General features: G+C 39.0%; 5 protein-coding genes, 1 long non-coding RNA gene and 1 other non-coding gene across 22 annotated transcripts; 2 read left to right on the top strand and 5 right to left on the bottom strand.

The window, feature by feature from the left end:
• Nucleotides 1-10307: 10307 nt before the first annotated feature.
• POMK (protein O-mannose kinase) lies at nt 10308-34151 on the bottom strand. Of its 10 annotated transcripts, none has more exons than XM_087418609.1 (7): nt 33652-33984; nt 31724-31830; nt 31037-31129; nt 29691-29856; nt 26428-26525; nt 25082-25384; nt 10308-13418 (listed from the first exon to the last, which is right to left on the bottom strand). In XM_087418609.1, exons 6-7 carry the CDS (start codon nt 25361-25363, stop codon nt 12648-12650), a joined length of 1053 nt encoding a protein of 350 aa, XP_087274735.1. In that variant the 5' UTR covers nt 25364-25384; nt 26428-26525; nt 29691-29856; nt 31037-31129; nt 31724-31830; nt 33652-33984; the 3' UTR covers nt 10308-12647. The 10 variants fall into 10 exon arrangements, with proteins under 10 accessions (XP_087274735.1, XP_087274736.1, XP_087274730.1 ...); XM_087418610.1 differs by lacking the exon at nt 29691-29856 and adding an exon at nt 28446-28580; XM_087418604.1 differs by lacking the exon at nt 29691-29856.
• Nucleotides 34152-44531: 10380 nt separating this feature from the next.
• On the bottom strand, nt 44532-75879 carry FNTA (farnesyltransferase, CAAX box, subunit alpha). Its single transcript, XM_004441219.3, has 9 exons — nt 75665-75879; nt 72766-72851; nt 65307-65421; nt 60863-60967; nt 56269-56395; nt 54181-54329; nt 49114-49176; nt 48040-48211; nt 44532-47757 (listed from the first exon to the last, which is right to left on the bottom strand). Exons 1-9 carry the CDS (start codon nt 75859-75861, stop codon nt 47635-47637), a joined length of 1137 nt encoding a protein of 378 aa, XP_004441276.1. The 5' UTR covers nt 75862-75879; the 3' UTR covers nt 44532-47634.
• A 22791-nt stretch (nt 75880-98670) lies between these two features.
• HOOK3 (hook microtubule tethering protein 3) lies at nt 98671-208860 on the bottom strand. Of its 5 annotated transcripts, none has more exons than XM_087418598.1 (23): nt 208597-208860; nt 200887-200972; nt 183908-183980; nt 180586-180636; nt 178882-179014; nt 174436-174503; nt 165223-165285; nt 163748-163831; nt 153248-153411; nt 146322-146462; nt 144573-144774; nt 139919-140029; nt 139112-139199; nt 132817-132886; nt 129301-129441; nt 123808-123895; nt 119161-119195; nt 115579-115661; nt 114455-114555; nt 113027-113131; nt 112791-112862; nt 108632-108768; nt 98671-106987 (listed from the first exon to the last, which is right to left on the bottom strand). In XM_087418598.1, the coding sequence occupies exons 1-23, from the start codon at nt 208651-208653 to the stop codon at nt 106975-106977; spliced, it is 2166 nt and encodes a 721-aa protein (XP_087274724.1). In that variant the 5' UTR covers nt 208654-208860; the 3' UTR covers nt 98671-106974. The 5 variants fall into 5 exon arrangements, with proteins under 5 accessions (XP_087274724.1, XP_087274727.1, XP_087274725.1 ...); XM_087418599.1 differs by lacking the exon at nt 98671-106987 and adding an exon at nt 107014-107209; XM_087418601.1 differs by lacking the exon at nt 183908-183980.
• LOC147913368 (U6 spliceosomal RNA) lies at nt 162208-162314 on the bottom strand. Its single transcript, XR_015548894.1, has one exon. It is a non-coding gene; the product is annotated as a U6 spliceosomal RNA (small nuclear RNA).
• A 225-nt stretch (nt 208861-209085) lies between the features above and the next one.
• Nucleotides 209086-238881, top strand: RNF170 (ring finger protein 170). 3 transcript variants are annotated; one of them, XM_087418602.1, is made up of 8 exons: nt 209086-209208; nt 215551-215694; nt 222742-222817; nt 225390-225498; nt 230256-230329; nt 231397-231447; nt 233971-234081; nt 238389-238881. In XM_087418602.1, the coding sequence occupies exons 2-8, from the start codon at nt 215558-215560 to the stop codon at nt 238656-238658; spliced, it is 828 nt and encodes a 275-aa protein (XP_087274728.1). In that variant the 5' UTR covers nt 209086-209208; nt 215551-215557; the 3' UTR covers nt 238659-238881. The 3 variants fall into 3 exon arrangements, with proteins under 3 accessions (XP_087274728.1, XP_004441273.1, XP_087274729.1); XM_087418603.1 differs by lacking the exon at nt 209086-209208 and adding an exon at nt 213091-213378; XM_004441216.3 differs by lacking the exon at nt 231397-231447.
• A 5071-nt stretch (nt 238882-243952) lies between these two features.
• On the bottom strand, nt 243953-248897 carry LOC147913367 (uncharacterized). Its single transcript, XR_015548855.1, has 2 exons — nt 248773-248897; nt 243953-248382 (listed from the first exon to the last, which is right to left on the bottom strand). It is a non-coding gene; the product is annotated as an uncharacterized LOC147913367 (long non-coding RNA).
• Nucleotides 248898-248991: 94 nt separating this feature from the next.
• Nucleotides 248992-256780, top strand: THAP1 (THAP domain containing 1). Its single transcript, XM_004441215.3, has 3 exons — nt 248992-249132; nt 253293-253488; nt 254020-256780. The coding sequence occupies exons 1-3, from the start codon at nt 249062-249064 to the stop codon at nt 254392-254394; spliced, it is 642 nt and encodes a 213-aa protein (XP_004441272.1). The 5' UTR covers nt 248992-249061; the 3' UTR covers nt 254395-256780.
• Nucleotides 256781-278596: the final 21816 nt, after the last annotated feature.

The raw sequence follows: 278596 nt of genomic DNA, 5'->3' as shown, positions 1-278596 counted from the left end.
TTTTCTTTGTTGGGAGATTTTGGAATACTGACTCAATCTCCTTACTCGTTATCGATCTGTTCAGATTTTCTATTCCTTCATGATTCAGTCTTGGTAGGTTGTATGTTTCTAGGAATTTATCCATTTCTTCTAGGTTATTCAATTTGTTGACATATAATTGTTCATAGTAATCACTTATGATCCTTTGTATTTCTGTGGTATCAATTGTAATGTCTCCTCTTTCATTTCTGATTTTATTTATTTGAGTTTTCTCTCTTTTTTTCTTTGTGAGCTAAAGGTTTCTCAGTAATGTTTAAGTTTCAAAAAATCAGCTCTTAGTTTCATTGATCTTTTCTATTGATTTTCTGGTCTCTATTTCATTTATTTCTGCTCTGATAGTTGTTATTTCCTTCCTTCTGCTAACTTTAGGCTTAGTTAGTTTTTCTTTTTCTAGTTCCTTGAGGTGTAAAGTTGGGTTGTTCATTTGAGATCTTTCTTTTTTCTTACTGTAGGCAATTATCACTATACACTTCCCTCTTAGAGCTGCTTTTGCTGCATCCCATAAGTTTTGGTATGTGTGTTTCCACTTTTGTTTGTCTCAAGGTATTTTTTTATTTTCCTTTTGATTTCTTTTGTGAGTCACTGGTTGTTCAGGAGTGTGTTGTTTAACTTCCACACATCTGTGGATTTTCCACTTTTCCTTCTGCTACTGATTTCTAGTTTCATACTATTGTGGTCGGAAAAGATGCTTAGTATAATTTCAATCTTAAATTTATTAAGATTTGTTTTCTGACCTAATGTCTGATCTGTTTGGAGAATGGAGAACCTGGAGAATGTTTCGTGTGCTCTTGAGAAGAATGTGTATTCTGCTGCAATTGGATAGAATGTCCCATATATGTCTATTAGGGCCATTTGGTCTAAAGTATAGTTCAAATCCAATGTTTCCTTATTGATTTTCTGTGTGGATGATCTATCCATTGTTGAAAGTGGGGTATTGAAGTCTCCTACTATTATTGTATTGTTGTCTATCTCTCCCTTCAGACATGTATTTACTAATATATTTAGGTGCTCCAATGTTGGCTGCATGTATATTTATGACTGTTATAGCCTCTTGAAGAACTGACCTCTTTATCATTATATAATGACTTTCTTTGTCTTCATTAGTTTCTGATTTAAAGTCTATTTTGTCTGATGTAAGTATAGATAGCCCTGCTTTCTTTTGCTTTCCATTTACTTGGAATATCTTTTTCCATCCCTTCCCTTTGAGCCTATCTGTGTTCTTAAAACTGAATTGAGTCTCTTGTGGGCAGCATAAAGTTGGGTCTTGATTTTTAACCCATTTTGCCACTCTGCCCCTTTTGATTGGGGAATTTAATCCATTTACATTTAAAGTAATTATTGATAGATAAGGACTTACTAATGCCATCTTACTAACTGTTTTCTGGCTGTTTTGTAGTTCCTTTTTCTCTTCTTGTCTCATTGTCTTCCTTTGTGAATTAATAATTTTCCATAGTAGTACGCTGTGATTCTCTTCTCTTTATGTTCTGTGTATCTACTGTAAGTTTTTGCTTTGTGGTTACCATGAGGTTTATGTAAAACATCTTATAGTCATAAAAGTCTATTTTAAGATGATAAAAACTTAACTTTGATTGCATACAAAAACTCTACTCCCTCTCCCATTTTTTTCTGATGTCACAATTTACATCTTTTTTGTATTGTGTATCCATTAACAAATTACTGTAACTATAGTTGTTTTTATAGTTAATACTTTTGTCCTTTAACCTTTATAATAAAGTTAAGTGATTAACACACCACCATATTACAGTATTAGAGTATTCTGAATTTGATATCTGTACCTTTACCAGTGTGTCTTATATTTTCATGTTTTCACGTTACTAATTAACATCTTTTTATTTCATCTTGAAGAACTCTTTTCTGAATTTTTTGTAAGGCATGTTTAGTGGTGATGAAATCCCTCAGCTTTTGTTTGTCTGGAAAAGTCTTTATGTCTCTTTCATTTCTGAAGGACAGCTTTGCTGGGTCAAGTATTCTAGGTTGGTAGTTTTTATTTCAGCCCTTTGAATATATCATCTAACTCTCTCTTGGCCTGCAAGATTTCTACTGAGAAATCCTCTGATAGCTTTATGGGGTTTCCCTTGTGTGTGAGGACTGTTTTGTTTATCTTGCTGCTTTTAAAATTCTCTCTTTGTCTTTGATTTTAGACATTTATTTTAATGTGTCTTAGAGAAGATGTTTTTGGGTTGAATCTTTTAGGGGACCTATGAGATTCATGAACTTGGACGTCCATATCTCTCTCCAGATTTGGGAAGTTTTCAGCCATTATTTCTTTAAATAAGCTTTCTGTCCCTTTCGCCCTCTCTTCTCCTTTTGGGACTCCAATAATGAATAGCTTGTTTCTCTTGATGGTATCCAATAATTCACATAGGCTTTCTTTACTCTTTTTCATTCTTTTTTCTTTATTTTACTCTGACTGGATAATTTCAAATGACTTGTCTTCAATATCATGTCTTACTGAGACATGTCTCACATGACAAATGACATGTCTTCAATTTGACTCTATTACTGAGATTCTTTCTTCTGCTTGATCAATTCTGCTGTTGATGCTCTCTATTGCATTTTTAATTTCATTCATTATAGTCTTCAGCTCCAGAATTTGTTCGGTTCTCTTTTATGATTTCTCTCTCTCTTTTAAACTTCTCATTTTATTCATGTATTTTCCTGATTTCATTGTATTGTCTTTCTGTGTTTTCTTGTAGCTCACTGAGCTTCCTATAACAACTAATTTTAATTCTTTATCAGGCAAATCACAGATCTCCATTTCTTTGGGATCAGTTACTGGAAAATTATTGTGTTCCTTTAGTGGTATCATGTTTCCTTGATCTTTCATGTTCCATGAATTATTTCATTGCTGTCTTTACCTTTGAAGAAGGAGTCACCTCCTCTAGTCTTTTCTGACTTGCTTTGGAAGAGAAATATCTTCTGTCAGTCCTGCTAGGGATTCTGAGATTTTTTCAGACCTTTTCTATGCATATGCCTGTTTCAGACTTCTTGTTTTCCCTTAGGGGGGAATTCTTAAGATTGTCTGCCTTCTCTTGATCCTGCAAAACTAGACTGAGTGCTGATAGCCTCCTGTTTGCTTTCTCCAGGGCAGTGCTGAATGCTCAAGTTTGTGTGCTTACTCCCATTCCTGCAGAGTCAGGATTTCTGCATGTGCTCACTAGCTTTCTGCAAAGGCTCGTTCTCGCCACCTCAAGAGTACACACACAGATCCAGCCACGGGTTAGGGGTGTGTGTGGCTGAGGTGTACAGATCATTGGAGGTGCCTTGGTTCAGCAGCTGAGGCATCCCCAGCATCTCATAGGCAGGCTTCCTGATGGAGTCTGTGAAGAAGTTAGTAAGATCTGCATCATTTTTATGCCCTCTGAGAGCCCTATCTGCCACTCTCCCAGCCCCTCCCCACTCTGTAGTCATGCAGCACACCTCAGTATTCTGGATGGGGAGAGGAAGAAGTGCACCTCTTTGGCAGCACCCTGCACAGCTGGGGAAGCCAGGCACTTACCCACATGCTCACTTCCCTCGTGGAAGAAATTGTGGGCTGAGAAGGTCTCTCTTAGCATTTAGCTGTGCTGCCTTGGGGGAGGGGTGACATGGGTAAGGTGAAACTTCCTCTTACTCTCTCCATGCGTCCAATTTCAGAATTTTTTTGCTCCAGTGGTGTGCTGGAACTACTCCACTGGATTCCTGGACTTCCGTAAAGACACTTTCGACCACGGGTGATTGTCAAAATTGGGTTTTGAGGAGGAAGATGGTAAAAAAAAAAAAAAAACAAAACTCCTATTCTGCCATTTTGCTGACATCACTCCTTGAAAATGTAACTGTGGTGATGGTTGCACATATATGTGACTATGCTAAAAACCATTAAATTTTATACTTTAAATGGCTGAAGTTGTACTGTATGTGAATTATATCTCAATAGAGTTGTTTTTTTAAAAAAGAAGTATAGATAGCTAGTGTAAACTATCCCTTCAAGAAGTATAGTTGGGAAGAGAAGGAGAGATATAAAGCACCACCTAGAGAGAGATGTAGAATAGATAGGATTTTAATTATTGTTCAGAAAAAAATCAGTTTGTCTAACTAATATAGGAATACCTAAACTAACTGAGTATGGTAGGTAGAATACTCACCCCACTAAAGATGTCCACATCCTGATCCCAACCTGTGAATATGTGAGGTTAGATGGCAGGGGGGAATTAAGGTTGCAGATGGAATTAAAGTTGCTAATCAGCTGATCTTAAAATAGGGAAATTATCCTGGACAATCCAGGCGGGCCCAATGTAATCACATGGAGTCCTTAAAAGGGGAAGAGAGAGGCAGAAGACAACCTGAGAGAAGGCCATATAAGAAGGACTCATCTCAACATTGCTGGTTTTGCAGATGGAGGAAAGAATCACAAGTCAAGGAAAGTGGGTGGCCTCAAAAACTGGAAAAGGCAGGAAGACAGATCCTCTCCTAGAGCCTCCAGAAGGAATGCAGCCCAGCCCACGCTTTGATTTTAGCCCAGTGAGACCTGTGAAGGACTCCTGACCTCCAGAATGGTAAGATAATAAATTTGTGTTGTTTCAATCCACGTTTGTGGTAATATGTTATAGCAGCAACAGGAAACTAATATAAAAGATAAGTTAAGAAGTGATCATTCCCATTACAAAGCATCTTTGATCTAAGCAGGACATCCAAGCTTTCTTTATTTTAATGGCTTTTTTTGTTGTTGTTGCCAGAATTCCTTTAAATAGTTCCCCTGGTATATTTTATTTTTTGATTAAAAAATCTGTACCATAATTCCCTTCATTTTTGTGCAACTTTTCGGGAGGGAGCAGTTAATAGTTTCCTTTCTTCCTGCCATTATTCCTTCCCTTACCTCTCCAACACAGTTGTAGAAATCCTATAAATACTATCACACACATCGGGTAACCTCCCAGTCCGATTTTTCCTTGGAGACATTCCTGCTGGAGCCGTCTAGAACTCCTGCTCCATCAGATTGGCTGCCCACCAGGTTGTGGTCCTGAGATTTTCCTTCAACATCGCCCTGGGAAATCCCTTGGCCTCCCTCCTGTGTAGGTGCCCTTGTTTCCCGGATCCCATATCTTCCTCTTTCTTAGTGTGCCTCATTTTGTCGGAGAAAATTTTCCATAGCTTCCTAAGAAAGAGTGCTTGTCAAGTCTTTGTTGGGGGAAACTGGAGGGTGCCTAGGACCCTTCTGTACAATTTTTGCAACATCTTGTGAATCTATAATTATTTCCAGTTTAAAAGTTTTTAAAGTCTTTTTTTGTTTTGCTTCCTTCTTGATTGAAAATTTGACTGGACATAGAGTTTTAGGCTGAAATAATTTTCACTCAGAATTTTTAAGGCATCTTCTCCATTATAATTTCCAGTGTTGTCATTGACAAGCATGATAGTATGCTGATTCTCATTTAGAAAAATATTTTCTCTGGAACCTTTTAGCATTTTTTTTTTATCCCTAGTGGTCTGAAATTTCATGCTGTAGGTCTTTTTTTCATTCATTGCGCCAGGTCCTCAACAGACACTTTCAAACTAGAATCTCATTTTCTTCAGCTCTGGGAAAGTTTTGTTATGATTCTTTATTTCCTCCTCTCTATTTTTCTGTTCTTAGAATTCCTCTTAATATTACAACTCTAGGACTGATTCTTGAACTGTCTTATCCTTTCTATATTTTTCATCTCTTTCTGTTCTGTTTTCTTGACGATTTCCTCAATTTTCTCTCCTAACTCCTCTGGGTATTTATTTCTAGGATCGTATTTTTAATTTCCAAGAGCTTTTCCTTCGTCTCTGAATGTTCTCCTGTCACATCCAGTGTTATATCTCTCACTTTTTTTTTTAGCTGAGGATATTTATTATAGTTTTAGGATTTCTGTTGCCTGCATTCTCTTTCCTTGAAGTTTCCATTTTGTTTTCATGAGCCTTCTCTCTCAAGTGTCTGTTTACCCTTATCCATTTCTATTTAAGACTAAGGAAATGAAAAGGAAAATGGAAGATGTGGGTGTGCTTGGGGGATGGTGGTGTCTTGTTGACTAATGGGTTTTTTGGTTGCAGATCCAAAAAACCCATTTTCATTGGGAAATTTCATTGGGAGGTAAACCTCTTCTTTGGGGTACAGTTTTTCTAGAGAGAAATCCTCATCTCTTGACTGGTGGAGAGAAAGGCACAGTAATAAGCCTGGCTACTAGCATTGTAAGGTCTTATCATTCATTATGTATATTTTCAGGTAATCCCTCCATTTTCATGAGACACCTTACCCCCAACATATGCTATACCTGGTGTCCCCACATCTAGCAACTCTCTAGTTCATTTTCCCCAGAGAATGCCCCCTTTCCTGCTGAGAATGGAGAAGCCGTACCCCGACTCTATGGGGTTTGTGAAGGGGTTCTGGAGTTTAACTGTTCTTCATAGCAACTTTCAACCAATTCTTGTAGCTTTCTGCCCACGCCTTACTCCCACCTGCCAAAGAACTTGGCATCTCCAATTCTAAAGGCTTCGCCGAGTTCTGAGGCACAAATGGTCTTTGCTTCACATTTGGCCTTGTGGTTTATACCCATTTATTTCTTTCCTCCCATTTTATTTTGCTTTCAAAAGGCAGTAGAGATAAATGTGTGTTCCACTTATCATGTTTAACCAGATAAACAAGATAAAACCAATGGTCTGCTTTTTAAAGGTTAGATAGAACTCATCCGTGTCCCCTAGAAATTTTAAATGATACTCTACAAGAAAAAATCAATTTACTTAGTTTACAGGAACATACCATTGTTTAATGTGGGCTCTACATACACACTATACGTCTGTTTTTTATGATCAATGTAATTTAGTCACCTTACTTAAGAATTTGAACTATATTACCCAGTAGTGATGGAATGAATCCTGACATAATTCTGCAATTACTAGTCCTTAAATAATCCAAATAGCCCTGAAAAAACCTTTATGAAATGCCTACTGGAGTGACCTGCTGAAAGCCTTATAAAAGCCTGAAGCTGCCTACTTTGACAACATAATAAGTAAAAATTAACCCTCAAAAATTTATTCATAAGGGGCCGGCCTGGTGGCGTAGTGGTTAAGTTTGCGCACTCTGCTCTGGCGGCCCAGGGTTCGCAGGCTCCGATCCTGGGGGTGGACCTACACACTGTTTATCAAGCTGTGGCAGGCATCCCACATATAAAATAGAGGAAGATGAGCACAGATGTTAGCCCATGGTCAATCTTCCTCAGCAAAAAGAGGAGGATTGGCAATGGATGTTAGCTCAGGGCTAATCTTCCTCACAAAAACAAAAACAAAACAAAAAAAAAACTTATTCATAAGTAAATTCTAACATCTGGCAAAGTTTGAATTGTTTTTTGACAATTTATTACCTCCTTCAATTTCTAAGAACCCATTTAGAAGGTTAAGTTAATAACACTCGCTGGGCTAAAAAAAGTGAACTATAGCATAGGCTCTAGTTTACATACTACACGTGCAGCTGAGAACCCTGGGGTCAGGGGCTCCTGTAGCGGTGACTGATCCAGGATCCCAAGAACACTCTACAGGGCTCTCCACAGTCACAAACCACTCTTCCTATTTGTTTATGAAAGAACAAAGAGAACTCTGGAAGACACTGTGCTACGTTTTAATGGGTACCAGGTCCTTTTCAGAAGTAAAAATGAATATTATACCTCATTTATGTGCAATACTACACATCGATCACAGGAAATTGGGAGTAAATAAACCAAATTTTCTTTCCAAACGAGTTAATTCCAGGTAGCAAAACCATGATGAGTGCCTATGGTATAAATAAAATCTTTAAACGTGGATGCAGTACTCTTGCCGACTTCCTTATTAGAATTTTTATTCCAAACTACATTGCAGATCTCCAAAGAATCTAAAGTATTTCCTTCTTTCTATTCGCCCTCACAAAATGTTACAAAGGGATGGAAAAGCATGGTTTCACATTTTAAGTTACCCTTTTTTTTTTTATAATTTTTATTTATTTTTCCCCCCAAAGCCCCAGTAGATAGTTTTATGTCACAGCTGCACATCCTTCCAGTTGCTGTATGTGGGACGCGCGCAGCCCCAGCATGGCCAGAGAAGCGGTGTGTCGGTGCGTGCCTGGGATCTGAACCCAGGCCACCAGCAGCGGAGCACGCGCACTTAACCACCAAGCCATGGGCTGGCCCTTTAAGTTACACTTAAGTGATCAAAAGTCATGTGAGAATAGTGATTACTGAAATTGAGCAATGTTTATTTATTTATTTATTTATTTGTGAGGAAGATCAGCCCTGAGCTAACATCCATGCCAATCTTCCTCTTTTTGCTGAGGAAGACCGGCCCTGAGCTAACATCTATTGCCAATCCTCCTCCTTTTTTTTCCCTTTTTTCTCCCCAAAGCCCCGGTAGATAGTTGTATGTCATAGTTGCACATCCTTCTAGTTGCTGTACGTGGGACGCCGCCTCAGCATGGCCGGACAAGTGGTGCGTTGGTGCGCGCCCAGGATCCGAACCAGGTCGCCAGTAGCGGAGCATGCGCACTCAACCACTAAGCCACTGGGCCGGCCCCTAACAATGCATATTTTTAAAATACTGAGGGGAGGGGCCAGCCCCATGGTGTAGTGGTTAAGTTGGGCATGCTCCACTTCGGTGACATGTGTTCGCAGGTTTGGATCCCGGGCACAGACCTACACCACTCATCACTTGTCAGCCGTGCTGTGGTGCTGACCCACACATAAAGTGGAGGAAGACTGGCACTGATGTTAGCTCAGGGCTAGTCTTCCTCAAGCAAAAGAAAAAAGAGGAGGATTGGCAATGGTCGTTAGCTCAGGGTTCATCTTCCTCAGCAAAAAATAAAAAAATAAAAAATAAATTAAATACTGAGGGGAATTCAATAGAGGAACTTTCTGTGGAGAGCTGTGCGAGATAAGCCTTCCACCTCCCTCCACCTGTAGGTTCCTCACTCTGGGAACACCCACGTGTTCTGTCTCTGATACCGGCTCAAGGTTGATATAAGGGAAGCCATATTGTAGAAAAGAAACCCTATTGTAACTTGGAATGACCTCTGACTAACTAACCCAGCTGGATATGCACCCTCCAGGAGATCTAACTGCTCTGTAGATTTTACAACCCCTGCTTGTGCACATACCTCCCAGCTGTGATAAGTTGATAACTTTGTTCTTTTGAGTTCCTTAGGATATGATGACCCCCGAACAGAGAGTCTATGCTGATAGCCATCATCAAGCAAAACTGAAAGATCTGGTGTGGCACTCCCAGTCTGTAACACCAGAAGGTCAACATTCCTAACGCCCTCCCCTGTAACCCACCAGCCTATATAACTGCTGTTAAGATTTTGTGCCCCCTAAGACAGTTCTTTGAAACGTTAGTTGGCCATCTTCCCTCTTGCTAGCAAGCTGTAATAAACTGCCCTTTCTTTTCCACCATCTTGCCTCTTGATGATTGGCTTTTGTCTCACGGCGAGGAGATCGTGCCCTTTGTGTGGGAACACCTCTGCCGAACCATTAACAGTCACTGACGGCCCCCAGAAGCTTAGTGTTTGTAGCATCACGAGATAATGAGAAAGCACATTATAAACTGTGCAGTGGTGACGATTCTTTCTTTAACACTTGGAATAAGGTAAGCAGGGAGAGAGCACTGAATCTCTGGCTGCACGCTGAGAATGGCTCACCTCATCTGCCTCTTCTCCTGACTATACTTCTGCTGAATGTGAGGCAGCAAGCTATGGGGGCGATGAATTCCCCATCTAGGTTTCAGTTAGAATGTAACTTCCTCTTACGATTTTGCAGTTCTGTTGGCACTGAATTATGTTCGAGCACAAGCTAAAGACTGAACCCTGACAGGCAAGGTCCAGTCAGGGGTCTGGCACTGGCATTATAAGGCATCAGAGAACTTGGAGAGGCACAGCAGGAGCCTCTGCTGGGTGGAAATGACTCCCACCAACTCTCCCATTCTAGAAATGGGTTTGTCTGAGGCCACACAATCAATCTGAGGCAACGCTGAGATTGTAACTCAGGTCTTCTCATCCTAGTACAGTGTCCCTTCCCCTCACCATGCTGTTTATTTTAGCTCAGCTGTCAATATTTAAAAAATTTGTTTGAAACTGTTAGTTCTGCTCCAATGCAAAGTCAAAAAAAAAGCTAAGAAAAACCCTCAAACAAGAATTACAACATGAACAGGTAATACCTAATCAACGACTCCACATGATAACTCCCTATGTCAAGTGAAGAGTCATGAAGGATACACGGGATACTTGTCACAGATGTGAGGTTTTTTGGCTTTATTGAGATATAATTCACATACCATAAAATCTTCCCTTTTTATACAGTTCAGTGTTACTTAGTATATTCAGAGTTGTGCAACCATCACGACTACATAATTTCAGAACATTTTCATCACCCCAGAAAGAAACTCTATACCCATTAACAAGTACTCCCCATTATTTACCCCCAACCTCCTGCCAGCCCCTGGAAACCACTAACCTATGTCCTATTTCTATGGATTCGGCTATTCTGGACATTTCATATGAATGGAACCATGCAACATGTAGTCTTTTGCCACTGGCCTCTTTCACTTGTTGGATCACAAACTGGCTCCATACACAGAGGGCAAGGAGAGAAGGAAGAAAGAGGCAGGCACTCTAGATTGGTAGGGGGCAGGTTTAATCAGTGAGGGAATATACTTACGATACTTGTCTTGAGCAGCCACAAGATGATCCTTTCACTGTCCACCAGAGTCTTAAAAGTTTATGTAGAGGCCTTAATGGGGTTCAGTCATGTAGACCGTCCAGATGGTCTCGACAATACACTGCTCTCTCAAGGTTGCGTCCTTGAAATGGCTCCCACTGTGCGAACAGTGAGGAAAGTATACATTCCAAGGACAGGGGAAGGGGTGAGGAGCTTCCAAACGCCCAGTTCTTGGGTCAACTGGAGGTCACATCCATTCAATTACCTCCTCCAACATCACTTAGCACGTTTTCAAGGTTCATCCATGTTGGAGCATGTATCAGTAATTCATTCCTTTTTACGGCTGAATACTATCTCACTGTATGGATATATCACATTGTCTTGTTCTATTCACCAGCTGACAAACATCTGGTTTATTCCCATCTTTTGTCTATTATGTATAATGTTGCTGTGAACGTCTGTGTACAAATTTTTTTATGGACATGTTTTCAATTCTCCTGGGTAAATACTTGGGAGTGGAACTTCTGGGTCATGGGAACTCTATTTTTAATGTTTTGAGGAGCTGCCAGACTGTTTTCCAGAGCAGCTGCACCATTTTACATCCCCATCAGCCGTGTGTGAGGGCTCCGAGTCTCCACATCCCTCCTCGTTATTGTCCTCCCTTTTCATCACAGCCACCCTAGTGGGTTGTGGCGGTGTTTTTACAACAAAAAGTGACAAAACACTCTGGGCGAGCACATTCTCTGATGAGCCACAGGACCCAATCAACCACGGGAAGCAGAATAGGGGATAATACTGATAGCTCTGTCCTATCCTACTGCCTGTGGGGTCCTCCCTGACAGTTAAGGGCAGTGGTTCCCAAAATGTTGTCCCCAAACCAGCAGCACCAGCATCCCCTGGGAACCAGGTAGAAATGCTGAGTCTTGGGCTCCGCCTCCGACCCCCTGAGTCAGACACTCCGGGGTGGGAACCAGCTCCAGTGATGCCAGTGATTCTGACACCGCTCAAGTGCAGGGGAAGGCAGAGTCTGCTGCAGAGTGTCTCTGCCCCTCAATGTCGGCCGTAACCACATTATTAATGATTAAGATGCACCAACTCCATCACGCCCTGCAAGTGACGACGACAGTGACCAAGGAAAGAACTTTTTGAAGGATTCAATCATGCAACTCAGGTGGAAGAGTTTGACACTTCCCAAGGATGAGTGACACTGCTGACGTAAAATGTTCACACTAATTAATGTTCGACACAGAAAACCCAGCTGGAAGGTAAACAGGACTTGTACAAGCACCATCCAAGGCAGTAACATAAATTCATTTCCCTCACACTTGCTGTTTTACATATATTATCCATTCAAAATTTCCAAGAGCATGCTCTCATAGTTCTCCCTCAGCTCGTTGGAAAGAGGATGGCACAGGAGCTTCACAGAACAATTATTCAGAACAGTAAAGATGACTCACCGATACTACGTGAAACAGACCACCAACACTCCCGTGACCCTGTCTGTTGACTACCATCTAAAAAAGTGAAGAAAAAATATTCTTTGGAGAACTACTGTATGTTTCTTTCATATACTGCCATTTAAAAACCTTCTCTACATACATTTCTTACAAGCTTGCAAATTCAGTTATTAGGGCAGGTGAAGGCTCTTTTCAGATACCGGTTAGATTCCCGCTTCTCTGCATCTTCCCCTGGGAGAGAGCAGCCTTAGAAAGCAAAGCCAGACTTGAATCAAGCTGGGTTTGCTCTTGCTTATCAACTTCCTCCAGGTTGCCAGGAGAGGTAGAACGCTCACATGTGCACATGGACGCAGAGGAAGAACCACACGGCTGAACGGCGGAAACCTTACTGTCAGGGCAGAACTGCTGCAACTACGCCACTTATTCCTTAAATCCCATCCTTCACAGACTGGACTGGTTTTTATAGCATTTCTCTCGTCTGAGACATCACGGTGTCTCTGAGTAAATTCAGAACTTTCTGGTAAGTGTCCAGGATATCCCGAGCAGTGGGTCTTTCCGCAGGAGTCTGGCTCTTGCATGCCTTATGAATATCAAACAAATGGAATCGGACCATATCACTGCCTTCGACATGCCCCAAAAGGAAACTGGAAACGTCTGGAATCTTCCAGATGTCGATCTTCTCATCATACGAGGGCATGAGATCATCATGAAAAGGCATGTCCTCTCCATAGGGCCACAGCTGCTCTGGAGCCACAAAATCGCCATGAAGCTCCCTGTGGCCGCACTTCACAAACATCCTGGAGCTGCGGTTCACCAGGGGCAGGGCGTCCAGGTCGTTCAGCACGATGCTGAAGTTGCTCGTCAGCAGATACTGGGACAGCGTCTTGGGCAGGTCGCTGGAGTCGCACATGACCAGTGTGCCCAGGGGGCTGTGGTGCAGGTAGCTGATGATGTTGACGTAGTCCACGGCCAGCTGCAGCCTGTGCTGCCACGTGTTCACATTTTGGTACTTGGAAAGGTTTAGTGTTTCTTCCAGGTTGCTCAAGGCACCTAGGGGGTGATACTCAGTAAGAATGGTGTTGTCTTCCTCACAGTAGCCAAGCAGCGTGACAACGTGCTGACTCTGCAGAGACTTCAGCATCTGCAGCCCATGGAGGAAATCGTCTTTCAGCTCCAGACTGGTGAGCCGTGAGAGAGCAACTTTGCGTTCCTTCCACTCTGCCAGAAAGACCTGAAACAAAGCCACAGAGAACGTCAAACCTGAAACCTTCACCTGTGTTAGTGAGCAGGAAACAACTCAGCAAGCATGTTCTAAGTGCTGGATGTGGTGCAGAGGATACAGGAACTAATGAGACACACACCCAGACCGAGAGCTGCTCTTAGGCTAGTCACAAAGACTCACTTATGGGCAAACACACGGTGCTCAGTGAGGCAAGCACCACATCCCTGTGTAGAGGCCCAGGGCAGGAGGTGGTGGAAGGAACTGACAGGTCAGGGTGCTGAGGGCCGTGTGGAAAGGGTGCTGGAGGGCTCCTGGGATCAGGGCTTACAAGGTGGATGCAGAGAATGGGAGCCCAGTCCCAGGAGATGGGACTGCATGTATAAAGGCACTAAGTGGCAAACAGAAACCAGTTCCAAAATACTGCAGCACAAAGGGGAGGGGAGGGAGGGAGAAAACTGGAGAAGTGCTCACTGGAGATCTGGAGAATCCTACGCAGGGAGTCGAGCCCAGCCAGCCTGTCACACATAACAATACTGCTCACTAATTTTAAAAGGCTGCATAGTAAACCACGAATAGGAACAGTCCTATGGAAGGAAAACATTTTTATATGGTCTGTGGTTTGGTGTTACTTCAGCTGTAGAAGCAGGAGCTGCAACGCCACACCAGTCCTGGCACACCCGCCCATCCTGGTCCACAGCTAACGGAGGAGCAACTGTACAGTACCGCCTGACTCTCAATTTGTATTAGCTGGGAAAGGCCTACAGGAAGGGCTGTGATTAAGAACCTCTGAGCTTCTGCTTAAATCCCCAGAGGGAAGGCAGAAGACTGCAGGAGAGACAACAGGCTTAGATGTCAGGAGATCGCTGCTATGGGCTGCCTCTGCCCCGCGGGCTGTGTCTCTCTGAGCTTCTACTTCTTCATCGTTACATTAAAGGTTACGGTTTTTGAAAGCAATTTGGGACATCATTTATCAAGACCCTTTAACATCTAAATCTAAAATCTATCTTGGGGCCGGCCCAGTGGTGTAAGTTCATGTGCTCCGCTTCAGCAGCCCAGGGTTTACAGGTTCAGATCCTGGGCACGGACCTATGCACCGCTCATCAAGCCATGCTGAGGCGCTGTCCCACAAATAAAGAAGGGGACGAAGATGGGCACAGATGTTAGCTCAGGGTCAATCTTCCTTAACAAAAAAATAAATAAAATAAAATCTATCTAAGGCAACAACCTGAAATAGGTAAAAAGCTCTAGGAATAAAAATCTGGCATTACTTATAAAAGTAATGGAACCTAGCCACCCATCAAGAACTGGGGGTAGTTCAGTTACGGTAGGACCACTCAAAAGAGTATTATGTGGTCAGCAAAATGCATCTACTGATGGAGTTTCCACAGAAAAAAGTAACGCTACAGGTGAAAAAGGACGTGTGCAGCTCTAACTGTGTAAAACAAGACAAAATGACATAGACACTGAAGGAGACAGGCTAATGTTCCAGTTCTCTTTATACGGTAAGATTCTGGATTTTTTTCCTTTATTTCTTTTGGTATTTTCCAACTTTTCCAGAATGAACATATATTACTTTTATATTTTAAAACTTTTTTAAAAGAACTAAAAAATATTATGTCAAATGGAGGTGGGCTAGAGGATTTTGAAGATTTCTTTTGGATCCAAGAAGGGAGGTTCATTAATGGAAAAACCCAGGTAACTACATTTGACCCTTAATATTCAAGAGAGAAATCTTTCAAGACCTTCTCAAAAAATCAAATTTGAGAATTTTTACTATGGATGATAATTTCTATTAAAAAGCCATTTTGCTCTGGCTGCTACATTCACTAGAAGTTTCATGAATATATATATTTTAACTTTTATATGGATCATATTCTCTCTATAGATCTGCGTCAGCATTGAATTTGATATTTGACTCTAATACCAAAATCTGATTTTTTGCTGAGATCCGTCACTTCCTCACCCCTCCTCACGGTCCCCACCAGCACCGGCAGGTGGCTTTGGTTTTCTAGGTCCATTTTTCACATAAAAACAGTGATCATCTAGGAAAGCTGCTACACTTATTCAACAATAAACGGTGGGGACATTCAACCACAGGCCCCACGACTTCCTCCTGAACCCTTGTTTATGTTGTTCATTTTTGTGCCTCAGATAAATGACAGACTATTAAATATTATTTATCTTTAAATATTATCAGTCTTCGGGATCACTCACAAATATCTGAAACCCCCAGTGTTAAATATTTGCAAGGCAGAGATTAAGAATCATTTCCCAGCAATCTCTAATTTAGTTCCTTTTTAACATTTTCTAAAACTCTCTTATTTGGAGAAAACGGCGTAATCTTTTTTTTTTAATTAGAAAATTAATCATGAATAGTTTTCTTGGTAAAAATTCAAATACAGAAGCAGTAGATCTCCTTCCCCCTGCTTTTACTTCCCAACCCAAAGGAAACCTGTACACCGTTTGGTTGGTAGCCTCCCAGAAGTTTCTCTATACTTTTCCATGTATTAATGGACACACATAAAATAGCATTTGAATTTGCTGTTACATAAAATGGGATTATAACATACATATATTGCAACTTGCTTTTTTCATTTAACTGATGCCTCAGAAATCTTTCCCGTACGTATATATAGATCTAGGTGATTTTTTTGAAAGCTGCATAATGTTTCATAGTATGGGTATACTACCTATGCTGGTATATTTTTGGTAAGGTTTCACAGATGATCATTTCTTTTTTAAAACTAAAGTAGAATATAATAAAAATTCATAAAATTTAGAACAGATGCTGTCAGAACAGATTAGGTTCATTCTCTCATGCAGCTCTATAACTCTGTATAGACCTTTAACATGATCTTATGTGATCTATTTTTAAAGACTTGATGGACATTTAAATTATTTCCCATTTTCTTCTTATTAACAACAGTGCTACAATGAATAGCCTTATATCTACATCTCTGTGCGCATCTGCAAGTGTTTTTATACACCAGGTAGGTAGACAGATTACTGAAGAATACATACAGCCATCAGTACCCTCCAAAGTCTGTGCCAACACACACTTTCACCAGTCGTGTAGGAATCTTATGTTCTACAGCCTGAATCACACTAGATGTTATGAATCGTTGTAATCTGTGTCAATCTAATGGATGAAAAACATTTTACCGTTCCAATTTGCATTTCCCTGACTACTACTGAGACTCAGCACCTTTCAGCTTCATTAGCATTTCAGTACGTCATCTGCAGAAAGTCTGTTCAGTGCCCTTTTTCCAATTTTTTATGGGGTTGTTTGCTTTGTACTTAATAATTTCTAAGAGCTCTTTATATATTATTCATGTGATCCTTTATTGTATATGTAAAAGACAAACTTTAGAAAATAATTAGCTTAGTTTATGTGGTCTTTTGTAGTACAAAGAATTTACCTGTTGCGTAGTCATATCTGTCTTCATTCATTTAACAAGTATTTATGTCAATAAAAAAACTGAAATAAATCCTTGCCTCTGTGTAATTTACATTCTAATGCAGGAGGCAGACAATAAAGAAAATAAACAGGGAATATATAAAGTATATTGGAAGGTGAAACGTGCTTTGGAGAAAAATGAAGCAGGGAAGGGTTTACAATTTTAAATAGTGTTGGGGAAGCTCTCACTGGGGTGACGTTTGAGTAAAAAGCTGAAGGAGGTAGAGGAATGAGCCATGTGATATCCGGGGAACTACGTCCCAGGCAGAAAGAACAGCAAGGGCAAAGGCCCTGGGGCGGGAGCACGTCCACAGGCTGCCAGGTCAGCAAAGCCAGGGTGGCTGGAGGGGATGAGCAAAGGGAAAGGAGTAGACGCTGGCGAGGGCGTGCAGACCCCGTAAGGCCTTTCAGTCATTGAAAGGACTCTGGCTCTTACTCAGAGTGAGACAGAGCGTCACCAGTGGATTCTGAGCAGAGGAGAGACACTATGTGACTTATAATTTAATAGCAGCTCTCTGGCTGCTGTGTTGAGAAGAGACGGAAGGGGGCAGGCGGGGAGCAAGTGTGGAAGCAGACGGACCACTCTGGAGGCTGCTGCAATAATCTGGGTACAAGACGATGGTGGCTTGGATGGGGGGAGGGGACACGGGGAGAAGTCTGAGGCGTGGTCAAATTCCGGGTCTCTTCTGAGTGTAGAGACACTGTAACCTGCTGACAGACTGAATGTGGATGAGAGGAAGACAAGTCAAGGATATTGCCCAGGTGGTGGTGTGAACACCTGGACTGATGGAGTGGTCATTAACTGTGATGGGGAGAATACAGAAGAACAGGCTGAGGGGGACGATCTGGGACACATTCAAAGCCTTTCAGACACCCAAGTGGAGATGAAGGCTAGGCAGTTGGATAGAAAAGTCTAGCGAGTTCAGGGGAGAGGTCTCAGCTGCAAATAAAGGCTCGAGGCTGGATGAGGCCACCCAGGGTGCGAGCATGGGAGAAGAAAGGTCCGAGGTTAAGAGGGAAGAAGAGGTGGAGGCTGCAAAGGAGACTGAGAAATGGACACCGTTATTTCACACTTTTAAATATACAATTCATGGAACATATGTTCTCCAGACAGCCTTAAGCATTAAAAATAGACCACATAAGATCCTTCTCAAGGTTACACAAAACTAGAGGGCTACAGGTTAATGTAAGAGAAAGAATCGAATACACTCTCCTGACAGGATCCAACGCAAACTTTATGGCTTTTTAATGTACTATAATTTTAAAGGAAAAAACACGCAACTGTAGAAACTCCAACAGTGATTTGAGATCTCTACAGTCATCATCATGGGCTGGGCACACAGAGGATACATGAGGCCACACTGCTTTCTGCTCATCCCAGGTCAACACAGGGCATGACCCGAATCATGCCCTGGCTGTCCCAGCAATGGGACTGGACCTGCTGCCTTCTGGAAGAATCTGTTCTACATAATCTTTCTTCTTCCTCACTAGTACTGTGGCCCCAAATTTATGTTTCAGAAAATGGGCCACCCCTGGAGACAGGGGTATTACTGTTCTTGAGATGGCTGGCAGGGTATGTATCTGATTCTTTTAATGTAATCTTGAGTTTAAAAATCTAAAAGGGATGAATCCCCAACTGTTATCCCCAGGGAATCAGACTAGGGATGGAGAGAGTAAGAGGGATGAGAGGGGAAGTTGTACTTTGTACTGAGCCTCCTTCTGAATATTTGAATTCAATCTACTGCTTTCATAATTAAAGAAGAAAGAAAGAAAAAGCAGTGGGTCAATCTGCCTTTCACGAGGCAGTTATGGCAGTTCAGCAGTTCAGAGGCAAAGCTGCACTCGGCTCCAGGCAGAGGTCACCCGCCCCTGGCAATTCCAGACACAAACCAAAAACACACAGTCTGGGGAAAGAAGTGGGCAGTAGGGGATTTGTATACTGAGGAAACCATCAAAGCTAAGCGATAGGAAATTTTCACATATTGGGGAACATGGGGTAGCTACTCTGGTTTAAACCTGATTTGGTCTGAACTAAAGAAGCCTAACTTACAGCCTGTCACGCATACATTGTACATCTGCTTTAACCATTAGATAAGAATGCATTCAACACGATCTCAAAGTAAAAGAACTCTTTGAAGATAAGGATGCATACTTCCCCTCCCACACGCAGTATCAGTGCTCCTGAAGACAAGCTCCCTTTCCCGGATGGCAGAGTCATGCTGACCTGCTAATCTGTAACTGAGTATCTCTTTGGAACTTTGATGAATATGTACCTTGGGCATGTTTGATATATGTTCTTTGTTCTAAAAAGGCATAAAACTGTACGAAAAACCATGCTTCTCTAGAATGCTTTCTTCCTTTGTGGAGACTCCTTCCCAGGGTTTAGTCCTCAGCTTGGCTCAAGTAAAATTCACCTTATCTCTCCTATCTATAGAATGGTTAGTGGTTGAGTCGACATAAGCCAGTATTTTATTTTATGTGGATTCACCTGATGAGTCTTGGTGTTCTGGCCGCTAACACGTGTTCTATGAACCAGGTACCGGGCCAGATGCTGAGGACACACCTTTCATTCCTCAGGGGACTTACAGTTATGAGGGACAACACAGCAGAGGACAGATGAGAGTTCCCAAGCGGTGGGGTTTAGATGGGGGGTGGGGGTGGGGGTGGGCGAAGGGAAGCCTCTTGGAGAAGGGACCTCCGAGCTGAAACCTGGATGATGAGGAGCTGGCCGCGGCCATGTCAGAGGTGGAGGCAGAGAGTTTCAGGTAGAGAAAGGCAACTGCCAAGGCCCCAAAGTGAGAAAGAGCTTCTTGGATGAAGGAACAAAAGAAAGGGCGGGGTGCCTGCAGGGTGGGGGTGAGGGACCCTCTGGAAGGAGTTTAGGAGGTAGGCAGGCCCAGATCAGGGAGGGTGTGGCAGATCTCAGGAAGAGGTGTGGGGTCTTTTCGAAAGGGCAATGGGAGGCCCCCAAAGGGGTTTTAAAGTAAGAGAGAGGCATGATGTGAATCGTGTTTAGATGACTGCCTGGTGCACGGGGAAGGGCAGAAGTGGAAGCAGGGAGATCTGTTCCAAGGTAAGAGCTAATGGTGACTTAGCTAAAATGGGTCAGGGGTCAGAGAGACCATCAAACAAATTTGAGACACGTTTTGAAATATCACTGATAGAACTTGCTCTTGGCTTAGTTAAGGGCAGGGAGTGAGAGGACTCAAGGTGACCCCCAGGTGTTGGCTCAGCAGCTGGATGGGAAGTGATGGCATTTCCTGAGATAGGGAAGGCTGGGTCTCAGAGGGGGAAATTACCAAGAGGTCCACACTGGACATACTTGGATGCTCAAGACACCTCCAAGTAGAGATGCCAAATAAATAGGTGGATATACAAAGCTGTGGCTCAGGGGAGAGGGGCAGGCTAGAGATACAACTTTGGGAGTCACCTGCATATAAAATGTATTTAAAGCAACGGAGCTAGACTACATCACCTAAGGGTGTATCTAAAGAAGACAAGAGGATCCACAAAGGAACCAAGAGGAATAAGGTTTCTCAACCTCATCACTATTGACATTTGGGCCAGATAATTACTTGTTGAGGGTGAGGGCTGCCCTGTGCATCGGAGGATGATTTTTAGCAGCATCCCTGTCCTCTACACAGTAGATGCCAGGATCACCTCCTCTCCCTGCTGTTCTGACAACGGCAATTGCGTCTCTATTTGTTGCTAGATGTCCCCCTGAGGAGCAAATCACCTCTGGCTGAGAACCACTGATCTGGAGGCAAGACAGGGAACAGAAGCAGCAAAGGACAGTGATTAGGAACGGCCAGCGAGGGAGAGGAACACTCAAAGATGTGGTGGTGCTGCGGCCCCAGGGTGCGAGAACAGGGGAGGGGTCCACCGGATCCAGGGCTGCAGAAAAGATCAAGTGAGAGGAAGCCAGAGCAACATCCAACCTGGATAAGATACTGGAGTGGTGGCATCTGGAAGCCACACTGGAAGAGGATGAGAGAGTGAAGGCGAGAAGAGGAAGCAGAGACAGAGCGACGGCAGCTCCACTGTAGAGGAAGCAGAGAACGGACGGTAGCTACAGAGGAACAGGGAATCAAGGGAAGAGGATTTTGTTTTTGAAGAGTGTGTGTTTGGACTAAAGAGCTTTTTGCAAGGCAAAGAAAACCATGAACAAAACGAAAAGACATCCCACCAACTGGGAGAAAATATTTGCAAATCATGTATCTGACATGGGGTTAATCTCCAAATAAAGAACGCATACAACTCAACAACAAAAAAACAAACAACCCAATCAAAAAATGGGCAGAGGATATGAACAGATATTTTTCCAAAGAAGATATACAGATGGCCAACAGGCACATGAAAAGATGTTCAACATCACTAATCATCAGGGAAATGCAAATCAAAACTACAATCAGATATCACCTTACACCTGTTAGAATGGCTATAATCACCAAGACAAAAAAACAACAAATGCTGGAGAGGATGTGGAGAAAAGGGAACCCTCATACACTGCTGATGGGAATGCAAACTGGTGCAGCCACTATGGAAAACAGTATGGAGATTCCTCAAAAAATTAAAAATCAAAACACCACATGACCCAACTATTCCACTACCGAGTATTTATGCAAAGAACTTGAAATCAACAATTAAAACAGACTTATGCACCCTATGTTCACTGCAGCATTATCCACAATAGCCAAGATGTGGAAGCAACCCAAGTGCCCATTGACTGATGGGTGGATAAAGATGTGGTATATATATGTAAAATGGAATACTACTCAGCCATAAAAAAAGACAGAATCGTCCCATTTGCAACAACATGGACAGAACTTGAGGGTGTTCTGCTAAGTGAGATAAGCCAGACAGAGAAGGACAAACACTGTATGATTTCATTCATATGTGGAAGATAAACAAACACATGGACAAAAAGCACAGATTAATTGTTACCAGAGGGGAAGGGGGTTAGGGGGTGGGCATAAGGGGTAAAGGGGCACATATATATGGTGACGGACAAATAATAATGTACAACTGAAATTTCCCAATATTATAAACTATTATGACATCAATTTAAAAAGTGTGTTTGTATGTGTGGGAGATCAAAATTGACCACCCTGAAATATGTCTCTTTACCTTGATTATTTTCTTTGATAGACATTTGACCTCCCCCACTAACTGCCTAAAGGAATTTAACTCTGGGTATGGACAGGCTGGCAGGGTCCTCGCTAAGCCCACTCTTATCAAAGTTCTGTTTACCAAACATTTACATTTGTAAAGGTATCTCCCTCTCTGTACTGGCAAGGTGGGGGGGGGATGGCCTTGTCTCTGGAAACTCTTATCAGTATGGAAGGAGAGGATTTAAATCTACTTACTCTTGATTACTGTGATTTCTGTTTCTCTGGCCACATTCCCTATAGGTGGCCCTGTAAAGAATTGTCTGACAAACATTTACATTTCCCTCTCCATGTGAATTGTCTTCTTCCCCTCTGAAATCCCAAACCACTACCCCCAACATCCTCCTTGGTCTTTAGCTGAAGATGGTGTTTAAGATGAGAATCTCTGTCATTTTATCGAGAAACTCAGTTTCCCTGGTTTCTCCCATGTATACATGTTATTAAACTTGGTTTTATTTTCTCCTGCTAACCTGCCTTTTAATTATCTGGCCAGCCATAAGAACCTTAAGAGAAAGGGTGGAAGGGGATTTTCCCTCTTCCCCAACTTATGCCAGTAGGAAGGATGCTCAAAGTGGGAAAGACTGAGGATGCAACAGAGAGGGAACACCTTAAATGAGTGAGGTCGTGAGAGGTCAGGGAGACACCTGAGCTGGAAGGTTTACAGGTCTGATGGTGGGAGGGTGAAGAAATTCCCTTTGGGTGGCTTCTGTTTCATAACAACTCATGTAACTAGAACATTAGCTAAGACGAGGTGGGCAGGGGCTGCTGCATAGTTAGGATCAACCAGGTTTGGGGCTCTCAAGCCAGGCATGATGGAGAAAGAGATGCAAGGGAGTTGTTGTGAGCGTTTGCACAAGAGCGATGAGGACAACAGCCATGGAATCTCTGTGGCTGGGTGAAGCAAGGCGTGGAGACAGGATGGAGGGTCAGAAAGTGAAATCATCACGGGATCAGTACACTGGGGGTCCCAGTGAGACAGAGGAACTATGGAAGCAAGGGCACTCGAAGGGGAGGAGGTGGAAGCCAGAGAGCGCTGGTTAAGAACTGCGGTTACAGAAATTCCTACTGAGAAACCTCTGCCTCCCATCTGGGCGTGCCAGCAGGGAGGGGTGCCTGCGAGGAGAGGATGTGCTGGCAGCGCCAGGAAGCACGGTATGTGCAGGGGGCGGTTCAAGTCAGTGCTTCTATGGAGGAAATGAGTGCCGGGGCCAGCACCTGCCCAGGCACTGGTGTCCGATGGGGGCGAGACAGACGGCTCCTGACGTGGAGCTACAGCCAGTGGTCACAATATGTGTGCCCCGAGGGCAGGTTTTAGTCAAAGACAGGAAAAAATCAATGTATCGGCCTTTTAGTCACACTTCACTTCAACAAACAAAACTCCATTACTCAGAGTTAGTACCCCCAGTATTAAACCCCATAATTGGATGGGCATTATTGGTAGAGTTCCCTAAAATCAAATCTACCCTCAAACAATGATTTGCCACCATCAAAACTACTCAAAAACATATCCTTCAAGGTGAAAAGCAATTCTGAAAAAGAAATTCCAAAAACGTTCTGAGCAACTGCAATAACGTGGAAACAAGTGGGCAGCCCCTCAAGGTCCCCTCTTTGAAGGAGACGGAAATAAACCAGCTGTAAGTCCTCTCCTCTGCCTGCACCCTCCCTGGCGATTTCTTCACATCCGAGTGCTTTCAATACCATCCCAAATTCATACCCCAACCCCTGCCCCGAATGCTAGATTTGGGCATCCACCCAGCCGCCTGTGTCTCCACTTGGACATCTAAATGGCCTTAATGTGCCCACCTAACACACACACAAAATCTGTGCCTTCCCATCTTCCCCGTTCAGGTAATGACACCCTCGCCTCCTCTTACACCCCACTTCCAACCCACTGGGAAATACTACTGGCTCTACCTTTCGAATTCATCCAGAATAGGGGCTGGCCGGGTGGCATGGTGGTTAAGTTCACACACTCCACTTCGGCAGCCCAGGGTTCACAGGTTCGATTCCTGGCCATGGATCTACACACCACTTGTCAAGCCATGCTGTGGTGCCGTCCCATATAAAGTGAAGGAAGATGGGCACAGATGTTAGTCCAGGGCCAATCTTCCTCAGCAAAAAGAGGAGGATTGGCAACAGATGTTAGCTCAGGGCTAATCTTCCTCACACACACACACAAAAATAATAAAATACATCCAGAATCCACTGATTTCTCACTATGTCCACTGCTAACACCCTTGTCAAGCTGAGACCATCTTTCACCGGCAATGCCTAACGAAACTTCCACCCTCGCCAGGCCTTGGTCACTCTCCACTCACATCGGACCACATCATTCCTCTACTCAAATTGCTCCAACGGTTCCCCAGGTCCTGCCAGGCCCAGCACGACCCTGCCACCACCCCGGTCACCCTTCTCTGACCTCATGTGCTACCTCTCTTCTCCTCATCCTGCCCTCTGGTCACACGGGCTCCTTCCTCAGCCCCAGACAACCAGGCATGCTCTGTCCTGGGGCCTCTGCTGGTACCCATCATTTGGGTACCTTTGGCTGGTACCCAAAAAAATTGCCCATAATCTTCAACCATAACACAATTTCCATCATTTTTATATTTTTCTACATAAAGACATAATTTTGCAGTTGAATAGTGTATTGTACAATTTTATATTTTGCTTTTTTCAGTTACCACCAGGATTTTTTTCATGTTGCTACACGGGGTTCCTAACTATACTTAATGGCTGCAGAATATTCTGTGAAGTGGGTGGACCATCCTTTAATTAAACATTCCCCTATAGTTATTGTTTCTAGTTTCCTATTACTACCCATAACAAAGCAAGGTACTCCTTTATGCATGTAGCTTTTTTCCTCCTTTGGATTATTTTATTAGGATCAAGCCCCAGACGTGAGATCACTGGGCTCAAGGGCAGAAACATTTCAAGAGCTCTTAACACAGACCGCCAAGCTGCTTTCCCCAACAGCGGCTGGGTTACCGCCTCCAGGGCACCGCCCACAAGGTAACGCAGGAGTCAGCAGGAGTCAATCAGGAACTCACCCTCTTCACAGCTCCTTCCCCAACGCGCTTCAGCTGCCTCACTTCTGTCCTCAGCTCCTCACAGGACAGCCATGGTGAGCAGTTTCTCATCTGTCCCATTCTGAAGTAGCCGTGGGGACAGTGGCCAGGGTCCACAGCAGACAGTCGAGGGGAAATGAAGAACCGGTCGAGGCAGAGGTAGAGGAGCGCGTTCATGAGGGCCATGGCCAGCAGCAGCCCCACCACCGGGGGCACCTCTCTGTGGGGGGTACCTATTCTACCGTCCTGGGGCCTCTTTTCCATGTTGTTAGCCTCTGTAATTTCCTACAGTACAAAATAAAACAAGAAATAACAACAGTCCATTTTTATTTCCATGAAAGTGTTTTGAAGAGTAAGGACTAAAGGTGCCACACCCTCTCACGCCTCCACTGCTCAAGGATCCTGCTCCCTTCAGTGTCACTGTGAGGATTCAGGAAGGTACTGAATGCAAGGCTCATCCTAAACGTTCAGTCTCACCTGTGCCCATGATCATTATTTATTACCAACCACAGTCCGGGTTCATCTACTTCAGATCCGATGAGAAGGGAGGTGTTTGTGTCTGACCCTGCCTTTGTCTCTCCCACAGCAGTTTGCACTGAGTAGATACTCAAGGAACAGTTAGTAAAATGAAAGCAAACTATGAATTTGTTAGTCCAGTGGGGCCAGGGAGGAAGATGGATAAAGGAGAGCAGTAGGAGATTAGCGAGGGTGGTGGGTGAGGGCTGGAATGCTGAGGGCCTCTTGAACCTGGCTAAGAAGTTGCGATGTCCCCCGGAAGATACTCAAAAGCTCCTTAAGGTTTTTAAGAGGCAAAGGCTACTCTTCAGCTGGTGTGAAAGGCGCATTTGGTGGAAGAGACTAAGGCTGGGAGACTGGTTAGGAGGCCCCGGCAACAATCTGGGAGAAGAGCTGACGAGTACGTGAGCTAGAACAATGGTGGTGAGAATGGAGAGAAGATGGCACAGAGGTGATCCCCACACTAAGTAACCACTGATACGGCATGGACACTCACCAATTGAATGGACTCCGGCTCTAGCACTGGAGCTGGAGGGAGCCCCTGGTGAAGGCAGGCACTACTACTTTAGCTGCTGGATGGTGGGGTCGGGAGGGGAGAGGGCTGGGGAAGGACCCTGGACATTGGGTGCTTGACATTCAGGGTGCTTGACCCAGAATGGAACCAGAATGGAGGTGTGTCAATACTCTAACAAGGGATATGGCCACACCAGTGGTGCCAGCTGAATAGCAGCACTGGGATGCACAGGGGACACTAGTGACAGAATTGACCCTGTGCTTCTTGTGTCTGAGACATCTGTGACAGGAAACATTACCTTCCAGGAGCGTCTTTCTTCTCCCAGCTCAGGTCTCCATCCAGACACCTGGGTCAGTCAGTGTTCTGGCTGGCCCCGGGCACTGGTTTGAAAGTACTCTGCCAGAAAGTACCAAGAGCAAGGTGTGTTAAAAACCTCTCTCTCTGCAACTCTGCACACAGACAAACGGCAACAGTGCACATGGTCCCCCTTCCCCAGGTGGAAGCGCCTGGGTGTCCCTCAGGCTTCCGAGCCCCAGGAGCCGCAGGGAAGGCCTCCTGCAGCCTGGCCACTGTCACTGAACCCTGTCAGCTTGTCTGGGCTCAGAGCCCCCGTCTCCTCACAGCCTCTCTTTGGTCCCAGTGGGCTCCCTCCACCTCCATCGCCACCTTCCGGCCACTCATTCCTTCAACACAGATTAAGCAGCTGCTCCCTGCCAGCCGTGCTCCAGGCACCGGGGTATGTGAGTGAATAAAACAGACGTGGTTCCTAACCTCTTGGAGCTCAGGGGGAAACCACGTGGGGAAGACAGACAACCAACAAGGAAACAAAAAGTTCCAGGACAGAGAATACCGGGAGGAAATGCCCTGAGTGAAGCAGCCCCAGAAGACCTCGCTGAGGAGGCCACATTCACGCTCACACTGGAAGCCTGAGAGGAGCCAGCCACGAAAAAAATCAGAAGACGACAGCTCCTTCACACCTGCTCCTGGAGAAAGCCAAGTCCACCTGCCATTCCTTGAGCTGGGACCACAGACACCGACGGAGCCAGCCGCCGGGTCAACAGGGAACCGCATTTCTCCTCAGGACACTGCAGCTGGCGTCAGACAACCCTCTTCTCTGAAGGACGCCTGCCTTCTCACTCACGGAGAACTCTGTCCTCTAAAGTCACAGACCACCAGGAACTCGTCCTTCTCCCGGGAGGAGAGGGAGGCTCCCGCTCTGGCCTGGAGGAGCTGAGCCGCTCGGGCCCGGAGAAGCCGCCGCCTCTTCCAGCCCCGGGCAGCGCCGCAGACGAGCGCTTCCTGCAGACCACGCTGCACGTCTGTGTGAACCTTGCAGTGTCCCAGGAAACCCACCCTGGCGTCCACTGTGCAGTCCAGACCAGATCTTGACCTCTTTACAGACAGCCCTGCTTGGCTTTGAGCCCATCAAAACACTGCTTCCTTCAACTTTTGCTTCAACTCCAGCCGGTCCCCAATTCCGCAAATCTGTCTTCCCTCCGCCTGAGACCCCCGCCCCACGCCGTGCTGTCTCGCTGTCTTCACTGCAATAGGTCAGTGAACCCGCCAGCTTCGTCCCCGCGGCCTAGGGCCCCCTCTTCAAACTTGTATCACCTCCTCCCCCACCCTCACTCTCAGCTGATGACCTTGTTTCCTATTTTCCTGAAAAAAACAGAAGCAATCAGAGAGCTCTGCCACCAGCCCCAGCACCGCAAGGCAGGTCCTGTCCCTCGGCCTGCTCCCCGGCGGCGGCGAACACGCTCCCCGGCGGCGGCGAACACGCTCCCCGGCGGCGGCGAACACGCTCCCCGGCGGCTGTGCTCTCCCCCGAGCCCCAGGCTGTGCGCAGACTGCGCCTCCCGCCCGTTGACCTCACTGCGCCTGCAGCTCCCTCCGCCGCCCGGGGACCACGCGCTGACCGCTCCGTCAGCTCCAACACCCTCTCTCCACCCGCCGGGCCCTCCACTTTCTGCCCTAGGCCTCTCTCCGCTCTTTGGCAAACCCCTTGGATGGGTAAGCAGACTCACTCTCTCCACCGCTTTCTCCTGGACTCATTTCCCTCACTCACTGCTGCCCCACCCACACTGACTGTCAGTAAACGCTGACCGCAAGGGTCAATTCGCCGCCCCGGGCTCGACCTCTCACCCTGGGCTCGACTTCTCGGCACGACCTCTCAGCACCATTTGGCCTGGCTGATCATTCTCTCCTTAAAACGCTCTCTTTGCTTGGTTCCCAGGAAACCGCCCTCTGTCGGCTCCTGAGTCTCTGACTTTAAACGCGGGAGTGCCCAGGGCTCAGACCCAGACCCCCGTCACTCACCCCCAGAGATCTCATCCAGACTCACGACTCTCCATCCCTCCACCTGCCAATGCTCCCAGCCTCCTCAGAACTCTAGAATGCTTCCTTGACATCTCTATTCGGACCTTTGATGGACAACTCCAAATAATAGTTCTCCTCAACAATAAAAAGACAAATAATTCAATTTAAAAATGGGCAAAGGACTTGAATAGATATATTCAAACAAGAAATACAGGTGGCCAATAGGCACGTGAAAAGATGCTCAACATCGTTAGTCGTCAGGGAAATGCAAATCAAAACCACAAGATCCCACCTCACACCCACCAGGATGGCTGTAATCAAGTCAGATAATAACAAGTGTTGACAAGGATGTGAAGAAATAGGAACCCTCATATATTGCTAGTGGCAATGTAAAGTGGTGCAGCCACTGTGGAAAATAGTCTGGAAGTTCCTCAAAAGGTTAAACAAGAGTTACCATATGACCCAGCAATTCCACTGCTGGGTATATACCCAAAAGAAATGAAAGCATACATTCACATAGACACTTGCACATGAATGTTCACAGCAGTGTTATTCATAACAGCCAAACAGTGGAAATAACCCAAATGTCCATCAACTGATGAATAATCAAACATGATATATCCATACGATGGAATATTATTTAGCCATAAACAGGAATAAGGCACTAACACCTGCAGCAACACAGATGAACCTCGAAATCATGATGCTAAGTGAATAGACCAGACACAGAAGACCACAAATCCTGATTCCAAAATGTCCAGAACAGGCAAATCCATAGAGACAGCAGATTAGTGGTTGCCAGGGGCCAGGTGAAAGGGCAAATGGGGAGTGGCTGCTAGTGGGTACAGGATTGATTGATTGATTGATTGATTGATTGATTTATTGCTGAGGAAGATTCACCCTGAGCTAACATCTGTGCCCACCTTCCTCTATTTTGTATGTAGCTCACTGCAACAGCATGGCCACTGACAAGTGGTGCAGGTCTGCGCCCCAGAACCAAACCCAGGCTGCCAAAGTGCAGCACACTGAACTTAACCACTACACCACGGGGCCAGCCCAAGATTTCTTTTTGAATGAAAATGTTCTAGAATTAGACAGTGGTGATGGCTGCACAACCTTGTGAATATACTAAACATCACTGAATTGTACACTTTAAAACAGCAAATTTTATGGTATGTGAATTACATCTCAACTTAAAAAAGTAACAAGAATACTTCCCAAACTTAATGTCTGCTCTCCCCTCACCATTCTCGTGGTGCTCACAGCCTCAGTCAGCGACAGCTCGATTCTTCCAGTTACCCAGGCCAGGGAGGCTGCAGGGAAGGGTCAGCAGAGCGACCTCGCTGCCTCTCTACAGGCAATTCCAGAAATAATGGACTCTTTTGTAGAAGAACACTCAGTGCAGCGTTTCCTAATGAACGAAAGGAAGTGCTGCTTTGCTTATACCTCATTAAGAGGCGCTTGCTCAGTAATCAGCTCTACTCCTGAAGAGGCCGTCTGCTCACCCTGCTGCCTGGTCTCTCCCGCTACACCCAGCACCTGACGGCTGCCCGCTCCCCCTTCTCACCCCCCATCTTTCTCTGTGGCCCATTCCCTGCTGTCACCGTCAGGGACTTCGACTGAAAATAGGACGACTTTTACCACTCAGGCCTCCCGGTCTCTAGGGCTTCTTCCACCGGGACCTGATCCTTACAAGGTGCTCTTAAAGACACGAATAACACTGCCTTCTCTCTTCTACAACACTCAAAGTGACCAAGCGTGTCTCAACTTGGACCTTAAGTCAGAGACCAGCAAACTGTTTTCTATAAAGGGCCAGACAGGACGTATTTAGGTTTAGGGGCCAGAAGTTGAATTTGAGTGGTGGCCACATCACTGTGGCTTGTTGGCGCACCAAGCAGCAGTGCAAAGTGCTGAGAAGCCACCACTGTCTCTGTCACGGTTATTCAATTCTTTCACCAGAGTACAAAAGCAGCCCCAGACACTATGTAAATCAATGACCGTGGCTGTGTTCTAATAAAACTTTATTTATGGACACTGACATCTGAATTTCATACAGTTTTCACACGTCACAAAAGATTATTCTTCTTTTGATCCCCCCCCCCAACTTTGAAAAAGGTAAAAGCATTCTAGGCTCGCAGGCCATACAAGAGTGGGTGGGGGGCAGCTGGCCAAGCCCTCCTTGGGTGATGATGTTCCTCGGGCCTGTCGCAGGCCATCTTTCCATTCTAAATATTCCATGGCATCGCATCCACGCTTATGCTTTGGTGCCCATGTAAACGCTGATGATTTCCAAGTCTCCACTGTGGCCCAGATCTTTCTCCTACACTCCACGCAGCTGGCTCCTCAAGGTCTGGGATGTTTCCCTCCTTCCCCCAGCATGCTCCTTCTCCAGGGTGCCCACTCTGTGACAGGCACATGACCCACCCATTTGCTCAAGTCACAGAGCAGGTGACTTGATTCCCCCCTCTCCTCTAACCTCTAAACCAACCAACCACCACCTACAGCGATTCTATCCCCCAGATCTCTCTCAGTCTGTTCCCTCCTCCCCTTCCTGTGCCCCCACCCTGGTCTGAGCCACCAGCAACTCTTACCTGGGCTTCTGCAACGCTTTCCTACATGGTCTCCCACTTCTTTCTCTTTTCCAATCCATTCTCCACACAGCAAAGAGGATCTTTTTTCCTTTCCTGAAATGTTTCAAGCACAGAGAAAATCAAAAAATAAGATCATGAGCATCCATCCAGCTTTGTCAAGTAACATTGCCTTGTTTTGTTTTTCTTTTTTTTGGTGGGGAAACTGGCCTGAGCTAATGTCTGTACCAATTTTCCTCTATTTTACATGTGGGTCAACACCATGGCATGGCTTGATGAGTGGTGTGTAGGTCTGCTGGGGATCCAGAACCCATGAACTCCAGGCCACCGAAGCAGAGGGCACTGAGCTTAACCACACCACCGGGCTGGCCCCAGTGTCATATTTTTTTATCTTTTTCTTTTCCTCCCCAAAGCCCCAGGGCATGGTTGTATATACTAGTTGTAAGTCCTTCTAGTTCTTCTGTGTGAGCCACCACCACAGCATGCCTACTGACAGACTGGCTGTGTGGTTCCGAGACCGGGAAATGAAGCTGGGCCACCAAAGTGGTAAGGGCGCCAAACTTGAACCATGAGGCCATCAGGGCTGGCTCGAAGATCTTTTTAAAGAAATAAAATATTATATATATAGTTGAAGCCCCTTTGGACCCCTCCCGGTCTCATTCTACTCCCTCCCAGGAAGTAATCACCAACCTCAAGTTGGTGTGTCAGTAGTTCTCAAACTGTGGTCCCTCGACCTGCCACAGCAGCATCACCAAGGAACTCGCAAGAAATACAGGTTCCAAGTCTTCACTCCAGACCTACGGAATCAGAAACTCTGAGGTGGGGCCCAGAAATCTGTTTCAACAAGTCCTCCAGGTGATTCGGATGCCTGCTAAAGTTTGAGAACCACTGGTGCATATAACTCCCACACATGCTTTTCACTCTCACCACATGAGTATGTGCTCACAAATAACAACACCTAATATACGTATGTTTTCAAGCTTTTTACAAGTGGTATTGTACTCTGTATATGTCCTTTTGCAACTTGCTTTTTTACAAGCTCAATGTTGTTTTTGAGGTTTCTCCAAGTAGATTCACGAAACTCTAACTTGCCGTTTTCAACTGTCTGAGTATACTACGACCAGTGAGACGACAAGTCTGCACACACCTCCTTGTGCACACGTGGAGTAGATTCTCTCCAATATATACAGCATGACCATTCTCAAGGACAGATTTGATCACCTCTTGCTTAAAAACATTTAACAGCCCCCTTCTGCCCTCAGGATAAAGTCCAAACTCCCATAGAGGCCCCCTGAGATCCAGCCTCTGTCCACCTCTCCAGACCCCTCCCTGTACCCCACACTCGAGCCCCTGAGCTTTCCTCAGTCCTTGAAGGCACCTCTCTGGGATGCCCAGGCTCTGGCACGTGTGTTCCTTCTTCCCCGATGATGCACTGTTGTGTGCACCCCTGTATTCTTGGTGGGCAGCTTACAGCAGGCACTCAGAAACATCAGAACTCATCCTCACACGCTGCTTCCTCTCCCCCGTGCTCTCACTCCCGCTGACTCTGCTCTTCACCCCTTCACGCGCCTGTCCTCTGACACTCTCATCCACCACCTCCTCCAATCTGACCTCACCAGCCCAGACCCCATGGTTAGTCCTTCTAACCCTCAAACCCGCCCTGCCTCTGACCTTCCACTGATCCTACCTTGCCACCAGGGGTAGATTCAGGTTTTATAGGGTCTGAAGTTTATATAAATTTTTTTTCTTTTGGAAGGATACCACTTTCTTCATTTCCACTCAAAGGCTGCCAACATCACGTAAAAAATTCTGTAGAACTCTAGAAATTCATATTTCCTAATCTACGTTAGATCTTCATCATTACCCAGTTACCCATTCCCCTTGAATGCATTTCTTGTTGACTCTGCAGTTATATGCCTCCTAGCCTTTCAATTATCCCGAAGTCCTCACATCCACTTCTGAATCCTCTCAGCAAAACACTCATCCAGAAATTCAACTAACTTTTACAGTGTCAACCTCACCCCAATTCAGTGAGGTAAATTTAACTATTATTCTTGTTTCACAAATAAGAGAACTGAGTCCGAGGTGAAAGGACTTTAGCAAGGGCACCGAACTGTACAAGGAGGAGCCAAGTTCGCCGGCCTCAAAGCCACATTCTTCCTCTAAATCCTGCACCCCTCAGGAGTTGGACTGGACCGAACTGAACGGGGGGGAGGGGGTGGCGGGGTGCGGGGTAGGACGGCGGTGGGGAATGCTGAAACTGTCTATTTCTTAAAGAATGCTTTAGCCCCCGCCCCCATACCTGACGGGCGTTTTTAAAGGCGTATTTCTGCAGTAGGCTGCCCAGAGCTTGGGATAAGGCTGTGTGGCTGAAGGAACTTTCTTGCCCAGAAATAAGCAAAAAGACACAAAGCTACTGGTTCTGAAAAATACCCTGCAAGTTAAGGAATAATGACTGTGGAGCCAGCTGGGTAGGAGAAATCCAGGCACTGTTTAGACACAAAGGATTTCTGACACTGATAGGGAAAAAGACAGAAAAGCAATGGAACAAAATCAGTCTTTACCAATTCACAGAATAGTTTATACAACCAGAGAAGAAACGGATTAGCGTCACCCACCATCTACGAGCAGAATCCCCTTTTGCCACTAAAGCACAGGGCACAGCGACATCATTCTTCTCGAGACCCCGGCTGTGGGCTCACTCACCCTCCCGGCTCCGCAGGACAGGCAGAGGCCGGAGGAGACAAGCCGACCGCACAGAACGGCTGACGCTGTTCTGCAGAGGGGCGCCGCCGCTGCGCTCACACGGCGTGCCCGAGCGCGGCAGCGGGGGCCGCAGCCCGGCCCCGCGGGGGCGCCACCGCCAGTCCCGCTCGGGCGCGCGGCGGGGCGCGCGGGGCAGACTCGGGCCGAGCCCCGGACAGGCGCGGCGGGCCCCCGGGAGGCCGAGCGGCCCTCGGCGCCCGCCCCTCGCCCTCGCCCTTGCCCTCCCGTCGCCGGCGGCGCGGTCAGCGGCGGACCGGGCGGGACGCTGCGCCCCGGCCACCCCTCCCCAAGCCCCTACCGCACGCCGCCTCGCCCACCTGCGGCTCCCCGCGCCCCGGCCCGGCCCGGCCCGCGGCCTCCTGCGCCTGCGCGGCCGGAAGCGAGCGGCCGCAGGGCGAGCTCCGGGCTGCCCCCTGGCGCCCGCCTCCCGCCGCGCACCGGGGGGCCCGAGGCTGAAGCGCAAAGCCGGAGTTGGAGCTCATCCGGGCTTCCAGCCCGGGTGCACCGACCCGTCTGCTCTTCTGGGTCTTCTCTCCGAGCGGGTGGGGACGATGATGTGTTGACCTACTGCTGTTTTAGTGCGGACGCCCAGCCTGGTGCTGGGTACGGTGGAGAGGAGCTGTAAGATCTAGATCCTTCAAAGAGCTCCCAGTCATGGCAAATGATCGTTTCCAAAGCCTGGTCCTCAGACCAGAAGCTGATGCTTCCCATCTCCAGGGAAATTGTTAGAAATGTACGTTCTCACCTGAAATTTTCACAATGTTATAAACCAATGTTACTGCAATAAACAAAAAATTTTAAAAAAAAATGTGCGTTCTCGGCTCCATCCCAGACCTGGGGGTGGGGTCCAGCAGCCTGCTTTAACCAGGCCGCCGGGTGATGATGCCACGGAAGGTGGAGAACCACTGTGGAGGGGAGACTCAGGGGCTTAGCCCAGAGCGGGAAAGCTGAGCCTCCGGACTTCAGGGCCGGCGGGCAGCAACGTGGGCAAGCCCAGAGGAGGAGGACTGTCTGCAAAGGGAAGCTAGAAGGCCTCAACGTGTCTCACCGGCGTTGGTACTTGGTGGAAATTGAGGGGAAGGTTGCGGCGGTGGAAGTCAAGCATAGGATTATATAACTTTGTGTTTGTTTACATCAGAAGTGTAATCTGCTTCTACACGGACACGTTTTCCAAGTTCGGAATCAAGAGAATAACACGATGTGAGTTAAAAAGCCAAGCCTATGCTGGTAATCCAAACAATGAAAATTAAAATAACTGGAAGCTACTTGCCTGTCAGACTGGCCGAGACCAAAGAGAATGGTAATGCCTACTGTTGATGCACAGAATCTAAAAGTTTCCGCACACCCATACGTGAGTGTCAATTTGTCTAATCTGTACTAATTCCTCGTATGTATAAAGGGTCCTAGCAGATCTCATTTCAAGGAATTTATCATGTAGAAATAATTGAATACGTGTGCAAGATATGTGTACAAGAGATGTCACTGGTGTTGTTGATAAAGGATGTTTATAGGAGAAAAAAGAAACTTAAATGTTTAACAATAGGGCTTTCTGAAAGAAATTATATTATATCCATGAACCATTAAAAATGATGCTGTACAATGGGTACAGAGTTTCAGTTTGAGGAGATAACGTTCAGGGTGGATGGCGGTGATGATTGCGAAACGATGTGAATGCATGTGGTGCCACTTAAAAACGATTAAAACGGTAAATTTTACCACGATAAAGAAAAAATGATGCTGGGGCCGGCACCCTGGCATAGTGGTTAAGTTCTGTGTGCTCCACTTCTGCAGCCCGGGCTGGGATCCCGGGTGCAGACCTACACCACTCATGGGCTGGCCCGTGGCTGCTTCCTACATACAAAATAGAGGAAGATGGGCACAGATGTTAGCTCAGGGTGAATCCTCCTCAAGCAAAAAGAGGAAGATTGGCAACAGTCGTTAGCTCAGGGCCAGTCTTCCTCAGCAAAAAATTTTAAAAAAATAAAATAATACTGTAGATCTGTATGTATTGACATGAGAGGATAGTCATAATAATTCATAATAATTCATAACATATGGTAAGGGTGGGAAAACAATCAAATTTTTAAAAATATAACTGATTATAAATGTATATAAATGTGTACATAAAAATGGGTATATAAATGTGTATATATGTGTATATGTGTGTATAAAAATGTGTATATATAAATGTATGTATATCAATGTGTATATATAAATGTATCTATAAACGTGTATATATGAATGTGTATATAAATGTGTACATACAAATGTATATATATCAATGTATATATATGATGTCTATATATCAATGTATAGCTATATCAATGTATATTTATAAATGTATATATATCGATGTATATATAAATGTATATATAAAAATGTATATATAAAATACATATTATACATATGTATATGTATAAATATATGTATAAATGTGTATATTAATGTGTATATCAAAGTATATATCAATGTATATATAAATGTATATACCAATGTGTATATATATGTTTAAATAAATGTGTATATATAAATGTGTATATAAATGTATGTATTTAAATGTATATATAAATGTATATCTCTATGGCATATCCATTCCAACTAGGATTTCAAGATGCAATATCCCCTATTATAGAGGAACTTCACTTCCACGATCACACATTAATAGTCTTCTTAATTAGTTCTTTAGTACTATATATTATTTTACTTATACTAACAACCAAATTAACCCATACAAGTACTATAGACACCCAAGAAGTAGTAACTTTTTGAACTCTCTTGCCAGCTATTATCCTAATTCTAACTGCCCTACCATCTCTATGAATCCTCTATATGATAGATGAAATCAATAATCCCTCCTTAACCATCAAAACCATAGGCCATCAATGATATCAAAGTTATGAGTATACAGACTATGAAGATTTAAGCTTTGACTCCTACATAATCCCTATGTCAGATCTAAAGCCAGGAGAATTGCGACTTCTAGAAGTTGATAACCAAGTAGTCCTACCTATAGAAATAACAATCCGAATATTAATTTCATCCAAAGATGTCCTACACTCATGAGCTGTTCCCTCTTTAGGCCTAAAAACAGATGCTATCCCAGGACGCCTAAAACAAACAACTCTTTTATCTACATGACTAGGATTATACTGTGGACAGTGCTTAGAAATTTGCAGATCAAACCACAGCTTTATAACTATTGTTCTTGAATTAGATTAAAATACTTTGAAAAATGATCTGTATCAATATTGTAAAATCATTAGAGAAGCTATACAGCATTAACCTTTAAAGTTAAAGATTGAGAGTTTAAGTCTCTCCTTAATGATATGCCACAACTAGATACATCAACATGATTTATTACCATTATATCAATAATCATTACACTATTTATTGTATTTCAACTAAAAATCTCAAAACATCCTTCCCTCTCAAACCCAGAACTAAAAATAACTAAATCACCCAAACACATCACCCCTTGAGAATCAAAATGAACGAAAATTTATTCGCCTCTTTCACTACCCCAACAATAGTAGGTCTACCTATTGATTGTTGTCTTAATTGTTGTATTCCCAAGCATTATATTCCCTTCATCTAACTGGCTAATCAACAACTGCTTGATCTGCATTCAACAATGATTAATCCAACTTACATCAAAACAACTAATGTCTGTCCACAATCACAAAAGACAAACCTGAACCCTCATACTTAGATCACTTATCCTATTTATTGGTTCAACTAATTTATTAGCCCTACTACCACACTCATTCACACCTATCACACAACTATCAATAAATCTGGGCATTGCTATTCCCCTGTGAGCAGGGACAGTATGTACGGGCTTCTGCCATAAAACAAAAGCATCTTTAGCCCACTTCCTACCCCAAGGAACACCAATCTTCCTTATCCCCGTACTGGTAATTATGGAAACCATAGCCTATTCATTCAACCAATAGCCCTAGCTGTACGACTAACAGCCAACATGACTGCTGGACATCTCTTAATCCACTTAATCGGAGGAGCAACACTAACTGTAATAAATATTAGCCCTACTGCAGCCTTCATCACATTCATCATCCTTATTTTACTTTCCATTCTTTAATTCGCAGTAGCCCTGATCCAGGCCTACACATTTACCCTCTTAGTAAGCCTATACCTACATGATAACACCTAATGAGCTACCAAACCCACATGTATCTCATAGTTAACCCCAGTCCTTGACCACTTACAGGAGCCCTTTCAGCCCTCCTCATAACATCAGGGCTAGAGATGTGATTCCACTTTAATTCAACATTCTTATTATCCTTAGGATTATTAACTAATGTATCAACCATATACCAATGATGATATTATTCGAGAAAGCACATTCCAAGGCCATCATACACCAACTGTACAAAAAAGACTCCGATATGGTATAATCCTATTCATTATCACAGAAGTCTTGTTTTCTGGGTTCTTCTGAGCCTTTTAGCACTTAGCTTAGCCCAACACCCAAACTAGGAGATTGCTGACCACCCACAGGCATTCACCCCCAAATCCCTTATGCATTATATATAAATGTATATATATCAATGTACATGTATATATGTCAATGTATATATCAATCTATATATAAATGTATATACAAACGTGTATATAAGTGCATATATAAATGTGTATATATAAATGTATATATGTATATATAAGTGTATATATATAAATGTATATATATATCTATGTATACATATAAATGTATATATGTAAATGTATCTATAAAGGTATGTATAAATGTATGTATATGAATGCATATGTATATATAAATGTATATATATCAATGTTTCTATAAATGCATATATAAATGATATATAAATGTGTATATAAATATATATATCAGTGTATATGTCAATGTATATATATATGTATATATATAAATGAATCTATAAAGGTTATATAAATTTATATATAAAAATGTATATATATAAATGTATATACAAATGTATATAAAATTGTATGTATATAAATGTATATATCAATGTGTGTATATAAATGTGTATATAAATGTATGTATAAGTGTGTATATATAAATATATATAAAGGTAAGATATATATAAATGTATATATACTGTGTATATATAAATGTATATCTAAATGTGTATATCTAAATGAGTATATATAAATGTGTACATCTAAATGTATACATAAATGTGTATAGATAAATTTATAGATAATGTATATATATGTACGTATAAATATATATATTTGGGAGACTGAAATTTTCCTCTTTAGCTTATATGTATTTCTTAATGTTTATATAATTAACATGTATTATTCCATTAGTGTGGATATATAGGAAAGATGAGCCTGGTGTCAATATGCGACATCTATTAGAGGGAGACCATTTAGGAGGATCATGCAACAAACCTATTAAATAATAATTTTTGAAAAGAATGTAAAAGGAAAATGGGTGAGATATGAGAAACTTCAAATATGAGAATGTGGAAGGGAAAAATAATCAGGAGTTGACAAGACAGGAGAAATTGAGGAAAGAAATGAATATAGTCAAGCGCAGTCAGTTCTGCTATAACACATTCTTAAAAAGCAAATTTGTTTCATTTTGATGGATATATTAGGAAATCATTTGAGCATGACACAAATTTCCCATTTGTTCCTGTGTGATTTCATCCTGGAGAAACACCAGGTTAGTGCAGGAAACCGCACCAGCTGAGCCGCGCTGCATAGGAATGCACAAAACACACACATGCACACCCTCAACATCTACCAGCATCTTCAGTTCATCGTGTGTGCTACAAGCCAGACCCATCCACAGCCGGCGTTACAACTTTCCAATCCATTGCAGATGACCCCCCCTCTATCACTTCAGAATAACTCACAAGCTGCAACCCTTCCAATGCCCACTTCCACAAGCAAGCTTCAGGTCTTTTTCAAGGTAACGTGCCATAATGTGTAAATCTGTGCTGCCGTTTTTATTAGGTTATCTTTTTTTATTTTTTTTTTCGGTGAGGAAGATCAGACCTGAGCTAACATCCGATGCCAATCCTCCTCTTTTTGCTGAGGAAGACTGGCCCTGACCTAACATCCGTGCCCACCTTCCTCTACTTTATATGCGACGCCGCCACAGCATGGCTTGACAAGGGGTGCGTTGGGGCGAACCCAGGATCTGAACCTGCGAACCCCGGGCCGCCGAAGTGGAGCGAGTGCACTTAACCGCTGCGCCACCGGGCCGGCTCCTTAGGTTATCTTTTTAACTGATTAAGTTTTTGAGTGTTGTGTCCCTAACCCCATTTTTACCATAAGCCCCCTGGGTTCCCCCCACCCCAAAGCCCCAGTAGGTAGTTGTACATCATAGTTGCACATCCTTCTAGTTGCTGTATGTGGGACGTGGCCTCAGCATGGCCTGAGAAGCGGTGCGTCGGTGCGCGCCTGGGATCCGAACCAGGGCCACCAGCATCGGAGCGCGCGCACTTAACTGCTAAGCCAGGGGGCCAGCTCCCCCTGGGTTTTTTTGTGATTTGGTATAGCATGGTGATGTAGGAACGGAAGCATCATGTTCTAGCAGAACTGACTGTACAAGGGTTTTAGGTGGGTTTCAGGTAGAAGAACAGTAGCATCATCAACAGAGCAGATAGTAGACATTTTGAGTTTGAAATGGAGTGGTAGTCCGAGTTAATATCCAGCAGGACCTAACATCTCTGGTGAGTGGAGAGTAATAAATATTCCCTGTGTATAGGAATTATCTGCCTCAAAGGATCCTGTGAGGCTCTGGAAATGGACGATCTCTCCAAGAGAGAGAACATACAGAGAAAAGAAGAGAGCCAAATCTGAGCTCTGGGAACTTTGATTTCAAGACTAGAGGAAGTATTAGTAAAGAACAAAGCAGCTGTGAAAGCCAATGAGAGAGAGATGTCAAGGACAGGAAGGGCTCATTCCTGGTAAGATGGAGTAAACACATGCAAACTTGTCTCTCCCACTGGACACAACCATAAAACCTGAACAGAAGTCATGGCACGGCTTTTTGGGGTCTCTGAAAAGTGAATATCACCAAGTGAATAAAAGAACACCAGACTTTGCAGCACCACCGATGGGTGGTGATATTGTTTTTCCTCTGGTAACCTCTGGTCTGAACTCAACACAGCCCAAAACCTGGAAGTGAGCACTAGTGGGCAGACAGAGAGAGACCCTGGAGAAACCCTCTGTTTCTGGCTCATAGAACAGAAAAGGGAACTCCTACAACTCGGAGAGAGTGGAGAAAATTATCTGTTTTTTCTCCCTCGCCCTTTACTTCATTCCCTTGTACCCCAGCCTCCAGTCAATCCTGTGGCAGGAACAGTGGCAGAAGCAAAAGTGCCTGGCTATAGAAAACTGCGGGAGCCAGAACTCCGAGGGAGAGCGATCTTCCTTCCCATTCAGTGGAGCTGCGACTCCAAGAAGGCCAAGACAAACTCCGTTGCTTTTTTTTCTATCTGTTTTCCCAGTGCTGTGGCACAACCACGCAAGTGGGCAGTTTCACCGGAAGTGGGAGGTTTCTGGTCAGAGAGAACTGAAAGGAGGATCCCAGGGAAGGAGAAAGTACTGGGAAGAAAGCGGAAAGGGTGGAGATCAGGGAAGCAACCCCATAAAGTTTTTTATGAACTCTTGGGCTTAACCCTGACCTGCACATCACAGATCTGATTCTAACTGGCACACCAAAGACTTTGAGAACGGTGCCTAATGGATAGCTTTCTGCCCAGTTCCCAGACTAACCACTGGGTGATGCACACATGAGACAGACCCAAATAAGACTGCAAAAGATTTGAAAACGTAGCTGACTTTGGAACATAGCCCACAGAAGGAGGCTTGGAACTTTGACCTATACCTAACTAGGGCAAGTCCTTGCTAAAATAAAAATATCGACATTCTCCATAGGATTTAAACAAGAATCAGAGTCCCATAACATTCAGAATGCAGTTACAGTAAAAAATTATGAGGCATATGAAGTATCCCCAAAATCTCAACTTGCATGGGAAGACCATTGACAGTCACTAGTAATGAGATGACACAGATGTTGGAATTATCTGACAAAGACATTAAAATACTTATTATAAAAATGCTCAGGGCTGGCCCCGTGGCTTAGCGGTTAAGTGTGCGCGCTCCGCTACTGGCGGCCCGGGTTCGGATCCCGGCGCGCATCATCGCACCGCTTCTCTGGCCATGCTGAGGCCGCGTCCCACATACAGCAACCAGAAGGATGTGCAACTATGACTATCTACTGGGGTTTCGAGGGAAAAAAAAAAAGAGGAGGATTGGCAATAGATGTTAGCTCAGAGCCGGTCTTCCTCAGCAAAAGGAGGAGGATTAGCACGGACGTTAGCTCAGGGCTGATCTTCCTCACACACAAGAAAAACAAAACTTCAATCATGAACTTTCTAGAAACAAAAGTTAAAATAAAAAGTATCAGCAAAAAATAGAACTTAAGAAGAATTAAACATTTTAGAATTGAAAAATATAATAACCAAAACGAAAAACTCACAGGATAGATCCAATAGCAGAATGGAGATGACAGAGGAAAGAGTTAGTGAACTTGATTCAATAGAAACGATTCAATCTGACCAACAGAGAGAAAAAGATAGGGGAAAAAAAGAAGAGAACCTCAGGAACCTGTGGGACAAGAGCAAAAAGTCTCACATTCTTGTCATCAGAGCCCCACAGGAAAAGAAAGTGCTGAAAATACATTTGAAGAAATAATGGCTGAAAATGTCCCACGTTTGGTGAAAAATGCAAACCAACAGATTCAAGAAGCTGAATAAATAGGATAAACCCAAAGACATCCTTGCCCAGACACATCAAAATCAAACCGCTGAAAACTCAAGACCAACTAAAAATTGTGACAGCAGCCAGAGAGAAACGACATGGAATCGTTCTAATGTCCGTAGGCTTCTCACCTGAAACCATGAAGGCTCGAGGAAGTGGCGTGACATTTTTCAAGTGCTGAAAGAATTGTAAACCCAGTATTCTATATTCAGTGAAAATATCCTTCAGGAATGAAAGTGAAATAAAGACATTCTCAGATAAAGGAAAACTAAGAAAATTTGCAAGCAGCAGACTTACTCTAAAAGAATTGCTGAAAATTTCTTCAGACAAAAGGGAAGTGATACCAGAAGGAAACTTGGACCATCAGGAATGAAAGAAGAGTAACAGAAATGGTAAATAGCTGGGTAAATAGACTGCTCTTCTCTTCTTGAGTTCCTTAAAATACGTTTGGTGGTTGAATGCAAAAAGTATAAAATTGTCTGATGGGGTTTCCAATGTACATAGGTGTATGACATAAGACACCTGTAGCATAAATGGTGGAGGGTGAGGAGACCCATATGGTGGTAAGGTTTCTACATGCCAAATGAAGTGATAAAATATTGGTTCTAAACAGACTGTGAAAAGTTGAATACATGTCATGTTTTGTAATCCCTAGGGTAACCAGTAAAAACAAAATAAAACAAAACAAACCAATAAAATAAATAATAGGTGATAATGGGAAAATCTCTGAACACTGGGCAATTAAACGCACTTCTAAATAATCCATGGGTCAAAGAGGATTCTCAAGAAAGGAAATTAGAAAATATTTTGAACTGAATGAAAATGGAAATACAAAATATCAAAACTTGTGAGATGCAGCTAAAGCAGTTCTTCAAGCAAAATGTATAGCATTATATGGTTATACTAGGAAATAATGGTCTTGAATCAATCATCTAAGCTTCCACCTTAAAAAACTAGTGTACTGTACACTTGAAATTTACTAAGAAAGTAGATCTTAAATGTTCCCACACACCCCCTCCTCCCAAAAAGTGAACTATGTGAGGCGATGGATGTGTTAACTAACTTTAACGTGGTAGTCATTTCACAATATATCATCATGCTGTATACCTTAAACTTACACAATATTACTTGTTAATTAGATCTCAATGATGCTGGAAAAAAACACTAGAGTAAACCAAATCAAGTAGAAGGAAAGAAATAATAAAATATGCGAGTAGAATTCAATGAAATGAGACACTTTCTAGCATATATCTTTTTTTTTAAAGCTGGTTGACAGCCACTGATTGATGTAATTGCCCATTAATGAGTTACAATCCAGTTTGAAAAACATTGATTTTTTTTTTTTTAATAATTTTATTTATTTATTTATTTTCCCCCCAAAGCCCCAGTAGATAGTTGTATGTCATAGCTGCACATCCTTCTAGTTGCTGTATGTGGGACGCGGCCTCAGCATGGCTAGAGAAGCAGCACGTGGATGCATGCCCGGGATCCGAACCCGGGCCGCCAGCATCGGAGCACACGCACTTAACCGCTAGGCCACGGGGCCGGCCCTGAAAAACATTGATTTTTATAACATAACTTCCAAAGAGAAATGTTCTGAAATCTCTTGCTAATTTATACGTTAATATTTGGGATATAACCAGCTAAAAAATTGAGTTTAAGGTCTCATTAAAGGATGTAACTAGACAAATCTGTCCTCCTTTGTGAACCCTTCCTGACTCCATCAAGCAGATCATCCCTCCCGCTTCTGTGTTCCCAAACAGTATTTCTTCAAACAGCCAATAAACATTTTTCAAGTTACTGAGGTGTGTAGCATACTGTTGGTCTCTCTCAAAATCGAGGTCTCTGAGGGCAGAGATGGTGCTGTCTTACTCTCTTTTCTAAATCAAGCTTTTCTTTATGTGGCTAGTATCTTATCCATAATACCTTACCACAGATATTTACCATATTTGAAATTTCAAAATTTTATTAAATTTTAATTCATTAATAAAGCAACAAACTCATCACATGTTAACAAAAATATCTTTTATGAAACTTACATTTTCCAAGTTAAAAAAAAACCAGAAAAATGACATTGTTTTACATTTTTGCAAATCTCTTTACTCTGACTTAATAGCAGATATTTAGTCTCATATCTATTTCTACATTCAATCTGTTGCAATATGGTGTTTAGATTGAAGTATATGAACAAAGTCCACTCATACACACAGATATATAGTTGGAAAAGGAGTATCTGAATAGCCTTTGCAGAAGTTGTGGATAGTCTTCTGTGATACTACACTAAAATTTGACAAATGGTAGTTTCTCACAGGCTAAAGAGTGTGGAATCTGCAACCCTATCAACACACTTTTTGTACTGTTACATCTTGTAACTTCAATGGATTGTTTATCTGCGCATGGTGACATCATAGTTGGTCATTTGGAAAACACTGGTTGAGTTATGCAGATCTCCCAATTGTTGACACACTTAATTAAACACTATCAAAAAGTGGTATTCATTAATATTATAACTTTGATTTCATTGGAAAGGACTGTAGATACTGGGAAACTGTCAAGCTCACTGTGGTAGATTAAAATTTTCACTTGAAAGCTCAAATTTTATCATTTGCAACAAACACGTAGTTGTTTTCCTTGAAGTGACAAATTCACTTCACTCATTTTTGAGAAAAAAGTATGACAGCCATTCAAGTAGGAATAACTACAGCTTATCAGTTGTTTGTTCAAGTAAAAATGGCATTCCATGAAAAGCAGCCTGTTTGGCCCACAGCTTACACTTCACAAATGCTTTTCAAGACAACTGAAAAGATATGCTTTATGCATACTCCCAGTTACACAAAATATTGAAAAGACAGATCAAGTATTGTGAATAAAATATAGAATTACTGATTCATCAAGGACATTTTTTGCAGTGAACGCATGGCAGTGAAGAACACAGTGACTACTAAGTACCACTGCCTTGACTTGTGCTAAGGCACCAGCAGATTTACCCATCATCGTTTGCACCAACAATGCAGATGGCAACACAGTGACAACATTATTAGGCAAGGACTTTTGAACTAGCAGACCCCTCCACAGACCACGTTAACTGCTGGTCCAGTGAAAGGAGTGTGCTCCAGGTCTATGTATCCAGTTGTCCAATAAGAGATGGGCCTCATTAGGATTCTCAGAGCCTAAAATTTATTCATTTAAATCACAGAGCCTCCTCAGCTGATTCCATGCTCACTAAGCAACCCTTTTTTTTTCCTGAGGAAGATTAGCCCTGAGCTAACATCTGTTGCCAATCTTCCTCTTTTTGTATGTCAGCTGCCACCACCGCATGGCCACTGACAGATGAGTGGTGGTCCACACCCAGGAATTGAACCTGGGCCGCTGAAGCGGAGTGTGCTGAACTGAACCACTAGGCCACCACGGCTGGCCCACGAAGCAACTTTTTGATAAATAAAAGCCATCTAGCTAAACTTCAGGGAGAAGATGCCAAGTGGCTAGGCTGATGCAACTGTTTCGTCTGCTTCAGTTACATTTCTCAATGTAAATTAATAAATTGTTATTATGCTTTTTATTAAACAGTCTTGATGAGCTTTGTTGAGTCAGCAGGCCTGAATCCAATCAATTTTGGGACACTGATGAGATAGTATCTGAAAGTAAATGCTATCTTATGAAAACCCTCGATGCAGTTTTTGTTCCCTATGACACCTTTGAAATTGTCTACATAGGGATGACACTTTGTGACAATTTCAAATATAAAATCAGAGATTTTTGGAGCCTAAAACAAAAACATGTAAAATGTTAAAAATAACATCCCCAAATATATTTTCTCCAGTAAGTATTAAAATATTATTTCCTAAGTTCTTGAGAAGAGATGACTATTCTACTCTGTACAATTTCTTTAGTTGCAGTGGGGTGCTTTGAACACTGAACACAAATTCTTTATAAAGTGAGATTGAATTATGTGCAGGTACAGAGAACCAACTTGTTCAACACTTCACCTCCTTTCTACCTTGTCTTCCTGAATTGTAGAGGCTGGAAAGCTATAAAACTGCATTTCCCGAATACCTCTACAGTTGAGTTTTAGATGTCATTTAGGTTCTTTCCACTAAAGTGGGCCTTCAATTTGGAGCTGCCTCACGTGGGAAGGGAAGAAGGTGTGCTTGCCTGGAAAGTGGCAGAGGTGGATAGCCCTGGGGCTGGCAGCCTCATTCAGCAGTCTCCTGATCCCAGCACTGGCAACAGCAACTTGACGGTCCAGATCTGCAGTGTAGTTTGGGGATGTGTGTCTGAAAGATCAGGCAATTATTCTGTGAGCTATCTATATACCTTAATAAACTCTTTGGGTTTAACACTACGCCGAGTGGATTTTGTTGCTTGTAGTCAAGAACTGACCAACTCACATTTTAATAACATCTCCTTTAACGTAATCATGTTTCTGGTTTCTCTAGTTGTATAGCAATATTTTCTTCCTTAATTATTTTTCTAAGTCAAGACAATGTCTCTTGTATATAGTTAAATGCTACTTAAAAAATCAAACTACTGTGGCACTGTTTTAGGATACATCTATATTTTATTACAAAACCATTCTTTTGGCATTAGTTGGTTACAGTGACTGCAAGATACTGTGAGCGTGGCACAGCAGCTCTAATGTAACAATGGCCTTCCCTACTTCCTGAACTGAAACTAAGTTACCTCATATCCATTACATACAAGTTATCTGCAATCATTAATGCTGCAAATTCTGACGCATATACCGTTTCGGGAGGAGTTGATGCTAAGGGATTAGATAAATGTTGACAACACTACAAAACTTCCTTTATGGGACTTTCTGTTTCTTCTCCCACCCCCGAATTACTTTGCTGTAAAACAATCATATTACTTAGAGCTAGTCTGAATAGCAGCAGCACCCAAGGAGCATCATACCTAGTTCTTGTTAAAAAGCGATACCTGTGCAATGCACATTTTACACCACAGGCAAAGGGAATGATCGCTTTAGTTTTAAACTGCTGCATTAGAGTCTCTTAAAAAAATAAAAGCATTCCATCAAGTTCTTCTAGATGGTGTTATTGCTGTACATTTGCTGGTGGGTCATTTTCTGTACTGTGTTTGCTTTGAAGGGATCTTCCAATGTATCTCCAATATTCCTTTCTTATAGTGTCCTTTTCTTTAGCTAGGATTTCACATAACTGAAAATAAAAAACAAAACTTCATTAAAGAAAACGTGTAAGTCAATCTCTAGGGCAAATGCTTTTGAGCCAATACAGTTTAACTCAGATCACATTCAAATGAGATACACCACCAGTCACATACCATGTTCACCAGTGTCATGGGTGTTGCCCTAAACAGCAGAAATCACCCTGCACTGAATTCTGAGTAACCATGTTGAAAAGGGGCATGAATATTAGTGGCACTGGGCAGACCCAATTCTGAGATACCAAAAAGATAAGCACTGAGTCCCACCAGCTCACCTCTAATGCTTTATTAAGAATGTCCTCCTTGTTCTCACATTGGTTTTCTAGCATGTCTTCATAGATATCCACAAGAAAGGCAATTAGGTAGGGGGAACTGTGACTTGGTTGTAAATCAAGTAATTGATTTAACAGATTGGGATATTTGGAAAGACCACGATCCTGCAAAATCCTAAAAAAAAAAATTATTCTCAATTTTGAGAAGGAAGAAAAAAATAGAAAGATCAAGAGAAAACGACCCCTGTAACATAAGCAAGAAAAGGAGACTTATTTTGAATGAAAGAGGTTGAAACTAAATGAAATTTCTAAATTATATCTGAGCTTTATCATGGATAATTAAGGGCTGAGTAAAATTAATTAAAAATAATGAAGTTTATAACTCAAACTGTGCAACACACAAAATTAAAGCAGAAAATAAACTATCTTCTTAAAATTAAAATGAAAGAAAAAAACAGGAAAGATGCTCGTGAGATGGTTCCTTATCTCTTTAGCTCTCCAAATAATTATAGGCCCCAACCATGGACACATCTCCAAATGTGACTGGGCTCCACACTTTTGTGCTTTTTGGGCTTAGTTTCCTTGCAGATCTCTAAGTTCAACAAGGAGCCTGGTTATGTCAGTGGCCAAGGAAGTGAAACCTTGTCGATTCAAGGAGTGAGACTTGTAACAGGAGATCTCCAGAAATGAAAACAGAAAGGTTGGCTATGCATCTGTGCACCCTGTTTGTCAATAGTCTGTCTTGTCTTACTGTGTTCCTGAGCTGAACAGAAACTGAGCATGTGTATTCCATTCTTTGACAGAAAGACTACAGGATTCATAAATACAATTAAAATTGTATTACTGTTTACTCATGGATTATTCTAAAAACTGTGCTGGTTTGTGCTCCAGAGGGAAAGAGAGGGGGAGATGGCACTGTTCTTGAGTGTTACCAAGCCACTGTTCCTTCTGCTCTCAGATCCAGAAAAATGATAAATTCTTTGGTATCCTTTTGGAATCTGATTGTGGAACCTATTCCATGATGCACCATATTAGCAGGTTGTTTTTTATGTAAAACAAGCAAAAACAGCCTCTTACCCTTTCAAATAGTTCCATGCACTTTCATTATGTGGCACCACTTTGATCATTTCCAGAGTATACCTGTAAGAAAAAGACCACAAATAAATATGTGTATAATTTTAAAAGAGCAATGCAATAACTAGAAAAGTTTTAACAAGATCATGGCACAGCTTGGGTATAAGCTTTCACTTATCTTACTGGATTTTGGTACCTCTCTAGGTCATATCTAAATTAGAGAATCCCTCGAGTCTGCAGCTGTCAATTACATAGTTCCTCCCTCCTGTATATTTGTATCCAATTCTGGAGAAGGACACTTAACTAATGCGAAAGCTCAACTCACAATAGGAGAAGAAACTAATGTGGGAGATTTTCTTTAATTTAGGCTTTCCCTCTGAAGGAAATGTTGTAAGTGAGCGTAAGTGAGGCCATCTTGTTACACTAAATGGCCGCAGCCCCTCCTCCGCGTGACTACTCGCTGTGCAGCACGTACTCTGAAAACTTCACATGCTCTCCTGATTTATGGCCTCCGCTTACCTATGTACTCCCCAACAGCTTGATAAATTAAAAACTTTGTTCTATGAGTTTCTCTCCAGGAACAGGCTGACCACAGGTGGGAAACACACCTACAAGGTATCCATCACAGCTGACAGAAGAATGGAACAATGTAACGCCTGCAGCCCGTCATGCCTGGAGACCAACAGCCCTGGACCCCCTCCTTACTGCCCATTTTCCCTATATAACTGCCTCAACATTCTGTAATCTTTGAAGATGGGTTTTTGAGACATTAGTCACCTGTCTTCTGATTTGCCGGCTAATCTAATTAAACTTTTTTTCCTCGATCTCTAACTCTTTGTGATTAATTGGCTCAGATCTTGGCAAGCAGAGTGAGCTCATTGCTCGGTATCAATGTCAGCTAAAACAAGGAGATTTTCCTTTTATTAGTAAAGCAATCTTGGAGAAAAAGTCTAAGATCTACTAATGCCAGACAGATCCTTAGTCATTGAAAAAGACCTACACAGCCTTAGGAGCTAAAATAGAAAATAGCATGGAAATTATATAGGCAAAGAATAAAAGTAAGAAACCAACACAAATGTACATTTCTTAATTCCAAAACAAGATCACTAGTAAACGATGTGATTCCCCGTCAAATAGACACTCCTCACCTTTCTCTTCCTCTTACCCAGATTACTAAATACAATTGAGATCCAATTACAACAGATTCCAAGGCAGTTACAGAACTCTGCTTCACTATACACTTGCTCAAATGAGTAAGTCACTGACTAAAGTTTAGTAATCTTGGTTTTGTCACAGTGCTGTTACCACAGCATTTTTTTCTCAGAGAATAATAATAAACTCATTCGGCATTAGGAAAAGGTTTTTCTAACTACTTTTACATGACCTACGGTTTTCAGTTATTTCTAAAACCATGTCCCTGCAGGTCTTAACTAGTCCTTGCAGAAGATTCTTAATTTCATTTTGGCAATACCTAAAACATTTTATTTACATACATGTGCACTAAAGCATTATCTATTCTAATAATTAAAACATGGACTTTGAGATCAGGCTTCAAATTCCACCCTATCAGTTATTATCTATGTGCTCTTAGGCACATTACAGAACTACTCTGAACCTCAAGTTCTTCATCAGGTATCTCACAGTTGTGTTACAAGAATTAAATAAGAATTCTCGGGAGCCAGCCCTGATTGTCTAGTGGTTCAAGTTCCCTGCTCTCCACCTCTGTGGCTCGGGTTCATTTCCCAGTCACGGAACCACACCACCCGTCTGTCGGCTGCCATGCTGTGGTGGTGGCTCACAGAGAACTAGAAGGACTTACAACTAGGATGTATAACCATGCACTGGGGCTTTGGGGAGAAGAAAAAAAATTCTCAGCATACAGTAAATGCTTGATAAATAGTAACGACTATTGGGGCCGGCTCCGTGGCTTAGCGGTTAAGTGCGTGCGCTCTGATGCTGGCGGCCCGGGTTCGGATCCCGGGAGCGCCCCGAGGCACCACTTCTCCGTCCAACGCGAGGCCGAGTCCCACGTACAGCAACTAGAAGGATGTGAACCTATGACATACAGCTATCTGCTGGGGCTTTGGGGGGAAAAAACTGAATAAATAAAAAAAAAAAAAAAATTAAAAAAATAGTAACGACTATTAATAGTACTAGTAGACTGTGTACTCACCTGGAAATATGGCCATGATACATTAAGTGAAAAAAGCAATGTGTATAATATGATTGCCTAAGTTGCTATGCATAAATGTTTGCAAATATAATTACAGGGCTTGGAAGGATTCACGTTAATTGTAGCTCACTCTAAAGAACGGGATATGGGAAAGAGGGAGAATGAGAGATTTTGATGTTCTACTTTATACAATTTAGTACAATTCCCCCCCACAACTAGACTGCATTACTTTTTATAATAAAAGGAAAAACTACAGAAAATAATCAGCTACATCTATTTATATTCTTAGAATTAAAAAAATTTAATTAAACTAAATAGCATTTTAAATATTTCTTTTACCTATCTTAAGGGTATGATAAATCTTAAGTATGGAAAACTCCTTTGGATTCTTGGCTAATTGTTTCTGTTTCTATTTGGTAATAGAAAGCCAGTGATCTGCCTTTGAAGGCTATGAGAGAAATATGCATTTTCCAAACTCTTCATTCTCAATTTTTAAATATCTTATTTCTCCTAACCTAATGAAGCAGGCTACAGCAAATAAGGAATATGTAATATTTGAAATCCCTAATTATTAATTGGGTTAATTCAAGGTAGAATAACCTGCAGCATTCTACCTTTTTTTTTTTTGTGAGGAAGATCAGCCCTGTGCTAACATCTGCCAATCCTCCTCTTTTTTTTTCCTGAGGAAGACTGGCTCTGAGCTAACATCTGTGCCCATCTTCCTCCACTTTATACGGGATGCCGTCACAGCATGGCTCGACAAGCAGTGCGTTGGTGCGCGCCCAGGATCCATACCGGTGAACCCCGGGCCGCTGCAGTGGAGTGTGCGCACCCAACAGCTTGCGCCATCGGGCCGGCCCCTGAAGCATTCTACCTTTTGGCAAGAAAGCTACTGAACTTTCTAAAAGATACTATGTTTTCCTTCAGAGTACTTTTTTCCTAATCCTCACAACAGAATACCAACTCTAAAAGGAAAAATCACTTAATAAATGCACTGCTGCATGACGAGTCTGAATTTTCTCTACTTAAGCCCCAGTACTTAGGTTTCAGAATAATAAAATTATTTCAAAAAGTCCACTGTTATTCTTTAGATCAAAACTATTCAGTAGAGGGCCGGCCCCGTGGCTTAGCGGTTAAGTGCGCGCGCTCCACTGCTGGCGGCCCGGGTTCGGATCCCGGGCGCACACCGACGCACCACTTCTCCGGCCATGCTGAGGCCGCGTCCCACATACAGCAACTAGAAGGATGTGCAGCTATGACATACAACTATCTACTGGGGCTTTGGGGGAAAATAAATAAATAAATAAAATTAAAAAAAAAAAAACTATTCAGTAGAACTTCCTATGATGATGGAAATATTCTTTATCTGTGCTATCCAATATGGTAGCCACTAGCCACATGTGGGTAATGAACCCCTGAAACGTGACTAGAGCAACTGAGGAATTGAATTAATTTTATGTAATTTTTGTTTGTTTGTGAGGAATACTGGCCCTGAGCTAACATCTGCCAATCCTCTTTTTTTTTTTTTTTTTTTTTTGCTGAGGAAGACTGGCTGTGGGCTAACATCCATGCCCATCTTCCTCCACTTTATATGGGATGCCGCCACAGCATGGCCTGACAAGCGGTGTGTTGGTGCACGCCTGGGATCTGAACCGGCGAACCCTGGGCCGCTGCAGCAGAGCGCATGCACTTAACTACTTGTGCCACCGGGCCGGCTCCATAATTTTATGTAATTTTAATTAATTTTAATTTAAGTAGCTATCTGTGGCCAGTGGCTACAATATTGGACAGCGCAGCTTTGAAGAGTAGAGCAGTAGAAGGAAAGCATAAGGTGTGCTTCAGGGGTATGTTGCTGCTCCAGAAAGAAGGCTGGAGCAGAGAGTTAATGCAGGATACTGGACTACAGACTTTTTTTTTAATTTAAATCACCAGAACCCTATGTAGAACAGATAAAAGAAAAGCTAGCTGCCCTGATCCAAGCAGAAGGGCAAAGGAGATGAGAGGCAGATATGCCATAAAAATTAGCTCTGCCCAGGAGCTGTTAAAACAACTTTTTTAACTAAAATTATGACTCTGGTCTCATGAGGCTATAAAAACAATAAACATGTTCAAATTTAAAACAGACACTGAGATAAAATAGACAAAGTCAAAAAAGAGGTGGCTATTAATGTTGATCGATATAATACAGACATTCATGCCAATTCAGAAATTTCTAGTTTTGTTTTTTTTTTTTCCTGAGGAAGATTCATCCTGAGCTAACATCTGCTGCCAGTCTTCCTCTTTTTGTATGTGAGCCACCGCCAGAGCATGGCCACTGACAGATGAGTGGTGTAGGTCTGTGCCTGGGGAACCAAACCCAGGCTGCTGGGTGGAAGTGGCACACGCTGAACTTAACCACTAGGCCACCAGAGCTGGCCTGAGAAACTTCTAGCTCTTATAACAACTGTTTGTATGCTAGAGCAGCAGTTTTCAACTGGGGACAATTTTGCCTCCCAGGGGACATTTGGCAATGTCTGGGAACACTGTTGTTTGTCACAACTGGAGAAAGGGACTTACTAATGATATATAGGGCATAAAGGCCAGGAATGCTATCTAAAATGCAATAGAATTTAATGAGATAGTTTTAAACTAAAGCTTCCTAGACACCATGAAATCTGATATCTTCTCAATCTGCAGTAGCAACAATATTTCAAGAAACTTAAGACACTACAAAGTAGAAGTATACTATATTATTCGTAAATTTGTCATCATAGGTTTCATCTAAGTATTCTGTCCTATGAGTTCCATGAGGGTAGGATTGAGGGCAGTCTTGATTTTTGCTGCATCCCCAATCCCTAAGACATGGCAGGCATATGAATATTCTTTTGAGGAACAAACAAGTGAAGGAGATTACTAACTGGACTTCTCTCTCCAATATAGCACGATCATTGTAGCCAGTGGTGTTAGAAATTACGAAGAATCTTTGGTTCCAGACAGAGTTATTTCTCACATCCTCTTTAAGAAGTTGGTCTACATACTGCAGCTCATTATCCCAAAGTTTAAATTCCTAAATGAAAAATAAAATATCCAATTAGAAATGTTCCATTATTTACAAACAATAAAACTAAATAAATTAAACTTCAGCAAAGCTAAGTAGGCACATATTTGGAGGAAAGTGATAGTTCTATGTCAACGAAATGGAGAGGGAAGAAAAGTCATCAAAGACAAGGGAATGGTCATGAGGAAGGAAAAAAATTAGGAAGTGAGAGTCAGCAGCCAAAACGGCCTGTAATTCAGTACCATCTTCTTGAGAACAATTTAGATACCAAGAGATATGTTTATATGATTTGACTAAAGAACTATTCTAAAGCTAAATCAAAAACAAAAAAAAAGTATATCTAACTAAATGCTTATGCATTGTTTATGGTGAAAATTTAGGGAGGGGAAAACTCAGTAAATAAGAGAATGATTAACTAGAGTAAAGTATATTAATTTGATGTGATTTGATATTAATACATAACAGTAAATAAAAGAGAAGAATTCAAAAATGCACATATATGGTAAAATTACATTAAAATACATGTAGTCAGATATAAATGAGTATATTATAAAGGTATTTTAATAAAAAAAATTATGGGGAGAAGAGAAATAAATAAAAGACAATAAAATAAATAAAGAATTTGAAAAAGGAGTAAAATGGTTGAAACTTAGAAATGCTGCAAAATTGGGGACATTAACTATGAAAAAGCTCATGGAGTTATATTTCTTATTTTGTAACAGCAAAAAAGTAAAATTTCATAAAAATAAAAATACTGAATACTTTTAGAAAACATATCCCTTTAACCAAATTTAGAAAAGTCTAAATTTTTAAGTAAAAAAATTTTGGTGAGATGCTCTTGGCATCATGAATAGTGCAGAACGTAGCAATCACCAGAAAAAATTCACGGGAAACAACACTAGAATTGTTTGCTAGAATAAATAAAATGCCCAGAGTGGGAGTTATAAGTATTCTCTTCTATTCAGAATTTAGCATAAAATTTTAAGAAGTGCACAGAAGGGCCGGCCCCACGGCACAGCGGTTAAGCACGCCCGCTCCGCTGCTGGCGGCCCGGGGTTCGGATCCCGGGTGCGCACCGACGCACCACTTGTCAGGCCATGCTGTGGCGGCGTCCCACATAAAGTGGAGGAAGATTGGCACAGAAGTTAGCTCAGGGCCGGTCTTCCTCAGCAAAAAGAGGAGGATTGGCATGGATGTTAGCCCAGGGCTGATCTTCCTCACCAAAAAAAAAAAAAAAAAAAAAGAAGTGGATAGAAATAAAATACATAACAGTTACTATAAAATCATATTCCAAAGTTTATGTATGCAAAAACCTTAGTATACACTATGCGCTTGTTAATAAAAATAACACAGCTGTATTAAAAAATTACAACTACGGGGCTGGCCCAGCGGCCAAGTGGTTAAGTTCACGTGCTCCGCTTCGGTGGCCTGGGGTTCACAGGTTCAGATCCCAGGTGTGGACCTACATACCACTCTTCAAGCCATGCTATGGCAGCATCTCACATACAAAATAGAGGAAGACTGGCACAGATGCTAGCTCAACGACAATCTTCCTCAAGCAGAAAGGGAAGATTGGCAACAGATGTTAGCTCAGGGTCAATGTTCCTCATCAAAAAATATATACATATATAACTACTTTTTCTATTCAATTTGCTAGCAAATATGTGATGCAAATTCAATCTAAAAAAATATTAAAAAGTTACTATTATTCTTCTTTAACATGAAGCTACTCACCAACATATCCCAAGAGATTATAAAGGTTAACCAACATGGAAGATGTCAAGTTTTAATTAAGTATCTTAACAATACTTAATCATTATATATTTTGTAGGTAATGATCTATATGTGTGTTTTGGTTCAGAAGTATATTTACAATTTAATAGTAATTTTAATTTAATTCAGTTAAGAAGTAAACATCTGAAAAATATCGTAATAAGAAAAGCAATACCTGAATAACCCATTGTCGATGTTGCCAGGCATGATAATTCTTTGCATCCTGATTAAGAATATCAGCAATAAACTCAAGCTCCTGAGATGGGTCTTTTAGCCATTCCACTAATACTCGCCTGTGATGCCTAACGCCGGGAGAAGAGGGGAGACAAGTCTGCGTTAATTGACCCAAAAGCTAAAGCACCAGCTGCATGTGCTACACTAGGAAAGTCATCGCTAATTCTCAGGACTCCACTGGAGGGAAAGGTAACACAAACGAAACACTAAGAGAAAATTTCACAACACTAAGAGCTGAGAAAATAAAACAGCAATTTGTGTGTAAAACGAAATCAGATACTTGGGGCTTATACAAGGGTTATCTCAAGCTAAATAAGGAAGTACAGTAATCTTTTGACAACCACAGAATCTTGTCAAAGAATTGTGAAACATTCCCAGAGGGCATAATGAGACTACAGGAAATGTGATACTATTTTATCAAATATAGAAGCTCCTCCGGTTCAAAATAGGCTGTAGTCTTCCCTAGGTCCAAAGAGTCTCCATACAAGCCACTGCTCATTCCACCAGTTCGTGAAATTCACTTCTACTGCGGCAAGTAGCTATGTCGAGTTGCAGGTTTGTCAAAAGAGGAGTTTCTGTAGTAGGAAAATACTTCTAAGAGTTTTCTATTGGGTTCTATGTTTATAATTTTTTAACCTAAAATATTTATAAAAATCTATTAGTGAAAATGTTCTAAAATCTACTATGGTGATTTCACATATCTGCAAATATACTAAAGCCACTGAATTGTACACTTTAAATGGGTAAATAGTACGGTATGTGAATTATATCTCAATAAAGCAGTTTTTTAAAAAATCCATGAGTATTCATTATACTAAAAGTGAGCAGAGGTGACGGGAAAAAGGGATTTAATGCTTAATGAATTATCTATTCTACATGTATGGAAAACCAAAAAATTGATCTTATGGAATACTAAGAAGGCAAGATACTACACCAAGAGAAAGATTCTAGAGGGAAAGGTTTCTAAATAATTCATTTCAGAAATCTTCCAAGTTAGTGAACACTAGTAATAATCTATTTTTCCAAGTTCCTGGTAAATTCCATAATTTAGGAAAAACTTAATTAGGTCTTTGTCAAGTTGTCTTCTCAGAACAAAATACTAAGAAGTTCTCTCTGATGTTCTATAATTTAAAGAGTATTAATTAAATACTAGGGTTTAATCTTACAGCAGAAGTTTTCATAGTGAGAATTTAATAAAAAGTCATCAATTAATTAGGCTACAGGACTTGCATTACTTGTACTATAGCGGTTATAACAGCAACCAGAAGAGTGGGCAATTGAAAATGTACCGCAATTACAAAACTGCTGGGTTTCAACAGCAGCTGCTCTGGGTGGCTCTTTATTTTGTTCTTCATAACAACAGGTGATAAGGTGTTAAGACAGGGTCTGCAGTATCCAGACAAGAAAGCTATTTCTATTCTCTCTTCAAAAACTAGATATCATCAAATATTGAGAACACTTGTGATGCCCGGATTTTAGAGCTACAGACTTTTATATAAAAGCACCTTAATTCGCAGGGCAAATAACTGTTTAGTGAGGGTCCAAACTCTCTAGCTAATCGCCTTTCTCACTAGAACAACTATTTTATGATGCAGTTTCTCAGGAATGCAACAATCCAGTTACAAACAAAGAGGCTACAGTGGAGAGGTTGTTTAACCAAAATCCCACAAATGGAAATCTGCAACAGCTCCCACTCCATGCTTTGCCAAATAATGTTCAGTTACTTACTGCTAGGGCTATTATGTTTGAATTCTTTGAAAATTAAATACCTCCATATGGTTACATACTCCTTAACGATAATATTTCATTATGTAAATTATTATTAGCCAACTGGCCCGACAGCAGTTCATGGTCCACACTTGTCCACATTTGGGACGAAGGTGTGCTCTCTCCTACGGCTAACCTACGCGTTGGCTCCCTTCCCAACTCCAAGCCCTTAATCTATCCCTCCTTTGCTCCAGAATTCTCACCTTCTCTCTTTCTGTTAATACTCTCCCCTCACATGAAGTCTTTACCACCTTGGAAAAACAAAAAGAAAAAACATACCCTGATTGGCTACTTGCCATGTCTTCTTTTCTCAACAGCCAAGCTTCATCTCCCACTTGTGATTCAACCCACTGCTCTGTGGCTTCTTTCCCCTTTCCACCACTTCTCTCCTGCCCACCCGGTCACCCACCCCACTCCCGGTGCCAAGATCACTAACAACCGCCTAATTAACAGATCCACTGGTCATCTTTCAGTCCTTACTTTCCTTGACCTCTCATCAGTAGCTGATATTGTCATTCACTCCTTTCTTCTTAAAATTCTCTCTTCTTTTGGTTCCTGTGACAACACTAACTTTTGTTCCTTCCTCAGTCACCCTGGAACACTTCATCGCCTCTTAAATGATGATGCTCACCTGTGTTCTATCCTCAACCTTCTCCTCGGGCATCGTTATCCACAGCTGTGACTTCAACTCCAGACGAGCATTTTTCAACCACCTAGTAGACAGCTTCACATAGGTTTCCCATAAGCACATCAAGCTCCACTTGTCCAGTACTGAACCCATCCTTCCTTCCCAGAAATGTGCTGCTTTATCTCCCAAATTCCTCAAGTGCTTAGCACTACCATTCACCCAGTGGTCAAGCCAAATATATTCTTTTCTGTCACTCCCCCAATAAATTAAACTTCAAAACCTGTTGCTTCCGTCTCCAAAACCTCTCTCAAATTTCTCTCTCCCATACCGCCCCCAAACTCTCTCCTAACGTACACCACTGCAATGGCCTATGAGGAGTGCAAACCTATGCAAGTCCATCGGCCACCCTGCTCTCGGGGTAAACCTTCTGAGACACAAATCTAATCATGTTACTTCCTTAATTAAAATTCGTCAATAGCTCTCCAGTGCCACTAAGATCAAGTCTACATCTCTTATCAGTGTTCATAAGGTCTTATGATCTTACCCCATGACTCCCCAAATGTACTCTAATCACACAGAATTATATGCAGTTCCCTATGCATCACGCTTTCTTTCATGCCTCTCCTCAGATATTTTCTTTGCCTTAGAGGTCTTTCCTCTCAGAAATCATCCTTAAATCTCAGGCATAAAGATAAGGTGGTATATGCGTCAGACATTTATTGGAAAAAGTAAAATGGCGGTAACTCCTGCAATACGAGCAGGCAGAGTGGCACAGAAAGAAGAGACAGCTCTTGATGGTACACCATGCTGCCCCTTCCAATTCACCACCTTCACTACCACCATCCCCTGCACCAACCACTTCTTCCTCCACCACCACAGTAACAGTAGCCACAGTAGCTTCCATTCATGGAGTGTTTACTATACGTCAGATACTGCTCAAACTCTTTACGATTTCTTTCCTATTTGTTCTCTGTCCTCCTGCTCCATAACTTCTCTCTTTGTTCCCCATTGTGTTCTGCTCCCCCCACCCATAATCCCCATACTCTTGTCTATGCTAACTTAGGGGCTTAATTTCTAGAACAAATATACTTTGTGAATTATGCTTTTCACACTGTACTGTAAAATACCTGGTTTTATTATTTGCTTTCCCTTTAGACTGTATCTAGTCATCTTTGTATCCCCAGCATCAACAAAAACACTGTTCAATAAACAAATGAATAAAAGATCAAACACCAGAAATTATTTTATAACACAGTGAACAGAACACATTTTTTCTGGGCTGGCCCCGTGGCTTAGCGGTTAAGTGCGCGTGCTCCGTTGCTGCTGGCCCGAGTTCGGATCCCGGCACGCACCAACGCACCACTTCTCCGGCCATGCTGAGGCCGTGTCCCACATACAGCAACCAACTAGAAGGATGTGCAACTATGACATACAACTATCTACTGGGGTTTGGGGGGGGGGGGGAAGGAGGAGGATTGGCAATACATGTTAGCTCAGAGCCGGTCTTCCTCAGCAAAAACAGAGGAGGATTAGCATGGAGGTTAGCTCAGGGCTGATCTTCCTCACAGAAAAAAAAAAGAAAGAAAACACTTTTTCTCTTAATTTTTTTCTGACTCTAGTAGTATTACATACTCATGTTGAAATTTTAAATAATCATAGCAGCAACCATTTGAGTGTTAACTATGGGTCAGGTAACACTTTAAGCACTAAACATGAAATTTATCTCATTTAATCCTCCTAACAACCCTGAGAGAGGTAACATTAGCTCCAACACAAAGTACTAAAATCATAAAGAAACAAACACTTCCCGGGGCTGGCCACATGGCGTAGTGGTTAAATTCGGTGCGCTCCACTTCGGCGGCCTGGGTTTGTGGGTTTGGATCCCGGACTTGGACCTACTCCACTCATCAGCCATACTGTGGTGGCAACCCACATATAAAGTGGAGGAAGACTGGCACAGATACTAACTCAGGGCTAATCTTCCTCAAGCCAAAAAAGAGGAAGATTGGTAACAGATGTTAGCTCAGGGCTAATCTTCCTCAGCAAAAGAAAAAAGAAACAAACAATTCCTTATAATCTCATCACCCACTGACAGGTACTATTAGCAGAGTGACATATTTCCTTTCTTCTTTCATCTTACCAAACTTGATAGTTTTTGGGCTGTTCCTCAATTATTGCAGTGATGTAGTTCATTTCCTCATGCAGATCCTTTTGAAGTGACTTTAAGAGAACTCTCCGAAAATGCCTATAGCAAACATCAAGCATTCAAAGTCTCATTACTCCACGTAAACTGCCCAGCCACAGTATCGAATGAAGCTACATGACAACAACAGACATGTTTTGGGGGTATTCTATATAACCAATAATTTAGCAATTGAACTGCTTGTGGTTGTCCAAATGCATACAACTATCTAGTAATTAGAAGAATCAAGCATTTTGAAGTAAAAATAGTGAAAAGTAACAAGAGTGAAATAGAAGAAAAAATAACTAACGATTATTTTCAGCTAATACTCTGGTTACCAGTGTTCTATTACATGAGAATCAAAGACATCTCTTTCCCTGTATGTACAGCTTGTTCGTTTAGATACATTATTCATATAATAAATTCCATTACAAACATTATCAAATATTTTACTTTTAGAACCACCACAAAAATGCTACTTAAAAATGAAACAAGTTTCTCTTTATTTCTTCATAGGTGGAGTCAAGTCATTAAAAAAAACTTTTCCCTAAAGACACGATTAGTTCTAATCTATTTTTACTTCAAAATTTCAAAAATTTCCAACTCAACATATAAGAAACAAACAGCTACTTTAAAAGTTATATTTAAAATGAAATGCTAGGCCGGCCCCGGGGCTTAGCGGTTAAGTGTGCGCGCTCCACTACTGGTGGCCCGGGTTTGGATCCCAGGCGCGCACGGACGCACTGCTTCTCCGGCCATGCTGAGGCCACGTCCCACATACAGCAACTAGAAGGATGTGCAACTATGACACACAACTATCTACTGGGGCTTTGGGGGGAAAAAATAAATAAATAAAATAAAATGAAATGAAATGCTAAATAAGAAAAATAACAGTATTTCTCTTATTATTCCTTAAAGAAAATGAGACTGAGTGCAGGTACATAAACAAGCAGCTTGATTTACGTGGGTAATGGTTTCAGGTGTACCGCTTTTAAAAAAACAGCAAACAAACTTAGGAAATTTTAAAATACATTCTAAGTTGCTTTGTGCTATGTACAGTCAGAAATTTCTTAAAAGTTAAGAAAGTGCATAAAATGATGGAATATCATACTAAGAAATTCAGTTAAATATGGTAGATTAAATAAATAAGTTTATCCTCACTCTCTAATCAAACCCCACTAAAGTGATAGTAAAGGGAAAAAAATGGTATAAATTTACAAGGACAAAGAGAATTGGGGACGACGGGATACCACAACAATTGGAAGAGGTCAATAAAATTAAGGAAAATGGTAAGCTGATAAAGTTTTAACTGACTTAGAAAAACACAAAGTACTAAAAACCTGTCAACAAAGGAAGAAAGGTTCAGAAATCAGATGTAATCAGGTATTTCCAAAATTAGGAGTCAAGGCTAGGGCTAAAAACAGTGTAACGTCTAGAAAGAGTCCTTAGCAGCCAAGATCCCTCCCCTCCACCCTGAGCAGAGAAGTGACAACATAACCTGACCTGGTGTGAGGTAATAGAAAAAATATATATAGGTCTCCGCCCCTGGTTCCTGGCACAGAGCTCCTAAACCCCTGTAAATTTCTAAGTGATGAGAGCACTAGGAGCATCTTTTGTTCTATTGAGGTGACTCTGGGAGGGCTCCTGGATGACTCCTGTCACCAGAAAGACCAAGCCCTGATTAGAAGCTTGGAATTTTCAGCTCCACCTCCCATTCTCCAGAGAATGGGGAAGCACTAAAATGGAGTGAATAAATGATCATGCCTCCATGAGGAAGCCTCCACAAAATCCCAATAGCAGGAGGTTCGGAGAGCTTCCAGGTGGGTGAACACATCCATGTACTGGGAGGGTGACGCACCCCAACTCCATGGGACAGAAGCTCCTGTGCTCAGGACCCTCCCAGACCTCACCCTATGTATCTCTTCATCTGGCTGTTCATCTGTATCCTTTATCATATCCTTTAATAAACTGGCAAATGTAAGCAACTGTTTTCCTGAGTTCTGTGAGCTGGTCTAGCAAATTAATCAAATCTGAGGAGGGAGTCGTGGGAATCTCTGATTTACAGCCAATCATTCAGGTGACAACTTGGACTTGTGATTGGCATCTGAAGTGAAGTGTGGGACTGAGCCCTTCTTTGTGGTATGTGATGCTGTCTCCAGGTAGACAGTGTCAGAATTTAGTTAAATTAGAGGACACCCAGCTGGTGTTGCAGAGAACTGCTTGGTAGGGGAAAACCCAGACACAGTGGTGACCAGAAGTGTCAGAAGGGTTTCGTGTGAAAGTAAAGGAAACACACAGAAGGAGGACTGGGTTTTTTTCTAAAAGACCTGGGCAAGAGACAAGGGGCTTTAATCTCTGGAAAAATCTGAAGCAGAAAGGCATATCAGACACAGTGGAAGGCAGGGTGAGGTAAAGGACTAGAAACAGGGAAATTTAAAACGCTGATTACTAAACAGGTGAGACCCCCCCCCCCACCATCTTCCCCTGTCTGACCTCCCAGAGCTGTGGCAGTCAAATGTACACTCCTCAGGCAATAATCAGACAACTCGCTGAGAGAAAAGACCTAGAAATACAGGCATGTGAAGATTTCACACAAAATAGCCATATCTCCACTCACTAATTTCACAGTGAAGCCCTCCGGTTGACAAGTCCCACAACACAGAGAGCTTCTAATCAGGTTTTTTTCCTTCCTCCATTACAGTATGAAAGGAGAGCCAAGGATTATCAACCACCTGAAAAAAATATTTACACAAAAGAAGCAGACCAAACAAATAAACACAAAAGTGGAAATATATCCCATCCATGAAACAAAATATGCTATTAAAAAAGAATATCCAGGGCCGGCCCTGTGGCTTGGTGGTTAAGTGCGCGCGCTGCAATGCTGGTGACCCGGGTTCGGATCCCGGGTGCGCATCGAGGCACCACTTCTCCGTCCATCCTGAGGCCGAGTCCCACATACAGCAACTAGAAGGATGTGCAGCTATGACATACAACTATCTACTGGGGCTTTGGGGGGAAAAAATTAAATAAATAAAATCTTTAAAAAAAATAAATAAATAAATAAAAAAATAAAAAAGAATATCCAGAGAACAAAAAAGAGCTCTCGGAAACTACAAATGAGTGCAGACAGAAGAGTTAGAAGATAAAGTTGAGGAAATATCTCAAAAGTAAATAAAAAGAGGGGCCAGCCCTGTGGCCTACTGGTTAAGTTAGGCACGCTCCGCTTCAGTGGCCCAGATTCAGTTCCTGGGCATGGATCTACACCACTTGTGGGCGGCCATGCTGTGGCGGCGGCCCACATACAAAATAGAGGAAGACTGGCACAGGTGTTAGCTCAGGGCGAATCTTCCTTAAGCAAAAAGAGGAAGACTGGCAACAGATGTTAGCTCAGGGCCAATCTTCCTCAGCAAAAAAAAGGTAAATAAAAAGACAAAGAAATGAAAATAAGAAAAGACATTCCAAGAGGTACAACAGGCAACAAAAAGGCATTCCAGAAAAAGAAAACAGAAAAGAGAGAAGAAATTTGATTATCAAATATAGAACATAAAAATATTCCACAAACCTAAAGAAAAGGTTTAATTGAAAGAATGGGAATCTTCTCAATAGAAGCTAAAAGAACTAGTTTTAAAATTCTGAAGGAAAATAATTGCCAATAATTTCCAGAGTTGTATTAATAAATTAATAAAGTTGAGAAGAGACTAAACGTACTTTTAAATGTATAAAATCTCAAAAACTACTTCTCCTCAAGGATGTGGTCTATAAAACGAGAAAATAAGTCAAGAAAGAGAAAGATGTGGGATCTAGGGAACAGAGGATCTAACACGTGAAAGAGGTGGAGACCAGATGTGCAGCACCCAAACTGGTGGGGAAGAAAAAAACTGAAGGATTACCTGTTGTGTTCAACACTAATGAGACATTTTACATATAGCAAAGAGTCTGGGAGACAATAGGGAATAGGTAATTAGTACAAAGAAAACTAAACAAAAAAGGCAATCTGTTAAAGGGGATATAATTATACTATAAAAGATGGGTCAACATGAACCATAAACTGATTACTGATGTAACTAAAAACCGTGATGGGGCTAGTGCAGAGTAGAGTGAACTCTGTATCTTCCACAGAAGGAACAGATAATGTCCAAGACAAAAAAAAAATAAAAAATAACAATTATGCATATTATTTAGAATACACAGGTTAATTCAAGAAAACACAGCTAAGTTATCACCTGTGGGGAGTGGGACTCTGGTAGTGAGAAGGAATGGGGCAGAGACTGCTATTTTTCATTCAGTCTCTGACTTTCAAGTTAAAAGATAAAAATTCAAGTTCAGAGAAGAAAAAGAAAAGCCATCCAAACTAAAACATGAGACATTTAAATAGGGAATATCAGTGATATACGTTACTTACCACACCGTATAATTGGCCGCATTTAACTCAATAGCATCTCTGGTTAGTTTGAAAGCTCGTTCACTTCTTTCATCACGCTGCAGAACAGCCCGGAAATAATCATAAACATCTCTAACTGGAGAGAGAGCACACAACTGCATTAGGACTATCTTGTTTAAAACTAGCACTGTAGGAGAAAATGTTGTTATACCCTATGAGGAAAGATACCTGATTGCAGGCACATAATTTAGAACAATAAGCAAAAGAAAGAAAGTGAAGTGACCGCCACTCTGATGTTTTTAGTGTCACAGCCGCAACATACGTGAACTGTGCTTACTGCTCGTGTCTGTGTAGACTCCACATCTCCCAAAGACCTTACATATTACAGTGAAGAGTGCATACATCCAAATATATTCACTTAGCTGTTTTTCTCACACTTTATTTTGATCGGCTTTTTAACTGAAAAGTAATATACACAATGGTAGAAAACTCAAACAGTACAAAAAGGTTCACACTAAATTTCCGTTCTACTAAACTCCCAGTCCTTCTCCTCAAAAGTGACCAGTATTAACTGATTCTAGTGTATCCTTCCAAATACACTTTATGCATACAAGTATATGTTCTAATTCCATCCTATTTTTTTACACAAATGAGATCACATCAACATTCTATGTTCTGGGACTTGCTTTTTTTACTCATACATTATTTTTTAATTAATTATTTTATTGAGGTAACCGGTTTATAACATTATATAAGTTTCAGGTGTACATCATTATATTTCAGTTTCTAGATCATGTTCACCACCCAAAGTCTAATTGCCACCTGTCACCATACACATATGCCCTTTTACCCCTCATGCCCTCCCCACTTTCCCCCTGGTAACCACCAATCTATTCTCTGTATCTACAAGTTTGTTTATTGTTGTTTTTTTTATCTTCCACATGAGTGAAATCATATGGTTTTTGGCTTTCTCCATCTGACTTATTTCACTTAACATAATGCCCTCGAGGTCTATCCACGTTGTTGCAAACAGCAAGATTTCATCCTTTTTTTATGTGTGTGTGTATATATTATATATATTTATAATATTATATATAACATTATATATTATATATTATATATTTATAATATTATATATCATATACCATATACAGTATATACTATACATATATTATATATTTATATTATATATTATATATATTGTATATACTATACATATGTATAGTATACATATACTATGTATAGTATACTATACATATATTATATATTTATATTATATATATTGTATATACTATACACATGTATACGTATACGTATACATGTGTATAGTATACATATAGTATACATATGTATGTACACATATACTATGTATAGTATACTACACATATATTATGTATAGTATACTACACATATATTATATATATATTATATATAATATTATACATATGTAATATATAATATTATAAATATATATAATATATACACACACACACCACATCTTCATTATCCACTCATTCATTGATGGGCACTTAGGTTGTTTCCAAGTCTTGGCTATGTGAGTAATGCTGCAATGAACATAGCAGTGCATATATCTTTTCAAATTAGTGTTTTCTTTGAATAAACACCCAGAAGTGGAATAGCTAGATCATATGGTAGTTATATTTTTAATTTTTTCAGGAATCTCCACAGTTTTCCACAGTGGCTGCTCCACTTTACACTCCTACCAACTGTGCACAAGGATTCCCTTTTCTCCACATCCTCTCCAACACTTGTTATTTCTTGTCTTTTTAGTAACAGCCATTCTGACGGGCGTGAGGTGGTATTGCATTGTAGTTTTGATTTGCATTTCGCTAATAATTAGTGATGTTGAACATCTTTTCATGTGCCTGTTGGCCATCTGTATATCTTCTTTGGAAATATGTCTGTTCAGATCCCCTCCCCATTTTTTAATTGGGTTGTTTGTTTTTTTGTTGTTGAGTTGTATGAGTCCTTTACATACTTTGGATATTGACCCCTTATCAGATATAAGATTTGCAAATATCTTCTCCCAATTGTTAAGTTGTCTTTTCATTTTGCTGATGGTTTCCTTTACTGTGCAGAAGCTTTTTAACCTGATATAGTAACATTTGTGTATGTAAAGGTAGTGTAAACTAGTACAAATCTCTATGGAAAACCATATGGTAACATCCATTGAAAACTAAAATTTACATACTCAATGACCCAACAATTTCAGTTTCAGAAAGTTTTCTTACAAATATACTCCCATATGTGCCCAAAGCATGCAAGGAAATTTACTGCAGTATTTGGTTACATAAGAAATAAAAAAGAAAAGAAATAAAAATTAGACACAACTGAAATTTCCACTAGTAAAGAATGGGTTAAGTCCATTATAGTACACCTGTACAATGAAATACTAGGCAATTATTAGCAATGAGGCTGCTCTGTTAATGTACTGACATGGAACAATTACTAAGATACGTTGTTAAGTGAAAAAAGTAAGGTGCAGACCAGCAGGATACTTGTTTAGTTAAAAATATATGCTGACTTATGAATATACTAGTCTGAGGAACAGGGATGGGAAGAAGACATAATTTTCAACCACATTCCCTGTTACAAAGTTTACCACATTTTTCAAATAGCTGCATAGCACTTCACTGTACAGATACTCTAATTTTATCTAACTTGTCCCCTAGAAATGAATGTTTATATTGCTTTCATTCTTTTGCTGTCCCGAATATCAGTGTATGCTTTTGTGCACACGTGTAAACTCAGTTCAGGCATTTGCTCAGAGATAGCGTGGGTTCGGTTCCAGACCACCACAATAAAGTGAATATCACAAAGTGAGTCACAAGAATTTTTTGGTTTCCCAGAGCATATAAAAGTTACGTTTACACTATACTGTAGGCTAGTTAAGTATGCAATAGCATTATGTCTAAAACAACGTACATACCTTAATAATAAAAAAAATGCTAACCATCATCTGAGCCTTCAGTGACCTGTAATCTTTTTGCTGGTGGAGGATCTTGCCTCGATGTTGATGGCTGCTGACTGATCAGGGTGGTGGCTGCTGAAGGCAGGGGGGGCCCTGGCAATTTCTTAAAATGAGACAACAATGAGGTTTGCCTCATCGACTGACTCTTCCTTTCACGAATGATTTCTCTGTAGCATGGGATGCTGTCTGGTAGCGTTTTACTGACAGAACTTCTTTCAAAACTGGAGTCAGTCTTCTCAAACCCTGCCACTGCTTTATCCACTAAGGTTATGTCATATTCTAAATCCTTTGTTGTCATTTCAACAGTCTTCACAGCAGCTTCACCAGGAGTAGCTTCCATCTCAAGAAACCACTTTCTTTGCTGAAACCACTTCCTTTGCTCATCCATAAGAAGCAATTCCTCATCTGTTAAAGATTCATCATGAGATTGCAGCAGTTCAGTCACATCTTCAGGCTCCACGTCTAATTCTAGTTCTCTCGCTGTCTCCACCACATCTGCAGTTACTCCCTCCACTGAAGTCCTGAACCCCTCAAAGTCATCCATGAGGGCTGGAATCAACTTCTTCCAAACTCCTATTAATGTCGATATTTTGACCTCTTCCCATGAAGTAAGAATGTTCTTAACAGCATCTAGTATGGAGAATCCTTTCCAGAAGGTTTTTGATTTACTATGCCCAGATCCATCGGAGGAATCACTATCTATGGCAGCTACAGCCTTGCAAAATGTATTTCTTAAATAATAAGACTTGAAAGTCAAAATGACTCCTGAATCCACAGGCTGCAGAATAGGTGTCGTGTTAGCAGGCATGAAAACAACATTAATCTCACTGTATATCTCCATCAGAGCTCTTAGGTGACCAGGTGCATGGTCAGTGAGCAGTAATATTTTGAAAGGAATCTTTTTTTCTGAGCAGGTCTCAACAGTGGGCTTAAAATATTCAGTAAACCATGTTATAAACAGATGTGCTGTCCCCCTGGCTTTGTTATTCCATTTGCAGAGCACAGGCAGAGTAGATTTAGCATAATTTTAAGGACCCTAGGATCTTCAGAATGGTAAATGAGCACTGGCTTCAACTTAAAGTCACCAACTGCGTTAGCCCCTACGAGAGAGTCAGCCTGTCCTTTGAAGCCAGACATTGACTTCTCTCTAGCTACGAAAGTCCTAGATGGCATCTTCTTCCAATAGAAACATTGAAAATTTGTTGTTCAGCGTAGCCACTTTCATTAACTATCTTAGCTAGATCTTCTGGATACATCAGCGTCCACATTTTTAAGCTTCCAATGACTTTGCATTAAAAATTATAAGTATAATACATACATATATATCTATGTGTGTGCATGCAAGCAGACCCAGGTATGTACATAGTTTCCTTAGACTACAACCCCAAAAGTGAAATTATCATATGGAACATGAACAATTATAGTTCTTTACAAATTCTGAGACATATAAAGGTCACCTACTTCTAAACACTATCTTTAAAAAGCTGAATTTATTTCATACCAGAGTAAAATTTATAGACAACATAAATGTCCAATAACTATGGAATATTATGCAGTCATTAAGAACCAAGCTCCTAAATAATTTTAAATTTGTAACAAAATGTTTATAACACGTTAACTCTATATATAACGTATATATACACTACTTTATATACACACCTATCTACCTATATAAAACATACACATGTGCACACATAGTATGAAACCAACTCTGTGAAAACATTTGCAGAGGAGTGGAAGACTACACACCAAACATTAACAGTGCTTATTTCTGGATGATGAGACTCTTCCTTTGATTTTAACATCTTCAAATTTTTCTACAATAAGCATGTATTACTTTAAAAAATATTTTTAATTACAAATAACTACATGTTCTACGTAAAGATTACAAACAAAACAAAAGTACACGAAGTTTCCCCATTTAGTGGACATGGCATAATTCACATGTCAATGCTATTTTTTTTTTCGCAGAACAGAATTCTACAAGTGGGAATAGAATACTCAGTCTTAGGGCTATGTATTTCAAATTGACAGGATTGTAAGTGAATGTGAAATTATATAAATAGAATTTTATATTCATTAGATTTTTTCTGTAGTTTTTGATTTTAAAATATTATTTCAATTAGAAATTACAAATTTAATATACTGTCACACTCAAAATTTCTAAAACTTTATGTGCCTTTTTTCTCTCAATGTTGTTTCTGAGATTTGTCCATATTATAACAGATCTAGATCCTCTTATTGGTTGTACAGTATTCAATTGTATGACAATGACATATTTTATTTATCTATTCTCCAAAACATGGATATATAGGTGGTTTTCAATATTCAAAAATGCAATATTCAAAAATGCCAGGAATTATAATAGCTAACACATGTAGTATTTACTATGAGCCAGACACCGTTCTATTATTTTATGTGTATAATTCACTCACTCTATACAATAGTAACTACTATTATCCTCATTTTACATAGGAGGAAACAGAGGTACTGAGAGGTTAAATAACTTGTCCAAGATTACACAGTCAGTAAAATGGTGAAGTTAGATTTGAACCAGGTGGTCTGGCTCTGAAGTCTGTGCCCTTAACCTTCTAGCACGTCTTCTGACGCCACAAGCCAGAGTGAATCCAGAAGGTATCATGAGAAGCAGCACTTCAAGGTTGTAAGATACGAGCATTTTGTCCAGTTGTACTAGATATATCACACTGCTTCCCAAAATGGCTAAACATATGAAAACTACCATCTGAAAGGTATGGATCTCTTCATATGTCTTAACATCTGATATCATAAGACAGTTTTATTTTTGCCATTTAATTCATGAGTGGAAAACAGCATTCCCATTTTGTGTCTCTTTCATTCCTAATAACAGATTTTTTCCCCCTATTTAATGAATGGAATTTTCTCTTCTGTGAACTGCCAGTTCATCCCTTTGCCCATTTTTTAATTAGTTTGTCTGTTTCCTTAACCTTTTGTAGGAATTCCTTATAAAGTTCTATCACTCCTCTGTTTTATATGGTGTATCTTCTTCCATACTGCTGCTTACCTTTTAACCTGCTCATGGTATCTTGTTTTACAAATTTTAAATTCTGATATATTCATCTATCAATTTTTGATCAATAGGTCATAGCTATCTATCTCTTCTTTTGTGGTTTCTAATCACGATACATGTAAGAATTTAAAATACTGATGTTTTTACCCTGCAAAAAAGGTTTTATTAAACTATTTTTAACCCCAAGAGAAATGTATGATTGCATCAGTTTCTCCAATATTTTGTTGTAGGTACTTTATGAATCTGAAAAAGCTGTGGTTTTCATTTCTCTGATCACTAGTGAGGTTAACGTCTCTTCATAGATATTTTTATTTCTTTTAGTTAATTATCTCTTCACATATAATACCTCTCACAGTGTGGAAATTTTGCATTTTTATGCAGTTTTTTCTTCTGATCTCTTCCTTAATTTTGAGTTTTATATCTCGCCTAATAACTCCTTCTTCACCTTTGCTCCTAGTATGTTTAGTTTTGTTTTAGAACTTTAATTCATCTGTAATTTACTTTCATGTAAAATATGAAATAAGGATATAATGTTACTTATATCCAAATGCAAAGTTGACTGTTATAAAACCATTATTTGATTAATCCATCTTTTTCATATAGGTATGAAATGTCCTTTTAATCAAATATTAAGTTCCCATCTATAATGATGATCTATTTTCAGATTCCTTATTAATTTATTTATTTCTGCACCAATTTCACATGTTATTTATTAAGTTTAGTAGTACATTTTCATATTTGATAAGGCAAACCCTCACACCATTATTCTTCCTTTACAAACATTTCTTGGCATTACTTCATAATCAGAAAAAAACAATAAATCCTTTTTGTACAAGAGGAATGATCTTGGATAACAAAGACTTAACTGAAAGAAATATATATATATGTACACACACAGAACTACAAAACTAGCATTCCATTTTATTCATTTACCCTTGCTTAGAAGAACAACTAACAATTGAGATTTGCATGACCTTCAATTTACAAAGCATTTCCACATTCATTGTGAAAGAATGATACTTTGTCAAAGAAAATAATCCACTCATTTTAATATCAGTAAATATTCCAGCTGAGCCTAACACTTCATTTTCAAAATGCTCATGTCTCAGCAACCAAAGTTTATTCTAAATAAAACAGTAACTCATTTATGTTTTATCTTACTTGCACATTAAATAGTAAATGTAACGTCCAATCACACAGTAGCTATCATGTATTATAATGTAACATTCATTACTTAGAATATGTCCATTCTTGGAATAAAATAACACTTTTAATCATGAAAATAAATTACAAAAAAACCAATATATTAGTTTAAGTCATTTAGATCTTTATTAGACAAATATCTGTCATCTATCATCTATCTAGCCACATAGTTGTGAATTTCAACTTTTCTACTAAGTTTGACTTACAGACCTTTTCCTAAATAAAAATAAACTTACATTTTTCACTATAAATGATCTGGACCACTGGATTGGGGCCATCATTCTGCGGCACTGGATCTATATCAGCCCATTCTGCTCTGTCCCTGAAAATATATATATTTTTCAGTGATTATATTCAAACAGGCAAGAAGAAAAAGAAATCTGGTGTTTTAAAAAACGACAACAATTACACTTACATTAATATTAGTAACTTATAAATATCTTAATGTAATCATAGTTGGATTCTTCATGACTGAGTTTTGCTACTTTGCTCTACACAATAAACTTTAAAAGTAAAACGAATAATCTTCCAATTAAAATAAGTTAATAAATCAATAGTTTTCAAATTTAAAGTTTTTATATAAGTGGAAAAACATGTTTTTGCAGCAAGTACACAATAGTTTTAAATTAGAAATCAGGGCCGGCCCCGTGGCTTGGTGGTTAAGTGAGCGTGCTCCACTGCTGGCGACCCGGGTTCGGATCCCGGGCTCGCACCGACGCGCTGCTTCTCCGGCCATGCTGAGGCCGCGTCCCACATACAGCAACTAGAAGGATGTGCAGCTATGACACACAACTATCTACTGGGGCTTTGGGGGGAAAAAATAAATAAATAAATAAATAAAAAAAAAAAAAATTAGAAATCAACCCAATTCATTGGTCTAATAAGACTCTTTGGAGTCAGTTACCATTTTAAAAAATTTGAATTACTATTTACTAGGAACTGACATTTTATTTATTTATTTATTTTGTGAGGAAGACTAGCCCTGAGCTAACATTTGCCAATCCTCCTCTTTTTTGCTGAGGAAGACTGGCCCTGGGCTAACATCTGGGTCCATCTTCCTCTACTTTGTATGGGACGCCTGCCACAGCATGGCTTGATGAGGGGTGCATAAGTCCGAGGCCGGGATCCGAACCAGCGAACCCCAGGCCACTGAAGTGGAGTGCACAAACTTAACCACTATACCACCAGGCTGGCCCCAGGAACTGACATTTTAAAATCAAAGTAAACACTATTAGTTTACTGTATACTGAAAGGTGGTCCAAGTGGTCATCAGAGAGCAGGCTCTGGGCTCCAACAACTGTCTGAGCTGTAATACTGGCTCTACCATTTACTAGCTGTGTGACCTTGAGAAAGTTACTTAACCTCTCTGGGCCTCAGTTTTTTCATTTATAAAATGTAGATGATATTATTACCAACTAAGCTTAGAAGGCTGTTTGGAGGATTAAGTGAGATAACATGTTAAGCACTTAAAATGTGCAAAACAGTAAGCATATAGTATATGGTAAATATATGTATATATGTAATATATATATACACACACCAATATACATATATCAGCATACAGTATATAGTAAATATACTATATAATACAGTCACACAATGCTTAACGACAGGGATACATTCAGAGAAATGCGTTGTTGGTGATTTCGTTGTGTGAACATCATAGAGTGCACTTACACAAACCTAGACGGTACAGCCTACTACACACCTGGGCTCCATGGTACTAATCTTATGGGACCACTGTTGTATACAAAGTCTGTCACTGACTGAAACGTTATGTGGCACGCGACTGTATAATATTACTGTATGCTTAAATATATGTGCTATATGTTATAAATACAGCATATAATAAATGCATATAGTAAGCATCCAGTGAATACTATTTCTCATTATCAGTGCTAAAACAACACTATAGTGGCAGCAATAGGTGCCTACAGACACTTCTGTGTGAACTGCCCAGTGTGACCACATTTGTTTTAACCACCCTTTTACTTATATTCTTTTCCTTTCACCCATTTTTAGTTCTCTATACTGCTCAGCTATTGACAACAAAGATTCTGTGCCATCCAGACAATCCTGAAATTGTGTTCACTGTGTAAGGAGAAATACAGGGGAAACAATTACCTGAGATGTGAGACCTAGAGCCCGGGGAAGCGGCATGAGAAAGGTACAGCTGTCAGTCCAGCACTCGGAAATCAGACACAGCCAAGTGAAGATGAATACCTTACAATTCAGAGGAGCTTTGAGGGTTACCGGGCCACCACAACCAGTTTAAATCAGTACAACACTAACTCCAAATACAAAATCTGGATAGTGCCTACCACTCATTCATAAAACCAAGGCAAATAAGCCATCTAACGGGTTTACCTAGAACTACAGAGAAAAAATAAGACAACAGAAAAAGAGAGACGACTTCTCAATCGTCTCCGCAGGTTCAGCTGGAGGCAGGGAATCAGCATTACTATCAGAAAGCAAAGAACTGATGGGGATGGGACCGGGTGTTGGCCAAGACTGGCAGAAAAGGCAAGAAAGTCACAGCAGTACCCACACCGCCCACACATCACGTGCACTAGGTACGAAGTGATGTACGATGTACAAGGTTTAAGGAACAATCAGCTTCACCCTTACAACCTAACTCGGTGCCTGGCTGATGCTGGGCGCTGAAACGTAGAATGACAATGTCCCAGTCCTCAAAGATCTCATACTAGATCTCCGCGGCAGCAGAGCCAACCATGGGAAGCCCTTACACCTCGTTTTCAAGTGAGCGAATCGGGACCTTATTTAAATCACCAGTTTCTGCCAGGGGGTCAAAGTGCGCCCAGTCAGACCCCTCTCAGGCTGGCGCTGCGGGAGCACGGGAGAGGGCGGGACACCTCGCGCACCCCTGACTCCCGACGCCCGACAGCCCGGCGCCCTGCGGCCTCCCCCGCCTCTCGGCGACCGCCGGGCTCCGGGGCGCAGCACCGAAGGGGAGCCGAGGGCCGCGGGCCGGCCCCCGCCCCGCCGAGCGCGCCCCCGGCCGGCGGGCCAGCCAGGCCGCGCAACTCGGGCCCGGGGCGCCGACCCGGGAGCGCGCCGGTGGAGCGCGCCCTCGGGGCCAGGGCCTCGGACGCGGCGGCACGCTGTGGGCGTTACCTGTACAGGACGTAGGTGGGCGAGTCCAGGCTCAGGAACCCGTCGTCCATGGCGGACGCCACTGCGTCTCCGGCCTGGGCCGCCATCGCATCTTCCTGCTGCTGCTGCTGCTGCTGGGGCGGCGGCGGCGGCGGCGGCTCCGGCTGACCCGGCTCGCCGCCCTGCGCGGCCTCCCCGACACCCTCAGTGGCCGCCATCTCACCTCGGTCCGCAGCGGAGGCCCCGCCCCCGGGCCCGCCCCTCGCTCCCTCCCCCCGCCGGGGCCACTTCCGGTTTTCTCGCGTCCTACCATAGAGGTGCGGGCCAGAGAGCCCCGGGCCGGCGGCCTCGCCCTGGCCGTTCTAGGCAGGCGCTCGGCTACCGGAGCCTACGCCGCTCTCCCTAGGGTTTCCGGGGTTGCCATACGTCATCTCATCGTAGGCCTCTCCGGATGCTTGTGGTTGGTACTTCGGCGCAACCTGGCGGTGTCAGATCTCGTCAGGAGGGGACTTGGCTCTCCCTGCTTTTGGACGGAGTCTTAGAAGTAGTGGATGAGGGCAGCTGGCCGGCAGTTCTGGGCGCACATCTGGAGGGAACTGGCCTCCGGTGCTCCACGTTAACATTTTAAGGGCATTTATGTTCCTTGTACACATTTCTTTTCTTCTGGATGCTAAGAGTTTATACCGCAGAATTTAAGTAATCCAGGGTTTTTGTCTTTTGAAATTAAAATTCTAATTATACAAGAAATATATGTAGACCTTATGGGAAATGTAAACGTTCATTTAACAGATACTCACTGACTTCCTATTATGTGCCGGGCTGGCTCACAGCAATAAATAAAACAAAGTCTCTGCGTCACGGAGTTGACATTCTAGTGAAAGGTAGCTGAATATATCACCCTAAAATATGACTGTGGGTGTTCAGGACAGGCCACTCCAAAACGTGCTGCTTTGGTATATGTATTGATTTTGAGCCGTAGTCACTTGAAAAACAGCAAACGCAGGGAGAAGCTTTCTCTGAGCTCCACTTCTCTGCCTCAAGACAGATCCTCCAAAAGGAACTCAAGTGTCATAAATCCCCTCCCTGGGAGTTTCCAGAGTAGAAGTGGACACCACACCCAGACAAGTTCTGTCAAACTATCATACCTTCCATCTATTCTTCTAAAGACCCATTCTTCTTTCCAAAAAATCATTTACCCTCCCCTAAGAGGCCTATGTCCCCACTCGCCTTTCCCTATTAAGATGGTATTTAAGGCTGAATTCTAAGCAACCTCAGGGAATTACTAATTTTTCCCTAGGTATCTCCCATGCATTCATGAGGTATACATATTAATAAACCTCTGTTGTTTTTTTCTTGTTAATCTGTCTTTTATTACAGGGGTCTCAGCCAAGAACTCAGAAGGGTAGAGAGAAAATTATTTTTCACCCTTTACAGTAGATAGTCAGGAAGGCTTTTCTGGAGGCTATTTGAGCAGAGACCTGAAAGATGAAAATGCATGCCAGGTAGAGAGAACAAGAGGTGCATATATGTTCTTGGTTCAGCAGGGATGCCAATGACTAAAGCCCTGTGGATGAGGGGAAGGAATTGGTAGGTGATAAGGTTAAAGAGGAAGCTGGTGCCATGGTAATAATTTGGGGTTTTATTTATTTATTTTTAATCGTGGTAAAATAGTCATAAAATTTACTATTTTAACCATTTATTTTATTTTATTTTATTTTTTTTTGTGAGGAAGATCAGCCCTGAGCTAACATCCATGCCAATCCTCCTCTTTTTGCTGAGGAAGACCGGCCCTGAGCTAACATCCATTGCCAATCCTCCTCCTTTTTTTCCCCCAAAGCCCCAGTAGATAGTTGTATGTCATAGTTGCACTTCCTTCTAATTGCTGTATGTGGGACGCTGCCTCAGCATGGCCGGAGAAGCGGTGCCTTGGTGTGCGCCCGGAATCCGAACCCGGGCCGCCAGTAGCGGAGTGCGCGCACTTAACCGCTGAGCCACGGGCTGGCCCCATCATTTTAACCATTTTTAAATGTATAGTTCAGTGGCATTAAGTACATTCACATTGTTGTGCAATTATCACCACCATCCATCTCCAGAAAGTTTCCATCTTCCCAAACTGAAACTCTGTACCCATTCAACAGCTCTCCATTCCCTCTTCCCTCCAGCCCCTAGGAACCACTATTCTACTTTTTATCTCTATGAATTTGACTACTCTAAGTACCTCATAGAAGTATAATCATACAGTATTTGTCCTTCTGTCACTGGCTTATTTCACTTCACATAATGCCCTCCAGGTTCATCCATGTTGTAGTGTGTGTCAGAATTTCCTTCTTTTTAAAGGCTGAATAATATTCCATTGTATGTATAGACCACATTTTGTTTATCCATTCATTTGTTAATGAACACTTGGGTTGTTTCCACCTTTTGGCTATTGTGAATAATGAAATATCTGTTAGAGTCCCTGCTTTCACTTCCCATAGGTATACACTCAGAAGTGGGATTGCTTGATCATCTGGTAATTCTATGTTTAACTTTTTTTTTTTGGTGAGGAAGACTAGCCCTGAGCTAACATCCATTGCCAATCCTCCTCTTTTTGCTGAGGAAGATTGGCCCTGGGCTAATGTCTGTGCCCATCTTCCTCTACTTTATATGTGGGACACCTGCCACAGCATGGCTTGACAAGCGGTACTTAGGTCTGTGCCCGGGATCTGAACCTGTGAACCTCGGGCTGCCGAAGCAGAGTGTGCAAACTTAACCACTACGCCACCAGGCAGGCCCTAAAGAGGAACTGTTTTCCACAGCAGCTGCATAAGGGTTCCAATTTCTCCGCCTACTCACCAATGCTTGTTATTTCCTGTTTGCTTGTTTTTTCAATAACCATCCTATTGAGTGTGAAGTTATATCTCATTGTGGTTTTGATTTGCATTTCCCTAATGATTAGTGATGTTGAGCATCTTTTAATATGCTTATTGGCCCTTTGTGGGATTTGATTTTAAGTGGAAATTAGTGGGAGGTTTTGAGTAAGAGAGAGATGTGATTTACATTTTTAAAGGATTACTCTGGCTACTGTGTGTAAAATAAGCTGTAGAAGGGCAAGAATGGAAACAGATCAGTTTAAATTGTGATTCACAATTCCTTGGTTGACTATGAAATCAATATAGTGGGTCCTATGGTGGCCAAGGAGACATGCCAATCCTCCTGTGAGGAAGGACTTGCTGCCCAGCTTTGGGGAGTGCAGTCAGCAGTCAGCCTCCCACACGGTCTGAAGGCAGCCCACACTGGTAAACTAAGTGAAGTGGAGGTTCTTCTGACAGGCCCTCCGAGCTTCCCGCCTGATAGGCCAAGGCTTCCCAGGGCCGGCCTTGCAGTTTGACCACACAGGTGTTTGTCCCTAATCTTGCATCCCAACTTCCATCTTAGTGTCGGATTCCATGGCCAGCATTTTTTGGTGTGTGTGACCAGTACTTTTAAAAATGAATTATAATGGAATAGAAGATATCAGAGCACAGTGCATTTAGAAGAAGAAAGTAATGTTTGGTGAAGTTTTTGTTTGTTGTTTATATATATTCAGGTATAATGGGTCATGTTGTAAAAATATATTTCTTGTTGTGGGTTGTGGTCAACAATTTTGGAAGACAATGACTATATCAATTGGGGTGGAGGTGATGAACAGTGGATGGATTCTGGATATTCTGTAAAAGGTTAATCTGATAGGATTTGCTGATGTTTAACTGGATGGGGAATGTGAGACCAAAAAATAGTTAAGAATGACTCCAAGGTGCAAGTTCCTTTTGATCAGAATAGGCAAAAGTCCCTTTGACCATCCAATTCTGTTTCAGCTTAGTAGTATACTGTGTTCTTTTCCAGTGGATTTGCGTCCACATATATGTTTCTGGTGTTCTTCTTGTTGTTGTTTTTTAAATTTTAACCAGAGTCCTTTATTTGACAAATTTTAGTTTTGAATGGAAATATATTTTTCTGGGCTACAGTATAGCTTCTCTGTCCTTCCTGATCCTTTGATATATACCTCTCCAAACTCCAATAAACCTAACGTCTCCTCCAAACTCTAATAACCTATCCTAATAAATTACAGGACATATTGATTAAAGTTGTCAGTACAGGAAGTAAAAATCAGTTACTGCTGCCACTATTTCAAGATAAGTACCCTAAACTTCATTAGTGATCCCACCATGCCAGTCCAAATAAAAATACAATCTGAGTAAAAAGACTGGCTGATCCTCCTTCAAAACTTGTTGATTTGTATTTTTACTGTAATTTTCATTAAGTGGAAATTCTAGAACTGTCATTGTCTTCTAGATCCTTGTTATGTGCTTGAAACTATGTACCAGTGCCATCTTCAATGTATACAAGGGTAATAATAAACACTCCTGTTTCTTACTAGTCCTTGAGCATATCAGAAGCAGTATAAAAGATGTTTGGTGAAAATAAGAACCGAAAGATAGAAGTCAGAGAAGGGAAACATGGGACAGAGTAGAAGCAAGTCCTCCCGCAAAGAAGGAGGGACATACAGGATCTGGCCGGAAGGACAGGACAGGCGGGCAGACACACCGATGTGACCTCATTTGAGCTTTATAAGAACCCTGTGGAGAAGCAGGGCAGCTGCTCTCCCACTTGACACATGAGGACCCGAGCCAGTCTGAGGCCACTTGTTGCAGGATATGGAGAAGGGGAACGGTAAGGAGCGTCGATGCAAATGATCCATAATCAATCTATAATCAAAATTTGTGGTGAGTTTATTATGAGTCAGGTCTGAGGACTGTAGCCCAGGGGTTAATCAATATGTTCTTGTACAGCAAAGCAGTGGGGTGTACAGAGTGGTTATATACTGTCTTGGAACAAAGAGCATACATCACATATGACAGGAATGTCTCTTTTACCACTGTCACAGATGCTTAGCTGGCACAGCAGGTCAGTGGTCACAAGGTGAGCACAGCAGGTCGGTAATTAATCCTTAGTTTCCAGGAAGAGATGCTTATCCTTAAGGAAATGCCAGTGTAGGGGGAAGCTACATCCCTATCTTTAAGGGCATCACTCTTGTCTTTGGGACATTGTAAATGTTTAAAGCAGATGTACAATGCATGCTCAACAGGCCACGTCAGGCCCTTTTGGAAAAACAAGGTCAGGTCAAATTAGTTTTAAACCAAATGGCTTCCTCATATCCTCCAGTGTATCCTATTGCTTTTCACTTATTTATCAGGAGATGGGTACTCATATAACCCAGTGACTTCCTCCTCTATTTCAAAGGTTGCCTTCCTCTGGTCTGGTATTTCTTAACCCTGGCTGCATTTTAGAATTACCTGGGGGAGTTTTTAGTAAAATTCCAGTGACCGAGCCCCACCCTCAGACAGTCTAATTTCATTGGTCTAGAGTGAGGCCGTGGCATCAGTATATTTTAGAAGCTCCCCACGTAATTCTAACACGCAGCCCAGGTTGAGAATCGCTGCTCTAGGCAGTCCACGGTGCAGCCTGCTGCTTTGTCATCAGGTTTCCTGGTGATATTAAGATGCCACAACTGCTAGGGAGAGAGGCCTAGGCAGGGTCGATTAGCAACCAGTATGGTTGGGATAAATAGAGAAGTCAACCAATCAATAAAAAATTTAAATGTATATTACCTTTTATTATATAAATAAACTAAATCACAAGGTGTGTGTAAATAAAACTATTTACCGAGTATTATAAGTTGTAGTGCAAATTGTTCATCAATTTTTTAACAGCTTTATTGAGGTATATTTTACATATCACAAAGTTTACCTCTTTCATGTGTATAATTCATAATTAATTTTTGATTTTTAGGAATTAGGCATATGACATTTTTTTGGTATAGGTGTCACTAGCTAAATGATGCTCCCAATTTGATTGCACTCTTCCAGAGATTTCCCCCTAAATTTGATAGTTATTAGGTATTTGGGGATCATGTTAAATGCCTGAGCTTTCAGCTTCTCCCAGTGCTCCCTAGGTTTCAACATTTTCTCTCTCCGCTACAATCAGGGAGGATGATACCTTCGGGGCACTAATTGCACTCCAGGAGCTAGTACTAGGAGCCTGTGAGCTGGAGAGAGAGGGAGAAAGGAGGAGGGGAGGGCACTGAGGGGGAAAGTAGATGAGGCCTGGTTGATCCTGGTGCCAGAACTAGGAGCCTGTGAGCTAGAGAGAGGGAGAGAGGAGGAGGGGCAGGCAGGGAGGGGAAGTAGGTGAGGCCTGGTTGATCCTGGTGCCAGAACTAGGAGCCTGTGAGCTAGAGAGAGGGAGAGATGAGGACGAGAGGGCAGGGAGGGGAAGTAGATGAGGACTGGTTGATCCTGGGTTCCAGAACTAGGAGCCTGTGTTTGTCTTGGATGCCTTGCTCCACCACCAAGGAGCACCTGTGGCTGTGCCCAGCCCTGTCAAGAAACAGTCATACAAGACAGTAAAGCAGTGATTGAGTGGAGCCCAATTACGAAGTGAGACAGAGGCACAAGTCTGTGGAATGATATCCTCAATGTGCTGAAAGAAACCATATGCTAACAGAATTCTATAGCCAGTAAAAATATTCTTCAAGAAAGAAACCAAAATAAAGATATTTTCAGATAAACGAAAATGAGAGGTTTACCACCAGCAGACCTTCAAAAGAAGGATCTTCTAAAGCATATACTTTACGCAGGATGAAAAAATCAGAGATGCAGGAAGGAAAGAAGAGCAAAGAAAATGGTAAATATGTGAGTCAACCTAAATGATAATTGATGATATAATATCATAGTACTAATGTTAATGTCTTGTGCAGTTTACAAATGTATAGAATTAAAATGCATGCAAACAATAGCATAAAAATTGGTTAAGGGTTAATAGACTCTTTAAAGTCCTTATGTTTCCCAGGAGGAGGGTAAAGGTTTGCTTCCTGCATCTCTGACTTTCCATCTGACAACTTATCAGCTTGTCAAATTCAAAAACAAACAAATAACTATATCATTGAGAAATTGATTGGGATCGTAATAAATCTATAGATCAATTTTGGAATAACTGACAACTCTATATTAAATCTTCCAACCCATGAACATGGTATATCTCTATTTAGATTTTTATGTCTCTCATAAAGTTTTATAGCTTCTCTGAAGTTTTATAGCTTCACCATATTTTGTTAGATTTAGAGTTGTCTTTTCTGTTTCTGGTATACAGAAGTAAAATTGATTTTTATATCCAGCCACTTTGCTAATTTCTATTAATTCTAATACTTTAAGTGAAGTGATTAAGAGAGTGTGATATTGGTGCAGAAACAGAAAAATCAAGTAATGGAATACCACAGAGAACTCACAGACAGATCCATCAATATATAAGTATGCTTGAGATTTGACAAAGCCTTCATTGCAGAGGAGTGAGAAAAGGATGGTGTTCTGGATAATGGTAATTGGACTATTAGGCATCTACATAGAAAAAAAATGAAATTGCATCCCGGGGCCAGCCTGGTGGCACAAGCGGTTAAGTGCACGCGCTCCGCTTCCGTGGCCTGGGGTTTGCGGGTTCGGATCCTGGGCACGCACCGACACACCGCTTGTCATGCCATGCTGTGGCAGCGTCCCATATAAAGTAGAGGAAGATGGGCACAGATGTTAGCTCAAGGCCGATATTCCTCGGCAAAAAAAGAAGAGGATCAGCATCAGATGTTAGCTCAGGGATGATCTTCCTCACAAAAGAAAAAAAAAAAAAAGAAAGAAATTGCATCCCTGCTTCACACTATATAGACTTCAATGTGAGAGGCAAAAGATAAAGCTCACAGATGATAACATAGGAGGAAATATTCAGACTTTAGGGTCAGGAAAAATTTCTTAAACAAGACACAAAATTATAATAATACAAGAAAAAATGATAAATCTGATTTTTAAAATTAAGAACTTTCTGAGTGGTTGGAAGATGGTGGCTTAGGAGAATTCTGAGCTTGCCTTCTCTCCCATGGACACATAAAAGCCACAACTACATGTGGAATAATTTCCTCCGAGAGAGATCTGAAAACTGGATGAAAAGAACCTCCACAACAAGGGACAATACAGAGAAGAGTAGAAGAGGCAAAGATACAGTCCTGCTGAGGAAAAAATCACACCCTAGTAGTGGCACTTCACAGTGTGGAGCAATCTCAAAGGTAAGGAGGTTTTCCCAGTGGAGCAAGGGATTTGAGCTCCACATTAGGCACCCCAGCCCTTAGATCCAGCAGAGAAAGCATTTGATAAGATTCAGCATCCATTTATGATAAAAACTCTGAATATACTAGGTATAGAAGGAAAGTACCTCAACATACTCAAGACCATATATGACAAACTCACAGACAATATCATACTCAACAGTGAATAACTGAAAGCTATCTCTCTAAGAAAAGGAATAAGACAAGGATACGCACTTTCCACTCTTATTCAACATAGTATTGGAAATCCTAGCCAGAGCAATTAGGCAAGAAAAAGAAATAAAAGGGATCCAAATTGGAAAGGAAGAAGTAAAACTGTCACTATTTGCAGAGGACATGATTTTATATATAGAAAATCTTAAAGAATCCACCAGAAAACTTTTAGAAATAATAAATGAATACAGTAAAGCTGCAGGATACAAAATCAACATACAAAAATCAGCTGTGTTTCTCTACACTAACAACAGAATAGCAGAAAGAGAAATCAAGAATACAATCCTATGTACAATTGCAACAAAAAGAATAAAATATCTAGGAATAAATTTAACCAAGGAGGTGAAGGACCTGTACACTGAAAACTATAAAACATTGTTGAAAGAAATAGAAGACACAAGGAAATGAAAAGATATTCTGTGCTCATGGATGGGAAGAATTAAAATAGTTAAAATGTCCATACTACCTAAAGCAATCTATAGATTCAATGCAATCCCTATCAAAGTCTCAAGGACATTTTTTTAAGGTAACATTGGTTTAAAACATTATATAAATTTCAGGTGTACATCATTATATTTAAACTTCTGTATAGACTCCATCATGTTCACCACCAAAAGTCTAGTTGCCATTCAATGACATTTTTCACGAAAATAGAACAAAGAATCCTAAAATTTATACTTAACAACAAAAGACGCCAAATAGCCAAAGCAATCCTGAGAAAAAACAACAAAGCTGGAGGCATCACACTCTCTGATTTCAAAGTATATTACAAAGCTAGGATAATCAAAACAGCATGGTACTGGCAGAAAAAACAGACACACGGATCAGAACCGAGAGCCCAAAAATAAACCCACACATTTATGGACAGCTAATTTTTGACTAAAGAGCCAAGAACATACAATGGAGAAAGGAAAGTCTCTTCAATACATGGTGCTAGGAAAACTGGACAGCCACATGTAAACGAATGAAAATAGACCACTATTTTATATCCTACACAAAAAGTAATTCAAAATGGATTAAAGACTTGAATGTAAGGCCTGAAACCATAAAACTCCTAGAAGAAAACGTAGGCAGTACACTCTTTGACATCAGTCTTAGCAGTATGTTTTTGAATATGTCTCCTTGGACGAGGGAAACAAAAGCAAAAATAAACAAATGGGACCACATCAAACTAAAAAGCTTTTGCACGGCAAAAGAAACCATCAACAAAACAAAAAGACAACCTACAATTGGGAGAAGATATTTGCAAATCATATATCTGATAAGGGATTAAAATCCAAAGTATATAAAGAACTCAACAACAAAAAACCAAACAACCCAATTAAAAAAAATGGGCAGAGTATCTGAACAAACATTTTCTCAAAGAAGATATATAGATGGCCAAGAGGCACATGAAAAGATGTTCAGCATCACTAATCATTAGGCAAATGCAAATCAAAACCATAATGAGCTATTACCTCACACCCGTCAGAATGGCTATATAAAGACAAGAAATAACAAATGTTGGAGAGGATGTGAAGAAAAGGGATCCCTCATACACTGCTGGTGGGAATGTAAACTGGTGCAGCCACTATGGAAAATAGTATGGAGATTCCTCAAAAAATTAAAAATAGAACTACCATATGATCCAGCTATTGCCCTTCTGGGTATTTATCCAAAGAACACAGAAATATTAATTTGAAAAGATATATGCACCCCTATGTCAACTGCAACATTATTCACAATAGCCAAGACTTGGAAACAACTTAAGTGCCCATCGACGGATGAATGGATAAAGAAGATGTGGTATAAATACACAATGGAATACTATTCAGCCATAAAAAAGATGAATTCGTGACATTTGCAACAACATGGATGGAGCTTGAGGGTATTATGCTAAGTGAAATAAGTAAGACAAAGACAAATACTGCATAATTTCTCTCACATATGGAAGATAAAACAACCACCACCACCACCAAACACATAGATACAGAGAATAGATTGGTGGTTACCAGAGGGAAAGGGAGGACGGGGGGTGAAGGGAGGGTGAAAGGGGTAAAGGGGAATATTTGTACCATGAGGGGATGGCAACTAGACTTTTGGTGGTGAACATAATGTAATCTATGCAGAAGTCGAAATATAATGATGTACACCCTAAATTTATATAATGTTATAAACCAATGTGACCTCAATAAATCAAAACAAACAAAACAATATAAAACAAAAATTAAGAACTTTCTATTCATCAAAATATACCATTAAGAGGGTGAAAATCCAAAATATATACTGGATTCCTACAAACAAATAAAAACACAGATAATCTAAAATAGAGAATTGGTTTGAACAGATTCTGCACAAAAGAGGAAACTCAAATGGCAAATAAATATATGACAAGGTGATCAATCTCATTAGTAATCAGGAAAATGCAAGTTAAAAACATTTTTATATACCACTAAACACCTACTAGATTTGCAAAAATGAAAAAGCTTGACAATTCCAACTGACTACTCTACTTTGGAAAATAGTTTGGTGTTATGCAGGAAAGTTGAAGATACATACCCTTATGACCCAGTAATTCTACTCTTAGGTACATACTCCAAAGAAATGCGTACTCCCATGCATCAGAATACATGAACAATGTTGGCACCAACATTGTCTGTAACAGCTACAAATGAAACAACCAAAATGCTCATCGAGAGTACAATGTGTACTATATAATGGAATACTATGCAAAAATGAAATGAATGAACTAGAGCTCACGCGATAGTATGGATGATTGTATAAACAGAGTACTGAGCAAAAGAAGCCAGACTATTTAATTCTATTTATACAAAGTTTAGAAACAGGCAACGTTATACCATATTGTTTTTACTTAATGGTAAAACTCTAAACAAAATAAGGGAATCATTACCACAGAATTCAGGATAGCGGTTACCTCTGGGGAAGGGAGGAGATTGAGAAGGGGAATGTGTAGATTCTATGGCACTTGCAATATTTAATCCTGCCTTGGAATGTGGTTACATTGATATTCACTATAAAACAATTTTGTAAAACTATACATTTACATTATATACTTTTCTGTTTGGTATTAATTTTTATGATAAAAATGTTTTAAGAAGGAAAACAGAATTGGAGTAAAAATGGTGAAAAATATGAGACTAAAACCAAAAGCCCAAAGAAAAAAATAATTCAATTTATACAAATACAAATGTGAATCAAGATGGTACCAGACAAATGTAACAAAGGGAAGAAATGTGGAATTCTATCTTCCCAAGCCTCATATAAGTCAAACTGATTCTAGCTCAAGGTTTTATGCTAGGTTGATTAGAACGTATGATTTTTCTAAAAAATTATATAAAAACTATACTGCATTAAAACAATTTTCTACTATTGAAGAAAGCTATAACTCATCTTTCTATAAAGACTACATGAAATTCTCTGATGGAGAAAAGACAACTTTAGTTTTATCAAGGCAGCTTGCTTCTGTTGGAACACTCTGGAAGCAACTGTTGACATATATTGGCCAAAAATAATGTGTAGCTTGCTTTCCTCCACAAAAACAGTTTTTAATGACTGCATGATACTCCTTTTAGATATTGTACTTTATATAGTACTTGATAATTTGTCCATTTTGACTATTTAACATTATTTGTAATTTTTCACTGTTATATTTTATTCAATGAATATCTTCATATTAATAAACATCATCTAATAAACATTCATTTTATGACTGCTGTAGACTAGTTATTGTCCTCAACAACAATGAAAAAAAAATCAACAGCAACAAAAAAATCCCTACTCTTATGGTACTGTCATTCTAGTGAGGGAGATAAACAAAGGAGATAAACGTAATATTTATTGAATATTAGGTAGTGACAAAATCTAAGGAGAAAAAGGAGAGAGAGGTAGAAAGTGTAGGGGTGGGTTACTATTGATGTTGATAGGGAAGCTCTCATTTAGTAGGTGACAATTGAATAAAGATTTGAGGGTGATAAAGGAATGAGTCAATGTGGATATCTGTGTGGAAGACCATTCCTGGCAGAAGTCCAAAGACATGGAGGAAAGAGTGTCTGGTGGGTTCATGGATCTCGGAGGCCAGCGTGGCTGGAGTGGAGTGATTGAAGGGTAGAGTAGTAGGAGATGAGGTCAGAATTAAAGCAGAGCAGATCACACAGGGCCTCATAGAATTTTGGCTTTTATTCTTGAGTGAGATGGGAAGTCATTGAAGGATTTTGACGTAGTGCAGTGACATAACTTATGCTTTTACAGGTCACTATGCCCTCTGTGTTGAGAATGGACTCTTTCATCTTTTCAAAATACAGTAGCATAGTAGGGCAAGGTAAAAGCAGGGAAGACCAGAGGGGAGTCTACTTCAATAATCCAGGCAAGAGAGAGGGGCTTAGACTATGGTGGCAATAGTGGAAGTGGTGAGAAGAGGCCAAATTCTGGCTAAATTTTGAAGGTAGAGTTGTCAATTGCTGACCTAATGGACATGGGGGTGGGGTGAGAGGAAGGGAGGATGACTCCAAGGCTTTGGGCCTGAGCAACTGGAAGAACGAAGTTGACATTTGCAGATATGGGAAATTCTGTTGTAATAGCAGAAATTTTGTCTCTGTGTGTGTGTGTGTGTGTGTGTGTGTGTGAGTGTGTATGTGGGGGAGGGTGATTAGGAGCTATTCTGGACATGTTTGGATTAGGCACTTGAATATACAAGTCTGGAGTTCACTCGGGTCTATGCTGGAGATTCAAATTTGGGAGTCTTTAGCACAAAGATGTTATATAAGTGTATGAGACTGAATGAGATCACCAGTGGAGTGAGTATAGATAGAAAAGAGAAGAGGATTGAGGACTGAACCCTGGTGGCACTTTAAACATTAGAAGTTGAGGAGAAGGGGCAGATCCAGCAAAAGTGACCAAGAGAGCACAGCTGTAGAGGTGGTAGTTATAGAATAACTAGAAAGATATGGTATCCTGGAAGTCAAACTGTTTGACATAGGTGAGAGTGATCAACTGCCAAGAAGACTTACTTCTGTTTTTCTTCTACAAGTTTTGTACTTTTTAACTCTTACATTTAGGTCTGTCATCTAATTTGAGTTAATTTTTGTATATGGTGTGATATAGGGGTCCAACTTCATTCTGTTGCATGTGGATATGCACTTGTCCCAGCACAATTTGTTGAAAAGAACACTCTTTTCCTATCCCTATTGGATAGTCTTGGTACCTTTGTCAAAAAGCAATTGACTATAAATATAAGGGTTATTTCTGGACTCTCACTTCTATCCCATTGCTCTCTATAAATATCATTATGTATCACACTGGGCTTGATGACTACAGATTTATAGTAAGTTTTGAAATCAGCAAGTATGAGTCCTCTATATTTATTTTTTACAATGGAAAATTTCAAATATACACAAATATAGGAAAAATAATACAATGACCCACTCTTTACCTGTCAGCCAAATACTGCAATCATCATCAGCTCATGGATACTCATTTCATCAATATGCTTCACTTGATCTCACATCCTAATGGATTATTTTGAAGCAAATCCAAGACATCATATAATTTCATTATAATATAAAAAATATAACCATAGTACAATTATTCTGACTACTTTTGTTTTTCTTGAGGAAGATTAGCCATGAGCTAACATCTGTGCCAATCTTCCTTTATTTTGTATGTGGGTCGCTGCCACAGCATGGCTTGACAAATGGTGTAGGTCCACATCCGGGATCCAAACCCACAAACCCGGGCTGCTGAAGTAGAGAGTGCTGGACTTAACCACTATGCCATGGGGCTGGCCCCATGATTACATTTTTTAACAATAAAGATTTCTGCTACTACCAACATTGAGTATCAGAGATTGGATTTACCCTTCCACCTGAAAAACTGGACCAAAACAATGAGATAATAGTTCTCAAATCACTGGACATCAGGAAAATGACAATCATCCCCGAGTGATGGGAAACAAGGCAAATCCATGATTGTCCCAGCTTACAGCCTATAAAAAATTTCCAGGACGTGATACAGTGGTCTTCCTGAGATGAAGAGGCAGAGCTGGAAGTCTAAGGAGCCGAAGTGGCTACATTTTACACAGTAGAATACCTGAAAGAAGACAGCTACAGAGAAGGAAGACTCTGAATGTTTGCAGAGGGTCCCCCTTGTGTTTCAGTTGAATAGTGATCAGTGTATGTGTGTGAGGACAATAACCAAGGCTGGAGACAGTGTCACACAAAGGATTAGACAGAATTCCCAGAACTCACACAGGGTCAGGAATATTGCCTATTTTCATCATTTAGAGTGGGAAATCTCATAATCCGCAGAACATTGGGTACAATACTCAAAAGAGTCTTGCCTTAAAACACCAATGAGATACCCCTACACACAGATTAGAATGGCCAAAATCCAGAACACTGACAGCGCCAAAAGCTGACGAGGAAGTAGAGCACCAGGAACCCTCACTCATCGCTGCTGGGAATGCAAACAGCTACTTGGAAGACAAGTTTGCCAGTTTCTTACAAAACGAAACATACTCTTTACCATGCAATCCAGCAATCATGCTCCTTGGTATTTACTCAAAGGAGTTGAAAACTTATGTCCACACAAAAAATCTGCGCACAGATGTTTATAGCAGCTTTATTCATCATTGCCAAAACCTAAAAGTGATCATGATGTCCTTCAGTAGGTGAATGGATAAATAAACTGTGGTCCATCCAGACAATGGAATATTATTCAGCACTAAAAAGAAATGAGCTATCAAGCCATGAAAAAACATGGAGAAACCTTAAATCCAAAGGATTAAGTGAAAGAAGCCAATCTGAAAAGGCTACAAACTGTATGATTCCAGCTACATATATGACATTCTGGAAAAGGCACAATTTGGAGACAGTAAAAAGATCAGTGGTTGCTAGAGGTTAGAAGGGAGAGAGGGATGAATAGATGGAGCACAGAGGAATTTTAGGGCAGTGAAAGTACTCTGTATGATACTATAATGGCAGATACATGCCATTATACATTTGTCCAAACCCACAAAACGTACAACACCAAGCGTAAATCCTAATGTAAACTAGGGACTTGGAGTAATTATGATGTGTCAATGTGGGCTCATCAATTGCAACAACTGTACCACTCTGTGGTGAATATTGATAATGGAGGAGGCTATGTATGTGGGGGGCAGGGGGATTATGGGAAATCCCTGTACCTTCTAATCAATTTTACTATGAACCTAAAACTGTACTTTTGAGAATTATTATAGGAATAGAAAAATATACAACACTCAACAAAATAAAGTTGACTATGTATGGCATCCAATTAAAAATTACCAGGCATGTTGGGGCTGGCCGAGTGGTGATGTGGTTAAGTTCACACGCTCCGCTTCGGCGGCCCAGGGTTCCTGGGGTTCAGATCCTGGGTGTGGACCTACACACCGCTTATTAACCCATGCTGTAACGGCATCCCACATACAAAATAGAGGAAGATTGCCACAGATGTTAGCTCAGGGACAATCTTCCTCAAGCAAAAAGAGGAAGATTGGCAATGGATGTTAGCTCAGGGCCAATCTTCCTCACCAAAAAAAAAAAAAAAATTACCAGGCATGCAAAGAAGCAGGAAAATTTGACTCATAATGAAGAGAAAAAAAAAATCTATGAATCAAAATCGACCCAGAACTGACAGAGATATTAGAATCAACAGACATGGACATTAATATAGCTATAACTGTGTTCCATATTGGTCAAGAAGCTAGAGGAAAGATTAAACATGTTAAGTAGAAACATGGAAGATATATATAAAATAAAAACAAAAAAAAATAAATAGAACCTCTAGAAATGAAAAGTACACTGGTTGGCATTAATGGCAGGTTAGACATTACAGAGGAAAAGATTAGTGAATTTGAAGACATAGCAGTAGAAACTATCCAAAATGAAACACAGAGAAAAAAAAACCAAAAAGAAATGAACAGAGCACCAGTGAGTTGTGGGACTTCAGCTCACTAATATATGTGTAATTGGAGTTCCCAAAGGAGAGGAGCAAGGAGATGGAAAACATATTTGAAGAAACAATGGCTGCAATTTTTATGAAGTGGAGGAAAACTATAAACCTATAGATCCATGAAGCTCAATGAACCCCAAGCACAAGAAATGTAAAGAAAAACACATAATGGCAAATCAAAATCAAACTGCTTAAAACCAGTGATAAAGAGAGAATTGTGGGCCGGCCCCGTGGCTTAGTGGTTAAGTGCGTGCACTCTGCTGCTGGCGGCCCGGGTTTGGATCCTGGGCGTGCACAGATGCACCCCTTCTCCGGCCATGCTGAGGCCGCGTCCCACATACAACAACTAGAGGGATGTGCAGCTATGACATACAACTATCTACTGGGGCTTTGGGGGGAAAAAAATAAATAAAATCTTTAAAAAAAAAAAAGAGAGAATCGTAAAATCAGCTAGAGTAAAAAGACACTATGTACAGCAGAATCAACACAAGGATGACAGCAGATTCTTACTGGAAGCTGCGGCAGGCAGCCTCTAAAATGATCCCTAATGATCCCACCTCCTGGTGTTCATGCCCTTGTATAATGCTCTCCCCTTGAGTGTGGGCTAGACCTCGAGACTAGCTTCTTATAAATAGAACATGGCAAAAGGATGGGATGTCACATCTGATTACAAGATTGTGACTTCCAACATGTTTACTCCCGTCCCCCCACCTTTATGTCTCCCAGAGCCCTCATTCTGAGAGAAGCAAACCGCCACATTGTGAGCTGTGCTATGGCTCAGTCCCCATGGCAAGGAGCTGATGCCTCTGGCCAATAGCAAGCAAGGAGCTGAAGCCTGCTAAGAGCTATGTGAGTGAACCTGGAAGTAAATCCTCCCCTAGTCCAGCTTTGAGATGACCACAGCCCTGACAGGCACCTAGATTGTAGCCTTGTGAGAGTCCTTAGCCAGAGAAGCACCAGCTAAGCTGCACCTGTATTCCTGATCCATAGAAACTGTGAGATAATAAATGTCTGTTGTTTTATGCAGCCAACTTTTGGGTTAATTTGTTATGTAGCAATAGATAACTAATGTAGAAAAATGCAAGGTAGAGAAAAGTGGGACAACTTCTTTAGACAACTAAAATAAAATACCCAGTGAAAATTTCTTTCAAAAACGGTGGCAAGGGGGAGGGGTGGTGATGGATAAGAGTGATAGTATTTAAAGGTACAAACTTTTAATGAGTAGTAAATAAGCTACAGAGATCTAATGCACAGTACAATGAATATATACAATATATTGTACTATAATTATGTAATGTGATAAATATAATCAGTATAAGAAATGTTGAAGGACATCCTTCAAGCAGAAGGAAATGATATGAAATAAAATTCTGGATCTACACAAAAGAAGAGAACCACAAATGGTAACAGTACTAGAAAATATAAAGACCCTTTTTCTTATTATATGATCCTCTTTAAAGGAAAATTCACTGCTTAAAGGAAAAACAGCAATGTATTGCAGGCTTTTAACAAATGTAGAACTAAAATGTAGTAACAGAAAGGCTGGGAAGGACAAAATGGAAGTACACTGTTGGAGGTTCTTACGCTATACTTGAAGGAGTATAATATCACTTGAAATTAAACTGTGATAAGTTAAGGAAGTATAAAATAAGTCCTAAAGCAACAAAATAAGTCAACAAAGGAGATAAAATGAAATCATAAAAAATACTCAATTATTCCAAAAGAAGGCAGGAAAAGAAGAAAAGAGAACAAAGAACAGATAGGACATATAGAAAACAAACAGCAAGAAGGTAGATTTAAACCTAACCATATCAATAATCATATTAAATATAAATGGCTTAAACACACAATTAAAAGGCAGAGATTGTCAGGTTGGATAAAAAAGGAAGACTCAATTATATGTTCCTACAAGAAACTCACTTTAAATATGAAGACACAAGTAAGTTAAAAGTAGGAAGGTAAAAAACAAGTACAAAGGTGTAAACAGATATATCATATTAACACTAATTAAGAGAAAGGTGGAGTGTCTTTAAAATAGTGAAGTAGATTTCAGATCAAAGGTAATTGGCAAAGATAAAGAGGGTTGTTTCATGACAAAGGGGTCAGTCAATTCATCAAAAAGACGTTAACAATCCTAAATATTTATGCATCTAATAAGAGTTTCAAAATAGATAAACCAAAAACCAATAGAACTACAAGAAGAAATAGACAAATCTATAATTATAGTCAGATTTCAACACCTCTCTCTCAATAACTCATAGAAAAAGTAGACAGAAAAATCAGTAATGCTATGGAAGACTTGAAGAACACTCTCAACTAATTTCATCATCAATATTTATAGAACACTCCACCTAACAGCAGCAAAATACAAATTCTTTTCAAATGCACACAGAATGTTTACCAAGATAGACATTCTTCTAGGCCATAAAACAAGTCTCAATAATTTCAAAAGGATTCATATTATACAGAACATGTTGTCTAACCATGATGGAATTAAATTAGAAACCACTAACGGAAAGATTCTTGGAAAATCCTCAAATGTTGGGAAACCACATAACATACTTGTTTTTTTGGTGAGGGAGATTCGACCTGAGTTAACATCTGTTGGCAATCTTTCTCTCTTTTTGCTTGAGGAAGACTAGCCCTGAGCTAACATCTGTGCCAATCTTCCTCTATTTTGTAGGTGGGACACCTCCACAACATAGCTGAGGAGTGGTGTAGGTCCACACTGGGGATCTGAACCTGTGAACCCCGGCCACCAAAGCAGAGTGCACAGAACTTTAACCACTTGGCCATGGGACCAGCCCCTAAATAATACACTTTTAAATACTGCGTGGGTCAAAGCTGAAATCAAAACGAAAATCAGAAAATATTCTGAACTGAATGAAAAGAGAAACACAGTTTATAAAAATCTGTAGGATACAGCAAAGGTAGTAGTGAGAAAGAAATTTTTAGCACTAACGGCCTATATTAGAAAATAAGAAAAGTTTCAAATCAATAACCTCAGCTTTTAACTTGAGAAACTAGAAAAAGAACAGCAAATGTAAACCAAAGTAAGTTGAAGAGGGGAATAATAAAGATCAGAATGGAAATCAATAAAATAGAAAACAAAATAAAAATAGAGAAAATTAAGTAAACCAAAAGTTGGTTGAGATGTATCTCTATGCGTAAGCATGAAACAACTGGAAATTGAAATTCAAAAATAATACCATTTACAACAGCATCAAAAAATATGAAATACTTAGGATAAATCTGACAAAAGATATGAAAGACCCGTACATTGAAAACTATGAAACATTGATGAGAGGAGTTAAAGACGACCTAAATAAATGAATTGAAAACTCAATGTTAAGATATCAGTTCTCCCAAATTGGTCTTTAGATTCAATGCAATCTCAATTGATATCCCAGCAGGCTTTGTTTTATAGAAATTGATGAGCTGATTTTAAAATTTGTATGGTAGGTAATGAAAGGACCTAAACGGCCAAAACAACTTGGAAAGAGAAAAAAGATGGAGGGCTTACATTATTGTTACCAATCTTGTTTCCCTCTGATGGGACTTGAACCCACAAACAGAGGGGACCCAAGGAAGAGCCCAGGGCCAGTGGGCCTTGAACCCACAATCAGCCCTTTTCTTCCTTGGAGGGTTCTTTTCTCTTCGGTGTCCCAGATCTGAAACGAAACCGAAGCTGAGTGTTCAATAGCACAAGCTTTATTCAACGGCCGAAAAATGTAGAAGTGGGAACTATGTTCACAAATCAACCTCTCAGCTCTTGGGGCAATTAAGCAGCTGTTATAAGGGGTCAAGGTAATGAAGGGGAGGAATATTCATAGTTATTTGGGGAACTGGGTAGGCTTTTCAGGGCAACAAGGGTGCCACCTCTTTTCTTTCCTTATTTGGTTATATCCCGCCATTGCCGTGCAGTTGTAAACTGTCATGCTGCCAGTGGGTGTGTTATGTAGCATGGTAACGTATTACAATGAGCATATAATGAGCTTCAGGGTCTATGTCAGGTCAAGTCAGACTGCCATGTTGCCTTCAACCGATTTTAACTGGTTTTGACTCTATGTCTCAGCTATCTCCTCCTTCGTCTCTTTGTGGTCTCCTATAAGCTAAAGGCAACACGTTAGGCTTGTTTTGAGCAGGGTTGAGGTTAACGTCTTATGGGGCCAGGGGTTGAGGTAACTCTATGTGACTTCAATACTTCTTATAAAGCTACAGTCATCAAGACAGGGTGTTACTGGTGTCAAGACAGAGATCGATGTAACAATAGAAATCCAGAAATAAGATACACATATATAGACAACTGATTTCCAACACAGGTGCAAAATGTAATTCCGTGGAGAAAGGATAGTCTTTCCAACAAACGGTGCTGAACAGTTCTATATGCCTACGCAAAAAAAAAAAAAAAAAAAGACCTTCAATCCATATCTTGCACTTTCATCATGTACAAACGTTAAGTTGAAATGGGTAATGAACATAAATGTAGTATCTAAAACTATGAAACTTCTAAAAAAAAAAAAAAGAAAAACATAGGAGGAAATCTTTGTGACCTTATGTTAGTCAAGGATTTCTTGGATACACACCAAAAGGGATAATCCATTAAAGAAAAAAATTGATAAAGTTATACTTCATGAAAATTAAGAAATTCTGCACTTTGAAAGACACTGCTAAGAGAATGAAAAACCCAGCAGCAGGCTGGAAGAAAACATTACACATCAATGACCTAAAAAAGATGTGGAATATATAAAGAATCCAGAACATACATGGGGCCGGCCTGGTGACGTAGTGGTTAAGTTCGTGCGCTCCACTTAAGCAGCCCGGGCTTTGCTGGTTCGGATCCTGGGCGCAGACCTACTCACTGCTCATCAAGCCATGCTGAGGTGGCATCCCATATAGAAGAGCTACAACTCTACCACTATGATACACAACTACGTACTGGGGCTTTAGGGAGAAAAAAAACGAGAGAAAGAGGAAGACTGGCAACGGATGTTAGCTCAGGGCCAATCTTCCTCACCAAAAAAAGAAAAAAAAAGTTAAAAAAAAAAAAGAGAAGTGATGCTGTGTAGTTTCCAAGACTAGGTCCTAAGAAGTTTTGAAGCTATCACCTGGGTCTCTTAGACCTCTTGCTCTGGGGGAAGCTAACTGTGTGCAATAAGTCCATCTACCCTGAAACTCCCTTTTGTGAGTGTCCACACTAGTCACATTAGGAGGTTGTGTGGAGTGTACACTGATCAGCCCTCAGGTGTTCTGTCCATATCAGTCTGGGTACCAGACACATGAGAGAACAGCCTTCAGATGACCCTAGCCTCAGCCATCATCTTATTTTTTATTGAGGTCATATTGGTTTATAACATTGTGTAATTTCAGGTGTACATTATTATATATCAGTCTCTGTACAGACTGCATCGTGCTCACCACCAATAGTCTAGTTTTTATCCATCACCATACATATGTGCCCCTTTACCCCCTTCACCCATCCCCCAACCCCATTCTCCTGTGGTAACCACTAATCTGTTCTGTCCATGTGTTAGTTTATCTTCTGCATATGAGTGAAATCATGCGGTGTCTGTCTGTCTCTATCTGGCTTATTTCGCTTAACATAAGCGAAAGTTGCAAATGGGACGATTTTGTCTTTTTTTGTGGCTGAGTAGTAATCAGCCATCATCTAACTGCAACTGAATGAGGGGTCCCAACTGAGCCTGTCTCCAGACCTGAGAGAGATAATATGTTGTTGTTTAAAGCCATTAAGTTTTGGAGTGGTTAGTGATGCAACAATAACCACAACAGTAGCATAAAGGTACTTGAGGAAACTGGTAGACTTTCAGCTGGGTGATACTTCTATTCGGAACTCTTCTGTGTTGTGCCCATTTGATCATACAAATCTTTGAAAGCGAAAACATTTTTTGGTTTAATTTTTGTGATTCAACCTACCTTCTCATCCCCTTCTCCTTTGCTTCAATATTAAATACCAAGGACAGACACTGAGTAAGTGCTAAACTTACTATTGTTATCTCCATGCTAATGACTGAAGAAAACTTACATTTGTCTTTCTGACATTAAAATTTTATAATAAACACACATTAAAATGGGCACTCTTTTGGCTATATCCATACTAGTTTTTTATCTTGGTGCTAACTTCACTTTGGAATTACTTGGCTGATTATTTTAATGTAAATATAATCAATTTCCACACTGCTACTACCGCTTTCCATAACACTGATGATGCCATATTTCAATAATGTTTAGGGTAGAGGTGAGGAAAAGGGTGAATTGTAAGGGTCTACAAGGCAGGAAAAGAAGCATTTATTGCCTAAATATGATGCTTCAACAATATTGCTTTATATTTATAGAGAATGTACATACTCTCCCATTGGTTCTTATGTGCTGTCTATGTTAAGACTGATCATGTTGAGAAGCCATGTTTTGACTTTTATCCCTAAGAACTTTGGGCAACCAGCTTACAAACATTAAGTACCAGCCTAAATCAAAACAAAATCTATCATAGGTTCTGGAAAAAAACTTGAAGAATATTCCTGATTTACAATAAATAAGTGGCATAATCTTTAAAGCGGTAGGACACTATGGCAAGTGCCAAAGGCAAGTGGATGAATACTATTAGACAATTATTAAAAATGTATTTTGTCATGGTTTAAGAGCAGGAAAAAAAAGTCTAAGCTGAATTTTTATATAAGTCTTTATTTACAACTTGTTTAACAACTGTACACTTTTTGCAGCCTTGAAAACACTTCTGTATTTGAATGGGAAAATATAGTTTGACCAAATCTTAACTTTATTCTTCATATACATATACATATATTATATGCATACATATAAACATATACATCTAATTAATACAAGTTGGCAGTCATAAAATTAAAATGAATAAGTGATATCAAAAGGAAATACAATATAAGATTTAAAAAAAATTAAAAATCTGTCTTATGGTGATTTCTTGGGCTTTATGTCTTTGTGATTTCAGTGAAAATTTCTTACTGAGGCTCCCTAACAAGTCATTCACCTCAGAAAAAGTGAGAAAATCCAACAATCCAACACATAGTAAATGGTTGATAAACTCAGTAAATGGGGAAAACCGCTTGGATGCCATTATGTACAAAGTTGCTAAATCTGTATTGATTCCATTTGTGAAGTGAGAAATTTAGAGTCCTATGTGGATTTCATTTCTGTATTTTAACGACAAAGGATGAAATTGTGAAATTATAAATTCACTAGTCAAGCAGAAATAAGAATATACCTAGCAATATCCTTTCTGCAAAGGCTAATCTACAAGGTGGATAACTACGATGTCAAATATGACACTAACAACTATGCACAAAACAGTTGATAATACTTAAGACATGAGTATAAGGCTTTAGAGCTGGGACTGTAATCAATACAACTCCAACTCCAATGTACTAAGGTGTTTTCCAGCTCATCTGAAAAGTTTAAAAGATACTATAGGAACAAAAAAAAAGCCTCTTTCTATTCTGAATCTTTGATAGAATTTAGTAATTAAAATAAGGCAAATTATTAAATTATTAGATATGTTCAAATTTTACCATTCATTACACAACCAAAAATTGGGTGTTAAAAATGGTGGGGCAATTGTCAAAACATGAAAATTGCAAAACAAAACAAACCTATAAATTATTCTTCTGAGTACAAAACATTCTGAATTATACATAACCTGTAAACAGCAAAGTTAGTGACAGCTATGACATTTTAGTGCATCTAAATTTTAAATAACTGAGGCTATTAAAAAACAAAAGACTACTATTAAAAAAATTAAAAGGCCTCAAATCATTGATTGGCATTTGTGTACAGCCATTTCCTGTATTTATACTATTTCTTATTTCAAGCACACTGAAAATTTCCCTTAACTAACATGAGTCTCTGTAGAACACACATTAAATTAGCCCATCAAGGAAATAATAAAACAAAGTCAAATCACACCATCTACTTATCTGGACTTCAACAACAGTAAGAATTTCATCATAATTTGCTTAGAATTTGTCTCTACTGGATCTAGCCTGTTGCTTGATTAAACATTTAAAAAGGAAGAGGAAAGCATCATGACTTCCTAAGAAGATAGTTAATGAGTACCAAGTCGACTCAAAAGAATTATGATTAGTCTCTTACTTTCATTAAAAAATTCAAAGATGCATCCATATAGATCCCTTTAGTTATGTTAAGCACTTTAGTAATAGGCCAAGTAAATTAATAAATATTAAAAAATGTTTCATTAACTAAGTCACTGGAATAAAATGTTTGCTTCATACATGAAACTTAACTTGACTCATAATCCAAGTTATTAAGAACAGGAAACTATAAAGAAAACAGAAAAATTATTTGGATCTTGATGTATCTTTAAGGTGGAAGATAATCAAATGTGATTTTAAGGAGAAATGTTTTGTTTCTACAAAAAAACTGTTGGCAACTTTTATGACATCTCTATAGATTTAAAAGTAATAGAAGGATATGACGTATCAATTTTTATTTGTAATTAAATTAAGCATTCATCAGTTTCTGCTCGATAAGTGTTAGACAACTATGTATTATTAATTTAAAAAGACTACATAAAAAAGGAAAAAAACCTGATGATACTAAGCTATGATTTATGAAATGATTTAATTATATCACTTGAAAAATAAAGTGCTGAGAATCTGTTTAAAAAAATATATTGAAAACTAGCTTCAAAGAAAGGGGTTTTGATTTTTCCAAGGTCATTAAAAAAGGCTGGTATTAATTTTTATAAGAAAAATAGCTTTCTTCAACTATGGCGGTAAAATCTAAGAGTTATCATAAGTTCATTGAATACCTTTATTTTGTCCTTTTCTCTTTGGGCATTACAGCTCTGTTAAAAAGCATTTTCTGCAGTGATGGAAATGTTCTATATATGTGCTGTCCAATATGGTAACCACTATCCACAAGTGGCTACTGAGCACTTGAAATGTGGCTAGGTAACTGGGGAACAGAATTTTTAATTTTATTTAATTTTAATTAACTTAAATTTAAATTGCCACATGTGGCTAGTGGCTAATGAATTGGACAATGCAGGTCTAGAATCTACTTTTATCTAGATTAACAAGAAGCCAATGGATGATAAAGACATTTAAAAGAGGACTTATCTATTCAACAACTAATTACTAGATATTCAAAACATTATATTTTGTCCTTGTGTGTATGTGTGTATGAATGTGTTCAATTTTTAATTTTTTACTTTTTAAAAGCAGCTCTTCACTCAGAGGTCATAGTCTAGACTTCTTCATTTCAGTGTTGCTCTCTTCTAGGTGACCTGCCTAAGCAAAGCACATCAGTAGAACAGGGAGTAACACAGAAGAAAATACTACAGAAACTTTTCACACTGTAAAAGCATTTCTCTCATCTAAAAACACAAGATAAAACAAAACTCTAAGAGAACGTTCTTATGAGCAAATCTCCCTATTCTTTGGCAGTCATCATATGTGTCAATGTTTATGTGACAACAAATTATTTCAGTACTTTTTGACTATGATTATATACTAATACATTCAAATTACAAATGGACGAGTCCTGACTCCTAAAAACATCTCTCAATAGAACAAGCTGAAAACTTTGCTATATTTGAATTTAAGAAAATTAGCCAAGTTCATGAAGTATATCTGTTACAGCAAGAATATTTTTGTAGCATCCTGCTATCTTTAGTATCTGCTTTTGCCTCACCTGACTCCTACCATTTTCCAGATTCTCTGACTTCACGGCTCCTGAACTTGGCTTTCTTGCTCCTGTCTTTCGGTATATGCAAGGATGAAGAAACTATGGAAGTTAAGGACAGTTTGTACATTTGTATTTTAGGAGACAGGTAAATCAAAAGTAAGAACATCTTCTGATTAACTAGAAGATGGTTTAGTTTTTATTAATGCAACTCCAGAAAACAAAAAGTTTCAAGTGTGTCTCCATTTGAGAGAACTTGGCTTCATAAGTATTCACCTATAAAAGAGTCTTATTAACGTGAACTATACAATGTGATTCATGCCTAGTAGCCCCAACCCAGCTTCAAAGAGATTTCCAGACTTAGAACTTCAGATCTGGGGCTGCCCCCATGGCTTAGCGGTTAAGTGCACGCGCTCCGCTGCTGGCGGCCCGGGGTTCAGATCCTAGGCACGCACTGACGCACCGCTTGTCCAGCCATGTGTGGCAGCGTCCCATATAAAGTGGAGGAAGATGGGCACGGATGTTAGCCCAGGGCCAGTCTTCCTCAGCAAAAAGAGGAGGATTGGCATGGATGTTAGCTCAGGGCTGATCTTCCTCACAAACAAACAAACAAACAAAAAGGAACTTCAGATCTGACTTAAAAAATTTCCAGAAGAGTACAAAACCCATTTATTTGGGTGATCCTTTACATTTTTCTTAGCAAGTGCTCCAAAACAAGGACAGAACTCCAGTGGAAAAGATATTAATAGAAAATGCCACAGAAAGGTAGAAGGAAAATAATTATCTAACATTAGTAAAGTGCTGTGAATCTTGCAGTAAAATATAAATAATACGTAAATGATTAGAATAGTAAATAATATTAAGACATTCATTTCTAATAGAGACAAATATAAAATAAACACACTATAGAATATAAATACAGTAATCATTGCCCACAGGTTAACAAATACACCAAGAATAAACAGGACTCCCTTTTATTAATTTTATAATATAATTGCTAAACTAATTGTTTTCCGTTGTCAATTTAGAGGTCTAAAGCCATAACACCTGCTCAGAAGTCTCCCTCATACGTTAAAGCCTCAGCATGCTTTGGAGTTTTCTTTTTCCCACTTTGAGATTGCTCTTCTCGTGATATTTAATTCTTCCTTTAAGCTCCGAGTAGATATAATTCAGGATATTTGAGAGAACCATGGACCTAAAATTTTGAGGCTACAGATATCTTATCTGATGATTTCATCTTCAGACCCTAAGCATCTAATTCAGAGCCTGGTGGTAATATACAGGTACATAAAGGCTCTCCTTGAATATATCAAGAAAAATGTCTACTCTTGTGTTCATTTTAAACAAAATTTTCTCTGGGGTTACTATGTAGAATTAAGGGGCACATAAAATGGAGGCTAGGGTTTGTAAACTATAGAAAGTGGCAGATCTAGATAACTGTTGGGAAGTCGATAGTGATTTTCAGCCACCACAGATGTCTTCCTATCTCATCAAATCACAGTATCCTTAATGGCCTTAAATCACTATCTGAGATTTAGTAATGGTTTAACAGTTTCAGAATGAAAATAGATGCTTTCCCCTCCATGGATAAACACATACAGTTAATATTGTGTGCCTAGTTGATGCCTACTAAAGGGAAGGAGAATTAGAAAATAAATTATATTTTTGTCTACTCTTTTTTACTGAATGATCATATGTAATAAAGATAGAAGATTTAAAAAAAAAAATTTTTTTTTTCCCCCAAAGCCCCAGTAGATAGTTGTATGTCGTAGTTGCACATCCTTCTAGTTGCTGTATGTGGGACACGGCCTCAGCATGGCCAGAGAAGCGGTTCCTCCGTGCGCGCCCAGGATCCGAACCCGGGCCGCCAGCAGCCGAGCGAGCGCACTTAACCGCTAAGCGACAGGGCCAGCCAAGACAGAAGATTTTATATACTGTAACTTTAGGAACATTTGTTAATAAGTTTTAATCGTATGAGTACTTCCATTGCCTGGATATTTGTTTATAATTAGGCCATTTCTTATCCCAAAAATCCATTCTACTTGCTAGGAATGGATTTGCCTTAACAGCCTTCTGTCACTTCTCAGATTTCTATGCTCACTTATATACAGCGTACAAACCTAATCTTACAGAATACTAATACAAGAAAGATAATAAAATATTTCTTATATATAAGAAATATAAGAAAACAGAAAAATACTGAAAAGAGACATCAAGTAATTGCTGATACATAATTGTAAGGAAACACTTACAGATCCCCCACAATTGCCAAAACTCATATACTTGCCATAATTAGGTTCAGGTCTCTGGTTTCTCAAATAAACTAATATCCCTTCTCTATCACTTTAAGTGCAATGTGAAGAATCCAAGTATATTCATGTTTCAAGACAACATTAAATATAAATTTTATAAGTTTTTATATTCATAAAGATAATATATGTGAATTGGATTGATAAAAGCCTGTTTAAAAACAAAATAATCACTACATACTTCCCAGGAACATACTCAATGACTTAAAAGAGACGGACGTCATCATATTTGTGCTGTCCTTCATTTTATAAAAAGGAAGCTAAATATTAATACTTCCATAATTTGGGGAAATGGGGACAGGTAGACATTAGCTGTGCCAGTAGCAAATTATTTTGTGTTTTCTAGGCTTCTAAGAAGTGAAAAGTATTTATTGCAAAACTTTAGAACAGTAAAATTATTGTTCTGAAATTGGATAATAAAACATTTTCAAAATTTTCAATAAAAGGAACATACACCAATTATTATTTAAATATGCTTTATAGAAAGTAAAAAAACTGGATGACAGATACATTGAGAATAGCCTTCCTCATATAAAAACTTCATGATATAAAATATTTGAATCATTATAGTTACAAAGAATAAGCTCTGAAACTGCTTTCTAAATGTAATGAAACTGGGCTGTACAACTAGCAAATAAGCTGCCATTCTGACAGCTGCGACTACAGGAAAAGAGATTACTTTTATTGAATGGAAAACCTTTTTAACTCATAAAAAGGGAAAAATAAAAAACATGCTAAAATCCTTCTTGAAGATTCTGATGCCCCATCTTATCTTGCTCAGTACTCCCCTCCATCTACTTCAGGGCATCACACAGGCCCCACTGCTGAGAAGTACAATGCTACAGCAGCTCCACAGCCATTTCCAGGCAGAGTCCCTTCATAATGCGAGGATAAGAAGTCAAAATATTCTTCCATAGTTTAATGAATAGACAGCACAAAGCATTTTGTCTTGATGTTGTTATTTTGCGCTTAGCAAAAGGCAAGATGTCAAGTACTTCCCTCTCACTTTAGGATCAAAGATGGTCTTATCCACGTGGCTGTAAACTAGCTAGGATTACAATAGCTGTGGGTAAATCTCACATGTTCCAACTGGGGATAACTAACATTCCTGGAGTCTGAGATATCACAATTGGAGATGAAATGCAGAGAGTTAAGATAATTTTAAAAATTTAGGTTTTTGTTTCAAGATAATTCTTATACTGGGATAAAGATTTTCAAGTTTTTAACATGGTGTTATCTTTAAAAGATGAATGCTTATCTAAGAGCAAGAGACACAAAAATATTTTGTATCATTAGTTAACAAGAATAAGCAAAACTGCTGTTGAAAAGGAGATGTGAGTCAAGTAGCTCAGAAATAAAATCTCTCTCTTCTTCAACCTAACTCGTCTTTCACTACACAATCACTCACTGCCGATCCATCTGCACAGCGTGGATTTCCATGCCTTTGTGAGAACTAATGAAATATACAGGCTGATGTTTCTGACTGGATAATATTTAGCTTAATTTTGTACAACTGAGCTTTCATTATATAAAAAAAACAACAAAACCTCGACAAAATTACAGATGACAATATTATTCTTATTATAATCTAACCATCCCATTAAGCCAATTTACGAGGCTAGGGTTATCTAATAGAAACAATTCAATCTTGATCAATTTTGGAACATGGGTCTTTTATTTAGGGACTTCTTTTTCTTGGTTATTATCAAGTAATTAGACAAATGATAAAAAGATATAATCGAGTTTTGAAAGTTCTTTTAAGATATACACAACTGCATTATTTATTTTCTTTTTCAGATGTGGTTAACTACTATATTTGCTGGATTTTTTTTTTCCCATTACAAACTTTTTAAATACACACCGCAGAACATAAAAGTTATGCTTTAATATTCTTTAGTTATTTACGTTGTATTTTCTTACCCTGCTTAGAAGAAAAACAGAAAAGCAGCTTTTTGTTTATAAGAATTTGGACACTGGGTAATGGCTCACCCCAACCTAATGCAGTAACACTGGCCTTACGCCATTGCTGAGGCTGGGACTAGCTCCCCTGTCCAGCCAACGGTGGCTTCACGAAGCGACCACATCCAGGGGGTTGTGAAAAGATAGCACAACACAGCTCACATCTAGATAAAGCACCCACTGCTTTTTAACTTCCAGATAGACCATGAATCATCACAAACCTTCTGAAAAATTCTTAATCATTACTGGAGAAACAGAAATTTCATAAATCCTGTCCAAAGCTAGGCAAGGCAAACAGGATTGTCGCTGTTAAAGTTTTATTCCTGCTCTTTTTTTTTTAAACATCATAGAATGTTTAGAAATATAATTTCTTCTATGTAATGAAACTAATACACTGAACTTTAAAGGTACAGTAAAGGACAGTGAAAGTTATGAATGTAAACACCAAAATAATAGCATGCAGCAGAGGCTGAAGAAAAATAAGTCAACTTCCTTCTAAAAGCTTGGCACCTTTCCAACCCATTTAGAGCAGTATATCTGAGTAGTCGGGTGGGAAGGGGACCAGGACTGGGGCAGCAAATAGAACACTAAAACTAAAACCTCTTATCTCAAGGCATAGGTTCCATTTAATGAATAGTTCACAGACTCTTTTATTTTCATCTATCTTAGTCTGTGGGTATAAGTTCCCAATAATTTTAATTTTACCAAGGTTAGTATTCATGCTCTGTTTTAAGACAGTTGAAGCCTTATGTCATTTGTGCAATAAGGAGGTGAGGGTAAGAACCATCTTAAATTGTTTTTCATCTTTTATTGTCAAAACTTCCTATGTTGATTAGGTCTGCTTAGCCTCCTGAAACCCCACAATACATTCTACTCACGTGGTTCTTTCCATTATTACTAATTCTTCCTGCTTTATGTTCTGATCAGGCAGAAGATTCACACTGCGCTCAGACTTCTGGACTTAATGTAAAAAATTAGCACAATGCATGGAGTCATTTCTGTGTATATTCTAATACTTTTCTTCAAGTACAGTTTCTGAGGACAAATGAAAATACTACTAATTTTTAGGTCAATTTTCTTATTAAAAAGGAAGTAAGGATTTAAAATCAAACACTGGCATACAGTTTCTGAAAATTCTTAATTACATTTAGCTTGATTTAAAGTTATTCATTTGTATTTAATATACAAAACTAAATGAAACCTGAACTTCCAAATAGCAAGTACATGAAATAAAATTCTCTTAATTAGATGACGTATCTAAAAGCAAAAACAAACAAACAAAATCAACCTAAGTTCAGTAATTTTTTGCTTTTAAAAAAATGGGCTGTGGTTCAAGAAAAAGGCTGCAGGGGAACTTAAATATAATTTGGGATCAAATACTTAAGTCAATAGGGAAAGTTAGGCAGAGGCATTTCATTTTCAAATGAGTATTTTGCATTTATATAGCACCTTACATAGAGTGCTTTACAATCATTATTACTGGACAGCCATTGTCAATATAAAACATGGTTTACAATCTGTCAACAAATCTAAGCACTTTGAGGCAACCAAATACCCAAGAGAATCTATTCAGTAGCAAATTCTTGGACTACTACATAGAATTAAGAAAAATGTAAGAGAGACCTGTCATAACATCACATACAAGAAGTCACTTATTGATCTTAATGACTGATATGAAGATGTTAGGTATCAGGAATTATTGAGAAATAGAAGAGTTTATATTAAGGAAAAAGTAAAACAAATGAGGTGTAAGTCAACAAGGAAATTGCCCAAAAGGTAAGGCTACCTATTACTTGTAAGTATATGAAAAATAAATCTTTTAGATGTGGAGGACAACTGAAATTATAAATGTCTGCCACATTGCCAGGATTTGATTCTCAGTTACTATAATATTCCAAAACAAGAAAAAACTAATGCACTGCCAGATTTTTTTCTTTTGTAATTTCTCCCCAAATAACCTAATCAATGCATTCACTTCTGCCAGCAGACAAGATAGCAGGAAATAATGAAATTCTATGTATTTATGTTTTAAAAATAGTTTCCAAATCTTCGGACAAATTTAATCTCCTATAAAACAATGTGAAAACTCATTTTTTTCTCTAAATAATTCTGTCAGGTGCTTTAGGTAAGATCTGATTAGCACCTCTGCCAATATATTTGTCTTTGCAAAAAGTGCACTTGCTAACCATTTTATACACTAAATATGCAAGTTACTTGAAGTGCATTTGGAAAACAATTGAAAACAGATTAATACATCATAAAAAGATTAATTCCCTTTAAACAGACATTCTTATAAAGCATGATAACACAGAGGCACAATAAAGAATATAAATTGTATATCAATTATTGGCAGAAAATCTAATTCATTACAAAGCCTACATCATTGGAGAAAGGACATTTTCATACAAAGAAAAGTACTACACTATTAAACAACACTTTTAATTGGGCATTTAAAAATTTTTGGCACATTAAAAGGAACTGAAAGGACTACAAAATAAAGGACCAAGAAATAATACATTATAGATACAAGAGAAAGTCTTCAAATGAGAAACAACTAAATATTAACATAAAATAGAGACAAATAATAAGCTGGCTGAATTTCCTGAAATGTTGTTATATGTAACAGAAGTATGCTTTGAATGCAGGGTGTTTTTTATTCTAACGGCAAGTCTTGTCTACCTTGCTGTGGCTGGTTGAACATGGCCCGGGTAAGATCTTCTTGTGCTGGTTGCTTGTCTTTGCCTAGCCAGAAACGACTGCCCTGAACCTGTACTAGCAAGTCTGTCTTCAGCTGCCTTTTTATGCAGAGTCATCCCCTATAACATAGAAAAAAAAGTCATCAACGAAAAAATAGCAGAACATACTCTCACAAAAGAAAATTTCATCATGCAGAATTTGTTACATAGCATCATAAGGCACAATTAGGAATGTTAATTCTGCTCATTACAGATTAAAATCTTATAGAGACATTTTAGTTCCAACAATTAGGTACAAATCTTCCTTTGGAAAAATTAAGGCTTAATTTTCTGAAGTTACAATAACCAAAACAACAGATAATGAAGACAGATTTTTGGAATACATTACCCATACTCAATCATATATACTTCCCTTTCCAATCAAATGTATAAAGTGATTTCCCAAGAAAAAAAGTGAAATTGATTGGTAGCAATTGATTCACATGGGGTTGTGGAATTCACAGGGCTTATTTAGAATGGAAAAACACAACACACTTGTTTCTTGAGGTGGAAAGACACACTATGTATAATACATACCACCATGCTGTTTTTCTTCACTTCAGGCAGACTTGTATTCTCAAACAAATTAAGAAAAGTTCCTGACAGCCCACAGCAGAGGGCCCAACTGAGAGCAAGGGGTCTTTCTTGAAGACAGGAGAAGGATGGCCTACTAGCTTAGAAGGGAGAGGAGCCACAATTGTTGGGCCCAGAGTACCTTTACAGGACGGAGGAAACCTCTGGGGATGCGTTCTCTAAACGTGCAGGAATAACAACAATGCAAGGCTATGAACAGATCAGGAGAAAAGTGGTTTTGGTACTTATTAATAAGCCAGAAAAACATTAAGAGCTGAGAGCTACCATTTAATCTCCCCAATGATGGCATACACGTAAACTGATGGCAGCAAGTGGAAGCTGGTCACGGCTTTGCATTTTTAACAGAATTTCAGTCTATCATGTGTATCCAAATACACAACATTCCTCCATTTTTCCAGTGAGAAAATCCAGCACATGTTTTCTACTCAATTTAAAATCAAAGCATTTAAGGATTTAATAAAATTAACAAACCTCTATTGGCAATCTTTAACTTACTAATTTGGCTACTTATATTAACGATTATATTTTATTTAAAACATACTAATTTTTTGACTTTTACATTCCAAGCAACTCATTCAAATTCTTCACACACTTTTAAGACCTCATGTCTATCACAAGGCCATTCTCTGAGATACTTAGTACCTTTTCCCAGTACTCGACACCTTCCTTTCCATTTTAGTTGTCTGAGACGCAAAACTTTCTAAATGTATGGAATGAAGCTGTTTCTGGCTATCTAATCTGAAAATAACTTGTGTGAGTCTACTTGGAGTTACTCCTTCACTCTGTGGAGAGCTGAAAATTAGGACTATTCTTTAATACCATATCACAGGATAAATAAATGTGGTTCCATAAGAAACACAATATGTGAAGTTATAAAAATCAATCAGGAATATGAAATTACTGGGCTGGCCCGCTGGTGTAGTGGTTGACTTTGTGTGCTCTGCTTTGGCAGCCCAGGTTTGTGGGTTTGGATCCCACGTGCACACCTACACACTGCTTGTCAAGCCATGTGGTGGTAGCATCCCACATACAAAGTAGAGGAAGACTGGCATGGATGTTAGCTCAGGGCCAATCTTCCTCACCAAAAAAATTAAAAAATGAAATTACTAATAAGGATTGAGGGGCAGAGCTCCAAGATCACTAACGCTAACTTTTAAAGAGGACAAAGAGGGGCCGGCCTGGTGGCTTAGTGGTTGGGTGCGCGCGCTCCGCTACTGGCAGCCCGGGGTTGGGATCCCGGGCGCGCACCGAGGCACCGCTGCTCCGGCCATGCTGAGGCGGCGTCCCACATACAGCAACTGGATGGATGTGTAACTATGACATACAACTATCTACGGGGGCTTTGGGGAAGGAAAAAAAAAAAAGGAGGAGGATTGGCAATAGATGTTAGCTCAGAGCCAGTCTTCCTCAGCAAAAAAGGGGAGGATTAGCATGGATGTTAGCTCAGGGCTGATCTCCCTCACAAAAAACAAAAAAAAATAAAGAGGATAAAGAGGTAATAGAACAGGTCGAGGCAGGACTAGTTCCTCGAGAATTTCCTTAAATATATAGATTTTTCCCTATTTTTTAAATTTAAATTTTCTTTTTAAATCATGAATTTGCATTAATTGATTTTTTTTTATATTTTATTTTATTTTTTTTTGTGAGGAAGATCAGCCCTGAGCTAACATCCGTGCTAATCCTCCCCTTTTTGCAGAGGAAGACTGGCTCTGAGCTAACATCTATTGCCAATCCTCCTCCTTTTTTTCCCCAAAGCCCCAGTAGATAGTTGTATGTCATAGTTGCACATCCTTCTAGTTGCTGTATGTGGGACGCGGCCTCAGCATGGCCAGAGAAGCGGTGCGTCGGTGTGCGCCCGGGATCCGAAGTAGCAGAGCGCATGCACTTAACCGCTAAGCCATGGGGCTGGCCCTAAATTTTAATTTTCAAGAAATCTCTATTTGTTAACAATAATAGTATTCTAAACACAATATGATTTCCTCTTTTGTTTTTAAAAATTGTGATAGAATCTTAAATATGTAGTTTTTTTTTTTTTTTGGTGAGGAAGATTGGCCTTGCGCTAACATTTGTTGCCAATCTTCCTCTTTTTGCTTGAGGAAGAGTGGCCCTGGGCTAACATCTGTGCCAATCTTCCTCTATTTTGTATGTGGGTTGCCACTACAGCATGGCTTGATGAGTGGTGTAGGTCTATGCCTGGGATCCGAACCCGTAAACCCTGGGCCACTGAAGCGGAGTGTGCCGAACTTAACCACTAGGCCATGGGGCTGGCTCCTTAAATATGTAGTTTTAACCAAGGCAAATATAAATGAGGACATGTCATAAAATTGTATGAATTTTTGACAAAGATTAAATCACATTATTAGGAGGCCTGGGATACTAACCTTTAAAACACAGTGTCAATTATAACCATAAAACAGAAACAATGGCATTGTGCCAATAACACAACTATAGAGTCAGAGGGGGTTGATGAAAAGAATCTGGTCCAATTTCCTGTCTTAGGCAAATAACATTTTGAAAAGGCAGAAGTGGTCTTACAAAGAAGAACAAAGAAGAAAAAGACAACAAAAAGTCTAGAAAAAAGTACTAAAAAAAGTACAGCATTCTTAAAAATTCACAGCTATTTATATCCAGGAACTCTTACTGAAGTCCAAATGGTGATAGGCATTTATTTTCCCCTGCAATATGTTTAAAGTTTTTTTTGTGTTGGAAAATTCAATCTCAGAACCTTCAGTCGTTCAGGGTCTAACACTGTTACACCTATTAGAAAAATTTCCAAACCCTATGAGATAGTTAGCCAGCTCTGGTGATCTAACGGTTAAGATACTGCACTCTCACAGCCACAGCCTGGGTTCATTTCTGGTCAGGGAACCACACCACTTGTCTGTCGGTTGTCATACTGTGGTGGCTGCGTGTTGCTGTGATGCTGAAAGCTATGCCACCGGTATTTCAAATACCAGCAGGGTCACCCATGGTGGACAGGCTTCAGCAGAGCTTCCAGACTAAGACAGAGAAGGAGAAAGGACCTGGCCACCCACTTCTGAAAAACTGTCCATGAAAACCCTATGAATAGCAGCGGAGCATTGTCTGATACAGCGCCGGAAGATGAGAGGATGGCACTACCTACCAACAACCACAAATGAGATAGTTAAAGCATCCTCAGTGTACGTACCACTCCTGCAAAGGCACTGAAATAGCCCCACAAAACAAAAGCTACTGCAACTGTGTGTAGATGTCATTACAGTCCCTTTCCCCTAGAATAAAATGGTTCTGAGGGACAGAAATCCAACTGATTCTATCCTCTAGAGTTAATGATGTGTTTGGAAGGCCCTACCCCTGTTTATATGGTGGTTCTCTTATCTGCTTTTCAATCCTAAGGTTAGCATTAAGATTTTGTTAGTGTGTGTTAGAACAGCAATTACTTCCAGATTCATTTGGTAGAATTACTTCTACAGTCAAGGGAGTATATATTCACTGAACTCGCAATATGTTTTGAAGTATTATTTTCTTACCATATTGTACCAGGCACTAACAATATATTTCTCCTCCATCTCTCTCTGACTCTTTGTTTTCTCATATTCTTTCTAAAAAACAAGCACATGTAAACATTTAAAGATAGAAAACAATTCAATATCAATAAAACTCACAATTAACTGTCTAAATGAATGGATACGATTGTATATAGGAAGGCTCCTAGAAAATAAAGAATCAAAAATCAAATATCTTGTTGTATAGTATAGTAAACTACCTCTAATGAATGGAACAGTCGGTCCCGTTCCTGGAGCTGATTTTTAAGAGCCTGTATTTCTGGTGCTGCTCCTTGATTCTGTTTAGGATCTAAAGTACGGATAACCTGCAAAAAGCAATAAAAGAAAAATTTAAAAAGTCTCAAAGAATGTAACATCTAAAGAAGCACTTAAAAAAAAACATTCAAAGGGTAAACCTTATGTGAATCAAAAGCTATCTTCCAAGGATCCTTTAAAATTTGAATGTATGAAATAATATTCAATTGTTGCAACTTTTAATTATATAAAACTTTTTAATTATGTAAAAGAATCAATTATAAGAAGTAATTCTGGCTTAAAACTAATAAATAATACTACAGCAGACACTACTGACAGCTGTCTCTCCTTTTCCTTTCCTCTGATTTGGTTCAGCTAGCCCTCCGCCCCTGACCAGACGTGTACTTAGCAGCAGGTCCTGCTGGTTTAAAAGCCTGTCACTGTGGTCCGTCTCCTCCTCTGCCAGCGCCTCAGTTTACGCATGGCCATGTGATGCAATTCTAGCTGACCAACTAAGAGGTCTTCCGAGAAAGTCTTTTTGCTTTGTGGCCCATTTTTTTACTATCAAAAGTGACCAAATCTATAGAAAACTTGAAAGAGCAGCACAAAAAAAATTCATTTCCTCTAACCCAGATTCACCCACAGCTGCACTGCCACATTTGATTTCTTGCTCTCTCTCCACACACAGACATGCACGCTTGTTTCAGGGACTATTTTAAAGTAATCTGCAGACTTAACGACACATAACTCTTAAATACTTCAACGTGCATCTCCTTAGACTGAGGACATTCCCCTACATAATCACAATACCATTGTCATCTGTAAGAAATAATTTTATAAATCATCACTATTCAGTCCAAATCCACATTTCCACAGGTGTCTCCACAATGTCTTTTACAACTGTCCTTTCTGCCCCCAATCCAGGACTCAAATATTAATGCATTGCATTTGGTATTTAGGTCCCTTTGGCTTTTATGCTCCCCCACACTCCACTGCCTATTTTTGTTTTTCATAACATTGACTTCTATCCCAAATTCTGGATTTATCTGATGATTTCCTGAAGGTGCTATTTATTTTGTTCCAATAAGCTCATTTTCCCTGGGAACTGGAAGTTAGATCTATAAGATTGCTTAGATTCAGGGTAAATATTATCAGTTAAATACTCCATCAAGAGGCACAAGATGTTGGTTGTCCTACCATTAATGTAGCTACTTTTGATTACTAGTTCGGGTAGTGACTGCCACTTATTTCCTACATACATTTTCCTCTTGGTAGTTCTTGATCTTTTCCTGATGGCTCTCTATGTGAGAAGTCACTGTACGTGCACTGTATTCTGAGGAGTCAGTGAAACACGATCAGAAAGTAGAGGAAGATACCCACAAATTCATACTTACACTTTTGGCTTTCTCTAAGTATTTTTTGTATCGTTCTTCCATTTGCTTCATTTCCTCTTCTTTCTTCCGTAAAGCTTCTTGTAATTCTTCAATTTTTAAGGCTGCAGATGAGACATTAAAAAAAATTTTTTTTGGATTCTAACAACTTTAAAAATATTTCAACTGACAAAATAGTAAATAGTTAACAACTCTGAGAGACTGTTTGGTCTATTCCTATATATAATTTTCTTTAAAAACAAAAATTTATAGTTTTTTTTTTACAAAAAGCTTTTCTTATAAACAAAAACTCCAGTATGGAAGTGAATAAATTAAAAAGTATCCATTGATGGATGAATGGATAAACAAAATGTGGTAAATACATACAATCGAATATTATTCAGCCTCTGATATATGCTACAACATGGAGACATTACCAGGTGAAAATGAAAGACATTATGCTGAGTGAAATAAGCCAGACATGAAAAGACAAATACTGCATGAGTCCACTTATACGAGTTCCCTAGAATAGTCAAATTCATAGAGACAGAAAGCAGGGGCTGGGGGCATAGGGGAGAGAGGGGAGTTATCGTTGAACGGGTATGGAGTTTCACTCTGGGATGATGAGAAAGCTCTTGGAGGTAGATGGTGGCTGCACAGCATCACTATACCAGATAGTCAAGCGATAGATTGTGGTTGCACAATAATGTGAATGTACACCTAAAAATGGTTAAAGTGGTCATTTTTATGTTGTGTATATGTTACCACAATAAAAAAAAAAGTAAAAGTCTGTGTCCTACTCCCACCTCCACACAAAAGTATTAATAAACTCAAGCTACCGACATGTGTAAACATCAATAGAAGTAGAAGTCTGGCTGACTCACATGCAACTATACTATTAAAATAACTAATTTCATAAAATATTCATTAGCATCCATAGTTAAGGAAAAACTCACAACTATAATGAGAAATTTAAGAAATATTATGAAGATGATTATACATTTTTTTTGTAAATAAGGCGAATTCTTTAATTGCTAGAATATGTAATAGGGCCTATTTCTAAAAGAAATAATTTTATATAAAGTCATTATCACTAGGGTAATGTATGGCTAACTAATTTAAAACTATGCCAATTAGGAAAAACTCACAGCTGTTGTTAAATCTTGGTTCGAGATCTTCAATAATAGCTCTCTTCTTCTGCAGTTCGTTATTGGCTTCATGCAGCTTCTCTCTGTAACAAAGTATGTAACAGTCACGTACAACTGTTTTCTAATTTTTTCCACAAATGAAAAATCTAAATTCTTTATTCTTGAAATATACTTGCATAGCACACAGTGCTGTGAAACATAGATGAAAAGACTAATCCAACATGAATTTAATATATTTTGAAATAAGTAAAAAAATAGAGACAAAAATTCCAGAGTTTGAAGTAGTAGTAATTTCTTTTACCTAAACCTGCACAAGAGGCTACAAAGAACTTAGTGATCTTAATCTTTTTCTAGGAATAGGATATTGTAAAAATTAAATTAAAAATTTTGCAGAGGTTTTACAATGCAAAATCTTATTGGAAAAAAAAGTGAAGTTCTAAAAATAAGAATTAATAGAAAGAACATTACATACCAATGAAAAGGAATAAATTCATGATACATGCAACCACCTGGATGGATCTCACAGAATGTTGAACAAAGGAAGTCAGATACAAAAGGGTATTACATTTATGATTCCATTTATATGAAGTTCAGAAAGTATCAAAATTAATGAAAGGTGATAGAGATCAGCACAGTGACGAGTTTGGGGATATAATCAATCAGAAGACAGAAGGACGAATCCTGGCAGGTTGCCAGAAATATTCTATATGTTGATCTGTGTTACCTACATATGTAGAAGAACATTCCTTAAGCTGTAGACTTAGGAACTTAGGATTTGTGTACTTTACTGTACACAAATGCATGTAAGCTATATTCTAATACAGAAGTAAAAAAAATGAATGAACAGGAAGTTTTTTCCTGGTATTTATATAATATGTATAATTCTCCCTATAGAGTACCTAGTGTGGCACTCTGTAATATGAGAGGGAGAAAAGGCTGCAAAAATTGGAAAATACAGAAAAACACTAAGAACATAGAGTACTTTGTCATGTCTATTTCTGGTCTTTTCTATGCATAATACTTTTAATCTTTTTCTTTTTCAAGGGTGTGACATACACATAGACACACACACAAATATATATATATATATATATACACAAAATAAATATATACAGTTTAAAGAATAAGAAAAACTAAGCCCAGTGAAGAAACAGGTTAAGACACAGAAATTATCCCCGAACCTCAGAAGTCCCATGTGTTCCTATCCCCTTCCCAGAAGTAACCAAAATTTGGAATTTTAATCATTCTCATGATTTTGTGATGGGCCTTTATGTGTATTCCTAAATAATACATTGCTTAATTTTGCCCAATTTTTACTTTATACATTAATTATACTGTATGTATTGTTGTGTGACTTCCATTTTTCACTTAACATTATGTCCCTGAGATTCATCTATGTCAATGTGTTAGCCCTAGTTTACACATTTTTACTGCTGTATAGCGTTGTATTGTTTGAATACACCTCATTCTAACTATCATTTTACAAGTGGTAATATTTGTATTGTTTCTACTTTTCTGTGATTACAAACAACGGTCTTCCATACTTCCTTCTACAAGTCCCCTGGTACACATGGACAACAGCATCTATAGGAATCTAGGGAATATATAGGGGAGTGGAACTGATGGGTCATAGAATATGTGCATATTCAAGTTTACTAAGTAAACTGATGTATACTCCTACCAGCTGTGGGTGAGAATTACCATTGCTCAACATCTTTGGCAATACTTAGTAGGTCTGATGCTTAAAAATTACCAATTTGGTGCGTCTAAAATGGACTCCATTGTAGTTTTAAATCTGCATGAGAATGACCATCTTTTGAGATGTCTATGAGCCCCGTTGTGGGTTGAATTGTGTCTTCCCAAAAGATATGGTAGAATCCTAACTCCCCAGAACCTGTAAATGTGACATGTGGAAACAGGGTCTTTGCAGATGTAGTTAGTTAAGGTGAGGTCATACTAGATCAGGGTGGGTCCTAAATCCTACGACTGGCGTCCTCATTAGAAGGCCACATGAAGACGGAGATAGAGAATGGAATAATGTGTCTACAAGCCACGGAACACCAAAGCTTGTTGGCTGCCACCAGAAGTTAGGAGAGGGGCATGGAACAGATTCTCCCCTAGAACCTCCAGAAGGAACCAATCCTGCTGACACCTTGATTTCAGACTTCTAGCTTCAAGAACTGTTAGGGAATAAATTTCTATTGTTTTTAAAAGCCACCCAGTTTGTAGTAATTTGTTATGGCAACCACAGAAATGAATACAGGCTTTATGTTCACTAATAAATTATTTTTGATGAAATAAACTATTTTTGACCATGTAAATGACAATACAGAACAATGGTCAGACAGTAGTCTTATGAAACAGCAGGTGCTCTATTTTTTGCAATAAAGGAATGGGAAATGAAGACCGGGTAGAATGCAGTACTAGATTCTGACTCTAGGTCACTTCACAACAGCCAGGAAGCATTTCTACTCCTCTAGTACATTAACAATCCGCCCATTGTTAGACGTGCCAGCAAGTGTCAGCTGCTAGGTGTATCTCACTTTTCCCACATTAAAAAAAAAAAAAAATCGGATAGCATGCAGCAAACTGCCAGTCTACAGAATGTCTTTCCAATCTCAACAGAACAAGTCAAATTATCTCTGGTATTGAGGATGCCTGGTTTACCATAGGGTGACACTGTAAAATTCCAACAGGCTAGCAATTCATGGCCACCCTACACTCAATGTTTGCAAGGAGAGAGTTTTGCTAGAAAGTGATAAGAAGGATTAAGGTTGTTACTTGGTGCGAGAAAAATCACAAAACATTCCTAACATTGTCAACCTCAGCTAAAGACAAAGATGGACGAAGATTTCTTCTTCATGAGAAACAAACGCAATATTTTAAAATTTATTTCATCTTTTAGATTAAAAAGTCATGTTCAGATATGTTTGCAATTCAAGGAAATGTTTGAAAATCTGCTACTGTTAATAAGCATAATGTTAATATATTAATTATAATTAATTACTTATAATACTTTAAAAATTACTTAAAATTACTTTAAAAAATTACTTATAATACTTAAAAAAAATTCAACGGCCATACTCTAGAGCTGGAAAACTCCAGCTGTGGGCCAAATTCAGCTGCTGCCTGTTTTCATACGTCAAGTTTTATTGGAACACAGTCACAACACTAGTTTACTTATTATCTACGGCTGCTTTCAAGCTACAGCTACAGAGCTGAGCGGTTGTGACACAAACCATGGCTTGCAAAGCCTAAAGGAATTACTGTCTGGCCCTTTACAGAAAAAGGTTTCTGACTTCTGATCTAGAGTGTCTCAAACTCCTAACTATGATTATAAATACTGTCACGAAGACATAAAACCTGGGAATCTCATTGGAAAACAGTTCTAAAGCAGTCATTGCTCTGATTTGAGGACCTTGGGCAGAGACAATCCTATAGATACTATGAATGCACCTTATAATGTTCTTTTTCTTCAAGGGACACCCGTGCCATTGCCTAGACACTCTGTAACCACCGAACATAAAACACTTATTTTCACTAGATGATATAAAAATGAGCCTCAACAGCTTTTATACTTACAGATGTTCTTCAAGCTTCTTTTTTAGAAGAACTGACTGAAAATGGAAAATAAAAAATAATTTATTACTTAACATTTTAACTAATAAATTATTATTTTTTAAAAATTAAGAGCATAGTAGTAACTAACTCTCAGTGAGCCCTCAGTAATCTGTCTTGTCAAAGAGCTCGAAACACACAATATACCCAAGTCTATTTCTCTTTGATAACAGAGAGAGCAGTCCACACGGGATAGCAATCAGAATAAAATAACCAGAAACTGCATATCTGAATTCTCTATTTATAGTCAGGGAAATGAATAAAAAGGCCACTTATGTATAGAACTAACATTCCTGGACTTAACAGGCAGGTTGAACTCTAATAAAAACAGACTTTCCCTAAGACACTTTTAATCTACTATATTGTTTAACTTGCATCATGATGAAGTGTGGGAGCATTTCCATATATATTTATTGACTTAATCAGTGATTTACAAATATGCAGAGGTTGCAAATAATTTATGTGATAGTATGGGAACTGAAGGATGGTGTACACACAGAACATGCTGGAGAATGCAGCTTTAACTGGGTATTATATATTAAAAAAAAAAGGGTCCCCCTCAAAAGCAGGAGATCAGAATTGACCTAAAAATAAGCAAAGAATAATGGCATTCTAAAAGGACCACTAGGTTTCATAATTAAACTTAACACTTATAGGGTACATATTATTAATGAATTCTATGAAACATTTCATTTTGAGATAAGCGGTTACATAATGAATTCCGTCAAACTCAATTAATATAGGCTTATAAAACAAATTGTCCAATCAATCAATCGCAGTGAGGAGGGGGAAAACCCTCACACTAAGTCCTTTGATTTTCAGTCACTTTATTCAATAATGATTACTGTAACTGTTTACTCAGGTCCATTCTAACACAGCTCCGGAATATTGCAAATTCCCTTCTTTGCTCAATGTTAACTATAGTTAGGTGAGTGGACCACAATGTCTTCTATCATTGCTTCCCCCAAATATAACAAAAAGATAATAACTCTGTTAACTTCCGATTATTGCTTGTTCCTTCTTTAGTACAGAGGATAAAATGAAAATACTTTTTATATACCTTAACTTTAACTTGCACTTATGTTTTTTTTTTTTTTTGTGTGAGGAGATCAGCCCTGTGCTAACATCCGCCAATCCTCCTCTTTTTTTTTTTTTTTTGCTGAGGAAGACGGCCCTGGGCTAACATCTGTGCCCATCTTCCTCCACTTTATATGGGACGCCGCCACAGCATGGCTTGCCAAGCAGTGCATCGGTGCGCGCCCGGGATCCGAACCAGCGAACCCCGGGCCGCCGCAGCGGAGCGCGCACACTTAACCGCTTGCGCCACCGGGCCGGCCCCTGCACTTATGTTTTGACTAGGCTCTATAAAAATTAATTTTAATTCTAAGATAATACATAATAAAATAATTATTTAATGAGTGGTTAATATGCCAGGCACTGCACTAAAGCATGTCATATACATTGTCTCATGTTAACCTCACAACAGTGAGTAATATTAGCCCCATCTCATACTTGAGGAAGGTGAGGCTGGGGAGACATTCACTAGCTTTCAAGTGGCAGATCCAGCATTAAAACCCAGGTCTGCCAGACTCCAAAGTCTATGCGTGGTCTTCACTTCCAAGCTTTCTATGCTGTGATGCCTCTCCAACTGGACTGTTACTATCAAAATACGTGGCAGGAGGAGGCCAGACTGTAATAGAAAGCTAGCTTCAAAATGATTTTTTTTTTTAAGTCATTGAACCCTTTCCTTTATTTAAAAAAAAATTTTTTTTTATTTATTTATTTTTCCCCCAAAGCCCCAGTAGATAGTTGTATGTCACAGCTGCACATCCTTCTAGTTGCTGTACGTGGGACACGGCCTCAGCATGGCAGGAGAAGCAGTGCGTCGGTGCACGCCCGGGATCCGAACCTGGGCCGCCGGCAGCGGAGCGTGCGCACCTAACCCCTAAGCCATGGGGTTGGCCCCAAAATAATTTTTAAAACAAACTAATTATAACAATGGGGTAGAGTGGGATGGAAAAAAAAAAAAAAAAAAAAACAAGAGCAGAGTTCTCTTTAGTCTGTCTTAAGTTTTGATATTCTTTAAGTAGCTTAACCATAAAGGGCATACACAAACCTATAAGGCCAGTAATATTGGTATATTCATTTTGCGTAAAATTCCCATAACTTAAAATTTCAATACCATCAACTATGACGGCAGATAATGTATAAATAAAAAAAACTGCTCGATACATAGAAATGAATAGGAAGCCATACTTACAATAGCCTTGAGCAGAAACCATGCCAAGAGACAGAGAGGACATATTAGTATGAAGCAAACATAGCAGCCAATAGAAGGAACGATTTAGTAATTCATGAACAGAAGTAAAAGATATGCATTTTTTTTCAAAAATATACATTTTTCTTTCTTCTATGTTCTCATCCTGTCTTGTTCTCTGGAGTTTTATACACTGTGGCTAGCTCAAATTATCCATATCACTGGATATAACAATGCTTTTCTGCTTCCATGCTAAAAATAAATGACATAAAAATAATAATAAAAATGTGCAAACCATTCTATTCTGACTTAAGGTCACATGAAAGGACTGTGCTTTTGATAACAGAAATAGACAGAGATTATGTGGTTCTTCAGGGGGACCAATTCCATTTATTTGGCAGGTTGTTCTAAGTATGACATACTCCTGAGATGCAACCCTGTAGGTTAGTGAAAGAGAGAAGACAAAAACATCAAAAATCTGCTGGGGGAAAGAACCACATATCCTGTACCACCCTAATTTACTTCTCCAAACCACTTTGAGGCATATCATCAGGAAAAGTTTCTACCTGAATCTTTTCTATATGTAGAAAAAAGCTCTGAGACAACTTCCAAGAACTTAGAGCAAGATAGCTCATTAGCATCTGGACAGTCAAATAAACTGACTAATTTACCCAAATAGTACTTTATAGGGCTGGCATCTCACTTCTGAAATATGTTCTTTTAAACTAATGGCACACAGCATACTAATTAGATTTGATTACCACAGTAATACCTAATCAGGTTATGCAAAAATATCCTTTACAAACTAAATTCCATTATGTATGTTTGAGTAGAAGTAAGAGAATCAGTACAACGGTTATTGCTGTAACACTAAGGTTGAGCCGATACTCATGTTCTGCCATTTTACTTCCCATGTACCATACGCCCTTCCCCTCTTTACCATAACAAATCAACAAAAAGTCTCCTCAAAGTTTTAGAGACTAAAACGAAGTGTACATTCATCTCAGTTTAAGGGACCTACTGATTTTACCAAACTAAGAAACGTGACCCTTTGGTTCATCTCTAAGATACTCTTAGTTAGCTTACTAATATTTTAATGCATTCAAGGTGCTTTTGCTTCACCTCTTTGTGATTTAGCCTCTGGATAAAAATACGTTTAAAAAGTAAACTAGGACAATTTAATAAGGGAATAAGATAGTTTAAATGTTGGTGACAATTTTAGGAACTGGGACTCAATCTGGGAATCTAAGAACTACCAACACATTAATTAAAGGATAAACTAAAATCACTGATCTTAGAAAGCAGAGCATGCTGCCAATATAAGCTAGATCTATGCTTAAGAAACTCACAAAATTAGGTCACTGATGAGCTTCTTTGATGTCTTTTGTTTTTATACCCTCTTATGTTAATAAGGCTGGATGAAACTAGATATAGCTATAGTTTTAACAGTGATCCCCCAAATGACTCTATCAATGGAAACAACAAAATAGGTTTGTACTCAAAGGCCAGAGGTTCATAGCAAATTACACTGCCAATAAAAAGAAAAAAAACAACTGGGTGAAGCAAAGATTGGTCACTAAAATTTCGTTTTTTTCCCCTCTTTACAAATATTTTTGAGCACTTTATACTCGCAGATCTGTTGTCGACTGTAAATTAAATTACATTAAATGTAAAGGGTTTGCAAAATATGATTTACTTACACTTTTATCAGAGATTGACTGACTACTATGTGCTACACAAGCACTGTGATAGACGATGAGCATGAGGAGATGAAGACCTAGCTCCTGGCTCAACGCATTTACCATATTCTAGATTGGAGTGTGCCAGCCAAGCAGGCAGGGCTATGACAGATATGCAGTATGCTAAAGGAATATAAAAAAAGGTCAGTGAACTTAATTTGAGTGTGTGTGTGTGGTGGGGGGGATAGTAAGAGAGATTCAGAAATTTAGAGATGGTGGGGTTCTAGCAATGGCATTATTTTCTTAAATATCAATTTTATATCAAAAATGTCTACTTGAACAGGCGAAGTATCTAACCAACATTTTTTGAACCAAAAACCCTATACTTGGAATACTGAGTTGAACACATTTAAAACACAAAGCCTTAATTAATTCCTTAGCTGATAATTACAAATGAACTTCTAATTCCCGGCAGAGTCAATCTGAAAGACAGAATAAAGCACCGTCTGCTCCTTTTTATAAGAAACGTTAGTAAAAGGAAAACATTGTTTCTTTTCTATAACCAAGATAATTATAAATTATTTTGCTAGAGACTACCGAATAAAAAATAAAAGTTATAGCTTTTCTTAACACTGTGAAACTGTTGGAACATGGTTGGTACACATTAAAACTTACATCTTCTGCTTTTGATCCTTGATCTTGTAAAGATTTTTGCAATTCTTCGACTTGTGACTGTACTTCCAGAAGTCTTTGATTCACCAGCCTAGAAATCAAATGTACATTAATTTTCCAAGTGCTGACTTAACTTAGGCCCTTTTCCTTAGGTTGTCATACTGGTTAGAGAGACAGTATAATTAGCAAAACAAAGCCTCATGTTACAGTGGCAGTAGCTCACTTTTCTGATTTTTCGTATTGCTTGAAATTTCTATGACGATTTCCAAGGTAGTGTTCGGGTGGACACATTTTTTGAACTGGTGTACTTATGCAAATGTATTTATCTGAAATTCACTTTAATATATGTTTATTCAAACTATGTGTTAGGTACTATGCTCAGCACTAGCGCTAAAAGATCTCTGCACTCAAGGAATTTAGTGGGGAGGCAAAATGTAAACAAAGAAAATACAAGATAAATACTTCAACGTAGTGCACAGAGGCATACAAAAGGAATGACGACTGCTCAACGAGCCAGAACTGCCCCTAACTGTGTGGAGGAGTCAGGATAGGCTTGACTTGAATTGTGACTAGAACAATAAATAAAATATTTATGGGGTTATAATGGTGCAAAGGGGATCCAAGACAGAGAATTCAGCATGTCCGAAGTGCACAGAAAAACAAGAGGGTACAGTGAGTTCAGGAATGGTATGACTGCGGAATAAGTTATGAGGGGAAGAATGACTGGAGAGGAAACCAGAGGAGAAAAGGAGAGGTCGGGTATAACCTTGTGTGAAATGCAAAAGTATGTGGAACTTATCCAATAATCTGGCTTTCTAAATTTTGGCTGGAACTGGAATTAACTCAGCCAGCCTTTAATAACGCTGATTCTGGAGCTCAATCTTCATAAATTCTCTAGGGTATTATGACACAACACTCATCAACCAGGAGACCGTTTGGTTACCTAGGTCTGAGTGATGTTGAAGGATTGCAAGAAGGGAGAAACACGATTAGACAGTATTTTAGAAAGATCACCTTGGTTTGAGAGTGGAAGATAGTATTAAAAAAGGTCAAAGAGCAGGCATGAAGACTAGGAGGAGGCTATTACAATTATTACTAAATATGCCTGAAATAGAAGGGAACAGAGGAGGAAATATATTGAAAGAGCAAAAGAACACAAGCAATAAAAAAATAACACTTAGGATTTTGGTTTGAGCTACTGAGAACCATTTATTGAGAAAGGAATATAAAGAATCTCACTTTGTATTTGTTGAAAATGAAGTGCCTAGAGATATCTGTCAAATAGGTATCTGCATTGGAAGCACAGAGAGAAGTCTGAATTGAACATACAGATTTGGGAGCCATCTGGAATTAACTGAAGCCATGAGCATAAATAATATTGATTAGAAAGAACGTGAGGACGAGTGGAAGAGGAACGAAGACAGTCCATGGCAGATTACCAACCGAAGGATAGAAAGAAGAACCTCACTCTGGAGAATAATCAGAGAACTAAGAAAAACATAAGAGAGGGATGTTACTGAAATAAAAAAAAAAGTCTGAAGAGGGAAATGATCAACAACAATCAATATACAGTAATGTGCTGCATAACAACATTTAGGTAAACAATGGACCACATATACAAATGACAGTGGTCCCATAAGATTAGTACCATGTAGGGCCGGCCCTGTGGCTTAGTGGTTAAGTGTGTGCTCTCTGATGCTGGCGGCCCGGGTTCGTATCCCGGGCGCACACCGACGCACCACTTCTCCGGCCACGCTGAGGCCGTGTCCCACATACGGCAACTAGAAGGCTGTGCAACTATGACATACAACTATCTACTGGGGCTTTGGGGGGAAAATAAATAAATAAATCTTTAAAAAAAAAAAAAAAAAAAAAAAAAAAAAAAAAAAAGATTAGTACCATGTAACCTAGGTGTGTAGTAGGCTATAGCATCTAGGTTCGTGTAAGTACACTCTATGATGTTCGCACAACGATGACATCGTCTAACAATGCATTTCTCAGAACCTATCTCTGTCGATAAGCGATGCTTGACTGCAGTAGAGAAATGAGGAAAGATAAAGTCTTGAATGCTCCCATAGGATTGACCATTTAAGAGATGACGGGTTATTTTAGTAAGTAATGTTTTAGTGAAAAGATAGTAAAAGCCAGACTGCCTCAAATTAAGGACAAAACAGGGCAATGAGCATTTAGAATTCAAACAGCCAGAAAGTTCAATAAGAAATTTTTTTATTCAACAAGTTATAAGAAATTCTTATCATAAGCCTTCTAGGTTCTACAATTTAGTGAGAATTATAGTAAAAATGCAATCAAATCTATAATAATAACTGATGTTTTCACATCAAGGAATAGAAAATCTGAGTGCTTTTTCCAACAGTGAAAGAATTATCTGAATAGATCCATATTTAATATGAAGACAGAGGTAAATAAAAATATTACTAGTGACATTGTAACTTTGTTCAATCTTTTCAGAAAGCAATATGGGAATATATATCAAACTATAAGACTATTTCAACTATCCATCTTAGCCATTTTTGAAATTATTTAGTCAACAAATATTGTAACCCTACTAGGTGGAGGCCATCGTAAATGTCATAAAATGTAATCAGACCATACCAAGATGTTCCTTGGAAGGATCTGAAAACAACTCAAAAGCCCAGTGATGGGGAATGGACAAGCAAACACAGTAATATAACTGTCAAAGTGTGAAGTGCACACACACACACACAAGTATGAAGCTATACAAATACATGTAAATATATATGAAAAAAGTTCATCTACAAAATAAATAAGGATTATAATGCCCACCCTCATGGGCTTGTTTAAGGGACTGAGATAATATATAAAGTGTGTCTAGCACAATACCTGCACATAGCAGGTACTCTATAAATGCCTGTGTCTTCTTTCTCCCTGTTCAGGAGTTTAGTTAGCTAACATTTTAATCAAAGTCTAATTATGTATAGTTGCCTGAGGGGTGTAGGGAGAGGGTGAACTTGAAATCACGATCTGCTCTGAGAGGTAAGGGAACAAGATCACGTGTACTTTGAGAAAACTCCCTGAGCCATTCTGATACGGCTCTCCTCTCAACCCTTCATGCTTCTGCTCATATTGTTTGAGGGTCAGCAGGTATTACAGATTTAAAAAAAATGCTAACTCATTGGGAAAACTAAATGGAAAGGACTTTGGAGGTTTCCTACAAACCTTTCCTTCTAACAGATGATATATGGGAGGTGAGCAAATTGTATTTAAGGTCACACAATTAAAAGACTCAGTGGGATTAAAACTCAGGTTTCCTGATGCTAGTCCAGTGCTGTAAACTACTAAAAGAGATTACCTTAGAGACAAGGTAGTGTAAATACTTATTAAATTCAATAAGAACAAACTTAGGGTAATTTACTTAAGAGAAAAAGCATCCTGTGAAGAGGTAGGCAGGAAAAAAATAAATGTTTTACACACACGGCAGAGGATAAATTGGCAAGAAAGAGGGTATTGGTTAGGTAGAAGCTTTGGAGTCAGGTAACCTGTGTCTGAGCCCAACTTCCCTCATCTGTAAAACCAAACAAAGTAAGACCACATATGTAAAATGCCCAGATTCCTTCATCTGTAAAACTTAACAAAGACCACATATGTAAAACGCTCAAATTCCCTCATCTGTAAAACTTAACAAAGACCGCATATGTAAAATGCCCAAATTCCCTCATCTGAAAAACTTAACAAAGACCACATACATAAAATACTTACCACAATGTCTAGAACAAACAGGAGCTTAACAAATGTTAGCTGCTATTATTAGTTATAGGTCATAGATGTATAGTCTAAAAAGAAGTTATCATGAGTGTCATAATTTAAGAAACAAACACAATGCTAAGTTGTAGACAGCTGTAAATAACACAGAGACTTGGGAGGTGATCAGTCATCTACCTACGTGAGTACCGTATAAATGACAACTAGCTGTTCTGTTTCTGATGAGAAAAAGCAATAGCTGTAAAACTTGTGAGAAACAATGCAAAGCATTATAAAAGAAGTGGTGTTAATTCACTGAACAAAAATTAGGGTAGGGAGAGGCTGACTGAGATGGCTAAAAAGCAGCCCAGAGCAAAGGATGAGGAGGTGAGCATGGTGCTCTCACCATGCGGACTGCACGACTGAATGACTGACAGCTCTTATCTACAACTCCTCTTCCTCTCCTTCTCATTTTCCACTTTTTCTAAGTATTTTTAAAAAGTATTCATTCTCTATGTACCTTAGAATTGATATAAAAATTTCCTCCTGTTTATGCTTAATTATGCTCTAATAATTGCCCTCTTATTTATACTGTTGGCTGGTTCTCCCTGAGTAGCTTTAAAAACTAGAGCTACAGGAGGAAAAGTAGGATACGTGAATTGTCTTAACAATTCTGACTCACAAGATTGACTCACACCTGGGAAATGCCACATCAATCAGGCATAATAAACAAACAATCAGTGATATCAGGCAAACTATGAAACTATAAATAAAAATGCCAAATTCCTCAAAAATTACAGAATATCACAGCACTAAAAAAAAAGAAAAGACACCACATGTTTGGTGTCTAAGAAACATTTCCAAAAAGGAAAAAAAACAAAAAATTATCCCAACAAAGTTAAAAGTAACCCTTGCAAGAGTAGGCGACTGCTTTTAAAGTAGCTTTGAATGACTGCGTAACGCCAACACTGAAAACTTACAAACAGAAAAGTGATTTTCTTGTTAAATTTGCAGATTCTAAATTCTCAAAATAATTGAATTGTTCATAAGATGAACAATTTCCTTTTAGGGTCTCAAGAAATAACAGATTTAAAAAAAAAATGCTCTGTCAACTCAATTATGATGGATCCTACTATTTTCCTCACATCAATCAATCCTCTGAAATATTAGCTTATAAAAACAGGGTAAACTTCATTAATGTGATAATGACCATGAATTGAAATTGTTGTGGAAGATTGTGAAGTAACGGTCATTTTCTTTCAATCCTCTAGTTTCAATTAGTGATTAGAAAGGGAAAATGGTAGGGCTTTGTTATCACTTTGCTTGAAAAAATAAAGTGGAAAATGTTATCATAAAGAGGCATGATACTTTTTGGCAAGTCTGTCCATAAGTGGAGAAACGGATTAAAATACTCTTAAAAGGAAATGGGATAACACATTATCACCTTTCTTTTTTTTTTTTTTAAATTTTATTTATTTTATTTTTTTCCCCCAAAGCCCCAGTAGATAGTTGTATGTCACAGCTGCACATCCTTCTAGTTGCTGCATGCGGGACGCGGCCCCAGCATGGCCAGACGAGTGGTGCGTCGGTGCGCGCCCAGGATCCGAACCCGGGCTGCCAGCAGCGGAGCGCGCGCACTTAACCGCTAAGCCACAGGGCCAGCCCTGCATTATCACTTTTCAAAATACAATTCAAACCTCTGTTTAAGGGAATCAAAATCAAGACAAATATAGAAAACCTGTGGGGCTAAATGCTGCCTCCTGTATATATTCCTACCTATTCTCTGTCTCCAGTTCATTCTTGCGCAGATTTGCATCATCTAGAAGGCTCTGCAGTAAGGCAATTTTTTCATTGTCTGAACCCTCTTGGTTAAGTTTTAACATCTTATTCTCATGCTGAAGGCGAATAAGTTTCTCCCTGAGTGAGCAAAGAAAAACTGATTATCTGGTACATTAATACAATATAGTTATCAAAATCCAGCCACACACAGTTACAGATTTAACACAAAGAACAGAAATGGAAACAAAGTATCTGCAAAAAACGTAGCTCCTGTTGTCACTGGCTAAGACATTATATTTTAAGTCTTAAGTAACTACTTTAGAATAAATAATCTGAAGATACAGAATCTTTAAATATCATGATTTGTAATGAAAGAGGTTTCAAAATCCGACTTTCTTTTTGATTTAAATATTTAAGCTATGAATCAATTTATATATTTGTTCTTTGGTTCTCATCAAAACACCAAGATCTCTAATGCTATGCTCTTAAATTACCAATCATTTGGTGGAAAATGATAATATTCAATGAAGAATGCCTTCAAGATATGCAGTCCACCCAGTCCTACAGATATGTAAAATTGTATCCTCTAACAAGCCAGATTATCAGAGCCAAGTTATTGTTTTGGGCTCTTTGTGTTATGCCAAAAGCTTACAGAGACGGATGTTAAAAGCAACACAAAACTTGCTACCACATTTACTGCAGGGATGATATAAATGACTATCAACTCATTTACAGAAATAACTGAAGATATACTTGTTGAAGATATAATTCATTCTTTACATAGGGTCATCTTTAGATGGCCCCTTGAAGATTACTATCCATACCAGACACTATGAAAAGCTCTGTTTCTCATGGAAAAAGAAAACAAAAACAAACTAATAAACACAGAAAACAGTCTGCTCTTATTTTGTAAACATCATACATCTTATAAAGTACTTTTACTTTTGCTACTGAAAAGACGAGAGTCAAATCTGTGGTCCAACTCACGCAATTATATAGAACTTGATATATTTTGTATATGGACAATGACGACTTTATCATATTTTTCAATTTCAATGTAATTAATTACATTACATTGTAATTAATTACAAAATTACATTACAATGTAAAACACACTCATAGGGAAAAAAAAGAATGAGAAGAAAATATAAACTCTTCATAACCCAATGGTACAAAATAATTACTGCTGAACTATAGCCTTCTAATTCTATGCATATGTACACACATGCAAACACTTTTAAAAATGGATCACACTGTACATGTTACATTGATTTCTGCTATTTACACTTAAATTTTCACAATCTTTTCATACCATTAAATATTATACTTTATTTTAAATGACATGTTAAAATACATAGATGAATCACTATTTAATACCCAATTATTAGGCATTTATTGTTACCAATTATGAGCTTTAACGTGTTAATAATGATGAGCTTTGTGTATATCTTTGGTTATTTCCTTAAGATTAATTCCCAGAAAAGTAATTTTTGAGGCAAAAGATAAGCATTTTTTTTAGACAATATACACATTCTGCGAAACTGCTCAAAAGAAAAGTTGTACCACAAGAAAAAAAAATTTGTAATTACCTGTGGTGATGGATATTAACTAAAATTATTATGGTAATCATTTCACAATATATACATATATCAAATCATTATATTGTACACCTAAAACTAATACAATGTTATGTCAATTATATCTCAATTTTTAAAAATTAATAATTAAAAAAAAGTTGTACCACTTTAATCTTTTACTCCTGGTTTATGAGGTTTCCAATTTCTCCACACCCTTAACCTCAGTGAAAATTATCACTTATAATAAACTTTTGCAAATCTGACAGGCAAATTTCATTATGTATTAAGAATATTACCCCAGTGTCTATGACATCCGTTGCAAATTTTTCATCCCTTTTACCATTTCATTTTCTTGATAGCTCTCTTCTGGACACAGAGTATATTTTAATTTGTACTGAGTCATACTCAAAAAGCCACTTTATTTGTTGAATCTTTATCCTTGTTCTTTTTCCTCTGTTTAAAAATCCAACTGCATTACCTATAATCTTCCTTAAAAATTGGTTTTTGGGGGGCTGGCCCGCTCTGCTGTGGCAGCCCGGGTTCGCCAGTTCGGATCCCGGGCGCCCACCAATGCACCACTTGTCAAGCCATACTGTGGCGGCGTCCCATATAAAGTGGAGGAAGATGGGCATGGATGTTAGCCCAGGGCCAGTCTTCCTCAGCAAAAGAGGAGGATTGGCAGATGTTAGCTCAGGGCCGATCTTCCTCACCCAAAAAAAAAAAAAATTGTTTTTTTGGATATAACCATTTATTTATAAATATTCATTAGCAATAAGTGTTCATTCATTCAACAAATCTTATTGGTCCAATAATAAAGTACCACATGCAGATGGCAGAAAAGTAAAAGGTACACACGACGCTTCCAGAGTTGGTATTGCTTTATGCTCATCTTTTTTATTTATTTATTTATTTTATTTTATTTTTTTTTGTGAGGGAGATCAGCTCTAAGCTAACATCTATGCTAATCCTCCTCTTTTTGCTGAGGAAGACTGGCTCTGAGCTAACATCTATTGCCAATCCTCCTCCTTTTTTTCCCCCAAAGCGCCAGCAGACAGTTGTATGTCATAGTTGCACATCCTTCTAGTTGCTATATGTGGGACGCAGCCTCAGCATGGCGGAAGAAGCAGTGTGTTGGTGCGCGCCCGGGATCCGAACCCGGGCCGCCAGTAGTGGAGCACGCGCACTTAACTGCTAAGCCATGGGGCCAGCCCCTGTCTGTCCTTCTTAAATAAATGCCAACAACAATATATTGTCTTCATTTATTCAACAAGTATTTGAATGCTTACTGTAACTTGCACAGTTTATACAACTCTTACACAACCTTTATTTTATTTAATACCCTCAAGGATGTTATGAAGAATCAAGGCCAGGGTCAATTTAAAAAGTGGGCAAATATACCCAAAGAAAGTGAAAGCAATCTTCAGGAGCAATCATTCTCCTTCTGCCGGACACTTGGTGCCTCTACCCCATCCCCCATACACACAATTTTTCATTCTTATACATAGAGCCAGGTATATATTGAAATAAGTGGAATTTTTAAACTACTATGACTAAATAAAAATGTAAGGTACTACTGAGGGAAGAGTAAGTGAGAGGGAGATATTTCCTCTTGTCTACTGCATTCTATCTTTCCCAGACCATTCCATGTAGTTAATAGATAAATCTTAGCGACTAATTATTTAGCAGGCTGATGGCTAAGCATAAGCTTTGTCTTTGGGCCAAGTGGTTTCATTGCTAAGTGTCTGTTAAGAATGCCCAAGCACAGATATACTAAGTTTGCTATGTACGTGTGAAACACTGTCCTACCGAAGTCAAAAATCAAGTCTCTTGGGCCAGCTGAAGGAGCTTCTAACGTGCTGAAAACATGGACACTTAATACTGAGTTCATGTTCAAAGTGTTAGTGCAGTGTGACTGTAAACTTCATGATCTCCTTACCTGATTTCAGGTGTAACAATCTCTGCTGCCAGACTGTCTGAAGATTCTTGACTTCCCAGAGGCATTAACCCTATAAATATACAAACATGAATGCAAGCCTAAGAGAGAACACAACCATCTCCTTTAGTTTCTATATGAAAGCCTACTTTGAGCATTAATTTTAACAGCTAAAATCTCTGTTTTAGTTGAGTAAAAGACCGTGTCAGAGTTGGCTTACATTATTATTATACCATTTGAACAATTTTTAAGTGTACAATTGAGCGACAGTAAGTACATTTACTACATTGCGGAACCATCACCACTCTCTGTCTCCAAAACTCATCACCCAAAACATAAATTCCATAACCATTAAGCAATAACTCCCCATTCCTTTCTCCCTTAGCCCTTTATTTATTTATTTAGATTTTATTTATTTATTTTCCCCCCAAAGCCCCAGTATATAGTTGTATGTCATAGCTGCACATCCTTCTAGTTGCTGTATGTGGGACGCAGCCTCAGCATGGCCGGAGAAGCAATGCGTTGGTGCGCGCCCGGGATCCGAACCTGGGCCGCCAGCAGCGGAGTGTATGCACTTAACCGCTAAGCCACGGGGCCGGCCCTCCCTTAGCCCTTTATAACCTTTATTCTACTTTCTGTCTGTCTCAATAAATTTGCCCATTCTAGACACCTCACATAAGTGGAATCATACCAATATTCATCCTTTTGTGTATGGCTTACTTCACTTAATATTTTGAAAATTCGTCTATATTGCAGCACTTATCAGAACTTCATTCTTTTTTATGGTCACATAATACTCCATTGTGTGTATATACATTTTCTTTATCCATTCATCTGTCAATGGACACTTGGGTTGTTCCCATCTTTTGCTATTGTGAATAATGCTGCTATGAACACTGGTATGCTAGTATCTGGTTGAGTCCTTGCTTTGAATTCATTTGGGTATATACCCAGGAATGGAATTGCTCAATCATATGGTAATTTTATGTTTAACTTTTTGAAGAACCACCAAACTCTTCCACCCCATTTTACATTCCCACTAGCAAGGCAGAAGGGTTCCAATTTCTCCACATCCTCAACAACACTTATTTTTCTTTTTTGGCAATAGCGATCCTAATGGGTGTGAAGTGGTATCTCATTGTGGTTTTGATTTGCATTTCTCTAATGACTAAGGATATTGAGCATCTTTTCATGTGCTTATTGGCCATTTGTATATCCACTTTGGAGAAATGTCTATTCAAGTCATTTGTGAACTGAGTTGTTTTTTGTTGTTGAGGTGTAGATGTTCTTTATTTATTCTGGATATCAATCACTTATCAGACATATGATTTGCAAATATTTTCTCCCATTTTGTGAGTTGCCTTTTCACTCTGTTGATACTGTCGTTTGATATACAAAAGTTTTTAATTTTGATGAAGTCCAATTTATCTACTTTTTCTTTTGTTGTCTGTGTTTTTGGTATCAATTCCAAGGAATCATAACCAAATCCAATGTCATGACAATTTTCCTCTATGTTTTCTTCTAAAAGTTTTATAGTTTTAGCCTTTCCATTTAGGTCTTTGACCCATTTTGAGTTCATTTTTGTATATGGTGTAAGAGTTCAACTTCATGGTTTTGGATGTAGATATCCAGTTTTTCCCAGCACAATTTGTTGAAAAAACTGTCCTTTCCCCCATTGAATGGTCTTGACACTCTTGTTGAAAATCAGTTGACCAAATATATGAGGGTTTATTTCTGGGCTCTCTATTCTATTCCATTGGTCTATATATCTGTCCTTAATGCCTATACCACACTGTTTTGATTATTGTAACTGTATATGAAGTTTTGAAATTAGAAAGTGTGAGTCCTCCAACTTTTTTCTTCTTTTTCAAGATTGTTTTGGCTATTCGGAGTCCCTTGAGATTCACCATGGATTTTAGGATGGGTTTTTCTATTTCTGCAAAAAATGCCGTTGGTATTTTAATAAGGACTGCACTTAATATTGTAATCTTAACAATATTAAGTCTTAAATGAACATGGGATATCTTTCCATTTAGGTTTTCTTTAATTTCTTTTAGCAATGTTTTATAGTTTTCAGGGTACAAAACTTTTGCCTCCTCGGTTAAATTTATTCCCAAGTATTTTTTCTTTTCGATCCTATTGTAAAGGAAATTGTTTTCTTAATTTCCTTTTTGGATTGTTCATTCTTAGTGTATAGAAATATAACTGATTTATGTGGGTTGATTTTGTGTCCTGAAATTTTGCTGAATTCATTTTATTAGTTCTAACAGGGTTTTCTGTGGAATTTTTTAGAGTTTTTGACATACAAGATCATGTCATCTGCAAACGAGATAATTTTACTTCTTTCTTTCCAATTTAGATTTTTTTTTTGCTCTAATTGCTCTGGCTAGAACTTCCTGTACTATGTGCAATAGAAGTGTATAAGTAGCAGTAGTAGGTATCCTTGCCTTGTTCCTGATCTTAGAGGAAAAGCTTTCAGTCGTTCACCATTGAATATGATGTTAGCTGTGGCTTTTTCATATATGGCCTTTATCATGTTGTAGAAGTTCCCTTCCTAGTTCATTGAGTTTTTTATGATGAAAGGGTGTTGGATTTTGTCAAATGCCTTTTCTGCATCGAGAAGAAGTGGTTTTTTTCCTTTCTTCTATTAATGTGATATATGTACTACACTGACCTCTATATCTATCCTTATGTGAGTTTCATGCTGCTCAATTACAGTAGCTTTAGAGTTAAGTGTTGAAATCAGGACATGTAAGTTCTCCAACCTTTTCCTTTTTGAAATTTTTTTTGGTTATACTGGCTTCTTTGTATTTTCATATAAATTGTAGGATCAGCTTGTCAATTCCTACAAAAAAGTCTGCTGAGAATTTGATTGGGATTGCATTGAATCTCTAGACCTATATGAAGAGAACTGCAATCTTAACTATAGTGAATTTTCCAATACCTGAACATGGAGTGACTCTCCATTTATTTAGATTTTTAATTTATCTTAGCAATGATTTATAGTTTTTAGTGTACAAGTCTTGCATTTCTTTGTTAAACTTATTCCTAAGCATTGTATTGTTTATGATCCCATTGTACTTCCATTTTCAGATTATTCACTGGTTGTACACAGAAATATAATTGGTTCTTGTACACTGATCTTACATCTTGAGACCTTGCTGAACTCATTTACTAAATCTATCATTTTTTATATCCTCCTTTTAAATATGGATGCCTTTTATTTCTTTTTCTTCCCTGATGGCACTGGTTAGAACCTCTGATATCACGGTGAATAGAAGTGGCAAGAGTTAACATCCTTGCCTCGTTCCTGATCTTAGGGGAAAAGTATTTAGTCTTTCATCATTAAGTATGAGGTTAGCTGTAGGTTTTTCATAGATGTCCTTTACTAGGTTGAGGAAGTTTCCGTCTTATTCCTAGTCTGCTGAGAGTGTTTATCATGAATGATGTCACCTACTTTTTTAACTTCATGATATAACATACACATCTCTTCATGTCAGGCATATATTAAGACATACCTCATTTTTTTTTTTTTAAGATTTTATTTATTTATTTTTTCCCCCCAAAGCCACAGTTGATAGTTGTATGTCATAGTTGCACATCCTTCTAGTTGCTGTATGTGGGACGCGGCCTCAGCATGGCCAGAGAAGCGGTGCGTCAGTGTGCGCCTGGGATCCGAACCCGGGCCGTCAGCAGTGGAGCGCTCGTACTTAACTGCTAAGCCACGGGGCCGGCCCCATACCTCATTTTTTTTAATGGCCCTACAACATACAGTTAAATGAGAATGCCATTCCTGTACTGCTGAACTTTTAGGTTGTTTCTAAATTTCATTATTATAAATAATGCTTTAATTCATTAAGGTAAATTTTTAAAGCAAAATTGCCAGGTCCTGGGTATATACATAAAGAAGGTTAAAATATATAGGTTCATAGGTAGCAAAGAAACAAATGTCGAAGTTTACATAAGATATTCTCTCTTTTCTTGATGATACAGGAAAGGAGAGAGAGTTAAAGCATTAAGGTTCAGGCTAGATTCTTAAAATTTTGGAAAAACTCACATACAGTTGATTAGAGACATGTGAAAGGATTGCCAGGCAGCAATGAAGATCCAATTATGATTAGAAGTGATTTTTTGGGGGGAAGACAATCAAGAAAGATATATAATTTTCTCCAAAGCCAAAATAAACAAGTGGGACTACATCAAACTAAAAAGCTTTTGCATGCCAAAGGAAACCATCAACAGAATGAAAAGGCAACCTACTAAATGGGAGAAGATATTTGCAAATCATATATCCGATAACAGGTTAATATCCAAAATATATGAGGAACTCATATAACTCAACAGCAAAAAAAAAAAAAAAAAAATCTGATTAAAAAATAGGCAGAGGACCTGAATAGACATTTTTCCAAAGAAGACACACAAATGGCCTACAGGTACATGAAAAGATGCTCAACATCACTAGTCATTAGAGAAATGGAAATCAAAACCACAGTGAGATATCGTTTCATTGCTAGAATTGTTATTATCAAAAAGATAAGAAATAACAAATGTTGGTGAGGATATAGAGAAAAGGGAATCCTTGTGCACTGCTGGTGGGAATGTAAACTGGTGAGCTACTATGGAAACCAGTATGGAGGTTCCTCGAAAAATTAAAAATAGAACTACCACATGATCTAGCAATTCTACTTCTGGGTATATATGCAAAGAACATGAAAAGACTACCTTGAAAAGATATATGCACCGTCATGTTCATTGAAGCACTATTCAGAATAGCCAAGACATGGAAGCAACCTAAGTGTCCACCAATGGATGAACAGGTAAAGAAAATCTGGTATATACACACACACACACAATGAAACATTATTCAGCTATAAAAAAGAAGGAAATCTTCTTTGCAACAACATGATGGACCTTGAGGGCATTATGCTAAGTGAAATAAGTCAGACATAGAAAGCAAAATACTCACTTATACGTGGAATCTAAAACAACAATAACAAAACCCCAAAAAACACAAAACACGAAAAACAAAAAACCTCAAGCTCATAGAATACAGAGAACAGATTGGTGGTTGCCAGAGGTAGGGGGGGTAGGTGAAATGGGTGAAGGGGGTCAAACGGTACAAACTTCCAATAATAAAATAAATAAGTCATGAGGATGTAATGTACAGCATGATGCCTATAGTTAATAATACTGTATTTTATATTTGCAAGTTGCCAAGAGAGTAGATCTTAAAAGTTCTCATCAGAAGAAAAAAAAATTTGTAATTATGTACGGTGACAGATGTTAACTAGACTTATTGTGGTGATCATTTTGCAATATATACAAATATCGAATCATTATGTTGTACACCTGAAACTAATATAATGTTACATATCAATTATATCTCAATAAAAAAAGAAACAAAAAGGAAGATATATAATTTTCTTTAGCTGGCCTTGGTAATTTGGAATAGAGAAAAAAACTTTAGGCTATCTGAATTACAGGTTTGACAAGCTGGTCCAGAAATAGGTCAAGAGGGTTAAGGAAAGATGGTGGTGATGAGAAGGACATAGTTAAAATACTAGTTGATATGCAGGCTGGGTAAGCTGGAAAACGAGGCCAGAGTTTATCAATAGAAACACCAGAGTGGGGTTAAAGGTGAAATGAAGTAAATGAGCAGGTTTGGTAGAAGGAATGAGGAGGAGAAAAAGGAGATTGTAGTCAGAGGGAAAGAAAATTCGAGTTTCAGGTAACTGAAAAGCCAAGGGCTGGTTACTCGAGTGGGCGTGAACAAACTGTGGAGCCCTCCTAGCCACCAGTCAGGCTCCCACATACCCCAGCACGATGACGAAAGAGCAGGAGAGGGTAAACCTGGAGCTGAGTGCTGCTCCTTTTCTGTGACAAGAGCGGTTTTCTACTTTGGATAAAAGTCCCTAATGGATTGATACCCACCCCACACCTCAGTTGGAAAAAAATCACTGATTTACAAAGTTTAATATACTTTTAAAGTGGTAATGAGAAACTTTCCAGGTTTATTATTAACAGAGCTTATTTAACAAATTGTCATGCTTTTGATCTAATAAAACTCAAATATTTAAATATAATTAAAATATAAAGTAGGCAAGCAAATCTGGTCTCATAACTATAGCCTATTTGCCATAAAATCTGGGTAACAGTTTAAAATTTGTATCAATTTCATGGCCTCTTCACCAATTTTTCATTTTCATCTATTTGTGCAATCATCTTAAAATGAATCTAATATTTTTACTGATACTATTAGAAATAAATAATCTTGCTTGGGCTCCTGAAATGCTTTTACCTTGAGTTGTGAGCTGCCCTTCTTGGGCCTGTACACAGCGAAGCTCTTCAATGGTTTCCTTCAGAGAATCCCTCTCTGTTCTTAACCTCTGGAGGGACATTAAAAACAAGGAAAGTTAGCTTTAAGATTTATGAGTTTATTCATCAGTGGTCTTTGCCTTACCTAAGAGAATGATAAAGAGTAGGGAACATGGACATGTTTTACCTTTTGATCTATTTCTATAGAAAGATCATAGAAGAAAAAGATTACAACAATTTTTTTCCATTTAACAATACTGAAAATCTATTATGTGCAAGGCAATATGCTATCCACAGTTAAACATAAGAAACAAAACTGTCTACTCCATCCTTAACAATAAGTACCTTATTACGTAAATAACATTCTTTTTATTAAACATAAAAGATCAAAGATTTTAAATATTCATAAATCATGACAAAGTAAAAATACTTTTAAAAGATTCAAAGTATGCTAAACAAAAAGAATTGTGTCCTCTGTATTAATCATACAGAAAACAGAAAAGTTACATAAATTCACAGAAAGTCACGAGCAGAACAATGTAAATGAGGCAACAGTAGTAGAAAAGATAAATACATACAAAAGAAATTAGAATGGAAGTAAAAACATTCTTTTAATCTTTTATTTTAGATCTATTTCTGCAGCACAAATGTAAATCTTCTGTAATTTAAAAATAAACAATCTCTAATTTTTGAATTTATAAAGAGAAGGAATTAATGTAGTCAAAACACGAATTAAATATCATTCTTATTTTTAGCAGTGCTCAAAACCAAATGCCTAATATATACTCACATCTTTTTCTTTTTGAAGACTGTCAACTTTTTCTTTTAGTCGCTTATATTCAAAATCTAATTTATCTGCTTTTTTTGATTCTTCAGATAATCTATTTTGCAGTTCTACTACCTGATACAGAAAGGTATCATTAATTTTTGTAATTTGAAATGTTAGAAGTTATCATTATTTTCTTCTACAGATCTATGAAAACGTCCCCCTCATCAAATACTCAAAAAATATACATGATATAGCAGCCTAACCCAAAGAGAGAACTAGGAACAAAACTCTGCCCAGATACTATGGGTTTTGAAACCAGATCATCCAGAGTAACACTGTTCAAAATTATAAAAGAACCTATAGGATTTCCATTTCCTGTAATACAAATAACTGCATAATCTGAAACCCTTTTAGCATAAAACAAAAGAAATGCCAGGGGAAACAAATCTAATTGCATAGTCAAGCTTACAAGAAAGTAAGGGAAATCCTCAGGGGCTAAAACTGGAGCGGGAAGTTTGGGTGGAGGCTATGGGTACACTGAGGCGCCAATTGCAAATACCAGGAATGTAGAGCTTTGAATTTAACGAGAGACAGGTGGTAAACTTCCATGGCCTCTAAAAGGTAGTGAGTCAGCAAACAGGTGGGTTAGGGAAAAAAAAAATCCGTCAGCTGGAAAAAAAATCAATATGGAATTTGTTTTAAAGTAAGTGCTCTGGGTTTAAAAAAGTGTAACTTGAAAATCTGTAGCGATGGCCTGCTAATACATGAATTTGTGTTTGACTTTTTACCACATGCCTTGTCTGGCAAATCCTAAGACAAGCAATTAATTTAAAGTAGTCCTGGTTGGTAATGCTGTGGAAAATCTGCATAAGCAAAAAACACATTGTCTGGAGGAGGAACACAACCTCAACACAGGCCCCCCAGTATTTCCAAAGATAAAGATGAGCCAAATGAAAGAGCAAAATCTAAAATTACAAAAGCCATAAAGAAATAAGCCACTATGAACAACAGTCAGCAGAAAAGCATTAACAGCAATAACAACAAAATAGTAGAATAAGACCTCCAAGGATTTCAGATTGGAATGATCAGGTATCAAACACTAGGTTTAATACTTAAAGAAAATAAAGAAGAAAATCTAAATTATGAAAGGAGTAAGAGACCACCAAAAAGAATCAGACAGGTTTGATAGAGCACCCAAAGAGGACCTGTAGGAAGAAAAACATTATCGTTAAAAAATAAAATATATTAAGCTCCAGATCAGAAACAGGTAGAGAGAATTATTATATTATGTAATTTCACTATAATATTTCTAGATGGAGATTTCTTTTTACTTATTTTGTTTGTAATTCAATGTTAACACTAACTCTGATGTCCTTTATTGGTTCTGAAAAACGTTCAGCCATCCTTTCCTTCAAATAATGTCTTCCTACAATTCTTTCTGTTCTCTCCTCTGGAACTCTAATTAGATCATTTCTCATTTTAATTTAATACCTTTTAATCTCATTTATATTTTCTTTGGGCTACATTTATTTTGGATAATTTCTCAGTCCGTATTCAAGTTTACTAATTCTTTCAACTTTGTTGTCTGTTGAAAAATTCCATAATAAAATGTTGGGAAAAAAATGTACCCACCAAAAAAACCCTGCCATTCAGAGTGTACAGGGCTGTTCCACTAAAACTTCTCCAGCTCATTTTACTAAGCTAGTATAATTTTGATGCCAAAATCAGATAAGGAAAGTATGAGATAGAAAACTTCAAGTGAATCATAGAGGCAAAATACTCTAAGTAAAAAGATCAAAGCAAATCTAACAAGGCAAAAACAAATAATAAATCCACTGTAACCAAATGAAGTTTATCTCAGGAATGCAAGGATGTTGTTTAAGCATAGAAAATCCATTAATATAATTCACCACCTTAATAGAAAGGAGAAGCAGCATAGGAGTCTCTCAACAGGTGTAGGGAAAGTAGTTGATTAAATTCAACATCGCTTTAAGATAGAAACCCTAAGCAAATTAGGAATACAATGGAATTTCTTTATCCTAATAAGAGGTAGCTACAAAAACCTAGAGGAATCCTTAAAATACACTGGTAAAAATTTTAAAGCATTCTGTATGAAATCAACGAGAAATGGTTGCCTACTATTATAGCTTCTATTCAAAGTTGTATTAAAGGTTAGAATGCTGATTAAGAAGAAAACAAGGGGGCCGGCCCTGTGGCTTGGTGGTTGAGTGCGCGCGCTGCGGTGCTGGTGGCCCGGGTTCGGATCCCGGGTGCGCATCGAGGCGCCACTTCTCCGTTCATCCTGGGGCCGAGTCCCGCATGCAGCGGCTGGAGGGATGTGCAGCTACGACATACAACTGTCAACTGGGGCTTTGGGGGGAAAAATAAAATAAATAAAATCTTTAAAAAAAAAAAGAAGAAAACAAGGGTATAGAGTATAAAGAAAAAGGAAACTGCTTTTATTTGTACACCGTATGACTTCTGACAAGAGATCCTACAGACATTATTAGAAGCAATATGAGAATTTGGCAAGGTTGCAAAATCAATGTAAAAAAATCAATTTCAATCATATAAATGAGCAACGAACTGAAAACGGAAAACGGTATCCTTTCTTTTTCTAATTGCATTACAAAAACCAAATACATAAAGTACCTAAAAATAAATATAACAAAATATGTGTGCGATATTTAGAAAAAAAATTATAAAAATTAATTGAAAGACACCAAAGACCTAAACAAATGGAAGGATATTATATTCACTGACAGGAACATTCATTGTCATAAAGATGTCAATTCTCCCCAAATTAATCAACAAATTCAATGTAATTCCAATTCCCAAAAGTTCTGGGTATAAAGGTTTAAGAACAGACAATTTTGAAATAGAACAAGGTGCGGGTGTCTGCACTACCAAATATCAAAATCACTAAAAATCTATAAATAGTAAGACAGTAGGGTATCGGTGTAATATAGAACAACAGACCAAAGAAACAGAAGAGAGTGCCCAGAAGCAAACCAACACATAACACGGGAACTTCAGATATGAGGTAGAACTGCAGGTCACCGTGGAAGAGACTACTAAATAAACGCTGCCAGGCTGACTGGCTGCCCACAGACAAAGGTATCAAACGGATCCCTAACCTCACACCTACACAGAAACCAGTTCCATGTGGACTGAAGACCTAAATGTTCAAAGCAAGCTTTAAATCTTTATTAGGAAAATAGAGACTAGTCCTACATCTTTATGTAGGAAATGACTTCTTAAACCAGATATAAAAAGCACAAATCATAAAGAAAAAGATACTTAAAGTTCATTACATTAAAATTATCAATCTCAAAAAAAATAAAAGGACAGGTCACAGATTGGTGGGAAATAACTGCAACATGTCTAAGTGACAAAAGATTAATATAAAGAATATACAAAAAACTTTCAGAAATCAATAATAATAATAATCCAATTTTAAAAATGAATAAAAGATAAAAACAGGCAATTCACAAAAAAAAGTGATCAGTAAATATATCTGTAATTAGGGTAGTGCAAAGTATAATCATAATGAGACACCATTTCATGTCCACCCAATTGGCAAAATTGCAGGTCTGGCAGTGTTATGTGGTGGTGATGATGTAGAGCATCAGGAACTCACACAAACTTCTTCTTGGTAACACAATCACTCTGGAGGACAATTTGGCCGTATCTAATTAAATGAAGATACTCTAAGGAAGAAATTCCATATAGGTGTAAAACTTTCAGATGTGTGTAGAAGAAGTTATGTCCAATTCTATTCATAGTAGCATTTCTTGAAATATAAAAAAAGTTGAGGGGCCAGGCTGATGGCGTAGTGGTTGAGTTCACACGCTCTGCTTCTGGTGGCCTGGGGTTTGCAGGTTTGGATACGGGCACAGACCTACATACCACTCACCAAGCCACACTGTGGCAGGCATCCCACGTATAAAGTAGAGGAAGATGGGAACGGATGTTAGTCCAGGGCCAATCTTCCTCAGCAAAAAAGAGGATTGGTAACAGGTGTTGGCTCGAGGGTAATCTTCCTCACACACACACAAAAAAAATTGAAAAAAAAAAAAAAAAAAAAGTTGAAACATCCTATATGCCCTTCAACTGAGAAATGGATAAACTGTGGTATAGTCACTCAACAGTAAACTATACTGCAGTACAAATGAATGGAATAAGCTATACTGATCAACATACACAAATCTCACAAATATACTGAGCATAAGTGAATTGCAGAAGAGCCCTTTCACTATATCATTTATATAGTTTTGAAACATATCAAAAAATAAATTTTATATATATATTTCTGAATAAATATATACATGCAGCTAAAGAATAAAGATGCATGAGAATGAAAATCACAAAACAGCAGAGTGGTTACTGTAATGAAGAGGGGAATAGTATGTTTTATTTTTTAAGCATGGATATCTATTGTATTATTCTTTTACTTTTGTGTAGTTCTTAAGTATTACATAATAAATTAAAAAATAAAAAACAATAAAAGGATCTGCTATAGAGACCAATCGATAACCTCTGGATAAGAACTAAGTTTCATAGGTAAAAAATAGAATACCGTGAAAACAAAAGTCAGTAGATTTTTGGTAAGCCATAGCGATATAATGCAGAGCTTGCTTGAAAACGTTATTTAGAAACTTTGTTACTATTTTACCTGTCGCTTATATGTCTCAAGTTGACTTCGAGCTGCATTGGCTTTTCTTAGCTCTTCCTCTAGACTGACAGTGTTCTGCATATACATAGTATTCTTCTCTTCTAAGAGTTTAACCTGCCGCCTCAAATCACCAAGATCTTCTAGCTTCTTTTTATATGATTCCACTTGGCCTTCTAGTTTAGAAACTTTATCAGAAGAATGTCTAGAATAAGATGGGAAATCAGAAATCAGGAAGACATCCACAGTTGTAAAGCTCTTTAAGATAGTGCTAAACCAAGAGGAACTGCCAGGAAATAACATGTTCTAATGAAATTATAAGACCAAAGGTGATTCTAGGTTAAATTTTTGCTCAGGTTAAAAAATATGACCAAAATTATAGCAAAATTTGTAATAGACAATATTATATACTTTAAGGAAAGCAAGTAGGTAGGGTAGCCAGCAGAGTCACATGTAGCATAAAAGCAAAATGAATTGTGCAGTGTTCAAGTGATTTGGCAATTTGAATGTTATTAGTGACCACAGGAACAACTGTTTCAGTGGAGCAGTGGGGGCAGATGGTAGCAAATTTTAGGGGGTTAAAGAGAGAATGTAAATTTTACCTTGTGTAATCTAATTTGTTCTGGAGGGAAGGAGAGAGTAGTAAGTCTCTCTCTTAATCTAAGATGAGAGAGACCTAAACAAATATATGCTAAGGAGGGAGATTCAAAATGTGAAGAGAAATGATAACTGATATAACACAGTCTCTGTGTGGGCAAGAAGGCTAGAGACCCAGAGCACTGAAGAAGGAATTAGTACTGAATAGGAGGAAGAATAACAAGTCTACGGTCTAGAAGCAAAAAAGAAAAGATGGGTGAGAATGCAGGGAAGGTTGGAGGTGCAGATACAGGATGTGGAGAGGTCCACAGCACCTCTTTCCTCTGTGCAGTGGGAGACAATGTCTTCTACTGAGACTAAGGCATGGGAGAGGGGTGGTGGGTGGGCATTCAGGTGAGAAGAGTTATGAAAATGTGTAACAGCTACGAGAGAAACAGGAGATGGAGCTACCTATTAACGAGCAAAAGAATGGTGGATCAGTGGTAAGAACGCAGTGAAGAGTCAAGATTATTAATCTGTGGTAGGACAAAACTACATCACTACGTGATTCTTCTCTATTCATTCTCAGCATTCAAAGCGGAGAAGTGTAAAAGACGGCTGAAATGATCCAACAGAGGACAGATTACACAAGAAATGGAGTAGTGGGAAAATGAGGTGGCAGGGAGTGAGGCGCCTAGTGAGAGAATAGTTGAGGCGAAGACAAAAAGTTCCAGCAAGGAAATGAAGGCTTGTGGGGTGTGACAGTATTGGAGAAAAAGGAAGACCAAGTGACTAGAGGACTCAAAACTAAAGATCAGGAGTAGTAATAAGAAAAGCTCCAGAGCTATACAAGTATGAAGTGACGGTCAGAGATTAATTTCTATTTAACAAACATTTATATAGCAATTATTTGCCAGATACTGTTCCCAGTGTTTACAAATATAACCTCACTTAATTCCACATATAAATCTGAGAATAGGTGTGTATTATTTCCATTTTACAGATGAGAAAATGGTTACATGGAAGTTAAATACATGGTAGCACTGGGATCTGAACCCAGGTGGTCTGGCTCTCACACTGCTATGCTCAGAGATCCTTGAGTTTGTCACACTGGCAGAAGAATTGTTTTGGGTGATGACAGGTCTGAGATTCTACAGAGAAGCGAAGATTGTTTACCTAAGAACATCTATTTCATCTTTTAGAGACTGAGCTTCATCTGCCAAAGTGGTTAGTTCATCGTTCTGTTGCCGAAGTTCAGAGATTTCCTTTTCCAACTCTTCACAGCGTATTCGATAATCATCTTTGGCTGCTTCTAGTCTGTAACCAAACAAAAAAGATCAAGAAAGCACTATTTACTGTCTAATCATTCTCCTTAGAACAGTAAAAGAAAAAAAAAACATGAGAATAAACCCCTCTTGAATTTGTCTCCTACTTTTGTGACCATAAGCTATAGTTCAAGTTTTAACTATCCTGAAAATGGAGTCTGCTGTTCCAGGCTTGTAGAAAGATAACAACTGATTACCAGTCCACTACTCAGAAAGTTAGACATCAAGCAATATTTTCCTAAAATACAGCAGATATAATTCATTTAAAGTTTTATTTTTGATTATGAAATCAATATATATTCCTTGTTGAAAATTTACAAAATACAGAAAAGTAAAGATAAAAATCCTGTATTAATCTAGATAGATAACTACTGTTAATATTTTTGGAGTATTTCCTCCAGTCTGATTTCTATTCATAGATCTTTTTCCCTCAAAATATGTATAATACTGTTCCTACTTTCTATTTAATTTGTTTTGCTTAACATACATCCTTCCTTTTGATTTACAAGATTACTTGTCTCTCATGTCACAAATACTTGTCGTTACTTACTTTCTTTTTTATTTATTTTTTCCCCCAAAGCCCCAGTAGATAGTTGTCTGTCATAGTTGCACAGCCTTCTAGTTGCTGTATGTGGGACGCGGCCCCAGCATGGCCGGACAAGCGGTGTGCCGGTGTGCGCCAGTAGCGGAGCACGCGCACTTAACCGCTAAGCCACAGGGCCGGCCCCGTTACTTACTTTTAATTTTATTTATGTATTTAATGTACAGAAGTTAATTTTTATGTAATAATCTTACACTTCATAGTTTCCACTTTTAGTGTATGATTAAAAACTCTTTTCTTTTAATCCTATATTTTCTGTTAATATTTATATGTTTTATTTTATTTTTAACATTAAAGTTTTCCATTTCCCTACAATTCATTTTGGTATATGATGAATGTAGGAATCTAATTTTTCCTGCCAAAATATCCACCACCTGTCCCCAAATCATTTAACAAATAATTTAACCTTTCCCTGTTGATTAGAAAATGCCACCTTTATAATATTACACGTTTTTATATACACTTGGATAGGTTTCTGGATCTTCATTTGTGTCATTGTTTGTCTGTATTTTTGCGGCACCAGTACCAAGCTATTTTAATTAGTATAGGTTTATAACATTTCAACATTGGATATGGCAAGTACTCCCTCATTATACTTTGTTCTCAAAATGTTTTGGGAATCTCTTGCTCATTAATAATTTTAGATGAACATAAAATTCAAATTGGAATCAAGTTCAAATTATATAATAATTTAAGAGAAAATGGCATTCTTACAATGCTCCATTAAAAATACGTAAAAACACGTTCTCTCTAAATATACTAAAATATTTTTTATGTATAACTTAGAAGTTTTCATACATAAGTCCCTCATACTACTTTAAAATTTTTTTATTCTTCAGATACTTATATACTTACAAACGGAACTTTTCCTAATGACGCTAACTAGTTATTGCTAGAGAAGTTTATGACCTATTGTTTCACAGTTACCCTGTCTCCATTAAAAGTTTTGGGTCTAAGGCCTTTTCAGTCAATTTGATCATATTTTCTACATGGACAAACATATTATCTACAAATAATGATCATTTCCTTTTTTTCTTTCCAGTATTTTCATCTCATTTCTTTTTCCTATTTCATTTTCTAGGAAAATAATTACAGCTAAATCCTATATAACACCTATGTGCCAGCAATATTCTCAGTACTTTACACATATTAACTCATTTAATACTCACAAAAATTCTAGAAGACAGATAATACTATTAGTCCATCTTATAGTGGAGAAAGTAAAAGCATGCCCAAGGTCACACAGCTAGTAAGTGGCAAAGCCAGGAGTTTTAGAATGTTTAGAAAAAGTCAAATAGATTAATACTCATCCTCATCTTGTTCTTAACTTTATTGAGAATTTCACATATTCACAAGCTTATTTTATACTTTTCTTTCTCCTTTAACTTATGGATTGAGGAGTTATAAAAATAGATTTAATAGGGGACGGCCCGGTGGCGCAAGCGGTTAAGTGCGCGTGCTCCGCTGCGGCGGCCCGGGGTTCGCTGGTTCGGATCCCGGGCGCGCACCACCATGCTGTGGCGGCGTCCCATATAAAGTGGAGGAAGATGGGCACAGATGTTAGCCCAGGGCCATCTTCCTCAGCAAAAAAAGAGGAGGATTGGCGGATGTTAGCACAGGGCTGATCTCCTCACAAAAAAAAAAAAAAAAAAAAAAAAGATTTAATAGTTATTGTAACAGATTTAATAATATTCAACAGGTTAACAATCCTAGGATAAAGTTTATTTTAATATAGTACTGAACTGAATTCACTACTATTTTATTTAGGATTATTTAAAGAATATTTATAAATGGGATGTTAATACTTTTCTTTTTTTAAGATTATTTTTGTGGGCTTTGACATAAAGGAGGGGGAAGTGGAGGTAAATGCTTATGCTCAAACTGTTACCACTGTCGAAAATACTGAATTTAACTTTTTTTTCCTCCAACACTTTGTTCTTAAATATTTCAAATCTACAGACAATTTGAAGGAATAGTTCAATGAATACCTGTATACCCTTTGCTAGATTCACCTATTGTTAATATTTTGCCCCCTATGCTTTCTCTTACTTCATGTACATACACATACATAAAATATACACACGCGTTTTTGAGAACTATTTGAAAGCAAGCTGCAGAGATCATGACCCTTCACTCCCAAATAACTCAGCAATATGGATAATCTTTTACATAATCACAATATTATCATATCTAAGACAATATTAATTCAATAATATTATCCAAAATGTAGACTATATTTACATTTCCCCAGTTGTAGTAAAAATGTCTTAAAGCTCCCTCTCCCGACCCTGATCCAGGATCCAATGAACAGTTACACATTGTCTTTAGTCATAACATCTCTTTTGTCTTTCTGTCTTGTTTTTTATGACATTGACTTTTTTTTAGTAGTCTTGGTCATCTTAAAGGATACCCCGTATTCTGATTATTTCTTCATGATTAGATTCAGGTTCAATATTTGGCAAAAATCCTACATAGGTGATGCTGTATATTTCTTATAGTATCATGTCATGAGGCACATAATGTCAGGGTACCCTATCCCAGTGGTGGTGCTGCTAAGTTTGATGATTTGGTTAAGGTGATAACTGCTAGATCTCTCCATTAAAAAGGTACACTGTCGCCTTCGTAATTAACAAATAATCCATGGGACTAGAATCTTAAAAGCCATCAATGCTAAAAAAAAAAAAAATGAAGGTACAATGTCATAATAAAGATGAGCCAGAAGTATTATATTACATCTGACTATAAATAATAATAAAAAATACTGAGATATATAAATATATAGTACTGATAAAATATTTAAATTGTTAAAGTACCTCAAAACGTAGTATTGCAATATGTAACTGGAATAATAAAAGCATTAGACATTATTTCCTTTATATGGAAAATGTAAGACAGTTCTAAATACCAGTTCCCCAAAATCATACTTTAAAAACCAGTCATGAGGGCCGGCCCCGTGGCTTGGTGGTTGGGTGCGTGCGCTCTGCTGCTGGCGGCCCGGGTTCGGATCCCGGGTGCGCGCCGACGCGCCGCTTCTCCGGCCATGCTGGGGCCGGGTCCCACGTACAGCAGCTGGAAGGATGTGCAGCTATGACATACAACTATCTACTGGGGCTTTGGGGGGAAAATAAATAAATAAAATCTTTAAAAAAAAAAAACAAAAAAAACAAAAAAAAAAAACCAGTCATGGGGCCATCCCGGTGGCGCAAGCGATTAAGCGCGTGCGCTCCGCTGTGGCGGCCCGGGGTTCGCTGGTTCGGACCCCAGGGGAGCACCAACGCACAGCTTTGCAAGCCGTGCTGTGGCGGCGTCCCATATAAAGTGGAGGAAGATGGGCATGGATGTTAGCACAGGGCCAGTCTTCCTCAGCAAAAAGAGGGAGATTGGCAGATGTTAGCTCAGGGCTAATCACCCTCACACACACACACACAAAAAAAACTAGTCACGATTTAGAAACAAAAGGGTAAAGTCATACTTAACTTTTACTCTGTCCTACAAAGTCAAGATGCAGATGAAGGGTTCTCAAACTTTTTGGTCTCAGGATTCCTTTACACTCTTAAAATTACTGAGATTCAAAAGAACTTTTGCTTATGTAGGTTTTATCTATTGATATTTATCATATAAGAAATCAAAACAGAAAAATCTAAACACAAGTACTTAGTTCATTTGAAAATAACAGTAATACGCCTATTATGTTAATAGAGACAAAATATCATTTATGAAAAATAACTGTATTTTCTTTCTTTTTGTTTTTTGGTGAGGAAGATTGGCCCTGAGCTAACGTCTGTTGCCAATCTTCCTTTTTTTTTTTTGTTGAGGAAGACTGGCCCTGAGCTAACATTCATGCCCATCCTCCTCTATTTTTTGTATGTGGGATGCTGCCACAGCATGGCTCGACGAGTGGTACCTAGGTCCGCGCCTGGAATTTGAACCTGTGAACCCTGGGCCACTGAAGTGGAGGGCGCAAACTTAACCACTATGCCACCAGGCCAGCCCTAACCATATTTTCTAAAACAAAAAGTGAGAAGAGTGGCACAGTTTTGCATTTTTGCGATTCAAATAGCTAGTTTAATAGAGGACAGCTGGGTTCTCATCTCTCTTTCTACATTCATCTGTGGTGACATTTTTTGGCTGAAGTATAAGGAGGAAATCCAGTCTTACACAAATATGCAGCTGGAAAAGAGAGGGCCTTGAAGACTCTCTCAAAGGGTCTCAGTGAACCTGTGGGTGTCCTTGGACCACACTCTGAACCACTGATGTAGACCATAGGGGATGGATTGTTCCTAGGGTTTCTGAGAAGTTTTTAATTTTTTCCTGTTAAGGCAAAAAAATAAATAAATAAATAAATAAAATCCAGAGACATTTCATTGAGGAATAACAAAGGACAGTTGATACACTACCATACAAAGTTACTTAAGGCAAATAAATAAATAAATAAATAAATAAAATCCAGAGACATTTCATTGAGGAATAACAAAGGACAGTTGATACACTACCATACAAAGTTACTTGATAAAGTAAAAATCTAATTAATATTTAATTTCTATTACTGTTTTAACACTGAAAATCTATGGCTAGCTAAGAAACAGGTCATAACACAATTTTTCAAAGATATACAGATGGCCAACAGGCACATGAAAAGATGTTCAACATCACCAATCACTAGGGAAATGCAAATCAAAACTCCAATGAGATATCACCTCACACCCATCAGAATGGCTATTATTAAAAAGACGAGAAATCACAAATGTTGGAGAGGATGTGGAGAAACGGGAACTCTCATACCAAGGTAAACTGGTGCAGCCACTATGGAAAATAGCATGGAGATTCCTCAAAAAATTAAAAATAGAAATACCATATGACCCAGCTATTCCATTTCCGGGTATTTATCCAAAGAAGATGAAGACTAATTCAAAAAGATATATGCACCCCTATGTTCATCACAGCATTATTCACAATAGCTGAGACTTGGAAGCAACCTAAGTGCCCATCAACAGATGAATGGATAAAGAAGTTGTGGTATATATATAAAATGGAATACTACTCAGCCATAAAGAAGATGAAATCTTGCCATTTGTAACAGCATGGATGCACCTCGAGGGTATTACACTAAGCAAAATAAGTCAGACGGAGAGCCAAATACCATATGATTTCACTCGTATGTGGAAGGTAAACAAACACATAGATACAGATAACAGATTGGTGGTTACCAGAGGGGAAGGGAGTTGCGGGAGGGCGAATGGGGTAAAAGGGGACATTTGTGTGGTGATGGATGGAAACTAGACTTTTGGTGTTGAACACGATGCAGTCTATAAGGAAGTCAAAATATCATGCTGTACACCTGAAATTTACACAATGTTATAAACCAATGTGACCTCAATAAAATAATTTAAAAAAAAGAAAAGAAACAGGTCATATTATATTTTCTCATCCTGCTAAGTCTGCCAATTTTGTAGTTCTATTTTGTCTTATAAGACACCAAATTTTTCCTTTTCTTCTTTACTCTTTCACCATCCAATTGGCAAAGGGCCCTTCTTCCTTTCTTTTGGCCGTTCCTCTCCCAGAAGACGTGTGTAGAAATCTGTCTCTATAAATCATGCACCTGGTCTTGGTATTATGTCTCTAAACCCCAAGCCTGGAAAGGGCATTAGTCTCTTTAATTCAGTGCCTGTACCTTTTTATGATGTCTGGTCCTTTACAAAGATGCACTTCCTCTGAAATCCTTTCCCTGAAGTTTGTGGTCTAATCTCCTTTTCTGTTTTAAAAGTAATTTCAGATTTTGAGTGAACTAAATCTTTCTGGTGATGGCTCCAACTCACCCACAGGCCCCTAGTGTTCTTCTTCTGTCTTCTATTTTTTTTCTCCGCCTGCCTTTCCTTGCCTCCAAGTGCACGGCAGAACGGGGGTGGGGCAGGTGTGTGGCTGTGGGGCTGCTGCTTGCTTTCTTCCTCTCACGCACTGTTATATTTCAGTTGGGGCACAGTGTCTTCAAGTAATATTGAAGTACAGCTTTAACAGAACTTTTCCTAGACGTGAAGTTATTTGGGAAGATTTTGGGAAGTTGTTTATTACACAGCCTCCTTGGTCTGCAGCTCCCCAGAAGTCCTAACACTATAATTCTTAACTTTAAAAGAGTTACCAAAGTTATAAAAGTTAGATTTTAGTGAGTGGTCTTTTACCTGAAAGTTTCTTCTTGGAGCTGTTCTAATTGAGTCTGGAGCTGCAGATGCCTCCTTCCTGCTGGACTGTTAGGGTCTTCTATTGAATCTGACTGATTAAGTCTTTCCATTAATATCTGATTCTCTGCCAACAGACTACTTTTCTCCTCCTGCAATGCTGCAACCTGTAAGAATATGGGAAGACAGTAGTTACTTCCTCCAACACACTGGCATCATCATAATCACTTGTGAATTCCCATTATGAATTAAAGCCTGTTTTTAACAAAGTACAATCAACCTCTACTTTAAACATTCACATTATTTTGGAATATTGCACAAGCAGAGCAATATGTAAGAGTAAGCAAGAAATCGTTCTTTATTTTATATCCGAAAAGACAGTTCATCAAAGAAGATATATAGATGGCAACTAAGCACACAAAAAGATACTCATGATTAGTCATTAAGAAAATGCAAATTAAAACCACAATGCTATACCAATACACTCCCACTAGAATGGCTAAAATTAAAAAAGATTGGCTGTACCAAGTGCTGGCGAAGATACAGAACAAATGGAAGTCACATACACTTCTGGTGAGAACGTAAAATGTTGCAAGGACTTTGGAAAAAAAAGTTTTGCATTTTCCTAAAAAATTAAACATGTAACTACCACATGACCCAGCCAATCTACTCCTAGGTACTTATTTACTCAAGAGAAAAAAATAGCCTATGTCCACACAACGACTTACAAAGAACGTTTATAGCAGCTTCAATGGTAATAGAGAAAAACTAGAAACAACACAAATGTTCATCAACAGGTGAATGGACAAATAAACTGTAGTATATCCATATAATAGAATACTATTTTGCAAAAAAAAAGAATGAACCATTGATAATGACAACACGAATGAATCTCAAAATAATGAAAGGAGCCACACAAAAAAGAGTATACACTGTATGATTCCTTTTATATACACTTCTAGAAGATACAAGCTAATCTGTAGTGACAGAAGGCAGAGCAGGGGACTGGAGGGGGATTACAAAGGGTCATGAGGAAACTCTTGGGGGTGATGGTTTCACATGTTTATACACATGACATGCATCAAAACTGTACACTTTATACATGAGCAGTTTACTGATGTCCATTATATCTCAATAAAGCTGTAAAAACGAAAGTTGCCTGCCATTTCTAATTCTCCTTCTCCATTTCCCATTTTCTTTTGAACTCCTTCTAGTTGGGCCACTGGCCCTACCATTTCACCAAAATTGCTCCTCAGGGTAACTGCTGACCTCCACATCACTACAATCTATCAACAACATTTGACACAACTGATCACATCCTCCTCCTTAAAGTGTTTTCTTCATTTGGCTTCCAGGACTTCTTACTCTCCTTCTGTACCAACTCACTAGTCTTGCCTTCTCTTCTCCTTAATCAATTCCTCTTTATTTTCCTGCCATTGGAGTACCCCACAGCTTTTTTTCCTTTTTTTTTTGCTTAGGAAGACTCACCCTGAGCTAACACCTGTGTCAATCTTCCTCTATTTTGTATGTGGGTCGCTGCCACTGCATGGCTGCCAACAAGTGGTGTAGGGCCACGCCCGGGGAACTGAATCCGGGCCGCCGAAGTGGAGTGTGCCTGAACTTAACCACTACGCCACAGGGCCGGCCCCTGCTTTTTTCCCCTAAATACAGTGATGGCTTCCAGTTTCACAGCTGTAAACACCATTTATTCCCTGCAACGCACTGCACATTTCACTGCACATTTGTATTTCCAGCCTAGAACCCTGAACTGGGTATCACTTCCACTTGGATGTCTAATAGGCATCTCAAATTTAAATTGTCCAAGTGGAACTCTTAATTACTCCCTACTCTACCCCCATTCTTCCACAGTCCTTCTCATTTCAGTAAATGGTAATTCTATCCCTCCTGTTGCTCAGTCATAATCCTTAACATCTCTCACACCCACATGCAATGTGTCAGCCAGTATCATTGGCTCTACATTCAAACATACTTTGACCACTCATAAATTCTGACCTAAGCCAACATAATTTTTTGCTTGAATTATCACAATGGCCTCTTAATTATAGTCTCCTTGATTTGGCCCTTGCCTCCCTTTAGTCTATTCTCCACACAGAAACCACAATAATCCATTAAAACAAAACTCAGATCAAAGGACAACTTTGCTTAAAATCCTCCAATGGCTTCCATTTACGCAAAGTCAGTCTTTACAAGGCTTATCAAGTCCTCTCCAGACTGATTTCCTCTTCCCACGCTCCCTTCTACTGCTGCCATCCTCATCTTCTTCCTGTTTCATGAAAACAGCAGTCACACTCCCACCTCAGGGCCTCTGCACTTACCCTGTAATGCTCTTCCTCTGGAAATCTGGGACGCTTGCTGCTCTAACCTGTTTAGGATTTTACTAACATGTCACCTTCTCTGGTGAGCCTTTGATTACCCAATTTAAAACTAATTCTTCTCACCCTGTACTCCCTACCTTCCCTGCTTTATTTTTCTCTAGAATACTTATCACAACATAACAGACTGTATTTTTATTTTATTATTTGTCTTCTTTACTAGAACGTAAGCACCTTGGGGGCAGGTATGTTTTATCTATTTCTGTATTGTTCCTCCCATCTTCACTGTCTCTACAGCAACTAGACCAGTGGATGGTACATAGTGGGTGCTCAGTAAATGTGTGCTGAGTAAATGAATGGATCTAAAATGCTAGCTCTATAATTTGTCAGATCTCCATAGATGCATGAGTCTTTTCTCAGAACAAAGCAGCGGCTCTATTTGATGCCACACTGGCCTATTTCATTCACTTCTACTCTTCTTTTAAAATGCAGTCATGCTTCGCATAGTGATGGGGATACTTCTGAGAAATGCGTCATTAGGCAAATTTCACCATTGTGCAAACATCATAGAGTGTACTTACACAAACCTAGATGGTATAGCTTACTACATATCTAGGCCACATGGTACTAACCTTACAGGACCACTGTCGTATGTGCAGTCTGTTGTTGACTGCAATGTCGTTATGCGGAACGTGACTGTAAACATTTAAGGCTTTAAAATTTAAACTTTAAAAACTCATTTATTTGCTACTAATTTCTAATTTTAATTGCACTTTGGTTGGAGAGCATGATCTAAAAGACACAGATTCTTTGACTTTTATTGAGAATAGCTTTATAGCCTGGTATATGGTCAATTTATATGAAGGCCAAGTGTGTAATGCAAAACTTTAATACTAGACTTATCAGACTAGCAAATGTTGCTAAAATGTTTTAATTCAATATATTTGGTAGAAATCCTTTTCATACACATAGAAAAAGGAGAGTAATTAAAAATAATACACAGATACGATTTAAGAAAAAAAAATCAAATAAGACAAAGGGCTTATAATGAAAGGCTGCAGTTTCCTGTTGAGTTTTTCCGTTCCCAAGAGATAACTAGTTTTAACTGTTCCTAATTTTGTTGCTTTTGGTTGTCAGTTTACATCTCTAAATAATATGATATACACCACTACTTCTTATCAACCTTAGACATTATCTAGTGACTCTCTCCTCTGACATGTGAAATTACAGCAACTAATGCCATTTCTCCTTTCCACAAATATAGTTATATCACTATTCTTGCTTCCTTCACTGGTAACCTCTGCAATTTTAAACAACTGCTCACTGACTCATTTCACTCAATCACCTGCCCATTCATTCACTCACTCAAATATTCATTGTGTGCCTACTACATGCTAGGACCACTGCAATTTTCTAGGTGCAAGGGATACCGTGATGAATAAAGCAGAGAAAGTTCTTATTCCTATTTGTACTATATTCAAAATAAATCATAGTAAATATATAAACAAAAGAAAATCACATAAAACAAGAAAGTAAATTAATAAATACATGCAAAAACTAGAGTGAAAGGTGCTATGCAGAGGGTTAAAATAAGAATGACAGGAGAGACTGCATGATGACTTTAGACTGGCTGACATGGAAGGCCTTCCCAGGGAGGCCTAATTTAGTACTTGGCACATCTAAGTGCCCAATAAATATTTTATGATGAGTAAATCAGGTGATTTTGAGCTGAGATTGGATGACAAGAAGGAGCCAGCCAAGTAATGATTGTTGCCCCACAGAAGTCGTTCTTGACAACCTTCTTGGTGAGACAAGAACATTAGGGGCCATGCCTTCCCTCATTGCTCCTGTCTCGTCCTACTTCTCAACTCCTATCATTTGTACCTTTACTTTTACAGTAACGGTTCTCTATAGGACAATTCTAAATGTTCAAAACCAACAGTTTACATGATTACATCAGACATCACATTAGGACTGTGCTAGTACCGTTTTCTGCAGAGCTAAGCGTGTCATGGGGCTAGCCCTTCTCTTCTCATAACCTCTCTGCAACCCTGCCATTCACTCTGCAATCTGTCTATACCAAAGATTGGTAAACATTTCTGTAAAGAATCAAATAGTGAGTATTTTAGGCACTGAGAGCCACAGGTCTCTGTGGCAAGTACTCAGCTCTGTCATCATAAGATGAAAGCAGCCACAGACAACACGCCAATGCATGAGCACGGCTGTGCCATAATACAACTTTATTCACAAAAACAGACGGCAAGCTGTATTTCACCAATCCTAGTGTATAACTTTAATTTTATTTTATCAAAGATAATATTTATAGCCTGCTCATAATACTCAACTCTTAGTTATTATTACTGTAACTCTTAGCACTTGAGTAAATTCTAAAATTTGAAAAGCAATTAACAGTACTTATGACTAGATAAATATTATTTACTATATAACCCATCAAGTGTGCTAGGATTACACTCCCTCCTACGTGCATCCAAAGCAATGACCAAGTCCTATGCTTTTCGCTTCTCGTAGGAAATACTGTGAACTCTGTGTACTCATTACCCAGCTTCAACAGGTATCAAAACACGGCCAATTAGGTCTCATCTATACCTCCATCCACTCCCCTCAACTCCCTGATTTTGAGGTAAATCCCAGGCAAAGAATTTTATTTCTGATCCTGCCTTTTTATCTGTGAGAGATTTTTTTTCTTTATTGTGAAATTTTAGTTGTACATTATTGTTTGTCAGTCACCATATAAATGCACTGCTTCACCCCTTGTGCCCACTCTCCAACCCCCCTTGCCCCTGGTAACCACCAAACACTTCTCTCTGTCCATGTGTTAGTTTATCTTCCACTTAGGAGTGAAATCATGCAGTGTTTGTCTTTCTCTTTCTGGCTTATTTCGCTTAACGTAATACCCTCCAGGTCCATCCATGCTGTTGCAAATGGGACGATTTTGTCTTTTTTATGGTTGAGTAGTATTCCATTGTATATATATATACCACATCTCCTTTATCCACTCATCAGTCGAGGGACACTTGGGTTACTTCAACATCTTAGCTACAGTGAATAATGCTGCGATGAACATAGGGGTGCATAAGCCTCTTTGGATTGTTGATTTCAGGTTTGTTGGGGAGACACGCAAGATAGCCGGATCATAAGGTATTTCTATTTTTAATTTTTTGAGAAATCTCCATACTGTTTTCCATAGAGGCTGTGCCAGTTTGCATTCCCACCAGCAGTGTATCAGGGTTCCTGTTTCTCCATAGCCTCTCCAGTATTTGTTATTTTTGGTCTTGGTGATTATAGCCATTCTAATGGGTATAAGGTGATATCTTAGTGTAGTTTTGATTTGCATTTCCCTGATGATTAGTGATGTTGAGGATCTTTTCATATGCCTATTGGCCATCTGTATATCTTCTTTGGAGAAGTGTCTGTTCATTTCCTCTCCCATTTTTTTTTTTTTAAAGATTTTATTTATTTATTTTTCCCCCCAAAGCCCCAGCAGATAGTTGTACGTCATAGCTGCACATTCTTCTAGTTGCTGTATGTGGGACACGGCCTCAGCGTGGCCAGAGCAGCGGCGCGTCGGTGCGCGCCCGGGATCCAAACCCGGGCCACCAGCAGCGGAGCGCGCGCACTTAACCGTTAAGCCACGGGGCCGGCCCTCCTCTCCCATTTTTTGATTGAGTTGTTTTTTTGTTGTTCAGTTGTGTGAGTTCTTTATATATTATGGAGATTAATCCCCTGTCGGATACATGGTTTGCAAATATTTTTCCCCAGCTGGTGGACTGCCTATTCATTTTGATCCTGGTTTCATTTGCCTTTTAGAAGCTCTTTAATCTGATGAAGTCTCACTTGTTTATTTTTTCTTTTGTTTCCCTTGTCCAAGTAGACATGGAATTCAAAAAGATCCCTTTATGACTGATGACAAATAGTGTACTGCCTATATTTTGTTCCATTTTTTTATAGTTTCAGGTCTCACCTTCAGGTCTTTGATCCATTTTGAGTTAATTTTTGTGTATGGCGAAAGAAGATGGTCTCCTTTCATTCTTTTGCAAGTGGCTGTCCAGTTTTCCCAGCACCATTTACTGAAGAGACTTTCCTTTCTCCACTGTATGTTCTTAGCACCTTTGTGGAAGATTAGCTGCCCGCAGATGTGAGATTTTATTTCTGGGCTTTCAATTCTGTTCCATTGATCTGTGTGTCTGTTTTTGTACCAGTACCATGCTGTTTTGATTATTATAGTTTTTTAGTATATTTTGAAGTCGGGGATTGTGATGCCTCCAGCTTTATTTTTTATTTTTCTTTTAATTTTTTGTTTATTGCAGTAACATTGGTTTATAACATTGTACAAATATCAGGTGTACATCATTATACTTCTATTTCTGCATAGATTACATCATGTTCACCACCCAAATACTAATTACAACCCATCACCACACACACGTGCCGAATTATCCCTTTCGCCCTCCTCCCTCCCCCCATCAGCCTTATTCTTTTTTCTCAGGATTGCTTACCTATTCAGGATCTTTTGTTGCCCCATAGGAATTTCAGTATTCTTTGTTTTATTTCCATGAAGAATGTCATTGGGATTCTGATTGGGATTGCACTGAATCTGTAGATTGCTTTAGGTAGTATGGACATTTTAACTATGTTTATTCTTCCAATCCATGTGCATGGAATATTTTTACATTTCTTTATGTTGTCATTGATTTCACTCAATAATGTCTTATAGTTTTCATTGTATAGGTCTTTCACCTCCTTGGTTAAATTTATTCCCAGATATTTTATTCTTTTTTTTGCAACTGTAAATGGGATTGTCTTCTTGAGTTCTTTTTCTGTTAGTTTGTTATTGGTATATAGAAATGCAACTGATTTCTGTAAGTTGATTTTGTAACCTGCAACTTTGCTGTAGTTGCTGATTATTTCTAATAGTTTTCCAATGGATTCTTTAGGGTTTTCTATATATAAGATCATGTCATCTGCAAACAGTGAGAGTTTCACTTCTTCGTTGCCTATTTGGATTCCTTTTAATTCCTTTTTCTTGCCTAACTGCTCCGGCCAAACCCTCCAGTACTACGTTGAGTAAGAGTGGTGAGAGTGGGCACCCTTGCCTTTTCCTGTTTGCAGAAGGATGGCTTTCAGTTTTTCCCCGTTGAGTATGATGTTGGCTGTGGATTTGTCATATATGGGCTTTATTATGTTAAGGTACTTTCCTTCTATGCCCATTTTGTTGAGAGTTTTTATCATAAATGGATGTTGGATCTTGTCAAATCCCTTCTCTTCATCTATTGAGCTGATCATGTGGTTTTTATTTGTGGGTTTGATCACGTGGTCCTCATTTTGTTAACGTGGTGTATCACACTGATTGATTTGCGGATGTTGGTGAACCATCCCTGTGGCCCTGGTATAAATCCCACTCGATCATGGTGTATTATCTTTTTAATGTATTGCTGTGTTCGGTGTGCCAATATTTTGCTGAGGATTTCTGCATCTTATGTTCATCAGGGATATTGGTCTTTAGTTTTCCTTCTTAGTATTGTGCTTGTCTGGCTTTGGTATCAGGGTGATGTTGGCCTCGTAGACCGTATTGGGAAGTGTTCCATCTTCCTCTATGTTTTGGAATATTTTGAGAAGGATAGACATTAAATCTTCTTTGAATGTTTGGTAAAATTCTCCAGAGAAGCCATCTGGTCCTGGAGTTTTACTTTTGGGAGGTTTCTGATTACTGTTTCAATCTCTTTACTTGTGATTGGTCTATTCAGATTCTCTATTTCTTCTTGACTCAGTTTTGAGAGGTTGTATGAGTCTAAGAATTTATCCATTTCTTCTAGATTGTCCAATCTGTTGGCATATAGTTTTTCATAGTATTCTCTTATAATCCTTTGTATTGCTGTGGTATCCATTGTAATTTCTCCCTTTTCACTTCTAATTTTATTTATTTGATCTTTCTCTCTTTTTTTCTTTGTTAGTCTGGCTAAGAGTTTGTCAATTTTGTTTATCTTCTCAAAGAACTAGCTCTTTGTTTCACTGATCCTTTCTACTGTTTTTTTGGTTTCGATTTCATTTATTTCTGCTCTAATTTTTATTATTTCCCTCCTTCTGCTGACTTTGGCTCTTTGTTTGTTCTTCTTTTTCTAATTCTGTCAGGCATAGTTTGAGGTTGCTTATTTGGGCTTTTTCTTGTTTGTTAAGGTGGGCCTGTATTGCTATGAATTTCCCTCTTAGGACCACTTTTGCTGCATCCCATATGAATTGGTATGGTGTATTTTCTTTTTCTTTTTTTTTTTTTTAATTTTATTTATTTATTTTTTCCCCCAAAGCCCCAGCAGATAGTTGTAGGTCATAGCTGCACATCCTTCTAGTTGCTGTATGTGGGACGCGGCCTCAGCATGGCCGGAGAAGCGGTGCGGCGGTGCGCGCCCAGGATCGAACCCAGGCCGCCAGCAGCGGAGCGCGCGCACTTAACTGCTAAGCCACGGGGCCGGCCCTTTTTTAATTTTATTTATTTACTTTTTCCCCCAAGGTACGGTGTATTTTCATTTTCATTTGTCTCCAGATATGTTTTGATTTCTCCTTTAATTTCTTCAGTGATCCATTGGTTGTTCAGTAGCATGTTTAGTCTCCACAAAAAATATGGAACACTTCACAAATTTGCATGTCATCCTTGTGCAGGGGCCAAGCTAATTTTCTCTGTATCATTCCAATTTTAGTACATGTGCTGCCGAAGTGAGCACTGAGAGAGATTTCTTTGACTTTATCTTTATTCTTTTTTTTTTTTTTGTGAGGAAGATCGGCCCTGAACTAACATCTGCCAATCCTCCTCTTTTTGCTGAGGAAGACTGGTCCTGGGCTAACATCCATGCCCATCTTCCTCCACTTCATATGGGACGCCGCCACAGGATGGCTTGACAAGCAGTGCGTCGGTGCATGCCTGGGATCCGAACCGGTGAACCCTGGGCTGCCGCAGAGGAGCGCACGCATGTAACTGCTTGCGCCACCAGGCCGACCCCATGACTTTATCTTTATTCTATTGAATTTTTTATTTTGACAATTCTATTTTTAATTTACTTAAGTGTTTCTTGTTCTCTGATTTTTCCTTTTTAAAAAAGCATCTTATCCTTATTTTATAGATGCACTATCTTCACCAATTTCACTGAGGGTATTAAATAGATTAAAGAGAAAAAGCTCTTCTACCACCCAAACTTTCTCTACTTCCTCTAGGGCTAGTTTCCTGTTTATCTTGATCCTTGTTTTTGTTATGCAGATTTTCCTCACATTTAAGAATTAGTCAACAGCAAAAGTAACTAGAAGATAATGCATTAATGGGCTTCACTTTAGGCCTTATCTAAATGAAATTAAATTAGAGAACCCAGAAAGGTGGAAATGAAAAGGACCTTACCCTGCAATACTAATACTCAGTCTAGCTTCCCTATACTTCTGTTTAATTTCTTTAGAAAAGAACCCTCTGATTGGGAACCTGGTGATAGATCAGTCTACATGCAGTGAGTGACAGGCTTGATGGGGCTTAACTATCCTAGGTAATACTTCTAGTTACAGCCTCTCTTCAGCTTTCCATTCTATCTGTGGTGTCTTTGGGGCTCCCTCCTTCCCCTCTCTACAGGTGTTCTTGCTCACTGCATTCCTTACTCTTTTTAGCCATTCAGCACTTTTCCAATTGTTTTTTGGCTTCAGAGGCTGACGAAGAGTGGTGGTGTGCTGTTGCTGGCTATACCCAAGCTGACAGTTAAATATTCAGGAGTCTTATGAGATGACTGTTAAACCATTAATAACTTCAAATTGACCACTGTGCAAGTATTTATACTACAGAAATTGGCAAACACTACAAATCAGGGCTTTTAAAAATCCCCCTCACCCCTCCTGAGAGCTAGCACTGATATCTCTCCTCTGTTTCTTCTTTACCCCTCCTCTTTCTCTTCTTTTCTTGTGGGTTTATACCATTTTAATTCATTTATTATACATTTAATGGGGTTGCAGGAAGGAAAGAAAATTAATGTCTTTGCTCAGTCTACTATCTTTAACTGTTTTCCTCTTTTTCTCTTTAGGGTTGCATTATATAGTCAAACTGTACTGCATGGCAGTACACAGCACATTTGGTGGCACTTACAGTGATGCATTTCATAGGTGGTACACAGAACAGACCTCTTACCTGCATATCCAATTCATGGCATCTTTGAGCAATTTCTTCCTTTGCTGACAAAGCTTCATTTAGTTCCTCCGTAGTTTTCTTCAACTGATTACAAACAAAGAGATACAATAAATATTTCAATATGAAGTGGCAACAATTAAAAATTACAAATATACAATATAGAAATAAAACATTTTTCCCCTTTTCTTTCTGAGGGGCAAAGAGAAATCAAGAACCCTCTGCAAGAGTTAAAAGAAGGCAATTCTAACTTGAACATCTTTCAGTCCTAAGCCTGTCTCTTCTGTACTTCGAATTTGGCTCTTCCCTCACATCAAGTTTTCTTCACATCTTCTTCTATCTAGGCTACGTGGTTCTTGGTAGTGTTGATTCTGTAATAAGTTAGAAATTTAACTTTGGTAAAATATGTACGTGCTCAAGGAATAGGGCTTTAATTGTTAAAATATACAACTAGTTATTTTAACACAAGTTTTCTAGTCATATTAAACCTTTGCAATAATTTGTATACCACAGTTTTAAAGTAAAAGATTTTTATTATTCTGATTCTCAACACAAACCAAACATTCCCAAATTGTGTCCCATTACTGTATGAAATCTAAGTTAGCAAAGTATGAAAAAAAATAATTAAAATTAATTAATTTTTAAAAAGAAAAATTAATTAGATACCAAAAATTGCAATCAAGGTGACAATTTTAAAATCAAACACCACAAAATAAGGGAAAGATAAATTACAAGTTGGGTTAAAATTACAGCATGTCCAAAGATTTTCCTGCAAAACATTTAGAAATCACGGGAAAGAAATGAGAGAAGACAAAGAATACAAAGAATTCTGTTCATGCTTTGGAACAGATGTCCCAGAATAGCTGGAACATAGAAACTGACAATGTAACTAACAGTATTTTATTAAAAAGCAGTAATTAAAATTACAAAATAACTTTTCTGTTAAAACCGTAAGAATACATTATACAGTTCTTTTAAAAATAAAGTTCCTTAGTTCACTTAAATATTTATTGACAAATTCTTCACTTCTTCACAAAGATAAAGGGTAGAGGAGACATCTTCAATTGAAGAATAACATGAAATAAAAGGTAAAATATCGTTTGTATTATAAATAAATCATAAGATTAAATGCACACCATCTTCCAGGAATGCATCTATTGTGTTAAATGTGGCATTCAGAAAGTATCACTAATGAATAACAGAAAAATCATTACTAGAAAACACAAATTACAATAAGTTAAAGAAGTTAATTTATTTCAAAGTGGGTTACGCAATAACACTTTAATTACAAATTACAAATTTAATTACAAATGTGTAATATCTATTAAGTGGTTTAAGTTCTTGGATTTTAGGTAAAAAGTAAAGAATTATACCAATATATTCCATAAGCAATTTCAACTGAAACGTTCTTTTCATTAATTTCTACAGTTTATCCTTTTCAATCTCTGCATGGATAAAAACAATGCAAAATTAGATACCTGGCGATCAAGGTCGACATAGGCATCATTTCCAGCAGAGACAGGAGATTCCTTACTCATCAGCTGAAATTAAGATTTAAATGATTATTAACCATGAGACAAAAGAGACTTTCTATATAATATACTTATACAACAAACATGAACACCCAGCCACTACAGAGTTATAAAAATGAAAATGAAAACACAAATGTAAAAGGAACATTTTTCTTTTTTTCTTTTTTTTTATAATTTTATTTATTTATTTATTTTTTCCCCCAAAGCCCCAGTAGATAGTTGTATGTCATAGCTGCACATCCTTCTAGTTGCTGTATGTGGGACGCAGCCTCAGCATGGCCGGAGAAGCGGTGTGTCGGTGTGCTCCTGGGATCCGAACCCGGGCCGCCAGCAGCGGAGTGCGCCCACTTAACCGCTAAGCCTCGGGGCTGGCCCAGGAACATTTTTCTTATACATTAAAGCTTCTCAGCCTGGAACTTTTTTTTTTCACTCAGGATAATGCCTTCCTTTAAAAGTACACGTCTGGGCCAGCCTGGTGGTGTAGTGGTTAAGTTCCCATGCTCTGCTTCCGTGGCCCAAGGTTCGTGGGTTTGGATCCTGGGTATGGACCTACGCACCGCCCATCAAGCCATGCTGCGGTGGTGGCCCATATATAAAGTAGAGGAAGATGGGCAACAGATGTTAGCTCAGCAACAATCTTCCTCAAGCAAAAAGAGGAGGATTGGTAACAGATGTTAGCTCAGGGCCAATCTTCCTCACCAAAAAAAAAATTAAATAAAATTACATGTCTAAATTCTGGTGCTCATTTTCACTATAGGCCCAGGCATAAGAATCAAGTATTCCCTATTCTTATCACTAAAAAGGCAAGTCTTTAAGTTAAAAATGTGGCTAAATATTTAAAAACACTGACTTTTCAGTAAAAAATGGTAACACTAAGTAACTATTTCTAAAGAACAAATGTGGGCAACATCAATATTAGCCAGAATTAACTGGCTAAAGTCTCATGATAACACACGCACACACAAATCTGTCTTAGCCTCTCTCACTCTTGTATTGAAAGAGAGAAGGTCCAAAGGGTGTACGAGGGTTTGGGGGCGAAGGGGGTAAAATTCTGATTGTGACAAATGTCAGGGGCAGGTTCAAGAGATCTCAATTTTCTACTGTTTCTTTTTTATGTTCTGAGGACAAAAGAGAGAGAGGGACAATTAGAAATGTAGGGATGTACTGTTGAAATATCTTCTAATTTCAGCCTTCATCCCACTCTCGAAAGAATTGAAATGTTACGTTCAGTTGTACCTTTTTCTCTAGATCAGTGGTTCTCAAAGTGAGGTCCCCAAACCAACATCAGCATTGCCTAAGAATATGTCAGAAATGCAAATTCTTGGGTCCCAGCCCAGATTTACTGAATCAGAAACTCTGGTGTTTAATATAAGTCCTCTAAGTGATTCTGATGCATACTGAAGTCTGAGAACCACTACTCTATATTAACGTAATGAGAAGACTTGAAAGTCCCTTAGCATAATTAGGGGTAAAAATCTCAGAATAAAAACACTGGCTTCAATTTTTATGCTTTTATTTTGAGAATATTAATAAAAAGATTTTTAAAAGACTTTTCTTCCAAATGAAAAAATAATACCCATTGTAGAGAAGGTAAAATTCAGAAAAAATATAAGGAGAAAAAAACCATTATTCTACCATCCAGAAATAACCACCTTTATAATTTTTTTTTTTTTGCTGAAGAAGATTCACCCTGAGCTAACATCTGTTGCCAATCTTCCTCCTTTTCTTCCTTGAGGAAGATTCACCCTGAGCTAACATCTGTGCCAGTCTTCCTCTATTTTGTACGTGGATCACCGCCACAGCATGGCCGCTGACGAGTGATGTAGATCTGTGCCCGGGAACCGAACCCAGGCTGCTGAAGTGGAGCGTGCCAAACTTAACCACTAGGCACAGGGCTGGCCCCTCACCTTTACAATTTTGAAATATTTAAGAAGCTATCTATGCCAATCATGGGGCTAGCACAGTTCAAATAAGAAAGACAAATACACTATAGTGCGATAAAGGCTGTGACAGATATTCAGAGAGGAAGTATCTAATTCAGAGGCAGGAGGGAGAAGGGAGTGGAAGTATTTTCTTGTAGTCTTTTTCCTTTTCCCATTGTTACACTGTAGTCCTTTTCACAACACAGCAACCTCTTAATAAAAATCTAGGTATCCCACTCTCTTAACACAACCTTCTCTCGGTCTACGTCTCCCATTCAATTACATCTAGCATATCTGTTCCTCAACTTCATCAGGGCTTCCAGGCGCCACACCTCTCTACTCTCTCCTTGTCTTTCAGTCACAGCCCATGTTCTTCTTTTTTTTTTATTTTTATTTATTTAGTTTTTTCCCCCAAAGCCCCAGTAGACAGTTGTATGTCATAGCTGCACATCCTTCTAGTTGCTGCATGTGGGACGCAGCCCCAGCATGGCCAGAGAAGCGGTGCATCAGTGCGCGCCCAGGATCCGAACCTGGGCTGCCAGCAGCGGAGCGCGCGCACTTAACCGCTAAGCCACGGGGCTGGCCCGATAGCCCATGTTCTTATAGTCACTTTCTTCCTTACTATGCTTAGACTCTCACGTGAACACTACTGTTTTGCCTGCCTAAAGTTCGCTCCTCTTTGTTCTGCTAACAACATCAACTTGCTTTTGGAAATCTCCCCCTCCCTACTTTAGCTTCCTGCTTCATCATTTGTTTAATCAATTACCTTCTCTTTCTAGCCTAGATTTCATGGTCTATTATTTTGATGACTTTTGTCAATATAATCAATTCTCCTCTTACCTCAATTCCTTCTTCCCAGCTAAATCTTAATCCAAGATCAATCCAACTACCTAATTCTTCTGGCCATATACCCTGGCCATATACCCTGACTGCTAAGTACTGAGAGAGTAACAAAGTTTTTAAAATCATAAAACACTATTAATACATAGTTTCCAGTCTCAACTGGGCCTTCAAAGTTGCCCAAAAAGTACACTTATGCTTCCCCAGTCAGCAGTCTCTTTACTCCCTTTAGAGATTATTCCAAGCCCTTCCCACTTCTGAAACCTCACCAACTCCCCTACACTCTTCATCCAACCTGGCTTCCAGATAAGAATTTCCCCAATTTCCTATATCTTAACCTACAAAATTGGCAACATTCACGCCCATCCTCTCTTTCTTCAATCTTGTTATAATACAAGCGCTATTCTTCCCAGCCAAGGCCAATCCTTCCAGTTGTGCTCTCAACCCAGTCTCCTCCCAGCTTCTCACAGACCCTATACCACTTATCATCCTCTCTTATCTCAACCTCTTTCTTTCTCTTGTGGCTTTTTCCTATTAGCATTTAAATAGTTAAAAGACTATCATTTACTTTACTACTACTTACATTTCTCTAAAGAAGATAACATACAAATGGCCAACAAACACATGAAAAGATGGTCAACCTCATTTGTCTTTAGGAAAATGCAAATAAGCCAAAATGAGATACCACTTCACACTCACTGGGATGGCTATTATCAGAAAGATGGACAATAACAAGTGTTGGCAAACAGGTGGAGAAATTAAAACCCTAGTGCATTGCTTGTAGGAATGTAAAATGGTGCAGCAACTGTGGAAAACAGGTTGGCACTTTCTCAAAAAGTTAAGCATAGAATTACTATATGACCCAGCAATTCAATTTCTAGGTGTATATCCAAAAGAATTAAAAACAGGTGTTCAAAAAAAACCTGTATACTCATGTTCACAGCAGCACCATTCACAATAGCCAAAAGGTAGAAACAACCCAAATGTCCATCAACTGATGAATGGATAAACAAAATGTGGTAAATCCATACAACGGAATATTACTCAGCTGTAAAAAGGAATGAAGTATTGATACATGCTACGACATAACCTTGAAAACATGCTAAGTGAAAAAAGCCAAACACAAAGGCTACATATCATATGATTCCATTTATATGAAATATCCAGAATAGGAAAATATATACACACAGAAACCAGATTACTGGTTGCCAAGGCTGAAGGGAGGAGGAAATGAGGATTGATTGTTTAATGGGTATGGGGTTTCCTTTTGTGCTGATGAAAAAGTTTTGGAAATTAAATAGTGGTATACTGTTTGCCTAACATTATGAATGTACTAAATGTCACTAATGGCAAATTTTATGTTATGTGTATTTTACCACATACACAAAAAAATCGAAGTCAGTAGCACCTGAATAAAGACATAAAAACAGAACGCGTCTTAAAAGAGAGAGAGAGAGAGACTACCATCTTACAAAAGCCCTTCTTCAGTCTCATAATTTTATCCAGCTAGCCCGTCATCCTCCGAGGGCCAATGAGTCATCAAGCCTATTGATTCGAGCTCTGATGCTTTTCAAATCTGTCCACTTCTCTCCACCCTGACTGCCATATTCAGGCTTCCATCATTCTTTACTAGATAATTACCAGTCTCGCAACTGCTCTCCCTTTTTCTAGCCTTGTTTTCCTCTAACCCATTCTTCTCATTGCATGGATTTTCTTCTTATTTTCTCCTTAAAATCTATTCATCAGTTTCCAAAATTTCAACTCTTAACAAAACTGCTCAATAGCCTAATGATTTCATGTCTTGTTTCATCTCTAAGCACTTCCCACCTACAGGCATTCTTTCAATGCCTCCAACATACCAGGTAGGTCTTGCTTATTCTTGCTGCCTGGACTTTAGAACAATTTCTGGCCCTTTCTTACCTCATCTCATCCTTCAGTGCTCAGTCTAGACGGCACTTCCTCTGAGAAGGCTTCCCGAATGTCCTCAAACTGAGTCAGATACTCCCTGAGGTACTCCTACATTTTTCCCATCAGGGCACTTTTCACTTTGAATGCTTTGCATGTATCTGAACTGCTTGTTGAGCTATTTCTCCCGTGAGACTTACACTTTGTGAGGAAGAGACCATGTCTTTATCTTTTTCATAGTTGCATCCCTAATGCCTACTACAGCTCCTGGTGCATAGTAAATGCTTAATAATTATTTGCTAAATGAATAAAATGAACAGACACATAATCTATTCTTATAATCTAATTGTACATATAATTTTATGCATTGCTTTGTTTACTTGACATTTTAAATGTTTTCCCTTTGTCATAAGACAACCCCCCTCCTTTTTTTTTGTGAGAAAGATCGGCCCTGAGCTAACATCTGCCAGTCCTCCTCTTTCTGCTGAGAAAGACTGGCCCTGGGCTAACATCCATGCCCATCTTCCTCCACTTCATATGGGATGCCGCCACAGCATGGTTTGACAAGTGGTGCATCGATGCGTGCCTGGGATTCGAACCGGCGAACCCCGGGCCACCGCAGCAGAGCGCGTGCACTTAACCACTTGCGCCACCGGGCCGGCCCCACCCCTTTTTTTGTTTACAAATTTTTATCAGCTACATAATATTCCATGGCATAGAACTATCATGATTTAAACATTTGCTTACCAATGGATATACATTGTTTTTACATTTCTGTTAATATGAAATAGTTTGATAAACACTGTTGTGCCCAATCTTGGTCTCAATTTCTAAATAATTCCTTGGGATAGATTCATAAAATGAAAAGCACTCAGTCACAGATTTTAATTCAAAAAATGCTCCTGATTATAGATACAATATCTGATATTGTAGAAAAATTGGAAAATACAGAAAAGAGTACAGAACATCCAACCATTTGGAGATAGTTAACATTTTGGCAAGTTTATTTGTTTTCACTCATTTTAATTTTAATTTTTAACAGAACTGGGATTATAGCGCTCATGTGCTCTGTATCCTACCTTTTATTACCTAATATATTATCAGCTTTCCCCATGTCATTATGTTCCTCAAAAATATGCTTTAATGCCTACATAATATGCCAATGTATTACTACATCATAATTTGTTTATCTGTTCCCCTCTTGCTGGGCAGTTAGGTTATTTCTAATGTTTTGGTACTAGAAAATAATGCTGAAATAAACAATCTTGAGGCAATACAGCACAATGGTTATGGGCTGTTGGCTCTGGACTCAGGCTCCTTAGATCTGAGTTCTAACTGCCACTACCTCTTGTGTGAACTTTAGCAAGTTACTCACATTGTCTATGCCTCAGTTTTCTCATTTATACAATGAAGACGATAACAGTACATACCTCAAGGATTGTAGTTAATTTTTTTTCATTGTTTTTATTGTGGTAAAATATATATAACATAAAATTTGCCATTTTAACAATTTTTTTTTTTTTGGTGAGCAAGACTGACCCTGAGCTAACATCTGTTGCCAATCCTCCTCTTTTTGCTTGAAGAAGATTGTCATTGAGTTAACATTCGTGCCCATCTTCCTCTACTTTATATATGGGATGCTGCTGTAGCACAGCTTGAGGAACAGTGCATAGGTCTGCCCCTGGGATCCAAACCCACGAACCCTGGGCCACCAAAGCAGAGCACGCAAATGTAACCACTACACCACCAGGCCCGCCCCATTTTAATATTTTTCAAGTGTACATTTCAGTAGCATTAATTAAAATTTTAGTGAATTTTAAATGAGTTAAGAGATATAATGTAAGTACTAGCACTATCTAGCACATCGTAGATGCTACATAAATGTCTGCTATTACTACTTTTATGTATCTTTGTATTTCAGATTTCCTTAGGATAAATTTCTAAAAGTGGAACTACGGGATCAATTATAGTAAGGTAGAACTGTTAGTGGCCCCCTTATTCTTTTTCCTGTTTTTGTTTAGTAACAAAATCCTCAAATTTTGGCTGGGTCCATGACCACCTGGAATAAAGATCACATTTCCCAGTTTCCCTGTGTGGCTATGTGAGTAATATCTGGCTAATAGGAGTGAGAATTCCTGAAAGTTTACTTAGAAGAAGTAGATAACCTTTCCTTCAATCCTTCCTGCTGGCTGGAAATATGAATGTGATAGCTGGAACTTGAGCAGCCACAGCCGAACCACTAGGTGGGAATCATGTATTAAGGACAGCAGACAATAAGATACAAGAAAGCTGGGTCCCTGATGACTACAGAGCCAACCCAGGACCACTTAAGAGCAAATTAAACTTCTGTCTTGCTTGGGTGAGCCTCATTTCGGTATTTCAACACTCACCCTATATCTTCTAGGATGTAAAAGAGTATATCATTTTTTAAAAGATACATCAGTTTACCCTCCTACCATCAGTGCTGATTGCCAAACTGATCATCTTTTAAAAGCTTTGGTTTTTTGAAAGGTCCTGTGTATTAAAGAATTTGGCTGGCCTTTGCCCCCAGTTACTGGGAGGCAGCCTCTAGATCTCTGGGATTTCCTTACTGATAATGGGTGTCTCTCTTATTCATGGTGGGCCTCTAGACAGTTTAAGCTAAGGAGATGACTCCAGTGGGGGCTGGCCATGCCAGAAAGACCACCCACATTAGAGGGTTGGGGCTTTGAGTCACTTGATATCAGTCTGACCTCTGGGAAGGAGAGGGGGGCTGGAAATCGAGTTCAACCTCGTGGCCAATGATCCAATCAATCACACCTATAAAATGAAACCCCAATAAAACCTTTGGACATGAAGCTCAGGTGAGCTTCCCTGGTTCGCAGTACTCTCCATATTGCCACACATTAACATGCCAGGAGGGTGATACCTTGATTCCATGGGGAGGGGACAACAGAAACTTTGGGACACTCCCAGACCTCCCTCTATGCATTTGGGGGGAAAGGGAGCGGACTCTGATTTGTATCCTTTTGCTATAATAAAACTGTCACAGTTCCTGAGTTCTGTGAGTAATTCTAGCGAATTATCAAACCTGAGGGGGTAGTGGGAACCCCTGGATTATAGTCAGTTAGTCGAATTAAAATAAAACACTTCATCTTAACTTTTTTTTTTTTTCTTTTTTTTAATTTTTATTTATTTATTTTTTCCCCCCAAAGCCCCAGTAGATAGTTGTATGTCATAGTTGCACAGCCTTCTAGTTGCTGTATGTGGGACGCGGCCCCAGCACGGCCGTAGAGGCAGTACGTCGGTGCACGCCTGGGATCCGAACCCGGGCCGCCAGCAGCGGAGCTTGCGCACTCAACTGCTAAGCCACGGGGCCCGCCCTATCGTAACTTTCATTTAGCATTTTTCATGTTTGTTGTATTTTTTCCCTGTTAGTTGCATATTCATGTCCTATACTGTCTTCTAGTTCCCTTAAGGGTTTCTTCCATCACTTTTATGATTAAAAACATCCTCACATCCTGAGATCAACCACTTATTAACCTATATTTTATTTTTACTTTTATAATTTTATGTCTTACATTTGATAGAGTTCAGGACATGCTATCCCAAAATACAGCACATTGGAATATTGAATATTTCAAGCTGAAGGAATTTGAGAAGCAGCAGGTACCAGAAAGATTTTCTGACCTTCCACTGAAGCAGGTCTTAAGACCCTCATGTGATAGGTACCCTCCCTACACTTAGAGAAAAGGAGCATCCTTATCTCTGAGGACAGAGGGACACTGGGAGGAATCTGAATGAACAGGGCTTGCTGTTTCCTCCAGTATACTACACTGAGTAGAGTATTCAAACTCTTTTTTTGCCCTATCACATTTTTCCATGACTCTCCACTCTTCATCAAACCTAGCATCAAAACACTCAGGTTTAAACACTTCCTTGGTCTTCACTTCCTTGTGAAGGCTCTTGTGTCAGGTAAAATTTATATTAAATAAATTTGTATACTTTTCTCTTGTTATTTTGTCTTTTGTTACAGAGGCCTCAGCCGAGAACTTGAAAGGGTAGAGGAAAAAGATATTTTTCCTCCCCTACAGTTTCAGTATAAATATTCATCTAGAAATCCCTTTGGGTAGGTATGGTTGGAGTCAAAGATCCATTTTCTGCCAAACAAGAAAGCAATAGTTAAATGTGAGGCAGACTGCTGGTTTTAGATATTATTTATCATAGCTTTAGGAATTAGTCTACTATTCCTAGTTCATTAGGTCATTTAAAAAAATTAGGAATAGTTACTGAACATCTATAACTACAAGATAAGGATTTAAATAAAAATCAGAAATTTAAATGAATATGACTTTTCTTAATAAAAATGAGACAAGCTATACACACATGTAAAGAAAAAAATTCTCAAAAAGTCGTAAGAGAATCTCCTTTTTTAAATTTCTACTTCAATTATTTAAACTCATGTTTGCTCCTTCATTCTCTCACAAACTGTAAGCACAAAGCTCCAACATACCTCTTGAATGGCTGTCATGACAACATGTTGAACAGACTCCTCCATCATCATAATAGCTTGGATGTACTCTGAAAACAAGAACAATCTGGAATGTCACTGTTCAAGTTAAAGATAGTCAAGGGAATAAAGGCTAACACTTCATGAATTCTTATAAGAAGTTTCCTGTTTTGATTCTTCCTAGGAATTCCTCAATTATATATGGTTAAATATATGTGCCATAGGTAAAGTAAAAGCTGAAAATCACAGTATTTATCTTTCCTTGAGATAATCTTTTCCCCCTCTCACCATTCCTTATAAAGTTGAGGCTACAGCTCAAGGTCAGAGGTATGCAGGATCTCAGGAACTTAGAACAATGAAATGGTAAAGCCTAAAGCCAGGATGGAAAGGACTCCATATTACTATTCCTAAAATCTAAAAATTATCAGTCTTTCACATTATTCTTTGCTACATGTTAAAAAACTCTAATGTCTGTGCTTTATTCTTATGTGACATTAAAGCATTGAATTGTGTATAACTCCAACCTTAATATTTTCTACTATAGAAAAGAAAAAACTTAATGAACCTGAGAGCTGCTTAGAACAAAGAATTAAGATGAATTTAAAATAGAAACTGATATCATAGCTAAATAAATATTGTATAACACTGGGCTTTGAAATAGTGACCCACATCTCTAATACACCAAAGCACCAACTCCATCCATCTTACCCTCACCACTGCTGAGAAAGAGAAGAATCTCTTAGCTATTGGTAGTGACAAAGTTGAAAAAAATAATTTCTTGCCTTCCCTAAAAGCCCTGGAAGTAGTTTTCATTATTTTCAAAGCCAACAATGGATGACAAAAGTGGCATTATGCATAAAAAATCAATAGGCCAGTTGGATTCCAACAAATATGGTAAATATGTTTTAATAAGAAACATTCAGGGGCCGGCCCGGTGGCGCAAGCGGTTAAGTGCACGCTGCACTGCGGTGGCCCGGGGTTCGCCGGTTCAGATCCTGGGTGCGCACCGATGCACTGCTTGTCAAGCCATGCTGTGGCGGCATCCCATATAAAGCAGAGGAAGATGGGCATGGATGTTAGCCCAGGGCCAGTCTTTCTCAGCAAAAAAAGAGGAGGATTGGTAGATGTTAGCTCAGGGCCAATCTTCCTCATGAAAAAAAAAAAAAAGAAAGAAAGAAACATTTAAAAGGGTAAAGTGATTAGGAAATTTTAGCCTCAATCTGTCTCTCCCCCTAATACATCCAAAAAAACAAACACCAAAATATTGTCTCAGCACTCCAAGTATTATATGAAGGAGTCTTACTGTGAAATTGTTAAAGTGACCTTTCGGCAAGAAAGAGACATGTATTTGGAATGCCAAACTGTAATCCTTTGCTTAACAGGTAACTTGTTAAAAAAAAAAAAAAAAAAAGTATTTTGACAGCATTATTAAATTATGACATTTTGACATTCTGGTTGTTAATGTCAAAGCTTTTAGTTAACCAAAAACATGTTTTTAAGGAAGTAATGCCCTAAGGATATTTGTACCCAATCAAATGTGTGGTGATACTTACAAATATACACAACACACTTAAGTCACAGGCATTGTTCTTAGGTCAACAGTAGAAATATATTATAACTTAACCACTATTTGGTAAAAAAAAAAAAAAAATTCCTTTAGCCTAAGCTCTGTTTTTATTTTGTTCTGTTGTTAATGGGGAGCACCATATGAGTGCTGAAATATAGGGGAGTGCTTTTAGATATTTTGCTCACAGGCACCAAACACAAAATTCCCAGGCTATGGAGAAAACAGCACAGCGAGGATGACTAAACAGCCCCCAAATAAAAGACTGCGAACATGGAAGAGAAGTAGCAGAGGCCCTGGTAACGGGGAAGGAGCACTTAATGACGGACCCTAGAGTGAAGATAACAGTGGGAGCAGGGAGGTTGGGAAGTTAGTAAGGTGTGAGAGGGGAAGCGTTAGTTAAGAAGCGGTGTTGCCACGTCAAGGCCCTTCCCCGCGAACACCGTAGAATGCTAAATGATAAAATAATGATGAGAACTACATTAATGTACAATTTTTGAAAAATAAAAAAATTTACAAATCTTAAATGTCTGAAATACAAGTATATATGATTACAGGATGCAGATCTATGAGGCAATGCTGGAGAATGAAGTGTGCTATGTCAGGGACTTCATCCTGAAAACTTGACTTTTAGGTCCAAAATCTACAGCACAGTTTAGTATAAAGAGTATGAAGTCTACATGTGGAAGAGACAGGGGTTTTTGTCCTTGCTAGGCTCTCACAAGCAAGAAATCTTGGGCAAGTCATAGAAACTTATGAGTCTTAATTTCGTAATCTGGAAACAGTATTTTTCGTTCTGTTAGTGCCCAGGAGAGTACTAGGCAGAAAGGAGACACTCAGTAAATATTGTGTTTTCTACTATTAATCTTTGCTTTTTCAAATTCATCACCATTTATTTGCCCCAATTTGAGAAGTCAGCCAAAATAAATGTACATTAAGTCAATTTTCTGAGCAATTGCCCTAACTTCTTCTAACTGAAAAGATCATCTAAACACAAAGCCCTTTTTATTTGTTTAGTGCCTTATGGATTACAAAGCAAACACACACACACAAATTCATTTACTCCTCATGACTATCAGGTTTTGTATCCTCAATTTGTAAATGAGGAAACAGGCTGAGTGTCTTGCCCAATGTCAGTCAGGCTGTAAACGGCAGAGCCACTGTAGTCAGCCTTATGTTATACATCATCAACATGCAGTGACAGGTAACACTTCACAATTCAGAAATCCATTAAATTTGATTTTTAGCTCTCAACTGTGTTCCTGACAGCAGAGAACGCCCTCTGGATAAGTAAGATGTTAAAATACTGTCCAAAGTTTTCATCATTTATATACAATTTCAAGGGAAAACCTGAGTCTAGGCTTTATACAGAACACTTGGTCTATGTGACAAGCTCGATAAATGTTATGATCATCTTCTTTTCCATAGGAATATGGATATAGGTAACATGCTTATTTTCCTGTTCCTACCCTATAATATAATTAGCCAACTCTTAACAGCTATACACTTCCAAGGACCCCTATGTATTAAGGATAATCCCAAGAGTTAATGAATCTTCTAACAGAATAAATACATAAGAAGTCACTATCTGAATTCAGTGAACTACATTAAATAATTTTTCATGCAACTTTTAAAATCAAAGCATCTACTTAGAGATTTAACATGTCTTGAATCCTACTTATACCAATCTTCTAATCTTTGACAAAAAACTTGTTAGACATTTCAGTAATATACAAAAATCACAAATGTAGAAAATTCTCTATTTAAATTTTGAGTTAAGTTGAATAAACAAACTAAAATTTACTATACGATCATGGCATGCTAAAATCTAAAAGGAATGGGGCTAGAGAGAAATAAACACATTGTTAGAAAACATTCCTGAATCAGAGACCAATAAAACTAGTCATAGCTTCAAGAAAACAATGTTGACTATTACTAAATTCATGACCAGAACACCAAAAAAGTACAGACAACAAGTTAATCAAAATCTGTTTTGCATTACCAGAGATGGGGTAGGAGGAAGAAGAAAAATACCTTTGGGCTTAAAAAAAAACCCTCTTCTTCAAAGGTTATGTAAATAACAGTGAAATACCGTGCCATCACCTTTTAGCAGGCTCTATCTAACCTTTCTCCTGCTTCACCTCTCTTTGTCCCTTCATCACTATTCTCCAATTATAGTTGTGGTGGTTTTTTTAACCTCTCAAAAGTAACGTAGGTCTTTCTGACATTCAGTTTCTACTACTCAGATTACTCTTAATCCATTATCCTCCATATCTTTGCTTAAATAACTTCCCTGACCCATGCCTAGACTGTCCCCTACACACTTTACCTTCAAGCACTCGCCCCACTCAGCTGTGTGGCATTATCTACTGCCCGCCCCTCCACTTACCTACAAGCTCCCCGAGGGCAGGCACCTTGTCTGTCTTGTCTGACACTGTGTTCCTAGCCCCAGCACAATGCACAAGTTCAGTAAATATTTGTGAAATAAATCCTTCGTACTTGCAATCTAAAATATCCAATTTTAAGTTCCCGGAGCTGAACTGCTCCAGTATTATCATTATCATTATTAGTGATATTATTAATTAATTTAGCTGGACTTTGTCCAATTCACAGCAAATTTCACTACATTCAGTGTAGTTAAAAATAATCTACTCAAAGAACTACGTAGTCTTGTAGAACAGGAAAGAGTGTCATCACAATCACATTTATTCTAACTTGCTCTTTTAAGCTTGAAAACAAATGAGCAAAATTGTAGAAAATGGCATTCTTTGAGGGTGGCCTTAAAAAGATGTTATTGTTTGTACTGGTGATTTATATATAAAATATACAATATATATTACTTTCATAGTTATTTTAAATGCATACACTAACTTCAAATAAATTACCTTGCTTCTGTTCACAGTTCACAGCACAGCCTAAAATGAGCTGAAGCATCCTTCCGAGCTCTGCAGCATCAGAATGCTCCCCAATAAGGTTCACATCAGGAAGGGTAAAGTCATTAATTTGCTGTCCTAAAATCTGAATGGAGACAAAAGGATCAGAATTGAATTTACATTTACATGACAAAATAAAATATCTGACAGAGATTAGTTTGTCAGCAATGGAAACTAATTGCTAAGGACAGAGCTGTCATGTCAATCTCACCCTCAATTTCTATTTTTACCTCCCATACCTAAGTTATAACTATCCTGAGTCACGGCAACTTAGGCCCTAATCTGATATGTGGTATGCACACTGAGCAAAGACACTGATACTATGGATCTCTCCACCACCCCCAGAAAGACTGGTTGTGTACCCTCTGAAGAAGCAGAGCCACAGAGGTTCTGAACCAGAGGGCACTAGAAAGAGCAGAGATTAAATATAGGTTCATGCCCCCAACAGTAAGATTCCTCCTAGCTACCTCCACTCCATTTGACTCCAAAACGCTGATAGCAAGACACTTACATCAGGAAGGAGAATGGAAGATTCCTGTATGGGGAAACTCACTGGCCTCAAATGAAATGACTTATATGCAGACAAATATAAGGTCTCTGATAACTCTACAGTGAAAAAAGAAGATACTGAAAGCAGAGAAAGAGGAAGAATGTGGCTGTAGTGTTATGGGTGAGGGGAGAGCAGTGTAAGACGAGGTTAGAGGGGTCATGCAGTACCTGGTGGCTCATGGTAAGAAGTAAGGATTTGATTCTCAACACGAGGAAACCATGGAAGACTTTCAGGAGGAGAGTGACATAATCAAATTTTTATTTTTGAAAATCATCCTGGCTTTAGAGTGTAGAACAGACTGTAGAGAGGCACGAGTGAAATAAGGGTCTCCAATAATCTAAGAAAGAGCTAATGATGGCTTGGTATGGGTGGTGGCAGTAGAGATGGAGAAAGCTATATTTTGGAAGTTTAACTAACAGGTCTGGCTGATGATATCAAAAGAAGGAAGGACCATAAAATGATTTATAGGTTTTGGGCTTGAGTGGTAGTGTGGATGGTAGGGTCACTTCCTGAGATGGGGAAGACAGATGATGTAGATGATGTAGGTAAAAATGCAGGTAAGCTTGTGGGGAAAAAACAGTAAGGAAATGACATAGGTTTCTAAGGTTGTGTCCATTTGATACCTGTGATCATAAAATGTGAAGTAAATCTAGTTCCACTGCCTGATTTTTTTCCTAAGCAATGTCTTGACTGTTCTGATGCAGACTCAGAGGATAAACTGAGTTAATCTAGGGATGCGGGTTTGCCAAGAATAAACTGGAAGTAGGCAAGGGAGTTGATTACAACAATGCATGGACTCTAAACTACCTTTACAAGTAAGGGAAGAAAGGAGAGAGTTAACGGATAGCAGAAAGTAAACTTTAACATAAATTAGTAATCATCTACAAACTACTCATATTGTAGTAAAAAAGATATTTATCTAATAGTTGCCACTTAATAGATGGTGGTTTGAACCAACATCCTAGAATCTATATAACGGAAAATAAACTGATTACTAATTTTCAGGTAATTTTTCCTTTACCTGTTTCAAGTAATATTGTAAAATATTATAAAATGAAACTATCCTATAGTAACACTTCCAAGCAGAATGTCAAAAAAGTCCTTACCTCATGATTATAATCCAAGATTCCTTTTAAAATTTTCTTTAAATTGCTTATCTGTTTAAAAAGAGAGAAAACAACTTGGTAAAAGGCAAACACAGATCAAAATATAGTTTAACACAAAAAATTTCGGAACCAACTAATCATCCTAGTTAATTATAAAGTAAATATAAACAATAAAATTCAATAGCATATTTGAATTACCATCATCATCAAAAAAGGAATATCAATGGCTTAATTTATTTGATATAAAAAACTTAGGAAACAATTAAATTTCCAATTATGTTAAATTTTCAATGTTATGACCACACTGAGAAAAACTAGAGGGTAACTGAATAAGACTTAACAGTAAGATTAAATTATTCAGATTTTCTTCAGGTAAAGAAAAATGTGCCATACTTAATGAAGACCTGAGTTCAGTGCCGTTTTCCCTAGAAAAGTGGAATTGCATTTTACATAGAGGTTAAGTTCCAAGGTTAGAGCATTAAGTAGAGATTATACTAAAAATTGCCCTTGGAAATTTCTTAACGTAACCTATGAAGTATAATGTCTCCAAATTCCTCCACTGCCAGAAAAGACTGCTATTTCTTTAGTTGAGCACCAAAGTAAATATTTAGGAGCCATTAGATTTAAAAAAATGATTATATCTTGAAATGCTAGCATAACACTCAGCATTGCAAGATACTTATGCTGTATGAAGCATCCTAGAAACGAGACAGGATGAGGGACCAACATACAGATGTCTCCCCACACTCACTCACTCTTGGAGCATATATAGGTTCACTGGCCACATGTCATTCGGGTGAAATGACAGGCAGAATCATCTGCACTATTTACTGTAAACTGGTATTCCCCTCCGCTCCCCCTGCCTTTTTTTTTGGACCTAATTCACACGGGGGAATTTGTGCTAAGCTAAATGCGTATACAATGCAATTCTGTTGATCATCTATCTAGCCATTCCTAGCCAATGTTAGCAGCTGAAGATGTCCTAGGACAGAAGACAGTAGAACCTGCGGCTATCAAATAAAAGAGGCTGAATCACAGCAGTGCAATCCAGTGGTAAGTCAAAGACATATTTACTTTTAAGGGAGAAAATAAACTGAAAACTTATTTTCAAAAAAAAATCTCAAATAAAACTAACACGTTTATACTTCTAGAAGAATCTGAAGACACGGAAAATATATAATATACTTTATTTCATTTATTCTAGGATATTCATTTTTTCCTATTTTAACATTTTTAATTAGAATGTTTTAAAAAATACGGAAAATATATAATATACTTTATTTCATTTATTCTAGGATATTCATTTTTTCCTATTTTAACATTTTTAATTAGAATGTTTTAAAAAATCAATGTGTTCATTTAAAATGATAGTTTATTTCCCATTGAAAAAAGTTATAAATCTTATCATTAATCAATGGTATCTTAAAGAAATATAACATACGATAAAATATGAAGAACAGGAATGCAAATCAGCACTGACATTTTCAGAAGAATATGATCAACTTTTTCCCCTTCTCTGTATTACTGCCTTTGCCACACTTGTCCCCTGAAGACAGTGTGTGTTTATGAGTATACTGTGCACACGGGGGTGGGACACGAAACTCTCCTTGGTCAAGCCAACAAGCAAACACAAAATGATTAGTAGCATTAATTTAAACTTTCATGAATTGTTTTAAACATGTTACAACATTAAAAATTAATCATTTTGGGGCCAGCCCCGTGGTGTAGCGGTTAAGTACGCGCGCTCCGCTGCTGGCACCCCAGGTTCGGATCCCAGGCGCGCACCGACACACCTCTTGTCAGACCATGCTGTGGCGGCGTCCCACGTAAACTGGAGGAAGATCGGCAAGGATGTTAGCTCAGGGCCAGTCCTCCTCAGCAAAAAGAGGAGGATTGGCATGGATGTTAGCTCAGGGCTGATCTTCCTCACACACACACAAAAAAAATCATTTTTAATGGCCTATTCTTGAAAGATTATTTAGAAATTAAAACAGTGCCATTAAGCAGTGTCCATTCGCTCCAGCTTAGTAAAAAAGAAAGAATTAGATTTTGGCATGCCCAATATCTAAGCAATCAAATATTTTTCATCAAATACATGTTTTATGGGGGAAATATAAAGACAAACTAAGCTTTGCTTAAGTCCAAGGGCTTCACATGCTTACTCATTTGCATTTCTGAGTCTCTACCAATCTATATCAAAAAGGAATGGTTTCTGAGTTTTCCAAACTGCCAGTCATGATCATTACTGGGTCATAAAAATCAATTTAGTGTAACAAAATTACAAGATGGGGAACAAATTAGTGGTTGCTAGGGATTAGGGCGAGGGGTGCCGTGGATGTGGGTGTAAAGGGAAGCCCTGCAGAGATGGAACAGTTCTGTATGTTCATGGTGGTGGTCATTATATGAATCTGCACCTTGATAGAGCTGTACAAACACACACACAAGAGTGTATGTAACACTGGTGAAACCTGAATAAACTGTGGATTGTATCACTGTCAGTTCTCTAGTCTTGATATCATATTATAGTTATGCAAGATGTTACCACTGGAGAAACTGGGTGAAAGGTATACGGAAATTCTCTGCACATTTTTTTTGCATCCCTGCCCCCCATGAATCTATAATTATTTCAAAATATAAAGTTAAAAATATACTTTAGTGGGTTGCAACTAATATTTTAAAAAATTTAATAGAAACATCACTGCATAAAGTAAGGTTAAAAACTTGTTCAACTATATATGAACACACATTTAGGTGGGTAGCAGGTTACAATGTAAACTATATTTCTTATTGTGGGTTTTGGTCAAAGAAGCTTGAGAAACACTGGAACTTAAGGCTACTAGGAAGGAAATGAAAATAATTCATTCTCTGAGTGTTTTGGACACAGTTAATAATGATCAACATTTTCTCATTATTAATATCACCACCACTAGCAACCAACATTACACTGCCCTGCACTACCCTAAGTGCATCACATGTTAACTTATTTATTCCTGTGAAGTAGACCCTATTACAACCCTCATTTCACAAACGGGGAGGCCGAGGCCCAGAAAGGTTCAAGACTCTTCCACAGACAGTAAATGGCAGAGCTGTGATGTGGACACGGGCTCTCTGGGTCCAGACACCATGCCCTTGTCTGTGCTTTAGTGACTGACATTGTATCTTGGGGAGAACTTCAGGCTCCCTCCAATCTTCAATTCTAGGTTATTCCACTAAAGGCTACCTAAGTTTCTAAAGCTCACTGGACCCAACAGAGCAAAAATCAACAAATATTATACACACACAAGTAAAAGATTAATTAACATGGAAAAATTTTTTAAAATACCTTTAGCCTCCAATTATCTCCTACTTCAGTTTTGATTCTGTTTAGCCAATTTTCATCAAAATATGCAGGATCTCTGCAAATAAAAAGCTAGCATATTAAGATCATGTAGCTATCAAGCTAAAACAAACAAACAAAAAACAAAGAAAATCGAAACCCATCTTGTATCATCACTTAACTGCAACAAAAAAATGTATTTGCCACATATCAGCCACTAAGTAACTCAGTACATGAGACCAGATGCAATTATAGATTCCTCTAAAATCAACTGATTTTACTAGTTACTAAAACTGATTTTATTAGTTCATTAAAAAATATGTATTTTATCAAAAAACAAACTAAAAGGTGCAAAATGATAACATACAGTTAACATATTTTAAAAACAAATTATACACTAACCTGGAATTGGCATAATTTGTAGATATCACTAATATCTAAAAACAGTCAAAATTAATGACACAATTTTAAATAGACAAAAGACATATATTATGAAGGTTAAAATAAGCTTTTCAGTTAATATTTCAATGACTTCTATCACCTACTACTTCAAAGGTCACCAATAATAGTAAATTTCAATTTCTTTAAATAATATAAACTGAGAACCTATTTTCTCAGATATAATACTAGGCATTAGACAAAGATGGACTCTGCAAAAGGCTTAAAATCTAAGATAACATTAGTGTGGACAAACAAATTCAAACAAGGATAGAAGCTGAATATACTTATGCTTATCTTTCTTAGGAAAACTTCTCAAACTTCTATGAAAAACTAGAAAGAAAAAAAACTTTTATCCCAGCATGATCTTCATTTTAAAGCTTTTGAAACCAATGCCCTAAGAAATTAAATTTGTTCAAGACCACAGAATGAACACCTATGTTTGTCCTGCTTCAGCAAGTGCTAAGTCCAAGATCTTTCCATAACACCACAACTGTCTCCATCAATCCCAAAAACATAACAGCAATGAGAGAAATATGTTAGGAAAAATCTACATTTCAACTTATACTGTCACTCCAACTGATAAATACAATCTGTACTAAATTTTTTTTATCTGTTTATTTTATTTTTATTTTTTGATGATTGGCCCTGAGCTAACATCCGTTGCCAATCTTCCTCTTTTTTCTCCCCAAAGCCCCAGTACATAGTTGTACATCTTAGTTGCACATCCATCTAGTTCCTTTATGTGGGACGCCGCCACAGCATGGCTTGATGAGTGGTGCATAGGTCCGTGCCCAGGATCCAAACTGGTGAACCCCGGGGCTGCTGAAGCAGAGTGCATGAACCCAACCACTACGCCACCAGGCCGGCCCCCAATCTGTACTAAATTTTGCACAAATTATCTCTAAATGAAGTAACATGCCATTTAGAATTTTTAAATTTTATTATTAAAAAGGAAAAAATGTACTTATTTAGGTACAAGGATTTATGAAAAAAACAGTCCAAGTTACTCTACAGAAATCTATTATTTTTGAAGACTGTATCAAAGTTAACATATTAACTTTATTGTCTATCTCTCTACTTTTAAAAACAGCTTTATTGAGATATAATTCACATACCATACAACTCACCCATTTAAAGTATATGATGCAATGGATTTTAGTATATTCAGAGTCGTACAACCATCACACAACCTAATTTTAGAACATTTCCATCTTTCCCAAAAGAAACCCTGTATCCATTAGCTGTCACCCCCCACTTCTCTCTCCATCCAGCCCCTGGGAATTACTAATCTACTTTCTCTGTCTATGGGTTTACGAACTCTGGACATTTCATATAAATGAAATCATACACTGTGTGGTCTTTTGTGTCTGGCTTCTTTCACTTAGCATGTTTGTTTGTTTGTTTTTTTAAATTTTATTTATTCATTTATTTTTTCCCCCAAAGCCCCAGTAGATAGTTGTATGTCATAGCTGCACATCCTTCTAGTTGCTGTATGTGGGACGCGGCCTCAGCATGGCCGGAGAAGTGGTGCGTCCGTGCGTGCCCGGGATCCGAACCGGGGCCGCCAGCAGCGGAGTGCATGCACCCAACCACTAAGCCATGGGGCCGGCCCACTTAGCATGTTTTTAAGGTTCATCCATATTGTAGCATGTACCAACACTTCATTCCTTTTTACGGCTCAATAATATTCCATTTACAGATATACTAAATTTTGTGCATTCATTCATCAGCTGATATACATTTGGGTTGTTTGCACTTTTTGGCTATCATGAATAATGATGCTTTGAACATTTGTGTACCAGTTTTTGTGTGGACATATGTTTCGTATGGGTATATGCCTAGGAGTGGAATTGCTGGGTCCCATTATAACTTTATGTTTAACATCTGGAGCACGGCCAAACTGTTTTCCAGAGTAGCTGCACCATTGTACATTCCCACCAGCAATGTATGATGATCTCAATTTCTCCACAGTCTTGTCCACTTATTATTATCTTTTTACTTATAGCCATCATAGCGGATGTGAAGTGATATCTCATTGTGATTTTGATTTGCATTTCCTTAATGACTAATGATGTTGGGCACCTTTCATGTGCTTACTGGCCATTTGTATATCTTCTCTGGTGAAAAGTCTATCCAGAGTCTTTGCCTATTTAAAAATTGTCGGGCCGGCCCCGCGGCTTAGCAGTTAAGTGCGCGCGCTCCACTGCTGGCAGCCCGGGTTCCGATCTGGGGCGCGCACCAACGCACCGCTTCTCTGGCCATGCTGAGGCCGCGTCCCACCTACAGCAACTAGAAGGATGTGCAACTATGACATACAACTATCTACTGGGGCTTTGGGGGGAAAAAAAAAGGAGGAGGATTGGCAATAGATGTTAGCTCAGAGCCGGTCTTCCTCAGCAAAAAGGGGAGGATTAGCATGGATGTTAGCTCAGGGCTGATCTTCCTCACACACACACAAAAAAAATTGAGTTGTCTTTTTGTTATTGAGTTGTAGTTGTTGTTTGTTTTTTGTTTTTTTTTTTAGTATTCAGGATAAAAGCCCCTTATCAGACATAAGATGTGCAAATAATCTCACATTCCATGAGTTGTCTTTTCACTTTCTTGGTGGCATAATTTGCAGCACAAAGGTTATTAATTTTGATGAAGTTCAATTTATCTATCTTTTCTTTTGGTGTTACATTTACTTTTGTGTAATCCAAAATCAGGAAGATTTACTCCTATGTTTTCTTTGAAGAGTTTCATAGTTTTATCTCTTATATTTAGGTCTATGATCCATTTGTATATAGTGTATGGAAGGGGTCTAACTTCATTCTTCTGCATGTGAATATTCATACTCATCTATTTTTGTTTTAAGCTTAATCTAGCTTCCTTAATTGAAGTTCTTTTGTTATTAAGATCAACTAATTTGAGCAAACTTGTGCAAAAAAAGGAAACTTACTAGAAGATCACTGAGGTATGTTATGGTACTGAAAGATAGCTGGGCCTCACAAAGTACTGGAATAAGGATCCAGAAAGCTGTTAAGAATCCAGACAATACTCTCTTTCTGACTTGCATCTTTGTTTCTGTCCATCTACACAGTTTTCTCTCTGTAGACCAACTTTTTTCTGTTTCTCCATACACAATGCTGAAGATAACTGCAGACATGCCCAAGTCTTCATCACTTCAGTTCAAGCAAATAGTTTAAAGACCAGCCATGACTCAGTCCCAATTTTAAATTCCCAGGAAAATCTAAATGATCCAGCTAGAGACTGTTTTTCATCCCTAGTCCAATTATATGTGACCAAAAGGATGGAGGGCTGCAAGTAGGACACACACAACTTTAAGGAAAAGAATGACCACACCTGTCACCAGAGGGGTGAGTTTTCAGAGAAAGTGACCATTGTAAACTGCACAGATAACCCCCAAAAGTATTCTCTTCGCTTAAAACCTCTTGTAAAAATAGATAATGCAAAGAAAAACAATAATTGAAGTGAATACTACTAAAATATTAAGGAATTATTGTAAAAATAATTCATAAATTAGACAATGTTGGCAGGAGTGGATGTCCAAAGCTACCCCTCACTGGCAGCAGCCATGACAAGAGGTGGTGACAGAAGCCACTTCCAATGGCAGAAATGATCCTGATGGAGCACCTGCTGAAAGAGGTCCCTGGGATGGGACTGTGTCCAAGGAGAGGAACCACTAGGAGCAACTTCAGTGAGCCTGGCAGGAATTACCCTCAGAGTTACCATTGAGAGTAGCTGGTCAGTGATGGAGCTGGGGAGATTCCAGAGGATGTGGAGACCAGTGGTCCTTTGTGTAGCGGTTAAAACATGTGGGCTGCAGAACTAGACTTTCTTGGGTTCAAACCCTGACTCCACAATTGTGTGAACTTGGGGAAGGCACTTTCTCTCTCTGTACCTCAGTCTTTTCATTTGTTAAATGTAGACAATAATCGCATCTAATGCATATGGTTATTGTGAGAATTATATGAATTTATACACATAAAGCATTTAAAGATTTATGGAACATAAAAATTCATAAATTAGACAATATTCAATATTTTTTGATACTTAATCTAAAAAGCACAATCATTGCTAATCAAGTATTATTAGTCTTTCCAACCAAAAAAGACTGACAAGGAGGGCAATCTGTGTGTTTGGTGCTATGTGGCTAATGATTACCCAAAGCCAAAGCACTGAGCTTACTGGTGAGTGGCAATTCAGGGTTACACAACTAAAAGATACTTATATTTCACCAGAAAAACCCTTAAGTTATAAAAAAGAATGCTTTAAAATGTCTGAGAAATTTTATACTGCAAGAATCCCAAGATGATGGGATATTTCATTTGTAATTTAGAGCAATACTTCATATGAATAAAAGAACTCAGAAAAATCAATCACTACAACGCAGTTTGCTTATTGGTCAAAAGATTACCAAATCAAAATCTCAGAATCATGCCTGAGCTAGGAAGCCAGGACAACAGAAACAGCTGCTGCTATCATATACTAAGCACCTACAAGATGCCAGGCACTGACCCAGGCACTTCACACTCATAATTACATTGCAAGAATAGTACTATTATCCCTATGTTACTGTTAAGGAATATTAGACTCAGAAATTAAGTAATTTTCCCAAATTCAATCAAACAGTGAAGGGGCAGAGTTGACAGTACAATCATTTTTGTTAAAACAGATCAGTGGAGTTCAACACAACACTGGTTCTAGCAACCAACACCAAGGTCCTGTGGCAAATGAACTCCTTCATGCTCAGTAAACTATGTCACAAAGAGACAAACACCAACATGGCTCACCACACTCTGTGTGCATTAAGGGTAGATATTTGTTCTCATACACTGCTGTAGTGCCCACTACCCCATGTCTGACACATCGCAGGTTCTCAATAACCAACTATGGACTGAAATACATTTGGAAAGTGATGGAACTTTTATTTAATAAGCTTCAATCTACTACTTGGGCAGAACAGAGCAAGAATAGTAGTCTACAGCCTTCTCATATTTCATGTGATTTTCCCTAGCAATAAACTTTGACTCAATATGCAGGCATCTAGCATAACCCTGTTTCTATAAGTAGCTTACAATTTCAGCAATGTTTTCTAGGTACCCCTTAAATTAATGCTCTCAGGCTAGGATCAAACAACATAAAGGTTAATTTTCTCCAAAATCTTAATAGATTATAGTTTTGCACAGATATGAAAGTAACAACTGACAGTCTTACTGGGAGTGTTCTTCACAAGTGAGAAGCTACAGTTAAGAAGATGTCCTGACTCCCCCTAAGAAAAAAAAAAACACCACGAAACATACAAACCATTTCTTTAGATTTTTCTGGTAACAAGTCTATTTGGCTGTAACTCATGTACCAGTCATAGCTTAAGCTAAAGGAAATGCCCATTAATTTTAATTCTTAATATAATTCCAGAAATATATTGTCTGTTTGCAGTCAGTTGCTTTCACAGAAACCAAAAGATTACATTTTATTTCTACTGCTACAATTATTTAAGCACTGTAATATTCTTATCGAACTTCCCCAAATTAAGATGGGGTCTAAAACAAACACTGTATTTTGATCATTTCATAATATGCATTTTTATTAGCAAACCCTAATATTTTCTATAGATATTTAAATAGACCTATAGATGGGTCTATTTTCTAACAATCTTTTAATTATCTAAAACAATCATTTTGGTCCCTTGCCATTAAATGTGTATTGGAGAGTTGGCTATAATAATTAAATTTCACATCCATAATGACAACAAAAATATAGCAAATTATGCTTCACCTCTACTGTGTCAAAATAAGCAATCCAGGCACATAAAGGGCAGGCTCCAGACTAAGAGGCACCTCAGGGTGGGTACTATAAAAAGAAAAGTATCCATTTAAGAGGCATTCCACCACTGTCCACAGCTTGACCTTCATTTTATCTCCTTTATCTCATCTATTTTCTTTTTCCCTCTTTCGTGAACTTTGAAAACAAACTTACTACTTCTGATCTTACTCTTTCAATAGATATGTGGTTGTCATATAATAAAAAATATATTTGGTCTTGTCTGTGGTTCCTGGCACTGAGCTCCTAAAACCCTTAGAATTTCCCGCGTGATAGAAGTGTCCTGTGTAATTCATAATGAGCCCTTTCGGACCACACCTGAGTTTATGCTAATAAGGTGATTCATTGTGGGACTCCTAGAGAGCTTCAAGAGGGGCTTGTCTCAGAGGAATCAACGTGATTAGAGGGTTGGAACTTTCAGCTCCAGCCCCTGACCTCCAGCAAGGGACTGGAGATCGAGTTCAGTCACATGGCTAATGATTTCAATCATACCTTATGTAATGAAATCCCAAACAAAAATCCTTTACAACAGGATTTGGGGAGCTTCCAGGTTGGTGAACACACCAACATGCTGGGAGGGGTAGTACCATGCCTGGGAGGGCATGGAAGCTCTGCGCTGGCCCCAACTCCACACCTCGCCCTTTCTATCTTTCATTTGGCAGTTCCTGAGTCGTTTCCTTTTTAATAAAACTGTAATCATAAGTATAGTGCTTTCCTGAGTTTTGATCATACATGCAAACTCTTGAACCTGAGGGGGTTCTGGGAATTCTTGAATTTGTAGTCGACTGGGCAGAAGTGTGGGTACCCTGAGGACTCCATGTCCACCCCAGGTCTGAAGCGAAGGCAGTCTTCTGGGACTGAGGCCTTAACTTGTGGAGCCTGAGTCGACTCTGGATAGGGTCAGAATTAAAGGACTTTGACCTTAACTTGTGGGGTCTGAGCTAAATTAGGAAGTTAGTGTCAGAACCAAATTGAACTGCAGGACACCTAGTTGGTGTCACGGAAACTGTTGATGGAAAATAACAGGGTGGTGAACTCTTCTTACACACAAAGGATAAAAGAAGGTAAAAGTTGCTTTCTTTTAATTGCAGTCAAAATTTATAATTCCATATTCATACATTCAACAAATATTTCCAGAACACCTACTACAGAGCAAGACAAAGGGATCTGGAGTGTAAGGGTGGTGGCAATATTAAATAGGTGGTCAGGGTAGGCTACACTGAGAAACTGACAGATCTCAGTTAAGGCTGGAAGGTGGTGAGGAAGAGTATTATGTGGATATCTGACTGACAAACACTCAGGGTAGAGGGAAAGTCCATAAAAAGCCCTAAGGCAGGAGATGCCTGATGGGCCTGAAGATGAGCAAGGGAGCCTGTGTGGGAAAGAACACTACAGTAAAGAGGTCCGATTGTTAACAGGTGGTCCAGATACCTAGGATCTTATATACTATTGTGAGTACTGTGGCTTTTACACTGAATGATTTCACCAATGTAGGGTTCTAAGCAGAAAATCTGACTTACTAAAAAATCACTCTGGCTGCTGGGTTCACATTAGACTGTGCGCAGGCAAGTGTAGAAACACAGACACCAGTCCGGAAACTGTTAATATGATATAGGCAAGAGATGATGACGGCCAGACCAATGTGGTAGCAGTAAAGGTAGTAAATTTTTTCAAACATACAGAGAAGGAGAATATTTTGGTGAACAACCATAAGCCAATCACAGAGATTTAACATTCTGCCATATTTGCTCCATACTATTTGGGTTTTTTGGACGTCTTACTCCTAAAAACTCCACAATACATCCCTAATAAGTAAGGCACTTTCCTGTATAACCATAGTTCTGATACTACACCTAATACAGAAATACTCCCAAAATACCATCTAATACTCACTCTATATTCAAATTTCCTCCATTTTTCTCTGTCTTTTAGTTGGTTTCTCTAGTTGGTTTGTTCAAACAAGATCCAAGAAGAATCATGCATTGCATTTGTTTTTGTTTTTGAAATTGTGGTAAGAATACCACATGATATCTACCCTCTCAACAATTTTTAATTTTTAAGTGCACAACACAGTATTATTAACTATAGGCAAATGTTGTACAGCAGATCTCTAGAACTTATTCATCTTGTATAACTGAAACTTTATACCTGTTGAACAGCAACTCCCCATTTCCCCCAACTCCCAGCCCCTGGCAACCACCATTCTATTCTCTGTTTCCATGCGTTTGATTATTTTAGATACTTCATATAAGTGGAATCACGCAATATTTCTCCTTCTATGACTGGCCTATTTCACTCAGCACAAACGTCTTCCATTGTTGGATATGGCAGGATTTCCAAGAACCATGCAATGCATTTGGTTAGTGTCTGTCTGTCTCTATCTCTTTGGGCTCTTTAGTCTAGAACAGTCCACCCTCTTCCTTTCTTCTCATGATACTGACTTAAGGAGACTAGGTCAAGCAACCTGTAAAATATCTCACTTTCTGGATTTGCCTAATTGTTTCCTCATGACTTACTTTAACTTGTTCCTTTAGCCTCTGCATTTTTCTGTACACTGGAAGTTAGATCTAAAGGCCAGACCTAGATATATTTTTAAAGTATAGCCATCAGGATTTCCTGACAGTGTGGATGTGGGATGCGTAGAAAAAGAAAGATAGGTTTTACAGTCTGAGCAACTGGAACGCAAGAAATGCCAACAACTGAAATGAGAAGACTTTTGACTGAGCTGGTTTTGGGTAGAAGACAGGAAGTTTAGTTTAGATATGATAACTTTGAGATGTCTTATAGACCCAACTGGAGATGTTAAGTAGACAATGAGACAAGTCTGGAGGTCAGAGGAAAGATTCATGTCAGATATAAATTTGGGAATCATTAGGATATGGATGATATTTAAACTCATAAGACTAGATGAAATCATCAAGGTAGTGAAAGCAAAGAGAAAAGAGAAGAGGAACAAAGCCTGAGTCCTTAAGTACTCCAGCGTTGCCAGGAAGTAGGACAGAAGAGAAAAAACCAGCAAAGGAAATGTAGATCATCCAGTGAAAAAGGAGAAGAACCCAGAGGGTAACAGTATCCTGGAAGCCAAATTCTAAAAAAGTGTTACAGGGAGGTAAGCAGATGAGCCTCTGTCCTTCGAATGCTGCTCCACGTCCAGATAAGGACTGACCATGGGCCATTAGAATCAGAAATGTGTAGATAATTGGTGGTCCTAACAAGGGCAGTTTTAATATAATGGTGGGAAAAATGCTGACTGAATTGGATTTAAGAGAGCAGGAGGAGAAGAATCCAAGACAGTTGGGTACAAACTATTCTTTGAAGGAGTTTTGCTGCAAAGGGGAGGAGAAATGAAATACTGACTGACAGAAGTGAGATCACGATAAGTATTTTTGAAAAGAAAAGATATAATAGTTTGCTTGCATGCTGATGGATACAATCCAGTAGGGAAGGGAAAACTGACCATGTAGGAAAGAGGGGAGAATTGGTAAAGTGATGATCCTGAGTAGGTGACAGGCAATGGGATCCAATTTACAAAGTGCAGGTACTTTAAGATAGGACCTCCCCCCCAATCCCATAGCTCATATGTAGTAATAGGCAGCAAGGCAAAGTCAAACTGATGCAGGAGGCTGATAAATGTAGTCATGGGATTTTACGGAAACTCTCTTTTATTTGTTTCAACTTTCTCAGAAGGAGGATATATGCCACCTTGTGGTGAGCAGATGAATAAGAGAGGATAGGTGGTACTGGAGGTCTGAAGAGAGAAAGGTGTGAGACAGTCATCTAGAAGAGGGGGGGAGTGAAAGGACTGGGGAAGTACATCATGGCTGTAGGATTCCATAAGGTAACACGTGTGGTTTCGTGGTGAGAAATTTCAGTAAGATCCATCAGCATGCTTGTGTGTTTTTCCAGCTAGGTTCAGCTGCATAGGTGAGAAGCAGAACTGGCAGGACATTAGATTTAGCCAGAGTTGTGGTTTTGCCAAACAAATACAAAGAAATGAGAAAGGGGCAAAGGAACTAAAAATGAGGAGTGATTAAGATTGACCATGGAATTTCAGCTGAATAAGAGCAAAGTAAGAGAGGTGAAGGTGAAGGACAGCACTGAGATCCCACTGGCACTAGAGAATTGAAGAATTATTGGAGACTTGGTACCAGAGGGAGTGAGATGCAAAGATAGGAAGTACTGACCCGACAGTGGTAAAGAAAAAATTGAGATTATGGAGAGAGTAACACATTATCGGTAATTATAAGGTATAGGTATGACCATGGGAATGAGTGGCTGAAATTGGGTAGAAGACAAGATCAATGGAGAAGAGTTCAAGAAATTGACAGGCAAGGATATGAAGGATCATCCACGCACGTAGTCAAATCACCAAGAATTTAGACAAGAGTAGTATTGGAAAGAGCGATAGTGTGCCAGGATCCAAAATTGTTGAGAAATGACAAGAAATGACAGCAACAACGAGGGGTGGTGGATGATGTCATAAGATTCAAAGGGTTTTAGGGAAGATGAAGGAGAATGGTCTGGAAGCAGCATTGAGGAGCTCCACCTCTGGGCTAGGTGGTAGACGAAGCCTGTGGGGAAAAAACAGCCACTGCTTGAGAAGCCTGCAGAAGCAGTCTTGTTAGGAGAGAACCAGATATCTTTCAGAGCTCAAGTTAGATCAGGGCAAAGCCTTCACTGTTCTTTGGCACAGGTACTGTAGGTTTACCAAGAATCACAGGTTTTACAGCATAACCAGTCAATTCAAATTCTTGCTGTCTTACACAAAACACACTGTGCTCTCCAAAGTGGGAGCTGCTTTGTAAAAATTTTGATGAAGTCTAATGCTAATTTTCTTCAAACCAAGAAGTTGAAAATAGGAAATAAAATTGTACAAATTTGAGTTTAGACAATATTAACAGTCACAGTTCCCTAAAGACTTAAGCCAAAAAAGGTTTTCATTTTGTATTTGTTGACATAAACATGTAAAAGGATAGATCATATCTTAGCGTTTTTGATGACTGATATATTAGTAAAAAAATATTTAAATGAACAAGAATCTAACCATTCATGAATGATGTCTGTCCAGTCATTAGGAAATTCAACAGAATCAAAAGTCCTGAAAATATGAGAAAGAAATCTTTTCAATAAATAGTGCAAAAAAAAAAAAACCTATCCTTATATCTTATGTAAAAAGTAACTCAAAATGCATCATAGACCTAAATATAAGCACTAAAACTATAAAACCTCTAGAGGAAAACACAGGAGAAAATCTTAGTGACCATGGCTCAGTAAAGATTTCTTAATACAACAAAAACAAAACATGAACTAAAAAAGAAAAAAATTAATAAATTAGACTTTATCAAAATTAAAAACTTTTGCTCTGCAAAAACACTACTAAGAAAATGAAAACGAAGCCACAGACCAGGAGAAAATATTTTAAAACATACACATGACAAAGGATTTGTATTTACAATATATAAAGAACTCTGAATTTAATAAGACAATTCAATTAAAACACAGGCAAAAGATAATAGTGAACAATTCACCAAAGAATATATATAGGTGGTAAATACACGAAAAGATGCTCAACATCATTAGTCATTATAGAAATACAAATTAAAACCAAATGATATAAGGGCCGGCCCGTGGCTTAGCGGTTAAGTGCACGCGCTCTGCTGCTGGCGGCCCTGGGTTCGGATCCCGGGCGCGCACCGACGCACCGCTTCTCCGGCCATGCTGAGGCCAAGTCCCACAGGCGGCAACTAGAAAGATGTGCGGCTATGACATGCAACTATCTACTGGGGCTTTGGGGGGAAAAAATAAATAAATAAAATCTTAAAAAAAAAAAAAAGTCTATAAAAAAAAAACAAAAACCAAATGATATGCCACTAGAATGGCTAAAATTAAAAAGACTGAACTTAGCAAGTGTTGGTGAGACTGTAGTGCAATTGGAATGCTCATACATTGCTTGTGGAAATATAAATGGTACATCCACTTTGGAAACAGTTTGGCAGTTTCTTAAATATTAAACATACACCTGTCATATGTTCCAGCCATCCTACTCCTAGGTGGAATTTTACCCAAGGGAGATGAAAGCATATGTCCATACAAAGATCTGTATACTGATATTCATAGCAGCTTTATTTATCATAGCCTAAAACTAAAATAACCCAGATGTTCATCAGCAGATGAACGGATCAACAGATCCTGGTATATCCATACAATGGAATATGTATGAACTATGAATACAGGCAACATGAATGAATCTTAAAATAATTATGCTGCAGGAAAGAAGCCACACCCTCTCCCTCAAAAAGAAAACATATTGTGTGAGTCCGATTATATAAATTTCTAGAAAACGCAAATTAATCTATAGTGGCAGAAAGCAAATCAGTGGTTGCCTGGGGATGGGAAAGGGGTGGCAGAAAGGAGGGACTGAGGAAACTTTTTGAAGTGATTGATATGTTCATTACCTTGACAGTGGTGATAGTTTCACAGGCATCAACATAGGTAAAAATTTATCAAATTCTACACTTTAAAAATGTGCAATATATTGTATGTCAATTTCATCTCAATAAAGCTGTAAAAAAAAAAAAAGGAGGGGAGGCAGTGCTAAAAAAAAAGTCAAGCCACGAAAAGACATGGAGGAAACTTAGATGCAATACTGTACTGTTAAGTGAAAGCAGCCAATCTGTAAAGGCAACATACTATTGGATTCCAACTATACGACATTCTGGAAAAGGCAAAACTATGGAGACAGTAAAAAGATCAGTGATTGCTGAGGGTCAGGGGAAGGGAGGGACAACCAGGTAGAGCAAAGGGGATTTTCAGAGCAGTGAAACTATTCTGTATGATACTATAATGATGGATATATGTCATTATGTATTTGTCAACCCACAGAATACACAACACAGAGTGCACTATCATGTAAATTAGGGACTCTGGGTGATAATAATGTGTCAACGTAGGTTCATCAACTGTAACAAATGTACCTGTTGGGTGTGGGATATGAATAGTGGGAGAGGCTCTGTGTGTGGTGGGAACTTGCCAAACTTTTCACTCAATTTTTAAAAACTTTTTTTATTGTAGTAAAATATACATAACAAAATTTATCATTTAAGCCATTTTTAAGTGTACAGTTCAGTGGCATTAAGTATATTCACATTGCTGTGCAAACATCACCACTATCTACCTCCGGAACTTTTTCATCATCCCATACTGAAACTCTTTTCCACTCAACTTTGCTGTGAAACTAAAAAATGCTGTAAAAGACAAAGTGTATCAATTAAAAAAAAAGAGGAGGACATGAACCTACATGGACAAAAGGAAAGAGAGAAGATAACAGCAACAACATTTTGGAAGCTGGAACGCAGATGAACAGAAAATAGCTTAAAAGACTAGAGACAGAAAAATAATCATACTAACAATAAGCATACTTAGATCCATTCATAATTGATAAAATTTCTACTAAAACTACCAAAAGATACAGTTTTTCACTTATCAGCTAGGACAAAATGAAAAGATCTGCTATTTTGAGTAGAGCTCTCTTCTCGGCACCCACACTCTATATTGGCTTACCTCATGCCTCTCTGGTCCCTCTGCTGGTCAATGTTCTAATCAACAATTAAAGTTCTTCAAGACTCAGGCTACACATTTTTTCTTCTTATCCTACACTCCTCCCTAGGTGATTTAGTCCACACTTATGGATTCAATTAAGAGATACTCAAATTGATATCGCCAGTCTGGACTCCTCTTCTGAACTCTAGCCTGTACAGTCAACTGCTAACTTGGTATTTTCTCTTGATGTCTCAATACCACTCAAATTCAGTGTCCCCCAAACTAAACTCATGATACATCCAGCAGTCCTCCATAGCAGATTCCCTTTCAGCATTCCCACATCAGTGGTTTGCACCCTCTTCTGTGTATCTGCTTAAGTTAGAAACTTAAAAGTCAATTTTGATACCTCCCTTTACTCGCTACCCTCATATCAATCATCAAAATTTGATTTTCTGTACCATTTTGAGCCCGTCCACTTGTTTTCATCTCCTTTACCCCCTCCTTGTCCAAGCCACCATCATCTCCCTTTCGAGTTACTACAAATTTCTTTTCAATTGATCATCCTTCATCATTTTGGCCTCTTCAAATTCATTTTACAACTGCAGCCAGAATATTTTCAAAATATAAATCTGACCGTGTTAACCCCTCAGTTGCTTCTCACAGCCCTTGGAACAAAGACACAAAGCCCTACATGGTCTGGCTCCATCTACCTTTCCATCCTCATTTTGTACCATGCTCCCCCTCTCTGCTTTAGCCACTCGAACCCTTTCTTTCTGTAGTAGTGTTCACCATATTCCATCGATCTACAAGGCCTCTGCATACGCTCTTCCCTCTGCTAAGAAATCTGCTACCGTTCATCTCGCAGATTTAATTTACCTTTACTTACTCAGGTAGAATGTTCATGACTTCCTTTACTGAGTTAAATATGCCTCTTACAAACTGTCACACACTGTGTACTTCTCCTCTGTAGCGGTTGTTATAGAAGCAATTTTTTTTTTCCTGGTTATTTAAAATCTGTTTTTCCCAGGTTATAAACTCTCTGAAGGCAATTACTCTGCGGGCTGTGGCCACAACCCTTTGATCACAAGCGCTGGACATAAAAGTAGCCATTCAATAAATATCAAACTGACGAAAGAGGAACTGAACTTCCGAAGCTGTATATATTATACAATTATTTAAAATAGATAATATGCAACAATATGAATGAATCTCACAGACATTATGTTGAGTGAAAGAAGTCAAACATAAAAGAGTACATACTGTATGCTTCCATGTATAAGACATTCAAGAACAGGAAAAACTAATTAATGGTGTAGAAGTCAGAATCATGGCTATTTGGGGGCAAGGGGTATTGATTAGGGAGGGGCATCAGGGGAATCACCTAGGGGCTAGAAATGTTATATATCTCAATCTGGGTGGTGGTTACATGGATGTGTGTATACACACACATATGCATACAACATACACACACACTCATCACTTTTTTTTAGTATGCTTTTCTGTATATGTTGTACCTCATCAAACGGCAAAAAGGAAGGCACTTGGGAGGGAGGAGAAGGTAAAAATCTGTACTGATGAGAAATATGCCCACAAGGCTTTGGTAAATTAAAATAACCACTTTGTAGAACATAATGTATGTTATGATCTGAATCTGGCAAAATGATATACAAATACAGTCTTTCTTCTGGTCTAGCAAGTGACAGAAATCCTACTCAAACTAACTTAAGCAAAAAATTCACTTACTGACAGATACCACGAAAGCTCACTTAGCTAGGCCACATGCCCACAAATAATTTTTATTAAGAACGTCAGTGAAACTCTCTAGACCATTCAAAGGCTAAAAATTATTAGGGCACCACTCAGAGATGACCGTGAAAATCACAGGATCACCCTTCTCAGAGTGCCAGAATCCGGGCTGGTCAGGTTGCAAATGAGCCTTCTCAAGCTCCATCAGTCTGTGTGCCTACATATCAGGAGAGATGTGTCATGTAAGCTACAGAAGAAAGCAACAGCAAGCTATAGTTTGCAAGCATGAGTCCCCAGTTCTAAGGTACACAGATTCTCTGAAATGCAGGCAATTGAGGTGCTTCTCAGACGGGCAACTCTATACAGCTCGCCGCAAGGTGAGCAACACAAGAATTCACTTAACGATGATTCTCAAGAAAACTGCAGGAAATCCCAGCTAGTCATACACAAATCTTTTAACATCATCAGGCTGACAAATGCTCAGGGTTTCAAAAGACAAAGGTATCCCCCACATCATGTCAAACCTAATGACCTCTTAAAGTCACAGGTAATCCTTTATTTGAACAATTTCTAGGTCAAAAGCCGAAGATGGCCATACAATATCAATTTTACAACTATTATGTTTTCAAAGTACTTGGAAAGGATCAGGTATGTTTTATATATCCCAAACAAATATTTCATTCCTTTAGTCATTCAGTAAATATGAGCACCCATGATGCAGACTGAACCATAAGAAACTGCTGTTATTTGACCATTTTGACCTACAAAGCAGGGCATTTTCATATGGTTCAACCAACCAGGCATTGCCCTTGGTGCTAATACACGACAGTGAACAAAACAAATTCCCTGCCTTCATGTGGAGCTTACATTGTGTGTGTGTGTGTGTGTCTGTGTGTGTGTGTTTGTGGACAGGTGGGAGGGAGAAGCAGCAGATAACAAATAAACAAGCAAATATACGGTATATCAGATGGTGTTACATACTTTAGAGAAGAACACAAAAGGTTAAAAGGAATACAGAGTATCCCTTTTATGGGATGCTGCTTATTTTCTATGGGTGGCCCGAGAAGGCCTCACTGAGACACCGTTTGAGCAAAATCCTAAAGAAAGAGGGAGTAAACCTCTTAAATTCTTCTACAATGGCAAAATATGGTCATTAACATGAGAATTTCTACCAAGCTTATACTGAAAAACACAAGAACAAATAATTCTGCTAAAAACATTGGAGTATTATAATAATTACAATTACAATTAACCTTGCAGCCAGTCAATCTGTAGCTAAACAAGTACATGCCATCAAAATTATCACTGATGCTTACAGTTCTTATTCTATAGGCAACACATGTTTCAAGTAAGCACTTTATTTTTTGTCCATATTTTCAATCTAATAAATATCCATGTACAAGAACATACAAAACAATAAAGCAATCTATTCTTACATCTTTTGAAGAACCTGGGCCATCACAACCCCATTCGTTAAATCTTCCACGGTCTGGCATGGTGCATCCACATTAAATGTCTGGATCTGAAAAAAAAAGGGGGGAGGAAAGAAGATTCCATGGTTAACTATACAGAAGATTTCTTAGGCTTGTTTTTATGATTACCTCATCTTGGGAGCTGGAACAAATTTTAAAAAGCAAAATAGTTGGAAATTTTTTCCCTTATGGGAAATTTCCTACAGGTTATTATTGTAATTTTTTCCCTTTGGTAAAAGAGAAACTGTGGTGGACACTGGGTAATTTTCCAGCATCCATTCTCCTCACAGATGATCAATCTAAGAAAGTCATGGTACTTTCATCATCCCTCCACCAGTGACAGATCCAGGGATGCACAGAGCAAAGACAATTTGGACCAAAGAGCTACAAGGGGATGCTTACTTGAGCTTCTGGGAGAAAAAAGCCAATCTCCTCTTTAAAGATTTTTTACTTTATTTATTTTTCCCCCCCAAAGCCCCAGTAGATAGTTGTATGTCATAGCTGCACATCCTTCTAGTTGCTGTTTGTGGGACACGGCCTCAGCATGGCCGGAGAAGCGGTGCGTCGGTGCACGCCCGGGATCCGAACCCGGGCCACCAGCAGCGGAGCGCACGCACTTAACCGCTAAGCCACGGGGCCGGCCCCCAATCTCCTCTTGATGTGAATAAGTGTGCTGTCTCAACTGCCACTAGCAGTGATCTTATGGCTATTAAGGGAATTCGTCTTAGGATGAGACCAATGCAGCTGATGACAAAAAGGAGGGATACAAAGAACTAGGTCATGGAGGCCAAAATTGAGCCACAGAATTAAAAAATCTTAAAGCCTCCTATTATGTGAGATAAATTTCTTGTTTAAGCCTGGCCAGGTTGAGAATTCTTTTACTCAGAGCCAAAATACCTTTATACAGATGTAGAAGTCACAGTTATTACAGTTAGGTTAGATATTCAATTCATTTTTATTTTAAATGTATTCTGAATTAGAACTAACTTTGTATTGGTCAACATGATGTGGCCAAGAAACAGTAGAAATTATTTCTATGAGTAGATAATACAGCTGAGCCAACACTGATTATACCCAGTAGTGTAACCAGGACTTAGAAGGAAATAAATCACTGAGAATAGACAGATGTAGGTCACGCTCCTACACAGTTTAAAGGTTAGTAAAATGAAAGAGTATTATAGTTAGTGTAAACAGTAAGCACAAAGATTAGAAGTGAGAGTGGGGTGCAATCTAGGAAGGAAAAGCAGCTTGGTATGGATTGGGTGGGGGAGTGGGAACTGGAGGAAGAGATATAACAAGGAAAAGAGTAAAACAGTGAAAGACAGGGTTAAAGAGGAAGGATTATTGTGCATAACCTCATAAGCCATGTCAGGACTTTATCCTAAGAGCAATGGGGAGGAAGCACAGAGTTCCACGCAGGAGAGTGAGGCCATGAGATTTGCGTTGTACAAAGATCATATTGGCTGCAGGACGAAGAAAGGATTGGAGGAAAAGAGGCAGGGAGACCTATTTTAGTAAGTTTATATATGAACACAAATGAGGTCACGTTAGGTAGTGACAATGGAAATATTGGAAATAACACTCAGGTAACCATTTGTATTCATACACATTTTTATTTATTGGGTTATATTCCTAGAAGTAAAATTGCTGGGTCAAAGTGTATGCACATTTGAAGGTTTTTGATAAATATTGCCAAAGTGCCCTTAATAAATGCTATAGCAATTTACTCTCTTACTAACAGTGGGTGAGCGTCCACTTCTCTGTACCATATCATCTATCATCTTAAAAAAAAAAGAACTATTAACAAGTGCAGTCAGTAGCTTCTTCATATTTTCTATAGAGGAGAGTCTCGTGGGTAGTGATGGCTATGGTGGTGAAAACTAAAGGAATTAATTATCTTAAAGATCGCATAGCAAGTGGTTTTTACTCAGATATTTATTTGGGAGAGGTGATGAAAAGAGGCCCCTTCCAAGCCAGCCCCTGACACTGACTTCATACATGGTAGAGGTTCAGTTAATTAGGAAATGAATAAATGGAACAAATAAATACCTGCAGGAACTGATATTGAATTTTACTCAGTACTATCTCCAGTTGCCTCCTCAATGGCAATGTAATAACGAAGTAGTTTACAAAGAAATAAGTATCTGCTTTCATTTTACAGTTGCTAAATCAATCTCTTTCTTGTAGGTTTGTTTAGAATGAAAAAGTGGCAGCAGTGTGGGCCACATCTCATTTATCTCTTTATCACTAACCTTAGCACAATGCCTGATACGGAATAAGCCCTCAGTGAATATGCTTTGAATGTAATGAACTAATTCTATCCCCAGCTTTGCTCCTAATTTGCCGTGTCACCTTGGATGTGCCACTTTACCTCTCTTAGTACTAGTTTTTCAATATAGAAATTGGGAAAAATACCTTATGGAGAGGTGTGTTGCTTAAAGAATGAATGAGAAAATGAACCCATATTAGGTATTTTGAAAAGTCTAAAGCAGTGGTTCCCAAACCTGGATGTACACCAGAAGCATTTGGGAAGTTGGAGGAGGCTAGGAATCTATTTCTAATCTATTTCTATTCTTATGCATCAGGACACTGATTTGGCATTTGGAACCCTGCTGATCCCAAGCACGACCAAATGTAAGGGATGAAAGATTAGAAAACCAACCCTGGCCAATCAGAAGAAGCAACTCAATACAGCAGGTAATTCAATAATGCAAGAAATTTAATCATAAGACTACCTATTTCTCTCTTGGTCTTAGGACTTAAAAAATTTTTTTTTACTTTGAGTTTTAAAACGTGGCTTCCAAACAATTATATTCTCTGTATTGGCTCCTGAGATAAATAGTACCTCACGAGTGCTACAGGATGTCCACCTCTGCTTTGAGATAAAAGTAAAGCAGATGCCAAAGAAAATCTATCTCTGTGGAGTTTCCTTTTGGGATAACGAAAATGTTCTTGGAATTAGATAGTGGTGATGGCTGCACAACTGTGTAATCATACTACAAACCACTGAACTGTACACTTTAAAAGAATGAATTTCATGGTATGTGAATTATATTTTAATTTCTAAAAAAATTTATCACCTGGGGCCAGCCCGGTGGCCGAGTGGTTCAAGTTTCGCACACTCTGCTTCAGTGGTCTGGGTTCAAGGTTTCGGATCCTGGGCACAGACCTACACCACTCATCAGCCATGCTGTGGTGGCAACCCACATATAAAGTAGAGGAAGACTGGCACAGATGTTAGCTCAGGGCTAATCTTCCTCAAGCAAAAAGAGAGGAAGACTGGCAACAGATGTTAGCTCAGGACTAATCTTCCTCAGCAAAAAAAAAACTAAACTATCACCTACCAGTTCTCATAAACTCTGAGTCAACAGCTACAGGATATTTCAGGATAGCAGTACAGTAAAGTGTAAAGATAACTGCACCTAACTGCATGAAATTCTACCTGAAGAGTCATAACCTCTTTTAATTCCAAGAAGCTCCATTAACATCACCCAACCTCCACCTCCCCCTCCCCCTCAAAAGCATCAGAAGAGTAAAGCATGAGATCACCTGGAACTGGCATCTCTAGAGCCAGTGGTTCTCAACCAGGGGTGATTTTGCTGTCTGCCAGACATTTTTGGTTGTAACAACTAGGTGGGTGCTATTGGCATCTAGTAGGTAGAGGCCAGGGATGCTACCATTAAATGTCCTACAGTGCACTGGACAGTGCCTACAACAAAGAATTATCCAGCTAAGGTTAACAAACCCTGATCTAGAGCAGTGGTTCTCCAAGTTTGGTCCCCAGGCTGCTAACAATAGCATCACCTGGAAACTTGCTGGAAATGCAGAATCTCAGGCCCCAGCCCAGACCCACTGAATTACATACTCTGAATGTGGGGCCTAGCAATCAGTGTTTTAACGAGCCCTCCAATAATGCTGATCAATACTAAAGTATAAGAACCACTGTGAGTGTTAAATTGAATGCAGTCAAAACACAGAGGTGAAGTTACTTGTCCAAAGTCATCCATAATTAGTATGAAACAAATACCAGGATTTGAATCCAGGCGGTCTAATTTCAGAACCTATACTCTTTAAAAAAAAAAAAAATATATATATATATATATTTTATTGAGATCATACTGGCTTATAACATTGTATAAATTTCAGGTGTACGTTATAATATTTCAGTTTCTGTATAGACTGCATTCATGCTCACCACCAATAGTCTAGTTCTTATCTATCATCATACATATGTGCCCCTTTATCCCTTTCGCCTTCCCCCTACTCCCTGCCCCTCTGGTAACCTGGAACCTATACTCTTAACTACCATGTTACATAGACCCTTGATTAAAAAAAAAAAAGGAAATGAAAGATTTAAAAAAATACATGCTTTAACTTTTGTACATCTGATTTCTTTATTCCTCCATTATAAGACAAAAATTGTTGGTAGAAAGGAGTTAGGCAGAGCAGAGAGAATGGAATGGGGACCACACTATCATAAAAAATTATACCCTCCCTAAATCTATACACTAGTATACCTTTTATAGGCTGCTAAATAAACAATATGAAAATTATAAGGATATGTCAATGTTGCTGGGGTTCCCAGAAGAAACGCACTGGGCCCATGTGATGATTCTTTTTCCACTTGGCTTCTTGCCATTAACTGATAGCATTCCAGATTCTTTCTGGTTTTCCAGTCTCTAAAACCCAGGAAAGAGCAATCTTTTCATGTACAGTTCAAGAAATTAGGTTTGACAAGTGTAATAGGCAGGGCAGATTTTTCTAACAGGTAAGAATACATTTTGACTCAGAGGGTGGGGAGAGGAGGCAGAGTGGAAATTTTCAAGCACATCCTGCTGAACTTGCTTGCTGGGTAAACTCTGATTTGGAATTTAAGCTTAAGATGTTTTCCATTGTGGGATGATACTTTGTCTTTTCATAACTATTCCTTTTTCAACAAAAATTTGACACATTTGTTCCTAGGGCTAGCTAGCTCTCTGATAAACAGCAATTTATCCAGCATTTGGGGCAATGAGATGTTCCACAGCAATGAACTCTGCATCTGTGACTAACAGTCACTCTTTAAGTGCCTGAGCTTTTATTATTTTAACCATTTCTAGTAGAAGAATTTCTAAAATATACTATATATCTCTTATCTCAAACTAAATGCTATATAGTGAAAGTAAACTTTTATTTGATATTCAGCTTCATAGTTATGATCTTCAATAACTGAACACGGAGGCTTCTTGAAGTATCTGAGGCTGGCAGCTCACAGACTGACTCACCAGACTGAACTTCCAGTCCCTGGGTCTTCTCCATCACTGACAGCTGTCTGTACTTGCTGAGGGTTGCAGTTACCTTCTAACCTGCTGTGTGCAAAGAAACCACACAACCAAGTTGCCTAGAAGGTTTCGTAAAATAGAGTACATTATTCTAAATGGGAATCTTTTTTTTTTGGAGTGTACTGCATACATTTTTTCCCTTACATTTGGTTTTGGAATTGTGTTCAGCATTAATCTGGCCTCCAGATATGAGGGGAGCTACTAGACTAAAACATACATTTTCAGCCACCTCAAACATTTTCCACATAGACATTTACTCTGCATTTTATAATGACAAATGAGAACAAACCCCGCATTTAAACTCAACTTTAGTTTGAAACATTTCAATGTACAATGTTTTAAATTGTTTCCAAATCTTAGAATTGTACATGTTTGTGTGGACTCTGCCCTCCAGTTTTGTCACTGATAATCTCTAATCTAATCTTCTCTAGAAATTTTTCCTGATGAGCCTTCCTGTGACATTTCAAAAAAGCCTTTTCTATGATAACATATTCCTTGACCTCTCTCTACAGCTGATAACCTGGATTATCTGTTTTCTTGACATTTTAGCAGATTCTAAATAGATGCTCTTGTACCAATGTGTGCTTCTGTTAGTATCCCTTCAAATTTCCCTCTATGATTTTTCCTGTACATTTTTATTAGCATTTCTCAAATTACTGCACTATTATCTTTTTGCAGATGCCCTTCACATACACTTCTTTGTTTCCATGATTTATCTTTCTAGACGTTAAAAAATGTAGCCCCACTTCAGATTCAATTAGCTGCCTCATTTTTCCCCTCCTGCCTCTTTTTCTAGCATTGAGGAAGGCACTATTTGTACAGACTCAAAAACGCACATCTTAAGATCTTCAATCTTCTGTTTACAACCCCTGCCAAATCTCTTTCTTCCACAATATCAAAGAATGTGGTAATTCTTTCCTTTATCTCCCCCCCCAGTCAAATCTTGGCCACATTATGCAGCTTATCAATTTTTCTCTCTAAAATACAGCAGTGAAACCCATCTCCCGGCCTGAGATTGGAACCCATTACAGCTGTAAGCAGTATGTTAACTATTTATCACTGGAAACAATCTGAAATCCCAAGAATGGCCTAATATAAAAGTTACTGAATATATCAAACTCTACCCATCGTATATATTCTGTTTCCGAAAACACAATTTGATTCCTGAGAAACAAAATTACGAAAATCTCAGACTATTTGCATTACGTTTGTTACAACCAACCTAAGGCAATGCTTCTCTAACCTTTCCACCAGAGTGCCCCACACAAGAGAGTGACGTCTATACTCCAAGGATCTGAACTTGTAACCCAAGGCACCGCTAAACAGAATTTCTGACATCTGTTTTACCTTTAACATTAATACAAACACGGTAGTCACCACGATAAATATATCAGTGTTTTATTCTACAAATAACATTTAACATTTTTAGCAATGAGTAAAACGAATGCTCCCTAACGAAGCACTAAGTTTATCCCGCAGACCTCTACACACACACACACACACACGCCCACCCAAGAAGTGGAACCACAGTCGGAGAAACACACAAGCAAGGGTTTGTGTTCAGCTCTTTAAGAGGCTGCTAAACGCAAGACCGTTGGCATTAGAATTGAACACATATTTACTCCAAAACGTGAGAATTTTAATAAGCGCTTAATAACTTAAAATCAGAATCCCACAACGTTGCCCCAAAATGTCGAGTTCCATTACTGATTCCCAAATACCTCCCAGATTTATTTTTATCTTTAATTAATACCTTTAATAAATACCTCCACACCGCTTACTTTCTAATCGCTGAAGTCATCTCTCATTTTAAATACTCCCCTTGTCCTATTTTCCCTACTCTCCCTGAGCAGGACTTCTCGTTTCTTCTCCGGAGCGCCGGCTCATCCCTCGAGGGGCCACGCTCCATCCTCGGCGGACGTGACAACAAAGACGAGGAGCGCCGGCGCCCGGTCCGAGAGCCCCCGCCGGCGGCGCGGCCGCGGGGACGGCCAGCGCTTCGGGTCCCCGAGGCGGGCAGCGCCCCCCAGCCGCACACAACGACAGCCCTAATTACAGTGCTGCCTGCGCCCCATCAGTAGCCTGCGCCGGGCCGGTCCCCACCCGGAGAGCAGCCAACCCTCGAGCCCGGCAAGTTTCCCTGGACCCCGGGCCGAGCCTCCGCGGCCCCCGCCCCCGGCGCGGCCCGGCCAGGGGTGGACGCGGCCCGCACCGGCGTCCCCGGCTCCGCCCGCCCCAGGCCCCGGATGTGACGGCACCGCCGCCCTCGGCGCTCGCCCCCCGGGACCGGCGTGGGGGATCCCGGACGGGGGTCTGGGGGAGGGGGTCCCCCGCCCCGCCAGTCACCACATACCCAAGTGAGAAGGCTCTCGCACAGCTCCACCCGCTCCACAGACTCCACGTTGAACATCTTCCCCGGCTGGGGCTTGGCAGCGCCTCCCCGCCTCGCCAGAAACCGCTGCCGCTCGTTCCGGGGCTGCGTCGGGGGTCCGGCAGCTGGCCTGGCCTCCGGCCCACCTCCTCCTCGGGCCCGGGCGCCGACGCTCGCCGGGAGCTGGCAGCGGCTCCCACACCGTCACCCCCGTGCCCCTCCTTCTCCTCTCACTCGGGCCCGCGCGCCCGCCGCGCGCTCCCGGCCCCGCCCTCGGCCCCACAGCCCTCCTCCAGAGCGCCGGCCAGGCCACAGCGCGGCCGCCGCGCCACTGCGCACAATCCGGCCGGCCGCCCGCCGCGCGCCCCGGCGCCGACCCGCTGCGTGTCGCGGCGCGCACGCGCACGCGCCCGGGCCTGGCGGCGGCCCCCGGACCCCTCGCGGAAGCTCGGCAGTGCGCGTGCGCGGTGCCGCACTCCACGTTAGAGAAGGGACAGCTAGTGGTTGTCCGGGAGGGGTAGCGGGGGCAGTCCCCGGAAATAATCGCTATTCTCAGTCACCGGGAATTGGCGAGGTATCCTCTGCGGTGGAGAGGTACGCGCCCCCTCCCTCCCCCCGCCGGGCCGCGGCCGGCCACGCCCACCCGGATCCGGGCTCGCGGGAGCCGCCGGCAGGGCTCCGGCGTGGGCGGGAATGCCCGGGGGTCGGCTCGGGGCTGCCGAGGCTCCTCGGGGCGCGGGGAGTCTCTGTCTCGGACCCCAGGGCCCCGCTGTCCTTCTGGAAGCCCGGGGCTAAGCCCCAGGGGCGCCGGCTCCCGTCCTCCTACCCCGGAGACGGTGGCAGGGCCGACGTGGCGGGCCTCTCGGTGGTTCTGGGTGGGCTTGGCCGGCGGTGAGGAGAGCCTGCCGCTCCTCCTGGGTCGCGTGGAGCCGCGACCCCCTGAAAAGTTTCAAGTAGGGAGAGGGTGTGCGCCAGTTCGCCCGTCCTTGAGGACCCCGACGGTTCCTGGGGCCTGGTTCTCCCAGTGCCGTGCTGAGAGCTGGCCTTCTTCCTTAGTGGCTAGGTGGATCGTCTGGAGCTCTCACGTTTTTAAAGGCCTGAATCTCTGCAGAATTACCGATAAATTTTTATGCGATATAACATATTCAAAAAAGTGCATACAACGGACATGTTTCAAGAGTAATTGATAATAAAACACCCATAAAAAATAAAGAACATTGCCGGTACCTCAGGAATTCCGCGCGCACCTAGTGTTCCTTTCTGAGCACAATTCCCTCCCTATACTGACTTTTATCATATTCACTTTATTGCTTTTCCTTGTAGCTTTACCTCAAATGTCTGCATGCCCAAACAGTATATTTTTACTTTGCCTGTTTTTGAACTTTTATTGAGTGGAATCGTGTTATTTTGTGGCTTTGAATTAATAGTAAATTTGTATATATCTATAGGTATTTTTCATTGCTGTCTAGTATTCCATTTTATGAATATAACAGTGTATCCATTATACTGTTGATGAGCATTTTGTTGTTCCACTTTGGGGCTGCTAAGAACTATACCTAGATACTAGTGCAAATGTAAGAGTTTCTTTAGGGTACAGGCTTGGAGTCCTAGGAGAATTGTTGAGTCGTAGGGTATGCATGCATAACTTTACCAGATAATGCCAAACTTTTATTTGGGGTGCAGCAAAGTTAACTTCCCAGGACACATCTTTACTTTGCTTTGCAGTTCATGGAGCACCCCCCCCCCTTTTTCCCATTAAGAGTAAGTTTTGTCATTGAGCATTCAGAACTGCAAAGACAGCATTGAGTTCTTTTTTTTTTTTGCTGAGGAAGATGGGCCCTGAGCTAACATCTATTGCCAGTCCTCCTCCTTTTTTTCTCCTTTTTCTCCCCAAAGCCCGAGTAGATAGTTCTATGTCATAGTTGCACGTCCTTCTAGTTGCTGTATGTGGGATGCCACCTCAGCATGGCTGGAGAAGCCGTGGCCTCCAGTAGCAGAACACACGCACTTAACTGCTAAGCCACAGGGCTGGCCCCCAGCATTGAGTTTTTACTGATGCATTACGGAGTACCAGTTAAGAGTTCACATGTGCTAATTTATCATTTTGTGAATGTAAAAAATCTTATCCAAAGTCTTCTCAGTGGTCTTCCTTTTAAACGTTCTTCCATACTCTAAGGGCAGAGAAACGTTTAGAAATGATAAATTTGTATCTCCCCTGCCTTTGTTTCCTGTAGGGGTGCCTCTGGATCTTTGTCAAACCAGAGTCCCTCCATGCCACACTGGGCTGTTTCTGTAGAATCCCTAGCACTGTGAGTGACCATTACCCTTGTTAGACATGTAAAGTTAGTAATAAACCTGACTCCCAGGCACTTTGTCTTTGGATGTGGAGGAGAACAAGATGCTAGCCTTTTCTGGAAGGACTGTGGTATAGTGAGCACCTTTACTCCACCTGCTCAGGTTTTCAAGGCTTTGACACCATTGACCTAAGCTGCCTTTTGTCAGCTTGACTGCTCATCCACAATGCATTTGTGCAGGATGTTGCAGTGTTCTTGAGGTTTCGTGCTGTAGCTCCCATTACCTTGGATGAAGGAAATTATATTAAAAGCCTCTTGGGGGCCGGCCCCGTGGCTTGGCGGTTAAGTGCGCGCGCTCCGCTGCTGGCGGCCCGGTTCGGTCCTGGGCGCGCACCGACGCACCGCTTCTCCGGCCATGCTGAGGCCGTTTCCCACGTACAGCGGCTAGAGGGATGTGCAGCTGTGGCATGCAACTGTCTGCTGGGGCTTTGGGGAAGAAAAAAAAAAAAAAAGGAGGAGGACTGGCGATAGATGTTAGCTCAGAGCCGGTCTTCCTCAGCAAAAAGAGGAGGATTGGCGCGGATGTTAGCTCAGGGCTGATCTCCCTCACCAAAAAAAAAGAAAAAAGGTTTCTTGGATGTGAGTAATTGTCTGCTGAAGCCATGTGGCCATCACATTTCTACATGAGCTTGGGTAAAAAGACCTTGAGTTTCTCCTTTGAAGTTATGGAATTTCCTGTATTTCTCTTATTTTTCTGTGAGCTTTCTTTCTTTTTTTTTTCTTCTGAAAGCCTTGAAAAAGACGGAAGAGAGCTGAGTGGAACTTGTAGCTGTTTCCTTACTCCAGTTAGTCGGAGGCTAGTCCTCATCTACAGTTGTGTATCAGAGTCAAGTAAGCATGGTGGTATCCTGCGTGACAGGGTCCCCAAGTTTATCCTGTCTTCCCAGGGAATACACACTGAGAGCTTTGATTAAAGACACTTTGAGATGCTACATAGTATAGCCGTGAGGACGGCATGGCTAAGTGCTGTCATGGTTCTGCTGATTCCTTGACAGTTGTCAATAATAGTAATCAAAATATTATAGCTTCCATTTGCTGAGAGCCCATAGGATGGGCCAAGCAATATGCTAAATGCTTTACCTTCATTATCTCATAAACTCTACAAAACAAGGCGCTTTTTTTTTTGCCAAAAAAGCAGACATTTGATATGTTTCAAATTAATTTTATGTATTTACGTATGAGGAAACTGAGAGCCAGATTTTACGTAAGTACACAGTTATCTGACTCCAAAGCTTATGCTTCTTCGATATGTTAAGCTATTCTCCAATAAGACAGCCAGCTAACCAATGACTAAGTCAAAGCTGGAAACCAGCTCCTCTTCAGGTTTCTATCAGTTAAAACACACAGCTTCCAAGATCTACAGTGTTTTGTTTCTATAAATCTCAAATAGTTAAAAACAGAGTACTAGTAACTCTTATTTTCATATTTGATGGATTTTATGAGATAGATTAGATACCACGTTCTGTCAATTTAATAACTTTATTTCAGGGTTTCAAGTAAGCAGCATTTAGCGGCCCCTACAACATGTAATATTCCCTGTGCACTGCTCAGGGGAATAAGATGTGGTCACTATGGGTGCCTCCCAGTGCCCTTCACTGTCATCTTTAGAAGGCACCATCGGGAAACTGAGGGTGTCTAGGTGGTAGGTAAGAATGGGACTGGAGACAGACATTTTGTTTTATCATATTTATTTTTTGTTTGTTTTTGGTTTTTTTGCTGAGGAAGATTCACCCTGAGCTAACATCTGTTGCCAATCTTCCTCTTTTTGTATGTGAGCCACTGCCACACCATGGCCACTGACAGACCGGTGGTGTAGGTCCGTGCCCAGGGACTGAGCCCGGACTGCTGAAGCAGAGTGTGCCAATCTTAACCCCTAGGCCACTGGGGCTGGCCCATAGACAGACATTTTAAATCTTTGAGCACTGAAGCCTAATTTTCATCTCTCAAGGGAGGAAGCAGGCACTGGCTTTTATTTTTATTGTTAAAGTAATACATACTTGGAAAGAATTCAAGCTATAGAACCGTATCCTGGGAAAGGTGAAGCTCTCCCAGTGCTGCTCCCCACTTGTAACCACTTTAACCTTTGGTATTTATCTTTCCTGACTTTTTTTCTATACCAAAAAAACTCTGAATCAGAGAATATGGTGGTGGAAGAAATTTAAGAAATCCTGAAGTCCAGCTTTTACATTTGCAGAAAATGGGAGGCCCTGAGAACTTAAGTGGTAGCAGAACTGGAGCTACACTGCAGGGCTGTTGGTGTGCACGCAGCAATGCTCGGCTTGAGCTGAGAGCCTGTGCCACTGGGCAAAATCAGCAGCACTGATCTGTTCTACACAGGTCCTGACTGTGAAAAGCAAAAGTTGGAGAACTGAAGTTCAGGTTGACTTTGGAATTCATTTTCAGGATTGAGGTATTGTGTTATCTCCTCAAGTAGAAAATTGTATTTCTTTTTATTGTTTATCCCCTGTAATCTGAGATCGGCCTCTTTCCAAACAGAAGAGGTGTTGTAATACCTCATTTTTTGAGCCACTGGCTCCTGCAGTTCCTTTTTTTACTCTGATTATAAGAAGAACTACTGGTGGGAGTTGAACTATTAAGGCCCCCACAGTAGGTCCGACACCATCAGTAGTTCTCTGTGTGGGAGCCCTGGGTTTAGCTGGGATTTCCATATGACAGGAAGATGCAGCTGACCTCTCTGTTCCTCTCAGCAGCTTATCAACAGTCTCCCCCTCCTCCCCTCTCTCTACTCAGGCACCTTGTTTGGTGATACCAGAATTTGTGGTAGTAGAAAGTAACGCTGCATTTCAACACCATTGGGAACTTCTGCTATAAAATGATGCAAATAACATATGGCTCTGAAATATTTCAAGTATCCTGGATCTCTGAGCTCTTGGAATTGTGCATGAAGCAGCATCTTAAGGCTGTACCCGTAGAAGTCAAATATCTCTCTCTATTTTTATACGGTAGAATATATGTAATTTGTACAGTAGAATTTGGTCACATTACCACTGATTGTACTTGGGAAGACGTAGGAACAAATGTAACCCATTTTTTAAAAAAAAGTACCAAGTAGTAAACTGTGTAAATGTGTACATAGGAGAAAAGCCCCGCCACTCTGTGAGACAGATTCAGAAATTAGAGGCTGGGAATCTTGACACAGGGGAGTTTGAGCCTATTCTCAGAGTGTCCTGGTATACGCCTTCATAATGGAGATTTGAAACCTGTCATTAGAAAGTTGCTGATGTATCAAGTGATTACTACGTGTAAAGCTGATGAAAGCCGCCTTTGATCTGTTTGTTTGCTTAAGTTTCTTCCATGAGGTGATTTTCTTACTAGCAGCCAGTTCAGATCCTTTTCAAAGGTGTTCGACTTTCACAGTCAAGTGACCTCCTAACAGAGACTCACCTGATTAATGATTGTATTGAATAAAAACTTTTTTCAGTGCGGTAAGTTACATAAATACAGAATTTTGTAATTGTGAATAGTCATATGTATGTAATTGAATATTTATTTCCTTTATTTCCCTTTAAGTGTCTTATAAGTCTTTCAACTTTCCTGTTTTGCCAGTAAAAAATATGAATAAATTTTTCTGAAAAAATATGAATTACCTGTGATATTTGGACACTGATGTGGTTGGGCTATCTTCCCTCATACGTATAGAAATTGGGTATTACCATTTTTCTCTAGTTTAGTGTATGGGAAGGAGAGTTTCATACCCTCCCTTTTCTCTTCATAAGGAAATGCAGCCTCAGAGTGATTCCATATTCCAGGCAGTTCAAAGAATTCTGAACCATAAGATGAGTTTATTCCCAGGTGAGGTTAATAGTTTTTCAAGCACCAGAATTTTCATTAATTCAAGTAGTCTTAGTGTAGATATAAATGTCTTCTAGCCTCAATGTCTTTTACTTTTCAAATTACTAACACGATAAGTAAGGCGAATCACTCTTATTTAAACATATATTTATTAGGTCTTACTGTGTACAGGGCACTATGCTAGGTAATATAGGAATATTTACAGAAGAAGACAATATACTTCCTTCCCTATCCATACATGGTAAATTCCATGATGCACATTCAGTGCCATGAGGGAGAAGAAGGATCTGATTTACTTGGAGAATTTATTTGGTATTCAAGAGTGGGAAAAGAGCAGTTGTTCAAGAGGAATGTCTTTTTTTCTTAAAGGAGCTAAGCTTGAAGAGGAAAGGGTATTTTTAAAAAATCTGCTTTAAAAGAATGTAAATCGGGGCTGGCCAGGTGGTGTAGTAGTTAAGTTTGCACTCTGCTTTGGCTGCCCGGGGTTAACGGGTTCGGATCCCAGGTGTGTACTGTCACACCGCTCATCAAGCCATGCTGTGGCAGCGTCCCATATACAAAGTGGAGGAAGATTGGCACAGATGTTAGCTCAGGGCCAGTCTTCATCACCAAAAAAAAAGTAAATGGATGATAAATTATAGTAATTGTTTTTCTTAAAAGAAATAGAATATAAATATAAATATGTCAGTTATATGTATATTGCTTTTATTAGCATATTTCATTTTCACTGTGTCATTTGTAACTTTCATCTTGTTTCTGTATCTTTTAGACTTGGAATGGCCAAATATCAAGGTGAAGTTCAAAGTTTGAAACTGGATGATGATTCAGTCATAGAAGGAGTAAGTGACCAAGTACTTGTGGCAGTTGTGGTCAGTTTCGCTTTGATTGCTACCCTGGTATATGCACTTTTCAGGTGAGACTAAAGGACAAAAGAATTGAAATCATATGTATTTCCAAGGCCACTGACTTTATCACTGCTTCTAGTAATGTTTAATACTTAATATGAAAAGCAAGTAATAGATCTCAGGAATTGTACATATTTACTAAGGTATTTTCTTTTCCCCTACACTCTAAATGCTACCTTATATTTTTCCTGTCATCAACTGTCTTAGTGGATAAAATTTAAATTTATCATCCATATTTTGAATAAAATGTTAATATTTTCTATAGGAGTATCACAGTTTAAAAATGTAATTTTCATAATTGAATCCATCACCTTGTAGGTGATATAATAAGTGCAAAATATTTTCAGTTTTTAAATGGAAAAACTGAGGCAAAAAAAAGAACTTGGACAGTATAGAGGGGATTAAGATTAGAATTAAAATTACTGTTATAGAACCTGGAATAATATTTAAAGGTCTTGGATGTCTATATACCAATAGACGGAGACTAGGTAATAAACTAGAAATTTAGGTGTAAACACATAGAGATAAGTAAAATTTTATATATATCATTGAAAACAGAAATGGACAAAAAAGTATAAAATAGAAAAAAGATTAATTTCAAAAAGTGCAGATCAGTGAGTTTCCTGTAAAAATTATAGAAAGGATTATTAAATGGAATGTGAATATTTAGAAAAAAATGGTGATTAAATTACTCTTTTACCTCTGCATGGCTAGTTTCTTATTAGGGTAATGTTATCTTGATTTCAGTAGCGTATTTTACACAGTACCTGGTGATACACTTACGAACATAACGGGGAACTGATGACTAGATGATAGCTGATTTAAATGAATTTACACCTGGTTGACAGGTTGTTCCCAGGAGTACTGACTAATGTTCGAAAGTAAACCAAGAAAGGAAGACACTGAATTGTTGCCAGGCTCTGCCCTTGAGCCTTTTCTACTCATTTCTATTAGCAACTGGGATGAAGAAGACATAAGAAGCATCCTAATTAAATTGTCAGTTGGGAAGGATAGCTAATGGTACAACAGAATCAAGATTCAAAAATGGCTCATTCCATACATCTGTGGTCAACTGGTCTTTGACAAGGGTGCCAAGACCTTTCAGTGGGGAAAGATTTCAACAAATGATGTTGGGACAACTGGATAGCCACATGCAAAAGAATGAAGTTGGGCCCATACCACATTATTTGCAAAAATTAACTCAAAATGGGTCAAAGATCTAAATGTAAGAGCTAACCTATGAAAATCTCGTAAGAAAACATAGGAGTAAATCATCAGGATTCTTGGATATGACACCAAAAGCATGAGCAACAAAAGAAAAAAACAGATAAATTGGACTTCATCAAAATTGACAACATTTGTGCTTCAAAGGACAGCATGAAGAAAGTAAAAAGACAATCTGCAGAATGGGAGAACATATTTCAAATCATATGTCTGATAGGCACTTGTATCTGAATATATAAAGAACTCAAAACTCAGTAATAAAAAGACACATAACCCAATTAATAAATGGGCAAAATATCTGAATAGACCTTCCTCCAAAGAAGATATGCAAATGGCCGATAAGCACGTGAACAAATGCTTGACATCAGTAGTCATCAGGGAAATGCAAATCAAAACCACAGTGAGATACAAGTAAATACCCACTAGGATGGCTTGAATCAAAAAGTCAGATAATAACAATTGTTGTTGAGGATGTGGAGAAATTAGAACCTTCATACACTGCTGGTGGGAATGTAAAAATGGTGCAACCACTTTGGAAAACTGTCAGTTCCTCAAATGATTAAAGATAGAGTTACCATATGACCAAGCAATTTCATTCCTAGATACACATACCCATGAGAAATGAAAACATATTTCCACACCCAAACTTGAACAGGAATGCTCATAGCAGCATTATTCATAATAGCCAAAAAGTGAAAACAACCCAAATATCCATCAGCAGGTGAATGGATAAACAAAATGTGGTATATCCATACAATGGAATATTATTCAGCTATAAAAAGAAATGACATACTGATACATGCTACATCATGGATGAAACTTGAAAAACATGCTAAGTGAAATAAGCCAGACACAAAAGGCCACATCTGAATCTGTTCATATGATTGTCCACAATAGGGAAATCTGTAGAGATAGAAAGTGGATTAGTGGTTGCTTAGGACTGGGGTGGCAGGTGGGGGTATAGGAGGTGATAGCTAAAGGGTATAGGATTTCTTTTCAAGGTGATGAAAATGTTCTAAAATTGACTGTGGTGATGGTTGCAGATGTCTGTGAAACCATTGAATTGAACCTTCTAAATGGGTAGATTGTATGGTGTGTGAATTATATCTCAATAATTATAAAATAAAAAATGGGTCATGACTAGGCAAATACAAATGAAGTATCTGCTCTTTACCTGTTAAGAATGGGATGCAGATAGAACTTTATTTTCACGTAAAAGTCTCCGTGATAAATTGTTGAGTGAGAGACACATCACAAAACCATAAGTCAAGTAGCCGATTTTGTTTAAAAATTTTTATAAGATTAATTTTATTTTAAAATATTTTTCTTTTCCATTATTTGTTTTTCTAATTTCTCTACTATGGATATTTATTACTTGTATAATAAAAGTCTTTTCCCCACAGATTGGAATGATGTGAAACTGAAAGTTTCTATTTAATAAGGCAATTATATATCGTAAATGCCAAACACTTAACAGTATTAGGCTGCATTAATCAAAATACCCAGATAAATGTCACTTTTGGATTGTATTCAGTTTGGGTCAAGAATTTTAAAATGGAAAACATTCAGGGGAGGTTATCAGAATGAATAAAGCTACGGAAACAAATCATATAAAAATGCTTGAAGGAACTGGGGATATCTAGCTTAGGGAAAAAGACGAACATAAAAGCTGTCTTTAAATATGATGAGGGCTTGTTTTGTTGAAGCAGAATTAGATTTATTCTGTGTAGCTCCACGGGCAGAACGAAGGCCAATAGGTGAAGATAAATAATGAGATTTGGGCTCAACTTAAGAAATAATTTTTCAAATTATATAAGGTGCTCCCCATTACTTGGTCAGTGTTTTGAATCTGTCATATGGTTGGGTGGGAGGTCAGTTTAAATTCCTGTCCCTCTCTTCACATTCAGATTCAATTGGCAGTTGTAATCCTGTTACTTCAACTGAAGTAATCAATTAGTGATGAGTTGTGGGAGGAGTAGCATGCATAGTTTAAAATTCAAGCAAAGGAACCTTCTGTCTCTTTCCTGTAATTTCTTTGATATTTTTAGTCATTATAATTAATTCTTTCTTTTGTATTGTGGTAACATATACATAACATAAAATTTACCATTTTAAATGTACAATTCAGTGGCATTAAGTACATTCACAGTGTTGTGTAACCATCACCACTATCTATTTCCAAAACTTTCTCATCATCCCAAACAGAAACAGTACCAATTATAATTCCCTCTCCCTCCTCCCCATCCCCTGGTAACCTTTATTCTACTTTCTGTCGCAATGAATTAGCCTATTCTAGGTAACTCATAAAGTAGAAGCATGCAATATTTGTCCATTTCTGTCTGGCTTATTTCACTTAGCGTAATGCTTTCAAGGTCTGTCTATGTTCTAGCATGTATCAGAATTTCATTCCTTTTTATGGCTGAATAATATTCCATTGTATGTATATACCACATTTTGTTTATTCAGTCATCTGTTAATGGACATTTGGGTTGTTCTCACCTTTTGGCTATTGTGAATGATGCTGCTGTGAACATTGGTATTATAGGGATCTGAGTCTCTGCTTTCAATTAGAATTGCTAGATCATATGGTAATTCTATGTTTAACTTTTTGAGGAACCTCTAATCTGTTTTTCAGAGAGGCTGCCCATTTTACATCCCCCTAGCAATGCATGAGGGTTCAATTTTCTCTACATTCTTGCCAAAACTTGCTACTTTCTGTTTTTTTGATGAGTCATCCTAATGGGTGCGAAGTGATATCTCGTGGTTTTGATTTGCATTTCACTAACGACTAATGATGTTGAGCATCATTTCGTATGCTTATTGGCCATTTGTTTGCCTTCTTTGGAGAAATGTCTAGTCAAGTCCTTTGCCCATCTTTGAATTGAGTTGTTTGCTTGTTTGTTTTTGAGTTATAGGAGTTCTTTATATATTCTTTATATTGCACAAAAGTTTTTATTTATTTTTTTGCGAACTGGGTTCGGCACAGTGTTGTGTTTTTTTTTTTTAAGTTTTTAATTTTGATGAAGTCAAGTTTATCTGTTTTTTTGTTGTTGCCTGTGTTTTTGGTTTCATTAAAGAAATCATTGCTAAATCCAAGGTCATAAAGATTTTCTCCTGTGTTTCCTTCTAAGATTTTTATAGATTTAGCTCTTAAGTTTAGGTCTTTGATTGATTTTGAGTTAATTTTTGTATATGGTATGAGGTAAGGATCCAAATTCATTCTCTTGCATGTGGATTTCCAGTTTTCCCAGCACCATTTGTTGACAAGACTCTCCTTACCCCGTTGAAGGGTCTTGGCATCCTTGTCAGTTGACCACATATGTGCGAGTTTACTTCTGGTCTCTGTGTTCTGTTCCATTGGTTTATGTGTTTATCCTTATGCCAGTACCACACTGTTTTGATTACTAAGTTTTGATATCAGGAAGTGTGTGTCCTACAACTTTGCTCTTCTTTTTCAAGATTATTTTGGCTATTTGGGGTCCCTTGAGATACCATATAAATTTTAGAATGGGTTTTTCTGTTTCTGCAGAGAATGCTGTTGGAATTTTGATAGGGATTGCATTGAATCTGTAGATAGATCACTTTGGGTAGTATTGACATCTTAACAATACTAAGTCTTCCAGTCTATGAACATTAGGTGTCTTTCCATTTATTTGTGTCTCCTTTAATTTCTTTCAGCAATGTTTGGTAGTTATGATTCATTTCTTTTTAAATCTTTTTTATTTGTTCTTTCCTTCTTGAGCTATTAGTAAGTAGCTGCCATTTGTTGACATACCAGAAGCCAGTCTGGTATGCATTTTAAAGTGGTATGCAATTTAACCTATCAACCACATACTTTTGCACATTTGTAAACTTTGATTCAAACTTTCTTTCTTGACCCAGGGTCTGGGTATCATTTCTTTCCTCATATCAGAGGTTCCTGGCTCCTTTCCAGGGCCACGTATAACTTCACCGGTTTGATAGTTTTGGTTTCTTCTTTCAAAGAACAAGAAGGACCATAAATCGTTGGTAAATACAATAACAACAACAAATGTACTTTGGTTCTATATTAGAGCCACTGTTTTCCTTGGCATCTTACTTTAGACCTGCTTAGTGTCAAATGCCCTGTCATTTTCTTGTAGCTAAGGTGATCATATGTTCCAGATTTTCTAATCTAGCTTTCAGTCTATCTTAATTTATCCCATTGTTTTCTAAATTTTTGGTTCTGTACTAATAGTTGCCAGTCATTTAATTACCTGAGCTACAGGCCGTGTTCAGCATCTTGGGCTGTTTGTTCTTATTCTTTGGCTATATATATATATTTTTTGTTGTTTTTTTGTGAGGAGATCAGCCTTGTGCTAACATCTGCCAATCCTCCTCTTTTTTTGCCGAGGAAGACTGGCCCTGGGCTAACATCCGTGCCCATCTTCCTCCACTTTATATGAGACGCTGCCACAGCATGGCTTGCCAAGTAATGCATCAGTGCGCACCCGGGATCCGAACCCGCGAACCCCGGGTCGCCACAGCGGAGCATGCGCACTTAACCGCTTGCGCCACTGGGCTGGCCCCTCTTTGGCTGTATTTTCACTTTTCTAATACTCTACTACCAGATTTAAGAATCTTATATCTTTTATGTAAAGAAACCAAAAGAAAGACCTTCCAGTCACATGGTTTATATCTATACTTTAAAAAGTCATGACTATCTTTTTCCAGTGAAAAGGGAATGGTTTTCCACTGTCAAAAATGGAGAAATGCCACTTAGCTCGGTATTTACTGGTATTTAAATGAGATGGTTCCGGTGTTGTTCCTTGATAAATTATTTTCACCATAGAGTAGCTTACTTTCATAGATCATTTTTTCAATCACAGGAATATAGCATTTTACAATAAATAATCCACCAAAATTTAAGGTGTTTAAACAGAGTTCAAGTAGTTTCATTGTATTTATGTTGAGCTTGTGATTAGATATTTGACTTAAATTGTTTTTATGTCCACTCTGAACTAATGGTTATATTTTGTCAGCTTTCTTTTCTAAAATTTGAATTTTTTACTAAAAATTAAATATTCGTAGGATGGATTTCTTTAATTTTCCCTATCCCGTTAGAATATTGATTTAGAGTTCTTATCACTGTTGGATATTGGTTCACCTGGAGAATAAAGACTCTTCTATAGAGTAAAACTGGGATTGTATGCACTTAAAATTATTGCTGTTAGAGGTTTAAATTTAGAAAAACTTATACAGCCAAATGAAATTAAGCTGATATCTTTACCCCTCCGTACCAACCTAGCCACCACTTCTAATTTCAATACTCACGTCTTATCCCATCCTTTTATATCAGCCACTAACTTCTTACCTTGGATTCTCCATTTAAATCGTTAATGTTAAGATACTAGTGGAATGTTAGGTTTTGGCTTCTCTACATTATGTAATTTTAGTTTTTGTTTTTCTCTCTTCCCCTCTCCTCACAGGTGAAAAGTTGGGACAAAGACCTAATTAGATATGGAAAAGTGTTCAAATGTATAATATATAGAATTATATAGCTGCTTATTTTGAAGGAATTTTACAAAAGAAATAAATGTGTTGTTTTTTATATTATTTGTGTCTGCAGTTTCATTAAATCCTCAAGTACTAGACCTCTGGATTTCATCATTTGCCAGTTAAACCTGAAATGAGCTGATAATCAGTGATCTCAGAATAGCCTGGAATCTTCAGTCCTGGAACTGGAGTACAGTCATATGCCGTCATTTACATTTAAGTTACCAGTAGAACTAGGTTGAAAATTAGACCCTTAAAGAAAACTGATTCATCTGACAATATTTTATATTCAAAGTTTATTCTGTTTTATTCAACAGAAATGCACATCAAAACATTCACCCAGAAAACCAAGAGCTAGTGAGGGTGCTTCGGGAGCAACTTCACTCAGAACAGGTACTGTTGTTATATAGACATGCATTTATGTAAGAGCAGATGTTATTACTCCCCTCGCATAGGAAATTGTGAGGAAGCATTAATAAATTACCTTTTGGAAAAGTAAAAAATGGGCTTCTTTTCTGCTTTAAGTTACCTTAAATTATTCTATTGATTGTATATTTTCAGATTAGGCAAATGACTAGTCTTAACATATTCAGATGTTTTCATGAGTTGTTTTTTAACTTGCTTTAAAAGACTGCAGTTTTCCTATTATTTACTCGTGAGAAAATAATTGCTAATTGGCTTTAATGAAAGGTAGTGGAAAAACTATTCTTTCTAACATGTTTTCCCCTAAGACCTACACGGAAATGACTATAAGGGGTGGCTTTTTTTTTTCCTTTTCTTTTTCTTCAATGGTAAAAAGTTAACAAAACTAGTTAGGCAAAGACAAAAACTTTTCTCCTGTGCCTCTTCTTTGCTTTTAACCAGATGGACTCTCTAAGAACCAGAAATGTAATACATTTTATAAAAGCTGCATTAAGTAGGATATTGTACATCTTCATGCCAACACAACTAACATCAAAAAACAAAAATTAAAAATTGATTTCCTAGCTACCAAACTTTAATTCCAAAGAGGGTTTTATAATTTATCCATTCACCAATATTTATTGAACATCTGTCATACACCAGACACCGTTGTAGGTGTTGGGAATTCAATCATGAACTAAACAAACAAGTATTCCTGCCTTTGTATGACTTAAATTCATTGATGCAAAAAATAGTTTAAGCATATTAGTAGTACTCTGTTCCAGAGCTATTGTTATCAATAATTCATGCTGGGATAGTTTTTGTAATTTACAAAGTTGTTTCACATACAACTATCTTGTTTAATCTTCAAACATGATAAGTAAGGCAACTATTATCTCCATTTAACATATTAGATCCCTAAGATTTGATTAAATTCACACTAGGATTACATGAATAGATCTAGCTATCCAGGAGTCTCAGATTGAGGTGGATCTTCCAGATTTCTTTGCACCACTCTCCCATTCATCTACCTCACACCTGCCTCAGGCATGACATGTAGTTCTAGTTAGAATAAAGCTAGAGACTTAGCCTATTCTGTGCTGTCCTATATGGCAGCTACTAGCCACATGTGGCTATTTAACTTGAAATTAAATAAAATTAAGTAAAATTAAAAATTCAGTACTTGAGTCACACTAGCCACATTTAACGTACTCAATAGCCACATGTGGCTAGTGGCTACCATATTGAACAGCACAGATAAAGCTTTCCATTCTTGCATAAAGTTCTGTTGGACAGCACTGGTAATTGGGTTTTTGTCAATTTCCAAAGAAGAATAATGAAGAGAAAAGGTAGAGAGGGGGACATTAAGTGCTGTATGTTTTTCTTTTTTGCACCATTAAAAATGACATAAAAGACTATAGCATCAAGTTGTGACTTTGGCTTATAGAATATTCTAGTATTTTAGGACTGTTTTAGGACACAGAGGATTTTAGTCATGGTTTATTAATTTTGGGTGACAAAAATCTTTGATTTAGTTTACAATTAAGAATAGCTCAGGGCCGGCCCCAGTGGCCTAGAGGCTAAGGTCAGCACCCTCTGCTTTGGCGGCCCAGGTTCGGTTCCTGGGCGTGAAGCTACACCACTCGTCGGTGGCCATGCTGTGGTGGTGGCTCACATACAAAAAGAGGAAGATTGACAACAGATGTTAGCTCAGGGCGAATCTTCCTCAGCAAAACAAAAAAGGATAGCTCATATTTAGCAATTTGATACTTTTTTTTGGATAATTTGATATTTTTAATGCCAGCTACTTTGTTTTATAAGATGTGTGCTGGGTGCTGTAAAAACAGCTTTTGTTAAGTGTTTTAAAAGATACACATTCGGTACTAGTACTACATAATTCTCCAGTTCCTGGGGTCTTACTCAATGAGTCCTACAGATGAAGTCCTCGTCCTCACAGCACTCACGCTCTAGTGGGTTCTTTGATATCTAGTACAATCACAACAGTGATATAACTGAGAAACATTAAAATTTGGTAATCTGACCACGTGAAGGATTAAGTTCAAGTTACCAGTGGTCTTAAATTTTTCTACTTCCCAAATGGCCAATTATTCTTCTGAAAGTTTAATTCTGATCTCTTGTGAGGTGCAGCATACACGCAACACTTGCTGGGAATGTATGAATGAAAACGATGTTAAAAATGAGAGAAAGCTAATACTTGGGAAATGGTTTGACATTTCTTATTCTTCAGTGTATGCATTAGCTCAGCCTTGTGTTACTCAGAATAACTTACTCTAATGGAGTAAAAGAGAAACTCCTGAGTTCATCTAGGTTTTTATCTTTAAACTGTGTTCAGGAAGGAGGATAGAGACCATGCAGTTTAAATAAAACACGAATATAGCTTCATAACTTTATCAAACTTATACGACCTTAAACTGTCACACATCTAAAATTTGGTGAGGATTACACAGTATTGACTGTGTTCTTAAGTATAATTTCACATAAAGATAATTGTGGAAAGCCTGTGTGTGTCGCGTATAAACATATACACATGTTTTCTCATCAGGATGCGCCGGCTGCTGCTCGACAACAGTTTTACACTGACATGTACTGTCCAATCTGTTTACATCAGGCCTCCTTCCCTGTTGAAACAAACTGTGGACATCTTTTTTGTGGTAAGCAAACAATAATATACTTGGTAAAAAGTGACGATTTAGACTATGTGTGTGGGGGCCGGCCCCGTGGCTTAGCGGTTAGGTGCACGCGCTCCGCTGCTGGCGGCCCGGGTTCGGATCCCAGGCGCGCACCGCTTCTCCGGCCATGCTGAGGCTGCGTCCCACATGCAGCAACTAGAAGGATGTGCAGCTATGACATACAACTATCTCCTGGGGCTTTGGGGGGAAAAATAAATAAATAAATAGACTATGTGTGTGCACAGGCTGGATTCCTAATTTTCTCTTTGGCACATTTTGTATTTCGTGAATAGGGTAGATTGCTTCTGATATCCTGCTCTACTTGTCAGCCACTTTTATTTAGTGTCTGTGGGTTCAGAGATTTAAAAAAACTAGTTATTCAACTTCTCATTAAACAGAAGTGTGTTTCTTTGAATAGTAATTCAAGTATATCAATACCATGCGGGCTTCACTGAATCCCTCATTGTTCATCACCTTTTGGTAGTTTCATTGATTATTCATCTTTCCCAAGGCAGGAAGTTTCTTCTCTCAAGGACCCTGCCCAAGACCTTCCCTTAGCTCTGCTACCTCTTTTTCACTCTGAGTCAGGACAGAAGTTCTTAGCCTCTCTTTCTTCATGACCTCAAGAGGTTTGGTAAGGGAGAATGAGAAACCTAGAGCATGTAGTGGGACAAAAAAGGAATGTTGATGTCGCTTACTTAGTTTCAGTAAGGGATGCTTTCTAACCCTGGTCGTTTTTCCTGACCCTCCGGAAAGATTTCTTAGGGAATAATGAGATATCATACAGTCCTTGCTTGTTATGGTCATACGAGATTGGGGACAGTTAGTTATTACATGCCTACTATGCGCTGGACACTTAACAACTTCATCGCATCTGACCCCGTAGATGAGGAAAGTGAGGCTCAGAGATGTTAAGAAATTTTACAAAGGGTAACCCAGCTGCTAAGGGAAAGAGCCAGGTTTTAAACTTAGGTCTCACCTCAAAGCCAATGCTGAAGTCTTTGTGAATGGTGGCTTATACAACTACCCTCTACTTAAGATTTAGCCAATCACTCAACCTATTTTTTATTGGTAGTATTTCTTTCCATTTGAACAGCTGTATTCAAGATAGGGTTCTAATTGCTCCCAAAATGTACTCAATTTCCATATAAAGACTAATTTAAAATGTAGTATACAATGATCCTATAAATTGCTTTCTCCTCTTTGTATCTTTTGTCTAAGATTCATTATATAGAATTCTTCGTTGTGTAATGTTATAATTTATACTGTTGGGAATGACATAAGTATTGGAAATCCATACCATGCAATGCAGGGTTTTCTACACCTAGTGCTCATTTAGTAAGTACTGACTAATCCCGTTATTGCCTCATCCGTTAATTTCAACCTCTGCCCTAAGGTTTTTGCCTAAGCAGATAACAAATTATAAAACACTATTTCAGTGTTTATCTTTAATTATCTGATGGAAATGCTAATGAGCAGCAAAATAATGAAAGATCAGACTGGGAGAATTAAACGGCCATCAGAGAAAGCAGATACTTTTCCCCCTTTCAGACCTCTGGTAGATACTCCTAATCAATTTGATGCTCTTTTTCTGAGTCTGGACGTGGCCTCAGCCATCCTATAACGCAGGACTGCAGGCAGGTGTTAGGAATCAGTGAGGTTTGGCAGACAAGATGAACTTGATTTGCCAACCCAGGCTTAGGTATTTCACCGAGTGCATAACCCGGTCCACTGAAAGATGGCTGTATCGTGTTCTTGGTTTTACCTCTGGGACTGAGGTAATAGGGTAGATTGCTTCTGATATCCTGCTCTATTTGTTAGACACTTTTATTTACTGTCTGTCTCTAGGTTCAAAAGTTAAAGAAAAAACTAGTTATTCAAATTCTCACTAAACAGAAATGTGTTCCTTTGAATAGTAGTTCAAGTACATTGATGCAGTGTGTACCAAGAGCACTTGAGGGCCGGCCCCATGGCTTAGCGGTTAAGTGTGAGCACTCCGCTGCTGGCGGTCTGGGCCCAGATCCTGGGCGCGCACCGACGCACCGCTTCTGCGGACATGCTGAGGCCGTGTCCCACATACAGCAACTAGAAGGATGTGCAGTTATGACACACAACTATCTACCGGGGCTTTGGGGGAAAAAATAAATAAATCAAAAAAAAAAAAAGAGCACTTGAGCTTAGTAGTTCCTATACATGGAACGACAGCTCTGTTCGTTTATGGTGAGTTGAGAATAACAGCGACAGACTTCACCTTGCTTGCATTCATAACCCACATTATTTTATTTAATTCTCCAGCAGTTTTATGAGGTCTTATTCCCATTGTACAAATAAACACATTTAGAGAGATTGTGCCCCAGATTAAAGTCTTGGAGTCATCTCTCCCACCATCCTATTTAGGTGGATCTCTCTTTTTAAAGAGGGGGAAAGTTGAGGAAAAGGGAGAACATCAAGCATATCATAGCAGATGTGTGTGAACTGAAGTGTCTGATTGCTGGACCCTAGCTTCTCAGTGCAGGCAAGTGGTCGTTCCATAATTTGCAAAACAAGGACACCTATACCCCAGTTTGTGGAAAGAGATGTGGGATTAAATAACTTATGTCAAAACACACTGAACTTTTGGGTGAAAAGGAAATAGATAAATCTAAGGCACCATTACAGATGGTAATAATAATACTAACAGATTTATAAGTTGTGCTTTTATATAGTTTCTATACGAAATTGGATTGCTCAAAGAACTTAATAAATATTATCTAATTAACGCAGCACTCTGAGAGGAGGAAAAGAGATGAGATAAAGATTGTTTAGTTTTTAAATTCATCTTCAAACTGTTGAGCCAGTTTCTTTCCACAGTCACTGTAATGTCCCATTTGGACGGCCTGTGCTTAGCCGTTGGTTTGCTCACCGGTCTCCTCACACACCATTTATTTCTGCCTCCACGTTGCTCTTGCTGTTCATAGAACCTGGAGCATCCTCCCCGCTATTTTCTGCCTAAGTCTTACCTCTGCTACAAAGTTCAGTTCAGATCCTTTCTCCTCTGCAAGTTACTCTAATGCATCCCAGAGAGTTCTCCCTCTGTGCACTCCTTTTGTACTGAGTTAATATTACACAATTCAAGATGTAATACCTTCTGATTGATTTGAACATGTCACCTGGGTCTCCTCAATTTGATTGTCATTGCTTGTTCTGAATTCTGGACATTTATTTGATCTGGAGGAATCAGCATAGGGAACACAGGAGGGCTAAGCTAGGTTGCTCCAGCAAGAGTAAGACTACAGAGAAGATCCTGGGGGCTGAGAGAGACAGGAAGCACTTGGTTCAGATTCACAGTGGGACCTGGGTGGTCCGAGAAACAGGTGTCCTGCAGAGAAGAAAACAAACTGGCTCCTTAAACATCACACGGTATTTAAAAGTATTCCTTCTTCGTTTGTTCCTGGTCTGAACTTGAGTGCTTATTCTCTTAGTTCACCAACCACTTTTCGAGGTCTATAAGCTCTTCCTTTAGGCTGTGTTTAGCTGTTTTGCTGCTCATGAACACCTTAAGCAAAACCAAATACTTCCAGTTCTAAAGTTGATTCAGTTATTACACTGGATGATAAACTTGATCAGGGCAGAGAGCATGTAATCTCTGTGTCCTCTGGTTCCTTGCTTATACTGCTTAATTGCTGTTAGTGATGTTTAAGTAACTTGGCTTTCTAAACTCTTAAAAAAATAGAAGTTGTATTTTTGTAACATACGTACCAAATTTGGAACAGAAAATTTATGCTGTGATTTGTTGATTGTCATATTTACAATGATGTTTAATTACTGTTTTATTTATTTTACATAGGAAATGCAATATTTTTTTTCTTTTTTTTTTTTATTGATGTTTTAATGGTTTTTAACATTGTGAAATTTTGGGTTGTGCATTTTTGTTTGTCCATCACCATATATATGACTCCCTTCACCCCTTGTGCCCACCCCCCACCCCCACTGCCTGCCCCTGGTAACCACAGTACAGTTTTTTCTGTCCATGTGTTGGTTTATATTCCACATATGAGTGAAAGACAAATACAGTGTTTGTCTTTCTCTTTCTGGCTTATTTCACTTAACATAACACGCTCCAGGCCCATCCATGTTGTTGCAAATGGGACGATTTTGTCTTTTTTTATGGCTGAGTAGTATTCCATTGTATATATATATACCACATTTTCTTAATCCAATCGTCAGTCGAGGGACACTTAGGTTGCTTCCACTTCTTGGCTATGGTGAATAATGCTGCAATGAACATAGGGGTGCATAAGCCTCTTTGGATTGTTGATTTCAGGTTCATTGGATAGATTCCCAGTAATGGGATGGCTGGGTCATAGGGCATCTCTATTTTTAAGTCTTTGAGGCCTCATAGCATTTGAAGCAGTTAATGCATGCTTACTTTTGATTGTGTAAAAATGTCTGTCTTAGCTGGTAGTTTAAATAAAAATATTTTCCAATGGCTGGGAGTTGTTATTAGATTTGAATTTGTCAGCAACTAGAAGGATGTGCAGCTATGACATACAACTATCTACTGGGGCTTTGGGGAAAAACAAATAAATAAATAAATAAATAAATAAATAAAAGATTTGAATTTGTCTGAAGAGTTGGTTGGGTGAAGTAAAAAATATTTTAAAATAAGGTGATACCGTTAAAATATTTCAAATCTTTGAAACTTTCTGAGGATACGTGGACTTTAAAACATCAGTATTAATGTTCTTTTTTCCCATTAGGTACCTGTATTATTGCGTACTGGCGATATGGTTCATGGCTGGGGGCAATCAGCTGTCCAATCTGTAGACAAACGGTAATGTTTGTATCCAGAAAGCATCATTTATGCTAGTTCATTTTGTAAATTTTTATACTTTTGTGTCTAACTTTTGAATTATTTTGATATTTTCACCAGAACTTCATTTATCCAAAGCTTCTATGATGTTACTCCATTATTTTTTTTTAAATGTCTTTAAGACACCTCAAAAAAAGGGAATTCCCTTTGAAATCCTTCAGTTGTAGTAAAAAACAACCGGTAAAGGACTCCTCCCCCAAATCCCAGTTAAGTCTTTGTTGTAATACCAGCAGAGGAATCACTGAACTTAATCACACTTAAGCAAATATCCCCTACATATACTTCTTTTGAAAAAAATTGTTTTTCCTTTTTAATTTATTTTAATTGATTTTGTTTTATTTTTTTTTTTTTTGGTGAGGAAGACTGGCCCTAAACTAACAGCTGTTGCCAATCTTCCTCTTTTTGCTTGAGGAAGATTGTCCCTGAGCTAATTTCTGTGCCAGTCTTCCTCTATTTTGTATGTGGGTCACTGCCTCTGGCTTGATGAGTGGTGTGTAGGTCTGCGCCTGGGATCCGAACCCGTGAACCCCGGGCCGCCAAAGTGGAACGTGCAAACTTAACCACTATGCCACCAGGCCGGCCCCTTTAATTTATTTTTAATCTGCCCTTCTCCAGTGAGGGTCCAGATAGCTTTAAATGATGAATAATGATTTTTTTAAATGTCCCTTTTGGAGACATAATCACATTGCATTATCCAGGACAGATTAGACTATTGTAGTTGGTGTAGAGGCTACCTCAGGAGGGAGGCAGTAAGTTTTATAAATATATATTGAAGACTGAAATGTCAGCACAGATGAGATGTGCCAAATTTTCTCAATTTCTTTGACAAACTGGAAAAATAAAATACTGAAAAACCTGAGGAGCTGAAGTTCTTAGTTTTTTAATTAGTAAATTTAGCAAAATAGGACATTCTATCAGTTGTATACAGTTTTTCATAATTTATTTTATACTTATTTTATTTTTCATTTAAAAATATATACCTTTCTGATAACAAGTTATGAACTCGTAAAAAGACAGCATTTCCTTAGGAAGTCTTCAGTGTGCAAAGTGAAGTTCTGCAAAGGACAGAGAACTTCCAGGTAAAGACATCAAGCTGAATGCGTATATCTTCTTGTGCTCCCTCTCACAACCCCACTGAAACAACAGTAAAGGACATTTTATGAAGGCATAACCCACAGAGAGCAAAAAATAAAATAAAATGATAGAAGAGGTGATCATTTTTCAAAAATTCTTTGTAAAATATAACAGACATACAGAAAAGCACACAAAACAAAGTACAGCTCACTGAGTTATCACAAAGCAGCACTTGAGTGTCAATACTCAGATGAAGACACAAAAGCTGGCCAATAGCCCCAGATCCTCCCAGGACCTTCCCAACCTCCACCCTGCTCCCTCTCTGAGAGGTAATGGCTGTCTGACTTGTATGATGAGTATTTCCTTGATTCCCTTTATAGTTTCATGATCTTAGCTTGCACCTCTAAGATTATTGTTTAGTTTTGCCTGATTTTTGGAATTTATATAAACAAAACCATATAGGAGGTATCGTTAAACATATATACACATGTGTGCACATACACACACACACACACACACACACACGTATATATACCTTTCAGCCTTTGTTCTGGCTATCCACTTCCCCCCACCACTGCTTTCTTTTTTGATACAGAGAGGGAAGTTCAGGTCTTTCTCTTCTTTCTTTCTTGCTTCTAGATTTCCAAATTTGGCCTCTTTCACATTTGACTTTTTATTGCATGGTCAGGAGGAAAATTGATTTTTTTTTATACTGCCTCTCTGCTGATTTGATGTGTGACACTAGGCAGTCAGCACTGAAGCTTATTTGCCAATAGCACCTCTTATCATCTTAAGCTATTGGCCAGCATCACTGAGACAGGCCATAGGTCTTACATTAAAGAATTAGTTCCGCCACCTATCTCTTCTTGGCTCTACCAAGGCTTTTCATAGGGCATATATATAGAGAGTAGCTTATGGTGTCCTTTGGACCACCCATAAATTGGCTAGAGGCTAGAAAGGTGGAGATACAGTTGTTTTAATGTAATAGCTTTTGGTTCCTTGACTGTAGAGTAATTTATCCTGGAGGCAAGACAAGTGGCAGGTCCCTGCTCCACCTCCGGTTTCACTGGAAATCATAATGCACAGGCTGCGGCCTCTGACTGGAGCACACTCACCACTTCTCTCCTGAATGCATACACTAACACACCAATGGGCCTACCTGCATTTCAAGGGCTAGCTTAAGTTTCAAGCTTTCTGGACACCCCAGGCAGAAGAAGTCCTTACTCTCAAGCATCAGTACAGTCATGTGCCACATAACAACGTTTGGTCAATGATTGACGGCATACATGACGGTAGTCCCATAAGATTAGTACCATAGAGCCTAGGTGTGTAGTAGGCTAGACCATCTAGGTTTGTGTGAGTACACCCTGTGATGTTCACACAATGACGAAATCGCATAATGATGCCTTTCCCAGAACACAGCCCCGTCATTAAGGACAGATGACTGTACAACACCTACCACTGGGCCTTAGAACAGGCTTTTGAACAGGTCTGCCTCCCCTTCTGTCTTGGGTATTATGACCACCAAGGGGCAAGGCCGTGTCTTCATTTTTTGTATATCTAGCACTCAGCGTGGCCCCTGGCCCACAGGAGGTGCTCAATTAGTATTTATTAGGAGAATGCATTTTTATTAACAAATTTGTTAAGAGATGGCTGCACCTGCTCTTTCTGCCACCTGCTGCTCTTAGTCACTCCTCTTTGGAGCTGTGCGGAAAGCGTCTGAGCAGTGGGCGGCCCTGGTTTTACAGCTGAATGGAGGAACGATAAAAACAGCTAGATGACTTAAACCTGAATCTGTCACTACTCCTTCCCGTTTTATCTCATTGCAGAGCTCATCAGTGACCCTTTTCTGTAGTGGCTGTTGTAGTTTAAAATGTGCATGTCTTTCGAGGTCCTGTCATCTCCTGATTACCTGTGTGTGGTCCTGGGGGACCTGTGTTCCCCCTTACCTCTGCCACAGGAGAAACCGGGGACGTCTTAGGTTAGACGTACAACAGTATCGAGAGGGACCTCTGTGGCTGTGGTAGCGACGGGTGCCTGAGAGCCAGTCCCTGCAGGAACTTGACCGCTGTGTCGTGGGTGGTAGCTTTCAAAGGTATTTCAAATACCAGTGAGGGTAAGGACTCATGATTGTGATACCAAAAAAGAAATCCCTAATTTTTCTCTCTCAAACTGATAGGTATATATTTTTATGTCACTTTGCTCCTGAATGTTTTCATCATTCCGATATCTTCAAATATGTGTTAGCCCATACAGAGAACTACTGACTTTATCCCTGGTGTGGACTGGAAAATATTAGAACCAGTGTTTGGATAAGGTACCATTTTATTTCATAGGATTTCAAATTACATTTTTCATCGGATTTTATTGTAATGCAATAATAACTTACTCCCCCTCGTGTTGCCTTTATTAAAAGAAATGAATGAAAACATAAATTCAGAAGCTTTTCTCATTCTATTGAATAATAATACAAAATGACAAAATTAATGCTGCAGAGAGGTGTAACAATTTTTTTCTGTAACATACAGGTAACTTTACTGCTAACAGTATTTGGTGAAGATGACCAGTCTCAGGATGTCACACCATTGCATCAAGATATTAATGATTATAACCGGAGATTCTCAGGGCAGCCCAGATCTGTAAGTAATGTTAAAGCAGGTGCAAAGTTAGAGTATAATGATACTTCTCTTTTGTAAAGTGAGATTTAACCAACAAATGTTCTTCGACTATGAAAAATCTCTTGGTTATGCATGTCAGGTCAAGTTTTTACCTTCATCATTGTTGTCATTCATTGAATCACAGCTTTCCCAAAGACTACAGTTTTCTCTCTTAAAAAAAAAAAAAGACATTACGTAAGTCTTTATGAAATACCAGCAAAACAGCAATAGGAAAAACTGGAAGGAAATGTAAAATTATCGACTCCTATGTGATTCTAAAATAGGGTTTGTCTTATGAGAAAACTTACAACTGAGAACTTCTGGAGAGTTTTACAATTGTGATTTACTCTGTTTTGTTTACCCCAGCCACCTGTTTGAAATGTTCCCTTAAGTAACACTAGGTTTTGGGGGTTTTTTTCTATGTCATCTTAGCTATTCAAAAGCATTCTATTTTTAAAGAACATATTGATTCTACAGTTGACCTCCCCCCAAAAAAGGCATTTGATAAATTAAAAACTGTCACATTTTCCTGACTCATTCCAGTTTTCTGAAAATCCAGCAAAGAATTCTAGCACTGTGTGTATGACTGACTATGTACTTCAAAAACCGGAATTTACTAAGTGCAAATTTATGGGGAAAGCCCCGACTTTGGTGTCCAGCTGCTTAGCTGACGTCTCTACTTGGGTATTCCATAGGCATCTCAAACTTAACATGCATAATATTGAACTGATTCCCTCCTTAACTCAGGTACGTCTCTTCTCAGCCTTACTCAGTTCAGCTTTAGTTTCCTCCTCTCCCTCATCTGATCTATAAATAAGTTGTATCATTTCTTTTCTCTTTTTTGTGGATCCTGTCATTTTTACCTCATAAAAACGTCCTGCGCCAGTCGCCATCATGCCAGTCCAAGCCACCACCAACTCTTGCTTGGGACAGCTGCAGTGGCCTCTTCACTTGGATGTTTTTCTCCGCACAGCAGCCCGAGTAATATTTTGAAAACATAAGTCAGACCATGAGGCTCTTGTGTTTTAAAACTTCCACATTGGAATAATGTTCCAACTCCTTACTTGTGGCTTACAAGGCCCCGCGTGACCCAGCGCCTCCCTCACTCCCTCACGCCTTGGGCCACTCTCCCCTCAGCCAGTGCACTTCAGCTACACGGGCCTCCTTTCAGCTCTCAGAATGCAATCCCAGTCTGTCCACCTTAACGCCTTCACACAAGCCATTTCCTCTGCTTGGAGTGCTTGTCCCTCTGCTCTTCTCATGGCTGACTTCTCATCCTCTAGGTCATTCTTAAGCAGACCTTCCTCAGAAGGGCTTTCCCTGATCAACTGAGGTATTCTCTAGTATTGCCCTCTGTACCTTTCCTTCATGGCTTTTGTCACAAACAGTACTCAAGTCTCCTTCATTAGTTTTCTCTCAGTAGAGTAGAAGCTTCCTGAGGGCAAGGACTGGGTTTATTTACTCACTACTATAGTCTCATAGCCAAATTTAGTGCCTGGGATACAGTAGGCCCTTAATGTTTGTTGAATGAATTCATGAGTTATCCTTAAGATAAAAACTGATACTACTACTCCCAGGCAAGAACACAGGCTATTAAAATGCTCAGTGTTAACCCCCTGTGTGCTCTTGTGCTCGCTTGCACGTACTGCTTGTTCTGGGATGTCCTGTACATCAAGGGGCATACGGTTTCACCTGTTGTGGATAATAATGGGTAACTCTTTTAGATGTTTAAGCAACAAGAAAAACAATCCAGTCACTGTTGTCCTCCATAGTTATTTGGGAGCCTCTTCTGCTATTTTCCTCCAGCAATTTTTTTACGTATCTTCTAATGACATCTATAGGATGATTCTTTGAAAATTAACATGTTTCAAATTCAAGAACTACCACTGAACTTAAAAAAATCATTTTAAGATATTCATTCTTATTTTTGTGTGAAGCATACCATTGCTCAATTACTATTTATTGCAGGTGTCAGATAGATATTTAATGGGTAGGAAAGCTGGTATGTGATGAAATTACAATATAATGAAGACATTTAGCTCTTACTTTGGTATTCTACCTCATTCAAAGTTGAAGTAAGATTATGATTAATATACAAACATTCTTAATAACCCATTTCATATTTCTTGTCTAATTATTACAGATTTTATATAAATGATACCATATGAGAAGTGAACAAAATAGCTCTGATAAAGGACAGAAAAGTATTCAAAAAACATACTGGCTGGTCATTAGTAATATTTAAAGCAGTTTACCAGAGACCTTGTGAAAGCTGTATAGCTGTTTTGCTTTAAATATTAGTTTCTTCTATAAAGAATAGAAAACATAGGAAGTGATTCTAAAAAGCCCATTTTTGTTCTTTTGTGACCAATTTTCCAAAGAGTTACAAGATTTTCTTTATCTGGTGGAGTTTTAAAACTGTTTTCTCATCACTTGCTCAATTCTTCCCATTTTTGTCTCCAACTCCCTCTCAACTTATTTGGCACTTGTTAAATAAAATATAGACATAGAATTGGATTTATGATATTTATACATATGGTTAAAAATAGCTGAACTGTGGGCAGTGGAATGACCACAGGAAGTGATTTACTTCCTCTGGTCAGTTTCCCTTGCATCTACCAACCCCTGAGAAATGAGATAATGAAAGAAGTCATGTTGAGGAGTCACCGTAGTTCGTTACTACACAGGACCTTAGCTCCTGTTGTCAACAGCTACAGAACAAATGAGCAGTGTACAGACAGAGAACAAACTGACTTGCTCAAGATCATACAGATAGATATTGGTACTCTCTCTTTTTTTTTAACAGCTTTGTTTAGATGTAATTTACATGCCATAAAGTGCACCTGTTTAAAGTGTACAATTCAATGGTTTTTAGTAAATTTACAGAGTAGATATAATCTAATTATCACCATAATCTTAATTTTAGAATATTTTCATCATCCCCAAAGCTTTAGCAGTTCCTTCCCCTTCTCCCCTCTACCTTACCCTCTCCCTAGTTCTTTGCAACCACTAATCTACGTTTTCTATCTCTATAGATTTGGCTATTCTGGATATTTCATCATTTCATTTAAATGGGATATTATAATATATGGCCTTTTGTCTCTGGCTTATTTCACTTAGCATAATGTTTTCAGAGTTCATCCATGTTGCAGCATATCTCAGTACTTCATTGCTTTTTATGGCCAAATAATATATCACATTTTGTTTATCCATTTATCAGTTGATGGACATTTGAATTATTTCCATTTTTTGGCTATTATGAATAATGCTGCCATTAACATTCGTTTACCAGTTTTTGTGTGGACACAGTTTTTATTCCTCTTGGGTATAAGCCTCATTGTGGAATTGCTGGATATTGTGATAACTTTATGTATAATATTTTGAGGAACTGCCAAACTGTTTCCTGTTTCCAAAGGGGCCATACATTCCCACCAACAGTGTATGAGGGTTCCAATTTCTCCACATCCTTCAATTGTTAAAATTTTATGTAATTTGTTACATTTCAGCTGTGAAAATTAGGCTCATTTATGTAAAAACCTAGTGATTGATGTGTTTCTCTACATATTCAGAAACAATCATTTGCAGCAAAGTAGGGCCTGGCATTCCAAAAATCTTTGTGGCAATTAGTAATTCGCTTAAACTCAAACTAAACAGAATAAACATCCTAAGAAGGAATCAGTTTCATTGCTATTCTTAGACTATCAAAGCCATCAAAATTGATGTATTTAATATATACTACTTATATGTTGTCTGGCAGTTTATAAAAGTCTTTTATATACACTGTCTCTTTTAGTTCTTAATAGTGCTCATGGCACATGAATACTCAATTAGTCGTTGACTTATCTTTAGTAGGTTAAACAACTTTCCCTAAGGTCACTTGGCTAATAAGTGATTGACTTTGAATTCAAACCCATGTCTGTCTGATTTAAAGCTGAGACTTGAGCTCAAGCCTCAGACTCTAATCCTACACACTAGGTCCTTCATTTGGTTTATTCTACTAACTCAGATTAGAGAGAACTTGAGTTCTGCGTTACTATAGCCTATATTTTAGGTTTGTTGACATTTTAGTTGCTTTTCAGTTATCTGCAATGACCTATTTTATAAGAACCTAGTAATCAAAGAACTGTTTTTAAATAACATGCATAACTAGAAAATATGGCGTTCAGTCAGTATGTGAAACTCCTTAATTCACGTTAACTGAATTTGTCTGCACGTTGTAAGAAAATTATATTATTTTGAAGTCTGACACATTAGATGCCAAATCACAATATTTGTTCTTCCCTTACCAGATTATGGAGAGAATTCTGGATCTACCCACTTTACTGAGGCATGCATTCAGGGAAATGTTTTCAGTTGGGGGCCTGTTCTGGATGTTCCGTATCAGGATAATACTTTGTTTAATGGGAGCTTTTTTCTATCTTATATCACCTCTAGATTTTGTACCTGAGGCCTTGTTTGGGATTCTAGGCTTCCTAGATGATTTCTTTGTCATCTTTTTGTTGCTTATCTACATCTCTATTATGTACCGAGAAGTGATTACACAGAGACTGAACAGATGAAAAAAAAATGAGTTTACTAAAGTATTTGAGCTAATGTGTGAAATCAGACAAAAGGACCCATGGCAGTGTAAAGCATCTGAACATTATCTTACAAGCTTAAAACCACTGTATTACAACAAACATTTGATTATCATTTGGCAAATGCCTAGCAGTATATGACTGGAATTTTTACATGTTGCAGATTCTAATATTAAGGTTAGAATTATAATAATTTACAACTGTATCTTGATTCTGTGTTTTCTATAAGGTCTCTGGAAAAAATATGGAATTATATAAAAAGGGATGCTTTTAGATCTTTTTCTTTTCCCCAAAATTACTCAGATTAATTGGATGTATAGTAAGATATTGTTAAAAGTACAGTTTATCCAATTTGTCCTTCTCAGTGAGTACGTATATGATAATATATTGCTATAAAACTCATCTAAATATTTTTGTTACAATAAAATATTGTATAATATTGGGGAAAAGTCATTGTATTTTTTAGTACTAGCTAAGTTTTGTGCATTTGGAGCTGTTCTGCTTTTCCATTCTGATGTAATTCTCTATTATCAGCTGAAAGTGAAAGAAGGAACTTGAACTGTATAATTTGATTTCATATCTGGTTTACAGAACACTTCTTAATTAATAGAAGAATTAACAAGATGTAAGACATTTATCTCCATTCAGCACACTTGATGGTCTCAGTTATGACATTTAAACAAGAGTTTGGTCCTTTTATAGGAATAGTATATAAAAGTAACTTATAAAGGGTAATTTTTTCAGGACTCCTGGGTAATACTGCAAACACATAGTAGTTTGATGCATTTCTGAGGAAAGTGGATCTTCATGGCTGTGAGCATCAAAGACCTTAGGAGGATACTAAGAACACTATTTAAATTTGACAAGAGAAATGACTGGTGAGCTATAGCAACAGAATGGATAAATGTGGTTAGTTTTCTCTTGTCAGAAAACTTTTGTAATATTGTCCCTAGATGGCAGCATATCGCCCAGATACATCCGTCTCATGCAGAATGAGCAAATGCTGTCTGTGATTCAGTAAGAAAGTTATCTTGGTTTTTTGATGGCTACAGCATAAGTATCTAATGCTCTCTACTGCAGTTTTCTGTTTGAGAAGAATTAAAACCGCAAGTATTACGAAATCCTAACTCCCTCAGTGGCACTGCTCGTTAGTGAACTGGACAGCAGGGTGGTCGTTGATGCCCAAGGCTAGCGTTCGCTCTGTCACCTGTAATCACTCATGGTCGCACTGTCCATTCATGTATTAGTGATCTTCACTATGAACAGATAGGGAGAAAAAGAGCAAGTCTGTCATATGCTCCCAAATTAATCAGATTAGCCATTAACTAACGAGATGCTGAATGAAATATCAATAGTGTTTTCTAATTTGGGCCTAGGACAAAGCTGTTGCTTGTCATAGAGAAAAACTATAATGCTTAAATATAGCACATTAGAATTAAAGCAATTTCTCACATAATTTTCATTTTATCCTTAAGACAATTATGTGAAGAAGGCAGGGCATCGCCTTCCCTTTCATAAAAGAAATCCCTATGTTATAGATGAAAGTTTTTTTGCCTAAAGCCACGCACAAATAAGTAACTGAACTGGAATTAGATTCTTCCTAGGACTCCTGCATGGCTTCAGAGATGTGAAGGCTGTTATGAAGAGGGGAAGCAGGAAAGAAACTGGGATCCTTTAGAAGTCTTTTGGAACACGTTGGAGTAGGATAGCTTGGGTGCTCCTAAAAGGAAAGGTCTAGAAAGATGACATATCAAGACTTCATGAATCCTAATTCTACACTTCCAAGTCAAACGTCTAATAGGTTGGCATACTTCATAGAAAAACATGTCAGCTGCAGCCACCAACCTGAAAAGCTAGTGAGTAGGAGTTTGTTACACCACATTTACCAGACTAGAAACGCATTTCCTACCAATGACAAATTTGGTGTGGGGCTATAGCAGTGTTGTTTTTGAAAGGATTTAATTTTCTGTGCATGTGTTTGCTTCATGTGTTCTGTTCTATTTCTAGTTACAATAATTTTATTGTAATATTTGGAATTTCTTAGACTTTCCTGGTAGAGGTGTATTGTACCAAATTTTGTAACGTAGAAAAACACTGTGTGATCTGAAATCTTATTAAATTGCAAAGGGAACATGCTGCCAGAATTACACCTTCCTGCTTATTATGTTATCTTTATTGATCACCGATAATAAATGTAGATGGGATCTGAGAGAATATTTAAAGCAAGTAGAGTCTATCAATGTTTTAAACATCATAGAAATCTTTCTATGATTCAGTTAAATTATATAAATCAAAGCAACAATTTGGATTTTTGTAAACTGCAATATTGTAACTTTCACAAAAGCAGATGGTCCAACCCCAGGAGCAGATGGTAACTTGGGCAGCTCTGTGGGGAACAGGACAGAGGAAACGACTGTTGTAACTGCCCACTAGAACAGTGGTTTCAGCTACTACAGGTCTCAGCGCTAGAGAGCAACAAGGGAGGAAAGGACTGTGTGGTCCCTATGGCTGTGCAGGTACCTTCCTCACAGAGCTGTTGCCGAGGATGGACGGTTTGGTGTGGTTCAAACCTCGTGATTTAAGAGTTTGTCAAGCAGTTATTCTTTTGAATAAAAGCAACATATCTAAAATGAAAAAGTAGGTGTTATTTCCCTGTTTCTTGCTATTGTTTGCTTTAAAACTCAGAACTCCTGAAATACCATTCCGTATAATTGTTACAATGGCTTTCATTTTCACTAATGGACATCCAATATCTCATCACATTTCTAATTAATTTTTCTGAGATATTTTTAAATTTAAAAAGTAGAAATGTTTTTGCTTTTGAGAAAAATTATTTAATCTGGGAAGTCTGTATTAATTCTGGACAGTAGGGTGGGATTGGGGTTAGAGATTAGGTCTGTTCCCTGATTCCCCACCCATTTCTTCTGAGTGTATATTTGGTAACTGAAATTGTGTATTTGATAACTGGAATGTTCTTTTCTGAGTCTGTGCCCTTATGTTTGCATCAATACTCTCCCCTTTTTCCCCCCTGCTCTTTGAAACACTAAACGTACCCCAGGCTCTTCTGGTTTGCTAAACAGCAACGCATAAACCTGGGACTGGGTCGGAATAGGAAAGGGCACTCAAGGTTGGAAGGCCCTAAGAGTTCAGTTTCCCAGGACCAGGCCAGTGGGCTTTAAGGGCTGCTGACAGGAGGTGATGCTATCACAGAGATAAAGACAACCACTGAGCTTTTGTTCTGTCAGAGCCAGACCATCTTGATGGCATCAACATTTGTTTTAAGCACTGAGTCCTTGACTGCAAGCAAATTTGTGGTGTTATCAGTCACTGTCTCCTTCATCCACCTGCATCCTCTGCCTTGTCCCATGTCCCAGAAGGGTGCATAAGAGAAGTAAACACCCCGTTAGGAAACACTGAGCGTGTCTGGACACCGTCCTTCTCTCTCAGGCTAGTGGTATAGGCTGTGGGCCATTTGAGGGGAATGTAATGGGTGACGTAGGAGAGGACTAAGGGCTCAAGATGTTTAAAACTGATACCTAACAGTTTAGATCTTAATTTGTTTAAAAACACAAATTAAAAAAAAAAACTATTTAAAAATACCTGATATTCAGGTCAAAACACTAACCCTTCTAATCAGTCTTAGAGAAAACCTCTAATTTATATCTACATGAAAATTATCTTTGTTTCACTAATCTTAGAATATTAGAGCTGTGAGGGTCTTTAGAAATTGACTAGTTTTTGTGTTTTATCTGTGAAAATCAGATCAAAGCTATGGATAGCTCCCCAGAAAAATGCATATATACACCTATATGTATAATTTGGATTCATTTTCAGGGGCTTCAAAGACCTGACCATTCATGGATTCCAAATTAAGAATTCTTCACTTAGTCCCACAGCCATACTCTACACATAAAGATAATGAGGCCCAGAGAGAATGAATGCTAAGGTATTTTTTAATAAAAATTGTTTACAGGAAAAGAAAGCATAGTAAGATAGAAATTAAAATCTAAACTGTTAGATATCGGTGAGGTTAAACATCATTTTTAGCCCTTACCTCTCTCCTACATCAAAATAAGTGGCTTATTTTTTTTCAGTGTATCAAATGAGAACAAAGTTTATCCTTCTGGAATAATTGTGACAAAATGTACCCTTTTAATGTCAATGGTTAAATTTTCTTTTTTCCTTAAAAGTGTTCTATTGGTAAATAAATTAGTTCTTGGCCTCTTAAGACTTTGAAAAACATCAAACTTCTAATTAATCTTCTTCAGTTTATCCCTATTTATTCTCTTTCCCTTAAATGGTCATACAAAGCTAAAGCATATATTCATTTTTGATATTTATTGAAGGGGTCAAATGAGCATATATCTCATTCTCTTAAAAAAGGGCAATTTTGCATCTTGTGTGACCCTTGTTTCCTTAATAGGCTGTTTTATTAAAGTAGAACAAACACCAAACATTTTATAAATCATAAGGGTCAGATGATGGGCTGGCCCAGTGTCTTGGCGGTTACGTGCGCGTGCTCTGCTGCTGGCGGCCCGGGTTCGGATCCCGGGCACGCACCGAGGCAGCGCTTGTCCGGCCATGCTGAGGCTGCGTCCCACGTACAGCAACTAGAAGGATGTGCAGCTATGACACACAACTACCTACTGGGGCTTTGGGGGAAAAAATAAATAAATAAAATTATAAAAAAAAAATAAGCGTCAGATGATGAATTATAAAGTGAACACAGTGTTTAACCAACATCAGTCAAATGACACAACATTACCACCATCCCATAACCCCTCCTTTATTGCCTCTCTCTTCAAAAGCAACCTCTTCTGGCTTTGGTTTTACCTACATTTTTTTACTCCATAAAAAAATAGAATCATATAGTATATTTTCTTTTGTGTCTGACTTCTTCAACATTATGTTGTGGGTCCATATTGTTGTGGGTCGTAGCTTCTTTATTTTGATTACTGTATAGTATTCCATTGTATGACTGTACCACAATTTATTCATTTGTGGTGGTTTCCATCAACATTTTTAAAAGGCAGACAGACATCTTTGAAAGTAAAGATGCTTCCTCGTGGTCACCCCTTGACAAGTAAAGAACAATTATTCCAGCTTTAGGAAATGTTAAGAAGAAATGGGCAAAGGAAAAAGAAGAAAAACAGACAATGGGTGTAAGTTAGTTTAGAGGAAGTAAAAATTATCTTTCTATTAATCAAATAAGTTAACTGGCAGACCACACAGTGAAAATTTAGTTTGGGGGATGTTTTACAAATAAAAATTCAACATTCAGTTTAATATATATTTTTTAATTGTATGCAATTCACTTTACCAATAAATTTACCATTTTGAAGTAAGGAAACATTAAGATTATATTCAACAAATAATAAAAATGTATATTTCATTTCAAAATTATGGTAGCTAGAAGAGAGAAAGCAGAAGAAAGGGGAGTGAAGAAGTGAACTTGGCTGAGGGAAATCCAACCAGATAACTAAATGGATTGGTCTCATTCTAAGTTAGTGATCACAGTCCTCAACAGGGCCCTGTGCACTGGCTGGTGATCTTCGCATGCTTCTCTAGTAGCTTCATTCCCAAGCTCTGAGAACTAGTTTATACTTTCTCTCTCGTCTGACATTCCCCAGTCCTACAACCCCACAGCAGATGACCCAGCTTCTTAAATCCTCCCCCGCTTCCAAGTCCTCTTTTTGTTGGAGACGTAGCTCCCCCCACTCCCTGCTTTTTTTTTTGGTGAGGAAGATTAGCCCTGAACTAACATCTGTTGCCAATCCTCCTCTTTTTACTGAGGAAGATTGGCCCTGGGCTAACATCCGTGCCCATCTTCCTCTACTTTATATGTGGGATGCCACCACAGCATGGCTTGATAAGTGGTGTGTAGGTCTGTGCCCAGGATCCGAACCCATGAATCCCACGCTGCTGAAGCAGAGTGCACAAACTTACCGGCTATGCCACCAGGCCAGCCCCAACTCCCTTCTTTTTTAAAGGCCATCTACATCTCAGTAAAAGGCACCACCATCCATCCATCTAAATACTCAAGCTCAAGTCACCCTTGATATCTTGATGCCTCTCTTTCCCATTCTCATATCCATCTATCAGCAAGCCCTGGTGTTTCTACCTCCCACATATATATCTGCTGCCACCACCTTAGTCCAAGCTACCAACATCTCCTGCGTGCCTGCAACAGCTTCTTAATTGGTCTGCTCATTTGCACGGTTGCCCCTCTAAGATAATATAATAGCCAGAATCACCTTTTACGAATGTTTATTATTAGATCATGTCGCTGCCCTGCCTAAAATGGTCAGTGGCTTCCTGCTGCACTTAAAACCCAAACCAACAACTTCCCTCCTTCAACCTCACTTCATGCCCTTCTGCCCCTGGCTCACTGGGCTCTACCACCACAGCCTCCATTCAGTTCCTAGAAAATATCGCATCTTTACTGCCTGTGCCACGAATGCTCTCCCCAGCCTCCCCACCTTCATTCTTCACATTACTAGTTTTTCCTTCTTTGGTTCTCAGGTTAAATGTTCCCTCCTCAGACAGACTATCTAACTGCCTGAGCTGAAGCAGGTTGTGACCCTCTCCTCCACCCTGTATTCACCCTTACAGCACGCTAATGTATTCTTGGCATCTTAACACAATGTTATTTTATTTATATTTTTGTTGTCTGTCTTCCCCTCACTAGAAATATAAGCTCTATGAAGAAAGATAGGGACTATTTTAGTCCTGGCATGACGCCTGCCACTATAATAGGTGGTCAATAAATAAAGGTTAATAAAAAAACGAAAGGAAAAAAAGGAAGGGAGAGAAGATGAGGAAAAGTCACTTCTTACTCCTTCACTGTTACCTCCCAGGTATAAGCCACCATCATCTTGTCACTGACTAATTGCCCCTAGGAACTCCAGGGTGGGTTTGGAAGCATTTAACTGTTTAAGAGATGCAATCACCAGCACTCTGAACCAGACTGAGCCCCACAACAGCAGGCCTATGACCTTTGCCTCATTTTTAATGCTAAGATCTCCTCTCCAGCAGGAGCTTAGGCCTTATTACCATAACCTGCAGTGTATGTGGAAGCACCTTTTCCAACTGAGCCTGCGCAAGCGAATGCCCACCTCTCCCTTTTGAATATTCATTTCCCATCCGACATAAAAGGCCCCGGCTTCCCTTTGTTAGGGGACAGCCACAACTTTGGAAATGATTCCGCGTGGCCTCCTATTTGCTGCAAAGAAGTCCTACTTTGTGTGACAACTACTTTTGGTTGAGAGTCTGACTGTAATTCGCCAGGAGGCCAACCCACTTTTGGTTCGGTAACAATCTCTCACCTACGTTACCGCAGAAGCCTTCCTACCAGTCTCCCTGCCTCTAAGCTGCGCTCCTGTCTATACTCAACAGCAGTGATCATTTTAAAAGATTGTCTCACTTCTCTGCTTAAGAGCCTGCTCTCCATTTCACTTAGTACAAGTCAAAATCCTTACGCTAGCCTACAAGGCCCTACGTGACCTTGTCCCGTTTCCTCTGACCTTATCTCATATTTGTCCCCTCGAGCTCACTCGGCTCCAGCCACACTGCCTCTCTGCTGTTCTTTGAACAGGCCAGGGACACTGAGCCTCAGGAGTTCTGCCTCAGCCATTCCCTCTGCCTGCAAGGTTCTCCCCCAGATATCCTCAGAACTAACTCACCAACTCCAAATCTTTGCTCAGTAGTCACTTTCTCTATTAGGCCTATCCTGTTGTTAAACCACAAAATTCAACTGAGTAAATTAAAGATCAAATTGGCTTTCTTCATGATTCCCGAATCAAGCAGCATCCCATCTAGCAAATAGAAAGGAGCTCCAGGAGCTGTACAAACTGGCAGGCTTTTACATGCAGGGGGAGGAAAGAGGAAGTTTCTAATAGAGTGGATTGTTTCAGGCAAGGTCACCTTCCTCTGGGGGAAGGGCTGGGGTCTAACGTGCAGATGACCTCACTAATTCCATATTCACTGGTTAAAGGTCACATTCCTGAGAGGCTGAAACTGCATGAAGTCTTGGTTGGCTGTCATGGAGGCAATGGTTCCACTGGGCCTGTTCTTTACACTGTCCGTTGTATTTAAAATTGCAACCCCCTCACCCCACGTGGCACTTTTCACCTTATAACATGTGGTCACACAGGTTCTCGGTCTGCCTCCTCCAACCCTCATTTGAATATTAGCTCCATGAGGGCAGAAATCTTTGTCTTGCTCACTAATGTATCACTGTGCATAGAACACAGCAAGTGTTCAGTCAATATCTGTTCAATCAATTGACAAGGAAAGGATTTCAGTGAACTCTTAAGTGAAAATATGCTTTTTCAGTTCACCAACAGTATCACCTTCTGATATCTATTGCACAGCAAGCCAGAGGAAACTGCCGCCTGTCTCAATGCCTGGAAATGCTAATGAACTATTACTTGAGTATTCTGGTACAGGGATAAGGCTCTGAAACCATTTTAGACACATGGCTTCTAGGACTGGTTGATTTAACCATTTTCTGGATACTTAATTTATGTCAGACACTGCGAGCTGGCGGGGTTACAATGCTAAGTAAGACACAGTCCTTATCCTCAGCAGGATCTCAGTTCTGATGAGGAAGACAGACAAGTACACAGACATTACAATATGGTCCATAATTGTAGACAGAGGTAAGTGCAAGTTTTCATTGGAACAAGAGAGGTGCCTAAGTTGGGGAGCCTAGGAAGTGAGGGTAAGGAAAGCATTTTAGAAAAGATAACACTTAGGCCACATCTTAAGGGTGGAAAGGTCTGGGAAAGGCATTTCAGGCCAAGGGAAATAGCCTATTTAAGGAAGCCAGGAGAAATTCTGCCCTCTGTGTAAAATATAAAGCTGGAAAAAAGTTCAAGACAAGTGGAGGGAGATGACAGTGAATAAGCAGAGGTACCTGATCCTAAAGGGCTTTATGGCTCACCATAAGTTTGGATTTTATCCAGTAGAGAGGGTAGCTTCTGAAGGATGTGAGCAAGGGAGGGTCCGTTTCTGTGGAGCATAGATTGGAGAGAAGCAAACCAGGAGACAGTTACAGGCTGCTGCAAGAGTAAGAGACCATGAGAGCCTGATCAAGAACAGTGACAGGAGAGATGGAAAGGGATGAATTTAAGTATTTATTCTATAAAATCAAGCTGGTCATCAAAAGGATGTGGAGGGTGTGAAAGAAATCTAACATGACTCCAAGGTTTCGGTTAAGCAACTGAATAGTAATTCACAGGTGATAATACCGAAGGCAGAACAGATTTACATAAGAAATACAAGATTTAGGAAATCAAGGCATTTGGAGTTCAAGCAGCAGGGTGTTTAGGGTGAGAGGTGGGCAGAGGATGGAACCCTGGGGAAACATCAACATTTAACGGGGTGGGAGGATTGTGGGGAGAGGCAGAAAACGCGTTAAGAGGCCACTTTCCAGGTCTCCAGGCTCTGCTCTACACAGAGGAGAGGGGCGCGCAACCCGGAGACAAAGCCTCCCTCCGATGTGAACATCGCTGCCGCAGTTCGCGATCTCGAGCACAGCACCGGGAGATCACCACGCAACCAGCGGACTTCGGGAGCCTCAGCCCGGCAGCTGCTGGCCGCGGCCCACTGAGGGTCCCCGGAAGATTCGGTTTGGGGCGGGTGTGTGTGGCTTCTTTCATTGCTAAAACTCTGCACCCGGGCTCCTTGCAGAGCCCTGGGATACCTGAAGAGACAGGTAATGGGACGAAGGTTAGGTCTGGGAAAGGAGCCCACAAAGTTTTACAAATCATACACCATCTGTGGCGGCCCTTTTTAAATGGGCGCGATTACCCAACGATGTCAGCTTTACACTTGCGTTCTTTTAGGCAAGCAGACCATACTGTTCTCCACCCTAAACCGCCCCAGATAAATTAACCCAAGGAAACACCACGAGCGAGGAGACCGCGCATGGGCTCACACTACTCACTACTCCCCTCCCCTCCGCTCGCCTCCTTTCCCAGGCAGTTCCTTTCTTCTTTCCGGAAGCTCGGGGCCCCGCCCACTTCCGCAACGCCGAGCCCGCCGCAAGACACGCCAGGCCTCAGCCAATGGCCTGCTTCCCAGGAAACGTTACCTCTGACCTCAGGGCTAATCAGAGACAGTAGGACGAACTCCTCGCGAGAGGTGAGCTTGAAGCAGCCTCCGCCATCTTGGAGATGGGAGACGGGCGATGGCTGTGCTCCTCCTGCTAATGCAAACAACAAAACGGGCACGTTAGTTCTTCCTACGTGAGGCTATCGTCACTGTGACTGTTGACCAGGGCTACAGAAGAAGCGCAGGTGTCAAAGCCGAGCGCGGCGACACTGCTAGCTGCTTCCCTGCCTGCTGGGGCGGCAGAAGTGAAGGGACTGAGGACCGGAAGGATGGTGCAGTCCTGTTCCGCCTACGGCTGCAAGAACCGCTATGATAAGGACAAGCCCGTTTCTTTCCACAAGTAAGGACCGTGCGCGCCTCGCGGCGCCGCCGCAGCTGGGGCCGGGGGCGCGCGGCCGGTTAGACTCGGGGGCGGAGCCAGGCGCGTGTCCGCGCGAGACCTCGTGAGGGGCGGGGGCAGAGGCGGGGGCGGGGCGCGGCGCGCCCGGCGCTGCTCGGCTCTCCCGGAGCGCTGGGCGGCTCGCCGGGGTCGGAGCCCGCGCTCGGTGCCGGGGTGCGCGTTCTCGGCGCGCGTCGCCGCTGCGACCGTTTCTCGCGCTCGAGGATTGGGCCCGGGCGCCAGGGCCGCTCGCTGTCTCGGGTGGGCGGGTTCGGGGCCGCAGGCGGTGTCTGGAGGCCTCGTGGGTCGTGGGGTCTCCGGGCCGGGAGGCGTCTGAATTTCCCCACCGGGTCCGAGAGAAGCCAGGTGGTAACTCTTCAGAAGGAAGTTTAAAGCAGAAACAAAGACCTTTAACAAGACGAAGTCACACTTTTTCGCCCTTGCTGTGGATGGGAGGCAGTATCACAGCAATTAAGAATTGATTTGGGGCCAGGATTTCAGGGTGGATGTTTTTGACCCAGTTTCTAGGAACTGACCAAGGGCCTCCAAGTTTTAGAAAAAGCTTCTGGTGCTGTCGCGATGGATAGTTCTGTTTCCAGCACGCAATGATGATGAATGGACCGTAATGATAGGGACCATATTAAAGGTCAGTGTGAGCTGTTACGGCCGCACAGAGGAAGCCCTTAGAGAAGAACCTGCCCCACAGCGTTCAAGGCTGTGCTATCCAGAAGGTACTGCAGCTCGAGTCCTGGAGGGGAAAAGGTTCTCTTGAAAAGAAAACCGCCAAATGCAAATGACTTAATGATAGTCATATGTCTGCAAAATGTGACACGATGGCGTTTTCATTCAGCCAATTCAGTATTTACAAATTGTATTTACATTAAATTTTTTTTGCAAGAATTCCCGACTATAAATGGATGATAGCTAAGAAATTAGAACTAGTGGTAAAATACGTGAATTATTCATAGCTAAATAATTACAAAAGCAAAATTTTAAATACTCCTTCAGTTTTTTTGGTGGGGGCTGTTTTTGTTTAACAGAGGATGTGGGTGCATTTTTATGTTTCGTATAATAGGAGAGGGACCTTACAGAAATGAGTGTCTGGAGCATGGAGAGATCTTGAGAGTGGGGGTGAAAGACTTAACACTTAACAGGATTCAGTTCAGTGTATCTCAATATTACCTCTTGATTTATTGGAATTTCTGCAAGTTGATGAATTGACCTCCAGCACCGTCCAAGTGTAGGAACAGGTCAGGAGGTGGGGACACGACTGTGTGCTTTCAACTCCCCACCTCCCCATTTCTAATGATCTGGCAGAGGGGCTCTAAAAATACGGAAAACGCTTCATTGGCGCTAGAAACCTTCATTCACACATCAGAAATACTGAGTTCCTGCTGGCTCTTAAATGATTGAATGGAAAGAAGGGCTAAGCTGCATCTCATCCCTTATCTAAAAGAACAGTTTTTTGAGAGTAGATGGGAAAGGTCTTGACAGAACCTCTCAAACGTCCTGAACATTTGTACTCCTTGAGTCAGGAGGCCCTGGGTGCGAATGTTACCAGTGATTGCTTCCCCAGCCTGTACTTCCAGAGGCCGTTTCCAGTGGGGGTCTTCTGGGAGCACTTCTTTTCCCTCTCTGCAGTGGCGGTAGGAAGAGCTATGCCGGTCAGGGAAAAGGGAGTGTCCTAAAGGTGGCTTAGATCTTCATGACAGTCGCAGAGTCAGGTGCTAGCATACCTTACCTGGAAGAGAAACTGGAACGTAGCATCGGAACAGCCTTTGGCTACTTTCCAGTCCCCCAGCTCACTGAATCCTTGACCTGGAAAAGTAAAATCACAATAAATTTAAACTCTTCCCGCCTCCCTTTCTCTGGGCCTAACAGACATATTCCTGTAGATGACGAGGTAAATCAAGATAAATAATTTTGTTTCCTTATCATCATGATTTGATTATAACTTGATTAATTCATATTTGTCAGACTGATTCTAAGAACTAGAAACTTCTTTCTTGTATGTAGAAATAAATGCAATTTAGTTTATGGTACACAGAAGTCACTGGTTAAAAAAAAAAAATACAGAGTCACCCTATAGTGTGTATTTTACTTGAAACTTTGTGTCTTCAATATAAAAAGTTAAACATTAATAAATGAGATAACTAGATAGCAGAGCTACACAGTTTACCTGTGTGTATTTTTGTGTGTGTGTCTGAGGAAGATCAGCCCTGAGCTAACATCTGCCAATCCTCCTCTCTTTGCTGAGGAAGACTGGCCCTGGGCTAACAGCTGTGCCCATCTTCCTCCACTTTATATGGGACGCCACCACAGCATGTCCTGACAAGTGGTGCATGGGTGTGCACCTGGGTTCCCAACCCAGGCTGCTGCAGCTGAGCACGCGCACTTAACCGCTTTGCCACTGGGCCGGCCCCCCACTGCGTGCATCTGTTCACATGGCTAACTTTTAATGTGTATATTTTTACATTATGTAAATTCTTTTTTTTTTTTTTTTTAAGATTTTTATTTATTTAATTTTTCCCCCCAAAGCCCCAGTAGATAGTTGTATGTCATAGCTGCACATCCTTCTAGTTGCTGCATGTGGGACTCGGCCTCAGGATGGACGGAGAAGTGGTGCCTCGATGCGCACCCGGGATCCGAACCCGGGCCACCAGCATTGCAGCGCGCGCACTCAACCACCAAGCCACAGGGCCGGCCACATTATGTAAATTCTTAATCAGCCTGTCTTGTTTAGATGGTATACATCATTATATGTGACATTCTTGTAACTATTGTGTGATCAGTAAGATTCCTATAAGGAAAACTGCTTTTTAAAAAAGCAAAAATACCATGCCAAGAGGGGTGACATATCCCACATTAGTAGGCAGTCACTTTATTTATAGGGTCATGAAAACAAGTACATTTTTTTTTTTTAATTTTTTGTCTATTGCAGTAACATTGGTTTATAACATTGTAAAAATTTCAGGTGTACATCATTATACTTCTATTTCTGCATAGATTACATCATGTTCTCCACCAAAATACTAATTACAACCCATCACCACACACATGTACCGAATTATCCCTTTCACCCTCCTCCCTCCCCCCTTCTCCTCTGGTAACCACCAATCCAGTCTCTGTCCCTATGTGTTTGTTTATTGTTGTTATCTACTACTACTTAATGAAGGAAATCATACGGTATTTGACCTTCTCCTTCTGACTTATTTCACTTTGCATAATACCCTCAATGTCCATCCATGTTGTCACAAATGGCTGGATTTCATCGTTTCTTATGGCTGAGTAGCATTCCATTGTGTATATATACCACATCTTCTTTATCCATTCGTCCCTTGATGGGCACTTAGGTTGCTTCCAAGTCTTGGCTATTGTGAGTAACGCTGCAATGAACACAGGGGTGCATGTACCTTTACGCATTGGTGTTTTCACATTCTTTGGATAAATACCCAGCAGTGGAATAGCTGGATCATATAGTAGTTCTATCCTTGATTTTTTGAGGAATCTCCATACTGTTTTCCATAGTGGCTGCACCAGTTTGCACTCCCACCAGCAGTGTATGAGAGTTCCCTTCTCTCCACATTCTCCCCTTCACATGTTGTTTCCTGTCTTGGAAAACAAGTACATTTTTAATGAACTAAGGTGAATAAAGGTGCAACTAAAAACTCAACAAAAGGGGCTGGCCTGGTGGCGCAGCGGTTAAGTGGATGGGTTAAGCGTGCGTGCTCCACTGCAGTGTCCTGGGGTTCGCAGGTTCGGATCCTGGGCGCGCACCAACGTACCGCTTGTCAAGCCATGTTGTGGCAGCGTCCCATATAAAGCAGAGGAGATGGGCACAGATGTTAGCCCAGGGCCAATCTTCCTCAGCGAAAAGAGGAGGATTGGAATCGGATGTTAGCTCAGGGCTAATCTTCCTCACCAAAATAAATAAATAAATAAAGAGAAAGAATTAAAAAAAAAATTCACACAAAAAAAAGAGAGATAGTGGAGCTAGCATTTTAATCTAACACTCCCTAGTGTGTTAACACCGATGGAAGATAGTTCTTTCCTAAGCAGGAAGATTTGGCTGTCTTTATTTTTTAATAAGGTTAGAGAACTGAATAATGTCTTCTTCGTAGGTTTCCTCTTACTCGACCCAGTCTTTGTAAGAAATGGGAGGCAGCTGTCAGAAGAAAAAACTTTAAACCCACCAAGTATAGCAGTATTTGTTCAGAACACTTTACTCCAGACTGCTTTAAGAGGGAGTGCAACAACAAGTTACTGAAAGAGAATGCTGTACCCACAATATTTCTTTGTACTGAACCACATGACAAGGTAATATGTGCTTTAAAATATTGGTTTGTTTTCTATTTATAAAATTAATGTGTTCATTGTGGAAAATTTGATGTTAAGAAAATAAATGTTACCTGGGACCCATCACTTGTAAATAATCACCGTCAGCAGTAATACAGTTTTAAAAAAATACCAAATGCAGTTTATTAAATATCCTCACACTAAGAAACTCAGTCTACATTTGTGACTTACTTTAAGATCCCTCTATACGCCTACTTGCATGTTGATAAGTTTTGGTTTTTCTTTATCAATGACAGTTCAGTTTCAAAGTATTTTTCCCCTCAGTTTTAAGTGTTTAGTACTTAATTAAATCTTATTAATTATTCTTTCTTGCATCCCTTTCCTACTTCAGGTAGGAAAGTAAAATTAAAACTTAAATGATTTTCTCATTTTGGAATGCTTTTATACCAAAGATTCACAAAAAAGTCTAGTATTCTTAAATTCCACAGATGAATTCTTTCAACTGTTATCTGCAGTTACTGCATTCACGCGTACTCTGCATTATTGTTTTAGAAGGAAGATCTTCTGGAGCCGCAAGAGCAGCCTCCCCCGCCCCCTTTGACGCCCCCCATTTCCCAGGTCGACGCTGCCATTGGATTACTGATGCCACCTCTTCAAACCCCTGATAACCTCTCAGTTTTCTGTGACCACAACTATACTGTGGAGGATACGATGCACCAGAGAAAAAGGATTCATCAGCTAGAACAACAAGTGGAAAAACTCAGAAAGAAGCTCAAGACTGCACAGCAGCGATGCCGAAGGCAAGAACGACAGCTTGAAAAATTAAAGGAGGTTGTACACTTCCAGAAAGAGAAAGACGACGCATCAGAAAGAGGTTATGTGATTCTACCAAATGACTACTTTGAAATAGTTGAAGTACCAGCATAAAAAAAAAGGAAATTTGTATTGGTTTTTAATGGGGCAATACCACATACCCTCTTCTAGCCTATAAAGGAGTTTCATTTGAAAAAATAACACTTGATTACTTGTATAAAAACAGTTTAGAATATTTTTTTAAAAAAATAAATTAGATATATACTGTAAAATTGTAAAATTTTTGTTTGTAATTTCAGGGTTTTTACATTTTAACAAAATATTTTAAAAGTTCTAAACTAACCTCAGAGCTCCACTGTAAGTTGGTTTCAAGATTGGGGATTTTTGGTTTTTAATTTGAGTATTTGTAGAAATAATGTAAAAATAAAAAGTAAGGAGAATGAGAACAGAACATTAAGGTTGATTTAAGTTTAAAGTTTAAAATTTAAAATTAATGCAGTTTATTGAGAGAACTTAGTTATATTTTAAATCAGAAGTATGGGTCAGATCATGGACATAACTTCTCAGAATATATATATTCTTATTCACACATTCTTATTTGTAAAGTGAGAAGATTCATTTGTCTTTCTTAATCACTTGGCAAAAATAAATTGGCAAGTCAATACTTTAAAAAAAAGATTGGTTGTCTTCAAAGCAGAAAATGAAGAGTCATTCCATACCTAATGAGTATGGTTAAATAACTTTATAAAGAATGGATTTTTTTAAAGTGGGCCCCTCTTTTTTCCCCTCACTGTCTAGCATTATAAAATTAGCAGTGTATCTCCAGTGGAAGAAACATTCTTCGAAAAACAAAATAGGTATTATTATCAGTGAAGTAATAAAAATGGGGGCTGATCCCTGGTGTGCCTTTTTCTCCCAGTACCCTGAGCTAAGGGCATCTCGCTCCCCAGTGTAGTTCTGTCTGCATCCAGATCCCTAAGAAATGTGCTGTGTTAGTAGAGTTTGAGTTGCACCATAATATAGTGATCTTGCACTTAACTGATTGATTTTGGTTAAGCCTTCACGTAAAAAATTTCTTCACTTTTAACACAAGTTAGAAATTATATCCCATTTACTTAAATGAATGATTTATATTCAAAAGCGACCTAATATGTAGTGTTTATTTTACTGAATGTTGAATTTAAACACTGAGGTTTCTGTTCAAACTGTGAGTTGTGTTCTGACTGTGAGAAATTTTACATATATTTGAAATGAAAATATATTCTGACTAAACAAATACTGCCATAGAAATTATCTACTTAGATTTAGAGTAACTGTTCCAAGTGTAATTATTTTATATTTCAAAGTACACTGAGATAGTTGAAGAGTAACAGACCTTTTAAGGCAGTATTAAAGATATGAAACAATGGCATTCGAAAGTGTCTTTTGTAGACCTGGTGTTTGGTATAATTCACTGCGATGCTGCCAGAGGATAGTAGTTTGATTCGTGGAGATTTGTTTTTTTATGAGCCAGTATTTCAAAAATAGAAAATAATGATTAGAAGATTACTTGAAGTTACATAGTCTGATAACATTTAGAACTAACTATAATGAATATTTTTCCAAGTATATATCTTCAATCCAAATTGTCATCTACATAAAAGAAAATCTATGTGTGTCCAGAACCAAGAATCCACCATTGAATTGTAAAAGTAGTAATCTTAATTACTTAGCATCTTAGCATTATGATTTAACCTGAAGCTGCTTTCTTTTCATAACAGACATAATCTCTCATTGGAGAGAACTGAGTGAGCGGCATGGACACCAACTGTCTGCATTTAAATAGTTTATTATAGCTTAACATAGGGAGTTTGAGTACAGGTGCTTATTTCTGAATTTGAGATGTAACATTTGTTGAATGTTTTTAAAATTCATTTTATCTATTGTTTATGATATTGCCAAGAAAAAGAGAACATTTAGGCTAAAGTAGGTCCTGTTCAAGCATAGCGAAACTCAGTCTGAAACAAACAGGGACAAAGTTTCAATCTGGAACAAATGAGGAGAAGACACATATGAGTTGCAGCATATTCTGAAAGATGACATTTATTTTAAGCACACATGGTAACAACCTAAAATTTCCTTCTATGCGTGACATAACCTGGCAATAATGATGAGAAGAAATAGCTGTTTCTTAATAGAACTGCTAGGAAAAGTATAGAATCATAGAATTTTAGAATTAGAAGGGACTTAGAAATCACCCACCACTAACCTAACCTCCAGACCCTGCAAAATCCCCTTGAAGCTATCCCTGACAAGTGGTCATCTGTTCTCTGTTTGCTGTTTACGTTTAAGCAATTATTCTGCTTAGATTATTTAAAATGGATTTTTGGATGAGAATACAATTAGTTGCCACTCTTTTTATACTTGTTTATATTGCAAATATAAACTTCACTTTGAATTGCTTCATAGTTTGAAATATCAAATTCCAAATTAAAGAAGTTTTAAAATTTTGAAAAGTAAATGTTTACTAATTGTATACTTTTTATGTGTACTAAAAATAATTCTGTCATTGCAGTAAAGAAATGGTGGTGGTGAAAATTATTAGCCAAACTTTTTACTTGGAAATCCAAGTACATGAGTTTTTTTCTTTTAACTATAATTTGTGTAATCCCTTGCTTAAAAGTATAACAATGATGAAGGCAAATGAAAGGTTCACTTGATATGGATGTTTTTAGGTTAAATTAATATTCTCTCATCATCTTAGTTATTAAAAAAATTATAGACACATACCTATGGCTTTTATACCCAACACCTATGGCTTTTATAAAGTCAGTAGTAAGCAACATAATATATTTAAAAGTTCATATGATCTATAAAAAGAAAACTCATTTTTTTTATACAATTTTTTATTTTTTAATTTTTTTCTGAGGAAGATCAGCCCTGAGCTAACATCCATGCTAATCCTCCTCTTTTTGCTGAGGAAGACCGGCTCTGAGCTAACATCTATTGCCAATCCTCCTCCTTTTTTTTTTCCCCCAAAGCCCCAGTAGATAGTTGTATGTCATAGTTGCACATCCTTCTAGTTGCTGTATGTGGGACGTGGCCTCAGCATGGCCGGAGAAGCGGTGCGTCGGTGCGCGCCCGGGATCCAAACCCGGGCTGCCTAGTAGCGGAGCACGCGCACTTAACCGCTAAGCCACGGGGCCAGCCCAAGAAAACTCATTTGTGTTCCAGAATTTTTAAAAGATAGCTGGCCATGCATAGCGTTTAAAGGAAAAAGAATCAGAACTGATTTGCTTGCTTGGTCATTACTCTTCCTGATTTTGGGGACCGTATGAGTTGGATGACCAGTGAGTGAAGAGCATTGCTCTTGGCTGATGTAACTGTAACACCAGTAACTGGTGTTTCTGGGCATTATGGTTTTAAATATTTGTGTATTAAAATACAATCCTTGATGTTAAAAATATCAAAGAGCAAACAGTGATTTACAAACAAGCAAAAAAGAAATTATAATTATTATACTTAAAATAACAGAAAAGTTTGCTCAAAGTAATATTCTCTTAGAATTCCATGTCTTGGTATCTTTTTTACCTTGGATGTGGTTTTATTGTGAATTTTTTTCCTGAATGATTTAACTCTAAAAATTTGAGAATTTTTATTCATTCTTTTTTTTTTTTTTTTTAAATTTATTTATTTATTTTTCCCCCAAAGCCCCAGTAGATAGTTGTATGTCGTAGTTGCACATCCATTCTAGTTGCTGTATGTGGGACGCGGCCTCAGCATGGCCGGAGAAGCGGCGCGTCGGTGCTCGCCCGGGATCCGAACCTGGGCCGCCAGCAGCGGAGCGCGAGCACCTAACCGCCAAGCCACGGGGCCGGCCTTATTCATTCTTTTTTAAATTCATAGTATTTTGGGTTTTGAGGTTATCAAAATTTCATTTTTTAAATATCCTAAGAGATAGATATGAATAACCTTTTATTGTTTTAAACTGTTTTTCGTGAGATAAACTGTTACAATATTAACAATAAATAGACAAATGACTTCTGGAATGGCTACATGAGGAGCTCCGACCTGCCCCCCACCATAACTACCATAACTGAAAAAGTTTTTTTAAATAATCATTTAAAGTCTCTGCATATTGTCCTAAGGGCATACAGCAAATGAGGAAACATTTAGGAAAATCTAAATCTCTGTAATAATATTAAGAGTCGGTGGCATTTATGCCACAACATATTCTCTCCTTAACCTCTCTATCCCCCTATACACACAGCTCTGCTACAGAAGCTCCACTCTGAATGGGTATGGCCTAAAAGACAATGCTCTCTCCTCCCAACCCCCAATTAAGGACTAGGGTATCTCCCAGGGACTGGCAGGTTGCCACTGTTTCTTATGCCCCTCTAGCTTTGTGATGCAAAGGCTAAACTCCAGGTGAGTTCAGCCATGAGGTCAGGACTCCATTCCTCCACTCAGCTCCAACTCATAGGGTGGAGGCTCTACCCTAGGTGCAGCAAGCCAAGATTGGGGCCCTGATCACCCTCTCCCTAGTTCTCTCATAGGGTAAAGGTTCCATGCCAGGAGAAGCAAGCCAGGAAGACCAGAGGCTGCCACACCAGCTGAGCCCTGTTCATAAAGCAGGCATATCAATCTTAGAGAAGCAGGTGATGGGTCCCCCACCCCTAGTTCCACAACAGTGACTTAGATTTTTTCCTAGGGGAGAGGCAGACCGTAAGAATAGAGACTTCTGAAGCTCTCCCCGAAGGAACTGATTTTGTTTGGAAGAGTGTTGGGAAGTTCAAGCCTAAAGGTGCTCTCAAGAACAATGGAGAACCTAGAGGTAAGCAATTAAGAGGAGGCTGGTAGCTCCACAGGAGCAGTAAGCTAAATTGTAGGCTAGCTAACTTATCAGAGAGAACCAGAAAGAGACAGGTAAGGAGAGCCTTCCTGGGGTCATAACAAACCTCAAAGACTAGCCTCAAAAGCTACCTCTGCAAAAGGCCCAAATCTAATTAAATCAGACTGCAGAGCAATTTATGCTACAGGGCATCATCAAAACCAGATCAATCAACTGGCAGTTGGAGATAATGTCTGAGTGTGATGCCAGCAAAGGCAGATAGTTTAAAAGAGAGATCAGGGAAATAATCAAAAGAAACCCATGTTAAAACATCTGTCACCCCAGGTGACTGCATGCCCCACGCACCTCTAAGGAATGAAATCAGAGATTTCACACTGAAGAGAAAATAAGCTTCACTGAATTAGTGCAGTCAAGTAATTGTATAGAAAAGCAAACAAGCCTGGTGAGAGGGGGAGGGTAACTGGAATCAGTGATCAGAGATCCTACAATGTATAATATAAAGTGTCCAGTTTTTAACAAAAAGTTATGAGACATGCAAAGAAACAGGAAAGTAACTCGTATACAGAGAGTAAAAAAGCATGTACCTGAGAGGGCCCAGATGTCAGAATTAACAGGCGAAGACTTCAAAGCAGCCATTATACACACATTCAAAGAAGTAATGTAAACCATGCTTAAGGAAGTCAAGGAAGATATGATGACTATATCTCATCAAAAAGAAAACATCCATAGGAAGATACAAATAAGAAGAACCAAATGAATATTCTGGAGTTGTAAAATACAATAACCAAAATGAAAAATTCACCTCAGAAGCTCAACAAATTTTTCTGTTGAAAAAAAATCAGTGAACTTGAAGATGATAGACAGAGATTATGCAATCTGAAGAACAGAGAGAAAAAGGAATGAAGAAAAATGAACAGAGCCTCAGACAAACATGGTATACTATTATACACACACCAATATATGCATAATGGGAGTACCAGAAGAAGAAGAGGAGAGAGAGGAGGGCACGAGGGAGGGAAGGAGGGAGAGTGGAGAGAGGGAAGAAGAGAGAGAGGAGCAGAAAAGATATTTGAAGACAGAGTGGCCGAAAACTTCCCAAATTTGATGAAACACACTAATCTACACACTCAAGATGCTCCACAAATACCGAGTAAGATAAACACAAAAAGATCCACACCCAGACACATCATGGTAAAAATGATCGAAACCAAAGACAAAGAGAAAAATTAGAAAGCAGCAAGAGAAAAATGATGTTACATGCAAGGCAACCCCAATAAGATTAACAGCTGACTTCTCATTAGGAAAAATGAAGGCCAGGGGGCAGTGGGATGACATATTCAAAGTGCTGAAGGAAAAACTTTTTAACAAAGAATATTATATGTAGCAAAACTATCTTTCAAAAATGAAGGTAAAGAAGGAGATGTCTGGGAAGATGGTGGAGTGGGAATCTATCTCCCCACCTAGGCAACAATGGCACTAGCAGAATCTATCTGACAGAAGTATTTGAAATTCCAGAATCTATTGAAGTTTTGCAACTTCCAGGGGAAGGCTTGGATGATAAACTGCAGTTAATATCAGTCAATTTTAGCCCTTAGGTCAGTGACAGCTGCCCATCTCCCACCCCCAGCCCCATGGCAGGCTGTGGAAGAACTGCAGGAGAAGCTTTCGTGCAGCTTGTGAGAGCCATGGTCGGTAGTAAGGGTCACGTCCTCCAAATATCAGAGATCTGTGCTTCTGATCATGAAGGTGCAGAGAGGTGGGCAGCCATTGTTGCATCCCCCTCACTGCTGTAAGCCTGTCCCCTCTGGCTGAAGTGACTTCAGGGGATTTAAAGGGCTAGTGCCTTCCCTTTCCCACTTCATTTTTGCTATCCATTACAGAGCCAGGCATTAAAGACTAGGGTATTCAAAAGCACCTACACATACAGGGAAATTAGAAAGTCACCATGCATACCAAGGGAAAGATGCAGGCTCAGAAAAGACCTTAAGTCTACAGTTCATGCTGATCCTCAGCAGGTCCTTAAGAGATAACCTAAAACAATAAAATAAAACAAAACAAAAACAAAAAACAGCAAACCCTGGGGAGGGGGAAGAATCTGATTTCTAGAGTTACCACATCATTAGATTCAAATGTCCACTTTTCTTTTTTTTTTTTTAAAGATTTTATTTATTTTATTTTTTCCCCCCAAAGCCCCAGTGGATAGTTGTATGTCGTAGCTGCACATCCTTCTAGTTGCTGTATGTGGGACTCGGCCTCAGGATGAACAGAGAAGCGGTGCCTTGATGCGCACCCGGGATCCGAACCCGGGCCACCAGCATCGCAGCGCGCGCACTTAACCACCAAGCCACAGGGCCGGCCCTAAATGTCCACTTTTCAACAAAAAAAAAATCCCTAGGCATACATGAAACAGGAAAGTATGGCCCATTCAAAGGGAAAAATAAATACAAAGCAACTGTCACTGAGAAAGAGCAGAAGGCAGACATATTATACAAAGACTTTAAAATAACTGTCTTAAAGATGCTCAAGAACTAAAGGAAGACATGGAGGAAGTCCAGAAAGCAAGGTATGAAAAATATGAAAATATCAATGAAAAAAAAAACTTAAAAGAAACCAAAAAGAAATTCTGGAGCTGAAAAGTACAATAATAGAAATGAAAAATTCACTGCACAGTTCAAAGGCAAATTTGAGCAGGCAAAAGAAAGAATCAGCAAGCATGAAGCTAGGACAACTGAAATTACTGAGTCTGAAGAAGAGAAAGAAAAAAGATTGAAGAAAAATGAACAGAGCCTAAGGGACTTGTGAGACACCAATTAGTAGACCAACATACACCTAGTGAAAGTTCCAGAAGGAGGAGAGAGAGAAGGGGCAGGGAGATAATTTGAGAAAATAATACAAGTTTAATGAAAGACATGAATATAAACATCCAAGAAGGTCAATGAACTCCAAGTAGAATGACCTCAAAGAGACTCACACTTACATTATAATCAAACTGTCAAAAGACAAAGAGAATATTTAAAGCAGCAAGAGAGAAGTGACTCATCACATATAAGTGATCCTCAATAAGATTATCAGCAGATTTCTCATGCAAAGCTTTGGAGACCAGAGGCAGTGGGCCAATATATTCAAAGTGCTAAAAGAAAAAAACTAAACCAAGAATCCTCTATCTGGCCATACTGTCCTTCAGAAGTGAGAGAGAAATTATGACATTCCCAGAAAACAAAAAGCTGAGAAAGTAATTACTGCTAGACCTGTCCTGAAAGAAATGTTAAAGGGAGTCCTGTAGGCTGAAATAAAAGGAAACACTAACTTGAAGCACTATGAAGAAATAAAGATCTCAATAACGGTCAACACATGGACAATTATAAAAGCTAGTATTATAGTAACAATGGTTTGTAACTCCACTTTTTGTTTTCTACATGATTGAAGAAACATTAAAAAAAAAAACAGTCTAAAGGCTAGTATTACTGTAACTTTGGTTTGTAACTCTGCATTTTGTTTTCTACATAATTTAAGAAACATGCATTAAAAAAAGTGTTAGTTTACGTTTTTGAACACACAATGTAAAATGAAATTTTGTGACATCAATAACCAAAAGGGATGGGGACAGAGCTGTAATGGAGCAGAGTTTTTATATGTTACTGAAGTTAAGCTGGTATGAATTCAAATTAGAGTGTTACAACTTTAGGGCATAAAATGTAATCCCCATGGTAACCACAAAGAAAGTAGTTATAGAATATACACAAAAGGAAATAAGAAGGGAAATAAAAGTGTTTCACTACAGAAAAAAATCAAACACAAAAGAAGACAGTAGTAAAGGAAATAGACAAAAAAGCTATAAAGCATATTAAAATTAAATAGCTAAATGACAGAAGTAAATACCTCCTTATCAGTAATTACTTTAAATGTGAATGGAATAACTCTTCAGTCAAAAGACAGAGATTAGTAGAATGGATTAAAAAACACATCTAACTATGTGCTATCTCTAAGAGACTCACTTTAGATCCAAAGACACAAGTAGATTAAAAGTGAAAGGGTGGAAGAAGGTGTTCTATGCAAATAGTAAGCAGAAGAGAGCAGGGATGGCTATAGTAATATTAGACAAAATAGGCTTTAAGTTGAAAAAGTTTACAAGAGACAAAGAAATACATTTTATATTAATAAAAGTTTCAATATAGCAATAAGATATAACAATTATAAACATTTATGCATCTACTAACAGGCCATTAAAATATATAAAGCAAAAATAGGGGCCAGCCCAGTGGCATAGTGGTTAAGATCGTGTGCTCCGCTTTGGTGGCCCAGGGTTCATGGGTTTGGATCCCAGGCATGGACCTACGTACCACTTATCAAGCCATGCTGTGGCAGTGTCCCATATATAAAGATGGGCACGGACGTTAGCCCAGGGCCAATCTTCCTCAGCAAAAAAAAGATGAGGATTGGCAACAGATGTTAGCTCAGGGATAATCTTCCTTGCAAAAAAAAAAAAAAATATATATATATATATATATGTAGAGCTAAAGTGGACAGAATCGCAGGGAGAAAGAGAGAGTTCTACAAAAATGAAGGTGAAGTAAATGTATTCTCAGATAAACAAAAACTTAGAATCTGTTGCTAGCCAGCCCACCTTAAATAAATACTAGGGAAGCTTTTCAGACTGAAAGCAAGTGACACCCTACAGTAATTTGAATCAATAAAGCAAAGATTGCTAGTAAAGGTAATTATGTAGGTAATTATAAAAGACAATATTACTGCATTTTTTTCTCTTAACTGATTTATGACTGTATATAATTGTATTGTTAGGCTTATAACATTGAGAATGTAATCTACTTGACAATAACTAAGTGGATAGGAAAAAAGCTGTACTGACATACATAAATATTGTAAGTATACTGTACTGAAGTAAGGAAATAACACCAGATGGTAACTTGAATCCATAAGAAGAAATGTAGAGAAACAAAAATGATAAATAAAAGTTACCATAACAAATTATAAATATATACTTGCTTTCCTTTCTTCTCTTAGCTTCCTGAAGATATGAAATTATATATTGTAGTAATCATAACAATATATCATTGGATTTGTAACATATATAAATGTAATATGTATAATAGTTATAATAGGACAAACAGGAGAAGAGGTGACACAGCTACATAAAAGTAATGTTCTATATCTCACTGAAATTAAGTTGGTATAGCTCTGAAGTAAATTATGATAAGTAAGATGTATATGGTAAGCCCTATAGCAACCACAAAGAAAACAACTCCAAAGTGTGGTGAAAAACATCGTTAAAGGAATTAAAATCATTAACTAGAAACATTCACTTAATACAAAAGAAAGCAATAAAGGAGGAATAGAGAAACAAGACAGGATATATATAGAAAACAAAAAGCAAAATGCCAGACATAAATCCAGCTATAACAATAATAGCATTTAATATAAATGGATTAAACAATCCAGTCAAAAGGCAGAAACTGTCAGACTGGCTAAGAAAAATAAGCTCCAACTGTACACTGTCTGCAGGAGACACACTTTACATTAAAGATAAAAACAGGTTGAAAGCAAAAGGATGGAAATGACATACCAGGCAAAGAGCAACCAAAACAGAGCTGAAGTGACTATGCTAATATCAGAAAAAACAGACTTCAAAAGAAAAAAAAATTACTGGCTGTAGAGGGATATTTTGTAATGATAAAGTCTCAATTCATCAGGAAGATATAACCATTATAAACATATATGCACCTGATAACAGAGCCCCAAAATACATGAAACAAAAAGTGACAGAAATTAAGGGAGAAATAGATAATTTAACAATAATAGTTGAAGACTTCAATACCCCACCTTTAATAAGGAATAGAACTACTAAGAGGTATATCAACAAGAGTATAGAAGACATAACAATACATAAACAAACTAGACCTAAGATCCATCTATAATACACTGCACCCAACCACAGCAGAATATATATTCTTTTCAAATCACAAGAACATTTCCAGAATAGATCATATCCTGGGCCATAAAAATAGTCTCAATAAGTTTTTTTTTTAATTTTTTAATTTTTTTAATTTTCTTTTTGTGAGGAAGATCAGCCCTGAGCTAACATCCATGCCAATCCTCCTCTTTTTGCTGAGGAAGACTGGCTGTGAGCTAACATCTATTGCCAATCTCCTCCTTTTTTCCCCCTTTTTCTCCCCAAAGCCCCAGTAGATAGTTGTATGTCATAGTTGCATATCCTTCTAGTTGCTGTATGTGGGATGCCGCCTCAGCATGGCCAGACAAGCGGTGTGTCGGTGCGCGCCTGGGATCTGAACCCGGGCCGCCAGTAGTGGAGCGCACACACTTAACCACTAAGCCAGGGGGCCAGCCCCTATTTATTTTATTTATTTATTTATTTATTTTTTGAGGAAGATCAGCCCTGAGCTAACATCCGATGCCAATCTTCCTCTTTTTGCAGAGGAAGATTGGCCCTGGGCTAACATCCGTGCCCATCTTCCTCTACTATAAAGCTGCCACAGCATGGCTTGACAAGCGGTGCATTGGTGCGCGCCCGGGATCTGAACTTGCGAATGCTTGGGCCACCGAAGCAGAGTGCGCATACTTAACCGCTACGCCACTGGGCTGGCCCCTCAATAAGTTTTAAAATATTGAAATCATACAATGTATATTCTCTGACCACAATGGAATTAAATTAGAAATCAATAATAGACATAAATTTGATAAACTCACAAGAACGTGAAAATTATAAAGACACTCTTAAACATCCAATGGATCAAAGGAGAAATCATAAGAGAAATTAGAAAATACTTTTAGATAAAAATGAACATGCAAAATACTAGAACTTATGGGATGTAGTTAAAGCAGTGCTTAGAGGGAAATTTATGGCTTCAATTAAAAAAGAAGAAAGATCTCAAATCAATAACCTAAACTTCCACCTTAAGACACTGGAAAAAGAAGAGCAAATTAAATCTAAAGCACACAGAAGGAAGAAAATAATAAATATTAAAGTGGAAATTAATGAAATAGAAAATAGAAAAACAATACAAAAAATCAAAGAAACCAAAAGTTGGTTCTATGAAAAATTTTAAAAAAGGGACAAACTTTAGCTAGACTGACCAACAATAATTAAATACTGGTATGGCTGCCTGCTGAAGATATGAACAGGAATTTCACAGAAGTGGAAACACATTTGGCTAATAAACATATAAGGAAATGTTCAATCCTATCAATAATTAGAGAAATGGAAATAGAGACCAAAATGAGATATAATTTCATACCCATTTGACTGTTAAGTGTTAAGAAGTCTGACAATACTGAGTGTTGGAGAGAATGTGGACCAATACGATATTTTACATACTGCTAGTGAGAGTGTAAACTGGTACACCCATTTTGGAAAATAATTTGGCATTATTTTGTAAAGTTTAATATTCACATGACCTACAAACTAGCACATCTGTTATATTTATATGCTCAAGAGAAATCCTTGCACATATGCACTAGAGACATGTACAAGAATGTTCATAGAAACACTGTTAGAGAACAAAGAAAAAAGGAAACGGTCCCAATCCCCGCTGATAGGAGAATGGATAAATTGTGGTTTAGTCACACAACAGAATATTATGCAACAGTGAAAATAAAATGAATTAGAGCTCATGAAATAACATGGATGAATTATTGTAGCAAAATCATGTGTGAAAAAAGCAAGTCTTAGAGCACAATATATAGTTTTGTACCCTTATTCTAAAGTACAAAACCAACAAAATTAAATAATATATTATTTAGCCATATAGTTATATATTGTATAACTTAATTTTTTAAAAAAGAAGTTAGGAGTAACACAAAATTCAGCATGGTGGTTATCTCTGGGAGGGGGAGGCTAAGGAATAGGACAAGGTAAGAGCCTTTAAGTAGATGTATGTTATTGGCAATATCCTAGTTCTAGGATTGAGTGGGTTCATCTGTGTCAAATATATTATTAAAACAAGCAAATATACAAAAATCAACAATTAACACAAATTAAATAAAACGAATAAAACAAAAGAGCACCAGACACAAGCCAGTTATGATAGTGGGTTATGAACCAAGGATTCTGATTAATGTAATTTTGTACACCTGAGGTTCCAAAAACAAAAAAGGAAAAATATAACAAAAAACAGCTAATCTACTAGCAGTGGTTAATGTACTTTAGACACCTTGCCAAACACTTCCTGCTGTTTGTTCCTGATCCTCAGGACACCGCAATGATCAGGGAGGTACTATTATTATCCTCATGTTACAACTGGGACCACTGAGGGACAGAGAAATCCCACAGTTGGAAGGAGGCAGAGCTAGGATTTGGACTCTGGCAGCCTGACCTGAAAAGCTGCACCATTAACCATCAAGCTATCCTGCCTCCCCTAAGAGGTAGAAAACAGGTCCTAACTCTAGATGATAGAAGTATATGGTGAAGAAAACCATGCCTATTAGACAGGATACTATTTACAAAAGTGAAAAATCTGAAAACCAGGTCCTGACCAGGGTTCCAGACTTCAGAAAATGAAATGGTTACACGTTTTTTTTTTTTTAATAATTTTATTTATTTATTTATTTTTCCCCCAAAGCCCCAGTAGATAGTTGTATGTCATAGTTGCACATCCTTCTAGTTGCTGTATGTGGGACACGGCCTCAGCATGGCCGGAGAAGTGGTGCGTCAGTGCGCGCCCGGGATCCAAACCCGGGCTGCCAGCAGCGGAGCGGGCCCACTTAACCGCTAAGCCACGGGGCCGGCCCTGGTTACACGTTTTGAACATGCTGCATTCCAGCCTCTCATGAGGAAGTATTTTAAATACTAGAAGCAAGTTGGAGATGACCTCAGGGGTTTCTATGCACAAATTGCAGGGCATGTGGGGAGCTTATGAATATTTGAGCAAAATTAGTAACACCTTTGAACCTGATCCCCAAACACTCACCATTTCTTGGTGTAATTTTCTACCCAATCTTCAGCAAGGCCCTTTCAGCTAAAAGCTTCTAGCAAATGAATCATGCATCTGAGGCCACAGAACTGGACTTTTTGTCCTGTACTGTTCCCTCTGGGAAGTTTCCCAAGGTCTGAGCTGCCAGCTGTAGGTCCTTGAACTTGCTTCCAATGTCTTTGGAGAACAGGCTCACAGCTATGAAAGAAGGGTGAGTTTGGCTCATTCCTAATCAGAAGAACACCCCCAAAACCTGGAACAAAGAATAGCCCTTCCTCATCCTCAATGCACTCCAGATTTAGTCTACATTTTTGGATTATTTCTAGAAAATGTCAATAATCCTCATTCACAAATAAAGATGTGTTAGAGGCTAAAACGCAAGGTATGTGGATGACAAAGTCAAATTTTAACATCTACACTATCTTAAAAATTTGTATTTTAAGTTATTTAAATTGTAACTTGCGTAAATATTGGTCTCTTTTTTGTGTGTGTGAAGAAGACTAGCCCTGAGCTAACATCCGATGCCAATCCTCCTCTTTTTGCTGAGGAAGATTGGCCCTGGGCTAACATCCGTGCCCATCTTCCTCTAGTTTATATGGGATGCCGCCACAGCATGGCTTGACAAGTGGTGCGATGGTGCCCGCCTGGGATCCGAACCTGCGAACCCCGGGCCGCCGCAGCAGAGCATGCACGCTTAACCGTTGCGCCACCGGCCGGCCCCCTCTATTTTTGTTTTTTTATCTTAATTGAAATTAAAATTAAAAATCTTTTTGAGGAAGTAGTACTTGTAGGTGGTACAAAATTCAAATGATACAAAAGGACATACAGCAAAAAGTAGGTCACACTCTCTCTGCTCTCTCCAAGTCTTCCAGATCCCTCCTGAGATCACCATAAATAATTTATTGCATATTCTATAAGAATTTCATTCATTTGCAAAGAAAAAGACGTTTTTTTGCATCACTAATTCTTTTCCATAATCATTATTCCCACAGAAGACTGGTTTGTGGTTGCTTAAAAATAAAGTAAAATAAATTCTAAGAAAATGGGGGAATTTTCCATAAGTATAGACTAATCTGGGTGTCTGTCAGGCCATGATTGAAAGAATCTGTATTAAAAAACACTGGTTTCAGAAATAGTTTTAGTGGAGATCATTCTGGATCAGGACACAGAAAAATTGGATTCTGGTGTCAGTCTCTATTGTTTAAAGTCTTACGTAAAATACGTGATATATTTAGAAATTCTAGCTTCTGTACTTGTGTCCTCCATCTTGCTCTCTTCTTCCTCCTTTAGGTAATTTTTTTTAAAAAAACAACACAGTTTACCTTCCATTTTAAAATGGAAGTACAAACTTTTACTTGTCAAATTTCATGTTTCAGCTTCTTAATTAAAATGTCTTGGTCTGAAACCACCTGATTAAAAAAATGGGCAAAGGACTTGAGTAGCTATGTCTCCAAAGAAGATACACAAATAGCAAATAAGCACATGAAAAGATGCTCAACATTATTAATCATCAGAGAAATGCAAATCAAAACTACAATGAAATACCTCCCCATACCCATCAGGATGGCTACTATCAAAAAACAGAACACAACAAGTGTTCGTGAAGATGTGGAGACGTTGGAACCCTTGTGCACTATTGATGGGAATGTAAAACGGTACAGCTGCTGTGGAAAACAATATGATGGTTCCTCCAAAAATTAAAAATAGAATTACCATATAATCCAGCAATTCCACTTCTGGGTATATACTCAAAAGAATTGAAAGCAGAGTCTTGGGGCCGGCCCCGTGGCTTGGCGGTTAGGTGCGCGTGCTCCACTGCTGGTGGCCCGGGTTCGGATCCCGGGCACGCACCAATGCGCCGCTTGTCCGGCCATGCTGAGGTGGTGTCCCACATACAGCAACTAGAAGAATGTGACATACAACTATCTACTGGGGCTTTGGGGAAAAAATAAATAAATAAAAAATTATTAAAAAAAAAAAAAAGAAAGCAGAGTCTTGAAGAGATACCGATACATCCGTGTCTATAGCCACATTAGTCACAATAGGCAAAAGGTAGAAGAAACCCAAGTGCCCATAGACGGATGAATTGATAGATCAAATGTGGTATATGATACAATGGAATATTGTTTAGCCTTAAAAAGGAAGGAAATTCTGACACATGCTACAACATGGATGAACATTGAGGACATTATGTCCTCAAGTGAGATAAGCCTATTGGCAAAAAGACAAAAACTATATCTATATAATTTCACTCATATGAGGTACCTAGAGTAGTCAAATCCAAAGAGACAGAAAGTAGAATGATGGCTGCTGGGGTTGGGGGCAAAGGGAAGGGGGGAACTATTATTTAAAGAATATAGAGTTTCTGTTTTGCAAAATGAGAGGAGTTCAGGAGATTGGTTGCACAACAACGTGAATGTACTTAACACTACTGAACTGTATACTTAAAAATGTTTAAGGTGGTAAATTTTGTGTTATGTGTGTTTTATCACAATTTAAAAAAATGCATTCACTTCACACCTGTTAGAATGGCTATCATCAAAAAGACAAGAGATAACAAGCGTGGTGAAGATGGGAGAAAAGGGAACCCCTGTGCACTGTTTGTGGGAATGTAAATTGGTGCAGCCACTGTGGAAAACAGTAGGGAGGTTCCTCAAAAGATTAAAAATAGGGTGCTGGCCCCGTGGTGTAGTGGTTGAGTTCAGTGTGCTCCACTTTGGCGGCCCGGGTTCATGGGTTCAGATCCCAGGCATGGACCTACACCACTTGTCAGCCATGCTGTGGCAGCGACCCATATACAAAATAGAGGATGATTGGCACAGATGTTAGCTCAGGGCTAATCCTCCTCAAGCAAAAAACAGGAAGATTGGCGATGGATGTTAGCTCAGGGCTAATTTTCCTCAGCCAAAAAAAATTAAAAATAGAACTACCATATGATCCAGCAATCCCACTTCTGGGTGTATATCTGAAGGAAATGAAAACAGGATCTTGAAGAGATATCTGTACTTCCATGTTCATTGCTGCATTATTCACGATATCCAAGGTATAGAAACAGCCTAAGTGTCTGTCAGTGGATGAATAGATAAAGAAGATATGGTATATATAGACAATGGAATATTATTCAGTCATGAGAGAAAAGGAAATCTTCCCATTTACAACAAAATGGATGAATCTTGAGGGCACTATACTAAGTGAACTAAGTCAGACAGAGAAAGACAAATGCTGTATGATCTCACTTATATGTGGGATCTAAAAAACTGAACTCATAGAGAGAGTAGAGTGGTGGTTACCAGGGGCTGGGTGTTGGGAGAAATGAGGAGATGTTGGTCAAAGAACACAAACTGCCAGTTATAAGAAGAATATGTTCTGGGGATCTAGTGTACAGCATGGTGATTATAGTTAATAATATTGTACTATATACTTGCTAAGAGAGTAGATCTTAAATGTTCTTACCACAAAAAGGGAATGGTAATTATGTGATGTGATGGAGGTTAGCCAATGCTATGGTGGTAATCATTTTGCAATATACAAATATATCAAATCAGCCTGTTGCACATCTTAAACTTATACAATGTCATATGTCAATTATATCCCAATAAAGCTGGAAAAAAGAATGTATGATAATAGGTTTCTGTCACTTAATAGCATAATTACTTAAAAATTATTGTCCTTATTATTGTCATTATTCATGAGGAAAGCACTTCTTCTATACAGTAAAATCTTTTTCATTCACTTTTTAAAGTTTTGACCATAGTTTGGTTTGCATTATTCTAAGTTCAACGTTAAATTCTGATTCAGATAATGATGAATAAAAATCAGATTTTATGTTGTTCTTCTACGTGTAATTCTCACTTAACTTGGAAAGAGTAGTTTCTAGCCCTGTAATAATTTTTTTAATTTTTAAATTTTTTTTTGGTGAGGAAGATTGGCCCTGAGGTAACAACATCTGTTGCCAATCTTCCTCTTTTTGCTTGAGGAAGACTGTCCCTGAGCTAACATCAGTGCCAATCTTCCTCTATTTTGTACGTGGATGTCACCATAGCATGACTTGACGATCGGTGTGTAGGTCCATGCCTGGGATCTGAACCTGCAAACTCAACCACTACGCCACCTGGCGGGCCTCTAATAAATTTTTATTTTTGTCGTGATGTGCAATGAAAAGTTTTATACAAGGGAAGAATGTCTTGGTCTGAGGATACTAGTCCAGAATTTTTCAATTTCTATTTTCTCATAACTTAACAATTCAAAATTTTTGAAATCTTTTTAAGGAGCTGGTATCTTCCAATATTTGAAGGACTTTCCAAAAGTAGAAGTGGAAATAATTTTGTCTGTTTTTTGTGGTTCTGGCCTCCCCCAGAAATTAACCATGACTTTTTTTCGCCATGGGCCTCCATAGAAGGGTATTATGATCTCACCAGTAGGAGATTTTATCCCAATCATTCCTGTATGGATGTTTGTCATTCTTTCTGACTGCCCACATCTGAACCTTCTTTTTATATTTGGAGAATTCCCTCATCTATAAGGAACCAAGCCCGCTTTCTACTATAAAGGCCAAAAATGCCAGATTCTTGTTTTCTCCGTCTCTCTTTGTGGCAAAGGCATTAATACCCACTCTGGTCTTTATATCAGAAGCCAATAATGCAAACAGGTGAGACATGGTCTCTAGCAGGGGTTATAATAGAGCAAGGTTGAGTTCTGGTCAGCATTGGCTGTGATGCTGGTACGGTGGCTAGGGCTAGGGGTGTTGGTGGTATGAATTGCAGCATCTATGCTTGGGACTGGGAGGAGAGATGTTGATGCTATACCATTTTTCAGGCATGATTTTGGGCATTGTTCTTGGCTTCTTGACTTCAGTTTGGCTCTTCAGCCCTCTTGATATTCCTATTTACCATAGCATCTTAATTACCATCAAATGTAAGAAACCTTCAAATGATCAATGAACCATTAGTTCATTGACAAACATTTTTGCCCGTATAACGTTGCCCTCTATGCCACCAAGAGCTTCAGTGATGGAGCATTTATTAAAAAAGCGCTGTACCATTGTTGGCTGAAGTTTCTTCCAAGTCCTTGATACCAGTTTTTCAAGTTGTGATGCTCACACTTTCTTGATCTTATCATAGATGTTAACAGAAGATTTGCAGGCAAAAACCAGGGCTTGCATTCTTTCCTTAAATGTCCAGGGTTGCAGTTTTCCATCATACTATGGAACGTCAACCTGGTCTGCACGTGTTCGGGCAATGACCACTGAGTCATGACTATCACCTGGCCAGCAGCAGTTATAAGGCACCATCTATTGGAAAACATTCCTGATTTCAAAAGATGTTAAAAGTAAAAAATGTGTGTATAGGAATTGATGAAATATGGTAATTCCTTTTCTGCTTAAGTTAGCCAGAAGTGATTTCTCTTTGCTTAAAACCAAGAGCCTTGACTGAAACACTCTGTAACTTACACATTCAAATTAAACATTCATAATACCTAGGGCCTTAAAATAGAACTTTCTTGGGGATATGGTGCTCAGAAGGACTTACAGTGTGCCCACCCCAATCGCTTCTCCATTCTACCATCTAGTGTAGGACGCCTGGTTGTCAGCTGGATCCCCATTCTCCATCTTGCGGGAATCATGATGAGAAGGGTAACCACTCAGTTGGCTAAAGCAGGTGTGTCACACGGCCCTGTCTGCCGCCTTAGGCACAGGAATTAAGGCTTCTTGCCTAAATTCTGCTGAAAGGCAGGGAAATGTTCAATAATTGAGCAGCTTTTGGCTTGGGACAACTGCAGGGTACCTAGAGTGATGGTGGCCATTGGCTACTTCCTCTGTCACTGTTTATTGAAATCCTCTGATGCTTTTTTTGCTTTTGTAATGTCTTTATTTTTCATGTATGTCCGGAAAAATCACTTTGTTCTCCTCACCCTCACGTTTCCTGTCAGGGAACCTGTAGCATATTTGGCACAGGATTCCCTATTAGGTCAGTGTAAGACTTTGGAGGGCTATTGCTACTCATATTCATCTGATGCAAGATGCCTGGACATGTATGAGCTTATCCATCATGGGGCTGCTGAACACACTGCTGTGATATGAGACGCGGGCAATCAAGGCGATAGCTGTTTAACATTTTCTCACCTACTTACTTATACCTAAGTCATTTGACAGTGCCCATCAATAAAAAGATACTAACACAGAATGTAAACAATGTATATACTCTGAATGGGAGAACTCATTTTGGGGTCATTTTATCCTAGGAGAGATCTAGACAATTTCTTCCAATTAGAAGATACTAATGATACTTTTCCATGGGTCAAGGTTTGTAAATAAGTAGTTCTTAGTTCATTTATTAATCTTTAAAAAATATATGGTGATTATTTTATTCTCATTGCTTCATATCAACAATAAGAGTAGTTACTGTGAGAGAGAACATGGTTAAGCAGAACTTGACATTTTCTTAGTGAAAGGAGCTGCTGTGCAGGAGTTTTCAGCTACCTAGTCCTCTTGGAGCAGATTTTCTGTGATCTGGGAAAAAATCATGCATCGTTTATTAGGTAAATGTAAACAGATAGGTACTGTATGCAAAGGGAAAACATGTCCATATTTTTGGTTTGACTAGGTTGCCTTGCTAAAAGAGAATTTTATTTTTAAAAGAAACTAGTGGATGAGAAAGAAGTGAATAAATTTGCATAATGATGAGGGAGTCCTCTGGGAGAAAAGGGACTAAGATTTGGACTACCTCCTCACCTCTCTCTCTTTTTAAAAATTAACTTTTTAGGGCCGGCCCCGTGGCTTAGTGGTTAAGTGCGCGCGCTCTGCTGCTGGCGGCCCGGGTTCGGATCCCAGGCACACACCGACACACCGCTTCTCCGGCCAAGCTGAGGCCGCGTCCCACATACAGCAACTAGAAGGATGTGCAGCTATGACATACAACTATCTACTGGGGCTTTGGGGGAAAAAAAAATAAATAAATAAAATTACAAATCTCTTTAAAAAAAATTAAAAAATAAACTTTTTATTTTGGAATAATTTCAGTGTTATAGGAAAGTTGCAAAGTTCCCGTATACCCACCTCCACCCTCTGCCCAGTTTCAGCTTCCCCAGTTTTCATCCTACATGGTCATGGTAACTTTGCCAAAACTAAGAAACCAACGTTAGTATATTACCATTAACTAAACTCCTAACTTTATTTAGCTTTCACCAGTTTTTCCACTAATGTCCTTTTTCTGTTCCAGGGTCCACATTGCATTTAGTGGTCATATCTCTTTAGTCTCCTCTGGTCTGTAGCAGTTTCTTGGCCTTTCTTTGTTTTTCACGAGCTTGACAGTTTTGAGGAGTACAGTGGACTCCCCTTTGGAGATTCAACATTATTAGAACCTTTCTGAAGAAGAGAATGATGTCTACCAGCAGGAAAGGCCCCATGGGCCGCTCTGGGGAAACTCAATATGAAGAAATGGAGCATCTGGCCTGGTGACAAAGAGCCCAGGGCAGGGTGTGAAAGTCCTACTCCATCTTCCTCAACTCACAGTGGGTGTGCTTAGGCAGTAACAGCTGAGCATGGGAGTGCACACGAAAGTGTGTGGGACAGCCTTGACTAAGCGAGGGCTGAGAAAGTGGGATTGTCCATGTTAAGGACCACTGTGGCTAGTAGGGGATTTGTACTAGCCATGGGGGTTGCAGAGGAGCAGGGGCCATGTAGCTTGGAGGTGACTCTCCCAAACAGCGGTTCTCTGGAAGATGCTGCTTCAGCAGTGCCTGTGACCATCCCTTACCCTAGGCGGTTTTCACCACTGGTTATGGCTTGCCTTAGCTTTGAAGGACTTGCATCTGGGTTCCTGCTTTCGCAGGAGGAACCCAAGAAAGAGAAATGAGGTTTCTGCTAGTCTGGACATGGTGGATTTGAGTGATTACTTTGAGAAATAAAAGTGATATGGGATTAAATACCCTTTCATGATAAAAACACTCAACAAAATAGGAATAGAAGGAAACTTTGTGGTTTTTAGTGCCACGGAATCGATTTCTACTCCTAACAACACTGTGTACAGCAGAGCAGAACCCTGCCCAGTTTTTTGGAGCCATCCTCTCACCTTCCAGCACTCTATCATGTAATGATATATTGAAAACTACAAAATATGGAAAGAAATTAAAGAAGATATAAATAAATGGAAACACATCCCATGTTCATGGATTGGAAGACTTAATATTGTTAAAAGTACTACCCAAAGTGACCTACAGATTCAATGCAATCTCTATCAAAATCCCAATGACATTTTTTGCAGAAGTAGAAAAACCCATCTTGAAATTCATATGGAATCTCAAGGGATCCTGAATGGCCAAAGCAATCTTGAAAAAGCAGAACAAAACTAGAGGACTCATACTTCCTGATTTCAAAACTTACTACAAAGCTACAGTAATCAAAACAGTGTGGTACTGGCATAAAGACAGACATATAGACCAATGGAACAGAATAGAGAGCCCAGAAATAAGCATATGGTCAAATGATTTTTGACAAGCAGCCAGAACATTCACTGGGGAAAGGACAGCCTTTTCGAAAAATGGTGCTGGAAAAACTGGATATCTATTTGCAAAAAAACAAAATTGGACCCTTACCTGACCCCATATACAAAAATTAACTGAAAATGGATTAAGGACCTAAATGTAAGACCTAAAACAATAAAACTTTTAGAAGAAAACAGGACAAAAGCTTCACAACATTGGATTTGGCAATGATTTCTTGGATATGACACCAAAGGCACAGGTAACAAAAGAAAACATAGACAAATTCATGAAAATTAAACAATTTTGTGCATCAAAAACATTATCCACTGAGTAAAAAGGCAATCTACAGTAGAGAGAAAATACTTGCAAATCATATATCTGATAACTGATTAATACCCAGAATATATAGAGAACTCCTAAAACTCAACAACAAAATAGCAAACAACCCGATTCAAAAATGGGCAAAGGACTTGAACAGCCATTTCTCCAAAGAAGATATACAAATGGACAATAAGCACACAAAAAGATGCTCAATATCACTAATCACTAGAGAAATACAAATCAAAACTACAATGAGATATGTAACCTCACACCCATTAGGATGGCTACTATCAAAAAAAAGAAAAGGAAACAAGTGTTGATGAGGATATGGAGAAAATGGAACCATTGTGCACTGTTGGTGGGAATGTAAAACGGTACAGCTGCTATGGAAAACAATATGTTTTCCAACAGTTCCTCAAAAAGATTAAAAATAGCATTACCATATGATCCAGCAATTCCACTTCTGAGTATAAAACAGAAGAACTGAACGCAGAGTCTCAAAGAGATATTTGTACACCCATGTTCGTGGAAGAGTTATTCACAATAGCTAAAACACGGACGTAACCCAAGGGTCCATCAATCACTGAATGGATAAGCAAAATGTGATATATACACACAACAGAATATTATTCAGCCTTAAAAAGGATGGAAATTCTGCCATACGCTACAACATGGATGAGTCTTGAGAACATTCTGCTAAGTGACGTAAGCCAGTCACAAAAAGACAAATACTGTATGATTTCACTTATATGAGGTACTTTAGAGTAGTCAAAATCATCAAGACAGAAAGCAGAATGGTGGTTGCCAGGGGCTGGGTGGGGGGAGCGTGAGAAGTTGTTGTTTAATAGGATTCGAGTTTCAGATTTAGAAGATGAAAGGAGTTATGGGGATGGATGATGTTGATGGTTGCACAACAAGGTGAATGTATTTAATACCACTGAACTGTATACTTAAACATGGTTAAGATGGCAAATTTTATGTTATGTATATTTTACTATAATAAGAAAAGTGATGTGGGATTATTGAAGCTGAGACTGGTGAAACAGTTCACACAGCTGCTATTTATGAAGTGTCTGCTACTACACACACTTAAGTCTCTCTAACCTGCGAGACCAGTTTACCATTAATGCCCCAACACCATAGACGAGGTGAGGAGAGACAAGTTCAGGTGGAGCTGGAGGCTCGTCAGGAGCTTAGCAAGAAGCTGACCCAGCAGGATGTATTCATTGTGGTTTTTATTTTCTGTACCTTACAGTGTGTGGCATTTCTCAGGGGGCCTTTCAGATCCGGGGAGAGCTGGCTAACTCCTGGGGGTGGTGGACAGCTTGCCTGGAACACACCTTTCCTGGCAGACTGTCAGACCCAAGGCCATGGCCTGCCCATTCCCTTCTCTATGTCTCACACAGAAGCCAATATTTCCCCTGCCCTGACACCCCAGGGCCAGGAATGGGACAACTGGAGACCACCTCTATAGCCCGAAGCCCAGCAGAGTTCTTCCAACGAGCCAATCCTGAGTTGTGTACTCTGCTTGCCTTTCCCACGGACACCCCAGTGAAGGCTCTGGCCTCTGCTTCCCCTCGCTCCTGTCTTCTGTTGCCTGATCAAACCTGGCTTTTCCCCCGTAGCCCAGTGTGGCAGCGTGTGTTCCCGTCTCCTGGGAAATGTACTGTAATAAACTCTTCTTTCAAGACATTGACCTCTCTGTGTTGGCCCTCAGTCACCTCCATAAATTAAAATC

This window comes from Ceratotherium simum, chromosome 28, assembly GCF_057802395.1.
Source record: "Ceratotherium simum simum isolate JZ-2026a chromosome 28, ASM5780239v1, whole genome shotgun sequence".
NCBI lineage: Eukaryota > Metazoa > Chordata > Mammalia > Perissodactyla > Rhinocerotidae > Ceratotherium > Ceratotherium simum.
This window is presented reverse-complemented; position numbering and strand designations above follow the sequence as displayed.

What these genes read in the sequence shown, in the direction of transcription:
- POMK (XM_087418612.1), bottom strand. Translation starts at nt 25,363, where the DNA reads ATGGAAAAGAGGCCCCAGGACGGTAGAATAGGTACCCCCCACAGAGAG. An exon ending in GGGAAGGAGCTGTGAAGAGG is followed by an intron (nt 13,419 to 25,081) that starts GTGAGTTCCTGA and finishes GCTTTGTTTCAG; the next exon opens with GTCTTTCTGGCAGAGTGGAA.
- FNTA (XM_004441219.3), bottom strand. Translation starts at nt 75,861, where the DNA reads ATGGCGGCCACTGAGGGTGTCGGGGAGGCCGCGCAGGGCGGCGAGCCG. An exon ending in CCCACCTACGTCCTGTACAG is followed by an intron (nt 72,852 to 75,664) that starts GTAACGCCCACA and finishes ATATATTTTCAG; the next exon opens with GGACAGAGCAGAATGGGCTG. An exon ending in GCGGCCAATTATACGGTGTG is followed by an intron (nt 60,968 to 65,306) that starts GTAAGTAACGTA and finishes TGTTTGCTATAG; the next exon opens with GCATTTTCGGAGAGTTCTCT.
- HOOK3 (XM_087418598.1), bottom strand. Translation starts at nt 208,653, where the DNA reads ATGTTCAACGTGGAGTCTGTGGAGCGGGTGGAGCTGTGCGAGAGCCTT. An exon ending in GAACTGTGAACAGAAGCAAG is followed by an intron (nt 174,504 to 178,881) that starts GTAATTTATTTG and finishes TCTTGTTTTCAG; the next exon opens with AGTACATCCAAGCTATTATG. An exon ending in AGGGCAGCTCACAACTCAAG is followed by an intron (nt 132,887 to 139,111) that starts GTAAAAGCATTT and finishes GTATATTTATAG; the next exon opens with GGTTAATGCCTCTGGGAAGT.
- RNF170 (XM_087418602.1), top strand. Translation starts at nt 215,558, where the DNA reads ATGGCCAAATATCAAGGTGAAGTTCAAAGTTTGAAACTGGATGATGAT. An exon ending in CTGGTATATGCACTTTTCAG is followed by an intron (nt 215,695 to 222,741) that starts GTGAGACTAAAG and finishes TTTATTCAACAG; the next exon opens with AAATGCACATCAAAACATTC. An exon ending in TCTCAGGGCAGCCCAGATCT is followed by an intron (nt 234,082 to 238,388) that starts GTAAGTAATGTT and finishes TTCCCTTACCAG; the next exon opens with ATTATGGAGAGAATTCTGGA.
- THAP1 (XM_004441215.3), top strand. Translation starts at nt 249,062, where the DNA reads ATGGTGCAGTCCTGTTCCGCCTACGGCTGCAAGAACCGCTATGATAAG. An exon ending in AAGCCCGTTTCTTTCCACAA is followed by an intron (nt 249,133 to 253,292) that starts GTAAGGACCGTG and finishes TCTTCTTCGTAG; the next exon opens with GTTTCCTCTTACTCGACCCA. An exon ending in GTACTGAACCACATGACAAG is followed by an intron (nt 253,489 to 254,019) that starts GTAATATGTGCT and finishes TTATTGTTTTAG; the next exon opens with AAGGAAGATCTTCTGGAGCC.